The sequence below is a fragment of the Acipenser ruthenus genome, chromosome 26 (assembly GCF_902713425.1).
Source record: "Acipenser ruthenus chromosome 26, fAciRut3.2 maternal haplotype, whole genome shotgun sequence".
Classification (NCBI taxonomy): domain Eukaryota; kingdom Metazoa; phylum Chordata; class Actinopteri; order Acipenseriformes; family Acipenseridae; genus Acipenser; species Acipenser ruthenus.
In genome coordinates, this window is record NC_081214.1 from 6,917,043 (window position 1) to 7,158,133 (window position 241,091).

Sequence of the window (241,091 nt, forward strand, 5' to 3'; positions counted from 1 at the left end):
GCGGGATAAGTGGAGGCACCCGTGCAATATGCAGCCCTTTTATAGTACCGCAATTAACAATCTATTGAGAACAGTCCAAGGTGCATGGGTTGAGGGGGTGTGAAAGTGCAGGTGCTCAGAGTGCTGGAACAGGTTGAGGTGGGGTGGTAGTGCAGGGGCTCAGAGTGCTGGAACAGGTTGAGGTGGGGTGGTAGTGCAGGTGCTCAGAGTGCTGGAACAGGTTGAGGTGGGGTGGTAGTGCAGGGGCTCAGAGTGCTGGAACAGGTTGAGGTGGGGTGGTAGTGCAGGGGCTCAGAGTGCTGGAACAGGTTGAGGTGGGGTGGTAGTGCAGGGGCTCAGAGTTGAAGTGGGGTGGTAGTGCAGGGGTTCAGAGTGCTGGAAGCTCGTATTAAAACCTGGAATGGGTGAAACCGCTATGCAATAGGACTCTTATTTCCATCCCTGGATTTGGAATTTAGTTGTATTCTCACAGCTGAGAGAGAGTGTGCAGTCATGTTCGTTTATGAGTGTTGCTGGTTCAACAACACAATCCCCTCAAGCACAAACAGTCAAAGGTTGAATCTTGCCTGTAGCAAAGGCTGAACCACCACCATGTGCCATTATTAACGGCTCTGTTAATAACAGAGATCCTGATTCAGCACTGGCTCTATCGCTTCAAGGCCCTTCTTATTTAAATAGAAACCTCTCCACCTGCCTGCTACGTGGAGTACCTTCCCATCAATGAGAGCCACTGAAGGGAAACTACAGCACAATACTGTTGTGATCGGGGGGGGGGGGTCGTCTTTGCCGATACCAGATGTTCTGGGAGCCCCGATGACGACAGACTCTCTAACACAGTCTGCAAGTCAAGACAAGGCTTTGTGAGTTTGGGATGAAAAGGGGGAGGGAGCGGTTGACTGAATCAAATAGATGAGTGTCATGAAGTCACTGCTGCCCTTTAGAGTTTAAAAGGTCACGCTGGTGTTACATTTTGTAATGTAGCTAATTACTAAACTGGATCGTGTCATTGTAAACGTCAACATATTTCAAGGCTCTACATTAAACTCATACTTCTTGTCTACAGTGTTTTTAGGTTTTCAGGATTTTAGCAATGCTTTGTTATTGTTTCACAGTTGTTGTTGCATCATTGCACTAAAAGTGTCAACATGACCTCAGCAATGCTGAACAAAGTTTAAGTGATTGGCTTCCTTCCTAACTGCTGGCCATGTAAGGCATGGTTCGCAGTCTGTGGAAATGTAGTAAAAACACTCAGGACAGCTATAGTGTGTCCCATAATCAGACACCACGGCTATGATGGTTAATATTGGTTGTCTTGATTTTCAAGTGGAGATCCAAAGTCATGTGATTGATACAGCAGTGTGTAAATGTGTTAGAACACCCCATAGCTTCTGTAGTTTTGATTTATTGTGCATATGAAATCAAACCACTGGAACTGGAAATCTTGGAAATAGTCAAAGTGGTCTGATTGAATTTTCTTTAAATAGGCCACCCATGGAATGTATTTAAAATACTGTAGTAAGAGAAAAGGAACACACAGCCCCAAATGGTCAAATGCATTACACTTTTTAAAAGGTTTTTAAGATGCCCAAAGTATATACACACAATACTCCATTCGTGTTTATCCATTTTCAGTTCCATTTGACTGATGTACAGTGTTTTTGGTGCCATTTTGCAGGTTAAAGGGGATGCGTTATAATGTATAATCTGAGTTTCCTTTAAGAGGCTCTATGAGAAAAGCAATTGGTCCTTTACAAGTCTTTACCTCACCTCTACATGGAGCTCTGCTTTCACATGACCCAGAGATGTAGATCTGGCTTCAAATGTTACTGAATCATTTTAAAACCAGGTGTGCCTCCAAGCAGCATCACCTGTAATCTGACTCTGAACTCTTCATGACTATTCAAACTGAAATTTCTGCGGGCGAGAACATCAGACAATTACTGTGAAACGAAGTGACATTTTTGACTTTACATGCGTTCAGCAGAAGCCTTGCTCTGATGTTAAAAACACAGGTCTTTTTGATAGCTCTGTAGCACAGGCACGTCAGGCTGAGCCAATGGATTGGTTACGTTGACCTAAGAAGAACAGAGGACTCTTTGTCCCTCTTTTGTCCATTGCTTTTCAGACTGTGCATTTATTGCAGAAGCTTCCATTGTCACTGCAGAGTTGTGCTCTGTTGTGAATGGGTTTACAGTAGCCCTGCAGCTGTGCTTGTTTGGGCAGTGTACACAAGGAGGCTCGTTTAGGCTGTCCATGAGGCTTGTGGATCGGGTCACCCAATGAAGCTGGCACAGCCACTCGAGTGGAGAGACTCTTGTGTTTTACTGCAGTACTAGAATGTTTTTAAAGGATTTAAAAAAGAAAACCTATTTTCTTAAGCAAAACAACTTGCAATTCCCTTATGTTTTTGGCTTTGACTCTACTGTGTCAGGGCTGGTTAAGCTAGGCTACAATGCTGGTTAGGTGTGGCAGATAAACGGTTTGGCTATGTGGGAGTCGGTAGATGCAGTCATCTGATTTGGATGACCAGTCGAGTTTAACACAGTATTCTGGGAAATGACATCATTCTCTTTGGAAAGGTAAAAGAATGGATAGATTGTTATTGTTCTAAATGAAGCTCTGCAGTTCAGTCTGTATTACATGAGAAGGGATGAGTTCTGGGATCTCAGTGTGTGTGTCTCTGTCTACCATTTCTGTGCATAAATATAAAACCTGTTCATGTGACTGATCAGGTCAAATTTAAATTGAAAGTAAACTATAGTGCAACTGTTTCAAACTCTAAACCTTCAGATACAGGGGGCATGCAACTAGTGCACAGAGCCTGTATTGAAATGAACTGGAAGAGAAGCCATGCCTAAATGATCCACAGGTGTTGTACAGGCAGGAGGTCGTGACCTTGGAGACCACAGTGTGCTTCTAGAATAGCATCCTGGACTTTGTCTTGGAGTCTGTCCACTCTGAGGACTGTGCTCCCCTCGTACGCCCAACAGTCGCAGGTAACCCCTAATTCTACCGTGTGTACTGCTGATCTGGAACTCAGAATATGTTTGCATAACTTCATTTTGATCATGCAAAGCGTTTGATTCAGTAAAGCGTTTTTTACATTTTATTAAATACAACATGCATTCTAATTAACTTGTTGTTTTATTAAGCAGTACCTGTAAGCACAGCCGAATTAGAGCCCCACTGTAGTGTTATGCTATGGTAGGCATTTTCCCAGTGTATCTCAGTTTATCCTCATCAAGCTACAAACGTAATAGAATAGCACCCATTAGCGATAAGCCGGTGCGTTTTAAACCAATCTGCAAGTCTCCAGTCTCCCGGCTGGTGACTCTTTAATCTTTCTCTGCAAATAACCCTAATGGGACTCTCAAGGGTATGAGTTTATCCCATTACAGTCTCAGTCGCCGGGGGTTTGACAGCAGGCAAGGGTTTAGTATGACAGGCTACAGGAAAACACTTGAGAGAAGAGCAATGAAACAAGTGTAATGCTGTGAAGCCGGCAAGAACCGCCTTTGATACAAGTTTGTCTGATTGTAGAAACAAGCTGCCAAACCTGTAGCTGTAAAGGGCGTCCCTGCGAACCAGAGGAACGAGCTCTCATAGCATGTTGAAGCCGACACCCTGGGATCCTTCAAGAAGCTGCTTGATGAGATTCTGGGATCAATAAGCTACTAACAACCAAACGAGCAAGATGGGCCGAATGGCCTCTTCTCATTTGTAAACTTTCTTATGTTCTTCAATTTCATGCTGTTTTGTAAATATTTTCACCAAAATGTACTGTTCTGTTCGGTACCGCCTGCAAAAAAATATTTTTTAGGAAAGCATGCAGAGTCCCAAAATGTGTTGCATTTTATACAAAAATATAATTTCTTGGTATCATCTGGGTTATTGTCACTATACTTTCCCCTGCTTCTGCCTGCAGCAGCTGGAGGTTATTGATATTGATACAGGGCAGAAGAGTTATTGTTGAGTAGATTATTGCTAGTTTTATCTCGCTTCACTTGTTTTTCCTGTCTAGCTGTGAAAGCAGGAGAAGATCCAACACATAAATAAAACACATTTAGTGACCCTTGGGCTGTATTAAAAAAACAGAGCATGCCAGGAAATTACTTGAAGCCTTGTGCAATTACTGGCACGACTACATTTTTCTGTTAGTTCTAAACAAAATATATACAGCACGAAATATCCTTCTGGAAGTAGAACTAAAATTAATAATCTGCATGCAAGAGATGGGGTTTTATATAAAAAGAAGTATTGATAAATGTGTGGTTTCTCCTGCATCCAGAGCATCACATTGTGTGCTTTCCAGATACAAATGAATAAAACATGAAGCACAGGTATTTGTGATCGTCACTTTGATCATCTGGTGAAGAACTAATCACAAAGTACATTCAGGATTGTACCTCTATTTAAAGAGTCACTTGTCCAAGTGGAATGAAATTTGGTTAGGATATTGTCTGGCACAAGTTATTGAGAGTATCACAAAGGAGATGCATCATGCATGCCTGCCTTGCAGTACCCATACATGCACACTTACATTGTTCCTTGCATGTATACTAACAGTAGTCAATTGACTGGTGTGGATCAGCAGGCTGGTTTTGTGGGTGCGGAGCGAGGGGGGTTGGATCAGCAGTCTGGTTTTGTGGGTGCGGAGCGGGGGGGTTGGATCAGCAGGCTGGTTTTGTGGGTGCGGAGCGAGGGGGGTTGGATCAGCAGGCTGGTTTTGTGGGTGCGGAGCAGGGGGGTTGGATCAGCAGTCTGGTTTTGTGAGTGCGGAGCGAGGGGGGTTGGATCAGCAGGCTGGTTTTGTGGGTGCGGAGCGAGGGGGGTGTGGATCAGCAGTCTGGTTTTGTGGGTGTGGAGCGAGAGGGGTGTGGATCAGCAGTCTGGTTTTGTGGGTGCGGAGCGAGGGGATGTGGCTCTCGCTCCTCTAACGCTGTTCCGCTCTTGTTTTTCAGCAGGCTCCTCGATGTGGGCCTCCTGCTGTAACTGGCTGTGTCTGGACACGCAGCCTGTGGAGGAGGAAAGGGGGCGCAGCCAGCGGCAGGCCTACACCAACTCGGGGTTCAGACCCTCGCCCCCACGCCCCGCTCCGGAGCACACCTGCAAGGCCTGCGGGAGCCACTTCAGCACCAGCTCCAGGAAGGTAGGCTTTGTCCATGTGAAGAGTTTTATCAGTAAGCAGTAAATTGACCAGTTTATTGAAATTTGCACTCATGCAGGATTGCATAAAAAGTTGCCCTCAGTTTGTGTTGTGTAACTGGCTCCACAGCTTTGTGCTGCAGGTCCCTGAGCAGTATGGGGGGGTTACACTTCTGGTTTGTCTGATTGTGGAAACACGTTGTTAATTGATTGTGGTTGTTAAGGGCGTCCCTGTGAACCTGAAGAATGAGATCTCATATTTCCTTCTGCTTTGTAAATGTACTGTACTGTACCGCCTGCAAAAATTTGTATTTTTAGAAAGCATGCAGAATCCCAAAATTATGCTACATGTTATATAAAAATATAGATTTCTTGGTATCATTTGGGTTACACATCTGGGTTATTGTCACTACACTTTTCCATTCCCTTCTGTGCACTCCTTGTTCGCTATCCAGTTTGTTTACGGTGGGTGGTTTCAGATGCTGGCGTACAATGCTGTTTGTCAGTCTGTGTCACGCTGTGGACTAAACTGGCATGTCCCTGCCTCTACCTGCAGCAGCAGGAGGTTATTGATATCTGGAATACAAGGCAATAAATGTGAAAATGGTTTTAAAAAGATTTTATCTTTAAAAAAAAAAAAAAAAAAGTAGTTATAATGCAGGTAATTTGGATAGCGCTAGAATACAGGAAAGGAATTTCCCTTTTTTTGTATTTTATATCTCTTTTATTAGTTATTTATTAGGTCTTTTACTTTCATGTATTATTTCCCTATATCTTCTATATTACTATATTAGAGAAGCACTCTGTGTAATTCTTTGCCTGGGCATGTGCCAGCCAAGCACTTTTTGTTTCTGAAAGGTTGGCAAAGTACCCTGTATATCTAACCAGGAAACTGAGTGTTGTGAGTCATAGTTAAAGTTTGTGTACAGAGCAAGAACACAAAGAGCAAATGAAGAAAAAACAAGGGCGTCCGACAAAACAGAACTCTTAATACACCAATCTGCCACGGATTGATCATTTAAAAATAAGGGTTTAAATACTTGTATATTGCTGTCCACCACTACAGAACTACTTGTTCTGAATATACACATATTAGAACTCTTCGTTCTGGAACTGTACCTGGACTGATGTATACAGTAGTGTGTTTTTGTCTTTTCCCTGTACTGTAACTGAGTTCTAAGGATTTTATATATGTTTACATATCTTTGTCAAGGGAAAGTGTGTTTGAAAGCAAACAGTGGAGGTATAGGCTTGGCATGCAGGGTTGCCAGATGCTACTCATAAAATCCTCATGAAATGTATTTCTTATGTTTGATAGGTGATTCTGTCTGCGTTTGTATAATGTAGTACCCGTCTCTCCTACATATTTAATTTTATTACATTTTTGGCAAAATATACCATAAACAAGGTTGCTAGTTTTGCATGAGGGATTTTTGAAGTATTTATTTTCTCTATTTGGGATTTCAATTTTATCTTTTCAAATCTTTACAAATATATTTGCATACCTTACATGTGTAATATATTAATATATTATATATATATATATATATATATATATATATATATATATATATATATATATATATGTATTGATGTAAACATGAGATGAATTCAATGTTCTTGATTAAATTGACATCATTTTGGTACAGTGTACTTCAATTAAATGAATACTGGATTACTCAGTACAGTATAATAATCTGGTTATATATATAGTGCTGAAATTGTTTTAAGGTTACGTGAAAGTTCAATAAACTGACTAAACTGGCTCTCAATCATGCGTACCACCCCTTGAGGACTTGAATACCAGTAATGACGACTGAATTTCTCCAGTCACTAAAGTTCATAGAAAGGATTAGTCACTAGTGATACAAAAATGGTGCAAAGTACTGTACACACCTCCCCTCCCATCAGCTAGATCAACCACTTTACAAGCATGGAAGCAGGGCAGCTCATTCTGTCAATGGAGGGGGTGGGAAATCAAGAGAACTATTAGAATGTTGTTTTGTTGTGACATACCAAAGCAAACATTTCAATAGAACAATGGAAAGGAATCACTGTTATCGTGGCACACTGGGTGCATTCAGGCATGCGTCAAACACAAAACATAAATTACATGAGCCACAAAGAGCTGGCACTGCAGATCAAATGCAAAGAAGAAGTTCAACGAGAATGTCCTACACATCGCCCACATTACACATTAATAGTTCAGGGTGGGGCTGGTGTGTATAAAAGCTGACTTCTTCACTCTCATTTCTATGAGAGGATTTTTCATTTAAGACTTGACACAAAGTTAGGTAATGTCAAATCAAGATTTAAAACGATTTAATCAAAGTGAGAAATCACCCGAACTCATTTTGCATAGATTAGAAAAGATGAACAAGCAAATAAACCAGGCAAAACAATTCTGAACCTTCCCCTTCCATGTTTGTAGTCCTGCAAGCTGATTTGTTTTCTCTCTCTGTCTCCCCCTGCTGGCAGCACGTGTGCATGGACTGTAAGAAGAGTTTCTGTGCAAGCTGCTCGGTGCAGCCTGCCCTGAGTCCCCGCATGTGCCTCAGCTGCCAGCGGTGCTGCGGCACAGCGTTCTTGCGCACCGAGCTCATGAAGCTCAAGGTGAAGGAGCTGCGAGACTACCTGCACCTGCACGAGGTCTCCACAGAGCTGTGCCGCGAGAAGGAGGACCTGGTGGAGCTGGTCCTGGGGCAGCACACTCCGCCCGCCAGCCAGGGGCCCAACCCCCCTGCCACCGGGGCCACGCAGGCCACCTCCCAGGGGGGCCCCTCCCCTCACACAGAACCTGCTGCGGAGCCACTTGCTGAGGAAGGCCAGCAGGTAGGCTGCCCCCTTTCCTCTCCTACTGTGTTCATGAAATGTTACCTCGTGCATCGTTATACCCAAGGGAGGGATGCTGTGTGCCATACTAACCGTTTTCTGTACTGCAATTCATTATCCTGTGACCCGAGTATCCTAATGCGGGGCTGTGTAGTGGTGTCGGTAATTATGTCTGCAGTTTTTCAATAAAAAAACGAAACAAATACAAAACTGCAGACTTTAAATTTATTGGACTTTATAGTGTGGTTACCTAAGATATTTGGGTTTGCATGTGTGTCTGTCTCTTTGTCTGTCTTGTGTCTGTAATTCTGTTCACTTCTAAGCAAACCTGATATATGTCAGTTTTGGGTGGTACAGAAAATAAAATCCCTTTCCGCGACCTGGTAATGTGTAAACCAACGTGTTCCAAGACCTGCCAAGATAAATGTGTTCATCGTTATTCAGAAAAATACCCTTTTCCTGGTGTAGCAGAATCTAGCAAGTCTTCCGCTTGTTTGGGGAGGGATAGCCTTTCTATCTGATGTACTTACTTTGTTCACATTAGTTCCATTCTCTCCGCTTGCCTGCTTGCTTGCCCTGTCATGTATGTTTGTGTAGATCGGTTATATGCATTACACACTATATATACATTATCAAATACAAACTTCTTCCATGGTAGACCCTGTAGCCTCATTTTATTTCATAATATTTATTTCATCATAAACGGATTGCCCCAGTATCTCTGTATATTACTCTACTCCTAACCTATCTGTGTCTCTCACAGTCCTCTTCTGTATTGTAGTTTTTTGCATGATAAAAGGTTATGTTACCGTGTATTCATTTCCACCTGTGGGACTGACTTGCACAGTCCTGCTAGCTAGAGACTGCTGAATATTTTATGAGCAGAGCAGGGATCACGTTCTCATCCGGTCTGATACAGTGACTTGATCCGCACTAGCGTGTGAGCTGCACCCAGGGTGCTTGTTAACTCACTGTCAGTGTTGAATGTCGCTCTAGAACCTGGCTGCAGCGATTCCCCCCAGCCAAGAGGGGGAGACACCTGCCTCTGGGAGTGGTGCAGAGGCCCAGGAGCAGGAGGAGGGGGAGACACAGGTACGGCAGGGCAGAGAGTTTGCTCCTCCAGCACTTTTTTTCCCAGTAGCTCGATCACATGACACCCACAAGCTTTCATCTCCACAAGCTTTCATCTGTACTTTTATAATTCAGAATAATTCTTAGGCAGCATCCATGTCAACGGCTGTGTCTTCAAACATCTGTGTACTGAAATATATTTCTTGTCTGCGATGTCTCACTGATTTGTGAGCCTGGTTCCAAATTCACAAAAAGTAATAAGCACACCTTGTTCTGTCATCACTAAATTACAGTGGATTTTAACCAAGTCTCATAACCCTGGAACATCCTGGCCTAAGACTGCTGCATAGGGTTCTCCACGACATCTCTGTCAGTAAATACAGCGAGAACCTAAAGCAAAAATGAGTCTATAACATTCTCTATAACAGTGGTTCCCAAGCTTGGTCCTCTGTGTCTTCTTAAACAGTGAACTGTGAAACTGTAGAAGTAACTTGAAATCTGCAACTTGTTAGGAGCTGAGAACAATTAAAAAGGTCTAACTAAGCTAATTGTTAGTTCAGTTAAGGGTTTAGTTAAGTAATTGAGAGCTCTGTTGGAATGAAATCCAGCAGACACAGGGGGTCCCTGAGCACTGGTCTATAATATCAGAAATGACCCTAAAATTTTAAGCTGTACGGTGTGTTTAATATAGGAACAGGGATCTTACACAGCGTGTGTTTACCCCTTCCCTTTGATGCTTGCTGGACACATTGAAAACATGCTTGCTTTTACAGCAATGCAGTCTCTTTGTTTAGGGAATGTACAATGTTACACAACGCAACCATAAAATATAATGATAAAAAAATTGCAGCATATTGTCTTATAAACGAAGACCCTGAATAGCACTACCTCTGTTAACGCTGGCCCCCATGCAGAGTGCTAATGATGGGTGTGAAACCAGTCAGGAAAGTTTTTCATTTATTCAGCAATATGCTGTCTGGCCACTGTCTAGACCACTTCAGTAAATCCCAGGTGTTCTAGACCTAATGGGGCCAAGGAGCTGCTATGTACAGCTATTGCTAAAAGTTTAGCATCCCCCTATAGAATGAACTCATTTTGCTCCCTAAAGTCAAATGAAACCTGCTGAATAATGTAACAGTTAATATATTGAATTACACACCGCTTTGTAGTTTTCCATATAAACAAAAAACTGACAAATGTGACATTTCAAAATCTAACTTGAAATACTATACGACTATTATGCCTACTGGTAGACTCTTGCGATCTAATTTTGTAGTTTTTTTCATGACATGATGTTAAATAAAACATCTAAATTAAGTTCAAAAAGTTTTTTTTTTATGTCTCAATCCTAGAATTCTAGGTGATGCAAAACTTTTGGCCATAGCTGTACATCCTACATGCAGTTTAGTTTTTCTGTGCCAGACTTTGTAGTGGAGTGAGTCTTTAGTGAGCCTGGCTCTGTGTCTCCAAGCTTTCACACTGGGGTCCCTCTAGCCTTGCCTGAAGATCTTTCCTAACAGTGCTTCCTCTCGCTGCCTCCTGCTGTGAGCAAAATTATTTATAAACACAGATGCTATTATTTGGGTCAATAATCAACATGTGGATTTCTACCAAAGTTTGAACATCACATGACTGATCATTCTGTGTAAGTGATAGAAGTCCTTCTCAACCACAATCCTGTTTTTTTTATTGCTGTTTCAACAGTAGCTGTGGTTTCAGTTGTTCAGACAGCAAAATTGAGGTCAGAAATCTGTGAGAGACAGGCAGTGTAATGACTGTGCTCATACTGCTGGCCCCATGGTTTCTCTGAATTTTAATAATATTACAGAAAAAAACCAGACAGACAGACAGATGTTTGATAAAGGAGGTGATTTCTGCACATGCTGCTGAGTGTTCTGGGACCTGGTTCTGCAGGGTTACTTGGTGTCAATGCATCACAGCACAGTAACTGTCCCTTTGGACCGCATTTGTTTTATTTTAAGTTGTCTTGTGGACGACACACGGACAGCATGTTTAAAGAGAAAACCGCTTCAAATGACACTTCATTGGGTGTGGTGCTTTCTTATGATTTCTGAAATCATTTGGTATTATTATTATTATTATTTATTTCTTAGCAGACGCCCTTATCCAGGGCGACTTACAATTGTTACAAGATATCACATTATACATTATTTCACATTATACAGATATCACATTATTTTACATACAATTACCCATTTATACAGTTGGGTTTTTACTGGAGCAATCTAGGTAAAGTACCTTGCTCAAGGGTACAACAGCAGTGTCCCCCACTGGGGATTGAACCCACAACCCTCCGGTCAAGAGTCCAGAGCCTTAACCACTACTCCACACTGCTGCCCTGCCATTTGGTAGCTTTCTCCCCTACACTTAGCTGTCCAGCTTTTATCAAAAGTTAATACCAATTTTGTAGTTTCCTTACTCCGGGATGTACAAAAAAATAAGGCTCTGTACAAAATATTATTGAATCCTCTTTCCATAAACCAATAAAGGTGATACTCTTCGTAAGTGCCGCCTTCTAGTGCACAAAACATAAATCTGTGTAAAGTTTTAGCTTAGAATTTGATTGAGGGTTTTGCAGTTCTGGATCATAAGTAAATGTCTGTGTTGAGCCAGTTTGAAAGTGACCCGGGTGTTGCGCACTCGCCTCTCATCGCTCCTTTCCCAGTCCTCAGATACGGAGGAGCCCCTCCCCCCGGGCCGCCGCGCCTCGCTGTCCGATCTCAAGGAGCTGGAGGACATCGACGCTCTCACTGTGAGGCAGCTCAAGGAGATTCTGGCACGCAACTTCGTCAACTACAAGGGCTGCTGTGAGAAATGGGAGCTCATGGAAAGAGTGACCAGGCTTTACAATGAGCAGAAGGAGCTGCAGGACTTGGGTAAGTGTAAGACACAGAGCCACCGTCTAACTGTAACAAAAACAAAAGGCAGGCATGCATGCAGTTGTGTGTAAATGTATTAGAACGCCTCAAGATGTGCCATTTATATCCTTTATATACCTGCCTGCATGAAAACCTCTGGGTGTGAGAATTTCAATTTCCGCTCAGTAATCAGTGATAGAGGAACAATAGGCACTTGTGTGTGAAAATGTTAGACCACTTTGTGCTTTAATTTGGCATCTAGGAGGCTATGTGGTCCAGTGGTTAAAGAAAAGGGCTTGTAACCAGGAGGTCCCCGGTTCAAAACCCGGCTCACTCACTGACTCATTGTGTGACCCTGAGCAAGTCACTTAACCTCCTTGTGCTCTGTCTTTCGGGTGAGACGTAGTTGTAAGTGACTCTGCAGCTGATGCATAGTTCACACATCCTAGTCTCTGTAAGTCACCTTGGATAAAGGTGTCTGCTAAATAAATGATAAACAATTATTAATTTGGTATTTTCTTTCTATTTGGTTTGTTTTATTTTCAGTTGCAAGTAATGGAGCTAACCGAGGTAAGATTCAGTTGTATTTCTTTGAACACCACGGATTTATCAGTTTTTATTTGTATTTAAATTAACAAAATAATTTATTGTAATTTTAATATTAGTTTGTTAAAATCAAATAAATATTGCATTAAATAATTCAAATTGTATTACTTGTTTAGGCGTGCATCCTCAGCAGGGATACCCTGTGTCAGTATCTCTTTGTGAAACAGTGCCTAACACTATAGATATAGATATATGTACTTCAGACCTAATTTCCCTTCCCCTTCCCCAGACACAGCTGCCCCCCCTGGCTCGGAGGAGAACCTGTGTAAAATCTGCATGGACAGTCCCATAGACTGCGTCCTCCTGGAGTGTGGACACATGGTCACCTGCACCAAGTGTGGGAAGCGCATGAGCGAGTGCCCCATCTGTAGGCAGTACGTGGTCAGAGCAGTGCATGTCTTCAAGTCCTGATAGTCACAGGACAGCCGTGTCAGGACAGCCTTAATGGAACCAGGCACACCATCTCTCTGTCTCTCTATCTATCTATCTATCTATCTATCTATCTATCTATCTATCTATCTATCTATCTATCTTTGAAAACCAAAGGTTTCTCTTCTTTTACAACTGCTCCCATTGGAAAAGCACTGGGACTTGGAGAGAGTCTCCCTGTGATGCTTCATATCAGCAGGGATTGAAACTGCGATTCAGATCTCTGAATAATCCTTCTTCACGCCCCCAGAGTCTCACGTTTTAATGGAAGAGGAAACTCCCAGGCTGAAGTTGCAATCCACAATATCTTCATGGTTTTTTTAAAAAAAAATTTAATTATTTTTAGCTGAAAAGACACGTGTTCTCCCTGTCTTCCCTCAGTAGGGGAAGCCCAGGATCAGTTTGGTTTCAGGAGGAGAACTTTTGCAATAATGAGGTTTTTTTTTAAATAATTTTAAAGACCAGTTTTTGGTTAGGCTACGCAGGTATAACACAGAGGCTACCCTTTATTTTCTCTGTGTTACATCCTTCAATCAGGCATGGGATCTACCAGCTGGCCTAAGCCTGAAACATGTGCCTCGTCAAAGGCTCTTTAACATCACTAGCAGAGCTTTTACCATGTCCTAATTCAGTATCAGTAAAAGGGAACATGATCACTGAGGCCAGTCATCCCCTTAAACTCCACATTAGAATCCAATGATGGTTAGACATTTCTTTTTCCTTTTTAGTTTATTTGTATTCGTTATTTAAAGCAGTAGTCATGGCTTGTCGTGGTCACAATATATTCTGACTGCTATTCAGAGGGTGGTTTTAAAAAGATTTTGCTGAATGCTGGATCAGATACTAACCTGAGCATTTTATAGTGTTTACATGCTTAAGCACATAGTCTAACAGAATGTATTGCATACAGTGTGCCTTATAGCATGGAGATCGCTGACTGTGTTGATGTGTTACTCGCTGAGTTTGGGCGTTTCTGTGACACAGTACAGTAGAGATTTAAACTACAGAGGTCATACAGGAACAAAGCCCTCTCAGTGAGGAAGAACTACATACCGTTCCTGCGTATCAGCAAATACATCTAGATCATCTTGAATATTTAAAGCCAGACTGGTTTCTTACTCACTCAGGATACAACTCAAGAACTTTGTGTTCAAGTGTTTTATTTTGTTTTTATTTGTTTGTTTTGTATCTTTTTTTAAGAGAATGCTGCAAGTTAATAATCTACTGAACAGTGCTTCAGCTGGGCTTGCTTAGCAGGATTGGAATTTAAGGACATACCTAAACCAATTGGTATGTGCCCTTACTGGTTTCAGGGAACCAATCGGTGCCTATTTCTTAGCCATGCTGTCATTTAGGTCCCTGGCAATTCCAATGCAGTTAAAGGGGAAGCTTTAGATATCTTTTATAATAAAATCCTCCTTCTAGTAAGTGAATCTCTACTAAGGGGAAGCTTTAGATCTCTTTTATAATAAAATCCTCCTTCTAGTAAGTGAATCTCTACTAAGTTTTGCATTTTGCAACACTAAGCTCTAAATGCTCAATCGTGAAAATGAATTTGGTTGTATAGTTACAAATGTTTCGATATTTTTTCCATTCCCTTTCCAACCCAGCATCCTCTGTAGAGACTCCAAGTTTTCCTCATCGCACTCTCTGAATTGCATATGGATCCGTTGGTTTTTCGTAATTCAGCAATTACAATGCTCGCTGTGGTGAAGTTGGCTGTTATTAAACCAGGATGCCGAATGTAGTACAGATTGTGGCTGCAGTTCTCTGTATGCGGTGAGGTGGAGAGGAAACTCGACAGATGATACAAATTAGCTGCAATGGCTCAAATATATCATTTCATTTAGCAATGCTTTGCTAATTCATGGGAGACATTATAATATGGCAATTTAGGCTTGTGTCTGCATGGTTGGTGCAGACTGGGGCAGGAAATCTTGAACACATGGTGTTGAGTTGAGGTGGGCTGGACCCCCATGTGCCTCAATACAAATCTGGACTATCTTGCGTAGATAATTTTAATGCATTTTCATAGCAGAGGCTATTGGCTTCACGTAAGCTGCCTTCAAAGTAAATGCCCTGATGCTCGTATGGAGCGATCCAGCTTTTGTTTTTTAAACTGCTTTTCTTATATGAGGGTGTATGAAAATTCGAATGCTAAAAAATCGTCTGCAAACAATTTCATTTTGAGATGTATTCATTAAGAAAGAATATTGATTTATGAGATGTAAATGCTGACTTTGAGGAGTGTATATAATGTATATAGGGGGACACAGCACACACATGACTGGTGTTTGCTAACGTCATCCAGTTAACCGTGTTATTGAAAGGTTACACTGGAGCTGATAGGGAGTGTGTTCAGCCTGCTGTACCAATAATGCACAGATGTGGAGGTACTCCACTCGGGGAACCTGCAAGTTAATCCACCTTTACTTCTGCATACTTGTCTATCAGTAAAAATTCAGTCAGCAAAACGTCCAATGGATGGGTTGTTTCTGATGTTAAAAATCTCCACCATCTAATTACTGCTGGGGTGATAACACCATGTTCTTTTTCTGTATACTTGTATGTACAGATATTCATATAAAATACATGAAATCCAACACTGCGTAGTATTTCATTTCTTTAGAAACAGCAGCCTATGCTATATATGTTAACGTATACGAGATAAGCCACAGCTGGATTATTAGAGCATTTTACTGTACTGGAGAATCAGGGGTTGGCTTTTCAGTACAAGTACACTTCAGGAATTCATTTTGTAAAATGACAGACTTTTCCTTATACCATTAACCCATACATGTATATACAGTAAACAGTTTATTTCAAGTTTACAGCACTGTATACTGAACACCGATATAAAGGCATGGCTCCAGTCAGAAATCACACCAAGTGGGGGTCCCCGAGTGGCTCCTCCAGTTAAAGCACTGCCGCTGGGAGCGCAGGGTGAGTCACCCAGCTTGGACGCCGCTGGTTCATATCCAGACTGTGCAAAGAAGCTGAACTTTGCTGGGGACTCCGAAGGGGGCGTCACATTGGCTCTGACTCTCCCGGGGTGGGGGATGGGAAACCAGCAGGGATTCCTTCTCCTCATCGTGCAACAGCGAACCCTACTGGCCAGACATAGAGCACATTCAGAGTGGATTAGAGGCAGGGCTGGTCTCTGTTCTCCGGGGTTGGCAGCCCGCCCACCTCTGCTCTGGATTGATCAGTGTAAAAGCGATTCTGGCTTTAGGCTTGTGAGATCGGAGGACACTCACACACCCTCAGAACGTCTGTGCTGTGTGGGGACTCGCTGCGGTGAGGAGAAAAAACATAATTGGATATTCCAAATTGGGGAGAAAAATAAATACAAATAATAATTGGTCACTCAAAAAAAAAAAAAAAAAAATTAGTGTGCATAATAATGAAGTGCTAATTGAATATCTGCTTGTATCTAGAAATGCAGTGGTGTTTCTGCATGTGGCCGTGCTTTCCTTTGTATTCCTGTGTTGCAGGGAAGTGGAGTAAGCCTCCCCAATCCTTTGAAGGGATAATGCCTGTGAATTGAAGAAGCATGTGTACATCAAGTTTGATTAATTAATGAAAAAGGATGAGTGTCAGGCTCTATCTGATCCACAACAGGAACAATGCGTACAGCTATTTGGCTAATGCCTTCCTCTGTGTGTTTACATTGCATTATCTGGAATGTCTATATACATTTTACCAAGGAATTTCTCCCATGCTTGGATGTGGGTTGGCTGTTGTGTAAATGGGGACAGACAGGTTTGTCAATGTGTTCCAGTGGCTCTCAATAGTAAGTCTCTTCACCACTACACAAGTCTATGAAAGAGAAACTCTCTGCAAAACTGTTGAAACTATCCAGGGGCAGTCTTTCTGTAAACGTACTCTGTGCTGAAAGCATTAAAGCAAGTTTTATTTGTACATTTGTTTTAAATGTACTGACCGCACAAAATGAGAAATGATTCTCTCTTGAATGTAATAAAACAAGCTTTAATAGCTCTGAAGGGTAAACGATTAGGATACAAAGTGAACCTTTTTAAAAAAAGCATTTTAGGAGATGATTTGTGAGGACTCATTTTGATGGAGCCCAGGCCTTTTATTTGCCTCATGGGTAACAGTGGAAATTTCCAAATGGAAAATTTAGGAAAATGTGTTTTTTTTTTTTTAAACTTGAAAGCTCAGCTATGATTCCAAAATGTTTTGGTTTTTTTGTAGGATTTTGTAAGACGTGTAGAATAAACCTGATTAATGTTATTGTTTTGTCTAGATATTGCACTGCCATAGCCAGACTGACACATTGATATGCACGTGTGGATTGGTGATGTGATGTGTATATGACGGTATATATATTGTATTCTGCATTGTGCTTTTGTATTTGGGATGTTAATAGACTTTTACTGGGTTATCATGGAGATGGTCGTGTATATAGTTATTGGTTTCTACTGCTGTTGCAAAGGTTAAAGGCGGTGTGAATGGAGCTTGCCGTCTCTTTGTTAAACACTAGAACTAACAAACTAATAGAGCATTGTTCTAGCACTGCTAATTACAGGAAGAAATCGGTTCATTATTATGGGGCAAATGAAGAAAAAAATAAGAACAAACTGTCAACTTTGAAATAACTACTCGTGTAGACTTTTCTTGTACATATATTTTGGTTGTGCTTTTATAATAAAGAAAAAAAAAAGTTTGATTCAGAAAACTATTTGTCGGCGTCATATTTCCAGCGAAAATAATACAAATAAATACTGTTCTTTTTAAAGAGTTTTTAATTCTGTGACATGCCAAACAAAACCAATGCATGTTTAACCCCCTTTCTCCTTCATAAGCTGTCCTATCACCAGGGACAGGGTCTATAGGAGAGCTCCCTGCATACATACAAATGTGTTACATATTCTTATGTATCAATTAAATCGCTAACTTGAATGGCTCCTAATTGTGCCGTATCCTCTGCAATACAACATTTACTGTTGGTCTTTAAAATATAAGTCTAATTGTAAGTTTCTTGAAATGGGTGCAGAAATGACAGGATTTACAGGGTATTTAGAGAATTGAAGCATCAGACATTTCAAGGTTTTAAGGTTTTTTTCATAAAAGCCGATGCAGACCAGAGAGTGCGATGAACACAAGGGTTCTGGGAAATCCAGAGCAGAAGGGAAGAAATGCCTGTTCCAGATATTGATTTCTTTAATAGCTTGTGAGAGTTGTAGGAAAGGAAAATTGTGGTCAAGAACACAACAGACTGCGAGACACTTTGGTGGTGCTTCTGGAACTGAAAGAACACTAGTTTGAGTTGTGTTGTGTGCACCTGCAGCATCAGAACCAAACTGGACACGAGGCTGCAACTGTAGAGCTGCTCAGTCCTCTGTGTTAGTTCGGTCATTTCAATTTTCAACTGTCCAGTATGAAACACACATAACTGAAGCTAATGATAGTAGAAAGAAAGAGATTTTAATGTCAAAGACGACCCCCGGTGGAATAAAAGGGTATTTCAAGAAAAGACAGTAGTGGTAAGCAATTGGATTTCTGGATAAACCAGAAAGAATCCCATAACAAGACACAGGCTGAATGCAGGGACAGCCAGTATTAATCTGTTTCTACAGTAACCCACGGCAAATGAATAAAGTAGATTGCCCATTGATCTTCAGTCCTCCTAAATCAGTACCTGGTTTGTAGCCGTGAGGGTGACATTAACTCTAAAACATAGAACTTCAGATAAACAGTTTTGTTGAGTACATTTGTTTATTTATTTTATAAACAGGAATTGCATTTATTTACAATCCCTGGTGCTCAGTAACACAGACAGTTGCATGTACATTCAAAAAATGAATAATAATTATACTGAATAGATACCCTTTATCCCAGCTTAACCTACCCTATGCAATTCATTCTCTGTACACTTGAAGACAAGTATATCCCTATGCAATTCATTCTAAATACACTTGAAGACGTGTTTGTTTTATGCCCAGTACTTCCGTCACTTCTGTGTTAAGGATGCTGGCTCTGGCTCTGAGGCACGCTTGCCCGCGTGTGGCTGGGTGAGGATGAGCGGCAGTGTGTTGCCTCCTCTCTCGTGCCAGCAGGTGTCCAGGAGCGGGTACACCTTGCCCTGCAGCTCGGTCTGGAAGCTGTAGATGAAGCTCAGCTCCTGGGGGCTGTCTGCATTATAAAAGGTGAGCTCTCCCTTCTCGTAGTCCAGGAAGACTCCGATCTTGGCGGGCCGCGACGCCAAGGGCAGGGCGGTGCGGTGGCTGGCGAAGGCCTCGTACAGCCGGCTGTCCTTCAGGCCGATGAGCCACACGCCGCTCTCAGGGTTCTTGGGCAGCTTGCCTTTGCGGCTGGTAGTCCCTTTAATGAGCCCCAGGCGCCATTTGCTCTTGCTGCCGACGGTCACCTCCCAGTAGTGCTTTCCCGAGGAGAAGCCGCGGCTGGTGAGCGCGCAGTAGCTGTAGCTAAAACGCTCAGGGTTGTTAGGCAGCCGGTTGACCAGGGCTCCGCACTCCACCACCGTGTCATTGAGGCTCAGTTTGAGCATGGGGTGGGCTGTTAGGGGGTCCAGCTTCAGAGCCTCTGGGGCTGCAGACACAACAACGACAACACAGACCCACGTTGACAGTCACATTCAGGGTTTTAGGGTTGTTTGTAAATGCTTACGCCAGTCAGAAAGGTTTGATGTATCCCAAACTCTTTTAGTCATCAAAACAGTATTTAAATAAGCACACACATCCCATCAAGGCAAAAAGCAAATCAATATATACTGTAGGCAACTGCGTGACATAGACACAGACAGGTGACTCTGTATACCCTAACATAGCTGCGTGTCATCAGACAGACAGACAGATGGACGGAGCTCACCTGGCAGGACCCTCCTGTGCAGCTTCTTCCAGACTGTGATCTTAATGTCGTCGTGGTGGAAGCCTGGTTTGAAGGTGATGGCGCTGTAGACCCTGTCTCGCCTCTGCTGCTTCTGCTGAGCCTCTCTGCATCTAGAGACCCAGAGGAGCACACAGTTACAAAACCACAAGCTCTAGGCTTTTAAGTGACATTAGATTAGTGGTTCCAAGCCCCCACTAGTCTACATCACCAAACCATGTCAAAAGGTATTGTATAGAGGATCACTGCTGCCTATGTCATGTAGCCTCATTTGAATCCTAGTTTCCAGTAACCAATTTATGTATATTTTTTTGCATCTTTAATTTCCAAAATCTGCTGCAATTTATAATACTAAACTTCAACTGTTAATGATGTCCTGCAAAGACATGAAACTTCACTTACCCAGGAGCAATGGAGCCATACTTCTGTGAAACAAACAGAAACAGGTTAATATGCTACAGGTGTTTTATAAAGGTGGCACAGTAGACTAATTCTGATGAAGTTGAGTTGGCTCTCGTGTGTGTGTGTGAAGGTGCTGGTTCACCCTGATGAAGTTGAGTTGGCTCTCGTGTGTGTGTGTGAAGGTGCTGGCTCACCCTGATGAAGCTGAGTTGGCTCTCTCGTGTGTGTGTGTGAAGGTGCTGGCTCACCCTGATGAAGTTGAGTTGGCTCTCTCGTGTGTGTGTGTGAAGGTGCTGGCTCACCCTGATGAAGTTGAGTTGGCTCTCTCGTGTGTGTGTGTGAAGGTGCTGGTTCACCCTGATGAAGTTGAGTTGGCTCTCTCGTGTGTGTGTGAAGGTGCTGGCTCACCCTGATGAAGCTGAGTTGGCTCTCTCGTGTGTGTGTGTGAAGGTGCTGGTTCACCCTGATGAAGTTGAGTTGGCTCTCTCGTGTGTGTGTGAAGGTGCTGGCTCACCCTGATGAAGTTGAGTTGGCTCTCTCCTGTGTATGTGAAGGTGCTGGCTCACCCTGATGAAGTTGAGTTGGCTCTCGTGTGTGTGTGTGAAGGTGCTGGCTCACCCTGATGAAGTTGAGTTGGCTCTCTCGTGTGTGTGTGTGAAGGTGCTGGTTCACCCTGATGAAGTTGAGTTGGCTCTCTCGTGTGTGTGTGAAGGTGCTGGCTCACCCTGATGAAGTTGAGTTGGCTCTCTCTCGTGCGTGTGTGTGAAGGTGCTGGCTCACCCTGATGAAGCTGAGTTGGCTCTCTCGTGTGTGTGTGTGAAGGTGCTGGTTCACCCTGATGAAGTTGAGTTGGCTCTCTCGTGTGTGTGTGAAGGTGCTGGCTCACCCTGATGAAGTTGAGTTGGCTCTCTCCTGTGTATGTGAAGGTGCTGGCTCACCCTGATGAAGTTGAGTTGGCTCTCGTGTGTGTGTGTGAAGGTGCTGGCTCACCCTGATGAAGTTGAGTTGGCTCTCGTGTGTGTGTGAAGGTGCTGGCTCACCCTGATGAAGTTGAGTTGGCTCTCTCGTGTGTGTGTGAAGATGCTGGCTCACCCTGATGAAGTTGAGTTGGCTCTCGTGCGTGTGTATGAAGGTGCTGGCTCACCCTGATGAAGTTGAGTTGGCTCTCTCGTGTGTGTGTGAAGGTGCTGGCTCACCCTGATGAAGTTGAGTTGGCTCTCTCGTGTGTGTGTGTGAAGGTGCTGGTTCACCCTGATGAAGTTGAGTTGGCTCTCTCGTGTGTGTGTGAAGGTGCTGGCTCACCCTGATGAAGTTGAGTTGGCTCTCGTGTGTGTGTGTGAAGGTGCTGGCTCACCCTGATGAAGTTGAGTTGGCTCTCGTGTGTGTGTGTGTGAAGGTGCTGGCTCACCCTGATGAAGTTGAGTTGGCTCTCTCGTGTGTGTGTGTGAAGATGCTGGCTCACCCTGATGAAGTTGAGTTGGCTCTCGTGTGTGTGTGTGAAGGTGCTGGCTCACCCTGATGAAGTTGAGTTGGCTCTCGTGTGTGTGTGTGTGAAGGTGCTGGCTCACCCTGATGAAGTTGAGTTGGCTCTCTCGTGTGTGTGTGTGAAGGTGCTGGCTCACCCTGATGAAGTTGAGTTGGCTCTCGTGTGTGTGTGTGAAGGTGCTGGCTCACCCTGATGAAGTTGAGTTGGCTCTCGTGTGTGTGTGTGTGAAGGTGCTGGCTCACCCTGATGAAGTTGAGTTGGCTCTCTCGTGTGTGTGTGTGAAGGTGCTGGCTCACCCTGATGAAGTTGAGTTGGCTCTCTCGTGTGTGCGTATGTGAAGGTGCTGGCTCACCCTGATGAAGTTGAGTTGGCTCTCTCGTGTGTGTGTGAAGGTGCTGGTTCACCCTGATGAAGTTGAGTTGGCTCTCTCGTGTGTGTGTGTGAAGGTGCTGGCTCACCCTGATGAAGTTGAGTTGGCTCTCTCGTGTGTGTGTGAAGGTGCTGGCTCACCCTGATGAAGTTGAGTTGGCTCTCTCGCTCGTGTGTGTGTGAAGGTGCTGGCTCACCCTGATGAAGTTGAGTTGGCTCTCGTGTGTGTGTGTGAAGGTGCTGGTTCACCCTGATGAAGTTGAGTTGGCTCTCTCGTGTGTGTGTGTGAAGGTGCTGGCTCATCCTGATGAAGTTGAGTTGGCTCTCTCGTGTGTGTGTGTGAAGGTGCTGGCTCACCCTGATGAAGTTGAGTTGGCTCTCTCGTGTGTGCGTATGTGAAGGTGCTGGCTCACCCTGATGAAGTTGAGTTGGCTCTCTCGTGTGTGTGTGAAGGTGCTGGTTCACCCTGATGAAGTTGAGTTGGCTCTCTCGTGTGTGTGTGTGAAGGTGCTGGCTCACCCTGATGAAGTTGAGTTGGCTCTCTCGTGTGTGTGTGAAGGTGCTGGTTCACCCTGATGAAGTTGAGTTGGCTCTCTCTCGTGTGTGTGTGTGAAGGTGCTGGCTCACCCTGATGAAGTTGAGTTGGCTCTCTCGTGTGTGTGTGTGAAGGTGCTGGCTCACCCTGATGAAGTTGAGTTGGCTCTCTCGTGTGTGCGTATGTGAAGGTGCTGGCTCACCCTGATGAAGTTGAGTTGGCTCTCTCGTGTGTGTGTGAAGGTGCTGGTTCACCCTGATGAAGTTGAGTTGGCTCTCTCTCGTGTGTGTGTGTGAAGGTGCTGGCTCACCCTGATGAAGTTGAGTTGGCTCTCGTGTGTGTGTGTGAAGGTGCTGGCTCACCCTGATGAAGTTGAGTTGGCTCTCGTGCGTGTGTGAAGGTGCTGGCTCACCCTGATGAAGTTGAGTTGGCTCTCTCGTGTGTGTGTGAAGGTGCTGGCTCACCCTGATGAAGTTGAGTTGGCTCTCTCGTGTGTGTGTGAAGGTGCTGGCTCACCCTGATGAAGTTGAGTTGGCTCTCGTGTGTGTGTGTGAAGGTGCTGGCTCACCCTGATGAAGTTGAGTTGGCTCTCGTGTGTGTGTGTGTGAAGGTGCTGGCTCACCCTGATGAAGTTGAGTTGGCTCTCTCGTGTGTGTGTGTGTGAAGGTGCTGGTTCACCCTGATGAAGTTGAGTTGGCTCTCGTGTGTGTGTGTGTGAAGGTGCTGGCTCACCCTGATGAAGTTGAGTTGGCTCTCGTGTGTGTGTGTGTGTGAAGGTGCTGGCTCACCCTGATGAAGTTGAGTTGGCTCTCTCGTGTGTGTGTGTGAAGGTGCTGGCTCACCCTGATGAAGTTGAGTTGGCTCTCTCGTGTGTGCGTATGTGAAGGTGCTGGCTCATCCTGATGAAGTTGAGTTGGCTCTCTCTCGTGTGTGTGTGAAGGTGCTGGTTCACCCTGATGAAGTTGAGTTGGCTCTCGTGTGTGTGTGTGTGAAGGTGCTGGTTCACCCTGATGAAGTTGAGTTGGCTCTCGTGTGTGTGTGTGTGTGAAGGTGCTGGTTCACCCTGATGAAGTTGAGTTGGCTCTCGTGTGTGTGTGTGTGTGAAGGTGCTGGCTCACCCTGATGAAGTTGAGTTGGCTCTCTCGTGTGTGCGTATGTGAAGGTGCTGGCTCACCCTGATGAAGTTGAGTTGGCTCTCTCTCGTGTGTGTGTGAAGGTGCTGGTTCACCCTGATGAAGTTGAGTTGGCTCTCTCTCGTGTGTGTGTGTGAAGGTGCTGGCTCACCCTGATGAAGCTGAGTTGGCTCTCGTGTGTGTGTGTGAAGGTGCTGGCTCACCCTGATGAAGTTGAGTTGGCTCTCTCGTGTGTGTGTGAAGGTGCTGGCTCACCCTGATGAAGTTGAGTTGGCTCTCGTGTGTGTGTGTGAAGGTGCTGGCTCACCCTGATGAAGTTGAGTTGGCTCTCTCGTGTATGTGTGAAGGTGCTGGTTCACCCTGATGAAGTTGAGTTGGCTCTCTCGTGTGTATGTGAAGGTGCTGGCTCACCCTGATGAAGTTGAGTTGGCTCTCTCCTGTGTATGTGAAGGTGCTGGCTCACCCTGATGAAGTTGAGTTGGCTCTCTCGTGTGTGTATGTGAAGGTGCTGGCTCACCCTGATGAAGTTGAGTTGGCTCTCGTGTGTGTGTGAAGGTGCTGGCTCACCCTGATGAAGTTGAGTTGGCTCTCGTGTGTGTGTGTGTGTGAAGATGCTGGCTCACCCTGATGAAGTTGAGTTGGCTCTCTCGTGTGTGTGTGAAGGTGCTGGCTCACCCTGATGAAGTTGAGTTGGCTCTCGTGTGTGTGTGTGAAGGTGCTGGCTCACCCTGATGAAGTTGAGTTGGCTCTCGTGTGTGTGTGAAGGTGCTGGCTCACCCTGATGAAGTTGAGTTGGCTCTCGTGTGTGTGTGTGTGTGAAGGTGCTGGCTCACCCTGATGAAGTTGAGTTGGCTCTCTCGTGTGTGTGTGTGAAGGTGCTGGCTCACCCTGATGAAGTTGAGTTGGCTCTCTCGTGTGTATGAAGGTGCTGGCTCACCCTGATGAAGTTGAGTTGGCTCTCGTGTGTGTGTGAAGGTGCTGGCTCACCCTGATGAAGTTGAGTTGGCTCTCGTGTGTGTGTGTGTGAAGGTGCTGGCTCACCCTGATGAAGTTGAGTTGGCTCTCGTGTGTGTGTGTGAAGGTGCTGGCTCACCCTGATGAAGCTGAGTTGGCTCCCGTGTGTGTGTGTGTGAAGGTGCTGGCTCACCCTGATGAAGTTGAGTTGGCTCTCTCGTGTGTGTGTGTGAAGGTGCTGGCTCACCCTGATGAAGTTGAGTTGGCTCTCTCGTGTGTATGTGAAGGTGCTGGCTCACCCTGATGAAGTTGAGTTGGCTCTCGTGTGTGTGTGAAGGTGCTGGCTCACCCTGATGAAGTTGAGTTGGCTCTCTCGTGTGTGTGTGAAGGTGCTGGCTCACCCTGATGAAGCTGAGTTGGCTCTCTCGTGTGTGTGTGAAGGTGCTGGTTCACCCTGATGAAGTTGAGTTGGCTCTCGTGTGTGTGTGAAGGTGCTGGCTCACCCTGATGAAGTTGAGTTGGCTCTCTCGTGTGTGTATGTGAAGGTGCTGGCTCACCCTGATGAAGTTGAGTTGGCTCTCGTGTGTGTGTGAAGGTGCTGGCTCACCCTGATGAAGTTGAGTTGGCTCTCGTGTGTGTGTGAAGGTGCTGGTTCACCCTGATGAAGTTGAGTTGGCTCTCGTGTGTGTGTGTGAAGGTGCTGGCTCACCCTGATGAAGTTGAGTTGGCTCTCGTGTGTGTGTGTGAAGGTGCTGGTTCACCCTGATGAAGTTGAGTTGGCTCTCTCGTGTGTGTATGTGAAGGTGCTGGCTCACCCTGATGAAGTTGAGTTGGCTCTCGTGTGTGTGTGTGAAGGTGCTGGCTCACCCTGATGAAGTTGAGTTGGCTCTCTCGTGTGTGTGTGAAGGTGCTGGCTCACCCTGATGAAGTTGAGTTGGCTCTCGTGTGTGTGTGAAGGTGCTGGCTCACCCTGATGAAGTTGAGTTGGCTCTCGTGTGTGTGTGAAGGTGCTGGTTCACCCTGATGAAGTTGAGTTGGCTCTCTCTCGTGTGTGTGTGAAGGTGCTGGCTCACCCTGATGAAGTTGAGTTGGCTCTCGTGTGTGTGTGTGAAGGTGCTGGCTCACCCTGATGAAGTTGAGTTGGCTCTCTTGTGTGTGTATGTGAAGGTGCTGGCTCACCCTGATGAAGTTGAGTTGGCTCTCGTGTGTGTGTGTGAAGGTGCTGGCTCACCCTGATGAAGTTGAGTTGGCTCTCGTGTGTGTGTGTGAAGGTGCTGGCTCACCCTGATGAAGTTGAGTTGGCTCTCTCGTGTGTGTGTGAAGGTGCTGGCTCACCCTGATGAAGTTGAGTTGGCTCTCGTGTGTGTGTGAAGGTGCTGGCTCACCCTGATGAAGTTGAGTTGGCTCTCGTGTGTGTGTGAAGGTGCTGGTTCACCCTGATGAAGTTGAGTTGGCTCTCGTGTGTGTGTGTGAAGGTGCTGGCTCACCCTGATGAAGTTGAGTTGGCTCTCGTGTGTGTGTGTGAAGGTGCTGGCTCACCCTGATGAAGTTGAGTTGGCTCTCTCGTGTGTATGAAGGTGCTGGCTCACCCTGATGAAGTTGAGTTGGCTCTCTCGTGTGTGTATGTGAAGGTGCTGGCTCACCCTGATGAAGTTGAGTTGGCTCTCGTGTGTGTGTGAAGGTGCTGGCTCACCCTGATGAAGTTGAGTTGGCTCTCGTGTGTGTGTGAAGGTGCTGGCTCACCCTGATGAAGTTGAGTTGGCTCTCTCGTGTGTGTGTGTGAAGGTGCTGGTTCACCCTGATGAAGTTGAGTTGGCTCTCGTGTGTGTGTGTGAAGGTGCTGGCTCATCCTGATGAAGTTGAGTTGGCTCTCGTGTGTGTGTGAAGGTGCTGGCTCACCCTGATGAAGTTGAGTTGGCTCTCGTGTGTGTGTGTGAAGGTGCTGGCTCACCCTGATGAAGTTGAGTTGGCTCTCTCGTGTGTGTGTGTGAAGGTGCTGGCTCATCCTGATGAAGTTGAGTTGGCTCTCTCGTGTGTGTGTGTGAAGGTGCTGGCTCACCCTGATGAAGTTGAGTTGGCTCTCTCGTGTGTGCGTATGTGAAGGTGCTGGCTCACCCTGATGAAGTTGAGTTGGCTCTCTCGTGTGTGTGTGAAGGTGCTGGCTCACCCTGATGAAGTTGAGTTGGCTCTCTCGCTCGTGTGTGTGTGAAGGTGCTGGCTCACCCTGATGAAGTTGAGTTGGCTCTCGTGTGTGTGTGTGAAGGTGCTGGTTCACCCTGATGAAGTTGAGTTGGCTCTCTCGTGTGTGTGTGTGAAGGTGCTGGCTCATCCTGATGAAGTTGAGTTGGCTCTCTCGTGTGTGTGTGTGAAGGTGCTGGCTCACCCTGATGAAGTTGAGTTGGCTCTCTCGTGTGTGCGTATGTGAAGGTGCTGGCTCACCCTGATGAAGTTGAGTTGGCTCTCTCGTGTGTGTGTGAAGGTGCTGGTTCACCCTGATGAAGTTGAGTTGGCTCTCTCGTGTGTGTGTGTGAAGGTGCTGGCTCACCCTGATGAAGTTGAGTTGGCTCTCTCGTGTGTGTGTGAAGGTGCTGGTTCACCCTGATGAAGTTGAGTTGGCTCTCTCTCGTGTGTGTGTGTGAAGGTGCTGGCTCACCCTGATGAAGTTGAGTTGGCTCTCTCGTGTGTGTGTGTGAAGGTGCTGGCTCACCCTGATGAAGTTGAGTTGGCTCTCTCGTGTGTGCGTATGTGAAGGTGCTGGCTCACCCTGATGAAGTTGAGTTGGCTCTCTCGTGTGTGTGTGAAGGTGCTGGTTCACCCTGATGAAGTTGAGTTGGCTCTCTCTCGTGTGTGTGTGTGAAGGTGCTGGCTCACCCTGATGAAGTTGAGTTGGCTCTCGTGTGTGTGTGTGAAGGTGCTGGCTCACCCTGATGAAGTTGAGTTGGCTCTCGTGCGTGTGTGAAGGTGCTGGCTCACCCTGATGAAGTTGAGTTGGCTCTCTCGTGTGTGTGTGAAGGTGCTGGCTCACCCTGATGAAGTTGAGTTGGCTCTCTCGTGTGTGTGTGAAGGTGCTGGCTCACCCTGATGAAGTTGAGTTGGCTCTCGTGTGTGTGTGTGAAGGTGCTGGCTCACCCTGATGAAGTTGAGTTGGCTCTCGTGTGTGTGTGTGTGAAGGTGCTGGCTCACCCTGATGAAGTTGAGTTGGCTCTCTCGTGTGTGTGTGTGTGAAGGTGCTGGTTCACCCTGATGAAGTTGAGTTGGCTCTCGTGTGTGTGTGTGTGAAGGTGCTGGCTCACCCTGATGAAGTTGAGTTGGCTCTCGTGTGTGTGTGTGTGTGAAGGTGCTGGCTCACCCTGATGAAGTTGAGTTGGCTCTCTCGTGTGTGTGTGTGAAGGTGCTGGCTCACCCTGATGAAGTTGAGTTGGCTCTCTCGTGTGTGCGTATGTGAAGGTGCTGGCTCATCCTGATGAAGTTGAGTTGGCTCTCTCTCGTGTGTGTGTGAAGGTGCTGGTTCACCCTGATGAAGTTGAGTTGGCTCTCGTGTGTGTGTGTGTGAAGGTGCTGGTTCACCCTGATGAAGTTGAGTTGGCTCTCGTGTGTGTGTGTGTGTGAAGGTGCTGGTTCACCCTGATGAAGTTGAGTTGGCTCTCGTGTGTGTGTGTGTGTGAAGGTGCTGGCTCACCCTGATGAAGTTGAGTTGGCTCTCTCGTGTGTGCGTATGTGAAGGTGCTGGCTCACCCTGATGAAGTTGAGTTGGCTCTCTCTCGTGTGTGTGTGAAGGTGCTGGTTCACCCTGATGAAGTTGAGTTGGCTCTCTCTCGTGTGTGTGTGTGAAGGTGCTGGCTCACCCTGATGAAGCTGAGTTGGCTCTCGTGTGTGTGTGTGAAGGTGCTGGCTCACCCTGATGAAGTTGAGTTGGCTCTCTCGTGTGTGTGTGAAGGTGCTGGCTCACCCTGATGAAGTTGAGTTGGCTCTCGTGTGTGTGTGTGAAGGTGCTGGCTCACCCTGATGAAGTTGAGTTGGCTCTCTCGTGTATGTGTGAAGGTGCTGGTTCACCCTGATGAAGTTGAGTTGGCTCTCTCGTGTGTATGTGAAGGTGCTGGCTCACCCTGATGAAGTTGAGTTGGCTCTCTCCTGTGTATGTGAAGGTGCTGGCTCACCCTGATGAAGTTGAGTTGGCTCTCTCGTGTGTGTATGTGAAGGTGCTGGCTCACCCTGATGAAGTTGAGTTGGCTCTCGTGTGTGTGTGAAGGTGCTGGCTCACCCTGATGAAGTTGAGTTGGCTCTCGTGTGTGTGTGTGTGTGAAGATGCTGGCTCACCCTGATGAAGTTGAGTTGGCTCTCTCGTGTGTGTGTGAAGGTGCTGGCTCACCCTGATGAAGTTGAGTTGGCTCTCGTGTGTGTGTGTGAAGGTGCTGGCTCACCCTGATGAAGTTGAGTTGGCTCTCGTGTGTGTGTGAAGGTGCTGGCTCACCCTGATGAAGTTGAGTTGGCTCTCGTGTGTGTGTGTGTGTGAAGGTGCTGGCTCACCCTGATGAAGTTGAGTTGGCTCTCTCGTGTGTGTGTGTGAAGGTGCTGGCTCACCCTGATGAAGTTGAGTTGGCTCTCTCGTGTGTATGAAGGTGCTGGCTCACCCTGATGAAGTTGAGTTGGCTCTCGTGTGTGTGTGAAGGTGCTGGCTCACCCTGATGAAGTTGAGTTGGCTCTCGTGTGTGTGTGTGTGAAGGTGCTGGCTCACCCTGATGAAGTTGAGTTGGCTCTCGTGTGTGTGTGTGAAGGTGCTGGCTCACCCTGATGAAGCTGAGTTGGCTCCCGTGTGTGTGTGTGTGAAGGTGCTGGCTCACCCTGATGAAGTTGAGTTGGCTCTCTCGTGTGTGTGTGTGAAGGTGCTGGCTCACCCTGATGAAGTTGAGTTGGCTCTCTCGTGTGTATGTGAAGGTGCTGGCTCACCCTGATGAAGTTGAGTTGGCTCTCGTGTGTGTGTGAAGGTGCTGGCTCACCCTGATGAAGTTGAGTTGGCTCTCTCGTGTGTGTGTGAAGGTGCTGGCTCACCCTGATGAAGCTGAGTTGGCTCTCTCGTGTGTGTGTGAAGGTGCTGGTTCACCCTGATGAAGTTGAGTTGGCTCTCGTGTGTGTGTGAAGGTGCTGGCTCACCCTGATGAAGTTGAGTTGGCTCTCTCGTGTGTGTATGTGAAGGTGCTGGCTCACCCTGATGAAGTTGAGTTGGCTCTCGTGTGTGTGTGAAGGTGCTGGCTCACCCTGATGAAGTTGAGTTGGCTCTCGTGTGTGTGTGAAGGTGCTGGTTCACCCTGATGAAGTTGAGTTGGCTCTCGTGTGTGTGTGTGAAGGTGCTGGCTCACCCTGATGAAGTTGAGTTGGCTCTCGTGTGTGTGTGTGAAGGTGCTGGTTCACCCTGATGAAGTTGAGTTGGCTCTCTCGTGTGTGTATGTGAAGGTGCTGGCTCACCCTGATGAAGTTGAGTTGGCTCTCGTGTGTGTGTGTGAAGGTGCTGGCTCACCCTGATGAAGTTGAGTTGGCTCTCTCGTGTGTGTGTGAAGGTGCTGGCTCACCCTGATGAAGTTGAGTTGGCTCTCGTGTGTGTGTGAAGGTGCTGGCTCACCCTGATGAAGTTGAGTTGGCTCTCGTGTGTGTGTGAAGGTGCTGGTTCACCCTGATGAAGTTGAGTTGGCTCTCTCTCGTGTGTGTGTGAAGGTGCTGGCTCACCCTGATGAAGTTGAGTTGGCTCTCGTGTGTGTGTGTGAAGGTGCTGGCTCACCCTGATGAAGTTGAGTTGGCTCTCTTGTGTGTGTATGTGAAGGTGCTGGCTCACCCTGATGAAGTTGAGTTGGCTCTCGTGTGTGTGTGTGAAGGTGCTGGCTCACCCTGATGAAGTTGAGTTGGCTCTCGTGTGTGTGTGTGAAGGTGCTGGCTCACCCTGATGAAGTTGAGTTGGCTCTCTCGTGTGTGTGTGAAGGTGCTGGCTCACCCTGATGAAGTTGAGTTGGCTCTCGTGTGTGTGTGAAGGTGCTGGCTCACCCTGATGAAGTTGAGTTGGCTCTCGTGTGTGTGTGAAGGTGCTGGTTCACCCTGATGAAGTTGAGTTGGCTCTCGTGTGTGTGTGTGAAGGTGCTGGCTCACCCTGATGAAGTTGAGTTGGCTCTCGTGTGTGTGTGTGAAGGTGCTGGCTCACCCTGATGAAGTTGAGTTGGCTCTCTCGTGTGTATGAAGGTGCTGGCTCACCCTGATGAAGTTGAGTTGGCTCTCTCGTGTGTGTATGTGAAGGTGCTGGCTCACCCTGATGAAGTTGAGTTGGCTCTCGTGTGTGTGTGAAGGTGCTGGCTCACCCTGATGAAGTTGAGTTGGCTCTCGTGTGTGTGTGAAGGTGCTGGCTCACCCTGATGAAGTTGAGTTGGCTCTCTCGTGTGTGTGTGTGAAGGTGCTGGTTCACCCTGATGAAGTTGAGTTGGCTCTCGTGTGTGTGTGTGAAGGTGCTGGCTCATCCTGATGAAGTTGAGTTGGCTCTCGTGTGTGTGTGAAGGTGCTGGCTCACCCTGATGAAGTTGAGTTGGCTCTCGTGTGTGTGTGTGAAGGTGCTGGCTCACCCTGATGAAGTTGAGTTGGCTCTCGTGTGTGTGTGTGAAGGTGCTGGCTCACCCTGATGAAGTTGAGTTGGCTCTCGTGTGTGTGTGTGAAGGTGCTGGCTCACCCTGATGAAGTTGAGTTGGCTCTCTCGTGTGTGTGTGTGAAGGTGCTGGCTCACCCTGATGAAGTTGAGTTGGCTCTCTCGTGTGTGTGTGTGAAGGTGCTGGCTCACCCTGATGAAGTTGAGTTGGCTCTCTCGTGTGTGAAGGTGCTGGCTCACCCTGATGAAGTTGAGTTGGCTCTCGTGTGTGTGTGTGAAGGTGCTGGCTCACCCTGATGAAGTTGAGTTGGCTCTCTCGTGTGTGTGTGTGAAGGTGCTGGCTCACCCTGATGAAGTTGAGTTGGCTCTCGTGTGTGTGTGTGAAGGTGCTGGCTCACCCTGATGAAGTTGAGTTGGCTCTCGTGTGTGTATGTGAAGGTGCTGGCTCACCCTGATGAAGTTGAGTTGGCTCTCTCTCGTGTGTGTGTGAAGGTGCTGGCTCACCCTGATGAAGTTGAGTTGGCTCTCGTGTGTGTGTGAAGGTGCTGGCTCACCCTGATGAAGTTGAGTTGGCTCTCTCGTGTGTGTGTGTGAAGGTGCTGGTTCACCCTGATGAAGTTGAGTTGGCTCTCTCGTGTGTGTGTGTGTGAAGGTGCTGGCTCACCCTGATGAAGTTGAGTTGGCTCTCTCGTGTGTGTGTGTGAAGGTGCTGGCTCACCCTGATGAAGTTGAGTTGGCTCTCGTGTGTGTGTGTGTGAAGGTGCTGGCTCACCCTGATGAAGTTGAGTTGGCTCTCTCGTGTGTGTGTGAAGGTGCTGGCTCACCCTGATGAAGTTGAGTTGGCTCTCTCCTGTGTGTGTGAAGGTGCTGGTTCACCCTGATGAAGTTGAGTTGGCTCTCTCGTGTGTGTGTGAAGGTGCTGGCTCACCCTGATGAAGTTGAGTTGGCTCTCTCGTGTGTGTGTGAAGGTGCTGGCTCACCCTGATGAAGTTGAGTTGGCTCTCTCTCGTGTGTGTGTGAAGGTGCTGGCTCACCCTGATGAAGTTGAGTTGGCTCTCTCGTGTGTGTGTGTGAAGGTGCTGGTTCACCCTGATGAAGTTGAGTTGGCTCTCTCGTGTGTGTGTGAAGGTGCTGGTTCACCCTGATGAAGTTGAGTTGGCTCTCTCGTGTGTGTGTGTGAAGGTGCTGGCTCACCCTGATGAAGCTGAGATGGCTCTCGTGTGTGTGTGTGAAGGTGCTGGCTCACCCTGATGAAGTTGAGTTGGCTCTCTCGTGTGTGTGAAGGTGCTGGCTCACCCTGATGAAGTTGAGTTGGCTCTCTCGTGTGTGTGTGAAGGTGCTGGCTCACCCTGATGAAGTTGAGTTGGCTCTCTCTCGTGTGTGTGTGAAGGTGCTGGTTCACCCTGATGAAGTTGAGTTGGCTCTCGTGTGTGTGTGTGAAGGTGCTGGCTCACCCTGATGAAGTTGAGTTGGCTCTCTCTCGTGTGTGTGTGAAGGTGCTGGTTCACCCTGATGAAGTTGAGTTGGCTCTCGTGTGTGTGTGTGTGAAGGTGCTGGCTCACCCTGATGAAGCTGAGTTGGCTCTCATTGTTCAGCTGCTCCAGGGTCCCCTCGATCTCCTGGAACTTGCCCAGGTTCTCTGCCATCTCATCCACCTGTTTCTGGAGGGTGCTGATCAGCGCCGCTGCCCTGCTCTCCACAGTGAGCATGAAGATGGACTCCTCCTCCTCAAGACAGCGCCGCAGCTCCCCAAACTCCTTCCGGATCACCCACTTGAAAACGTCACACTCGTTCTGTTTGGGACAGCACAGCGCAATACTAATTCACCCTTACATAGCGATCTTCATACCAAGGTACCCTTATAAAAGTTTACCACAATATCTGTGCAGGTTTACCGTGCTTCTCGCTTGGTTATACTATTTACCATCGTTTACCCTGGTTTGCCATGTTAATCCCTGAGAAATCTGTATATCCTGAAATAATAAAAAAAACAGCCACAAGAAAAGGTAATAAATCTGCCACTGCTAATAAGAGGTTTTATCTGGAAGAAACAGAACACACCATGCCCTAGATGTATTCATTCTCAAAGTGAACAGCAAGACATTGTTTTTAATTACTTGGTTTTTGCTCGTCTCAGCTGGCACTATCCACAAAGTCAGCGCATTGCTGCTGCGTCAGTCTCCTTACTCACTGTGATTCGGGATTTGTTGTAAGCCATTTTGCAGATCTGCTCCTCCAGCTTTCTTTTCTGCGTCTGAATTTCAGTCAACAAAGCAGAAAGATCCTCCTAAAGAATGAAACAAAGACAGGCTTGTATAGTGTAGCACCGTGAGTGAACGCACTGCTGGGCACTCGGCCACTCAGACCTCAAGCAGTGCGTAATATAGGGGCAAAGACTTGAGTCACTGGTACAGTGCAATGGTATGGCTCAATGGTGTGAACCAACACACACTTGTGATACATTGCAGCATATAGTACTGTAACAGGCAGTATTGAGTGCAATATATATCCTAATCCACAGTGTTGCTGGTATTCCTGAGGTCTACTAATGCTTCTTCATAGTCTAGGCTGGGGTAAACGCTACTGCGATAATGCTATCTCAAAGAAATTTTTCCTCAAAGGCAAAGGGTATGAAATACAGGTAACAGAATGGCACATACAGGTACTAGATCGCTCCTCTGGCACATAAGCAGTGATCATCAAAAAGAAAAACAAGTATAGCAAACCCTATTGTAATGTGTGTGTGACCAAATCCAGCAGTGCAGAATAACCCTGGTTATCTTCTAAAGGGTTATCTTTCTGCCGTGCCTCGTGTTTGCCTGCTTCATTAATGTTTGTGATAGCAGCATTTTTTGTGCAGGGATTATAGCTGTGTTATTGCCTAACTCAATGTCAAAGTCAATGGCCTGAAAAAAAAAGCTTTATTATTTTTAGGAGCCTGTTTGAAATGTGATCACCAGAAGCCAATAGCAATGGCCAAAAATAAAAGTAAAAAGATAAGATTGTTAGAAGTTTGAAAACACGAGGAGAATCATTGGCAGACCCCAACGTCAGCAGCAATGGCAACACAATGGGTTCAGATCACTAATGCTGGACACTGGTACTGATATGCACCAGACCACCCAAGTGACCCGCATTGGAATTGTCTTTAAAACACACAGACCCGCGAGAGTCATTGCGCAACCCGCCAAATAAAACTGACATGTAAGATCACCATGTGGGCGATGTAAAAAAATCTGGAGTTTGTCATATATATGATTGTATGTACATTCCATTCATTGACGGGCTCTTAGTTCAAGTTCCAACTGAAACACTGTCACTTCATACTGTAAATTGTCAAGGCTATTTAATATTATACTCGTGCACGATTACCTTCATCCTGCTGTACACGCTGGTCAGCGGGGTGATTTTATGGTTCCGGTGGGCGCCAATGCTGCTACACAGCCCGCAGATGACCTCCTGGTCCTGCTCGCAGAAGAGACTCAGCGGGTTGTGGTGCTGCAGGCAGCTCTCCAGCTCCGGGTGAGAGTCGTTCAGCTCCCTCATGGCTTCCACAATCCGGGCCAGGGAGACGTTGGGAGGGGAGCTGCCCCCGTCCACCTCGCAGCGGCACACGGGGCACCGGAGCTGGCCGTATGGGTCAAGGGTCATCGAGCTCAAGCACGACTTGCAATAGGAGTGGCCGCATTGCAGCATCAGGGGCTCGGCGAACACCTCCAGGCAGATAGGACACAGGAGCTGGTTCTCCAAACACTCCAAGCTGCAACTCCGAGCCATCTCACTGCCGGGACAGGGCACCGCTGCTCAGATTAAGTACTGCCGTTCTTAAGGCCTGTCCAAAATATAGATTCAGGTTTCAAAATATATGGGCTCAGGCAAATACTACAAAATAAACAAAATAAATAGTTTTTCATGTAATGTTAAGCTATATAGTCAAATTATGGTTCAGTAAAAAAAAAAAAAAAAGGTTGTTGAAAACAACGGGCCATTCCACAACAAAAAAAGAATGCTTTTCAGTATTCCACCAGAAAATGACAGACGTTGGTAGTCGTCGTGTTTGCAGTGTCCCAGTTGTTGCAGGTTGATTTTTGGCAAAGTCAAAAACAGAAGTAACACACGGTCCCTCACCACAGTCTCTCCTGGAGGAGTCTAGAATGGGAGGTTGTTACGTCACCGAGCAGTGTCAGGTACAATGCTTATCAAGCTCGAGACCAGGCGAACCCGTGAGCAAAGGCTTGTGACTTTGTTTTCCCAAATGAAGTCAAATAAATGAGTTTCCTGCACACCTTGCACAAATGTACATGATCATTGCAGTAATCTTTTTTCTCAATTCAAATCTTGCAAACGTGTTGTGTGATTCGTACATCCCTTGCATAATCCTGGCATTTATTTATTTATTTTGTGCATGGTACCCATGAAATCCTTGAAAAGGATATTTCAGGGTTATAGGGGAGTCATCATTAAAAGTCTCTTGCCAATGTGGTGAGGAAATAAAAGGCAAATCGAATGGCTATATTGCAAAAAGCGTGGAATACAAGTCTAGAGAGGTTATGCGTAGATTATACAATGCCCAAGTTAGACCCCATATAGAACACTGTGTGCAGTCCTGGTCTCCTCAGTACAAAAATGCATCATTGCACATATATGAACTACCTGCTCTATTCTGTGGCGACCACCGTGTCTAGAAAAAAAAAAGATTGCATGCGATTGGTCGCAAGCCGAGTTGGGCGGGAGTTGATTGAAACAACAAAACTCTGATTGGTCCACGCAACGCGCGCGTGCCAGTGTATTAGTGAGCAGGTTTACGGTTCGAGTCGTAGTGTGTGGAGATGAAGATGTTTAGCAAAAAGAGCTTGAGAATGTAAAATAGAAAAAAAACGAAGTCCACTATAGAATACACGTTTAATATTGTTAATAAATCTACTTGGCATATAATTAAAAAAAAAAAAGAAATCCAACACGAGTCGTAGTAACTACTTTTTTTGAGTGACCGCGTGTACATCATGTCTAAGAACGGGGTACCGCCGAGGCTCCAGCAGTTCTACCCGGTGGATGAGAGACCAAGCCCGGACAGACAGGTGAGGCCAACGCGGGAACAAGGGGGCGAGGTTAAGACTGTGGTCTCCAGTTGAAATCCATTTCCAAACAAAAATGTGCCCCGCGCTTTATGCATCTTTGAAACCAACACAACGAAGAAAAATATTGAGAAAAATTATACAAGAAGTATTGCGATTTCCTCTAAAAAAAACCATTGCCATCAAAACAAACCCCGAAAAACAAGTAACGACGAGAAGAAAAACCCGTAAACAAACAAAATGCTGCTTAATAATAAACGTGTAACCGTGAGTGCAGGCTGTTAAATTTCTTTACCCTTGCCAACAACGAAGAGCGGTTTACACATTCAGTTAAGCATCAACTTCCATTTTGTGTTGTCTGGATATGGAATCTGGCTTGCTACTTAGTTAATAGATTACAGGCCTTCTGTGGTTTGTGAGTTGATTGAATCAATCTGTGCTTGTTTTATAGTACAATAAAGACATTCAGAGTTGTGTGCAAATATTAGAACCCCTCAAGATTTGGCCTTCTTTGTATACCTACCTGCATGACAACCTCTTGGTGTGAGAATTTAAATTTTCGGGCAGTGATATAGAAAAAACAGGCACTCGTGTGCTTTAAATAGGTATCTTAAACAGTCTCATGCATTTTACCATGTGTGGCTATGTGTTCTTTTCTCTTACTATTTTAAATGACTTGCATGTGTCCACTAACAGGGATTTTTAGTTAGACGAAAGGTGCTACTTTCACTGCTGCCAGAAGCTGCTCAAAACAAATTGTTAATATAATAACTACCCATTTGACAACATATTTCAAGTTTTTTCAGCCCAGATGTAAAATTACTGACAGCAGCCTTTTTGAGGTTTCTTACTGGCATTATAATTTGTACTGGTAATAATTAGAAACTCACAAAAGGCTGCTGGTCACTTTGTAAAAGCCTTCAGTAATTAAGTTGAGCTCCAGATTTTCAGTCTCTCTTTATATTATGCTGAGGGAACACGGAGCCACATTGTGGCTTTGAACTTGGTTTCAGGAGACTAGGTTTCAGGCCATTGCATGGCACACCAGGGGAGACTTGGATGATACAGCAAAGTTGCCTCAGACTAGGTCTCTGGGTCTCCTGGAAATAGTTTTCAAGCCACTGTTCCTGAATTTGTGGCTTTGTGTTCCCTCAGCTCTAGGCTGCCAGCCCTCCCACAGTACTGGTGCTCACATTGCCCTTGCCTTGTCTTAGAGCCCGTACCAGCGTCTGGCCAGGCAGATGCAGGATGTCCTGGGGGACGGTGGGGTGCTGAAGGAGGTGATCAGGGAAGGGGAGGGGCCGCTGGTCCCGGAGAATGCATCAGTAGCAGGTAAAGTAAACCTGAAGCCAGGGAGATCTCACCCAGTGTCATTAAACAAGCCTACAGAGCTCGCCTATGCTGTAAAATGGAGCCGTACTCCATAAAGAATGCTTTCGGTATTCCACAGAAGTGTGAAATGTTGTTTGCCTTACGTACAGTCACCCTTTTTTTTATTGATAGTGGTACATGTTGTACACCAAAGTCATTGTATTTATCTTGCTCTTAATTGTATTATTACTTGTACTGTGATACTTGAAATGTATTTGCTTACGATTGTATGTCGCCCTGGATAAGGGCGTCTGCTAAAAAAATAAATAATAATAATAATAATAATAATAATAATAATGTTAGCTGGGCATTGGAAATAAAGATGATACATTTGCAACAGAGCAGAGAGTTAAGTAAATATTGAGTGTTCCTTTCAAATTACACCCAGAGCACCTCGTAGCAACGTGCAGATAAACTGAGCCTCCCCAGCCTGGCTTTGTCAGGAGTCGGGGTTGTTTTATATTTCTGTATGTGCTGCAGGTCATCATGCGGCCTCCAGGGGGGTCTTTGTACCCCAGTTTGGAGACCACTGTTTAGGCAAATGACAAAGTGGCTAATGAAAGCTATGACCATACCACCCTCTAATAACTTGTCATCAGTTCAGCAGTATAGAGGGCTGCCTTATGACAAGGGAACACTGCATTCACTTTTCTATGTATTTGAATGTTTTTTTGTTTTTACATTTAGAAGGCTGCCTATATCTCTGTCTCCCTCTCAAGGAGATTATAATTATTATGACTGTTTTTCCTTTTATCATTTTTTTCCAGTTCATTATTCAGGTTACCTTGAATATGCAGACAGACCTTTCGATACCAACTGCTACATGAAGTTCCCTCGGCTGATGAAGCTTGGAAAAGGTGGGGATGAAGTCAGGTACAATATGACTGTGTACACTGCAGCAGAAACAGAAATAAATACACAGTGCTATGTGTTTTTTGTTCTTTATTTGTACGTAGATCATTTTAGAAGTACTCATGGTCGATGGTGTTTCTGTGTTTTGCAGATGTGACGTTGTGGGGCCTGGAGGTGGGTTTGCTGACGATGAAGAAGGGCGAGTTCTCCCGATTCCTCTTCCTCCCCAGGTATGCGTACGGGAGGCTGGGCTGCCCGCCACTGACGCCCCCCAGCGCCACAGTGCTCTTCGAGGTGCAGCTCATTGACTTCCTGGACTCTGCCGAGGTCGATGACTTCTTCTCCAGGACTCCAGTAAGGACCTCTGCCCGCTAACCCTGTATGAATCGTATCCCAGACAGTGGGGATGCCGGGGTGGCACCTGGGAATGCTATTGAACATCATTTACTCACAGTGAGCTAGAGCTAGTGGCAGTCGGAGCCGTGTCTGTGAAGCGATAGTTTTGAGGATTGATTTGGACTGGATTTTCTGTTTGCTGAACTATAAACTACAGTAATCGTTTTAATTACAATGCAGAATATTAGTCAACGTTTTAATGTTTGTTTGTTTTTTTCCCCACCGTGATGTGAAAAACATTTTCAATGTAACTTCCCTATTCCTAGCGTTCAAAACCGAATTCTTATTAAACAGCAGTAATCACAAATACAAAATAACGATAATGTTCATGAACTGGACAAAAGTTCTGCGCATTTCATGGTACTTGGTTATGTCTGACAGACTAGAAGTATGTACAGCTATGGCCAAAAGTTTTGCATCAACTAAAATTTTAGAATTGAGACTTAATTTAAGTATATAGAGAACTACAAAGCAGTGGTATGTAATTCAATATGTTAACGTAACATTATTCAGCAGGTTTCATTCGACTTTATGAAGCAAGATTAGTTCATTCTATAGGGTGATGTAAAACTTTTGGACACAGCTGTACATAATGTACGGCACACTTATCTCCACTTTGAGAATCTGTGATCCAGTAGTTAGGGTATCAGGATCTGGCTCTTGCATCCTGTGGAAGATGTGTATGCTGGTTGCCATACCAGTGCAAAGAAACGCACTCAGTTGCATGGTTTGTTTGGGATCCCTGCACCCCATGTTAACGCGTCATGTAGCAGGTAGCAGCATGGGAAAGAGGATGCTGTGGTTGGCACCTTGCACCACCTGTTTGCATGTGCTCTTTGTCACATGACTACAGCCACCCTTCACTTCCCAGGATGAGCAGAGCGAGGTCCCCCTGCCCAGACTGCTGAAAGTGGTGGATACAGAACGAGGCTTCGGCAACAGGCTTTTCAATCAGAGGCATTATGAAGACGCCAAAGACCGATACAAACAGGTACGGTCTAAAAACAAAATGAATGTGGAAATAAATAAAATACAGGGCATACAATTCTGTTAGCCATATAGCTGAAAATCGGGGCTTTCAGCACACATTGCAGGCCATGTGTTGAACTGTTTTGTCTGATTTCTGGTGAAACAATTAAGAGCTGCTTTCCTACATTGAGTTAATATGCTGTAGGCTGTAATGATCTGCTTTCTCATTGTAATGCATTTCATTTATATCCACGGCTGAGATACATGGGTTAACAATGCCTGACAATCTGAATATTTCGCTGCTCACTTTGTCTTTTCGTTCATAGGCGGTGACGCTGTTGAAGAACCGGGAGCCAGTGGACGAGGTGCAGAAGAGGGACATTGAGGCGCTGAAGCTGCCGTTTTTCCTGAACCTGTCCCTGACACTCCTGCGCCTGGAGCAGCCTGCCAAGGCTCTGGCCTACGGGAAGAAGGCCCTGGAGATCGACGCCCGCAACGCCAAGGCGCTGTTCCGCTGCGGGCAGGCGAGTGCAATACAACGGGAGACTGGCTCCAGAGCTGTGAATTCAAAAAGCAAAACCCAGCAACTCATGCACAACCTCATTTTACTATTGGCTTTGATAAAGACTTCTAGTTTTACACATTGTTGTGTGTGTGTGTGTAACTATATAAATTCACAAACCCCATTTTTGTATTTATTCATTCATTTTATTTTGAAAGGTTATTCACTTATATACAGGATCCAATTATTTATTCATTTATTTACTTTAATTTTTGTCTTCCATTGTCCACTTTTCACCCTCAATTTTTATATTAACTGTTCAAGAGCATTTTCAGGAATGCAGTTATGATGTCATTGTTTAAGCTGGTTACTTCAACCTTACCAATGCGGACAGTATTAAGCATAAGTATTGAGATCATGAATGTGGATTGAAACTCGCACTGCTTGCAAGGTCCTGGTAGTATGTATATTTTTGTGATTCTGATGCCTGTACAGAGAAGTGTACTGTGTGTGTAACTGACATACCTTGTGTCCTTTTCTGAAACAAATACACAGTGGCTCACTGGAAAATCTTTTTCTGATATATTTTTTCAGGCTTGTTTTGAGTTGGGAGATTATGAAAAGGCCAGACATTTCCTTATGATGGCTCAAGCAGAAAGACCCTTTGATGCAGATATCAACAACCAGCTGAAAAAATTGGCTAGGTCAGTCCTTTTTGTTTCCATTTATTGACCTAATGCTGGTAATGTTTGTATTGCTTTGCATTGTTTGGAGGACTCTGCAGCTCTGGCCAAAAGGTTTGTATCACCTAGAATTTTAGGATGAAACATCATAATTTATTTATTGAACATCATGTAATCAAAGAAACTACAAAATGAGATCGCAAAAGCCTACCGGAAGCCATAATAGTAGTACAGTATTAGATGTTCTATTTTGAAATGTTAGTTTTTCGTTAAGTGTATGGAAAACTACAAAACGATATGTAATTGAATATGTTAATGTAACATTCAGCAGGCTTCATTCGACGTTATGAAGCAAAATGAGTTAATTATCTAGTGTGACGTAAAACTTTTGGCCATAGCTGTAGGTGTAAAAACATTTCCTTTAGTATGCAGGACACTGAAGTAAAAAAAGGACAGGCTTACAGAGTTAGAGCTGCTGGTGCACTAAACGTCTTGTTGTCAATACACAGAATACACTGCCTTGCACTGTAACCAGAATGCAAACACCCCATTCTCAGCACTAAACATCCATTCTCAGTCATGCAGTACTACTACTTCATAAGAACCTCTGCGCTCTGTTAGCCTGTTATGAGCACTGAAAGACTTCACCTTTGCAGTCATTACAGACACTATACTGAGAAGGAGAAAGAGATGTGCACCAAGATGTTTGCAGACTTTCATGCATCAGAGAAGTAAAGGTAAGCTTTTTTTGTGTTGGTTATTTGGCTGGAAGAGGTATTGGGGAGACACCAGAAAGTGGAAAACATACTATATGAAAATACTGCACATTCCTATGTAGTTTGGTTAAATTAATGGAAACGTTCAGTCATATGGGACTGGTGTTATACCAGTAGTTGCCTTTAGAGGGCATTGTATGAACAATAATTACAGTACGTTGGATATAGAATCCCTGGATGGAGCATGGATAAAAATAACTGTATAGGGAAATTTAACCTTGCTGGCTTAGACTGAGGATTTTTCCATTAGCAGAAGCAGGCGTTGAGCAGTTATCACCCATAGCAGCAGAGTTATGGCTTCTTTCAAGGCACGCATCATGAAACTGGGTAATAGTCATTCAATCTAACGAGACGTGCAGTCGGCAACCACAATCCTAATCGAATATTGAACAGGTAATAGCCGACATTCAGAACTCTATTGTTCAAAGACAAAAAGCAAACAAAAAAAAAGTGTGACTTTTTTTTTACAAAAGCCTTCAAATAGAAGGGAAAACATGCATGTGCATAATATTGTACTTTGTTATTATTATTTATTTCTTAGCAGACACCCTTATCCAGGGCGACTTAGAATTGCTACAAGATATCACATTATACATTATTTCAAATTATACAGATATCACATTATTTTTACATACAATTACCCATTTATACAGTTGGGTTTTTACTGGAGCAATCTAGGTAAAGTACCTTGCTCAAGGGTACAACAGCAGTGTCCTCCACTGGGGATTGAACCCACAACCCTCCGGTCAAGAGTCCAGAGCCCTAACCACTACTCCACTCTGCTGCCCACTTTGTGATCTAATACATGCATTAATGTATTTTTGTTTACGACTAAGTCGCCCTGGATAAGGGCGTCTGCTAAGAAATAAATAATAATAATAATAATTAAGAAACTTTAATTAAAAGCAAGATGATGAATTGTTTCATCTAAGCAAAACTTTACCCATGATGACCTTTACATCACGCTGTTCTTACAATGCAATAAGCTGGACCAGGGGTCTCCAACCCTGGTCCTGGAGAGCTACTGGGTCTTCTGGTTTTCATTTCAACTGAGCTCTCAGTTACTAATTGCACCAATTATTGGCTTAATCAATCAAGATTAACAGGTGTTCCAGATCTTTAGCCAGTGATGATGTAAAGACCCCTAGAAATCCTGCAGGATTGGGGCTCTCTAGGACCAGGGTTGCAGACCCCTGAGCTAGACTAACAACTACATTTATTAAAAGAATTGTACAAATTAATTTATAGGACAGTAATAGCAATTTTTGGTTTTTTTGGAGGGGCGGTTAGTAAGATTCCAGAATATTTGTTACTTTACTGGTTACACCGCGAAACTGACGTTTTTTGTGTGTTGGTTTAAAAAAAAAAAAAAAAAGAAAGGAACCTGCTTGCTTGTATAGCCCTGCCGCACATCCCTTCACACTCGTTTACCATGACGTGACAGTAGTTTAGAGATCAAAGCTGACTCAATGTAATTTAGAAATCATATTAATGACATGCTTTGGCTGCTCTTCAAAGCATTCTGGCACACTCCAGTACAGCTGAGGCGTCTTCATGTTATCAACAAGGGTGATCTGTGTTTTTTTTTTTTTCATTCAAATCCTGGAAGGGAGTTTTCGTGTTTATAAAAGGTGAGAGGAATTAAATTGCCAGCTGCAGACAGCGGCCCTCTGTCTACCCACACGGCAGACAAGTTGATAAAATCAAGTGAGCTGTATTTATCAGTGTACCTGATTAGGACAAGCACCTTGTTTGCAAGGGTACACTGAAACGTTAGGGTACAGCGTAGAATTCATTCAACACTGCTTTTTAAATAATATAATTGCGCAATTTGTAGGACTGATTCTCAGCTCAACCACTAAGCTGCTTCCCTCTGAGTCCTCTAGCTCTTGCCACTAGACCACACTTCTGGTCCTCTAACCACTGAGCTACACAGCCTCCCAGTCCTTCAGTTCTAACTACCAAACCACACTAGCTGTCTCCCAGTCCCACACCACTAATCACAGCCTCCCAGTCCCTCAGATCTAACTGCTTGCCTCCCAGTCCCTCCGATAGCAGACGAGGGCTGGCGTGTGAGTATTGCAACTTAAGTCCTATCTGTGTCCTGGTTTTCAGGTGAAGGGTTTGGTGAATCCAGAGTCTATCACAGAGAACTCCAGAGAGGAGGGAGAACCACAGAAAAGAAAAGGCTTCTGCTGTGATCAGCAGATTGTTTTTTGTACTTTTTGTTTATTTTTGGAAACATGGAAGATTTTGAAGGAGGAATACTGTACCGGGCAGCAGTTGCTTCAAGTGTTTGCCTCGTTTGTAAAGGGAGCGATGCAAGGGCTTGGTTGCTGTTGGCGTTAAGGGAGGTCAGAAATGACTTGAGTTCATTCCCTTTGATTCCACCCCTTCAGGACTGGGGTGACATTTCATTTAAACAAAAAAGAAAAGACACTATGTTTGGCATTGTAACAAGGCTCAAGCTTCCTTCCTGCTTTAACACAAGTTATCATGACCAAAAGGTGGTAGAAGGTTGTGAATGTCACCTGCAGGCTCTGTTCGAGCACTTGAAGGACATCGCCTTGTTAACATGGTGGTGATTTGGTTATGCTGATGACATTGAAGCGAAAATGCCTACAGTCACCATGTTATTACCAAGTAATATCTAGCTTCCTGTAAGTGACAAAAGGTGCATATGTAAATTGTTCCTTGATCAAGTCTGTCTTCTTGATCAAAACATGTTCCCTCTTTGAGAGGAGGTTAACATTCCTCTAATTCACTGCAGGTGTTCCTGTCCCCTTGAGATCATGGTTTAATATTTTTAAACGGCATTTTTCTAGCTAAAACCTGTAAAGCTTAATTTAGCCATCAGAGCACATAGTTGGGAGATTTTCTCAATTTGTCTCTTTTTTTTTTTGTGTGAATTTGAACCATTTAACATTTTGCACAGCATTTACATATGTAGTGTGTTTCAGAAATACTTTAAATCACCTGTAGCTGTTTTTCTTGCTGTGCATATTACTGGGCTGTGAGTTGCTGTCTGCTGAGCTTGCCTGTTCTCTGTATCTTGCTAAGGCACTGGTACCAGAAAAAGCACAAATAAAGATGCTGTTGTTTTTGAAGTTTTTTTTGTTTTGTTTTTTTGGCAAGTTTTTATAGCTTTTAAGACATTTCATAAATCATTCAAAATAAATCAATAAAACCAGTACAAGTTTCATCAAGCTTCACAGTGTATCAAACACTGCCAATGATCTACAACTCTGGCACAGGTAGCAGAGTCAACACCTGAAACCTATCCGTCTGTCATCGCTCACAAAATGTAATTCAGAAGCTAGAGCGGTGGCAATATCTAATCCTCTATACCTTTAGCTTTTGCAGAATAGACCAATAGATCAGCCTAGAAGCGTGCATAATGCTTTGTGTTCAAGGTATGTAGTTTTGGAATTATATTTCATGCTCCTCAATTTCCCTCTCCCTATAGTATACAGAATCGTTGGGGATGTGATACTGGCTCTTTAAATGTGGCAAGGGAGATTGAATAGAAGTTAGGTTTACAAAAGGGCTGCACATAATAAAAATTGTGTTTAAACTCCACAGTGGGGTGGGGTGGGGGTTAAGAAATGTTAGGATGGAAAAGTGGTGAGTGTTCCAGCGCCTCCCCGCCCCCCGCCCCTTCGTTTTACCTCCACCAGACCTGGCACCCATGTAAGGACCCCTTTGATAGCTGCTGCTGCTGCTTCCTCCCCTCAGTTTGCATTGGCAGCACCTTGCCTCTACCAGCGCCCATAAGCTTCTGACAGCCAGAACTGAGCCCTGAAAGATTAATGGTGCTTCAAAGGGCTCCCACTGCGCTCACCTGTTGTATCTGGAACCCAGCGGGCAGATAATTAGTGCACTATACAGTGTGTCCTGACAACACAATCGTACTGGGTGTTTTTTTTTTCTATTAAGCTTGTGGCTTATAGGCAACAGTGCTGTACAGCAGTGACAAGGACAGTGTTGAGACAGTCATTTGTGGATGGGCGTTTGACACTAGCACTGTATTTCCTTCTTGATGTGTTATGGAGGTGTGAAGATAAGGGAGTCCTTGGCATGTTTGTGCAGCACTGGTGTTTGCCACTGGAGATGTCTTCTTTCTTACCTGGTCCAGATCAATGACTGTTGATACAACCCACCCCCCGTGTAAAGTCTCTCAGCTGTAAACTGTGAAGGCACACTCTGAGAGTTTCAGACTATTTGTCTATGTTAACTGCAGCTCCATTCCCAAGCTCATATTTACATTACGTCAAACAAATGCCATCTTCAGATTCCAACCACGTTCCAAGTTGCTTCCATTTAAAAAGCTGCATGCTGTATAAAAAAAGGTTTGTTTGTGAATGTCGCTTAACAAGGGTGACCTTTTTCTTTAAATTGCAGGATTAATAAACAGACCGAATTAGACTTCAGCTCGGCACATTAAATACTGGTTATGGCCTTCGCAAACTTTTCCAAGACATTTTTCGGGAAAGGCAAGCGAGTCTTACCCTCTTAACACTGAAGCATGTCCAATTAGTTTATCATTTCAGTCCGTTCCACACCAGGTGCTGAATAACGCAGGGTCTGTGGACAGACGCGTCCTGTCTCATGGCCGGTTTTGGACTCTGCTCTTTTGGAAAAGGTTCTTTTCAAGTCATTAATAAAAGACAAGGCCGTGTCTGTACCACCCTCCTCAAAACGGGTTGTATAAATTGATTTAGTTCGTTGCTACTTCAGCCTTGAACCAGTTTCCTTGGACAGCTGCCTCCCTGCCTGTCTGTCAATGAAGCAGAAGACAGATGTTTACAGAAGACAGTTACAAGTCCAGCTTGTAGGTTTGGGAACTGTAATGTTGCAAAATATTATTATTAGTTTATTTGGCTGAAGCCTTTATCCAAGGCGACAAGGCCATTTCAGGACACTCGGTAAACCTGACTGGATTATTGTATTAATCTTATGACCAGCAGAGATGTGATTTGCTTCACAGGGCAGCTTCTCAGGGTTGATGTTTGTTAATGTATGTTAAACACCATGAAACATTAGGTAGCCGGCTCTTCTGAGCAAATATTATTACAAAATGAATCCCAAAATGTAGAGATCTAGCAGCAAACGTCACATTAAATTGCATTCAGGGCCATTTTCACAAAGCATTTACCACCATCCTACAGCAATGGGAAGAAAAAAAAAACGAAATACCAACCAGACATGAAAAATCAAGCATTGTTTGTTCTTTTAAAAATTAAAAAAAAAAGATATTTGGATGCCCAAAACCACTGCTATTTGAGACAATGGACCCTAATCATGGTCCTTTACAGTAGGTTTGACTCGGTTGGGAGATAAGGTGATTGTATGTACAGATGCCTGCTTGGGCTCCATTTGAAGTCTCTTCTTTACAGCCAGTAGTCAAAATTAAGGCCCTTTCAGGCTTCTGTAATGCAGTGCCCCTGGATACACCAAGATCATGCTACTTCCCTCTAGTGGTTTTTATAGGGAGTACACTTTTATAGCCGCTACTGTAGGAATCTATATTTACAAATATGGGGCTTCCTCACACTTGTACATTACTCAAAAGAAGATTGAAAATATTGTAAGATAATGTAAGACAGTTGTCTGCAATGTAATTGACTGAACATACGTGTGAGCTTTTGTTTATATTCCTAATCTCCTGCTCCCAGTAAATGTTTAAGTAACATTGCCTGGTGTCACGCGTTATTTAACCAGATCAAAACCGAATGTAGCGTTCTACAGCTTGGCTGCCGTCCCAGCTGCTTTTTTGCCCAGTTCACATTAGCTGAGAAGGGCACACTGTTCTAAAAGGTGGCGCAGCGGGCTAGTCCGCTAGCCGCTCATGTCTTTCACCTAGGGAGGCCAGGGTTCTGATCCAGCTCCGGCCACATCACAAAATGACCCCACAATTAGGCTGCATGGCAGGCGGAGGGAGAGGTTTTTGTTGCACTGTGGAGCACCTCTGATGGCTCCTGCAGGCATTGCCCTGTCTTTACAAAGTGCACCTCACCTTTCACAGGCACTGCATTCAATACTTGATTCAGGGCATTCAACTGCAAAGCAAAATGAGACTAGAATAGGTCAGAGTTCATTTAATGCCGTGTGACAATAATAACTCAATTTAGTAGTTGCCAATTATTTTTTATTATTTTCTCCCAATTTAGAATATCCAATTATTATTTAAGCTCGGCTCACCGCTACCACCCCTGCTCTGACTCGGGAGGGCGAAGACGAACACATGCTGTCCACAAAAGCGTGTGTCGTCAGCCGACCGCTTCTTTTCACACTGCAAACTCACCATGCAGCCACCTCGGAAGGCAACACAGCTTACAGGCAAGCCTGCAGGCGCCTGGCCAGACTACAGGAGTCACTGGTGGACGGTGAGCAGAGGACACCCTGGCCGACCTAAACCCTCCCCACCTGGGCAGTGCTCAGCCAATTGTGCGCGGCTCCCTGGGAACTCGAGTCCACGGTCGGCTGTGGAATAGCCTGGACTCAAACTGGCGATGTCCAGGCTATAGGGCGCCCCCTGCAGCATATTCTATTTAAAAATTTAAAAACCCCAATGAAATAAAAATAATACTGCATTTGCCGCATTTCAGGGAAGTAAAAAAAACAAGCATGTCTATCCTGGCAGATGAATATTCTATTCATAACCACTGGAATGAGGATTTTTTTTTTGTTTTTTTTATTGATTTTTTTTGTTTTGTTTTGTACCTTTTTGCTGTCCTTAAGCAGCCTCAGTGTTTTGTTTTTTTTTTAAGCAGGACAAGCTAAATATAGTGTTCAGAAGGAAAAAAGCAAGACAGTCATTTCAGTGCAGTATAACAGGCACTTTGTCATAGCTGATTAGTTTGCACCTTATCTGGGAGATTTGATTCCTTGTGCATGTGGGGGTGGGGGGGGGGGGGGGGACAGGCATGTTTTTATTTGACTTTTTCCCTCCGAATATAAAGCGTGAAATATGGTCCTTCGGCCACTGTGTAATTACTAACAGATTTCAAACCTCGCTCTTTCCAAATGTTTTTTTTTTTTTTTTTTTCTGGGTGCTCGTTCCAAAAAAAGAACGCTTTTTGAAGTATTAATATTTCAAACTTCTAAAGGTTTCAGGCCCAGAAATATTCAGAGGGGGGTGACTGGAGGGCCACAGAGCCTTTTTATGTACAGAGAGCCTTTGTTGATACACATAACATTGCCCTTTTTATTATTTCAAAGATCCGTTCATTCTGGCACCTTAATATAAAGAGAGAAGGTTCAGTGTGGTGTGCCGAGGGACTGGCGCCTGGAGCTCCGGGCTGTTAGGAATGGAAACGAGTGGGACTGAGAAAAGGTGGAGGTTGGGGGAGGAGAACTGTGAGGAGAAACAGACTGGACATCAGGAGAGAGGACTAAAGAAAGGAGGCAATGATCCCTGCACTGTAACTTAAAAAGAATGCTTTCTACCATCTCCACTTTTGGGATTCCTATCATGCAATGGAGAATTATACAAAACCCAGAGTTATACCAAAGCCACCTGCCCTGCACTGGATCTGAATGAACCGAGACAGGTACCATCAATTAACAAATGTGAAGTGGTTCAGTCATCTCCCAGCAGATTCCATTATAAAAAAAATAAAATAAAAATAAATAGCTATTAAATAATAGAGATACAACATTTCTTTTCACTCAGCACAAGAGAAAAATGCAATTTTCCATAAGGCAGATGTAGGTGATAAAGGCATTCCTTTAATGTGCTCCTCTGAGGGCTAGAGGACACTGAGCTGATTCAGAGTGGCTCCTGATGCCCATTGATGCAGTTAACCTGAGGAATCGCAAGGAGGAAAGGTGGTGGCCAAAGGAAGCCTTTGAAAAGTCTAGTAGGTTATTTGGTGTAGCAGGCTTGATAGATTAGATGTGAGGCAAACGATTCCTGGCTATCACCAATGCCACTGTCTCTACCACTAAATAGACAAATTATATACAAAACAAATACTCCCTTTTCCATGAAATCAGAACCCCCTTTTTAAGGGGACTTCAGAAATACAAGCAAGAAGGTATAATGAACTGCGGACAAGGTATGAAAGTAGAGGAGAGGAGGGATGGCAAGACTGCCCATGTGTTTTCAGTCAGCACAGAGCATGTGTGGAACAGATGGGACTGAGTGTCATTCTGATCCGGTGGAGGAACAGTAGGGCCCATTTTACATTAAAGGTAAAATATAACAGGGCTGCTCTTTGTAAACCAGCCTCTCAGCTCCGCGGGCAGGCTGCACTGTTCAAAGACATGATTGTAACACTGCTCTTATCTCCCAGGCTCAGAAAGTACAACTGTTTACTGCATCTCACTTTATAAACCACCTCCAGAATGTTTACTGGCAGCGGGATTCTGGCGCCTTGGTGGCAGAAAGACGATATCTGTGTGGGAGTGCTGTGCTTCCTGTGATCTGATATCAAACACACAGGTATCGCTGCCATCAACTAGGCAGGTACCAGCCTGCCCGCACACCGGCACAGCTACCTCCTGCTTCACGTGAGGTGCTCTTGCACAATCTCTCACACTTTCTAAGGACTGCTATGACAATTCAGAGATTATGGAGTAAGAAAACCAATCAAAACGCTGAACATCAAAAATGTCTCTTTCATTGACTTAGCTTTACCTCCCAGTTCATCGCTCAATGTTAAAAGTGTTACGGATTTGCTTATTCCTGTTGTCATATCCCCAGCGACAGGGATATAGCAGAGGTGCCTAATCACACTTGCATCTTTACATGCGTCTTGAGAACAGCGTATTCAAATGTGATTCAGCAGAGTGGACAGACACATTTATATGCTGCAGTTACAACACAACTCAGTCAGTTTAGGAGAGTTCATTAAGTATACAGTGCATGGCAGGGGGTTTAATGTGGTCGTTTACTGTGAATCAATTACTCAACTAGTCACACAGTTGGTCCTGCTTGATACAAAATTGTAGTCTACCACATGAAAATCGGTCAACTATTCAGAAAAGGATTTATATTAAAATCAACTTAAAAAGCTCTGAAATGCCAGGACAATGACACACCGCTGTCTCAGTAAATGCATGTGTCGTTTGAAAACAGGTTAGATGTTTGATTAATCTCTAAATCGATTAAAACCTCTGTTTGTCAGGTATGTTGTGGTTTCGTGAACGGCTGTCCATCGTGGAGCTGAGACTCCCAAACTCGTTTCGCTTTTGATAGCAGCCTGATGAAGGCTTCCAGTGCTGAGAAGCCTGAGACATTACCCACTGGGCCACCCCACCTCCCCAAAACCTGCTTCACAATGCTTTCACCTCCAGGCGACCCAGCTATGAACTCCCCAGGGTCATCCCAATTGAGCAAAGACTAAGCCACAGTAACAAGTGCCTCCCTGCAAACCTTGCCTTGACCTTTGAGAATTACTGGCTTCCGTAGCTCAAACTGAGACTGATATTATCTACTATATTGAACTGTGGAGACATGTTCCTGTGAATTAAAATCCTGAAGGTTGGTATTTTAAAATACTTATGTGAGGGGGAGGGCAACTTGTAACACAATATTCCACTCCAGCTCATAAACCAACAGCAGGCAATTTGGACCTTATTTCATGAAATTCTCAGAAATGCAAACTAGCAATTTAATGGAACAAGGAACAACATTGTCTGGCTAATGCCAGTCGTTGCCAAAAATTACCATATGTTTTTCTTTTTTTTTTCTTCTCTTAAACAAGTAGAAGAATCGGTGCTTTATACGAGGAGGGCCTCTGCTTGTGTTTGAACAGCAGAGCTGGAAACACTAGATTGGGTTGGAGAAGGGAGGGAGCCTGGAGCCTGCAGAAGGAGAAATTGGGGGGGGGGGGGGGGGGGTAGAAAAAGGGCCCTTTGAGTGACACTGAATCAGGAACCGGGAGCTGCTTATTGCCTTCCAGCTCCAAGGAAAACATACAGTGAGCTCGGGATGGCGCCTGGGCAGAATCAAAGGGGTCTTTCAGCAGGGGCGAGCGGGAAGAGACCCTGCCCCATGCAGGTTTATTTATACTAATGAAACTCAATATAAAGAGAGGGAGACAGAGAGACCAGGGTACAGTGTCATCGCAGTGATCGATTTACTAAACATCCGTGCTGCAAGCATGCATTAAGATTCCTGGAAGGGAGGGTGCATGTACAGTTGCAGACAAAAGTATTGGCAGCCTACACTTAATATAAGATCATTCAAGAAAACAAGTTAAATACAAACACTTAGGGAACACTAGCCATTAATGAATATGACAAAAACCAAAATACACAATTTCTGATAGATTAACAATCTTTATATAAAAAAAGCACTGAAGCAATTTCAAATATTTGTTCATGATAAAAGTATTGGCATCTTTACATTAAAAGTCTAAAAAATGTAATAGAACTAATTACAATATATATTAATTGATTGAGAATCATTGCACAGTAACAGCTACAGTATGAAGTCAGTAGCTAGAAAAATAGGTAATTGTGAAGAAGACGTGGCTACAGAACAGTATCGAAGAAATATTGAACACCAAAATCCACAATCAGTGCAATAATACAGGAGTACTACAGAACAAACTCTGAAAGGCGAGTCAGGCATACTGAAGAGCTGTATGCACGGAGACCTCTCTGCAAACCACTTTTAAAGAATATTCATAAAACAAACTGTCTAAAAGTTGCCAAGAAATGTGTTTTCAGGAATCAGAAGCATTCTTCAACACAATTATCTGGTCTCATTAGACTAAAACAACATTTCCCTAAAAATGGACCACAATATTTGCTGGGGAAAAAAGGGAAAGCGTTCAATGCAAACCTGGTACCTACAGTAAAACATGGAACTAGATGTTTGTCCTTCATCTGTTATTATGGTATAATAAGCATAGGGTGCCAATATGTTTGTCTGCGACTGCAGTACAGTATCCTGTGAACTGAGGATCATAATCTGGTGTTGTATAGATGTGTCAGTAAGTGTGCCTGCAGGTTTTCAATAAAGAGACAACAAATACAACACTGCCTTTCATTGGGACATAGCCCATTAGAAACCACACTTACTGCCAACTGCACACTTGCAGCAGCCTGTGTGTCAGTCTGTCTGTGCATTCATTCTACCTGGTCACCCTTATTGAAGTTCACTCTGATATACAGGGCATAATATCACAGTATACATACAGCGTAAAGTCATGCTAGCTGTACAGGGCCCTGCTATCATTTTCAGTTGCTCAGTGAAATATGAGCCTGTTTAGTACAATCTGCCATGGCTCTGCCTTCTGTGTGTGCAGCTTCCTTTGTTTACAGTCCAGTTTGTTTACATTCCCCGGGGTAGTTTTTTGCAGAACCCACTCACAACCTAATTGACACTCTGTCATTCTAGTAGCTGCGCAGTGACACTCCGTCCACTGGTGCTGCAGAGCGGTCATGAGTGTCATGAATAGGTTCTGTGGAAACTCAGGAAGCAAAACAAGCAGTGGAAACCGGGGGCGCGCCTTTTCATCACAGGATGTTTTTGTAATGCTGGAAATACCAACAGCTCTCCTATTATTAAAACCTTTTTAAATAAAGATCATTCCAACAGTTTAGATGGAATACCCAAACCCGTGGAAGACACCTTGAACTAGCGATAAAATAACCTGACAGCACCGTTTATTAACACAGTCAAAGATGCTAAAGCACAGTGATGCCTGTTGTTAGCATTGAAAACATACAGCCGTGCTATTCTTTTATATGGGTAAAGCATTTCAGATTAAACAGATGACGGCACAGTCACACACAACGCATGGTATTTATTGCACCTACAGGACCCAGAATAAACATAGTTACAAAATATCCACCCATTACACATACGCTATCCAGAAACAAATGAGCTGTACCAGGAGCACGCATTCTTCACAGACTCATTCATTAACATTTCATACAAACGAGGGGCTTTCAGCATTGCAGAACAACGCAGCTCTATGAATAATGGAAGGGGAACCACTGAACTTTTCAAACGCAAAGATTGCTGTGAATTCGAATGATAAGGGCATGGCTTGTATTGTTCAGCCTGGCATCATTAACACACTCTACCTACTGGCTGGTTCTCTGTGGTTAAGCACGCTGGAATATCCATTTTTGAAATACAATTTTAACAACTGATTTTCGTTAATGGAGGTATTTTTACACGTAACAACAATTGTATTAGTATTTAAATTAAAAAGATATATGTTATACACAGCGGTCACTCTTCCATTCCATCCACTTCGGCTCCTGAAGAATTTCTGCATCCAGTCGAGTGCTCTGGGAGATCACTGGAAGCTCCTGGAGAACCAATCAAATGTGCCCATGGTTCCCGAGTCACCCTATTTTTGACTTTGTAGTTTGTGCAAAGGCAAGCTGTGTGGAAGTGTGTCTGTGTGGGTTAGCGTGTTCTAGGTTAGCGTGTGTATAAGTGTGTCTGTGGGTTAGCGTGTTCTAGGTTAGCGTGTGTATAAGTGTGTCTGTGTGGGTTAGCGTATGTGTAAGTGTGTCTAGGTTAGCATGTTTGTAAGTGTGTCTGTGGGTTAGCGTGTGTGTAAGTGTGTCTAGGTTAGCGTGTGTGTAAGTGTCTGTGTGGGTTAGCGTGTGTGTAAGTGTGTCTAGGTTAGCGTGTTTGTAAGTGTGTCTGTGTGGGTTAGCGTGTGTGTCTGAGTACAGGCGTCCTCAGTGTGTTCATAGCTGCTTTTTTTAATCCAGTGTTAGCACGTCCCTTCCAATCCCTACATATGGTCCTAGTAAAGTGTTCCGACACTGGCCTCTTTCTCCTAAACAAACGGTTTCATGCAAGGAGACACTGAATACATTATCCATGGTCTGCAGGTTAGATTTCTCTCCAGGAATTAGTAATAAAAATAAAACTCAAACGCTCTGAATGAATTCTTCTTCCTAACAACTCAGGTAAGTTAACTGAGGCCAGCCGGAGACAGACTGGCAAGAGGTTAGAGCTCAGAACTGAGAGGCAGCATTGCCGCGTGGTTAGAGCTGAGTCCTGGGACGCAGGGTGGCCTGGTGTTCAGAGCTAAGGCATTTGGATGGAAGCAGTGTAGCCAAGTGGTTAGAGTGAAGGGACTGGGAGAGAGCTGGTGTGTCTCAGTGGTTATATGTAAGAGCCAGGCTATTTACAGGACATTTGCATGCTGGCGATACAAGCTGCACTGGTGTTTGAATTCTGTCTTCTTATAAATTCTCAGCCGGTGATGTCAAAATGATTGAAGTGTGTTGCTTGCTTCAGTCCTGACATCTGACTCTGCTATGCAGTGCAGAGGCAGTAATTGATTAAGACTGAGGGCTGCTTGTGTGTGTGTGTATGTCTAGAAACCACTGACTGTCTTCTTTAAATTCACAACCCTCCTATAAATATAAGTGGCTGGAGCAGAGGGATTGGGAAGGAAGGAGTGGCCACTGGTTAGACCTGAGCTATCAGGCGGGCAACAGTGTGACAAAGTGGTAAGAGCTGATGGACTGGGAGGTGAGCAGTGTGGCCTAGTGGATAGAGCTGATGGGCTGGGAGTGAGGCAGTGTGACCTACTGGTTAGAGCTGAGGGACTTTGAGGTAAGCCGTGTCCAATCCTAGTAGTTGCAGCTGACTGGGAGGATGAGTGACCAAGTGTGTGTGTGTGTGTGTGTCCGTCTTCTTGAAATGTATCACTCAGCCTGTGTCACACACAAGCACGTCAGGGGTTGAAAAACACAGGTTGTGCAACGCATTAGCGAGAGGTATCTGAATGCTTCACACCATGCCCCCTGTACTAATCCAGGCAAGGAGAAGAGATGCCATCTGAGCCTGCCCATCCGTCCGCGCTTTATTAATAGGACTTGTTTGGCGCACTGGACTGTCACCGTGCCAGTAACCCAAGCCACGGAGCAATTTATTTTAATCTGACAGTAAAGATAGCCTCTGTCAGCCGGCCCCTGTAATATACCGGCCTCCAAACACTCCTGCCCTTTACGTTAAGGCTACCCTTTCTGGTTCTACAAATCAAATAACCTTTTTACAGAACATGCATCTGGCCTAGGACATTTTCACCTCATTTATATTGGGCACTGGTTCAAATCTTTTAGTTGTGTAATACCTAGGCATGTTCGGCCCATATTATTTACTGTTTATATTTGAAAGCACAGAGCCTACACTGCATTTCAATATTGCATAGTTTGTCAGAGCACTGGTCGAGCGCTTATGAAACATCCTATTGAAATCTCTGGATATGTATAAAAGCAGATCTACATTTTAGTTTGTGAAATCTAGAAATCCAAACGAAGATGCGTTACAGTTGTTGATATCCATGATTTTATTTCTATTATAACATGTCTATTGATATGGACTGATATGCACAATTAAAGAATAGTATTTGATTTCTATGGAACGTTTTGTGACCTGCAGTATCAGCAGCTGAAGCTGCAGAAACAGAAAGCTTTTGTACTTTTACCTTACTTTGCATTGCGTGCCGCTGCACTGCTTTCTATGGCAAGCTGGCTGTATTTAGGTCCCAAGAGTCATTCATTCCAGGGGCTTAAGATCTATAAATAGTTAAGAAGAATATGCCTTATTTGGGTTCATTTATTTAAATAACACGACTTCTAAATTACATGAAACAGAACGTGCATTGATTTTTCTACAGTTTTCAAGGTAATAGCATACTTTAAAAGGAACTAAAGATAATGAAATAATTAGGTTTGACTGAGACCTTTCACCATTCAAACTGCCTATCCTGTCCACCATGACTGCCAACTTGTAAACCTGAAATGAAAAATGCATAATCTGTACTGCGGTTTATTTTCCCTATGGTGCTTGATTATGAAACACCCTTTATATACTTAAAGCTCTAACCGTGGAGCCAGTACTGAAGCTTCCCCTGCACCCCTGTCCCCAGAGATAAGCACCCCCAGCGATTTACTAAGTCAATGCTCTGAATACATAGCATGCTCTGCTCTGCAGTTTTTCAGTACTAGGAAAGGCCTGTGGCTGTGTTACTTTATGACTGAACACAATTGTAACCAATCAGAAAAGCCCTCCAATATATAGGGAAACATTCCTAGATTTGTTTAATTTAGCAATCCAAATAAAGATCATTATATATAGAATTGTCTTGTATACATTATTTCATTGGTAATATACAATGTCTGTTATCCCTGATATAGAATATAATAAAGACTTGTATTAGATTTATATATGTCTACGATTACGTGAGCAAGCATTGGTTTACTAACCCTAATGCTTAACCGGGTCACAGTCCCGCGTCGTGTGAAACCACGTACCTGCGTCGGATTAACCCGGGTCCCAGTGACCCCCCTTGGGATGTGGGTTGACGCGCTTTGACCCGGGTTGAGCGAGACAATGCTTAACGGCCGTTCGTGAGTCGACACAAAAACAAACAGCCGCGCCTGTGTGAAGGTTTCACTTCCACAAGGAACGTTTCTGTTGATTCTGTTTAGCCATATTTTTGTTGATTTGAGATACAGCATGAGCCACATTGCAGCAGGGATGCAGAAACATTTGCTCTAATCAACATTTGGGCTGACGGTTCAATCCAGAGAAGCTTGGATGGAAGCGTCCGTAACAAACTGCTTCCGGGGCATTGATACACGCGTCGTGGACTTGCATCTGTCACCCAGGTCAACCCTGCTTTATCAAAAGAAATCACGTAGTCGACCCGCATGACACCCGGTCCTGCCCGGATAGGTTCTGACCCGGGTAGATCATGCCAGTGTGAAAGGGGCTTAGTTAGGATACCTGACTGGGACACAGTCAGGGTGTGGTTACTTGAGATGGGGCGCTCGGTACATTTCTTAAACATCTTCACCCTCAACAACGCAACATCAAGAGATGCCAAGTTCCTGGACCTATTTTTACCTTTATTTCCTGCATACTCCTGTATTTAGTCTGGCAGACTGATTTTAAATTGATATAAAATTATGATGATAATAATAATAATGACTGAAGGAAACGTTTAAAGCAGTTGAAAAAATAAAATGTTCCAGCATGTCTCTATAAATGAGATTTGAATCTTTAATACCTTTCCTGGTTAAATATTTTCAAAAGGGATTTTCAGTTCATTAAAAATAGCCATAGAACGTATTTAAAAAAAGGTAAAATGTTGAAATTTCACAAGGGAGCAGCAAAGATGGATTGAGAGAAGGCAAGGATATGGAAGTGCTACGTTACTGCTTGTATAGCATAAGCAATGTGCAGAACAGCTTCTACCTGCTGCAACTTAGCAATGCAATGGTTCAGCATTAAGAGCCAATGGTAGCACAATGGCAGCGACAATGAGCCATTGGTACAAACAGTGGTAACATTTTCATATCAACGGTATCACCATGGTTGTGGACCAATACACAGTTATAAGCCTTTGTTCCATACCAGGACCACTGCAAGATCCTCTGTTTCAAATCCATTGTGTTTCCATTGCTGGAAATGCTGATGGTTCTGCAATGGTTCCTTCAGTGTAATGCGTTGTAATGTAACAGCAAGCAAATAGTGGGTTTTAAAGCCTTTCTGTAACAGGACTGTCGAACCTGTGCAATATGTCTGCAAAAATAAAAAAGTCTGTTTAGGATTATTATAGCTGTGATTGCGGCCACAGACCTATACTAAACTAAAAAGACTTGTAATCTTATCTGTAGGAGTCGTTACAAAGGGGCTGGTTTTCATTGGTCTGTAACAAAAAAAGGAAAAACCACATTTAAACTGTAACACATTGGGAATCCTTGTATGCAACCATAAGAAGGTCTCCAGGTACTGCTGTATGAATTAATACATGTATAGGTAAAGGACTACTGGGTCCTATTTTTAATATTTCAACAGTGGCACTATTTAGATCCGCCACTGTTTAAATGACTTGAACAGACGCAACCCTTCCCATTCGATCCTGCTCTCCCTTAGCTCAGCTCTGGCAGCTTGCAAAGTGAGTTTTATTACAAAAGAAATGTGCAGAATGTGGAGCACCAAGTAAAACAAATATTTTAGGAATATGAAAATAAATGGAAATGGTTTCACTTTGCCTCTCCCCGTCAACGTATCAAATAAAATTGTGAATGAGGCTGCAGTTTGTGAGTACTGTAAAAACAGTGCAATTAATCCCCAGCCTGCCTGCCTGCCTCCTCCCTCTCCCCCCTGCTGCATAAGGCAGCCAGTTATTACAGATCAATCTGCAATGGCAGGCTCCAGCACTGGCTTCCCTCTGCTTATTTAAACTGAACTTTCTGGGCAAACAGTCCTTCATTTTTTTTCCCCACTGGGAGTTATGTGTTGTAAAGCGATACTGTTGCGTGACCAAGAGTGTCTGCAGTAACAGAACATATGACAAACAGTAACTAAATAATCTGCATTGGCTATGCAGACTAGAACAACAATGGAAATGCTAAGGTTCGAAGGGGAAATGGTAGCGCAAGGGTAGCTACAGATTGATTGTATAGTACAGACAGTGGGAGCATTGACATATTTTGACATAACAATGGAATAGGTTTTGGATTTTGTTTTTACAAGAAGTGAAATAGTTTTTTTTTTTAGAATGTTATTTAATTTTTTTTTTTTACTAAGCTAAGTCTATCCAAGAGGACAAAGACAGTTCCAAGAATATGATGCTAAGATGGCAATTAAACGCTGTAATACAGGATTGTCTGGAAGAAAGTCGTATTTAACAGACACACTTTCCCTTGAAAACGACCAGCTCTGCTGCTTGAGGGTTAGCAGCGTATCTGCGACTTGTGGCTGAGAAAAGCCTTGACATGTATCTCAAACAGCAGCTGCTGATGCAGCTCGAGGAGATGGGTCTTAGTCTTTCAATACAGACGCACGTTGTATCCAACACCAGTGTGGATCACGCTGATTCCAAGCACAGCAGCCATTATTCTATTGCGGAGTTTAGAATCTTAAAACTCTAGCCGTGAGTTTACAAAGAGATGTAATGCAATCCATTAAAGGAAACAAAAAACCCCAAAAACATGATTTTTTTTTTTTTAAATCATCAATTTAAATATTTGTATATGTTAATAACGGCATTAAAGTCCTCCACAGCTGGAGCCTGGTTCAGATACAAATGTTTAAATCCAAACCCAAACAAAGGACTGTACACAAGGTAAAGAACATGCAGACAGGAGTGGTTTAGTATGTCTAGTCATCACTTGAAGAAACACCAGTATCTGAGAAAAGTGAACCAGTTAGCTTAGCTGTTAAAGACACTTTTGATCTCTATTAGAACTCACAATTAAAAGGAGTGTTCTCCCAATTTCAGTCATATTCATCACAAACACCAAATCATTGAAGCAAAATGTAGACAAATGACGCTTTTTTCAAAATACACTACATAGTTTTTATTCCATTCAACACCCTCATTCAAGTAAGTTTCAATAGGCCTAAAGTTCTGTGTATATAAGTTAAAAAGACCACAGTTCAGATCAATAAAATGCACTTTACTTTGTTGCAGTGATTATAATTTGTTTATCCAAGACGATTTACAGAGACTAGTGTGTGTGTGTGAACTACGCATCACCTGCAGAGTCACAACAACATCTCACCAGAAAGACGGAGCACAAGGAGGCTCAGTGACTTGCTCAGGGTCACACAGTCAGTCAGGGAATGAGCTGGGATTTGAACCAGGGACCTCCTGGTACAAGCCCTTTACTTTAACCACCAGACCACACAGCCTCCTTAGTTTTAATTTAGTAAACTTGATTCACACTCTGTAATTACACCTCTTTCATACTATACTAAATTTTCATATTACCAGACAGGTCCCTTAAACATCTGGTGTATGCATCTTAAATCAAGGGGCAGGTTTAACACAGCTTATAATAAGAGAAAGTGTAAAATCCCTGCGTTTGGAGCTCAATAGAAGATTCTGTTAATAGTTCATCTGCAGTGTCTGTTGTTTGCACCAACGAACAGCACTTCATTCGCTACAGTTTAACTATGGGGCCAGTTGTTTTTCTTTTTTTTTCATATGGGAAAGGAGCAATGACTTTAGGTGAATTCAACCTTCAGAGTGTCCTTGTCAGCTGCAAGTATCCATTTCACAGTTTCCACTGCGCTGCCATCTCCCAGCTCTGCCTGTTTAAACTGGGCTGCTGGAGCCCATGGTTAGAATTGCTTACCATGGTACATTTGCAAGAAATCCTGCAGCAGATTATCAGAAAACTGCATTCGGTCATAAAGCCTGTATATAATATCCTTTGTGTAGGTGCTCAGAGTCAGCTGTGCAATAGCAAACACATAGGAAAGTGTAATAACATAGAGCATGGCAAGCCTTGTAAAGCATATTAATAAATATGGCAAGCTATGGGAAATGCATAGTATACCAGGATTGCTAGAAGCTCTTTAAAACTCTTTCAAAGAGAGCAGTAAGAATCTAACAGTCTGCGGAAAGACGGAAGACCTCAAGACTTTAATCACTATTTTGGCTTGCGAGGACATGATTGGAGAAATTGTAATGCTTTAAAAATTGCTGCAGCAATTCTGAGTAATATTACACTTCCTGTTCTGGTCCAGTTTAAACATAGCAATGAAAAAAAAAAAACGAATGACAATGTTTCCAGTATGCTTTAGTGTAAGCAAGACATAACTGCCTGGGCTTCTGCTTTTTCAAGTTAATCTTTAGGATTTGGCAGAACACTTTTCCTTTTTGTTAATTAAACCTCTAAACCTTTAATTAGAGCTCAGTGTCTTGAGGGAAGCGTGTTCTCTGATTCTGTGGACAGGTTGAGACACAGACCCTGATCAGGTGCCAGGTATGAGAATGACACCCTCAGGTAACAGACCTAGGTGTTGTTTTAATCACTTGAATTACCCACATTGCACTTACTCAAATATTGTGTTTCATATTGTGTTTAGGGGCTCCCGAGTGGCGCATCCAGTAAAAGCACTCGCTAGAGTGCAGGATACGCTCTATAGCCTGGACATCGCGAGTTCGAGTCCAGGCTATTCCACAGCCGACCGTGGACGGGAGCTTCCAGGGGGCAGCGCTCAATTGGCCGAGCGTCGCCCGGGGGAGGGAGGGTTAGGTCGGCCAGGGTGTCCTCGGTTCACCGCGCACCAGCGACCCCTGTAGTCTGGCCGGGCGCCTGCGGGCTTGCCTGTAAGCTGCCCAGAGCTGCGTTGTCCTCCGATGCTGTAGCTCTGAGGCGGCTGCATGGCGAGTTCGCAGTGTGTAAAGAAGCGGGCAGCTGACGGCACACGCTTCGGAGGACAGCGTGTGTTCATCTTCGTCCCTCCCGAGTCAGCGCAGGGGGGGGTAGCGGTTAGCTGAGCCTAAAAAATAATTGGGCATTTCAAATTGGGGAGAAAATAATAAAAACTAATTGGCAACAGCTAAATTTTATTATAAAAAAAAAAAAATTAAATTAAAATATTGTGTTTAATTAACTCTGTGTTGACGTACTTTGATCTGAATTCCACCAAACACGTGTAACACAGGCTAGGTCCTCAAGGTGTCTTATAGAGCTGTAAGAGCTGGCTGCATCAAGAGTATTGTGTACAAGTACTGCATAATGACAGCAATATAGAAAGACAATTCATTATTAAACTGCAGATACAGCCTTCATTAACCCAGCCAATAAGAAGCTTAAACACATGACCTAAACTGTGAAACTCTACAGAACTTGAGCTAATGAACGTCCATGTCAAGTTTCATCACAATCACATGACCAGATCTCTAGATAGATCTAAAAATATAACCATAATAGAAGGCTAGCTATGGGGCTGATTCTGCTATTCTGCATCTTGGCAAATAAAATCTGAATTGATTTATTCAGGATCAGCGTTCAGGGATACGTGCCACCTGCACCAGTGCATGCCAGTGGCTTTAACAGTGAGTTGCCTTGGCAACAACAGCTGGTTTGAGTTCACTTGGAATCTGAACTTATAAAACTCCACCAGCCATCCCCAGCTATCTCCTTGCCTTAAAAATTACCAGAGGGAATGCCTTATAAAATACTGGGCCAAGGAACACTAATTCAACTGGTGGCAATTTGTTTGCTTTTGTCATGTTCAACACACATCATGTATATATTGGGAAAGTATGCATAGGCATTTCTAAGGATAGGATTTGCAGCAGTGCTTACACAGTGATACTGCTTCTGCAATGGAACACCAGTGCGCATTGTTGCATTCTCTTAATATCATATGCCAAAATATGAAAATATAACCACAGTAAAGTACTGTTCTACTATTGTCTCAAACCATTTGCCTTTGTGCTAGCATCGCCCCGTGGTACAGCACCATTGCCGTGCCACTGCATTTGGGTTTTGTTAACAGTTAGTATTTGGTGTGGTTGGGATTGCTGCTTTTTCTTACTTTGTTGTTGTGTGCTAGGTCAGGACCTGGGGCACGGAATGAGCATGTCACTGTCCAGCAGCGTTCTGCTCTTCAATAGCCTTGTCTCGCGTCTCCGGAACTGGCTTTGTGTGGCAGGGATCAGTAACAAGCAGGATAAGAGGATTAAGAGAGCGGCAGCGAGTGGATTAGCGATTCACAGCCATTCAGAACCCAGGCTTGTCCGGCCCCTTGACAGACCCTCGGCCCCACCCAAAACATGAAGGGCAAGACATGAGTGAATGGGGGACTAGCTGGTATCCCTCGGTAACACAGTATTTAGGCTTGCAGCCCTGTAAACATCCGACAGCTTTAACACTGGTATTTAAAACGTATTCACAATCTTCAGAAACGGCTTGTTCTTTAGCAGCATCTAATGAATGTATTATACCTAGTGGGGGAATAGTGTGTACAGGAGGCTCTGTAAGTAGTCATACATATGCACAACCAATGAGCGTCTGAATGATTGAATAGCGTATTGAGCAAGGCACACATACCTGTAGTGATACACTCATCCCCGCTTCAGAGAACAGCATGAATGAAGTCTGCATGCTGCCTGATGGTCCAGTTTTTTTTATTCTAATTCTGTCTTACTGGACATCTCAAAGAATACACAGCACATAATAAATAAAACAAGAATACACTGGAAGAAAGCATTACTCACAGTCTCATCTGGCAGGGGGATGGGGTGGCTGTTTAGGCGTTTCATTTGTTTTTCAGAAAAAACAAGAACCTAATAGCAGCTGAACTAGAGAATAAGCCTCCATTGTACAGCACCACCACGTAGGCATTCAAATCCAGGCTGTTTTACATCTGAATAGGCTTCGGGACTGAGAGGTGGGCACTATGGACAGGTGCTTTTGACACAGAGACAGTCCATCCTTAACTCAGGTTTCACGGTCAAAAATAAAAATGAGAATCGCCCCGCTGTCTGAAGAGCTGTTGCCCTTGTCACAGCGCAGGAGAGAAAAAGCTCTTTCTGCGTCTGTGTGTGTGTGTTTCAATGTTCTCCGTTTCAGATGGAAAACGATGCATTGTTCGAGGGGGGCAGAAAGGGGAGTAAAGAGAATTGTACGGTGCTCTGAAAGGGAGCTGAATAGAAAAGAAAGTGGAAAAAGAAAAAGGGGATCTTTTGAAAGGAAGGAGGAGAGAAAGGGGGCAGGGGGTGTAACAAAAGGCAGTGCTGTCTCAGTTTTTAGGCAATCATACTCCCGCAGGGGTCCATCCTCTCTCTCTCCCAGTCTCTTCCTTTCATTTGCATAAGGAAAGGAAAAGGGTTTACTTTCCACCCTGCTTTCTGTTTTGTTGTGGGTTTGTTTTTCAGTGGATGGAGTGTGTGTGTGTGTGTGTGTGTGTGTGTGTGTGTGTGTATTCGGGGAGGGGGGGGGGGGGAGGGGGTAAGAGGCCTATTCAGAGTCTCTCCTTTTGAATTCTTTTCTGTGGGCTGAGAGAGCAGCGGCAGCACTTGTAAAGTAAAAAGGCATCTCCAAGACAGACTGGCAGCCAAGCTCTCGTACCCTCAGTCCCTGTTATATAATAGAAAGGAAGAAATGACTTGTTTCTTTTTAATCTCCAATCCTCACTGACTTTACAAGTAGCATTTCTTTAACCACTAGTCCTCACTGCTTCCCAGTCCCTCCACACAGCCTCCTAATGCATCCACATAACAGTGAGCAATATACTGGTAAACTTGTTAATAAATAAATAAATAAATAAATAAATAAATAAATAAATAAATAATTGACCAACTCGTACCGTACTGGTCCCTCCCTCGGTACACTTCGTAGAGCAGTAATGGACTGTTAATGCTGCCATATTAACATTAGCCACTAGGGGGAAACAAATCTGTTTTTGTGGCACCTTGCCTGCTGAAATGTGGTGTTAACAAGACAAGGCTATCTGGACGTCAGATAATCGATTGCTGAGTAAATAAATACAACACGGTAGAAACATGACCTTTTCAAGATACTGTATGCAAATCGACTTCTCTCGAACTCTGGTATTTCCTCCGTTTTTTATTGAACTGATAATACTGTACATTATTACCCCCACCCCCCAAACACACACACTGCCTCTCTTTGATTCTGATACCCTACACTAACAGCCCTTCACAGTAAGCTGATAACTCTTTGATGGTCGTCAGACAGTCGGGGGTTCTCTGAAATTAACAAACGGCAGTGTCACTCAATAGCACAGGATCACAAAATACACACAATCTGTCTTCCACTGCACCTGAGAAACGCAGAGGAACGAATGATACACATTATAATAACAAATTGATATATGACCTGGTTCACACAAACACATCAGATAAAGCCACATACATCTCGTTTAATAGAACGTGCCGATGGAGTATCGAGGAAATTAGGTTCCACACAAATGTGAAAACGGGATGAAAGTGGAGTCGCTTAAACACAATGATATAACGCTGCCCGGCTGGCCTCAAGCATTGAGTTGCCTTTGTTGGGCTGATAAAGAATGGAATTCCAATAAACTTTCTTTGTGTGGTTTGACCCCTCGTGCTGCCCCGGCCGCTCGCACCTTAGGATAGGAATGCTAATGCGCGCTTTACACAGCAAGATCTGCTTCATTGTGTCCTTTATTAACAACTGGAATCCGGCATAAAGTCGCAGTTTTATATATATATATATATATTTGGTATGTTTAACATGCCTTTGGGGAAAATGTGTTTGAAAACAAACAGTGGAGGTAGTTACAGGCTTTTGATGCCATGGAGACTACACTCACTTATTTCAATTTAAATCTGAATTTGTTTGTAGTGTAATTTACTACACTGATAACGATGTAACCAGCTACTGTCGCTTTCTATTTAAACCTTATGTTTAAAATATGAACTGTTTATGAGTTGATATTACAAAAGAACGTGGCCTGTTACCTTATCACGAGTATCAATGTGTTCTGAATTTGCAAAAACCCCTTACCCTGCTCTTTCACTGCGCTCTCCAGCGCATTAAAATGGTGTAATCGTGGATCACAATGCATGCCGTTTGTGTTGTGTTTGTTACGAAGCATATAACTTAACTCCACTGGAACGCATCATGTTAAGCTATAGTTACATAATAAGGCAATACACTGCATTCTAACCAAAGTCGCTGCTTTGTGTATATATTGCTTACGATTGTAAGTCGCCCTGGATAAGGGCGTCTGCTAAGAAATAAATAAATAATAATAATAATAATAATAATAATAATAATAATAATAATAATAATAATAATAATAATATAGCGCAGTATTCAGGACTTTGCAGTCGAATTAGAAATTCCCATCATAAAAATGATGTTAAACTACTTAATTGTAACACATTTTAAACCCTAAAAGTTTAGTACTATGCGTCGTTCTTTAAAAAATAAATTAATAATAATAATTAGAATTTTAAACTGCTGTTACAAAACATTCATTACCAACAAACTCCCAACTTGCAGTAGTAACCGATCTGAAACGATTGTAGCGATCCCTAGCACCACCAATATTGAAAAAGCAACACCAATATTGAAAAATGTTGACGGTCCCTAAGGTGCGTGCCGCCCCCTCGGCGTGTTCGGGCGAGAGGGCGGAGCTACGCGTTTCCAAACAGAGTGCCAGCCCCACGCGAGAGATTAAATGAACTGAGGCGAGAAACTTCAGTCCATCAGAAACCGACTCAAGAACAGTACTGCATTCTTGCGAACGGCAGCAGTTTTTAAACTACCGGTACATATTATGTGTAAATACTAAAAAAATAGACAGCAAGATAAATGCGACAGCAATATCGGATATTTCAGACCAGATCATGTTGCTCTGCGCCATCAAAAAAAGGAAACGGCAATTAAAAACTTGTAATTTGTAAGAGTTAAGAGATAAACCCTTGTTTTTCAGTTTTGTGTTTAAGGGTCTGCATTTTTCTAAAGCATATATTTTTTGAGCAACCGGGACGTCATTGTGAACATCGCAAATTAACTCTGTTTTCAATAATCGCATTTCGGACTTTCAATCCAAGATAAATAAAAGCGATTTTTTTGCGGAGGAGTTAAACGTTACTCAAGAGGACAGTGATCTAAGAAGCTGTGCTGGTGAACTTTGTTTTTAAGTTTGAAAAAAGCGGAACCTTTTTTTCGGTCCAGCACAGACGGATTACAACATTGCCTTATAAATTGAACGGGACATAGTCTCAGAGCTGTTTACTGCGATATAACCGGGACCCCAGTGTGAATGGAATAGTACCCATTTTTTATTTTTATTTTCCTTTTAACATTGAAAAAGCAAACGAACTGACATTAGTAAATTAGATTCCAAATCGAATTCAGAAAAAAATACTAAAACTGATGCTGTGCATTGAATACCATTTCAATACTGTATATTGAATATCATTTTTTAAAGAAAAACATTTAAACCATTATTCAATAATTTAAAAAAAAAGCAATGGAAGGCTTTCATTTGAAGATAGCGATTTCTCTGCTGTGTCAGCTGATGATTGCAGGATCCAGTCTGGAGATAGGGGCCTATGATATAGAGCGGGGTAGGGAGGCTAAATGTGAGCCTATCGAGATCCCCATGTGCCAGGGTATCGGCTACAACATGACCAGGATGCCCAACTACATGCGGCACGAGAACCAGAAGGAGGCGGCCATCAAGCTGCACGAGTTCGCCCCCCTGGTGGAGTACGGCTGCCACGTCCACCTGCGCTTCTTCCTGTGCTCGCTGTACGCCCCCATGTGCACGGACCAGGTATCCACCTCCATTCCTGCCTGCAGACCCATGTGCGAGCAAGCCAGGCAGAAGTGCGCCCCCATCATGGAGCAGTTCAACTTCGGGTGGCCCGACTCCCTGGACTGCTCCAAGCTGCCCACCAAGAACGACCCCAACGCCCTGTGCATGGAAGCCCCTGAGAACGACACCAAGGGGGAGACGCAGAAGGGGCAGGGCATGCTACCGGTGCCGCCCCGGCCCAGACAGCCAGGGGCTGGGGACGGGCGCTTGCCGGGCAGCCTGGGCTCCTGCGAGAACCCGGAGAAGTTCCAGTACGTGGAGAAGAGCCGGTCCTGCGCGCCCAGGTGCTCGTCTGCCGTGGACGTCTTCTGGTCCCGGGAGGACAAGGATTTTGCCTTCATCTGGATGGCTGTCTGGTCCACCCTGTGTTTCGTCTCCACCGCCTTCACAGTCCTGACCTTCCTGTTGGACCCCCACAGGTTCCAGTACCCGGAGAGGCCCATCATCTTCCTGTCCATGTGCTACAATGTCTACTCGGTGGCCTTCATCATCCGCTCTGTGGCCGGTGCTGAGAACATTGCTTGCGACCGCGAGAACGGGGAACTCTACGTCATCCAGGAAGGGCTGGAAAGCACTGGCTGCACCATCGTCTTCCTCATCCTCTACTACTTTGGCATGGCCAGCTCTATCTGGTGGGTCATCCTCACCCTGACCTGGTTCCTGGCAGCGGGAAAGAAGTGGGGCCATGAAGCCATCGAGGCACACAGCAGCTATTTCCACATGGCGGCTTGGGGCATCCCAGCTATGAAGACCATTGTCATCCTCACCATGAGAAAGGTGGCTGGCGACGAACTGACGGGCCTGTGCTATGTGGGCAGCATGGACGTCAACGCCCTCACCGGCTTCGTCCTCATCCCGCTGTCCTGCTACCTGGTCATCGGCACCTCCTTCATCCTGACTGGCTTCGTGGCACTGTTCCATATCCGCAAAATCATGAAGACCGAAGGGACCAACACGGAGAAGCTGGAGAAGCTGATGGTCAAGATTGGTGTCTTTTCAATCCTCTACACTGTGCCTGCCACCTGCGTCATCATCTGCTACTTCTATGAGAGGCTCAACATGGATTACTGGAAGTTCAGAGCCTTGGATCATAAGTGCACCTCTTTTCCTGGAAGGAACAGCGACGACTGCTCCTTGGAAGCGTCTGTACCCACCGTGGCTGTGTTCATGCTCAAGATTTTCATGTCCCTGGTGGTGGGCATCACCAGCGGTGTTTGGGTCTGGAGCTCCAAGACCCTTCAGACCTGGCAGGGCCTGTGCAACAGGAAGCTGTCGGTCAGGACTACCAGAAAGCCATGCAGCAGCGTCAGCTGCAACGGCACCCACTGCCATTACAAAGCACCCACGGTGGTGTTACACATGAGCAAAACTGACCCCTTCCTGGACAGCCCCACGCATGTCTGAAGCTTTGTTGTTGGGTTTTTTTTCAAGTTTTTGTTTGTATCTTTGTGGACAAAGCTGGGAAAATGGCCTTTAAGTGACCTTTTTAAGATTCTAACAAGGGAATACAATAAAGGGAGTCTTGAGCTCAGACTGCATTTGGCATGTGTTGCAGAGCCTGGCACTGCACACTTTTCAGAGTAAGCATGTCAGCAAGCTGTTTGTTCTGAAGCTGGGAGGCTGATATAGGGGAGAAGGACCTTGTAATGATTTAGGACAGATTGTGGCAACAATGTAAAAGACTTAAACCAGCCAAAACTAGAGACTGTCCAAAAAAAAAAAAAAAAGGCAACATGAAACATGATTTGTAAATAATGCCCACTTTCATGCAAATGTAGGACCTCCTGAATGGACAAACAGATATACCATGTAGTAGTTGTATCTCAGTGGTTTGCATGGTACATATACCCCCTCCCCCTATGCAGTATTGCATAGAAAGGTTAAAATGAATTAAATGTACATGTCTATTTATTGTATAAATATTTAATTGGAATCTGCCTTGATGTTTAATATCGCTGTATGTATGTGTATGGTATGTATATGGTATGTATGTATTGTATAGAAAAATAATCTTGTATAGCCTTAACTAGAGGGTAGTGTACAAGAATGTGCCTTTATCAAACCCGTATCTTTTTTAATAAAAATACATGTCTATATTTTCACCTTTTGTGATAGTGTGTACTTTATTACCGCCGGGTATCCCATGCTTAGTTGTCAGTCAGATTATACTTAGAAACCGGACACAGCGGCTCAAATATACATTTGTAGCTAATTTGTAGCTAATTTTTTCTCCCAATTCCACACGATATTCTGAATCAACATTTCATGGTTAGTTGCTCTTCTTGTAAAAGATTGATTTAAAAAAAAATGTTTTACAAAAATAAAAACACCATAAAGAATAATCCAAAATAAAGATCATTAGAGATGGTAATAAAAAAAACAATTCCTGTGTTATACCATACTGGTGTACAGCGAGGAAACATGCTTTTTGGACCATTATATAAATTAAAACATAAGACAGCCTAGGTCCTGATAAACGATGCCTATACAAAATAAATAAGACCAACCATTCTCTATGCGAGTACATCTGTTTATTGAACCGGTTGCTGGTGTTGAGCGACCTGTATTAAGGTTAAAGGTGCAGCATTTGGGAATTGTCGGTGCACGACCAGAATGGAAACGTCATGTAAGCCGCAGGGGGTTTTGTTCATGAAGTGTACAGAACTCCATTCACAAGATTGATGCATTGCCCTGAGCGCGATAAACAGTATAGCCGTGTGCACAAACATCGTTTGCTGGACGGGTCGATTACCTCATTATAAATCTTGTTTTTCTAATCTTGTTTGGACACAACGTGTTAAATGGTCTATTTTAGAGTTCACTTTCATTACAGTACAAATATGTCTTTAGGGTATCGTATCCAACAGTACTATACCTACATAAATACATTTTTAAAAAAGCATTTATTTTATTAGCTGTTGTTAAAATAAATATAAGCTTGGCTGAATTGCCTAGTAATAACAATTAAACTGCCTTAAGAGAACATTCAAGTACATATCTCGCCGAATTAAAGCTGACGTGTTTTCTTAGTATTCGCATTGAATTAACATTGAACACATACAGTATTTATATAATTATATGTGTCATTACATTTGTAAATTATTCAGATTCTGTAACTAAAAAAAAAAGGCACTGACACACTTAGTTGCCTTGGTTACCTGGGCTGAATGAAAGCACAAACTTTCCAAACCTAAATACATTTGGCATATATCCTTTAAAAAAGGGGGGGGGGGGGGGGGGGTGTAAAAGTTAATAAATGGAAACTACCCGAATAATGTTTTTTAAAACGTCTTCAGTATTTAAATAGGTGACAGTTTAGTATCATATTCTCCGTCACGCGCAGCCGCGGTCCTAGGGATATCAGCTTTTCAAACCCGTTTATGTCTGTGTTTTAACCTCTGGCTTACATCACACATTAATGACTATTTAGGCTTGCTTCTTTTGGCCAACTGTCTTAAAATAATTCATAACTAAAAATTAGAAGCTCTGTGCGTGCTGCGACCCGTTTTTTTAATGTTTTATTTTATATGCATTTGCGCTTTAGTTTCTGCAATTGTATCGTACCTGCTGTGCGAATTTGGTGGCTAAAATAAACATAGACTAAACAGAAAATGTTTTCCCCCGCCGCAGTGTAAAAATAGCCAAGCCACAACCTAGAGTCGTGGGAATAACTGCTGTAAATAAAATGTGCTGCTGTAGCTCCCTACCATCTCAAGTTTCTGGCTATTTTGAAGAGTGTAAGTGACAGCATTTTTAGGAAGGGACCGTGTGCCAAAACAAAGTAATACATGTTCTTCGGATTTTAAAGTTTTAGGCAATGCATCAGAACAATAGCCTAGTATTGACAACCAATGTTTGGGTCGGTATCTACATTTGTTCACAGTTGGAAAATAGCATTCTCTAGCAAATTACTGTTTTTATTATTTTATATTGCTGCTAGGTCGACTTGGTGTTTTTGTGGTCTGCTTGTGATGCTTTAGAAAATGTAATATATTATTGTGTTAAAATAAAATTGGTGGGACTTATTTTATTGAACACCTTTTCACAAAATTAAATACAATCATATGAATTGTAAGCCTTAGCAAAAAAAAAAAAAAAAAAGCTCTCAGTGGTGCCTGGGGTGTTATTGTGTACAGATAATTGTGGGCAATAGCCTGGTTCAAAACCCCCTCAGTGCCGGAGCCTCTCAGACGAAGTAGAGGTCTTCTCCAGCCACGTATATTATTCATTTGTACCCTAATCCCCTGGTTGTATCTATTCTGCAGCTCATTCCCCCTCTCTTGTGAAGGCTCATCCCCCCTCTCTCGTGAAGTACTTTGTAGAGAGTTTGTGCCTACAAGGGGCGCTGTTTTAATGTGTCCCCACACAAACAAAGAAATGTGCCTTTGTATCCTTTATAAACCGCTGTAGCCTACGGAAACATGAAAGCGTGTTATTTTTTTTTTAATGAACACAAATCTGTTTTAGTTTTGTGACACATATGCACAAACTTGAAAGAACCAGATGAGACGATATGAGTGTACTATGATTCTGTCAAAAATCCTACAATTACTATAGTATTGGTTTCTATTTAATAGGTTAAATACAAAACCAGAAGACTTAATATAAGGCTTAATGCATGCCCCCTATAGTTCTGTGTAGAATCAGGGCTGGTCTATAGAGCCCATTGTATCGAGGCTGCTGTTGTTTGATACTCTGGCTGTTTATAGAACTGTGATACAATAGAGGTTCCAAAGGGAGGCCTCAAACCAAAACGCGTTTATTGACAAATCAAATTACTTTAAACTGTATTCATTCTGTTTGTTTTAATGCCTATACTCAAAACATTTTTACCCTATTCATAAGGACTGTTTAATGATTGTTTTTCATAAAGTACAATTTTATTAATGAAATCAAGTTCATGAAACCCATTTCAAGTGTTTTGGAGACTATTTATTTGTCTATTCTCCCTTTTTAAAAATGGAGCCCAATATATAAATATATTGTTTGGTTAAACTTAATCCCAATAAAAAATAAACAAGATATTGACAAGATATTGCTCTAAATTGCAGATTTAAACACATTCATATGTTATTATGTTTAATTTCTGAGATTGGCACCATCTAATTTTTTTATTTTCAACCAATAGGAAAGAGGGAGTCTGCCACTTAATGGATCTCATATTTACTTTACAATTCTTCAAGTCATAACTTCACACCTGCCAAAGTAAATGGATACAATGCTGTTGGCATAGTGCTGCTTACACAGCTATTCAGCCTGATGAAAGGTATATATAATAAGAGACAAAAAAAAATCTAACAGTGCGTTTATTTGTCTTCATTTTAGTTTTCAGGGTAATGTGGTTGTTGCACTCTTATAACAACCCAGCATTATAGATTAGCCCTGACAGAAGATATTTTTTTTAATCCAGAACTTCAATACGTTCAATTAGGATTCAATCGTAAAACTCTGAATTTATATTCAAGCTTCAAAACGCAGCCCTTCTCTTATAAAACGTTGCACTGTATTTGTTCCCCTGCTTCTCCCATGGTTATACGATTGTAAGTCGCCCTGGATAAGGGCGTCTGCTAAGAAATAAATAATAATAATAATAATGTAGTTACCATAGTTTACCCTGGTTTGCCGTGTTTATTAATATGCTTCACCAAACCTTGATATTCTTTCCCATGCTTTCACTATGCTTTATTACACTTTGCTATGCTTTTATTATGGGAGACGTTTATAAGGGTTGTGATTAAAATAATTCCAATTCTGTGAACGCAGCCTGTTTTTATTTATTAAAATGTGTGACAAATGAATGACACGTGGTAACTGTTTTGTGCATAGTGCAATTCATAATAAAATGGGTCTACTGTGCTTCCATATAGCAACTTTATTGAGTATTGTGTTTTCACACCAGAACGACATAACCACGTAGTAGCATACGATAACTGCTTAGCAGCGTGACATTCTGCTTTTGAATAGCGCAGCTTGAAAGCAGGAAAGCTAGATTCCAATCACACCAGCAAAACTGGACTTCCTCAGCATTTAATACCAAAACAACATGAATTATAATCATCCAAAAATGACAGTGGACCCTATTACCAAAGCTATAGCTAATTTTCCAAATAATGTTCATGCACAAAATATGAAATGTGTTTAGGCACCTTATAGGAACCTTGTGCTTCTCTGCAGTGCAAGCTTTCTTCACAGCCAGCACACTATGGTTGTAGACATTGCCCTGTTATTGGCAGCACTCTTTGTTTGGATTAAAAGCACCATTACATTTAACTCAAAAAGTCAATGTTTGTTTTGGAGCATTAAGCCAGAACATTTTTTGTACATGAACCAAATGTGTAAACCACAATAAAGTTCAATTAACTCATGCTTGTTTTCACGTTCAGTCCACCCACAGCTAGCCTGATAGGACAAACTAAGCATTTGCTAGCGCAGGAATTTAGTCGTGCTCTGCACAGCTAATGTAATCCACTTTGACTGTTAGCATAAACAAACTGACTGATAGCTTCTTCTATCTCTGATTTTTATCATACTGAAAACGTTAAGCATTTTATTTACTGGCACGTGATAACCATTCACAATCATTTTTTCATGTTACAAAATGTATTTAAGAGCTATAGCTGTTTGTTTGTTAATAGGTTGTAGCAGTGAGTTATATTCTCAAACATTTACTCCAGTCTTTAATGAACTCCTATTTGTTTTTAAAGATGACAGTTCAGTGTTAATGTTACAGAAATGAGAGTGTGCGAAGGAGGCATTGAACTTTGTTTCTTTCTAGTTTTGCATGTCCCTACAGAATGATCACACAAAAAGGTTACACTTTGGAGTAAAGCGGTCTAAAGCAATATTTCCTGTTCTGCATCATTTTAGGTTGTGGACCTCTTTTCTGTCCCATAGAAAGAATGTGAAAAAAGCCGATGGGACAAGTGATTGAACACACCTTCTCTTGACAAACCCTTCTTGATTGAATGGGCGCTCTGATGAAACTGCTGTTTCGCTAGCAGACTTTCTGTGGCTGAGAGCTGACAAGACACAGTATCTGTGTAATTGTCTGTTGGATTGAAGAAAGGGCCTCTGTTTGCCAAGGCTGCTGATTAAAGGAGATCGTTTTTTTAAGGCAAAAAAAAACGAGCGGAAGAGAGAGAGAGAGAGAAAAAAAGCCCCTCATTACTACCCACCCCCGGGTGCTATCCCTTTCCTGGGGTTTTTGATGTGGAAATGAGCACTTTGAAAAGCCTATTGAAAACCTGCAGGCCCAGAAGAGGGGTCTTTGCAATAAAGAGTGTGGGCCTAAACAAGAGTGCTTAATCCAGGCAGGTCTCTCCCCCCGTGTTTCCAACTCTCACACAGAAACACACACACAAGCACAGCAACACACCCAGTCAAGGGACTGGCAGACACCAACACACACACAAGCACAGCAACACAAGCAGTCCACAGAGCAGAGCAGGTTTGTACTTTTAAGTGATCAGCTGAAGCACTATGACTCCCATTCCTGTTGAGATGTTCTCCAGGTCTGCTGTTGCAACTGCCCGCCACGTGCAATCAGGAGGTGGATGTGTGGACAGTGTAGCCGATAGCTAACCAGCTCAAGAGCGTTTCTTAGGTGTAGACTCCGTCTCTAGTGTCTTGATCTTTTTTTTATCTGATTCTGCCCTTTTCAGTGGTGCTGTGCATGATAATTAAAGAGTTATAACAAAGCCACTGCATACGCTGGAAGGTAAAGTTTACAGGAAACAAGAATTGCAAATGACGTCAAATAAGAATGATAAAGGATCAGTTGCAGATACACTTGAAAAAGGAGACGCCTTCCAATCTATCACGGAAAACTTGATCGCAGATTTAATAAAGTAAATAAAAATAAATAAGGAAATCGCAGAACTAATAAAGATGCTGGAGGAGTCAACTGCTGCACATCAGGAAGCGAACTGCAAGCAGGGGATGCCGGAACAGGAGTTTCCCAAACCGGAGGAATCGGAGATGCAGAGAATGGTGTGGCTGGGAAGAGATGGAGCCGATGGAGTGAGAGGGGCAGCCGACGGAGCGAGAGGTACCATCGTCGGCTACAGACAAGTGGGAGGAGGTGAGGAGCCCTGTGCCGGAAGAGGAACCGACCCTCCTTCAGGTTCGCCCAAGGAAGAGGGCAAAGATGGAACTTGAGGGAGGGTGGTTGTGTTTTAAGGGTGGAGGGAAGTGGCCTTGTTACGGCCGATCAGTGCTATGCACTTGAGGGGGAGGATGTGTAGCACAGCACAGAGGGGGTTAATATCCTCCCTGCCAAAAATGTGTGTTTGTTAATTTAATTATTATTTTATTGTTAAACCTGGCTATTACTGTAAATTAGAGCCAGGTGCAGGGTATTAAAGGAGAGCAGCCAGTCTCTTCAGGGTCTCGGCTGTGTGAAGAGTCCCGACTGTGTGTCGAATGAAGAAAAGGTACTGTATGTAATTTTCCAAAGCAAAGCGTGTTTAATTGTAAAGCTGTGTGGTTCTTGTTATTTTAACAGGAAAACAGCCCTGTTTCATAGTGAGGGTATTCCCGAACAATGTTTAGTAAGTGCTCTGAATGGAGTTAGGAGTTTGTTTTCATTTTTGTTTATTTTGCTTTATTAAAAGTGCGTGCAAGCGCTAAAGTCATCAATCTTGTGTCTGGGTCTGTGATTTCAAGGGTGAAAATGAACCTGAGCCGTGAGGCTCCGTTACAGTATATGTATGTGTATATACATATATATATATATATATATATATACAGTACTGTGCAAAAGTTTTAGGCAGGTGTGAAAAAATGCTGTAAAGTAAGAATGCTTTCAAAAATAGACATGTTAATAGTTTATATTTATCAATTAACAAAATGCAAAGTGAGTGAACAGAAGAAAAATCTACATCAAATCAATATTTGGTGTGACCACCCTTTGCCTTCAAAACAGCATGTGGTCACACCAAATATGGATTTGATTTAGATTTTTCTTCTGTTCACTCACTTTGCATTTAGTTAATTGATAAATATAATCTATTAACATGTCTATTTTTGAAAGCATTCTTACTTTACAGCATTTTTTCACACTTTTGCACAGTACTATATATATATATATATATATATATATATATATATATATATATATATATATATATATATATATATAAAGATTGTAACAAAAAAAAACATGCCGCTCTCTTCCCCCATCAGTTGACACCCCCAGACTGTGAGCAGCACCCAGGACCCCGATATTTCTCAGTTCCACACTTACCAGCACTCCCAGAACACAGAGCTTCTTTTTGCCCCCAAATTCCCGATCTCACGGATCAGATTCTGAAGCACCCCCTCTGGTGCTGACTTTAAAGGAATGCTCTCCTGATTACTTTCTCATGGACTTGGAAGATGTTTCTGTGTTTGAAGTTGACATCTTTGAAGAAGTATTTTTTCTTTAAAAATAATCCATTACAACTTGCTTTATGCAGATTTCTGCATCCTCTCCTTCCCAGTAACTCGCCACAGGTAGCTAATACCTGTGCAGGAATACACCTTATTTAAAGGGCCAGCGTCCCCCCACCATGTTCAGCGTAACACTGTAACACAGGGTGTCCCATAAGTTACACAATCACATCACATGGGCCACATTTTCAAAGCCTTAACTCCAGTTTTTAATTAACTCTGACTTTTTGAAGGAGACAAAACATCTGTTCTTTAAATCAAACTGAACCGAACAACTCAGTTATATATTTCAGGTCACTTTAGCAGTCTGTTTATGATAATGATGATGACGATGTAGCTGCAGAACATGGTGAATCTGTGGGAGACTGCGAATTCCGCTGTTTCCGAGGAGTTCCGTTATCCGCAGATTTGGAACTGACTCTTCTGAAGTGACACCCTGTATAACCCTGGATCCTTTCCTTCTAGAATTTTAGAACAATTTAAAACACCTTCCAGTGCCGTCCAGGCTGCTGCGACACCCCATTGACAGCGTTTTGGCAGGTGGTTCTGGTTTCTATTCAAACCCCTGTATGTCACTCAATCATTTGATCAATCTTTATTCCATAAAAAAAAATAATAAAGAATAACAGAGCAAAAAGAGAAATCCCAGTTCATACATTTTAAGTAGATATTTCCCTTTTGTTTTTTTGTTTACCGTTGTGTCTCAATTGACTTTGTTCTTTTACCTTTCCATCCCGAGCTGTGTACAGTATTTAAAAAAAAAAAAGATAAATTGATGAATAATTAACCACTCACAAATGAGTGCTGTTTTCAGACCAGTGTCATGGCAACATGATGGATTTGGAACCATGGCACTGCAATGGATGGGGATTGCTTTATACTATTGTGATGTCATCGGTATGTCAAAATAGTCAAACTGTGGAACCCTCTGCCGTGTTCTTTATTATTTATGTCCTTGCTCCTATCCAGATCTTTATGTTTTTTAAAATTGCCAATAAAAAACGATTCAGGGTAAAAAAAATAAGAAAGAATAGGATGTATTGAAGCGTGTGTAATAGCTCACTTTCAGAGAGAAGTAAAGAAATAGGAACGATATAAATTAGAAGCTATATTTTTTCCCAGCTGGTTGTTATAAATCTTACAGTGCCTTGCGAAAGTATTCGGCCCCCTTGAACTTTGCGACCTTTTGCCACATTTCAGGCTTCAAAAATAAAGATATGAAACTGTAATTTTTTGTGAAGAATCAACAACAAGTGGGACACAATCATGAAGTGGAACGAAATTTATTGGATATTTCAAACTTCTTTAACAAATAAAAAACTGAAAAATTGGGCGTGCAAAATTATTCAGCCCCTTTACTTTCAGTGCAGCAAACTCTCTCCAGAAGTTCAGTGAGGATCTCTGAATGATCCAATGTTGACCTAAATGACTAATGATGATAAATAGAATCCACCTGTGTGTAATCAAGTCTCCGTATAAATGCACCTGCACTGTGATAGTCTCAGAGGTCCGTTTAAAGCACAGAGAGCATCATGAAGAACAAGGAACACACCAGGCAGGTCCGAGATATTGTTGTGGAGAAGTTTAAAGCCGGATTTGGATACAAAAAGATTTCCCAAGCTTTAAACATCCCAAGGAGCACTGTGCAAGCGATAATATTGAAATGGAAGGAGTATCAGACCACTGCAAATCTACCAAGACCTGGCCGTCCCTCTAAACTTTCAGCTCATACAAGGAGAAGACTGATCAGAGATGCAGCCAAGAGGCCCATGATCACTCTGGATGAACTGCAGAGATCTACAGCTGAGGTGGGAGACTCTGTCCATAGGACAACAATCAGTCGTATACTGCACAAATCTGGCCTTTATGGAAGAGTGGCAAGAAGAAAGCCATTTCTTAAAGATATCCATAAAAAGTGTCGTTTACAGTTTGCCACAAGCCACCTGGGAGACACACCAAACATGTGGAAGAAGGTGCTCTGGTCAGATGAAACCAAAATCGAACTTTTTGGCAACAATGCAAAACGTTATGTTTGGCGTAAAAGCAACACAGCTCATCACCCTGAACACACCATCCCCACTGTCAAACATGGTGGTGGCAGCATCATGGTTTGGGCCTGCTTTTCTTCAGCAGGGACAGGGAAGATGGTTAAAATTGATGGGAAGATGGATGGAGCCAAATACAGGACCATTCTGGAAGAAAACCTGATGGAGTCTGCAAAAGACCTGAGACTGGGACGGAGATTTGTCTTCCAACAAGACAATGATCCAAAACATAAAGCAAAATCTACAATGGAATGGTTCACAAATAAACATATCCAGGTGTTAGAATGGCCAAGTCAAAGTCCAGACCTGAATCCAATCGAGAATCTGTGGAAAGAACTGAAAACTGCTGTTCACAAATGCTCTCCATCCAACCTCACTGAGCTCGAGCTGTTTTGCAAGGAGGAATGGGCAAAAATTTCAGTCTCTCGATGTGCAAAACTGATAGAGACATACCCCAAGCAACTTACAGCTGTAATCGCAGCAAAAGGTGGCGCAACAAAGTATTAACTTAAGGGGGCTGAATAATTTTGCACGCCCAATTTTTCAGTTTTTTATTTGTTAAAAAAGTTTGAAATATCCAATAAATTTCGTTCCACTTCATGATTGTGTCCCACTTGTTGTTGATTCTTCACAAAAAATTACAGTTTCATATCTTTATGTTTGAAGCCTGAAATGTGGCAAAAGGTCGCAAAGTTCAAGGGGGCCGAATACTTTCGCAAGGCACTGTACATACCCCTCAAAACCTTTCCACTTTTTTCAAAAGAAGGCCCACCTTGTTTAAAACCCGCTAAAACAAAAAATCAGGTTTAAAAGTTTAATATATGCTCCAAAGGATTCATAAATATTGCTGTGAATAATATGAATATGAATATTTTACACATGACTACTCATAAGTGTATTTAGAAAGAAGACTTTGTGATGAGTCCTTTCCGAGAGGAATAATGGCACTTTTTCATAGAATACTTAATTTTGGCTGTAAGGAACCAGGGATGCTGTCTTGGCACGTCATCCGCCTGTATCCCAGACAAAGAGGCATTGCTCTAGAGGAGCGGGTGGACAGAGGCAGCTTTGTGCTGGAGGGAGCAGGATAGGGGGTCCAGGTGGGGGGGAATCACTGGCCACAAAACTGCACTCTAACAGCCAAAATCACCAGCACTTATAATATACCCTCCTCCTCCTCCCACATGCTTATTGTACAAGCCTTGTTACACAGCCTAGTCCAAACAGTTTGGAAAGTATTACTCCACTATTCGTGTTCAAATCCCCCCCTCCCCCAAATTCCACTGCTGTCACAGTGCTATGAACCCACACTGGTAACCCGTAGCAGTACCATGATACCACATCCGTGCCAGGCAGTGAGCTGCCATTCCTGTTTGTTCTAGAGCCATGCTAGGGCTTCTTCAGGGCAATACATTTTGAAAGCATTGTAGTGTCATGCCAATGGTTACGTCTCACCTTCCTGTTCAGTAAGACTTGAATGTGAACTTGAAGGAAACAGAACAATTAAGGCTGAACTCCTTCACTGTAAGCAGTAAAAAGCAGCCCTTGTGATATCTGGGACACTAGCTGTCTTGGTAAAGAATCCCAGAGGGAATTAGGAAGCAGGTTTGTTGGAGCACAGCTCTTGTAAACGGAGCCCCAGCACACAAAGAGAGCCGGCAGAGCCTGAAGTGGGATCCCCCCCCTCGGGACATGTGGAAAGAATTAGTGCCCCTCACTACAGGACCAATTACTGTGGGAATGGCACCACCATCGGCATTGGAATTGGAATCTGGGAGTGTTTTACCCAGTTGGTGTCTCCTTTTACATGACGCCTCTGGCATCAGAATTTGCAGGGCGCGCAGATTTTATTCTGCAGCAATAGGCTGGCCAGGTGGCTGGAACACGGTGCTTCTTGCAGCAACTGCACTGTGTGTTCACTGCCTATATGGAAGAGTTTGGCGTATCATTAGAAAATGGTGAGTGTTACCCTGAAGAAACCCTAGCAGAGCCATCAGCAGACCACAGAATTGTTGGCAGCAATGACAACTCAATACAGTGGTCCAAATACAGGTGCACATTGTCTGATAGTGATAAGGTTCTGCAGTATATCGTGTATTGGCTCATAAACCATTATGAAAACACTTTTTGAAATATAATGCAAATATAATACTTTTAAAATCATATGGGGCACTTTAGATTTTGCAAACTGTTGTGCTGGGGGTTAATGAACCAGCAGCAAAGCAGTGAATGTGTGGTCTGATTCCCGAATCGCTCGTCCTCAGAAGCTGTGTCAGTGTCTGGGGTTTGCTGCAGGGCAGCGGTGCACAGTGACAGGTTTAGTATTCATGTCTGCTCTTCACAATTCACTCAGCTTCAGACTGACTCCTCAAGCACCACTGCCTCGGAGCCACACCCGCTGGGAGAGACAAAGGACAGGACATAAAAGAGCAGAAATACGAGAAAGAAAATGGAGCCGTCGGGGGGTGGGAGGCAGTGAGTTGAGCTGAGGGACTGGGAGGGAGTGTGACCTAATGGGTATAGCTGTGGGACTGGGAGGCAGTGTGGCTTAGTGGATTGAGCTGATGGACTGGGAGGCGGTGTGGCCTAGTAGATTGATCTGAGGGACTGGGAGGCAGTGTGTCTAGTGGATTGAATTGACTGACTGGGAGGAAGTGTGGCCTAGTGATTAGAGACAGATATTCAAACTACTACTGTGTACACTGGAGTTATCCTGGAAAAACAAACTTTTATTAAAAAAAATTGAAAGAATGACAAAAATAAATAAAGACAGGAAAGGAAGTAAGAAAAAAATAGTTGTATTTATTTATACTATAAAAATTGAATATGATCCATATGTTTGCGTTATCTCTGTTAATCTGTCACATGGCAATGAAAATGTATTCTTTTACAGAAAAGCTTGGTTAAATACTTATCTTGTAAATGGAAACATCTGGCAAGCTCCACTTGTGCAGCGGCTCTTCTTGCCAAATTTATTTTTCGTATAAAATTTTAATTAAATTTGAAATCAATGCGGGGCAGAAATACTTTTCCAGATTTGTTTTCCTAAATCCAGGCGCTGGACTGGCCCAGGTTCGAGTCAGGGACGGCTAACGTGTCACTAATGGTGTGAACATTCTTTACCCACAAGGACATCTGGAAAACCTCAGAATGGGAAAAGTATTTACTTTGTTTATCTCTGCTTTATCCTTCTCTAATCCACAACATACTTGAGAAGCTCACACACCTCAGAAAGCCTCCTTTTTAATTCACTTCAGCAGCTTCTAAGTCCTGACATCATTTTCAATGGCAATGGTTTTGCATTAAAGTGCAATAGTAAGCAGGCAGCCCTGGATATTTTCAATAAACGCTGCTACTGCTTGAACTTTCCTTGTGTCTAGTGTGGATGTGCATAGTAAGTCCTCGATCTCTCCGAACTTAAATAATATTTCCGTTTGGAAACCACATGATTGGTGATATGGCCCTGTGGCAGGAACGGCTGAGTGGTCTGACGTCACGGCAGAAGAAGGGACAACAAAAACAAAAAGGTATTGTGCAGTGGCGCGGGCGCCGTTTTATTTAATGAATCCAAAAAAATAAATAAAATATTCAAACAGAAAACACTCGCTCACAGAGCAAAATAAGTAATTAAACAAAAAGAAATCACTAACACAAAAACACAGGTCAGGCTGGGCAGATCGCCGTCACTGTTCCTGTTTACTGTTAGTTTCGTTTTAATCCTCTCGCTCTCCGTCTCTCTACTCCAAACACCCACACAAAACACCCACCCTGAACTGGAGAGCTGCAGGCTTTTATTAAGGTGAACCATCTCCCAATTAGCAACAAAATTAATCCCGTAATTAATTCGGGAGATGGTTCACCTTCTGCACGAGTTTATTAATTATTACTCCTGGCAGAGGACGAGCACCGATCTCGCCTCTGCCAGGACACGTTTTAAAAATAAACGAAACAATAACAAACATACGGCGCTCGCCGTCATAAATACAATAAATCATAATAAACAAAAACAATACTTTGCACAGGGGCGGAGGATGAACCCTCGTTCTAAAAATAACACAAAACAATGTACAGGGCTGCTCGCCCTGTTACATATCCCCCCCCTTGTGCAACGCACACATGGCCCCAACGGCCACCTCCCCCCTCAGTCTCAAAGTCCCGGACGAGGGGGAAGAGAGTTGCTTCTGGGGGGTGGCCATGGTGGAATCTCCGGCACCCCCCAATTCTTCGTGGCCGGCAGCTCCCTCTTCTGGGGCTCCCTCCACACTCTCTCCTGCCGCGAAATTGCGGCTGGGGGAGCTGGTCTCCTGACCTTCCCCCTCCTCTTCATGGCCAGCAGTTCCCCTCCGGGGGGCTCTGGCCACACAAACTCCTGCCGCGAAAGTGCGGCTGGGGGAGCTGGTCTCCTGACCTCCCCCCCCTTCTTCATGATGGCCGGCAGCTCCCCTCCGTGGGGCTCCGACCACATGACCTTCGGCCGCGAAAGTGCGGCTGGGGGAGCTGGTCTCCTGACCTCTCCCCCTTTCTTGATGGCCGGCAGCTCCCCTCCGTGGGGCTCCGACCATAGCGTAGTGATCCCAGGCGAAGCCGGATCTCTGGCGACCCCAGGCGACGGCAGCGGACCCTCGGGAGGCGACGGCAGCGGACCCTCGGGAGGCGACGGCAGCGGACCCTCGGGAGGCGACGGCAGCGGACCCTCGGGAGGCGACGCAGGACCGGCAGCAACCCTAGGAGACGCAAGGGAGACACAGGCGACCCAAGGCGATGCCGACGGCGGGAGGGGAGCCCCTGGCCATGAAGGCGGCAGCAGGAGCTCCACTTCTCCCAATGGTGGTGGTGGAGGTAGAGGTAGCTCCTGCTCCTCTCCTCTTGACAGTAAAGGTGGCAGGGGCTCCTCCTCTTCTGGTGGCCAAGGCTTCTCCCCTTCAGGCGGCCAAGGCGGCAGGGCTTCCTCCCCTTCAGGCGGCCAAGGCGGCAGGGCTTCCTCCCCTTCAGGCGGCCAAGGCCGCAGGGCTTCCTCCCCTTCAGGCGGCCAAGGCCGCAGGGCTTCCTCCCCTTCAGGCGGCCAAGGCCGCAGGGCTTCCTCCCCTTCAGGCGGCCAAGGCGGCAGGGGCTCCTCCCCTTCAGGCGGCCAAGGCGGCAGGGCTTCCTCCCCTTCAGGCGGCCAAGGCGGCAGGGCTTCCTCCCCTTCAGGCGGCCAAGGCGGCAGGGCTTCCTCCCCTTCAGGCTGCCAAGGCGGCAGGGCTTCCTCCCCTTCAGGCTGCCAAGGCGGCAGGGCTTCCTCCCCTTCAGGCGGCCAAGGCGGCAGGGCTTCCTCCCCTTCAGGCGGCCAAGGCGGCAGGGCTTCCTCCCCTTCAGGCGGCCAAGGCGGCAGGGCTTCCTCCCCTTCAGGCGGCCAAGGCGGCAGGGCTTCCTCCCCTTCAGGCTGCCAAGGCGGCAGGGCTTCCTCCCCTTCAGGCTGCCAAGGCGGCAGGGCTTCCTCCCCTTCAGGCGGCCAAGGCGGCAGGGCTTCCTCCCCTTCAGGCGGCCAAGGCGGCAGGGCTTCCTCCCCTTCAGGCGGCCAAGGCGGCAGGGCTTCCTCCCCTTCAGGCGGCCAAGGCGGCAGGGCTTCCTCCCCTCCAGGCGGCCAAGGCGGCAGGGCTTCCTCCCCTCCAGGCGGCCAAGGCGGCAGGGCTTCCTCCCCTTCAGGCTGCGAAGGCGGCAGGGCTTCCTCCCCTTCAGGCGGCCAAGGCGGCAGGGCTTCCTCCCCTTCAGGCGGCCAAGGCGGCAGGGCTTCCTCCCCTTCAGGCGGCCAAGGCGGCAGGGCTTCCTCCCCTCCAGGCGGCCAAGGCGGCAGGGCTTCCTCCCCTTCAGGCTGCGAAGGCGGCAGGGCTTCCTCCCCTTCAGGCTGCGAAGGCGGCTCCTCCCCTTCTGGCAGCGAAGGCGGCTCCTCCCCTTCTGGCAGCGAAGGCGGCTCCTCCCCTTCTGGCAGCGAAGGCGGCTCCTCCCCTTCTGGCAGCGAAGGCGGCTCCTCCCCTTCTGGCAGCGAAGGCGGCTCCTCCCCTTCTGGCAGCGAAGGCGGCTCCTCCCCTTCTGGCAGCGAAGGCGGCTCCTCCCCCTCTGGCAGCGACAGGGAAACCAGCAGGCATGTTCCCTCTGCTGGTTGTGGTGGAAGCGGAACCAGCAGGCATGCTCCCTCTGCTGGTGGTGGTGGTGGGAGCAACATGTCGTCCTCCCACGGAGACGGAGGTGGCACCAGCAGGTATGCTCCCTCTGCTGGTGGTGGGAGCGACACGTCGTCCTCCCACGACGGTGGAGGTGGAACCAGCAGGAATGCTCCCTCTGCTGGCGGTGGGAGCGACACGTCGTCCTCCCACGACGGTGGAGGTGGAACCAGCAGGAATGCTCCCTCTGCTGGCGGTGGGAGCGACACACAGTCCTCCCATGGAGACGGAGGTGGAACCAGCAGGCATGCTCCCTCTGCTGGCGGAGGTGGGAGCGACTCACAGTCCTCCCACGGCGGTGGAGGTGGAACCAGCAGGAATGCTCCCTCTGCTGGCGGAGGTGGGAGCGACTCACATTCCTCCCAGGGCGGTGGAGATGGCACCAGCAGGTATTCCCCCTCTGCTGGCAGGTACCTGGGCTGTGGACCTTCGGCCTTCCCCTTCTTGGGCCGTGGACGCACCGACTCCCCCCTCTCGGGACGTGGACGCACCGACTCCCCCCTCTCGGGACGTGGACGCACCGACTCCCCCCTCTCGGGACGTGGACGCACCGACTCCCCCCTCTCGGGACGTGGACGCACCGACTCCCCCCTCTCAGGACGTGGACGTTCGGGCTCCTCCCTTTTAGGCGCAGGATGTTCGGGCTCCTCCCTTTTAGGCGCAGGACGTTCGGGCTCCTCCCTTTTAGGCGCAGGACGTTCGGGCTCCTCCCTTTTAGGCGCAGGACGTTCGGGCTCCTCCCTTTTAGGCGCAGGACGTTCGGGCTCCTCCCACTCCAGGTCCGTGTTCCCTCTCTGCCTCCTTCTCCTCACCTTCCGCTCTCTCCCCTCTCGCTCCTGGTAGACCCAGTCGATCTGGGTCATCCACTCCTCTCCCTGGTATTGGGTGGGGCAGATGGCCACAGTGTGCCCAAACTCCCCACAACCAGGGCACCACTCCTTCACCACAACAACCCCTGGTGGCCGCTGTTGCAGCTGCTGCTGTCTCCTCATCCTCCTTCCTCCCATCTTCCTTCCTCCCATCCTCCTCTTCACTCTCCACACAATCAAAAAAACGAAAAAAAAAATGAAAAAAAATGCAGTACCCTACTTCTGCCTGCGTCCTGGAGGCGCTGCGATCCCACGCAGGACACCACGTGTGGCAGGAACGGCTGAGTGGTCTGACGTCACGGCAGAAGAAGGGACAACAAAAACAAAAAGGTATTGTGCAGTGGCGCGGGCGCCGTTTTATTTAATGAATCCAAAAAAATAAATAAAATATTCAAACAGAAAACACTCGCTCACAGAGCAAAATAAGTAATTAAACAAAAAGAAATCACTAACACAAAAACACAGGTCAGGCTGGGCAGATCGCCGTCACTGTTCCTGTTTACTGTTAGTTTCGTTTTAATCCTCTCGCTCTCCGTCTCTCTACTCCAAACACCCACACAAAACACCCACCCTGAACTGGAGAGCTTATTAAGGTGAACCATCTCCCAATTAGCAACAAAATTAATCCCGTAATTAATTCGGGAGATGGTTCACCTTCTGCACGAGTTTATTAATTATTACTCCTGGCAGAGGACGAGCACCGATCTCGCCTCTGCCAGGACACGTTTTAAAAATAAACGAAACAATAACAAACATACGGCGCTCGCCGTCATAAATACAATAAATCATAATAAACAAAAACAATACTTTGCACAGGGGCGGAGGATGAACCCTCGTTCTAAAAATAACACAAAACAATGTACAGGGCTGCTCGCCCTGTTATAGGCCCATTGACTTTACAGGGAAGGCCTGGATAGTGCTTAGCCTGGGCTTTAACAGAGGATAAACAAAAAAATAAAACTAACAAAAACACCTAAGTGACAAAAAAAAGCACGCTAAAATACACATTAATGTCCATTAACCAGATCTGCTTTCTTAAGAAGAAACATTTCAGGAACACTAACACGGTTTGTGACTAGAGCTCCGTGCACAGTGATGTCTACACGGTGAAATCCCATTGAAATGAGCAACAACACTCCAGCCATGTAGCTGTTTAAAACCCCTCAGCTCATTCTATTACAGATCAATAAGGGCTTTGTCAGAGGCACTGCCCGGCGTCGCCAGTCTCGTCTTCCCACCTCCAGGCTTGAAGTTACAGGCTGTAAAGTCTCTGAACCCGGGTATAGCTTTACCTCCCCATCTGTAACAAATTAATTACATGCCGCGGAGCCTTGGATTCAAAGGTGCCTTTATGGAGCCGTCAGCAGCGCCTGACTGTTTCCTATTAAAATCTACAGGCAGAAAGAGCTCTCTGACACAGCTGCGGACACTTTTTTTTTTATGAATCGCTGTGTTGTGCAAAAAGATTTTCTTTTTTTTATGTTACTGCATGTTTTTCCATCTTAATCATTGGTGGGGAAAAAAATGTAAACTGTGTAATGCATCCTTGTTTTAATTTTTTTCTTACATTTTCTTTAAACACAGAAAATTCCATTTGAAATTCAAATTGTTCACATATAAATGAGCACTCTTATTAGCCTACATATACCAATATGAAATACATATATATATTTCATAAAAATAAAAACAAGCTTGCATTACACAGTTTTTTTTCACCAATGATTAAGAAGGAAAAACATGCAGTAAGATAAAACCCAAATACTTTTCACATATAGCTATTATGTCATTTTTGGCCTGTTATAGTCTGCAATAAAATACTATACACACAAAGCATGTGACTGGAGGCTCAAAAGCTGTGGGCCAAGCAAAGAAAAATGTAGTTATTACAAATAGTTAATATATTAATTCTATGTAAGTCAGTACTACGTACATACACCAGTAATACCTATGTACTCACACAGATGGGCAATGCCAGTTTGTTTCACTGTGTAGGCATCACTGCATGGAGCTCTAGCTGGTGTTCCTGAAATGTTTCTTGTTAAGAAAGCAGTCTAGTTTGTTTATTTTGAGAAGCTGGTAGCAGATAACTCTCAATGAACGCTGACATGCTGCACTTAGGGGCACGTCTTCAGCTTGACATTCTTGTTTTGGAGCAAAGTGGAAGTTTCTGTGAACTGTGAATCTAGATAGGACCAGCATGCAGAACACTGAGCCACACAGAACACTGAGCCACACAGAACACTGAGCCACACAGAACACTGAACCACACAGAACACTGAGCCACACAGAGCACTGAGCCACACAGAACACTGAACCACACAGAACACTGAGGCATCCAGAACACTGAACCACACAGAACACTGAGCCACACAGAACACTGAGCCACACAGAACACTGAGCCACACAGAACACTGAGGCATCCAGAACACTGAACCACACAGAACACTGAGCCACACAGAACACTGAACCACACAGAACACTGAGCCACACAGAACACTGAACCACACAGAACACTGAGCCACACAGAACACTGAACCACACAGAACACTGAGGCACCCAGAACACTGAACCACACAGAACACTGAACCATACAGAACACTGAACCACACAGAACACTGAGGCACCCAGAACACTGAGCCACACAGAACACTGAACCACACAGAACACTGAACCACACAGAACACTGAGCCACACAGAACACTGAGCCACACAGAACACTGAGCCACACAGAACACTGAACCACACAGAACACTGAGCCACACAGAACACTGAACCACACAGAACACTGAACCACACAGAACACTGAACCATACAGAACACTGAGCCACACATAACACTGAGCCACACAGAACACTGAACCATACAGAACACTGAACCACACAGAACACTGAGCCACACAGAACACTGAACCACACAGAACACTGAACCATACAGAACACTGAGCCACACATAACACTGAGCCACACAGAACACTGAACCATACAGAACACTGAACCACACAGAACACTGAACCACACAGAACACTGAGCCACACATAACACTGAACCACACAGAACACTGAGCCACACAGAACACTGAGCCACACAGAACACTGAGCCACACAGAACACTGAGCCACACAGAACACTGAACCACACAGAACACTGAGCCACACAGAACACTGAACCACATAGAACACTGAGCCACACAGAACACTGAACCACACAGAACACTGAGCCACACAGAACACTGAACCACACAGAACACTGAACCACACATAACACTTATTATTATTATTATTATTTATTTCTTAGCAGACGCCCTTATCCAGGGCGACTTACAATCAATCGTAAGCAAAAACATTTCAAGCGTTACAATACAAGTAATACAATAAGAGCAAGAAATACAATAACTTTTGTTCAAGTAAAGTACAAGTTTGACAAACCACAATTCAATAATACAGCAGGTAATAGTGATAGTTACATCAGGATATGATTAAATAGTGATAGTTACATCAGGATGTGATTAAATACAAAGTACTACAGGTTAAAAACTTGGCAGATTACAGTATTCTGAAGTACAGGATTAAATGCAGTAAAATAGGGGCTGATAAGAGCAAAATAAAGCACATTTACATGAAGGGTGATAGTGTCCCAGGACCATACAGAACACTGAGCCACACAGAACACTGAGGCCACACAGAACACTGAGCCACACAGAACACTGAGCCACACAGAACACTGAGGCCACGGACCACAAGGCAACTGTATCCACAAACCCAGAAGACAGCAGAGCATAAAATGCAGCAGTGAAGTGCTGGGGCAGGTCTGGTGTCTCTGTCTCTCACAGGTATCAGATGCAGGGCCACGCTGGTCAAAAGGATGTGGTTTTCCATCCACACCCAGCTAAAAGAAAAATGCTGAGTCCAGTTTTCAAATCTCGCTGAAGTATTGGGAAAGAAAGCCTGAGCTCAAAGAGGGCAGTGCTGTTTTTCCAACAGAAAAAAAATTATACACCCACTTATACTGTCAGAAATAATAGATTTTCACCATCTTTCTTTATTATTTGTTTCTTTCTCTATTGCTCTCTTTCTTTCATTATTTCTCTATTTCTCTTTGTTTCTTTCTCTTTCTCTCTATTTCATTATCTCTCTTTCTCTCTCTCTCTCTCATTCTCTCTTTTTCTGTTTCTCTTTCATTCTCTTTTAATTCCCTTTCTCTTTCTTTCTCTCATTCTCTTTCTATTTCATTCTCTCTCATTCTCTCTTTCTCTCTTTCATTCTCTCTTTGGCTCTTTCTTTCTGTCTTTCTTTCTCTTTCTCTTTGTGTCAGGGCAGCAGGAGAGAGCCCTGCACACAATTAAAGGGGCAGGGGAAAGCCTTGCTGATTTGTTTTATTATTATTATTATTATTATTATTATTTATTTATGTATAAATATGACGGCAAAACGCTGTGTGTTTTGTTTATTGTTTGGCACGGACGAGCGAGGTGCCATCCGCCATGATCTAGTATTGTTTCAGTTTTAAAATACCTCGTGGGAATGCATGACTGTCAGCTAGTAATTATTGAATTAGCTGGCAGTCACGCATAATTATTCTACCTGTGCAGACTATGGCTGAGGGGTAATGAGATCATTAATAGCCAGTTAACCCCTCCGCCAGGATATAAAAAACCTGCAGATCTGGCTGCAGAAGGTGGGTGTTCGGCCCCTTTGATCCGCTGCAGATATACAGGGAGAGCCGGCTCGCATCAGATGCGCTTTTGTAAACAGAAGGAGAAAACGCTAATCTGCTGCATGTCGTCCCCCCAATCAGAGGGTTCCCAGCTTCCTGGATTACTGCTTGAACTCGCTGAGCTGCACCGCCTGTGGAAGCATGTCCCTGTCTTCACTCTCTTTAGTCTTTACTTGTACAGTGTGGCATTAAATATATGTAGTTCTGTATAATATAGTTAACTTCAATTGTGTAAAAAAAAAAACAAATGTCCAGGAAAGCTAAGTACTTAATGAACTGGCCTATATTGAAGAAGATGCATAAAATAAATAAATAAATAAATAAATATAATTTGCATTTGCATTTGGCTGGACAGCCTAAACACACATTTAAACAGTTTTTAACTACATTCCACAAAGATTTTACTATGGTTCAATGCAGTACACTTTGATAAGGATACACAATTAATCCCAAAATACCCCAAAATATCTGGATCTTATAATACAGCAACTTCAGGTATGACCTAAAGATACGAGATATTTACTGGGAGCCTCCAGCGGACCTGCCTGGACACAAGAGAAAGACAAGTTCCAGTCCTGTCCAGGAAAAAAAAACTTAATCTTAAACTTAAAGGTACAAAGTGTAAAACATGCTGACCTTATCCGGGCTGGGACACAACTGCCAGTATCCAAAGAGGATTAATTACCAAGCTGTGAAAAAAGAGTGCTGACACCCCCTCCACTGCCCCCCCTAACCCCCAGGGGGCCTCCCCCCCGACTGTCTACACACCAGATAGTCCTGGACTCTTCCTGCCATCTGCAGTAGTGTTACATTAGCAGCATACCACCGGCCAAACTGCATCCCGACCGTCTCTCTCTTCTCTTGCCAAAGTGCACTGTTAGCTGTTTATTGGTAACTAGAGGGGTCTGTAAAGCATGTTTAATAGGATCGTTCCTGTAAGGGCCCCACTGCCTCCCTGTCCCTCACCTTTATCCATGTGGGGATACCAGCTTGTTCCACTCAGACCCCTATCTGATATTCAGCATGTTTAAGTAAATAAATGCATGGTGACCCTACGCGTGAAAACAACTCCTTAGGCATGGGCAGGCCTCCTAGTACTCCTGGCTGGGAATGAATTCTCAGTTGCTGCCTTGTTTATGGTGAACAGCTTCTGTCTTGAAGGCAGTTGGAGGCTCAGGGAAACACAGGCCTCCTCACAATACTCTCTTTGGTAGTCCTGGGGAACACAAGCTAAGGCCCAGTGAAATATTTATCTTAAGTGTGTATTGGCTAGAGCTGAGAAGCAACAGGTTATCCTGTCAGTTAAACCCACTGATAAATATTTCCACATAATGAGGCATTTATCAAGGCTGGCAGAGCCAAAAGGGGTAACAGGCCTTCTTGTAACTTAAATACAGTAGCTGGCTTAGCAGAACAGCTCCCCTGTGAAAAGGTATTTAGTGGGAATGAGGGAGCTTAGACCCAAAATACCAAGATACTGGAGATGAACCAAATGAATACATAACTGGAAACACCTGCCAGAACACTGTCAATAGGGTGTGTTGCCGTCACGGGCAGCCAGGATGGCACTGAATCGATGTGACTTGAGAAATGGTTTAAATGGTTCTGGAGAGACACTTGCTCAAAGATCACCTTCTGGGAAAAAAATGTCTGTTCTGTCCAATGCAATGCTCGCTTGATGCTTCTTCAGTCTTGGATATGCTGTCTTGACCACTGTGGCTGAAACAAACTCCCAATAGGGAGATGCAGCCTTTAAGTATTGCAGGATACACGTCAGGTATTCAATGTGACACATCATGTGCCCCCCCTCCCCCCGGAAAGTCTCCAGCAGTAAAGTAGCAGGCATGCACTGAAACAGCAGGGGGTATGGCTGCATGCCAGGCGAAGGCGGTGTGAAGATCTTCTCCGAGGTAGGCATGCGTTGTCAGTGCAAGGACTGGAAGATCGCATTGCACAAAGAAGTATTCTCCTGGATTGGGGGAGCTTAGTGAAAGTGTAAAGCCGCCCCAGCGTGTAATAAAAATGATTGGCACCAGTGCTGCTTGGTGGTGTCACGTTATCCCATCTGTCAGTCGGAAACCGGGCTGGATTAAGAGGAGAGCAGGAACGGCTTGATTATTTCCCCATCACACCAGCCCAGCTGTCAGGCTAACTGTCTCTGCAAGGCACGGGAGGGGGTAGATAATAGAAATATTACATGCGCAAACATTTGAAGCAAGTTGCATGGCTGTTTTGTGGCTGGAGGTGAAAGACAAGCTAGCAGAGCTTCAGTGTGGGCTGAAGGTGCTGAAGGTGTCGAGGGGCGAGGGAGCTCTGTGTTTGAGCCTGTCTGTCGAGGGGCGAGGGTGCTCTGTGTTTGAGCCTGTCTGTCGAGGGGCGATGGAGCTCTGTGTTTGAGCCTGTCTGTCGAGGGGCGATGGAGCTCTGTGTTTGAGCCTGTCTGTCGAGGGGCGATGGAGCTCTGTGTTTGAGCCTGTCTGTCGAGGGGCGAGGGTGCTCAGTGTTTGAGCCTGTCTGTCGAAGGGCGAGGGAGCTCTGTGTTTGAGCCTGTCTGTCGAGCGGCGAGGGAGCTCAGTGTTTGAGCCTGTCTGTCGAGGGGCGAGGGAGCTCTGTGTTTGAGCCTGTCTGTCGAGGGGCGAGGGAGCTCTGTGTTTGAGCCTGTCTGTCGAGGGGCGATGGTGCTCTGTGTTTGAGCCTGTCTGTCGAGGGGCGAGGGAGCTCTGTGTTTGAGCCTGTCTGTCGAGCGGCGAGGGAGCTCTGTGTTTGAGCCTGTCTGTCGAGGGGCGAGGGAGCTCTGTGTTTGAGCCTGTCTGTCGAGGGGCGAGGGTGCTCTGTGTTTGAGCCTGTCTGTCGAGGGGCGAGGGAGCTCTGTGTTTGAGCCTGTCTGTCGAGGGGCGATGGAGCTCTGTGTTTGAGCCTGTCTGTCGAGGGGCGATGGAGCTCTGTGTTTGAGCCTGTCTGTCGAGGGGCGAGGGAGCTCTGTGTTTGAGCCTGTCTGTCGAGGGGCGAGGGTGCTCTGTGTTTGAGCCTGTCTGTCGAGGGGCGATGGAGCTCTGTGTTTGAGCCTGTCTGTCGAGGGGCTAGGGAGCTCTGTGTTTGAGCCTGTCTGTCGAGGGGCGATGGAGCTCTGTGTTTGAGCCTGTCTGTCGAGGGGCGAGGGAGCTCTGTGTTTGAGCCTGTCTGTCGAGGGGCGAGGGAGCTCTGTGTTTGAGCCTGTCTGTCGAGCGGCGAGGGAGCTCTGTGTTTGAGCCTGTCTGTCGAGGGGCGAGGGTGCTCTGTGTTTGAGCCTGTCTGTCGAGGGGCGAGGGTGCTCTGTGTTTGAGCCTGTCTGTCGAGGGGCGATGGAGCTCTGTGTTTGAGCCTGTCTGTCGAGGGGCGAGGGAGCTCTGTGTTTGAGCCTGTCTGTCGAGGGGCGAGGGAGCTCTGTGTTTGAGCCTGTCTGTCGAGGGGCGAGGGAGCTCTGTGTTTGAGCCTGTCTGTCGAGCGGCGAGGGAGCTCTGTGTTTGAGCCTGTCTGTCGAGCGGCGAGGGAGCTCTGTGTTTGAGCCTGTCTGTCGAGGGGCGAGGGTGCTCAGTGTTTGAGCCTGTCTGTCGAAGGGCGAGGGTGCTCTGTGTTTGAGCCTGTCTGTCGAGGGGCGATGGAGCTCTGTGTTTGAGCCTGTCTGTCGAGGGGCGAGGGTGCTCTGTGTTTGAGCCTGTCTGTTGAGGGGCGATGGAGCTCTGTGTTTGAGCCTGTCTGTCGAGGGGCGAGGGTGCTCAGTGTTTGAGCCTGTCTGTTGAGGGGCGAGGGAGCTCTGTGTTTGAGCCTGTCTGTCGAGAGGCGAGGGTGCTCAGTGTTTGAGCCTGTCTGTCGAGGGGCGAGGGTGCTCTGTGTTTGAGCCTGTCTGTCGAGGGGCGAGGGTGCTCTGTGTTTGAGCCTGTCTGTCGAGGGGCGAGGGAGCTCTGTGTTATTTTTGCAACCCTGCGTCTCATACGTCAGGATAATTAAGACATATATTTAGGAAAAGTCATAAACGCACAGCCCGTATCTGCCAGAGAATAAATTTAATTTAAAAACCTGCGAATGGTCAAATTGACCACCTTGTGTTAAACAGCAATGTGTCTGTGTACATTTACCAAGGATCCCACAGCCAAACCAATAACAACAGAAATGATTCCAAGTTTATATATTGCATTAAGAAGGGTACTGGTGAAGGGATTCAGTGAGACTGTCCGTCCTGGATGACTGCAGGGCATGGAGAGCACCCCATTGCCTGCTGTGTGAATCTCTGGGGCTGGCTTCATGTTCGCAAGGTAAACTGTGGAACAATGTAGATGACCATTGTAATAATCACCACGTCTCCTAGCACCTCGGTGACAGATCCAGGAGTTGCAATAAAAACTCTTTTAATGACTGTCTCCTGCTTTGGTCTGAAGCAATTATCTGACCTGTGACACAGACTGGTCCAGTCACCCTCCTGGTCATTGAGGGACACACAGACTGGTCCAATCACCCTCCTGGTCATTGAGGGACACACAGACTGGTCCAATCACCCTCCTGGTCATTGAGGGACACACAGACTGGTCCAATCACCCTCCTGGTCATTGAGGGACACACAGACTGGTCCTCTCACCCTCCTGGTCATTGAGGGACACACAGACTGGTCCAATCACCCTCCTGGTCATTGAGGGACACACAGACTGGTCCTCTCACCCTCCTGGTCATCGAGGGACACACAGACTGGTCCAATCACCCTCCTGGTCATTGAGGGACACACAGACTGGTCCAATCACCCTCCTGGTCATTGAGGGACACACAGACTGGTCCTCTCACCCTCCTGGTCATCGAGGGACACACAGACTGGTCCAATCACCCTCCTGGTCATTGAGGGACACACAGACTGGTCCAATCACCCTCCTGGTCATTGAGGGACACACAGACTGGTCCAATCACCCTCCTGGCCATCGAGGGACACACAGACTGGTCCAATCACCCTCCTTGTCATTGAGGGACACACAGACTGGTCCAATCACCCTCCTTGTCATTGAAGGACACACAGACTGGACCTCTGACCTCTGATCCTATCGATCAGGGACTCCATTAAGCAAAGCGGTAGTTCTGGCTAGGAAACTCACTTTAACCCTGAATCAAATCAGGCCTGCTTTTTGGCTTAGTCTAACGGGAGGGCAGCTATCCTGCCCCCCCCCCCCCCGCCCCCCCCCGCCCATGGCTTCCCTACGGCCAGCCTCTCCACTTATCTGTGAGGTCATTTATGGACAGGGGTACCTCGAAAGGTGAGGCCAAAGTTCAAAGAATGTAGTGTATATTATAAATATTTATAATGCAGTAGTGTTGTCTAGTCTATGTGTTTCCTGACTGAACCATCATGCTGCTAGAGGGCCAGGCACCTTAAACTGTAGCACACATCCTACTGTATAAACTCTACAGCTGACATACTGTCAATGATTTTAGGAAAGATCTGAAAGGGTTAACATTTAAAAAATGTTTCAAAGTTGTAAGCTATTAACATCCCTGTTTCCAGGTAAACGGTGCCATGTTGAGTTTTCACGAAGTTTGACAGAACAGCCGTGACTTTAACCAGACTACAAATAGAAAGCTTTTGTGATCTGCATGCCTGATAAAGGGGTCGGGGTCACTGACTTTTATAACAGGAAAATGCAGAAACTGTGTCATTTGAAATGTTTGGGGGGAATAAAGGTCATTATACTATCACTCTGTGGCCCCGAATCTTTTTTTCATGATTAATGTGGCCGTCCACAACATTTTTCAACAGCTTCAACCTTAAATATTATAATATGGATCACATTTGACATTAAATATTTAAAAATGTTGGCTAGTCCTTTTTTTAGAACAGGAAGACACTTTTTTATTGCCAAAATAAAGCTCATAAATCAGGCTCTTTGTTAAAAGGACATTATGATTTATATGAATATACATTACAGATATATTTGCGCCTTCATAAAAAATTCCATTCGAAATCAAAGGCAACCACTAACACCTTAAAAGGAGACCTTAAATATCCGTTGTCGCTGTAAATTCTTTTTTTTTTTCTTTCTGGTTGTTGTGATGAACTGCAGGAGATTCCAGAAGCATTTATTTTATTGGCAGTGGCAGAGAGAGGATATATTTCTTTTAATAAAGACAGGCTCAGAGTCATGCTTCTACTTGATAAATCAAAGGAATTATTTAAATGCTACACGAAAGGATCATGGTTATCATTGGGATAATACCATTTATAACACATCTTATTCTTTGGGTGAGGCATAGGGCTTAGATCCTACTGAAACGTATTTGGTTGAAAGCAGATTCAGACATTTTTCTTTGGTTGTCCTTTTTAAAAAGTTGCAGCGTGTTAGTGACATACCCTTTAGGTATAATACCATTGGCACATCATTGAGAAGACTACTGTATAAACTTTACAACCATGAGTCCTTGTAGTGCTTATTTTACACAACCATTTGCTCACTAAATATCTTGTTTGCCTTACCAAATGTTATCACCCCCAGACCACCCAAGTGACCCCCAATTCGCAGTTCACACTTGCAAATTGACATTAAAACCTGCAGACAGTCATTGTACAACCCACAAAATCATACTTATATGTAAGATCACTGTTTGGGTGATTTTAAAAAACTAACGTTTGTCATTATCATCATATGATTGTATGTACACTCCATTCAAGTTGCAGATGATAGCATTTTAAATTAACCAATGTTGTTGTCTTTTTTATTTTATTAATTTGAAATTGTCCAGAAGTACTGTGGTGGCCTGGTTATTATTCAGTGGAGATATTTGTCCTTCATTTTACCCCTCAAGAATGGCTAAGTGCCGATACGCACCCGCGGTACCATATTGAATGGCGTGGGACTCTTGGAAGTCAGCATTGCAGAAACACAATTCTCAATGATGGAAAACACGTATAAAACTTGTTTTTTAAACCCGTCCGAAGCTCTTACGTCTGTAAAGTGACTGTCTTGAGCTTTTCATCATCGATTGGCCAATGCTTCCTCAACAGGCATGGGGCTCCCTCTAGGCCAGTCGTTATCATTGCTATTTGGGAGAAGATGCCCCTCAGCCTGCCACTGGTATTCAACCCTACTAATGACCCCCTCTGTGATGGCTGAGTGACTGACTGGGAGTTTGATTCTCCAGAGTCATGCTGGCTTTGAAGAGCGGTGACAGTCCAAGTGGGCCTCCCTTCATGTCTGCGGGCAGGGGGGGGGGGGGGTATCACTGACAGATCAGTGAGACCCCCTGCTGAGGCCCTTCTTTTGTCACTGCACACATTAATGAAGGGGCAGTTAGTTGCTCCAGCCCCTAAGCTATAAACCCATCAGGAGGCCTTTGCCTTGCTTTCTGGTATAACAAAGCGATGCTAGGGGTGGTCAGTGTGTTTCCGCTTGAAACAGAAAAGTGGCCAAGTGGTGAAGACTGAAGACTTAGGAGCCAGGATATCTTGCTCTCAAATGGTCAGCTTAGCCACTGAATCCCTGTAAATAGTGGCATGAACACCCCTCAGCAATACCAGCAGTGGACAATGGATTGGAAACCAACATTGCAGAGTAGTCCTGATTAGCACATTATCTGGTCCTGTTAGGGTGCCATGTGCATCACCATTATAGACCTATATGTCATTGTTCTGTAAAGGTAGAGAGATGCAGGTAGACTGATAGACCAGCAGTTAAATTCCCCTATTGCTTGATGGAGTGCATCTACAGCTCATCCCCATTGCCTGTGTCGTGTGTGCTAATGTGAATGTCGAGGTGCAATTGCAAAAGAGCAGCTCTTTCCTGTTAATCAGTGTCTCGAACGGCTGTCTTTTTTGTATTGAAATGAGGCTCCCTCTCCCTTGTCTTTTGTCGTAGGCTGTTCCCTGCTGGGCTGGAACTTCAAAGACAAACTGTTCCCTTCACCGAGCGCAGATGCTTGCTATCAACAAGCACATTCTCGTATTTTAAATATATGTTAGGTTTTGCATCTAAACAAAAGGTGGCGTGTTGCAAAAGGGCCCGAGGCACAGACGTTCCTCCACTAGCCGGCAATACATTTGCTTTGCAAAGTGCAAAACTTTTCCATGGAATTGCAATTGTCAGTTAGAAAGCTGTGTAAAGGTACAGCTGCAAGCGATTGCTTGTTTTATTCAGGGGCAGGGATAGGCATGTCTTTGTTTAATCAATGTTCTTAATTGCGTAATTGAACCAATTAAACCATCATCCAGGTCTCAAAGCAGTTATCTACTTTGTGTTGCCTGTTAAACCTGGAGCAGAATAAGCCTCCAGGACCGGAGCAGTCAGAGATGAGAATGTCAGCTCTAAGGGCATTCCCTGTGTAACAAAAACAGCATACAGAAAAATAGTGTTGTGCATCCTAAGCAATAACAGAGCTTGAAGAGGTCATGTATTACCTTCTTTCACTGTGGCAAGCAGTAACAGAAGCATGAAGCAGCTTTTTAAGATGGATGGAGCTTGTGCAGCAGACATGGGGAACATAAACAGACAAGGTCTGCTTTCTTTCTGATGCAGTAGACAGTCCACGAGGTGAAACTATGGAAAAATGTAGTAAATCGACACCCAGGACATAGTGCAGCGTAAAATTAAAAATGATTGCAGGAAAGCTTTAAGCTGAGGGCATATGTTCCACAAAACCTTGAGCATGTATCTCCAGAGCTGCCTGTGCATTAGAGACTGCTTCTCAGACTGCTTGGGTGCTCCTTTCACAGCCCCCGCCATCATCGTGTAGTTCAACATTTAAGTAACTTTTGTACTGTGATGGCACGATGCTATAGAGCAGCTATCTCCTCCATGATGGTGCACGGGTATTAGGGTCCCCTAGAGATATGTGTGTGTGGGACAGAGTGTCCCTTGCAGAAGAGATGTTTTATTCTGTGACACTCCCTTTCCCTGTCCCACAGTATCAGTAAAGCTAGATGGCACTGTGTGTGTGCTGAGTTCTAACTGGAAAGTGAACTCTTCTCTATCCTGTAAGGAAAGCGCACTTAAGAAAATGTATTTGTAATAAAAGCTCAAGTGCACAATGATGAGGGTAATAGTGAAATTGACCCTGAAGCTATTAAAATGATGTTGGGAAAATCAGTCATAAATACCACATGTTAAAAAACAAATGGTACTGCTACCTGCTGCTAGATAACCCCCCAGCTGTTTACCCAAGGAGATAACAGACCTTTGAAATGTTTCGAAATGGAGGTGAAGGCACAGAGTCAATATTTGTCTGGCACTGAAAAAAGAAACGAAATGATAGGCGGACAGGATGGTGGCTCCTCTCATTGGCTGCCAGTGTGGGGATCGAAGGTCACATGGCGCGTGGCAGCCAGGCAGCAGGCCCTGAGGGGGTCATGTCATGTCACATGACCCCTGTTTCCTGACCCTTCACCTTGGAGCATTTCATGGCTTGCACCTCCACCAGAGTTCAGTAGGGAATGGAGTGGAGAAATCCCTTTGAACGTGACATGGCAATGCAGCCCTGGCATGACAGTGTCAATGGTTCTGTTCTAAGAGCCTTTGACAGCACAAGGGCAGCCACAATGGTATGAGACTACCATTGAGAGAAGTGGTGCATGTTTAACCACTGGGATAAATCAATACAAAAACTGGCAACATGTCTCAGCATTACGGTATAATAGCGGGACCTCTGTACTGTCCCCAATCCATTGCATTGCCATTGCTGTTAATGCTGTGGTCTGCTGTTGTTTATTCAGGGTAATACACTCGGATACACATGCTATTCCAATGGGAGGCTCCACTGGTCAAGGTCTCTTATAGTATAGAGTGTATTTTAACATGACCGTTGAGACTTTTGCCATTATTCGAGGCCTCCTCAATAAGAGCCTAGACACCCCTCAACCAGCAGTGTCAGCAAGACATCGGTCTAACAGTCTAGCAGAAGGAGAAAGAGCGTGTGGACGAGACAGAGCAGTGTCACATTCCCAGATAAGTGGGGGAATATTTGGAAGACTTTGAATTCCTCCAAGTGCCATCTCCCACAGGCTCTGCCTTGTTCAGTGTGGACAGTTGTCTCAGAACAGAGATTCACTGGATTTCCTCACCTCTCCTGCAAATGGTGTCCAACAGCTGTTCCTCAATACCTAGATCAGACCGCAGGGGGTGTTATGTAATCTACCGTACTAGATTGGGTTGATATTGCGCCTTCACGATGCTCAGCTCTTTGTAGCTTGTTGGGTTATGTGTTGTTGTTTGTATTAATTTGTTCATAACCGAAAATCAGTGTTTGGGTTTATAAAAATGTAAACAAAAATTAAAATATTTAGGAATCCTCTTTATCCAAGGGGAACTGGCAAGAAAGAAATTCTCTCTCCAAGCATTTTGGACAAATGCATTTTTCTGTGGCGTAAACCCATTTTAAAAAGAGTCGTTTCTAACATCTCTCAGAAGTAGTTTCCTGAAGCCTTTGTAACACTAATTACATATACAGCGCCGGTACGTGTGTGTGTATGTATATATATATATATATATATAACACAACTCTTTTTTGCTTTTATTAGGACTGTAGTTATTGTATTTTGTATCTTGCTCTTAATTGTACAGTTATTCTTGATATGTAGTTTTTGTATATTGTAAGTGGCCCTGGGTAAGGGCGTCTACTAATTAATAAATACATAGATACATAAATAAATAAGTAAATAATAATAATAATAATAATAATCACAGCTCAGCTCAGCGCATTTCTGGCTGTGCTGGCAGTCTGCTGAGTGCAGAGACACAGGCTGCCGGTCCGGCTGCCGGTCGCTCTGACAGACACACAGCAGTCTGCGGGACGTGCTTTTTAAACACAGGATCTGTTTAAAAGCTTCAGACGCCTGGCAGAAAGCCAGCAGGACTTTTAATCCACTTTCTAACAATGTGTACCACACACACAGTTTACATACAAGGCTAGTTACTGTCTCGCTGCCCTTCATGATATAGGGGTTAATTCTCTGGGGTCTACTTTTGCTGAGAGAGCAGGTGTGTGTGTGTGTGTGTGTGTTTAAAAATAGGATTAGGTGGCTCCTACTGTGGGTCATGTATGGAAAGCACAATTGTTAAATACGCCAGGGTAAAATGCAGCTTTGCAGTTATAGCTGAGGGGCTGGGAGGCAGCAGTACCTTCATCTCTGTCTAAACACAGAGCTACTCAAACCTGTCATCTTCCACACTGCAGCCCTGCACTTTAAATAACAAACCACAGAGCTACTGAAACCCACTGCTTCCACACTGCAGCCCTGCACTTGCTATAACTAACCACAGAGCTACACACGCACACACACACGCGCATGCGCACACACACACGCACACACACACTGATTACAGAACTCTTCAGGCTAAATTAGTTTTGGCTACAGGCACTTTGCACCTTCAGACCCTCTCCCTGTCTGATAAGAATGGGAATGTTTCAAATGCCAACACCTTTCAGAAGCTGCAGGCTGAGATATTGCCAGCAGTGTCAGGGTGTGTCAGAAAAAAGGGAGAGACACTTTGAAAGAAAGATCAGCACTGGCAGGATAAAGCAAAACATAACATTGGGACTGATTTGCTTCACTTCCAAATGCAATCAGCCACTGCTTTCTGTGAAGGAATTCTGTCATTATTGATAAAACTGAGAAGTTATTTACAGACGTTCCCTGCAATAGGCAAAATCCAAGTCCATTTCATTTCAGTGGCATTTCACAATGTTGTGCAGTTTGTTAAAAGCATAACATATTTAGACACGTGCTGTTTGACACGGTCCACTCTGTTTGTTATCTGCATACTGGGATGGGCATAAGATACATGCATGGGCATAAGATAAAAAATGCTTTGATGGATTAAATAAAAGCAATAAAATAATTAAGAAAGCAGACTTATACAATGTCTAAGGGGGTAGGGGGTAAGGGGTAGGAGGGGTAGGGGGTAAGGGGTAGGAGGGGTAGGGTGTAAGGGGTAGGAGGGGTAGGGGGTAAGGGGTAGGAGGGGTAGGGTGTAGGGGGTATGGGGTAAGGAGGTAGGGGGATAGGGGGTAGGGAGGTTTGGGGGTAAGGGGGTAGGGGTAGGGGGTAAGGGGGTAGAGGTAGGACAGTGAGCCCCATACAGTACACTATATAAAGGGAGTACTGTGGCAGGGTCGGACATGTTAACATGTTAGCTATCATCACTCTCCACTTACTGCATGCAGTTGAAATAGGAGACAAGCGGCTTCAAATGAAAGTTTCAAAGCTGTTCTTTTTTAATGTCCCGGAACCTTTTTAAGATGTTTGCAATCATTCTGCGTGATCTGCAACTCAGCTCATCTCCTGTTCTAGCTGCCTGCTGTAAACATCTTTAGCCCAGGCTTTATCACCCATAGCATTCTCATTACAGCAGTAAAAGCTGTACAGTGTTTTGTCACTCATTTTCATACACTCTGATCCTGATAAGAAGCTGGCGCATCAGCGGCGACGCTGGAACTCCTAATGTATGGACTAATCAAGGTGGGAAACCTCATACCTTATTGGAATGGTCTTGCATTTCATATAGAACACCTTATCCACCACTTTGCCTTTGATGATGGAGATGCTTCTCGACTTGGTGGGCTTGAACTGCGTACGTGCCTATCTGATGTCATCTGCTAGATTGCCAAGTAACCGATTGGTGCCGGCGACCGTTGTAGTCATTATTATTATTATTATTATTTGTTTATTTAGCAGACGCCTTTTTCCAAGGCGACTTACAGAGACTCTGGTGTGTGAACTATGCATCAGCTGCAGAGTCACTTACAATTACGTCTCACCCGAAAGACAGAGCACAAGGAGGTTAAGTGACTTGCTCAGGGTCACACAATGAGTCAGTGGCTGAGGTGGGATTTGAACTGGGGACCTCCTGGTTATAAGCCCTTTTCTTTAACCACTGAACCACACAGCCTCCGGCGGTCATGTCCTCCATGTATGCTCTAAGTCAGCTGTACTCAACTCTGGCCCTCGAGATCCATTCTAGTCCTGGTCTTTAATCCAAGCAGGTCCTAAATTAGTTAATTGCAGCTTAGCAGGTTCAGTTAACTACATTAGAACCTGCTTGGAGTAAAAACCAGAACTGGATTTGATCTCGAGGGCCAGAGTTGAGTACCACTGCTCTAAACGGTGGCCAGAAGCCACTGTTCTCCTCCCACTACCCGTTTTGTGGCTCTAATAATGACTTCCATTGCCATGGTAAAGATGAGTGGGGAGATGGTGCAACCTCCCATGGTTCTAAGTCAAGTCAACCTTTGTGCCACAGTGCTGAAGAATATCTGACCCTCCGCATTTAACAGGGAAATTGCCTGATGCTGATAGATTCTTTTTCTTTGAGGATAAAGACCCCTCCTGCTCTGTCATGCCCTTGGGGACTACCTGTTTACCCCCACTACCTTCATCAACCTCCACAAGATTCCTAGAAGCCCAGGTGCACTCTTGTAAACTCGATATGGTCCACCATTGGGCCCAGGCTTGCTAAACCTCCACTTGGGAGCAGTCCTCCATGTGGTGATCAGTGTCTCTTTAAGATAACTCTCTATTACATGAGAGTAGCTTCATCACTTAACTAAACCAGATTTAAACAATATTTTGGATTTTTTTTTGTGAAACTTGCACAGCAAAGGTGCATGTAGCTGTTACAATGCTAGTGTTCAGATATGAGATCTAATGGTATCTACCATAGGATCTTGACCAGAACTTGGAACCTGATTGGGGCATAAATTACACAAGTATAAAGACTCAATAAAATCAGTAAAGTTGATTTAGCTCCAGATCTCTTGTGATAAAGCAAGCATGGGTTTTGATTAATCTGGGGCTTTCCAGCTGTCAGCTGCTTGAACCCGTGCCAGGTGGAACGAGGTCAATACCAGGGGCGTGGTAAAGCTGGGATCCCACCTGCTGGCAGGTGCAGGGATGGCGGGCCCCTATCCATGACCTCCTCCCATCACTGCAGCAGGCAAGCGCACAGGCAGGCAGGTGTGCAGGGAGGAGCGGAGCTCAGGTGCAATTTACATTGCTGCATGTCTGCAGCACAGGTGTGCTTCTCCCTTGTATCAAAGAGCCACCGCTCCTAATAATCCATTACACCGTGTAACAATTTTTTATTGAAATTTTTTTGGTTCCTGGGTAGTAAGTGTTATTTCCTAATTGCTTATGCCTCAAAAGTATAGAAAATTGCTATTATTCCCCACAAACTTTGCTTTTGTGACCAGGACAGTGATATTTTGAAATTTACCTATTTTCCAGAACATTCCAGATAGATTCAGTGCTGAGTAAACTTGGAGTAACTTCTAGAACTTTCTAGAACTTTCCAGTAATATAAATAGTAGTATAAATACAGGGGCCTTAAGCTCGCCAGTTCAGTTTAGTTCCAGCTGCCTAAGTGGATACATATCTGCATTTTTCTGAGATGGCATCAAGGTCATAGGAGACTTCAAAATGGTGGCATTCCTGATGGGTCTCCAAGGCGGTTTTACCAAGTTTCCCTGCTATCTTTGCCTTTGGGACAGCAGGGACACCAAGGCGCACTACCACAGACGGGACTGGCCACAGCGGACAGAGTTCTCTGTGGGGAGGAACAACGTCAAGTGGGAGACACTGATGGACCCCCAGAAGGTGCTGATGCCACCACTGCACATCAAATTGGGCCTTATGAAACCATTTGTCAGAGCTCTAGATAAGGAGTCGGCAGCCTTTAAGTACCTTCAAGACTTCTTCCCTAAGCTGTCTGAGGCAAAGGTCAAAGCCGGTGTCTTCGTCGGACCACAGATAAAAGAAGATCCTGGAGTGCAATGAATTCCCCAAGAAGCTCACTAGTAAGGAGAAAGCGGCTTGGAACAGCTTTGTCGCAGTGGTTCGGGGCTTCCTGGGCAATCACAAGGCCGAAAACTATGTGGAGCTGGTTGAGACTCTGGTGAAGAACTACGGCACAATGGGCTGTAGGATGTCCCTCAAAGTCCATATCCTTGATGCTCATCTTGATAAATTCAAGGAGAACATGGGAGCGTACTCGGAGGAGCAAGGCGAGCGCTTCCACCAGGATATACTGGACTTTGAACGCCGCTACCAAGGACAGTATAACGAGAACATGATGCGAGACTACATTTGGGGACTGATTCGTGAAAGTGATTTACAGTATAATCGTAAATCTCGAAAAACTACTCACTTCTAAATATTTTGTAGTCATTTTTGTATTACTTTAGTATAAATACATGTTAATTTGGATTCATATGTTGTTTTTTTCTGACTTTATGTGAACGAAAAAACACAAATTTGCCCGTTTTCTCATTGGAAATAGGTAAATTTCAAAATATCACTGTCCTGGTCACAAAAGCAAAGTTTGTGGGGAATAATAGCCATTTTCTATACTTTTGAGGCATAAGCAATTAGGAAATAACACTTACTACCCAGGAACAAAAATTGTGTTACATAGATAATTATCTATTAGATCCAATTTGAACACAAGTGTGCAAGAAATGGTAATGTTTTAATAAGACAGAATTCAAGGACAGGACTGCTGGTGTTTGGTGACTCACAGGTAAGTGCATTCACTTCTCACTGTCCTGATCACTGTCTCTGCTGTTCCTATGATTGCTCCCCGTCTGCAGTAAGATGGTCGATTCGTAACAATTGTAGTCTATAAAGCAGTCCCATTGCAAGCTGGTTGATTGTAACAGGGACATTTTTTTAAGAAATCAGATTAATTGGTCTAAATTATTACAAGATAAACATTTTCTTTGTTTTCTTAAATATAATTATACTGGAGGCAGCAGACAGGTATCGAGAAATGCTTTGTGGAAGTGGCCTGTGCACTAAGTTTATGCATGTTTCAGGCCCACAGGAATCCTCTCTTCCAAACACAATCTTCACCATGTGCAGCACAGTAGCCCACGCAAAGAAACAGCCAATTTCCAGTCCCATGTATGGCCTCTTGTATCGTTCTGTATTTGGATGCTTGACAACAACATGGAGATGTTTGTAATGCCAACACATTTACTGTGTAATCTCTGCTGTGGTGGCCACAGATACTGCATCAGATTCAGACCTGTCATAGTCCAGTCTGACGCTGGAATTGCATATGGTGCAAGCCAAGATTATGCAAGTTATCTATAATCTTTTGACTGAATCCTTTCTGGGATGTTCACTGTCAATAATATTTTAAAACCAAAGGTTATGTATATTACATAAATAACTTGAAAACGTTTAGCAATAATTTGTCAGCATTTCCCCGTCACGTTTGGGTTGATATTCTATAAACTTTTACCATTAAATACTGTACAGCAAGCCCTGCTTTATTATGACAGATGCAATCGGCTTCTGGTTTTATTACAGGCTTAATTTGTGGTGCAAAATACCATCATTTGAAAGTCTTGTATTTCAGTCTATCAACTTTTCAGTCGTTAGTTTCTCAATTGCAACATTAAATTGAACGAAACAAGGTGTAAATTGATTGTAAAATGGGACCCGATGTCTATCTGAAAGTTGGAATCATACTGTTGACGGTTTTCCAGCACCATTCCTCCTCCCAAACTCCAACCAATAACCTTGAACATCTACAATAGCAATGTTGGTGTAGTGCCCCCATGTGGTTTAAAAATCACATTGAGTAAGTTTGTTCACTTATAAATCCTTGAAGCAAGCATGCAACTTCTTGTGAAATGTTTAACAGTAGAAAAACACCATTAAATGACAAAGCACAGAGAAGGCCAGTCTACTTGTGTAGTAAAGACTCCCAATAATTATATTTTGGTGTAAAACTGAATAGACAATGCATCAGCAAGCCGCAGGACCACAGGACTGGCTAAGGGACCCAACATGCAGCATGATGGCCGATGTGTGATACTGTATTTCAAGTAGGCTGCATTCTCACAAAGACACACGTACATCCTTCAATACAGCAGTAACTTTATAGAGCATCCAAACAGGAATGTATTATAAAAACCAAAGTATGATAAAAACAGACAGCACAAGGAAGCAACAGTAGGTAAGGAGTTTATTTAAAAATAAAATCATAATACTTTATTAAAGGCAGACTCCAAGATGGCAGTGTGGACAGGGCAATACAAATCTCACAGGATCACAAAAGAAAAGCAGAAACCTACAAACTCAAATGCATATTCTTTATTAAAAATGTGTCTTTAATACAAGCCAAGCCCCACCCCCCCTCCCCCCAAAAAGTAAAAATAATCTACCAGACTTGTTCCTTTACTAAAAAAGGGGGGGGGGGGGGTCATTTTCAAATAAAGTGGGGAAAAAAATTATAACTAGGAGTCTGGAGGGGTTATAGGAAAGAAGGGAGAGGACAGCCATCTGTTATACCCTTGAAATAATAACCCTCCCCAGCAGAGGGCACACATTTTCTGTAAGAGCTATAAATTGAAAAACTTGATTTTTTTTTTTGTATTTGTTCTTTCTTGAACACAAAACTATACAGAGCTGCAGAAAAGGAGAAGAGGAATCACAGGTGGATGTGAGTGGGGGGGAGGAGGGAGGGAGAGAATTTCATAAACCTAGGAGTCTTTTCACTGGTACATAAACTTAAGGGAGAAGGGGAGGGAGGCTGACAAGTTCTGTACAATTCTATGGGGTAGTTCTGTACAACACCAGCCAAGATCAAAACAGCACAAAAGAGGTGGTATTACAAAAAAACATGTCTTCTGTACAACATTGTGTCCATCTGTTTCTTTTATTAAAAGGATTTCACAAATAGGATTATTTTTTTTCTTAGTTCAAAACATCTGCATAACAAACTAACCAACAGAAAAGGTGCAAGTTGAGGGGTTTTGTTTATGTATTTAGTTTTAAACGTTGTTACACTGGTCTACCACAGAGCTGGCAGGTGAAGTCACCGCACTACAGCTGGTTAGGTTGCTAAACAGACACACTAGTAAGGGCCCGATTATCTCTCTAACCACGGTAGGATCCTTAAGTCAACACACACCACCAACTTGCCTCCTATAACCCTAATATAAAATCTTCAGTATTGAAGAGAGGACTTCAAAAAAAACATTGCAGACCAACAGCGACATCTGCTGGCAAAAGCCGAGATGGAAGACACATGGCTGCTTTTTTTTTTTTTACTATAGAAAGGGTTTTGTTTTAAAAACAAAAAAGTGCCAACTTTTTTCCTTTTTTTTTCTTCTCCTGCCAACTTCACATGGTCAAGCAATCTTCACCTCAATTTTGCTCACACCGTTGCTTGCACATAGGACATTGCTTGGAAATGGCAACTACATGTAAAAATTGCTTCAAAAAATTGCTATAAAAAGTCAGACTTCCTGACCCCAAAAACCTCCTATCTCCGTTCCCAACTCAAGAGCATAGATACAGATTCACACGTGAAAATACCCCTGCCTCACACGGAGGCGTGGATCTGAACGAGTGTACACCTGAACAGTTTGCAAGCACCACGTCAATTACACCACCAGTTTCAGTGGGCAAGAGGACGGATCCGACGAGCAAGCCCTTAGAGATGCTGATGTTGCTTGTAGAGTCTGTACGAGGGCTGCAGCACTGCACGTCACCTCTCTGAACTCAAACTTACACATTTAACATGACGATATACAAGCAGAACCCTTGTATTGGAAAGGAGGCAGGATACCCTTGATGGCAAAAAGAGGGGTGCCCCCATCCCAACCAGCTGTAAAACTCAAAGTATTAAAAAAGCTCCTATGCCTGCCAACCCCCCCCCAAAAAAAATTCTGTTCCACTCTCAGGGCAGAAAAAATTACAAATACAAAGACATTGTATAGGAGCTCCGAATATCCAACCCTGTGCATTTAATGAATTAACCGACTCTCCTGAACAGTCCAAGAAAACATTAGATACAAATATAAATCAGCAGCTCTACAAAATACAAAAACAAGGAAAATAAAGAATTATCAAAAAAAAAAAAAAATCCAAGTCGGGTGGTCAGGTATAAGTTTCCAACAAAGGATTTAAAAAAAAAAAAAAAAGGATTTATAATATATGTCTTCGCCTTCTGGAATGTTGCTGGTTTTTCTTTTCCCCGTCGCTCTCCTCCTCCTCGTCTCTCCCTCTCTTGCTTGTCCTCTTGCTGTGCCGTGTTTTCCTGCTTTCCTGTTCAGCGTCGCTCTCCTCTTCGTCGTGTTTCTGATTGCGAGCCGAGTTGGTTCGCCTGCTTTTCCGAGTTTTGCGGCCGTCCTCCTGCTCACTCTCCTCCTCCTCCACCTCCTCATACCGCTTGCGTGCCGAGCCCGTCCGCTTGCTGTGCCGAGTCTTCCTGCTGTCCTCCTGCTCGCTGTCATCCTCCTCGTTGTCCTTGCGCCCTTGCTTGCGTGCCGAGCTGTTCTGTTTGCTATTCCGAGTTCTGTGACTGTCCTCCTTTTCGCTCTCCTCTGTTTCTTCGTCCTCCTCCTCCTCCTCCTCCTGCTTGCTTGTGTCGCTCACCCTCTTGCGTTGCCGACGACGCATGTAGCTCTGGCCCGGTAGGTGTTTGTGCAGCAAGTCCACAAAGCACTGCTCCGTCTTGGTCAGGCAGGAAAGGACATGGCTGTCAGGCTGGTTGTATTGCTCAGCGTTGGAGAAGACGAGCTTCATGTCCTCCACGAAGTCTGCCGCGTGGCGGTACTCCCGGTTCGCACACTTGCGCTGCATGCTCTGGAAGTCCAAGGGATTAGAGATCACCTCCAGGTAGTCTTCTGCTTCCTCTGCAGATACTGGCTCTCTGGGGGGGGTGGGGGGGTGGAGATTAGGTAAGAGTAGGGAGTCAATACCAATCAAATATCTTGCCGTATCTAGACAGACCTTTTAAATTAATCACCTTGGAAAATATTTTAAAATAAGTGCTGGTAACACTCCCCTCGTGATCCCTCTCACCTGAAGGGCCAGCTGAATCTGAACTTGACCAGTTTGTTAAGGATCTCCTCACACCTCTGCACCTCCAGGGCTTGTCTGCTCACTCCCTGTCTCGAGCTCTGCCGCACCTGAGGGAAATAAATACAAATAAAATAATAATAGGGGCCCCATCAGCACCAGGCAGCCATTCCAACACCCATCACTGCTCCTTTAGGGATTATGAAAGAAAGTGAAATTACAGGAACAGATTACAGCATTGTTTGACTGTCAGTCATATCTCATTACCAGATACAAACTTGACCAGAATATCCTCAGTTGTACAAAATTTATTTATTTTTATATATATATATATATATATATATATATATATATATATATATATATATATATATATATATATTCCAGGTTACAAGCCCTTTTCTTTAACCACTGGACCACACAGCCTAATATATATAATTGTAAATAGTTGTACAAGCTGATGCATAGTTCACACACCCTAGACTCTGTAAATCGCCTTGGATAAAGGCGTCTGCTAAATAAACAAAGAATAATATACATTGTGGATATGTATATGCATAGATTTTATATACAGTACATATAGTAGTTTCTTATCCCTACAGTTCCGTTTTAGTGTGCTTCAGTACTAGGTCAGAACCAAGCCCACAACACCACAAACCACACACAGATTTAACAAATCCCCTCTGCCCTAGTCTTGCGGACAGAGTCATGTTAAGAGTGTCATATGCGTCTCTGCCAAAGAGCCAGCAGCCACATTGCTGAAATTCTGTCGCTTAATGAGGCTCTGGTAGAGCCATAGACACACGGACTCCACTTTAACAAGTTCAGGGTCATCTGGCAACCAGCAGACAGATTGTAATGAAGATGCCTCAGATATTTTTCTGGCTGATTCACCCAGCACCTGGGGGGAGAGGGAGCCTGCAGTCTTCATTAGCAAACCCTCCAACTGGGGATAGATGTGCAAGAGTGCATTCTCCTGATGAAAGCAAACTCACAGCACCTGTTCAGTCAGGGGACACATTCTCTCAAAGTTTGACTGCAGCAGAAGCAAGCCCCAGAAATGCCTTTCACTAATGCACTCCCGGGCAAAAGGTCCAAGGAAATTCTTGTGTGATGAATAACCCCTCCCAATTCATTTCTATAAGTTTTGAGCCAAGAAACGTCTGGGTTTCTTCCCTTCCGAGATGTCACATCTAGCTGACATTCAACATTTCTTCTAGTCTCCAATGAAACTTTTGTGAAACACAGGACTGTCCTGGGGATCTCAGTGGAAGCTGTGGTGTCTTACCAGTTCCTCGATGTCAGCAGGGATGCCCGGGTTCACCTTTTGCCTGCTGCTCTTGGAGTTTTGTGGGGAATTTTTCTTGGTAACCTGTTTTCCTCCCTGCTTTTGCGACCATGAAGATGCAGACTGTTTACCCTTAGCACCTTTCCGAGGCCTCACTGCAAACAGACGCACACAAAACACACACATCATCACTGAGCTTACTGTCACCTGGATCCTTACAGGCGACACAGACCGTCACTACAGAATGGATTCCGAGCTTTGTACATTATAGAAAGCTTCTGTACAGTCCCCCGTCCCCACCGGACTGAAGGATGAAACACAGTGAATTTGATTTGGAACAGACCAAAATTTCACAGGGAGATACTCGGGGGCAAACCACTATGCTTTAGTTTCAGTGTTGGGCTGCACTGTGGAAGGTAGCTGGTGCTAGCGGCTCAAGTGGATAGATCAATAGCATAGGATTAAGTCAACGGGCCATTGAGCTGCATAATCTGCTCCTTGCCAGAATTCCAACGTTGTGGCTCAACAGAAAAAAATAAATAAATAGACAAAATAAAACAAAGTGCATTTCCTGAATACGTTTCAAACATTTCTCTCTCAACAGAAATATTTACCATCACATTCGCCTCTCTCTCTTGCTCACAGACCACTTCCCAAGCAAGCAATTCAAGCAGTTGCTCTCTGCTGCCTGTTTAAATGACTTCACTTTTTCCTCCCTCACTTACCCCCCCACACCAGAGTGGCTAACCTTACAGGAGTTTGCATCAAAGCCCACCCAGTAGGAAGAGGGTCGATGCTGCTAAAACTCCATAAAGGGTCAGTCTTTGCGAAGGGTGGTATTGGGTTACAGCCCTGCACAGGCGTGAACAGCCCCTGTGAGACACAGAGTGGGGATGGACAAGCCAGGTTTCCACATTAGTCAGTCTGCTTGTCAGCTCTTTACAGGGGTTTAGCCTGCCCGTGTCACGGCGGCCCCTTTGTTACATTAGCACCCCCATTAAACACCCCGACCCGGACCTTCTCGGTAAGCAGAGAAGGAGCTGGAAAGACGATCCTTTTCACCAGCAGCAGCCCGTTTATCATCCTGGTAATATGGATGGCACTTTTAGAGTATGCCCAGGTCACAGGTCTGTCGAACAGTACTTACAACTCAGCCCAGCCACCTTGAAATCTTCATCAGACTCAGAGTCTTCCTCCTCTGAGTCGTCTTCCTCCTCCTCATCCTCTTCCTCCTCCTCACTCGTGTCCTCATTGTAGTTCCTGCACAGACAGACACCCCACCATCAACCCAATCTCATCTCCACTCACAAAAAAGCAGCATGGTCTAATAATTCATGGCCATGGACAATTTGTAAAAAATAATATTGTATGTTTTTTTAAAACTGAGACAAAACCGTGCAAGTCAAACAGCCCTCAAAGATAGTAATTTTATTAGTATAAAAAACTAATACTTGAAGGTAGTATTTTTTATTTTGACTTTTCTTTCCAAGCTAGAACCCTACCATTGCAGAGGGTATACTGGGACTGGCTGCCACTGGAAGTACCTAGAGATTTTTAAAAGGGATGAATAGAATTGGAATAAATGTCCTGGTCACAGAAGCTTGCACGGGACAAGGAAAGGTTCGACTGGCAGGTGCTCCAGTGTGAATCTGATCTGCAGCAGAGTTCACAACAGGATTCCTATTGCAGAGCAGTTTGTGCCATTCCAGAGCTTAATAAAGCCACAGAGCAAAGATAATAATAAATGAACAGGCTATTTCCATGCCTGTGCACTTCAGTCAGGATCTCTGCATACTCAGCGGAGAGGCACCGAGTCCCTACCTGCCCCGAGAGCAGCGGCGAGCGATAGCGGGCTGGCAGGACGGACACAGCCACTCCCCGTCAGGGATGGAGTAGAGAGCCGGCCTCAGACAGAACAGATGGAAGGCCTTGTTACACTCATCACACAGGATCAGCTTGTCATCTTCACCTGGAGGGGACAGGCAGGGAGGAGATGGAGAGGGGGAGACAACGTTAACCCATACCAGGTGCTTTCTGGACAACTTATTTATTCAGTGCAGCTATACAAAGCTGGTCTGTCACTCTTGAGCTCCCTTTGGCAGGTGCAAAATAAGGCAACTACTGTATCTAATCAGACGAGACAATCCAAGAGAATAATCTTGCCTTTTTAAAAACTTAATGTAAACATTAAACACAGACATTGGGCCCCAATTTCCAAAGCTTGTATTTTACACCACTTTTACCCGCTTACTCCCTGATCCAGTCAAAAACAAAACAAAGAAATCTGCCCTTTTCAGTTCCACCTCGAACAAAGAGTGGGCAGGGAGGCTTCTCGTCCAGCCTGGTGAATCTGAGCCCCTTTGCTGAAGTTACCTGACTTAATCATCCCAAAGCAGGGTCTTTGGGTGCTACTGCTAACTGGTGTTCACCTTGACTCACAGCATCCCTGCAAATAATTACTCAGTGCTTTTAGTACACTCTAAATAGCCATGCATAATGACTGATCATGTGCTAAAATTATTACACTGAAGTGAGCCCTGACATACATCATGACCCTTAAAGTGTAGTTATCTAATCTACTTTTCTACATTTCTTTACTGAATTATTATTATTATTATTTGTTTATTTAGCAGACACCTTTATCCAAGGCGACTTACAGAGACTAGGGTGTGTGAACTATGCATCAGCTGCAGAGTCACTTACAACTACTCTCACCTGAAAGACAGAGCACAAGGAGGTGAAGTGACTTGCTCAGGGTCACACAATGAGTCAGTGGCTGAGGTGGGATTTGAACCGGGGATCTCTTGGTTACAAGCCCTTTTCTTTAACCACTGGACCACACAGCCTCCTTTAACCACTGGACCAATTCCTCCTGAAATACCATTTTATCTGCCCTTCCTTATTAGAAATGCTGTTCAGTAGGTACATAGCTGGGATTTTTTTTTGGATTGGTTACAAACATTTAGTTTATTTAAAAAAAAAAAAGAAAAGAAAGAGCGGCTCTTACACTCTATGTAGCCACATATAGCTACATTCAGTAGTTCATGATGTATTATGAATAGTTGAAAGCCATTTTTTCCACCAAGCAACTCAAATGTGCATGTGTATAACCCCCAAGTAAAAACACACTTGAATGAATACAGCCTTAAAATGTTTCATTAAACCAAATCTAAAAATAAACCGACAGCCCTAACTTGCAGAAGCCTGAACTGAGGTAGCGGGTTTGAGCAGAACCACAGCAATGCTGCTCGCTGTCTCTCTGTAACTCCTGTGCTGCACTGAACTGTTGAATTCCACCCCAGGGAGGAGCACCAGGGGTGGGGGAACACTGCGCTTGTGTAACTTACTTCTAAAGGGGGAATATTTTAAACAAACAAATAAAACCCACAAATAAGATGTCAACTCTCACTGCAATCTCCTTGCTATATTACACAGCCGCTGAGCTGCTGAAATCAAAAGTTCGGGTCCTTAATTAAAGTTGACGGTGGGGGCTGCGAAGGAATCCCTGTTATCTGTGCCAGGAAGGCTGCCAGCTTGGCAGAGAGAGAGACCTCGTGCTGTAACCAGAGACGAGAGCCTGAGGTTTCACACACAGCAATGAGAGGTTAAAGGGCACCCTGTAATAGAGCTCTGGCCTGGTACTGCACCTGCCAGCACAGCTCCCCTGCACCCCCTACTGGCTTAAACTAATATTGCACTACACACTCTCCCTGGAAAACCTTCCGGTCCCAATATAGCTGGGACGCTTTAAGAAAATTATTACAGGGTTCAGAGGAAATCCCCATGGCGGTTACCATTGCAGATTTCAGACAACAACTTTAAAAATATGTTTCTAGAAAATAGCAAGGAGGGCTAACATTAGAGATGTCACAGTATTAAACTGACATTGATAACCTTCAAAAAAATTGTCATATAAAATGTACATTAAAATTAAATTTGATTATACGTATAAAAGCCATTAACATGTTTAAGAAGGTCCTGTTTCATATAAAACTATGTCACTTTAAACAGCTGTATGTGTTGTATCTGCTTTTTCTGGGTTTTAGTTGAAGTACTTTCCCTTCTCTCTACAACTACAAAATACATGAACTTTTGAATTTTCAAAAAGCTTCTTTTGCAACATTTTTGTAAAAGGAAAGGGGTTTCAACCCTTTAAAACAGAAATAAGCTTTGTGTTAATTGAAGTGCTCTTAGTTACATGCACCCTCATACATTCTTATCAGCTTTAAACAGTCATCAAATATTATTCAATATATCTTTGCTTCAGTAAAAGTTACTACTATATTACATTTGATCTTGTTTTCTTCCTAATTACACAGTGAATATTTTGTTAAAATACTTAAGCAAAAAGTTCCAAATTGTTAATTCATACTGGCGCAAAAAAAAAGACAAATAAAATGATAAAAAGGGATACGTCAGTTTAGTTTGTAAACACTAAGAAATAGGATTTGCTTCAGTGAACACAAGTGCATTAGGTTCTGGCACGATCGCTTCTCTAACTGAGCAGGAAAGCCAGTGAGATCATGGGATTGTACTGCAGCACTAGCATTCGTTACACATTCTGCTCCCAGTTTTCTATAATATATATGGCTTTGAAATGAAGCGGAGGTTGGTTAGGTCCGTTTTAAAGAATGTGAGGTTTGTTATTTCTCATCACAACTGATACAGTTAGACTAAGAGTACCTGATTTAGTTTTGCTCTACTATGACAGGTGTTATTCTCTGTCGGCGACAAGGTTAAAATCAAGCTTCAACCCAAATCCTGCACACTTGTTTTCCATCTTCAACTACCCTGTTTGTTTGTGAAAAATAAAACGCAGCAGCAGAGCTATGAAAAAACAAACATATTACTGTAGATTTTATTAGGAAGAATTTTCTAATAAAACAAAATAATAAAACAAGTTATGCTGCTAAGCCTGTATATCTAACTTTTCTTCTACACTTTACAGTGCTTTATTTTATTGATTTTTTTAACTTCTTGTTATCTGAGGTCCATAAGACATTTTACATCATGATACTCATGATGTAAAATGAACAAGAAATTGTGGTACAACACTATCCCAGGGTACCACGTGGCGTCTCATTTCTACAGTGTTCACTGCCATCTGACACCTTGTTTTTTAATTTCGCTCTATACGCAATCTGACACCTCGCAGCACATGTTGTTTGACTGGCAATGGCTCCCACTGTTTATTGTGATCAAGCTCCAAAGCAGCAAGCACCAATTAGGAGACAGTAGGGACAGAAACACAAAACTACTTTTGCATACTACGGTAAACTGTGAACTCAACCGCGGTACGAAAAACGATCGGGGTATCGAAACCAGGGAAATGTATACCATGATATACCTGGACATCCCTAAAACATACATGCAGCCTACTACCCAACCCTCTTCCCAAAACCAGCCTCACCTTTCCGCCTGCACACCTTGCAGCGCGCGTTCTCAGCCGACATGTCCCACTTAATGCAGGCGTCCAGCATTCCCAGGAGAGCGTGCATCCGGGAGAAGGTCTGGGCTTCCCGGATCATAGTCTTCCACTTCTCCACTGCAGAGGCCACCTGCGGAGAGAGCAGAGCAGAGCGGTCAGTCCCACCTCAGGCTGGCTCCTACAGGCCAATACAGCTTACTGCTAGAGAGCAGGGAGGGGTGGGGGGGGGTAGTCACTTGTGCCTCTCTCAGTCCATACCAAACCAGAACCTTGTTCCAACCAGGTCCTTAATTACTAAATTAAACACTTTGGTTCAACTAAACAATGAAAAGATCAGTTTCAAATAAGGTCATGGTTGGGACAGGGTCCCAGACTGGAATGGACTGAAACAGTTACAGTGGTGTGAGGTCATAAACACATTACACAGCAATGGGTAGATTACTTTGGTTTTCTACAGCATAACTGCAAAATGATCAACGGACTTCACAACCACCCTGTACTAATATTCCTTCATAGTATCTATGCTGCTTCCAAAGCCAAGCTGTTGCCCTCCATATAGGACACACATACGTCGTAGAATGGCTTCAAGTGTTGAAGCGCTTTTATAATTGTTTTATAATTCATACCCTTGCCTCCTCTGCCATCTTCTTGTCCTCGTCTATCTCCTCTGCCTTGCTGCTGCTCTCCTCCTGCTTCCTCCTCTTCTGCTGCTTGGGTGCCATGAAGCCCTGGAGGAACTTCTTGATGACGCACTCCTGCAGGGGGATCACACACTCCCCGAAATCCTTCAGCTTCTCCAGAGAGCGCACCTGCCGGGGACCGACACACACCACAGGTGAAAAAGAAGCGCTTCATTCTCTTTACTTGCTACCGATACATGTGTTAAATCAATTTAAATTTAAGAGTTTTTTTTTTTTATTATTGTAAAATCAAAACTTGGACATGCCTTCCTAGCACGGTATCGATCTTATTTCATACTTCACCCCAAGCCTGCCCAACCCTTCATCCTCCTACCCCTCCAACCCACACTATCTGTCCATCCATTGACTTTGGCCCTGGCTACACTATGCCTTTAAACCGTATTAGTTGCTTCTAAAATCGGTTTAACAGTGCCAAACACGGTTAGCATCTACACTACACAGCGTTTAATACGGACTCCAGACCACCTCAAGGGGGTAGTCTCGAGTTTGGTTCTAAATTAGATTGCATTTAATTAGTGCTGTTTGTCAGAAGTGTGGACGGTGTAATACCAAACATCTTTTTCTGTATTCTCCAATATACCAAAATGCTCTTTGACAGTTTGCTGCATGGACAAATATTCAGAACAGGCGTCTGAAGGAGCTGAGAACTGTCAATACAGCTTCACTGTGCACAGTGAGGCTTATGCTGTAAAACGGTGGATTATGGAGTGACGTGGTCAGATGCCAAAATCAAGGCACTTACTGATATCTGCAGCGATGAAACCATTCAAGGAAAACTTGAGCTCAAAAAGAACCGCATGCATTTATGATAAAACGTTCATGCGAAGCAGCGCTGTGTCATCTGTGAGTGGTTGTGAACATAAAATACGTGGTGGGATATTATTGTATTAAGTCCCACTGTCCATTGCGCTGCTAAGTACTGTAATCTAACTATTGTATTAGTGCTTGTATGTATTAAGCATGAAACGGTACTTCAGTGTGGGTGCTTTGAGCTTTGAGTACGATTCTCACGATCCGTTATGTAGCGTGGGCATAGCCTTTGTCTCACCCTCTCCTCGAACTCTGTGATGTCGTCCATGTATCCCAGCCCGCCTTTCTGCAGCCGCGATGCCACCTCTATGATGTCACTGCGCAGGAACTTGAGCAGCTCCTGGTGGCCGTCGCAGGCCTTCAGCCCCGGGTTGGGCTTGCGGGCCAGGTAGAGCGAATGCAAGACATCCTGGTACCTGATGTGATACACACAAGCAACGTCAATGAAAAGCAATTCATTTTATTTACCTATTTATTTATTTTAAATTGAGTTTGACCCTCTGTCCCCTCCCACCTTTGCTCACTGGCCTGGACAGAGACACAGAGCCACACCTAGAATGTTATGAAACAGCAAGTGGAGCACTCTGCATCCCTGTTACTGCGACTAGGAGGACATCTGGGCTAGCTAGGCAGGAGAAAGCCTGTCGAAACTGCTTAGGGGATTTCTTTAGCACTAAGTGAATGTCTTGTATTGCTGAGCCAGGCAGGTGCTTACTTGTTCTGCAGGCGATACTTGAGCTCACTCTCCCTGGCCCCCTGCGAGTGCAGGCTCTCCAGCAGCTCCTCCAGCTCCTTTGGGGTGTCACACAGGAACCTGACAGACAGAAAAGGGTGCGTTACAACAGCGGTCTTCAGAGTCTTCAGAGTGTGTGTGTGGGGGGGGGGGGGGGGGGTCGCATAACAAACACATTACACACCTACTGTAAACAATGGCTACAGATAAACATCTGTATGCATTTCAATATTTGTTTGAGTGGTATTGGATATCATTAAAGGTTGTCTGAAGTAGAACGTATTAGAGCCATTGTGTTGGGTGAACCAGAGTAAAATCTGACTATGGATTTGAGTTCTATTTCATGGTCTTGTCAAAACATACAGTACAACCTCAGAGTTATGAACACCTGTGGAATAGAGGTTGTTCGTAACTCTGAAATGTTCTTAACTCTGAAAACTGAGTTTTCAATGGTTTTATTAAATGTGGACACCTGCTGTCTACACCCTCAATCTGACAAATCCAAGGATAGAGTACAGTAATACAATACTCACGGTTATGGCTCAAGTCTTTAAAACTAATATAAAGGGAAAAAAAGGCTACATTTAAGTTACCATTGAAATCGTAACTGTAGCAAAAATACAAATTTAAACATCCAGGAAAACCTGGGATAACGTTGTGCTTGTTTTAAACAAAACGCATTTGTGCAGTTTGCCTCCTTTGGCTTGAAGAAAAAAAAAACACAGCTTTGTTTAAAACTAAAATGTTCCTAGTGAAATTGTATTGAAAATGTTCCTGTACTTGCTTTGAAATGTACCTCACCTTTCTGGATACACAGTAATGTGACCAGCACGCTGCTTATAGGAGCTCCTATGTGGTTGCATTGCACGCATGGTTGAGTGATCGCATACTTCTGGTTGAAAGTGGGGGGTTCGGCAGACTGGTCTGTTCGTAACTCTGGGGTTCTACTGCACATTCCATTAAAAGTATCCTTCCCTGCACTGTATGTTTTGAGGATCCAGCCTCGGTCCGAATTGAGCTTAGGGCACTAGTGATTTCCCACTCCTCCTATCGTGTGTTTAATGTTTCAGTTGGTTTTCTTTAAGTAAACCACTACATTACAGTAAAAAATGGGAGAGAGCTCTTTAAATATCACAGACTGGAATGACATCAGCATGTCTAGAAACAGCAGAGCGGGGAAGTGCCAGTAACAGCACTGTGAAATCGCTGGAGTGTGTCCCTGGCACAGGCGCTGCTGGAGTGGGATGCAGCCTCGCCATGTTCCCACAGAATACAGGAGCCAACCCAGACCAAGGGTCACAGAAAGGATGAAAAATTCAGAGAGAAGCAGACACGCAAATGACCGATTACAAAGTATTGTGGGGATTGTCCCGAACAGCTATATGACCAGAAGAGAAAGAAAATATAACTTATTTTTTAGTCACGGGGTATTTAAAGAAAGTGTTAAATAATGTTCAAACCAAGACTCCTCACAACTGGATGAGCGGTTCCCAGGACAGCCTGAAATACACCAAGGACTGCTTGCCCTACGCAGGGGGCTGGTAATGGATGCATTTTTGCACTGTGAAGATCAAGAGTGTTCAGTTTGTCTGTGTCATAAATCGCTTTAAAACAAGAAAAACACGGTACAATACCACAGGTTCTGTCCTTGTTTGGGAACGGTTGTTTCTATACAGAGTTCAGCTCCATTATGCTGGCCGCTCTCGTTCAGGCAGTTGTCCCCTCCTCCACCTCCATCTGGTTTATCTACCAAAACAAAAACACACACTCAACCAGTGGTAGCACTGGCACAAGAAGCAAGCAAGGTCTAATACATTGTATGTTTCGTTTAATTTGCTTGTCAAAATCTTACTCCTTAAAATCTCATTGGCAAAAATGGCACTTGCCTGAGATACCAGTGCTGTCAGATGAGTTTCTGCTATAGTTCTGCACAGACACCTCAATCCTGACCCTAAAAGACCCCTATCATTCATTCCTGGGACTCGCTCAATAACTGCTATTCATGTAGAATTTGAGGCAGTCCATATTTTACAGCTTCCTGAACTTCTAATCTTTATATATTGGTCAAATGATCAAAACAAATTAAACTTTCTTTTTTGTTTAAATTAACACTGTAGGATAGTGCAACAGATGCAACATCAACATTTTCAATAGGCTCCTCCTTGCACAGCTGGGTGGAATTAGGTGTTGTGATAGACTGATGGAAATTCTCACATTCTGGATCCTGTTCCTCCTTTTTCTTCGGGGGCAGTGTGAAGCTGTAGTCAATGCTGTCATGCACCCAGCCCTTCTCAATGTACAGCCCTGGGACTACATCTGAGAACAGCCAGTACCTACAATGCAAACCAAACCCCTGTAAATATAGTGCTGTCTGCAATGACTCAGGTACATTTTGGTACACGCTTCAAATTATGCACATACATAGCACCTAGAAAAGTGTTAAGATACTCCCCCCCCCCCCCACCCCCCACAAAAAACACACATAAACATTAAGCTGGGTCTAAAGAAGATAGGTGGGACCAGGGTTTCCCCTGGGTTCTAAATTTTTGTAGTCACTAGTGACTAATACTTTCTAAAAACATTAGTCACTCCAGATATTCAGTAGTCACTACTGGCGCACAGCTCAAGTCTTCAAGGGTGTTATGAATCCTGTTTTTTTATGTTATACCTTAAATCACTGTATTGACCAAAACAATTATTTAATTAAACCATTTTAATAATGCTCTACAGTTTAAATACATTGGTAATTTACAGTTGTAAAGTTTTAGAACATTAAAACTCAAGAACCAGATTTTTTTGCCCTGAAAAGCTACATACAGACACAGAATGCATTATGAATTACTTATACCATGTATGTCTTTTTATAATAAAAAGAAAAAAAAAACCTTGTTAGAATATTATATACAACCCATGGAAACAGAGTTTTGCAATAAGGCTGAAACTTTGCTGCTTGTTTTCTTTTTCTTTTATCTGACGCATGTGAGCTTTGTTTGTTCTTTTTGTCTGGTGTTCCGAATCCAAGTCTTCATTTTCTACAACGTGTTGTTCTGTTTGTTCTATTTCACTCTTGCTGAAAAAACAAGTGGATTTTCTTCTGCGACATTTTACAGTATTGGCTAACAGTTTTGTTTGTTTTTGATTCGCGCGCACAAGTTTACCGCAATCATGTATTTATATTGATGATAAAGTTATAGAAAAGAAGACTGGCCATACATTCTGTATTTTTAAATTAATCAATAATACTTAAGTTACAATAAACTTTAATCGAGTCATTGAAACAAATAAATATCGACTTTCAGGCATGAACGCACACAGGAAATAAAATGAGTTAAAGACTAGGCTTTTAGTTTTTTAAATCCCAGACAGATAGACTGCAGTATCAGCCCAACTGTTTATATTACATTTAAACAACAGGGCTTATTTAAAATGTACATATTTACTATGTAAATTAGTCGTGTGTGCACTGAACGCTGTCACAGCGCGTCAGTCTGGTGTTAGCGACTAAACGTTGATTGACATTTTTCATTCTTGGCCACCAAGTAAATATTTTGGACAGTTTTCAAAACAATTGTTGCTTTATTTTTACAACACGCGTTGGTGTTGTTGATAATATGATAAACGCGTATATCTGCTTCAGGTTAAACGATAGGCCCGTGTTACACAGAACACTACAAATAAAATGTCAAATATACACTATGTATTTCTTTGGTTTTGTGGATTTGTTAGGTTTTTAACTTATTTTAATATTGCACATAATGATATGGTTTTGAAAATGCTACTTAACAAAACCATGCTGCACGTGAACTGTATATTACATAATAATTTCCTTCCGATTCCAGTGGTGTTTTCTCAATGCAAGATGTATTGTAGGCATATATAGGGCAGCAGTGTGGAGTAGTGGTTAGGGCTCTGGACTCTTGACCGGAGGGTTGTGGGTTCAATCCCCAGTGGGGGACACTGCTGCTGTACCCTTGAGCAAGGTACTTTACCTAGATTGCTCCCGTAATAACCCAACTGTATAAATGGGTAATTGTATGTAAAAATAATGTGATATCTGTAAAATGTGAAATAATGTGATATGTTGTAACAATTGTAAGTCGCCCTGGATAAGGGCGTCTGCTAAGAAATAAATAATAATAATAATAATAATATATACAGTGCCGTTTTATCATGCTCGATAGGCCTACTGACGAAATGGTCAAGAGACAGTTGGTGCTAAACACATACGGAATAATTTTGGCCATGAATTTTAGCATTTTTGGTCATAGAAAAGATACATTTCACATATTTTATAACTTTACCGTCGGCTTTTTTTTTTTAGTTAATGATGCGTTTTCGGTTCACAAATCTTCTGCACACAGTATTTTTAAGCACAACTATAATAACCTATATTTCAGCAGTCACTGCCGAAGCTGATTACTTATTCTTCCAGAGGTAATGGTCGGGTGTAACAGGGATACAAGGTTATATTTGCGCCGGGCTATGTTATCAACAAGCTTGATGTTGTCGTCCAAGCTTTACTGTGAAACTGACTGTAACCAGGGAGGGTGCAAGCTCATTCTACTGGACTGGAGAATAAAAACACAGGAGTTTAATTATGAAAACGCAAGTGTAAACAAACAAGTAAAAAGATTAGCCTGTCGCCAGACATGTCATGGTAATACAAAATGCATTCATTTACTGCGTATCGGTATTGATTGCGTCTGGTCAGGGAAGGGGGACACACGGGCGCGTTAAGAGAATTTCACATTCGGGACATTTTTTATTTCAGCGGGGCATTGGCGCAATGGCGCGAACACTGCGGATGCAAAGGTTTGAGCAGAACTCTCTGTAGTCGTGAAAGCGCAGCGGCAGAAGCTGTCAGGTTGCAAAGAATAATGTGAGGCTGAAAGTTACAGCAGCACCGAGCACAGCCTCATAAAGCAGTCTGGGTTACCATGGTAACTGACACGCAACATTAAACTGAGGCGCTGATTGGCTGACTGCATTTACATCATCTACCACGGGATGAGAACGTTGCAGAGTCAATGAATCGAGAGGCTGAGGCGCTGATGGTTTAGCGATCCCTTCTTTTGAAGAAAGAGACGTCGTGTGTGATTTTAACAAAAGGGATTTTTTTTTATAGTACAAACAGAAACGATCGGCACTAGTGACGATTCCACAATTTTTTTTGTCGTCACTTTCAAAAAACATTCGCAAATTACGAGAGTGACGAGCGACAGCGAAACCCCTGGGTGGGACTGTCAAACTTTGTAAAAACACCACAAAAAACTTTCACTTAGCTCGAGATAAGCTCTGCTTAATTGACCTGTGCTCACTCAGTCAATATTAAAACTAGTCTCACAAGGGCAGGATTTCTGCCGATTGCTGTGCCCATCTGCTGGGGCTGTAGTCAGTTCCCTAGCCCCACTTCACCTGTTGTGGTTACGGTCAGTCCCCAGCGGGAGGCGGCGCAGCACCAGCTTCGCCTTGGTGATGCCCTCCTGGAAGGCCTTCTCTGCAGCTGCTTTCTGTTTGCGTATCCGCTCCTCCTCTGCCTCCTTCTCCATCCGCTCTGCAGGGAAAAAACAAGCAAAATCGAACGGTCACTCAAGGGGTTTAACCAGTTGCAGGTCACAAAGCCCCAGGACTACAGTACATAAATAAATGTTTCAACACCAGCCTACCTGCAAATCAATTTAGCTACAGCACATGCAGCATTGAAATGTGTGCATTGCCATGGTAGAAACCGGCTTGTGCTGCAAGTATTATTACTACTCCTCACCATCTCGTCTCTTACCCTTGGTCAGTCGGTCGTGTTCCTCCTTCTCTTTCTTAGCCTGGATAGAAAGCAGCCTTCTGCTCTTCACTGTGCTGATCATATCCTCGGGTTCCTGATCTACAGGAGCCGCGTCCACCTTCCCTTTGTTCAGATCCTTTTTCTCTCCACCGGCCGGTTGTTTCTTTTTGTCTGCCTTTCCCGAGGAGGAGACAGTCGTCAGATTTCCATCTCCTTCTACCTTCACCCCTTCTCCTCCTCCTCCTCCTGCCTTGGCTTCCATCAGCTCTTTCTGGCGCTGCTTCTCTGCCCTCTTGCGGTCGTTGACCTCCTTCAGCGTGGCCAGCCTCTCCTTCCAGAGCTCGGCAGAGCGCTGCTGCATGGTCTCAACGTGGTCCTCCACAGAGTAGGTCATGAGGATGCGGTGGCACAGAGCCACCAGGAGACTGACCTTCTCTTGTGGGGACAGCTCGAAGACCTCCGCTGTCTCCAGCTTTTCCAGGAACTCGTTGCTCACCACGTCGTCGAAGCCGCCCAGCCCCAGGTCCCCCGCAGAGGAACCCTGCGCGCTCTCGTCCTGGGCGTCCCAGGGGCGCAGACAGAGGCGGACTAGCTCCGAGACGGAGTGCAGGGTGAGAGGGATCTCCGAGAGGACCATGTCCAGCTCACTATAGCCCTCAGCCAGCTCGTCCTGGAGCAGCGTCTGGAGCAGGATCACCAAGACCCTGTTAAGGTACAGGAAGCCGCCCTTTTCAGCAGCCAGGGCCTCCATCAGCGCCACGGCAGTGATGGGGGACTGATCTTCCGGCATCAGCAAGCCAGCATAGCAGTTCAGGAACTCTGTCACCATGGCCACGTCGCCGAAGAGTGCATTGGGCAGGCCCTCAGGCATGTCCACCAGCTTGAAGTTGGGCAGGCTGCGGCCGGTCAGCTCCTGGTCCTCGTAGCGCCGCTGCTTCTCCAGGCGCTGCAGCATCTCCTTCTCCCGTCTCTCCTTGGCCTTCTCACGCAGCTTCTCCTTGACCTCCTCGCGCTTCTTGCGCATCACGTCCTGTTTCTCCTCCTCACTCATGGCTGCCCAGAGCCTCTTGTGCTCCAGGAGCTCCCAGCGCTTCTGGACGAGGTCTCGCAGCTCCTCCGGGAGCCGGCCCCGGTCCTCAGGAGACAGCACCTTGGCGGCCTTGGTGATGAGGCAGGACAGGGCACTCTTCTTGTCTTCCTTTCCTTTGTTTTCCTTGTAGTAACGCAGCAAGTGGAGCGCCATGGGAGGCAGGGGCTTGCCCAGCTTGGGGGTGCTCCCTCCGCCACTCTTGAGCCTCTTCTGGGGGCTGCGGGAGGGAGTGCCCTTGGCCATGTCCAGTAGGGTCATCTGCTTCATCTTGGGCTTCTTGGCTGGCTTGAGTCCTCTCTTGGGTGTTTTCTGCCCATTAAGGACCTTGGCCCCGCTTTTCCTGCTTTTGCCCTGCTTGGTTTCATTTAGCTTCTTCTCTCTCTTCCTGGAGGGAGTTTTCATGAACACATCGCCCTCCATCTCTCCCTCCCCTCCGTTGCCAGTGGAGTTCTTCACTTTCAGGGGGGTGCCATTCATTGCCTTATTCATCTAAGAATAAGAGGCAATAAGTTTAATTTCACCACTGAGAATTCATACTTGAAAGCATTAGTGAAAAAGTTTGCCTACTTGGCTTAAATTCAATGACAAATTCAAGTCTCCATGTTCCCTAACTTTGAAGACATTCCTAAAAATAGAATTACGTTTCTAAGTATTCACATTTGACACTATTAAGTGTTTAAAGTTATGGATTACTAGTTCAATTTTGGGTTTAACATGTTATGCAGCAAAAGTGAATTCACTTTATAACATGTTTTAACTGCTGAACAGTTATGGACCACTTACACACAAAAACAAACAAATAAAATACATAACGCATATTGGTTTGGCACCAAAAAAAAAATTTCACACACTATTGCATATACAGTGTAAGCATTCAAAAACGTAATTCAGCTGTACCTTCAATTATTGAATGAACAGCGACACCTTGTGGATTCACTATGAAATGGTCTCAATATGAACATGCACTCTTCCCCCCCCAATCAAGAAAGTGAAATTGTTGATCTGGTGTATAATCCCAGTCGATTCACACCAACAGATAACATATTTGTAGTTTCAGGCTAGTTCTATATAAAACTGTTTTATTCTCTTTGCTATTGCACCTGCTTCAAAATAGGGCCCAAGTTATGAGTGTGTGGGAGGAGGCTTTCCTCAATTACCTGCATGTGATTCCATAGTGTGGGGCTAAGGGGGGGGCTGAGAGGGGATTTCTTCTTCCTCTTCTCTTTCTGCCCCTCACCTCCCTCCTCTTGTTTCAGCTTCTTTGAGGGCTTCCCGTCCAGAGAACCCAAGCTCTTGCGCTTAGCAGAGGGGTTATGACTCATATACTGCCAGGAAAATATTACACCAGGATTAGCCAAACAGTGGATTTATTTTTCTATCTGTTGTATTAGTAATGTCTTTTCCTTCTAGATCCTTATATACCACTTGCGGCTGGTTTCACATACCTCAATTAACACATCATTTGACAGCGAAATGTTGCAGGTACTATATTGAAAGATCAGTGCGAATCAGGGTCTGTGAAACCAGCCATTGGACCCAGTGGAGGAAAACAAACCAGAATGGAAACTGCAGTCTTTTTGGAAACCATGGGCCCGGTTTTGAAGCAAGAGCAAAGAACAGCCTTATGTAGGAGTAGCTGAATGCTTTTGAGCGCTCTTACTAGTTTTTTGAGCGCTCGGAAGCCATTGGTGAAATGTGCATGTTATCATCTCTTTTAGAAGAAAGTGCCTTAAAAAGCCGTTTGGGAACCGCTGGTCAGTGCTGTCAGGGGGAGGGGAGGCGAGTACCTTGTGTGGGTCAAGCAGGAAGTCGCTGAACTTGCTGGGCAGGGAATATTTCTTCACCAGCTCGTCCTCCACCACCCAGGGGGCGTTCTCCCCAGCGCCGAGTCGCAGGGCGTTGTGTCTGATGAAGTAGCGCAGGATCTCCTTGTTGGGGGGCCGCTCAGTGCGGAACAGGCTCTCTGCAGGAACGCTGCTGATGATCTGAACCACAGAGAACATGGACAAGGCTGTCAGCAGGGAGCTTGGGTCGGATACTCCAACATGTCACTGGACTCTGGGGCTAACCTGTAAACACGCTTCATCTCCTCAACCAAAACATATTAACTGATGAAATAATTCTGTCCTGTCTGTCTGTCTGTCTGTCTTAAAAACTGTAACAATTATGTAAATTAAAGACTTTATGTAAGTGTGCAAAAATATAATTGACTGGAATGTAATATTTGTTGAAATATGCAATAAGAGTATTAAGATCATTCTATTGAGTCTCTTACAACCAACTTTTAATTCATGACATTAGCATACTTAGATGCAAGCTGCTGGAAAACAAGTCAACTTTAAAACATTGGTACGTATTCAATTGCGACTGCACAAAGTACAGGGTTCTGGCCTCTAGCTCGCTGGGCCAATCTACGTTCCCTCTAAGACTTTTATTTAGTTAGTCACTGTGGCTAAAATAATTTGACATTTTTTAGCCACACTGGAAAAACTTAAGCCACTTAATACTGTAAACAAGTTACATACTGTAGATATTTAAATGCCAGAGCCTACCCTTTACAATACACAAACAGTATATTTAAAGTGTAACTTAAACTCTGATTTCCATTTAATAAATTACAAACTTAGTCACGTATGAAAAAACGTCATTACAGATTTCCTAAATTCTGAATAGGTTTGCAGAGATATTCACATACCGCATAATCCTTTACATTATTTTGAGTGTGACGCGGTTTTCTTTCCACTGTAGGACAGTGTAGTTAGTGCATGTTAATATTAATGCCTCCCTGAACAACCGCAGCTCTAGTTACACAAGCTTGTACTAATGTGATTCATAATATTAGTAGGATTGTACAGCCACTTCTGTGTTTAAAAAACTTTTTTTTTTTTTTTTTTTTTACTGTGTTCTTTCACCTGGGACTACTGACGGCAATATTGCATCGATTCTGACATTAAAACTCAATATCATAGCGAGACAAATCCTTCTTTAAAATAATAAATGGGTTTATTTTTTTTAAATTGTTCCTCTTTCGAATCCACTCTGTTACTATTTCCAAAATATATTTCAACACATTTTAAAGAGATTTTAAAAATGTGGACGTGATAGATTCTGTAGTATTTTTTTTTTGTTTTTTTTTTCATCTGCAGTTCACTTTGGTATTGGCAATGTGACATTATCGTGATTATCAAACGGTTTGATTTTTATCGTATTCTCTGGTATTTTAAAATCCATATGATTAGTAATATCATAGCAATACAATATTGAAAATACCGTAGTAAACGATAATCCCAGCAACCCTACCGCTGACTGTTTATAATTAGAACCTCTGTCCTCCCGCCAAACACGTTTGTGGCACACATTTTAAATGAACAAGTTAAAAGGGCTTTCATTGGGCGAAATGAAATCAAACTGAACAGTCTGTATTGATTCATCTACCAGCACACGTTGAAAGTAATCGTGCTGGCAGTCTTACACAAGTACATTTTTCAAAGCCTTCACCACCGTGGCCAACTTGGTGAAAAACAGTTGAGCCACGAGGGAAAACGTTTCGCTTGTGGCGACGTGGCGAGCGGCTAGCGGGAACGTAGTCAACAGACCCAGCTTTACAAACACCTCCCTTTGGGAATCGCCCCTTCACCTTATCCTCATTGATCAGCCTGACGTCATACTTGTGGGGCAGGAACTTGGGTGGCGCCCATTTCTTCTTCTCTTCCTTCAGGCTGGCGGGGAGCTTCCTGGGAGATCTGCGAGCTCGGTCACCTGAATGGATTACATTGCAAACATCTGCTAAATGCTTGCGAGGCAACACGAGCAGTCAACATGGAACAAACAAATATTTACTCTGTCGCCGAGCAGAGAGCAGAGCTATTTTGAAGTTCAACAGTCCACATTTCAATCTCCCCAATGGCCACAGCAATTCTATCAGCTTTCAACCATCAGTAGATGCCAGATGCCCTTTGTCTGGGTAACACATACAGTAGTTAGAGATGCAACCAATGTCTTAAAACCGAATACCAGACAGGTAATAATGAATGCACTAAGAACACAAACATTGAATTGCTAGCGAAAAATAATGACTTCACGAAAGCCTTCATTTACAACTAAAACCATGCATGTGCTGGTAATATAATATATACATGAGACTCCAAATGGGGCACCAGAGAGATTCAGTGTTCAATGAATGTTTAATTGAGGCTTGCAAAATAAAATCCAATGGCGATCACTGAATTGATCTTAAATCTCTAGCAGGAACTATTTTGGTGGAATATGTAAAAACCTGCTCTCTTCAGTTGAATTTCGTATTGTGCATTTCATCCCAGCAGCTTGGGGAAGTCCACTGGTGGTACTCACTGAGACTGTCCCTCCTGCTCTCCTCCTTCACAATGGGCTCCTGCTTCTCGTTCTCCTGGCTGGAGTTCTCCTTGTCGCTGGAGGGGGAGTCGCAGGCACCTTCCAGCTTCTTGTCCGAGGCTTCATCCTCCTGCTTCTCCAGGGCGTGGATCCGCACCACTTTCACACGCAGGCTCTTGTCCTTCCCAACCTGCACAAAACACAAGGAGAGTGAGGGACCTGCCAGTAGATGGTTATTTCAAAGAAAGAGGCTTTGAAGAAGGGAGTGCGGGGCAGATAGTGCTGATTAACAAATCCACAAAAATGTGAATGTGAAAAGCGAATACCATTTTATTACGCTACAATCAGTTCAACAATTAGTTAATTACAGTATTACACATTTTAAATGTAACACTTAGCAAAGGGCTTGTGATTTAAGTTTAGCATTTCATATTGTTAAAGAAAAGTAATACAATTATACATTAAAATAATGTAAAAAAAGTTATCAGAATTACATTCACTTCCACATAAACACCCTCCCCTCCCCTTCTAATTTGTATTTCGAATTTCCTTGGACAGATTTAGGGTGAAAAAGCAGCGATTAAATAATCACTTTGTAAATCTCCATCAATTACATGGACATCAGATATAAACCCAGCTTTTGCATTTCTTTCGTTTAACCGTTGTTCAAACAAGCTTACAGCCCACTTACATGTTGCCTGAGTACTTCTCAAAAAACGATTGCTGGCAAGGGTATTTAGGTCTCCCTCTGTTTAGGTTCGTTAACACGATCAATAACTGGACTTTCCGTTGCTGGTTCACATTCCTTTGTTTTTTGTTTTATTTTTCTAATGCCACTTTCATGTTCTACATCTAAAACACAGTCCTCACTGCTTTTTTCTTACAACAGACCACTTTGTCTGTAAGTGGGATTTCAAACTCCGAGGAACATTCCCACAATGTGAGGACAAACATTAACTGAAGCGCAACAAGAGAGCAAAAAACAAATGCAATTACACAATTTACAATCAATTGAATCTCATTAAATCGAATAAGTATAAATTAGCAAGAAATGTTTAAGTGTCAAACAACTCTGTGTTGAATTTGTAAAAAAATCATTCAGTTTGAGTGCCGTTAGGCATGATTATCGTTGTTTATCCCTTACATAAAGTCCTCTGTCCACTGCTGTTGTGGAAGAGTGCAGTTTACTGCAGGGCAATAAAACTTGGATGCTTCCAGTATCAAAACTTACTGCAGTAAGCAGCATTTTCACAGGTACAGTACACACATGTGAAAGGATGGCTTCATTGACTTAAATCAAACAAACTGCAAAGAATCAACTACAAAATATATTACTTCACTTTACTAATATGAAGTAGAGTTTCAGATTGTAGAGTGAAGCTTGTTCAATATTTCTAACATGTCTGCTCCTATATCACCTCATTGTTAGACATCTGCGCCCCACACAGAGGATCATTCTAATCCCTCTCCCCTGGTCCCCGGTTTACCTCAAAGTCACACTCCTCATCCACGGCATACTTGGTGAGGATCTCGACCCAGGCTTGGTCAACCAGCTTGTCCAGGGAGATGGTGTTGTGATGGACAATCTCCAGGACGGGCTTCTCAAACCAGAGAGGGTACTCCTCCTTCAGCCTGCCAGCACACAACAGCCACGCTCTCATTAGTGCTACCCAAGGAAATCATTTACAAAGGGTTGCTTGTGCTTTCAACCCAGCTTGCTGCTAAATAAAAAGTAAACTTTTTCATATATGGAAGAAAAGGATGAAGAAGTACATGTTTTTTCCTTACTTGACCAATGGATAAGTTGATTTGCCAAAGAATTCCCCACAGCCACCACCTGCACACGATTATACTTTACTATTTTTATTTTTTTTATTTAGGGGTGAAAAAGCTATTTAATACATTTCACTTTGATTATGAAAGTGGCGTGAACAACTCAAAAGCATTGTTTAAATAATCACGTTCTTCTCCTGCGTAACTGGACTCAAACACAGCAGATTATTTAGGGCCCTATGAAATCCGGTTTATTTTGAATTTTCTGATTTATTTTTTCCTGATTTTCGATTTTTCGGTTTTAAAAATCTGTAATCTGTTAGTTTGTTTTTATAACCACAAGTGTTTGATACATTGACAGCAATGATGAAGCTAGAAATGCATGAAAAAAATGACAAAAAAACACCTTTCTAAACGGTTTTAATCAAAGTGCTTTCAGAAAAACAGGTACAAATTGGCACAATGTAATAGAAACAAACTAAGAACATAGTAAAAATTTAAAAAAATTATAATGTAGGCTTTTTTAGTAGTCTCTTCAACACAAGCTGAACTATAACATTTCAAAATAGATGTAATGTTTTCATTAATAACTAATGACAATGTAAATAAAAGCCTAAATATTTTGATTTGCACTTAATATCTCCGAGAACTTTGGAGAAAAAAGCAGCACCTACACTCTGCAGTACTATCTGCTCAGAATGACTTGCAGGTAGTCGTTTTCCCCACCCAAGCGACAACGGTAACTAGCAGGTGAAGTGGCACGTGAGGCTGCGCTTTACAGTTAAAATCACGCTCATGTACGGTGGCTGAGAGGTGCAAAAAGTTTTCATGCGTCCCATGACGCGTGTTTCTTGAAGCCTCTTGTCATACAAACACTTATTTCAATGTAATTTTTATAATATGTAAATATTGTTTGTTTACACTGATTTTGTGGTAATGGTCTCGGGTGTCTAATTCCGTTAGTTTCTCTGAATTCTGCAATTACTGCACAGACTCAAAACTTCTTGGCACTCACACAGAGGAACGAAATCAGGTAAGGAACTGCCGGTAATAAAATGCTAGCTCAAGACTCTTTATAGGTGGCGATCATAAAAAGAGTCATGGAGGAGGAACCTTGGGGTTAGGAGGAGGGTCAATAAACAACTTGAAGCTGCCCCCTGGTTAAACCAATTACAGGGAAGTGGTCATTCAAATCTGCGGACACACAGACGTTTCCTCATCAGGTGTACCTGTAGCTCTGGATTTGAGAATTTAAACAAGAGCGCAGTTCGAAGCGTGTTACTCACAGCTCAGTGACCTCCTGCTCTTCCTCCCAGGCCTCTTTGTGAGTGAGCTGGTTGCTGCCGGTGCTCTTGCAGGTCCAGATCCGCTCGCTGTACCTCTGCAAGCGAGCCTCGTAATCTCTGTGCACACACACGCTCAGGAAAACAAGCAAGGGGACACTACAACAGCCCTCGCACATCAACTAACCAACTCTATACCTGCGCTGCTACACTACCTTACCAGGTGGTCTTTGTGTCTCTACATGAAGGGAAAGTAATACTACATAGACAGATTCAGGTTTCAGCCACTTAGTACTGACCACCTGCAGTCATTTTCCTTGGCATCCTTTCAGAGGTAATGCCTTAAAAACCAAGGTCAATACTTGTATTTTCCTTTGGTCTCCTCAGCAATATCTATAAAGCTGGCATATGAAAGTGTTCCCATTGCTGTGTGTAAGCAGTACACTCAGCACTCAGTTGCCCTGTATGCAGTATACACCAGGGTGCTGTGCTGTCTATTTTCCTCATAGTTCTTCCCCCCTCCAACTGACCGACCTATATTCACTAAATAGTGTCTCAAAGCAGGTTTGACTGTTACCAACATCTACAGAAAAAGAAGCAAATTCAGCAGTTCAACCACACAAGAATCAGGAGTCATATCTGACTGAAAGCAATACTTAAAAGCATTGAATTGTAAACGGTCTCAACTGCTCACTTGTTGCAGCTCTGTGCTGTCAGGGCAGTGCTGTGTTGAGGCAGGGTGAGTTATGACTGTTGCCAGTATAGATATGACACATCACAGGCTCAAATAGCCACGTTCTCCTGCCTTACACGTCTGGAGGCCTGAATCTAGATCACAAGTTTAAAACTAGGCCCCAGCAGACATCTGCTGCACCTCATGTCACATTTACAACCATACTATTTGGCACAATCGGCAATGCCAGTTTGAGGCTGCCAGGTCTGAATAGCGGGTTAAGGGGAGGAGGTGCGCTCACGGGACATGCCAGAACCATAACAGCCCTCAACTTAAGAACATTCATTTCACCAACAAAAAAAAACCTCAAAGATCAAAGATTTTGTAGGAAAAGTCATCCATTATTTCATACTGTGGGCCTCCTATCATTTGTTTCTTGCATTAAAAACTAACTGGTAAGACCTGGTTTCTGAAGCACGGGGTTGTAAGCTATTAAATAAATTGATCACCCAGAATTCATAACTTGCTATTCATTCAAAAAACTGAGACACTTCCTGCCAGAGAGGTGGGACAGACCATTCTATTAAAAAGAACAAACAAAAACGGCTGCTGTCAGCATTGCCAAGTGGAAGGAACCAATTAACGGTAAGCTTCACAACAGCTGGAATACAAGTTATATATTATATTATATATAGCTTAACTGAAGCAGGTTCGTTTTGTGGAAAATAAAGGAAACTAACTTATGGTAAGTGACCTTTACCATCATCACCTGGAGGAGAGCCGCGCACGCTCAATACGGGCTCCTGCTTTTGTTCCCCCATACAAACACAAGTATGCTGAACTATTAAAGCAACATCGCAAAATACTGACGAAGGACACTCGTCTGTCTCCTGATTTAACAGGGTTACTAATCGATACAAAATAAACCACTACACTTCACAAACATGTGGAGATACATTAACACTTCCAACAATAAAACAGAGAAACGGTAGCTGGTATTAATTTGGCTAAAATAAAATACCCTATCACAAAAAAAAGCATCTTACATTTATATTTTTATATATATATATATATATATATATATATATATATATATATACACACACACACATTATTGCATCTGTCTTAATAGAACACATTTATTACAACTATTCATGCCCGATGCATAATTCAAGATTAATAAGACAATGTCAATTGTATATTCTACTAATGGGTTTAAATCCGTGTAGTGATTTGTATTGCATTTATTTTTTTAAACTGGACAGTAACAGCATGATCTCGCTAACCCTTCACCACGGCGCGGTTTCTTGTGTCACTAAAGCGTCAAAGAGGAATACAAGAGCCTACAGCTGTCAAAACACAGAGATTGAACCTAAACAACAATTCGGTGGACTGCCGTTTCCACTGGCAGTTCTGTTCGGTACTGGAAATTTAACACGGCACCTACAACAATCTGGCGTACAGCGGATTCCCCTCTCGGTGAAAAGCCTGGGAAGTGAAACGAATCTGTCTCAAAGAACACTTATTTAGCCTTTATACAACACTGCCATATATACACACATTTTTATTTCTGTTTTTCGCTCTTATTCTAAACGCAGCACAGGGCGCACACGCATTTTGTTTCCACTGTGGGAGGATACGCTTTGTTCCTGAAGGCCTCCTGGGTGTGCTCCACGGTGTAGATTTCATCTTCGGGGCCTGCCGGCTCGGCTAGCGGCTTTACCAGCGGGTAGGGCTTCCGGCCCAAGAGCGGTGCCATCGGAGAGACGAGCCAGACGGGAAAAAAAAAAAAAAAACACTGTCTTGACTTTACTATTCACTTGTCAAAAATTCCTCAAAGTAAAAAAAAACAAACAGACGTCAGAACACGCAAATATCACAAAGCAACTCCGACTTGAAAACAAAATATGTCTGCATGGCTCTCGGAAATCACGCACAGAATAGCACAGCCTCCAGCCTGCTCGTCTTTCGCTCAGGCGGTCGGTGGTACCATGGTCCTCGTTTGTGTGAAAAAGAAAAAACGACAAATGTGCCGGGAAATTTGAAACGGCTCCCCTGCGCTAGTGCAGTCCGTGAGGGAACACTTTCCACTCGGCTGGGGGATGAAGACTCTTTGCATAAGCCGACAGCGGCGCGCTCGAAAGGGGGTCTGGCGCGCTTTCTATCCTCAGAGTAAATCGCTGTTTCGTATTCCAGTTGTCGGTCTGAAAATACCGAGTGGCGCAAAGGACTGGGGCGAGCGAAAGCAAAAACAACAGCGATGAAATCCTTATTGAAAAATGGCGGGAGAGCCTTCTCCACCGGCAACATTCCGTGCGACCCCAAAACTCTATTACCCCCGGCAGCCAGCAGCGCCGCACGCCTACATCCCGCCCCTCAACCCCCGCGCCATTGGTCCTCCCGAAACGGCGCCCGTAATAGTAGCTGCCTACTGGCACTCCTCTCTGTCTATCAAAAAAAAAACCACACACTGTAGGTACCGCCCACGTCTGCGCAGAGGATGTGGCGTTTGGTAAGGTGGAGGGTTAAAGGTCATAGTCGGGGAGAGAAAAAAATAAATACAAATAAATACACTTTTATTGTAGTTTGTTTAAAAAAAACAGAATGCTGCTTCTTCGTTTTGTTCGGTTTTTATTATTTTCGGGAAGTCTGTGTCCAGGAGGTTTAAAAATACTCCATTCTAGAACAGGGCAGCATCCTGGGATTTTGGTTTTGTAACAAAGCGGCGTGCGCCCGGCTCTGCACAGAGGCGAGCTGGCAGCGGTGCTCAGATTCGGCTCTTAGTAAACATGTTTATCAAGACCTTTGTGTCAGCTTGCAATATGTGTTTTTTTATGTGAACGTGTGATACATTTGTTTGTTTTATCTTGTCTTAATAGGCAGCCAAACATATTTTTCCCAGGTCACTCAATAATACATCACACATAAACCACCCACTATCATGCTGCACACGGTGCTCATTTAAAATGTAGAAATGCAATTTGAAGTTTTAAAAGCAATTGATACCATTGACGAGACAAAAACATAACAATTTGCAAAATTACAGTACAATTTAATATTTACAAAGTTCAAACAGTAAAAATAATTATTTTACAGAGTAAATGAATACTGCATTTGTACATATTTTGATGTTTCTTTATAGGAAATAATTGTAATCGAGAACACAAACATGAGACAACATAGTAAAATAATAATAATAATAATAAAAAACATATTTAACAATGGACCCCTATGTTTACACAGTTACATTTTGTCTTCAAAAATTTAATTCTTAAAAAAAAAAAAAACACTTCCAGCAGACAGCTAAGAATTTTATATATATATATATATATACACATATACACACTGCGCACCTGATTGGTCCGTTACAGTGGAAGTTGAACAGGTAAGAATTTATTTTCTGTGTAGATAAAATAATACAATATTGCATTTGCATCCAGTAATTTCTGAATAACTGGGTAAAGAGAAGGTAGGTGTCCACTGTAAGGATAGCAGAGGGAGACAATCCGATACATCCAGCGCACGCACTGCAGGAGCGCCCCTGGCAGCTGCTATGCGGACGCTGTGGAGTTGAGAAGGTCTTGGGGAAGGCTCTCGCGGGCTTCCTGCATGCGCCGACGAGCTTTCTGGAACGCGTCTGGAGAGAGACAAAACAGAAAACAATACTTTATTAACACCTATTTATACACTAGTGTGCAAATGTATTACAACACCTCATTTATATCCTTTACACACCTGCCTGCATGAAAACCTCTGGGTGTGAGAATTTCAATTCACGGTCAGTAATCAGTGATACATAAACAATAGGCACTCGTGTGTGAAAATGTTAGACCACTTTGTGCTTTAATTAGGCATCTTTCTAAAAAGTCTCCTGCATTTTACCATTTGGGGCGATGTGTTCCTTTTCTCTTACTATTTAAAATTAATTGCATGGGTGGCCTATTAAAGTCATCAATTAATTAATTGAGACAATCACTAATTTGGCTATTTTAACAATTTTTCAAGATTTTCAGTTCCAGCGGTTTGATTTCATATGCACAACAAATCAAAACTACAGAAGCAATGGGGTGTTGTAATGAATGTGCACAGTGCTGTATAGGAAACTACATACAATATACAATATGACTTCAGCTAGCTCTCCTTACCCAGCACATTGTAAATGGAGCTCTGCTGGCTGAACCCTCCGAGTCGATCCAGCACACTCCGCCTCCTCTTCCTCAGCGTGTTCGCATCAATGAACGCCCTGCGGAAACAAAATGAGCCACTTGGTAAGGACATTCTTTACATAAAGAGCTCCCTAGTTGTTTCACTATCTGAAACAGGGAATTAGCAAAAGGGCCTAATTAAACAAATAACCATCGAGCACTATATTAGAATTGCATACCTTAAATACGCTATTATTATGGTATAAAAATACTAGAATGTACTTTTGTAAACTATAATATTTCGGCCACTATTTTTAATATGGGCAGCATGGAAAAAAGAACAAGAAGCAATATGTAATTACAATAAATATCATGTTTGTAACTCACCTCTTTCAAGTGCACATTCCTGCCACACCTACCTGGAGTGCTGGATACAGTGCAGTTTGAAGGTAACGCTGCCGGTGGACTCACTGCGGAACCCAAATCGACTGAGCCGCTCCCCCTGCGGGAAACCCAACCCCAAAACACCCTGGATCAGCAGTGTGGAGGAAGCAGAGGGAGGGGCCAGGGGTGCACAGCATAGATGTTCTGTTTATTAAGCCACCACGCTGAAAGTCAGATGCTAGAAATGTTCTCCCCATCCTGGCTTACATGAAACCGGATCCCTCCTGTCACCACACAGCTCACTTTGTGCTATACAGTGGGGTCCTATAAACGGTAACACATGGACTGGAGTGTTACGGCTGGTTACAGACCCTGATTCATTCATTTAAAATTACAAATATAGCTGTGGAAGTAGCCGTTAGTTGGCTGGAAAATCTGATCACATTTTTATCAAAGTGAAAACAAAGTCATTAGATAAAACATGTCCTGACATCACTTGTTTCGTTCTGCAAACTCAATCACATGCATTCGGAGAACGGCATGCTATATTTATTTTTCACAGCTAGAGGGAGCGTTTTCTTAAGATTAGTGCAAAACAGGAGCAGGGAGAGCAGTCTAGCAATACAAACAGATACTTCCCTCATTGTTTCTTCAGCATGGTTTGTACCCAGTGTTTGCCACACAACGTTATGTATCACTTAAGCAGTAAGGGGTGTCAAGTTTAAATGTAGACATGCTTCAATTTACTATAATACAACTAATCGTTTAACTGTTCACTTGAATGTTTAAAAGCAACTCATGAGTTCTCAGCCTTTAAACTAATTTAGTACATCAGTTACTGGTATAGTTTATTTATAGTTCATTTGACACAGTACATAAGTGTCTAAGTGTACACAGCACAGTTTGTTTCACTGCAGTCAGTGGACACAGGGAAGCCCGATACTCAACTGTCCCACCTTGAAGGTCCCAGGCACTCTGGTGTAACTGATGTCCTCCAGCTCAGGGGATCCTCCAATGAAAAACCTGCGCAGCTCGGCCACCGTCCCACTCTGAACCGGGCGCCAGGTGGCACAGGTCAGAGTGTGGCATCCTGGAAGAGGGGCGAGAGCCGAAGAGCACATGACACGACAGTCAAAGCTCACAGATGGATGCTGATTGGATGTTGGTGCCTGTCTTGAAGCGTTTTATTGGTACAGGTATTTAACCCTTGCTATTCCTGCGGGTGTATTTCATTTTACAACTTCGTTGGTAGGAAAAATCATCTTTTTAAAAGAAGGCTGTTTAGAAAAAACAATAAGAAATCAAGGTTTATTCGTATGTTCTGCTGCTCATTAGCGTGTGTAACGAGTCTAACCTGGTGTTGCAGGGATGACCAGGTACCCGTAGCCCTCCGTTCTGTAGCGCTGCCAGGAATCCAGAGACAGCACCTTGAAATACAGCACGGGCCACTGGGGGTCTGAGCCTAGAGACACAAACAAGCAGGGGATTCAATACGCATGCCAGAAAGAGCCATTAAAAACAGCAGTCACCTCAATACCACTAGTCTGAAAGTACGACAGTCGTTATGAAATGCACGGGATAGCCTTTAAGATTACAGGCCACTTTATATCATGCGTAATAAGCTCAAATTATCATTAATGAAGTGAAACCGATCAACGCCTCACCTTCAGACTCATCCTCTTTCCTGAAGTAAGCCTCACAGCTGAACGGATAGGAGAAGTATGCAACGTTCTCCTGAAATCAAAGCAAAAACGTCAAACAAAGCGTTCCAATGCTCCGTCTAGGGTACATGCTTTTAAAGCACTTCGATCATCCTGGCTAAGTGTGATCCTGGGGGAAGTGTGATCAGGATTTCAAACCGTCCTTGAAATCTGCAACTCAGAGCTCAATTGTTCTGCGCAAGCCCTGTCCTATACATATATATATAGAGTTTACTTTTAGTGATACACTTTTCATTATTTTTATATTTCGAGAAAGTATATACAGTTCACTTTATAAGGAGTTTATCAATAGCCTGACAAAATGAGCATTACAATACAGAAGAGCAGATAAAACAAATATTACTGTTTTGCTGTGGAACTTGAAATATAAAGGAATCCCATGGATTACAATACTGTTTTATTAATAAAATCAAACTTCAGCACAGTCTTCTTCACTGTACAACACATTGTAATGATTCAAAATACAACTGCAAAGACACAAAACTGTCTTCTATATGCTAGCTTGCCTTTATACAGGAGCTCATCTGAATACTGAACAGCAACTTACGTACGCATGTAAAATATATCTCCCTGAGTGATATTCAGTGGGGAGAAATCCACAGACCAAAGTGATATTATGAGGCGCTTGTTCCTGTTCCCTTCCATTCTGCCCAGGACATTTCAATCTGGCTATTATTATAAGCGGAGGGTGACAGTAACAGGAGAGATATTATACAAGGTCCTAGAGCACTGGAGTTGCACCGACCTGATCTATTCTAATAATGTCAACCTTTGTCAGCTCTACATACTGTGCAGATTCCATATACTGCACTGCCACCCCCAGCGTGTCCTTACCCTGCCCAGGGAGCGTGTGCTGCAGGTCTGGGTCACTCCGGAGAGCTGCTGGAAGGGCTGGCTCGACCAGTCTGGGATCAGAGAGGAAGGGTTAGTACCCTACAGCAGCAGAGCTTCACCCACAAGCTAATTCTGCGCTCAGCACACCAAGTTTCATTACAATTGGGGGAAAAAAAAAAAAGCTGGGTGGGTACTTACTATTGGGAAGCTCAAAGAAGTAATGGATATACAGGTTGTCATATTCATAACCCTGGGCTGAAACTGAAAAGGAATGAAACAGGGTTTGGCTTCACCTCAGTTTAAATGTGGGTCCTGATATAAACACAAGGAGTGTTACTCACCAATCTCTCCATTGACGAGCAGGCGGAGAATTCCCGGGGGAGGCTGCGGGGGCAACACACAGCTTAGGAAACATTATAATCTCTACAAACACTGCAAGGCATTATCCATGCTCAAGGCTAACAGGCCAGGGTGAATGGTTCTGGAAGTAGAAGTGATCTCAGCTGGCTCAACATCACACAGCAGTTAAAGCTCAAGCACGGTTCCAAAATGGGGACCCTGGGGGGGCCACAAGACTCGATCTGGGGGGCCACAGCACACAATCTTCCTGAAATACTAGCTCACAAATTACCCTGAAACCTGGCAAAGATCCTTAAATATTTATTTTATTAACAGTGTAGTGCTGGTCTTGCCAGTAGTCTGATATTGGTGACTGAACCAAAGTAAATACGAAAGACAATTTTAAAGCTAGAACTCACCATTTCAAAGTCCTGCCCAACCAGGCTGTTGAGATACTCTTTGTGGCGAATGTAAAGCTGGGGAGTGAAGAGTTAACTGGTAAGGGATCTACAGAAAACAAAACCCAGCTCACTAAAGTTAGAATGGGTGTTACTTTTAGTGCTGAAGAAGCTCATAACACAATTACAGCCATTTGCTCTTATTTACAAAGACTAAATGCAATACACTTACAAATTTGGACAAAATATTAGGGGACAAATGCACGTGGTCTGGTTGTGTACAGAACAGGAAGTGGTTAGGTATCATAACCATTTAATCTAAAGCACTGTCTTTGCAAACACTGTGTAACTGCAATGGTGTAAACTGCGTACATTTGCAAATATCTTCAGCACAAAGAAAAGGATGATAATAATGGCCTTTCCCTTATTCATTTGTGATGTAAAAAACCTTCTTTTTTTTTTTTTAATAACTGAACTAGGTCTCCCTAGCTGCTCTATACTGTGGTAGACAGGGTGCTTCTCTCACGTCTTTGTGCACACGCTGCTCACGGTCCTGCTCCTCCCTGGACATGCTCAGAGACACGTTCTCCACCATGTAGCTCCACAGATCCTGCTTCTCTCCCTCTGTCTCCAACCTGCGAGGCAGAGCCGTCACACACAGGGCAAGAGCACGGCACTGAGCACAGATACTAGAGCAAGGCACTGAGCACAGATACTAGAGCAAGGCACTGAGCACAGATACTAGAGCAAGGCACTGAGCACAGATACTAGAGCAAGGCACTGAGCACACATACTAGAGCAAGGCACTGAGCACAGATACTAGAGCAAGGCACTGAGCACAGATACTAGAGCAAGGCACTGAGCACACATACTAGAGCACGGCACTGAGCACAGATACTAGAGCAAGGCACTGAGCACAGATACTAGAGCAAGGCACTGAGCACACATACTAGAGCAAGGCACTGAGCACACATACTAAAGCAAGGCACTGAGCACACATACTAAAGCAAGGCACTGAGCACAGATACTAGAGCAAGGCACTGAGCACAGATACTAGAGCAAGGCACTGAGCACAGATACTAGAGCAAGGCACTGAGCACAGATACTAGAACAGCATTAATTCCATACAAAGCCCATGAAACACTAGGTAACTGTCTTGTTGACACAAAGCAGCTCAAATCAAGACTGTGTGACGATGAGCGTGGGACCGGCCCTTGCCTGTAAGGTCCCTTGCAGCTGTTGAAGTCCGGTTTGACCGTGATGACCCCGTTGCTGTCCACTCTCAGCGTGCACAGCACATACTCGTTCTCTCGCTGGCCAAGCCTGAAACACAACGACACACTCAGCTCAACCTGAAACTTACGCAAAAAAAATTACCGCTGCTGCCTCTTACCTTGCAGTGTCCTGGGACAAAAAACACGGGAAGCTCTACTTGAAATGTACTTCGGTGGCAAAAATGACAATGTACGTAATTGTTCATATAACAGAATCAATGAATGACTGTCAAAAAGATATAGTGCAGAGGAAACCAGAGCATAAATGGTGTCTGAAATAAATAACACACATTCTTCTGTACAGAACACTGTTTCTCTCCTTTCTTTAATAGGTTTTTTTACAAGGTATATACAGTGTAGTTTTCCCATGCTTTTCCCATGGTTACACTGTACATAAACCAAAGTATACCCTGGTTTGCCATGTTTATTAATATGCTTTACCATACCTCTCTATTTTTACCTATGCTTTATTACACTTTGCTATGCTTTTACTATGGGAAACGTTTAGAAGAGCAGATTAAAAGAGTTTTTTTATACTGATTATTTAAAAACCCATGCTTGTCCCAGCAGTATTTTTTTTTAGTATTCCCGGCGCGTTCCTAGAGGGGTCTGGTCTGGGGGTGCTTACTTCCCGTAGGGCCCCAGGTCCCCCATGATGTGCATGGTCTGCACTGGAGTGTTGATTACATGGTTGTTCTTCACAAACTCCTCCGAGGGGTCCCAGGTGATCAGCCGAGACTTCGGGATGCTCCCTTCCCTAAATAAAAAAAAAAAAAACACAATATACTGCACGGCACACAACACAATAGTTTAACAGTCTGTCTCTAATCGCTAAAATATATACCTTGCATTTTATTACTTGGTTGTTTGATTCTAATTTTGTTAAAATTTTAAAACAGGAGTAAATTACAGACTAAACACTTTAAATATATGTGCGATTGGGTCTAATTTGAAATATAAATTGCTTTTTAAAACGGTTGTGTACATAAAGGGGCTTGTAGTGGCCACCAAATGCAGTTTTAGTTTCAAACTTTCAGAACTTCAAAATGCTAAGTCACAACTCTAACTCAAAATGCTCAGTCACAAAACGCCAGCGACAAAATCAAGCACACAAAAAGACGAGTTTGAAATGAGTTTATAATAGAAATAAACAGACCCCTGGAGGAATGAACTGCAAGTAGCATTTAAAACATATATTTCAAGCCCCGTATGACTCACGCAATTCTGCGTTCCTGGCGTCTCCGGCGCACGTTGCTCATCCTCTCCGCTAGGAACGTGGGAGTGTGCATCTCGGGGGTGGTGACAGAGTGACAGTGCTGCAGGAGACACACACACACACACTAACTCACTATGGGAGATACAACAGCAGCCATAGTCTATGTTGAATGATCCAGGCTAGGACTCCGATCATAACTATGACTCGTTCCTTCAACACTAGAAGTTCCCAACGTGTGATCGAGAGTAAATTCCAGGTGGTGCCTGAAAAATTCCCCCAAATCTCGCTGCTTCATCTTCCCATCCCCACACCTCAAATCTGCTATTCCAAACACAGGATCTCATTTCAACAACATCCTAGCTGTTTTTTTTTCCATTGATGGGAGACCATGAAATGTTTCTCAAGCTGGAATAAAATACACTTTTGCTCAAAAGACAAGCTTCTTGTAATTTTACCCTTATAAAAGTTTACCAAATTATTTTTCCCATGCTTTCCCCCTGGTTATACTATGCATTTAGCAGAGTTTACTGTGTTTATTATTATGCTTTTGCTATTCTTTACACTACCCATGTTTTGTTTTTTTGTTTTTTTAAATTTTAGTCGTTGCCAATTAGTTTTTATTATTTTCTCCCCAATTTGAAATTCCCAATTATTTTTAGGCTCAGCTCACCGCTACCACCCCTGCGCTGACTCGGGAGGGGCGAAGATGAACACACGCTGTCCTCCGAAGCGTGTGCCGTCAGCCGCCCGCTTCTTTACACTCTGCAGACTCACCGTGCAGCCGCCTCAGAGCTACAGCGTCGGAGGACAACGCAGCTCTGGGCAGCTTACAGGCAAGCCTGCAGGCGCCCGGCCAGACTACAGGGGTCGCTGGTGCGCGGTGAGCCAAGGACACCCTGGCCGACCTAACCCTACCTCCCCCCGGACGACGCTCGGCCAATGGAGCACCGCCCCCTGGGAGCTCCTGTCCACGGTCAGCTGTGGAATAGTCTGGACTCGAACCGGCGACGTCCAGGCTATAGAGCGCATCCTGCACTCTAGCAAGTGCTTTTACTGGATGCGCCACTCGGGAGCCCACACTACCCATGTTTTAATGTAGTTGTGTTACACTTTGCTATGCTTTTACTATGGGAATCTTTTGCAAGGGTAAATCCTGTGTCTTTCAAGATGATTGTAATTGTCTTAAAAATATCTAAAGTATTAATACTTGTAAAGTTTCATATTTCTATATGTTTTTGGTCCAATTCTAATTACTAAAGGGGCCCCTCGCTCAGTCTGGGAGCCACAGCTGTATAGACGGCTGGATGAAACACATGTCAAACATGTTAGATGAAGCCCTCACCTCCTCCAGGTTGGTGTACCGGTCGTAGTCGGTGTAGGTGAAGATGCGGCGGTTCTTCCGGGTCCCTGATTTCTCCAGCTGCAGGATCTCATTGTGATACTGCCGGTCCAGCGGGCTCTGACAGGCTGCCTCTGTGCGGAACAGATCCAGCTCAAACTGGAGAGAGGAGAGGAGAGGAGAGGAGGGGGAGGAGAGGGGAGAGGAGAGGAGAGGAGAGGCTATCACACTGCTTTAGACCAGCTGCACACTTTACACACGGGCCACACTTATATCAACCCTTATAAAGCATGATTTGAGATGGCGCGCACAGGCACAATTTAGTTCCATTTGTGAGTGTAGTCACTGTGATAGGGATGTAATGTAACTAGTCGAGACACTTATTACCACAACATTCACCATGCTTTACCGCAATTGCCTGTAATTTACCATGCATGTTTTTGCTTTACTATGTTTTGCTGGCTTTTACCATGGCATAAGACAGTAAGATGTTATTATGGCATTGCCAGTACACCAAGGCACTGAGCACACCCAAACACTGTAACCAACCTGGCTGAAGAGCTTCTCCTGCCAGCCCACAGTGACATCCTCTTCATCGTCCGGGCGACCGCCAGCTACAACAGAGTGGAAACAGAGCTCCGTCACTGCGTCAAAGGCTGGGGGTACAGTAGGACTCCCGCTGCAGAGCGGTTTGAGCCATTCCAGGTTTTACTGTAAGCAGCCTACCTGAGCTGGCCCGGGTGTTGAAAGTGGACAGCTCGATCAGTCCCTTCTCTCTCTGCTCTGTAGCCTGTTCCTGGATCTTCTGGGAGAACACTGTGGTGGAGGTGATGCGCTGAATGCGAACACTGAGCACACAAACAAACAGGAAGAACTCATCATAATCTGTTATTCCCACAACCCCCTGGTAACCTAGTCATGCTGTGTGCAATGCTATTCTGCCTACGTTGCTATAGAAAGGGTCTAATCAGCCCTCTGCTTTTTACACTACAGTATTCCATATATATTTAAAGGATAGCAGACAACAGAAAGACTTGTATAGCTTTATTTGGTATTACTACACAGTCTAGAGTAGATTGTATGGTTATGCAGGATATCTTTAGAGAATGATGGGCTGCGTTTCTGGAGGTTTAATCATAACAATATTTTCAGTGGGTAAAATATAGCAGTAAAGGTTTGGTTGATAATGCTGTAAGGATTGCTGAATGAATTTCTGATGCACGTATGACATGCCCACAGCTTGTGTCCCAACAGATTTCCTTCGAGAAACTTAAACAACCCGCACTGTCAACGAGGTCTGCTTAACGAGAGAGTAGATTGAGTGTACAGAAGGCTAAAAATGGATAATATTGTATTACATTACTGTGAACGGCACTGGGGATGCTGCAGTTTGAACTTAATTCAAACTTTAACACAGAATCAGAATTATTAAACAAGTCATCCATACGTTTCTTTATTTTTGTATAATATATTACTCTGCTGTCAACTTGCTGAGCACACTGCTACAGTTTTGTGAATACAAATTAGCAAAACCGCGACGATGTAACAATTTTACTGTTTCTGACTGCGACCAAAAATGAAGGCTGCAAACTGGTGCAATACCAGTTTTCCCGGGACGTCTGGTAACCTTATGTATTATTACTTACCGTATTTTCAGATTCTTAACAGAATCCCGGGACCGATAAACCGACTCCCCGGCGTCGCTGCTCCAGCTCTCCGCCATCTTCAGCAGCTATCTCCGGGCGAGCGGGGAGGTGGAGTAAAAAAACGGACACACACACAAACAAACTCGTGTATATTTTAATTTCCCCCAGTGTCGAGCCGCAGTGTGAGCTTTGGCTGAATCCTGTACTTTTTTAATAAATAAATAGGCTTTGCAGTTTTAATAACATGTTCATATTCAATAAATAGCAAAAGAGTCGCTTTGTTATTTTTGCGACAGCGTCCCAAAGCAGAATGTTTAGCGTCCTACGGCATCCATAGCAACGCTGTCGCGATACCTTCTTTACTCCTTTTGCAAATACTGTGCATTGCTGCTAAGATAGATCGACACACACAAAAACACATCACAAGTATATATACATTTGTTTTTATTGTAATTGTTAAAATACAGTGCTAAAATGCATCTTTCTGTAGCCTTGTTTGAACAGTTTTCATAAAATCAGAAACATGCTGTTGTTGAAACACAGTGGTGCCATGGGTTGAAGAATTAGCGGACAGCCTAAAAAAATATGCCAAACAAACTATGTAATGCCAAACATTGTGTCCCAGCTTGCATTAGACACTGGTCTTCCAAACCCATATTGTTTACATACAACTTAATGGAGAGCAGAAATACTTTGCTGTTTTTCTCAAAAAAACATCCAAACCTGGCTTAGGCAAATACAGCTTCTTCATAAAATACATACATATAGGCTTTGCCATAAATTACCTCCCCACACACCAAGAAATAAGATTTGGCTCTGTTGTCGTGCTGTCAGTCAGAAGCCAGGTCTGGCTTGTTTTACAGTCAGTAGTACTGCAATGCCACTTGGGACAGTCGTAGAAGGTAAAAAAAATACCTTGCGGTGAACTTGTCGATTGTATTTCTGCTGGTAGTTATGATTGTACGATGCTGGTGGCTTGTGGATATCTATTCACAGTAGATTATTGGTGAGATAAACATATATTTAAAGATTAAACATGTAGATGTCTATTGACATAAACACTGGCTGGCCTGCTTACTAAACAATACATTGAGAACAAACCTGACAGTTGACTTACTTTAAATAGAAAAATGCCCTTCAGAGTCACACACACAGGTTTTCTCAGACAACTTTTACAATTTAACAACAGTGGTATTCAGAGCCACCCTCTTTTAGATGAATTGTACCGACCCCATAATCTACTGTAACTCCATAATCTTCTGTAACCTCATAATCTAATGTAACCCCATAATCTACTGTAACCCCATAATCTAATGTAACCCCATAATCTACTGTAACCCCATAATCCACTGTAACCCCATAATCCACTGTAACCTCATAATCCACTGTAACCTCATAATCCACTGTACCAGCAAGCAGACCGTGCTGCAGCAGTCAGCGGCAAGGGCATCTTCAAAGCCAATTCGTTTCAAACTAAAAAGGCAATTCCATTTACTGCAAACAGTCTTGTTGTTATATTGATAATATAATACAGGAAGCACCTGTAAACTTTTCAAGGGTCTGTAAATCAGCAGCTGTCTTCAATCAAAAAGATCTATAAAATCAGTTTGCAAAAGATTAGCAAAATACTGAGTTTCAATAAAATACGATTTTTATATATTCCTTTCAGCATGTATAAAAATCACCCTGCACACAGTTTACAACAAACAGGGAGGGTGTTTAGTAGATTTAAAATTAAATAAAAACAATACATTACATTTTAACTAATACTAGTTATTCCATACAACATGATTTGTGTTACCAAAAAACAAAAAATCATCTTGATATCACATTTAGAGTTCAGAGTGAGGGAAGCTGCACTTGCTGTTGAGTGTTCGAGAACCTTGGGCTTTCACCCACTGTGTCTGCTAACTTCACAAAACGAAATAAACGCGGGCAATCCGCGAGGTAGCGATCCACGCGTACGCATCAGCACTCCCAGCTTGATCAGCTGATCTGAAAACTAAGAGAAGCCTATCTGAGGGCGTCCCCTTTAGTTAACTGTCCGAGGTGGTTTTGTACAGCTGCTGAAACAATTTCAAAACTTGCACCTTGGAGTACACAGCTTGATAAATCAGGTATTTTCTGTTCATGATCTACTCACACTTCACAGTAGGCAAAACATGATGTATGCATGAACCAGTAAAATAGCTCCTCTAAGCTAATAATGGCTGCCCATGTTTTTTATTAAATAATTTCTCAAACATTTGTATGTGTGTATACAGTATATATGTTTATATCAGGCAACAGAGCATTGTTAAAACTCCACAGTAACAACTACCACCATCTGAAGACTAGACTTCGACCCTGGATTCATAGACCATTAGTAAAATGAGTGTGGTGGGCTGTAGCTCAATCTCTCTCACAAAACCAACACTATGCAATTTGCAACACCTTCTGTAGTCAGTTTTAAAAAAAGAGAAACCAAGGATTGGGTGGGATTGGGTACTGAATTGAATTTGGATGGTGGTCCCTCCAGTCCAGGGCAGGCGCGAGACACAGTCGCACTCGTGCACTGTGGGTGGATAGCCTTTAAATGTGTTCATCATGAAAAAGAAATCTTAACCCACAGTAACAATGAAGTTCTAATGCAGCTAGACTGTTACGGAGTGGAGTTAAACAAGGTTAAACCAAGTCTTATATGTACAGGCTAGTTCATGGATACTGAAAAGACCAGCAACCTAAAGGCAGTGAAACCTGGCAGGCAGCTACAGCAGACCATGGGAAGAGGAAGCTTGTCTTTAGATGCTCAGATGACCACCACAGACAAAGACCAGAAGCACTAAATGAGCTAAATGGTAGCATTTACCACAGCCTGTGAATCTGCTGCATTCCTCAGTGGGTAAAGTCACACTGAGTATCTACAGACATCCTAGGTGTGAAAACACTGTACACCTCCCCATAGTCTACCAACTGCTTCCCTGGCATGCACCTGCATGAACTGGGCAGGTGACTTCCGTTACACTGCGGCTGCTTTGCCACGGGGGTGACTCTCCTGTTGACCAGGCAGATGACAGGTGGCAGTGTTGGAAAGGGGTCTGTCATCCTAGGAGATATGTCTAAACAGAGCTTTTTTAAAAAATACAGTTTTACCAGACCTTTAAAAGATATAGAAATAAATTGCCACCGGACCAGCGGCTGAATGCACAGACCATGGGCTAGCTCTGAGACACAGGCTGGAGGACTGAGTTTTGTTCTGTACAAATTCTCTTCAGAGGAGGTGCCCCGGAGTCATAGTCTTCCTCTGCCACCTGAGGAAAAGAGGAACACAGCCATTACAAGATAACCTTGAGAGATTGTTACTGTACATGCACACCCAACGTAATACAACATGCAATATCAGCTCTCTCAGCAGTAATTGTAAAATAAACAAGTGTTTTGTATGGAATAAATACAATCAGGACTGGTAAGAGGGGAGGGACTGGGAGAGTGGCAGTGTGGCCGTACAGTCTCCCTTACTTGAGCACTCAGTGGTAAGAGATCCTCTTTAATCAGTGTGGGAGGCTCGTCCGCAACTTCACAGGTCGGCAATACCGGCTCTAAAATAAAGAGTGGAAAAAAAGAATGAAAACAGCGCAGTGCATTTCTCTTTGGAGGTTACCCCACCCGAGCGCTGTGCTTGGCTTTGCGTTCCAGACCCCAGTGCCCCCTCTCCTACCCTCCATGCTCTCCTGGCCCAGCGTGGGCGGCTGCGAGTCGTCTGTCCGGAAGTCCAAGGTGTGAGCTGGGCTCACCGGCTCGCTGGGCTGGGGGCTCGAGTTGCTGCTGCTGTCCACTTTGTGCTGGTAGGTATCCGACAGCGAGCTCTGGTTACTGTTCTCATCTGAAATACAGAAAAGGCAGGAGCTTGGAAAGGGCTAGTTTAGCTACCCTGTGAGCTTATACAAGCATTCTGTGGTTGACATACCTGCACCCAGCGCTCGGTGACACATTGCAGATTACTGTAATGATATAAACAGCGGCAGATCTTAAGCTGCTTATTAACTACATGTATCCAGTAGGAGTTCCCCCCAGGGACTGATTTATTGACCTACTTCTTAATATTAATGCCTGCAATTAAAATGCTGCGAAAGTAGGGCTGCAAAAAGACCTAGGCTTAAATATAAATCATTTTGTACATATTAATTTGTACCTGAAATCTGATTGAAACAGTATTCTTAAGTTTCATTTAAAAAATATGTATATGAATCAGCCATTGTCAGTGCATGTGCTATCGCTGCCCCGTAGCTGAAGACAAATTCACTTTTAGATACTGAAACAACTGACCCTAACCGTTCCTGTGACTGGTCTGCAATGGAAACTGCACAGAAGGAACTGGGCTCCTTGGCGTTCTGAGAAGCCTGTGATTGCTGGAGACTCACAGCAGAACAGACGGTGATAACAAAGGGATTGTGTGCCACTAACCCTGAAAGTCCAGCAGGACAGAGCCGTTACTTTCCGGTGCTGAATCAGTAGGGAACCTCTTGACTTCTCTCCCGGCGTTTCCATTGGCTTTGCTTTTGTCCTTCTTCAAAAGAAAAAAAAGACAGATTTATTAGTCAAGACTCTATTTTAAAGTTGCTGGTGTGAGCATGGTGTGCACTCTACATACCCGACTCTCAAATATCAAAACAACTGGCCCAACTGATAGTTAACAATACGCCTTTCATAGGAGACAGTAATCTGCTTCTTGTCTGCAGTTCTGTTTTTGATGCACTGCACTTCAAACTTGGCAAGGTAACCTGGCTTCAACAAAGGGCAGCCACCCCACACTGCCACACTGAAAGCAAACTGTAAAGTGTAACACGAGCTTAGGAAACCACAGCTGTTTTTCCATGACTGCTGTCAGGCTGCCTTTGTGGCCAGCGTTGTAGAGCCTGTCTGAAGCCTGAGCCCTGGCTATCAGTTACACCTTACTCTTTCTTATTAGGATTGGATAGGTTTTATTTTCTATCGCTCCCACATATTACTAACCAAAACTAATAATATCTGCGAGTGCCCGCTGTGGTATTGAAGCTAATAAAAAACTGGAAATGAAAAGACGTGCGTTCCTATTACAGTGTTTAGTAACCCCGTTTTAAAATCCCCTTCTCCCTTAATTAGCTTTGGTACCTTTCCATTACCATCTTGAGCTGCTATGGAGCTCTCCTCCGTGTTGTTCTGCAGATCCCCTTGACTTCTCGTTCCCCTGTCTCAGCAGGATGATCAGCTCTGATCAGCACAGAGAGTATTGGGAATGCTGGACAAACATGGCTACTCTATAGCATTGTACATGCAAAGACTTAAAGCTACAGGCTAATGGTACACCTTCAACAGGGACATAAAGCTGCATTTTCTTCCCATTCTCCGATATCTGATTCCCCACACCTTGGCCTCTTTGCATTTAATCAATCACGCTGAAACGATATGCAGCATAAACACTTCAGAATCACACACACACAGTTGAAATGATAAAAGCCAGCTGCCCTACCTCCCTGGTATCCACAACTGGTACCCACTTAAATATCCTGAGTGATGTGTCGCCCACGGTCACCCATTTCTTCTCCCTGCAGAAGAGGGGGTCAAAGAGAATTACTGTGTGAAAAGGGAAATAACTCAGGGGTGGAAAATAAAGACAATGGGTCTCAGCAATAAAAGATTGAAGCTCTGACACAAAGTGACAAAAACAAAAACGGAGAAGGCTGACCATTAAACCTGACAGTTGTAAAAAATCATTTTTTTCCAAAATCTAGAAAATGAAAGAGTTCAAGAATGCAAGTGTTACTGTGGTGTGAAGGCTGGCAGGAATGCTGTGTACCCACCACGACACTCTTCATTTCTGGCAGATTTATTATGACAAAATGTCCACTTGGCAGGTGAAGCATGCTGTGAAAGAGAGTCTGTGTCATTGAAGCAATACACTGACGGGCTTCAGACAACAAGCACACATTCTCATTGACTGGTTTATAAGAAGCAAGAGACACTGTGAACCGCCATAGTTATCTGCAGGCACGAAACATAACTGTAGGCTTTGAGACAGCACAACATGCTACTGTTCCCTGTGAAACATCAGGAACGTGTGCAGTCTTGGATACTGAAACACCTGCCAACTAAGCGCTTACTCTCACCGCCATATCAAAGTCATTCCGGTTTAAAACTGACTAGCAACAGTTTCGTGTGAGGGACTGTACGGTTTCATAAAACCGTGTGTAAGAAATCCCGGTTCTCCCCCCACCGTTTTTATCCTCGACTTGTTTCATAGGTTACAACTTTTCAAACACACCTCCCGATGTTTAATTCTCACGCGGCTATAAACCATCCCGTCAATTGCAAGCAATCCCACCCCTTCCCGGCCACTTGTCATCACCAAGGCGACCAGTCCGCACCTATGCCTCTCATTGGTGACGGGGACTGTCAATCAACCTCTGGAATCAACCACCTTCCCTCCCTCTCCGTGAACTTTCTCTTTCGAGATTGTTTGAAAGATTTGTATTTTCACAAACTAAAAACGAAAGTCAGCCTGTCTTCACTTACCATCTGCGGACCTTTTCCATGGCCGCCATCACCTTTTTAATATCATCTTTGGCGCGGCTGCGGGTCTCGGCTCGAACCGAGCGCCCCGACATTTTCAACACGGTTTATTTTTTTTTTCTCCGGTCTCTGTCCCAGCCAGAGTCTCGTCGCCGTTCGGCGGTTTGCTCTCGCGATAATTGTTAAGCCACTGTTTACGCGTGAGCGCTGCATAGCCTGTCATAAGTACATAGTCCAAGTACAGTTCCCCTCTATTGCATATTAAACATGTGCGCATTAAAGACAGATATCACATGTTTAAACACAGAAATTAATTTACCTGCATGTAATAGTGACACTATGCAGCTGATCATAAACCTGTGCTCATGCTTTAAACAAAGGCGGTATTATAAAATGAGGAAAGTGCACAGATACTGTAACAGAAAGCAGCAAGATAACTGAACTAACGTACTATTTTTTCTGTATAGGCCCTTGGTGTGTTTTCTTCCATTTCAAAATCGAAAGCAATGCTGCGTTTCCAGCTTAACACAGGTAGCCAGATATGTTCCTGTTCACAATCACAAGTCGGGGAAAAGTTGCTCATGATGGATAGACTCGGGCACATGCGCTGATGAATGCTGGTACCACGTGTTTGAACTAACACCATACAGCAGTAGATGAGAGGTGCTCCCACATGGCTCTGTTAAGCCGTTCCAGCACAGAACCTTGCTCCAGCCATGTCCTTACTGTTATCATATAAGCAGCTCGGAGCCTGGTCACAGCATGGTAACGAAGGACCTGGTTTTAACAAGTCCTGGTGACCGGACTGAGAGAGGCACAACTCACTACGACGGCATGGCTCTTCTGCCGTTTCTAAACACTGTGCTTTCTCTTGCATGCAATCCAGTGATAAAATACAGAGATTCTGAAATTCATACAATTTGCTCTCACCGTGGACAGCAGGAGTTAAACAAAGTTCATGTTTTGCCTTGTGCTGATGGGATACACAAGTGATTCAGCTACTGCTGCTGCTTGAAGGCTCTGCGTGGGTTTGAAAGCACTTATTTAATCGTTATTCTCAGGATGACATACTAGTGCCAGTGTAGCCTGTAGATCAGAGCACAGGACCGGGAGGAAGGTTAAAGAAATGAAGTTGCAGATTCCAGCCCTGCTTGCACACTTGAAGCTTTGGGATCGCGAGACAGAAACACACACATCAAAGCATTCCTGAACCTCTCCATAACAAACGATATCAATGGACTCTGCAAACCATGCCTGTTCAAATACTTAACAAGAAAAGAAAATTCGACCATAATTGGATGTGATCACATTCGTTCCACTCAGTCTTCTGGTGAAATACATTCACAGGTATACAGTAAATATAATGGTCTCCACTTCAACCAGGGCAAAATGAAAAAAAAAAAAAAAAAACATGCACAGGCTTGCTTGCTTGCTTTCTTTTTTGGAAAACACATCAACATTTTATTAGAAACATGATTTGTTTTAAAATCAGCAAGAAACAAAAACAGCGGAGAAAAACAAGAACAGTTTAATTTGGTTTTGAAGCTGGGAAATGCCTCTCTCTCTCTCTCTTTCATTCCCTGACCGCGCCCACACTGTCCAGGGCACTCTGTGCCTCTCTGATCTGCAGCTGCAGTCTCTGGCGCATGCCCTCGTTGGAGGCTTTCCTCAGCATGGCCTCCATCTCGCGGATGGCGGCGCGGTAGCCGGGGGTGTTGTGGAAGGCGCGGATGACCCGGTCCCCGCTGGTTACTACGAATCGGTTGTTGATGTCGAAGTGCAGGGCGCTGATCTCCTCGCTGTGCACCCCCTGGAACTCCTCTTCCAGCTCCCCGCTCGCCGCGCTGTACAGAGCCAGGCTGGAGCCGCAGGAGATGGCCACCACGCGGGCGTCCGGGGACAGCGCGATGCGGCACGGCTCCGACACCTGGCACCGGCCCGTCAGCAGCAGGTAGGGGTCCTGCTGCTGCTTGTACTCCACGTCCGTGTCCCACAACTTCCACGTCCCGTCTTTGGAAACCGTCGCCATCCTGAAGGAAAAGGAAAGCATTCGTACTCTGCGATTAAATTCCTAGAAGTCTGAACATTGACATCGTTAGCTTAAGGTCAAGCAACCGCAGCTACATAAGTCTCTTACTGTTTCTGAAAGAAAACCCCTTATGATTGAAAGAGGTTTAGAGGTCAGAAATATCTGTTTATGAATGCAGGTGTCTCTGTAACCCTGCGGGTCTCACCTCCTCGAGTCGTTGGAGAATGAGAAACAGCAGACGCCGGCCGAGTGCCCCTTCAGATCAAAGGCCCGCGCCACCTCTTTGAAGTCGCCCCCCTTCCCGAAACACACCTCCCAGACCTTCACATCCGGGGTGAACCCACAGGACGCCACAAACCTGCCACAGGGAAGAGAGAGGGGGGAATGAGGGTATGGAGGAACCACTAAACTTGGGATATTTAAACTGTCTGTGAGTAGAAGTGGCAGCTCTGGTACACATTAGCTTTGAAATCATGTTACAGTACACAGCTTTAGGATAAGGGTGGAGCAGATGATGGACTTCCATGCTGCATGCATGGATCAGTGTGCTGAGGTTTCATGAACGCAACAGAAAGAGTTTGGAGAAGCAGCCTTATGAAGGACAATGTTTGAGCACAGCAAGAGGGAGGAGTGGACAGCAGCAATAGATAGTCCCATGGACAGCAGTGGATTAGAGATTGGCAGACTAGCACTGCATCAGGAATGGGGTCTGATCAGACAGAGAAGCGGATAGCAGCAGGAAGGAAGGGGGGGGGGGGGCGGAGGACGGAGCAGCTGACCTGCCACAGGGAGACACGGTGGCGTACGCGTTGGTCATCTGGTTGGTGTTGATGGAGGCCAGGACCTCCCCTTTCAGGTCCCAGATCAGGATGGTGGTGTCGCTGGAGGCCGTCATTATGAACTTCCCTGGAACATGGAGCACACAAGGGAGGGGGGGTTAGGAAGGCTCGGGAGCACTCGTCAAGGAGAGGACACTGCAGGCTCAATATCGAAGCTCAGCAATACAATACTGCCTTTCTGATCAACGGCCTTCCAAAGAGCAATATCAGCACCAAGGGGATACTTTCATGTCTTTGTTAAAGGAATGAAGCATCACAGGGATGGGGAATCCTCTTGCCCAGCGCTGCTAAATGATTAGGGACCAGCCGTCATATCCACAGTAAAGGTAAACTGTTTTTCTCCATGGCTGCCTGTAGCAAAAAGTCATTAAAGACAGCTCAGGAAAGAGCATGCCGACTCCCCAGACACCTGGCACTTGGTCCACTTTAGTAACAAGTACATTTCCTCCTCAACTCTGACAACAAACCTCGCGATCCCCAGCAAAAAAATCGAGTTCAATGCTTTGTTTGCAAAGTTTTCCAGCTAGCATTAGACGGTGCATCGCATGAGATCACGTCTGGTTTCAGCAGAGGAGACTCAACTCTCCTCAATCCCTGACAGCTGCAGCGCACACGTTACCAGTCGGCCGACAGGAGAGTATGGAGGCCCTGTACCTGTCTCTGCGATGCCGATGCTGATCACAGCAGCCTTGTGTCTCTGGGGGAAGTCCTCGGGTGCAGCGCTGAAGGTGACGGAGCCGTCGTCCTTCTTGTTCATCTTAAACACGCGGATAGTCTCGCCATTAGCCAGCCAGGTGATGAAGGCCCTGCAGCACAAAACAAGGGGTGGAGGGGGGCGGTCAATACCCCACAGCCAGGGAGGGCAGCTGTGCTGTGCTGACCACACTGCAAACACTGATCACATCCAACTACATATGTTTTAACCACATATTAAGATATCAGGACTACCAAAGTAAGTAAGTGATTATGTGATAGCTGCTATTAGGCTTAGTAGTGCGACTAATTGGTAACCTCATTTTAAAGTCCATTTGTAGACTACCTAGATTGAAACACTAGATTTAGCAGCTCACACAGCTTACCGCCCCACGGCAAAACATTTTCTAACCTTTCACTAGCCCAGCTTTCGTGCTAGCCCTGCATTATGTCCTGAAGAGGGTTCAGTTCTCCAGAATCTCAGGCTGCAGGGTGTGAATGTGCACGTAACGTACCGCGAGTCGGGACTGAAGCTGACGAGGGTTGCGTGATCCAGCTCCACGTTGGCCCGCAGGCAGCGATGCTCCCGCTCCAGGAAGTCCTTGGTGCTCCAGATGCGGACGGTGCGGTCATCAGCGCAGGATGCCAGGTACTTGCCGTTGCTGCTGAAGTCCAGGCAGGTGATGTTCCCACTATGAGCCTGCAGAGGAGGCAGGGTGAGAGGGGCGAGTTTCTCTTAGTATTGCACAAGATTTAATGATTATTCACCAGGAATCGGATCAGCGCTACACAACACTAACTGGATTGGCAATCCTAGCCTGGCCTTGACTGTACCGACCTTCAGAGAGGCCGCCAGCAGCGGGTGCGAGAAGGTGTGCTGCTGTGGTTTCTCCTTTCGGGGGCGCTGCTGCGGCTTCTGTTTCTTTGATGGGAGGAGTCTCTCCGATTGCCCGTTTATTTTCTCTTCTGAAAACAAATACATTTGAAAATGTCACAAATTAATAAGCCCTTGATGGTGACCCAGGAAATGTGTCTGGTTATTATTTTGGCATAAAATGCCCCACAAGACAATGTTACGCAATAAATAATGCTCTTAAAAAAATTTGAATAGGCAATTAAGCCCTTCTCCACACCAGCAGATATTTCCGTTCTTCTAAACAGCTAAATATTTAAGTTACTGTATTAATATAGTTGCTATAGCTTCTTAAAATAAAGCATACGCAGACTCGCTCAACAGGTAGTATCACTTACGGTTCTGTCGATCAGATCTGAAATGGAAACCGCTGCTGTATGATCCCAACCTGAACTCTGGAATTAAATATTACAATTGCGGCGTCTTGCGCTGTGGTCTTTTCTGCGGGCAGAGGGCGCTGTTTTGAGGCTAGCGACATCGACACGACTACCCTCCGCACCGAGGGAAAACCTCAGCTGCGTGAAACTGTACCACAGCTATGAGCTTAGCGCCGCCTAGCGGACACCTCCCCTCACTGAGCCGCTCAGAATGGAAATACACTAAACACTGCCACCGCGTTAACAGTAACCTCCTTACCGACTGTCTCCGTATTCTGGTCGGATTCCTCTTTCTGTTCTTCTCGGTGTTTCCCCAGAGCGACAACGACGAGGAGGACCAGGGCTCCTATTAGCAAGGAGACGGCGACCAACACGGCTAACTCCATCTTTAGTAACCCAGGTTCGCTTCTTCTGCCACGTTAGCGTAACACTGTAAGGGTACGAGGACGTCGAGCACGTCGAACACGTTCATCCCAAAAAAAAAAAAAAAAAAAAGCGAGCTTACGTGTTGGCATAGCAACGGTATCAGCCAGTTACAATGACAGTATTGTGCCAATGGCTGACTGGCTGACATAATTGACATTAAATAAAAATAAAATAAAATGACATTAACAAAAAATATAAGAGATTGTTAAGGGCCTGAATGACATTAGGATAATAAACAGGGTAGCCATAGCCAAAAATGTGTTGTTGTCGCTGATATACCGTTTTTACTTACTAAAATATCCATATTGACATTTTCCATACAGTACAATAAGTATGAACACTTAAAAACACATTCCACGCTCGTATCATAGTGACAGTGTAAACTAGCACATACGACTACAATAGTTGTTTCGTTTTAACAGCTAAGCAAATATCCTCAAGAAAACAAGAGAGACTGCTTGCTTATTTATTTATTTATTTATTTATTCCCACTATCTATATTCAGTGCTAGCATCTGTATAATTTTAATACCAAGAACATCCAAAAAGCGTTCAACTTCCTGCACAGTTATCGTAAACTGCCGTCAGAGGTCGCACAGTAATGTTTCACCGCAGCCCGTCAGTGTGTTTGGGTAGGACGACCACGTGGGTTCTGTAACTGCGCTGTTTGGAAGCGGTGATCGGCTGGACATGTGCATGACTTTTGCTCCATGTTAATTGTGTTTAAAACCTCCAATGTAAATTATATCGTCAAGTAAGCAGCCATGGTTTTGTACGTGAAAGCAGCGGAGATCCTCGATAAGATCGAGAACAAGGAGGGCGCTATTAAGACTCTCGTGTATAACAGTAAATTTCAGGTAAGTTCTATACAGACAGTGTTTTCTGTATGCGTTTCTATCGGCAAACACGTTAACTTACATGCTATACTAATTACAGCAACACGGTTATCTAGTGTTCCTGTCCGCTTGTTGTATTATCAAAGTTTATCTGTCGGACCAGAAGAGTTGCAAAAGCATTCTGGTACGTTTGACCTGTCGCGAGTACATCTGAGTCGTTTCTTTTCTTTAGAGAAACGGGACTACATTTACAGTACCAGAATGCACTGAGGTGTGAGTTTAAAAAGTTGATCTGGATAAACCAGTTATGCATTAATACCGGCGAGTGTGTTACCGACACGCACTGCCCGGCGCGGTCTGTGTGCTGTCAGTGCGCAGGACAGTGGACCTGTGACAGTGCCTTGTCTCCCCACAGAATATCAAGCAGCTGTACGCCTTGGTGTGCGAGACGCTGAAATACGCCAAGATCCTGGAGGAGATTATCACCAGCACAGGCCTTCTGAAGCAGAACAAACTCAGGATGAACGTGGCCAAGGTAGAGCTCGTCCACGTCATTATTATTATTATCATTTGAACCACGTGCCATAACCCTGTCCAAGTGGAAACAGAATGCCACAGAGCTGAATGAATTATAACTGCACCCTGATTTCTTCATGGAAGTTTGTGGTTAGACTCAGCAACACTTTGCCAGAATGGTTTACAGAGTCATCACTTAGATTGTGAATAAATAAATCCATTTGGAAGTGAAGCAAGCGGCTACTGTTAGCCCACAATTAAAGCCTGTAAGATCTTCTCTCAAGCTTGATCATACATGCTTACATACGTACTGCAACTAATTAAAGAGCTTGGAAGCGTGGCAGTCACTCCAACACAGTGATAACTGAGTATCTCAGTTACAAAGTAGTTGGAATTCCATTTTATGGAATGTTTCTGTACAGAGCTGACATCACACGCAATGCTTGAGGTGGCATCATTGAAGCAAAGTGTTGCGCTAACAATTATTTCAACTGCAGTCAGCTCTCGGTTATCTGTGAGCAGATTACCTGTGCTTGCAACAAAGGAAGTCCAGGTGTGCTGTACAGTTCATATCATTCTACGCATGCGGCGAGATTGATTTCATTCTTCAAGCGGTTTGCCGACGAGGAAATCAATGAAAAAAAATCAAGGGTGACGACTGCTGTAAGAAACTGTAAAGTGAGCACAGTGCACTGGATGTGTTTTTTGAATTTTTTTTTTTTATAGGGTTTGCATTATCCGTGTTTTTGTTTGATGAGGGGCACCCCTCCCTTGGGGAGTTGACTGTATTCAGTTAATTTATGATGTTGGTTTGATTAACCCTATGAGTCTCTCACACACCTCGCTCCTGTATTGCCTGTCCCAGGTGCTGGTGTACGACCTCCTGATTGGCAGGGGGGTGAAGTGTGGGGGGAGCTGGAAGGCTCTGATCATGAAGCACCGTGCGAGGCTGCAGGCAGCCCTGGCCAGGCTCAAGATCAAGAGGAAGGTCAGCCGCAACGAGGACCTGCTCCCCAAAGCCAGCCAGGCTCAAGGTACGCTGGAGTCCACTGGAGATGGTTAGCTACTGCCGAGTCAGTCAGCATGGTTAGGAAGTGAATCAGATTCAGGGTACCACTGAATTTAGGAGACGGATTGCTTATTAAAATCCTTAAGGAGGAGGATCTATTCAGGGATATTTTGTGAGCAAGTAGTCTGAGAGAAGTTATCCAGCAACAAACTCCCCATCCCCTGTTGTACTGCTTTCCTAGAGAAAGGAGAACATTTCAGGGGGCCATTCCACTTGCGAGATGTCTTGCTGATTAAATTACTTAGAGGATTATCTATTCAGAGATTCCAGGGTATTTAGTAAGTAAGTGAGGAAACACAATCCCAAGGCCCTGGTCTTGCTGTAAATCATTTGCTGCTTCCAGACTTCTGAACCCAGCTGTACCTCAGTGAGATTCACAGTCTTTTGTAGAACATGTGGAGGACTGTGCTCCTGCATTAGCAGAGCCTGGCTTGCCAGACAGATTGCAGCGTCAGTGCAGAGAGCGGGGCTGCTGTGTGAGTGAGAGATTCCAGTCTCGTCCTCTTCCTCTGGCAGGGAAGCAGCCGCCTCGCTACGCTCGGGTCAACACTCTCAAGACCAGCCAGGAGGACGTGATCGACTACCTGAAGAGAGAGGGCTACATCTACCTGGGGCGAGCGAGCAGGTAGACGCAGCGCGGGGGGGGGGGGCAGGGCATGCTGGGTTACCCTTTGAAAAGCCGCTTTCCTACCCGTAAGGGTTTGTTAGAATCCCAGTACATATTGTGTATAGATGTCATCCTGTGCATAGAACACAGCTTAACTAAAATGTAACAGTAGTTCATGACATCTTTTATAATAATAATAATGAGACATCAGACCTATTAACATATACCTCAAGGCAATCTTATGCAGAGAGGGAGCTGTTTGTTCAATGAAAGCGCTGCTGTTTGATTGCAGTCTGGCGGAGTTGCAGCAGCTGTCGGGAAAGCGATTTTATTGTGACCTGCATCTCCCAGGGCTCCTGGTCTTCCCGGCCAAGACTGACCTCCACGCGCACTTCCTGTACCAGGCGGGACACATCATCCTGCAGGACAAGGTGAGGGGCGGGCCAGAGAGGAATGGATCTGTGATGTGGGGCACACTTTGTTAATGCTTGTCTGCCCAATCGGAGGTTTCAGTGTAATGATCTAAATGGTGGCGGAGATATATATAAACTCTGTATGTAATGTTTAGATCATTCAAATAAACCCACTGACTTCTCATAGAAACGTTTGTCTAATTGTATGACCAGGTTTCTCTTTTAGTACTATAGGAATGTTTGTGTTTGTAGTTCTCAGTAATTTGTCCTGTGTCGCTGCAGGCCAGCTGCCTCCCAGCCTTCCTCCTGAACCCCCCTGCTGGGGCCCATGTGATTGATGCCTGCGCCGCCCCAGGGAACAAGACCAGCCACCTGGCTGCTGTGCTGGGGAACCGGGGGTAGGGGAGGGCAGGGGGTTCACTTCGACTTGGGTGGCTGTGCTGCTTCTCGACTCCAGTTCAAGGTTTTCTTTTATTTTTAACCCTAATAAAACCACAGCAGAAAATTGAACAGTTCCCTTTTTTCTCTTGCCAGGAAGCTGTTTGCCTTTGACCTCGACCCCAAGCGCCTGTCCACCATGAGCACGCTGCTCCTCAGAGCTGGGGTCACCTGTCATGAGCTGGCCAATCAGGACTTCCTGACGCTGAACCCAGAGGACCCCAGATACAGCCAGGTGGAGTATATCCTGCTGGACCCCTCGTGCAGCGGCTCAGGTAAACACACGCACACGCACACGCTGCAGTCCGAACTGTACTGCATTCACAAACACAAAATCCAGGGATGAAATGTAAAAGGGAACCTGAGCATTCTCAAACACTGCTAAAACAGATCCAGTAAGGAATACAGAATGCAGTCAAATACATTTAATATCTCAGAGTGGATTCAGTTGTTAAGGTTAGGGTAGTAACCTGAATTGCAGCGGACTATTTGCAAAAAGCAGAAAAAAAACTCAAACATTTGGAGCTATTTAGCCTTTAATCAAGGTCAGAAGATCACAGGGTCTATTTGACTGATCAACAGTGGAGTATCTTAATATCTCAACAGTATAAATTAGGGACCGTTCTGATTGGTTCAGTTTTTTTTTTTTTCCAGCTGTTTTTGTCCTGTTGGTTTTCGGTAAAATCAAAATGAAAGTTTAAAACCGGACTGCGTTTGTGCAGCCAGTAGAACGGGACCTACCGTTATTACACACACGTCTTAACTGTGACAAATCAGCTCAATACAGTGTTATTGTAACATAAGACTCTTCCTTTAAGCCGCTGTATTAGATCCACAGTTTAGATGAGTGCCTGTGTGATTCCCTCTCCCTCGCAGGTATGGTGGGCCGCATGAACGAGCTCACAGACTCCCCTGGCTCTGTGCCTGCGCAGCGGCTGCAATCTCTGGCTGCGTTCCAGCTGCGCTGCCTGAACCACGCCCTGTGCTTCCCGCGGCTGCAGCGCCTCATCTACTCCACCTGCTCGGTGCACGAGGAGGAGAACGAGGGCGTGGTGCGGGCCTGCCTGCGGGAGCACCGCCGCAGCTTCAGGTAACCACCAGCAGGGGGCATGGGGCTTCAAAAACCATTTCATCATTGGTGTCCTTGAAACTGAAGATAGTTTTGTTCATCACTTCTACTCATAATGGGAACAAACAGACCTTGAACACTGAATCAAAAGATCAGGTAGATTTAGAAACAATCTAATCAGAAAGGATCACACCTATCACAGTCCTCAATCTGGTAGTTATGAAATGCACGTTTCTAACCCTGGAAGATATTCAGAAGATAAAGACATTTAGTGAAATCTTAGACGGGACGTCTTTCTCAGTCACATTGAGTCTTCAGAGTGCCAGGTTTCTTTTAGGTACTTCTGAAACGATCGTAGCAGAATCTGCCAGAGGATGTCGAGGAGCAGCAGTGTGTAATTTCTGCCCCCACAGTGGGGCAAATACCATCTGGATTTTGCTCTAATTTGCATTGCCTCCTCAGGCTGGTCCCTGTTCTGCCGAGCTGGCCGGAGCGAGGTCAGGCGCCCCTGACTCAGTGTCTGCGCGCGAGCCCCGGGGAGACCCTCACCAACGGCTTCTTCGTGGCTATGCTGGAGAGGAGGAACCCTGGGGAGCAGGAGGATGAGCTGTGAGTACCACTTACACATCAAACAACCACGACACAATCTAGACAAAGCAAATGCATTTCAAAACTGCGTTACCAGGGTTTCCAATTATTCTCCCCGTCCTGAATTTGTGTCTTTGCCTCTTTTCACTGCCTCCTTTATTTTTTAGTTCAGCTCCTAAGCAGTTTTCATAAGTCACCTAGTAAAACCACTGCCACGAGTCACGCGTTCGGGTTGTAGAAACATTGTCAGAGGATAGTTTGCCTTCTGATGTTTCAGCGTTCACCCACCTGGGCAGGCTGCTCCCTCATCGCCTCGGTTCACACCTTGGTAACCTCCATGTCTTAGATAGCAGCGATAAGCCACTCAGTTGGCCATTTCAGATGGAGCAGAGCAATAGTAGAATTAAACACTGAAGGCCATTTCTTCTATACTGGTATTAAAAAGCTCTCTTGGTTGGACACACTGTTACCTAGAATGGAGGCACTTTTCTTGGTTTAATTGACCAGTAAGAGCTACGGATTGCTGATGTTTTTTTTCCCCCTCTAGAACTTCCGACGAAGATGTGACATCACTTCCTGCCAACAGTGATGTGGAAGCGGAATCACATGACCCCAGCCCCTTGGAGGCGGAGCCTGCCCCCACAGCTTCCAAGAAGAAGAGAAAAAAGAGGAAGAAGAAACCCAAGCAGCAGCAGGAGAATTGAAGAGAGAGAGAGGGACATGTCACTCCCCATTACTGCATAGTTTAGTGACAGCCCCTCGGTATCCCTGGAACATGTATAGCAGAGACCCGTACACACAGTGCAGTGCCTTGAACAGCGCTGTTGAATTGTGATGCCTACTCCTTAGCACAGTTAAGGTCTTGATGACCTACTCTGTGTAAGTTTGGGCTTCTTGATTATTTAACATGCTGGTGATTTCGGTCACGGTTATCTATTTCAGTGTACCGACATCACAGCTATTGCAGGCGAGGTCTTTGGAACCACTTGCCCAAATGTGATGAAATGTTGCTTTGAACTCTTATGAATGACAGGACTATAATGCTGTTCTACTATTTTGATAAACACAATTTGGCAGGAGAAATATACCATTATGTTAATAATATTCATATTTGTAAGTATGCTGCTTCAATAAAAAAAAAAAAAGTTTGCTATGAAACATGCAGTAGTCCACTGACTTCAGCAGTTGGCTTTGAATCACAGGAGATGAACCACACAGTAGTGTTAATTTGTGTAGATGACCTATTTTCTCATGGTTCTAAACCACTAAGGAAGGGGGATCTCCGATTAGCTGAGCTGATGAAGGCACGGCTGTGTGGTGTTCAGGGTGGGGTAGGTAGGAGAGCGCAGCTTTGAACATTGAGGAACTTCCTCTGCCATGCTGGTTTGGAGTCCTGCTTTCCAGTGGCTGCTCTCTGGCCAATTATTGACAGGAGGAGACAAAAGTAAGCAGGTGATTTACCTACCCTTTAAAAAGTCGTACAGCGTTTTAGACGTGCACTTCCTATAGTGTGTGTGGAATGTGCTGCTACATCACATCAATCAGGACGAGAGAGAGAGAGAGAATGAGAATGAATAGACTTTCTGAGCTGGGTGGAAACCCGGCCATAGTCGTTCTAAAAGGCAGGGTCTGGTTTAATATTTTCTCTTTTGTTACACCAGATGGGAATACTGTATACAAAACAAAAAAATAAATAAATCAAGCAAACCAGTACACACTTTACTCCATTACCCATTCACATGTTCTACTTATAAACAGAGAAATCCCTACTTAAATAAACCAGACATCAGCAATGTAATAATCACAGTTTTGTTTCCTTTAATTTAAAACCATTTCAATGTAATGACTACATAATGAGCAGATAAAGAGAATATCTTACACAAGCCAGGTCTGCACGCATTCACTCACTCCCCATTTCCACAGAGTCCAACAGCAACGATAGTACTGATCTTTATTTTGAGGAAAGAACATGAATAAGGACACACACACACACACACACAGATAGAGGTTCGGTCAGTAACAGAAACAGCACGACCTTACAGCATTCACCCTGAGGGAATCCAGCCTTTAACCAATGAAGTACCGCAGTGTCAAGCAGAGAGCTTTCCAAACCACCACCACTGTGACAGCTGGGTCAGACCCGGGCAGCAACTGAGGAAGGGCTTGCAAAACAAATAGTAATTGTTTGTTATGTAGGGCCATATCCATTATTTATTTATTTTATTTATTTTATTTATTTATTTATAAAACAAATCTCCAATCTTCCCACCAAACCACCAGTTTAAGGAAGTCATTTTCTTGCTCTCAAGGTGAAAACATATCTGGATTAGAAGATGGTTCCCTTACACATTCTGATTAAACAAACCACAGCCACACATCACAACATTGTCACCTTTCAGATTATACACTTTCTATTTACAAAACTACACACATCTGGGAAAAAGAAAAAAAAAAAAAAAGACAAGAAATCGCAACAAAAAGAACCCAACATTTCAAGATGCCAACTGGGGGACTGAATCCATTTTTTTGGGGAAACCATATTCCGAATCTCAGCCCTCATCTCAGACACCAGTAGTTAAATGCTGCAGACCATTTGTGCTCATTCACATTGAAATATATAAAAATCTACAGACTCCACAACTACCAAAAGGAAAATGCCAAACTAAAAATCATCATCATTCTAGCTCCTGTAAACATCTCCCCTCAATGAACCAAGCTTGAAGGAACTCCACAAGGCAATCTGTTTTAATATAAAAATAGAGCTTTCTTTTTTTTTTTGTACGTTTTTGTTGCCTGAATTGAAAGTTTTGTCAATCATCCCCCACACACATTCATAACAGCAGGCGGCTAGCCCACCCCGAGGCAGGGTCGCTTCTATTTGACAGCTACCCAAAGTAACACATTTATATAACAAAAAAAAAAAAAAAAAGACAAAACTAGAATGTATTTAATACTGTCAACTACTGCGTAAAGCACAGACCCAAGGCAATACACGGTCTAATGCAAAAACCATTTAAAAAAGGCTGTTCCTGTATCGTTCACTGATGCCATGGGAGGACAATATGGAAAAGTAACAAAATCCATGAATAAATATATGAACACCGATACCAACAGACCGATTTCTACTTTATTAGGAATAAAACACACAAGATAGTTTAAATGTTCCACATACGGTGGGACAGGTGACTAATACCATCAACATTCATTTGTCAAATTCAAAGTGAAAGACGAGCCTCCCTCTATTCTATAGATCACACCTTGCTGTAAATAAAGAAAATTCCTGTCCTCGTTGCCATTTCGTTCAAACGCGTTTTGTCTGCTTAAATATATTATTTATTTTTGCAGAGAATAAAAAGTTGCCACTCAGCACCAGAGCTACAGAATCTCATCCGATAATCGTACTCTCAGATTCACTCCCAGATTCCCCTCCCCTGCCCTGCCCTTAGTAAAATCAGATCCGGCACTACCAATATGCCGTCATTCGTCACAACTTTCCTCCAAACTCAATTCACTGAGGGACTCAAAAACAATATAAAAAACACAAACATTTTAAAAGTAGTAGTAAGAATCAAGTGTTTTGATACAAAAACACTGAATTTAAGAAAAAAAAAAAAGGGAGACAAAAAAGGGGCTATCCCAGTTTTAAAGGCACAGGATTAACTCCGTACTGAGAATGTTCCCAGCAAATTCATTTTACTTAACATGGCCAACTTCAGCTTCCCAGGTAACGCTTTTTATTGGTCTGCAAAATACTGTCTACATCTCCTTTAAAAACACACAGCGGTACATAAAAGCATCTCTCACTGAAGTACCAAAAACGAAGACTCCCAATCCCATTCTTATATTAATCCAGGTGGGGGCCAAATTAGCGATTCTAGACGAGGATGTACTGCGATTCCTCTGTGATCCGCTTAAACCACAAGAGTGCCGCCCCAACCCAGCCCTCAAACCACTGGAACAGATTAGTGGGGTTTTCCTGTATCGGGGTGCAATTCAGAAGCAAAAACAGCTTTATCCATCAATTAGCAGGTGTGCTGGAATTAAATAGGAAACTTTAAAGATAATCCCTGTGCATTTAAACCATGGGAACACCCGTACAGGGGGCATAGGAAATAATATACAGGTATACAGGAGGTAGTCAACCACAGTAAAGCAGTGCATTACAGGACTCACAGAAAGTAATGAGGACAAGGTTTTGTTTTTTAAATGCTGTATAAAGGCTAACAATTGCATAGCTGCTGGCCACAACAGAATAGGCTACTTTTGCTACACAACTGCTTACCTCACAAAATAAAAAGGACACGCAGCGATGACTCCAGCAGAATAGCCCATAACGATGTGCCCACCACTCTGCCGTGCCGTCCCATCCCAGACTGAGCTGGAGACACAAATTGAGAGCGTGGAGGCTTTGGCACCCAGATCAGATCACAACATTAGCTCAAACCCCAACCAGATTACCTCCTCAGCCATAAACGCTTGCTCACGACATCCCAGTGCCTAAACCAGAGTAAGACTGAGGACTCTGGCTTCGACATCTTTATACACATTTGAAAACAAATCAAAGCATTACGAACAGCAAGAGCAGAGAGAAGTGCCTGTGCAAGTGAGAAGAGTAACAAACGAACCAGTGCTGCACCCAAAAAAAAAAAAAAAGAGGAAGAGCCACAGGGAGCAGGTATGTACAGAGTCCAGTATTGGGATGGTTTATTCAAGTAAAATTGGGATTCGCTGTTGCTGTTTGTTTTTCTGTTTGTTGCCTTCAGATCACAAGAACCCAAAACACTGCAAGGAACAGTTTAAAAAAAAAAAAAACCAAGATAAAAGACGGGCTGACGTCCCATCGGAGTCCCAGCTCTCTGCAGGGTGTGATCTGAACGGAGAGCCAGGGTGGGGTGGGGTGGGGTAGTGGGGCTCTCGTCTGCGGAGGGAACCCCGTCACCCAGGCAGGGTTCAGCTCGTCTCTACTTCTTGCGAGTGTGCTGGCGCCGAGCCATCAGCCTCTGCCTGCCAGAAGGTTTGGAACCTGCACCGATGGAGAAGGAAGGGGTGGGGGACCCTGTGGGACAAACAAGCAGCAGGTTGTTTATGCATTGCACATTGGATCAGTGGTGCAGCGATACACTGAGGTCGCAATGCGCAGGATATGTATTGGTTGTGGGTTACTTTACATGAAAATAATTGACAGTCCATTTTGATAGGCCATTCATACGAGAAGGTTATTTCAAACAAGAACAATCTGGTGGATTAAATACCAGACCACACAAGTCTTATTTTGTAGTATTAACTGGTATGTATTTATCTATATACAGACCATTCTGTTCCAGCGCAGGTTCACTTACCGAAGGGGGAGGGTGTGATGCCGGTGTAGTTTGGGGCTGGGGTTGCAGGGCTCCCAAAAGGGATGGGGCCTCCGGGGGTACTCTGCCCAAAAGCAGGGCTTGCACTTCCTAAGGGAAGAAAAAATGATACATTAAAAAAAAACTGTCAGTCCCACCTTGATTTGATTATGTACTGGGCCACCACATTACCATTGTAAAATCCCAAACGTCACTTTAAATAAGAGACCACCACCCTCCAATGGCAGGGTCACTTTCAAACAGCACTACTTAAATCAATAGATTCATGCACTGCATAGGCTCAGATAGTCTCATGTGCCGACAAACATGGATTGGCTTTAATGAATTGAGTTAACTACTCATTTTATTTCTGCATTTTGATAAGATCCAATCCAATTATCAGCACATACTTCACCTAAACAAAAAGCACAACATGCTTCCCCTGCCACTGTAAAATCACTAAACTCCTCCAGCCTGTTCACTAGACCGTTTTGTAATTCCTCCAGTAGAGCCCTTAGTGTATTTTTTCTGAGCATGCATGCTTTGACTGACGCTAGATAAGCCTGCTTCTCGTAGCCCCAAATATGCAGCAAAGGCAGAACTCCCAGAGGAACAGTCACTTACCCACTAGAACGAGAACCCCTTTCAGCCATCTTCCACCAACAGTACGGTCATACAGACAGTGCTGTTCATCCAACCTTTTTACACAGGAGTAACCAGAACGGCTCCTGTCTGTTTAAAAGTGTCACAGAGTGTGTCTGCACATCTAACGTGCACTGGAAAGCAAAGCAGACTTAAACCAAATGCAAACCTACCTGGCTAAAGTGTTGCACTGCAATGGCGAAACACAGGCGTAAAACCCTGCCCATGAAGTCTTCAGACGGAGAAAGAGTAAACAGCCTTCAAGCAGTGCTGTGTTTTTATTATTAGGCAGCGTGTACACAAAGCAGGAATTTAAGTTGCTGCATATTTTACTAGTTGGATTTCGCTGTCCAACCACAACCACCCCCCAGATTACAAGCAGAGCTCTGGCAGCAAGGCAGACAGTATTACTGGACACTTACCAGCACCAAAATTTAAATTCGGAGTTCCAAAGTTGAACCCTGGGGAAAACGCAACAGTTGTTAACAGGGTGGCCACAGGAATAGAAGTAAATTTTCACCGTTATAAAGCCAAAAGTGCTACTGGTGCCATAATTAAACAGAGGGCAACGCAATGATTTAATGACACGTTTTTACCTCATTACCATTGCCTCTCTCAATTTCCCCATTTCGGTTTTAGACTAACTCTAATGAAGCCACTTTTCCCCTGCCACAACACTCTAGGTTTGCTTTCTGGGTTACAGGTAGAATACCCCAGCTGAACCTTACAGTCCTGTATTACCCTGCAATGCAGAAAGCTACAGTACAGGGGGCACGATAACACTCACCTCCGAAGGCAGGCTTGCTCTCCATGGAGGAGGTGGCAGCGGGAGCAGGAGCCGCAAACGTGTTGCCGAAGTTGAAGCCGGTAGTGCTGGGCTTGGGTGCTGTGCTCTGCCTGGCCGAGGGGGCAGGGAAGGCGCTGGCTGCTGAGCTTGACTGGGCTGCTGCTCCAAAGGAGAAGCCGGCAGTGGCGACGGGGAGGGTGCTTCCGAACGCAGAGGGGGCAGCCGCGTTAGCGGACGTGGTTTGGGTACAGGAGCCGAAAGCCGGGGTCGCACTAGAGGAGGTGTTGGTACCGAATGAGAATCCAGTGGAGGTGTTGCCAAATGCTGGCATGCTGGGGGTCCCAAAGGTAGAGGCTGCCGTGGTTGTCTGGCCTCCAAAGCTGAAGGTAGTGGCCGTGGCGCTACCCCCAAAGGGGAAGGGTGCAACTGCTGCCGGCTGAGCGGCTGGAACAGTAGAAGTGCTGCCAAACAGGGTGGGGTTCGTGGTGGCCCCCATTCCTCCAAAGGGGGCGGCTGTTCCTGCAGAGGAAGTGGCCGCACTGAAGGTCACAGGCGCTGCATTGCCAAAGGAGAAGGTGGCTTTATTTGCCGGTGCAGCTGTGGTGGCAGGGGCTGGTGCGGCGGTGCCAAAGCCACCGAAAGCCCCACTGGCTGCAGTCTGGTTATTAAGGGTTTGTCCGAAGGCAAATGTCACCTGGGGTGCCGGCGCCGTGACTGCCGGTGCGGCTGTGCTGCTAGCTGCTGCCGGCTGCTTGCCGAATTGAAAACCCGCGGTGGAGTTAAGCATGGTGGTTGCAGCGCCAAACTGGAAGGACTGGGTGGCTCCGGCTGAGGTTGTTGTATTACTGCTGCCGGTGGTGACGGTACTTGCTGGGTTTGCCCCAAAACTGAAGTTGGGCTTGGCTGGCAATTCAGCAGTGGGAGGCGGTGCGGTCGTGGTGGAGAGTCCGCCGAAAACAGAGCTGCTTCCTGCCGCGGACGCCTTCGCCGACGGTTGCCCAAAAGCACTGCCAGTGCTGGCGGTTCCAAAGACTGATTTGAAGATTGGGGCTGCTGAGCTACTGGCAGGTGCTGATACTGGGGCAGGCTGACTAGCTGCTGGATCCCCAAAGACAGGCTTAAAGGCAGAGAAAGCCTGAGTGCTACTGGATGCTGCTGCTGTGGTGGTGGTACAGGTGGAGGAGGAAGAGGGCGCTGTGGAATGCCCCATGCTTGAGAGTCCAAAGGTCATGCCCCCTGCTGCTGCACTGCTGCTCTCTGGCAGGACCTGGCTGAACACAGAGGACAGGATGGAGCTGGCAGGTTGGCTGGACGGGGGGGCCGGCTGGGGAGCCAGCGCAGAGGGGAAACACGTGCTAGGCTGGGGCTTGACAGTTGCAATGCTTGTTAGAGTTGATCCCGGAGCAGCAGAGGTACTGAGCAGAGACAACAGAAGAGTCTTGGCAGAATCTGTGGTTGTAGCAGGAGGAGCTGTGAACACAATGGAGAGTCAAATCAGAGTAGGGAAACCAAGACCAAGGAACAAGAACAAAACACATGAAGCATGTTATAACCACACCCCACCTGCCAAACCTCAATTTACTATATTTTTCCATAGTTCAGATTTGCAGGCTCTCTACTTCAACAGAGAGCAGTGCTTTTTGCAATTTGGGCAAAAACTAAAATAACGATTTACTGATTCAAGGAGTACATGCAAAAAAACTGTGCATGAAGACCTTGATAATTCTGTCCCTCTGTAGTGTAAAGACAGCGAGTAACAATAGCACTGAGAGGTTATAAAACAAGGTGTTCTTTCTAACTAAAACAGAAATGGATTATACAGATTATAGTTTACACCTGTGTAGCTGGTAATTTAAACCAGGTGAATTGTAGAAGGTAATCATAAACAGTAAAACTAGTTTTGCTCATGCTGTATAGTTCTGAATTGATACTGACCAGCAGCAGCAGCAGCCGTCGTTGTGGTGGCTGGGGTGTTCTGCATTTTCCTCAGTGAATCCAGCAGTGGATTGGGACTGGGCTGGCTCCCAGCTGGCAGGGCGCTTGGCAGCGTGGTGACTGTGCCTGCAGAGGTGGTGGCAGCTGTGGCAGAGGCAGATGCAATGACAGAGTTCAGCAGCGTGCCTGTGTGGGCGGTTGCTGCACTGCTAGAGCTGGCTGACGGACTGGTAATGCCCGTGACAGTGGAACTGAGCGCGGTGGCAGTGCTGGAGCTCAGGAGCAGGCTGGCAATGGCAGAGGGGGTTGGGCCCAAACTGGAGGTTGTAGTCTGTGTAAACGAAGCCACAGACTGGGAAGAGGGTGTCGATTTGGAAGGCTCTTAAAAGAAAAAACACAAGAATCTACAGTCAGAGTGGTTACCGATCACAAAATCAAGCCAATAACACATATCAATTTCCAAAAACACAGCAAGTCTGAACATAAAAACACCCAGATTGATGATAAAATATCATAGCCAGCTACTGAACAATGTACATATATATATTTTTTTTAACTGGGCGTTTGCCAATGTTAAAATGGCACACCCAAAGCATATTGTGTTACGAGAAAGCTTTGAATGTCAACACAATGAGTAAGATGGTGATGAGACACACACCCCTCTGATTTCTTCAGAAAAGAAAAGGTTTTTAAAAGCCAGTTTGAAGTTCCTGAACTCACCAATTTCCTCCAGAACCTTTTTGATCCTGTTGAGGGCAGCCTTCTTCTCGGAGTCCAGGTCACTGGCGGTGATGGTGTATCCAAGCTCGGGTGGTGGGGGCTGCAGGGCAGCACAGGAGGAGACGGGTTTAGTTCATTCCAGTTGGATAAACATATAAAAGCAGTAGGGCTACACCTGAATGTGCAAAATTCACAAAAGCAGCATAGGGATCAAATCACAATAATGTAATTGTGTAATTAAACTCAAAATAAAAAAACATATTAAAAAAAAAAGTGGGGAGCAGGCTCTTTCTCACCAGGGTGATCTGGTCAGCCCTCCGGCTGGACACCAGGGGGATCTTGCGCTTGCGTTTCCCATGGGCCCCTGCAGAGGGAGGGGTGGAGCAGGAGGAGGAGGCGGCTGTCTGGTTCAGCAGCGGAGACAGCTTCTCTGTTCAGGCAAACAAACCACAGGTCAATGCAGGGCCAAGGACGGGCTAGACATGGAATGAGCTTGGAGTTATTCCTGCTTCGGAAGGAGATTAATTTCCCTGGTGGCGCTGACACAGCAGAGGTACACTACACTTCAGAGTACACACAGCTACAGAAATGATTTTCAATTATGGTAAAACTTGGATAAGCCATGTTTTATTGTGTAGAGGGGGGATGCCATGTTTTATTGTGTAGAGCGAGGATACCATGTAACCTGTCCATCTGTAAGCATGTCACACAAGGCGAATTCTAATTTTCATTACCAGAGTAGCTGTTATTTACTTTATACTAACACTGGACTTGGCTTTCAACAAGATCAAGTGAGAGTAGTGGTGTGGACCAACCAGGAAGTCGTGTCACTGCAGTATATAATACATGAGCATTCGGTGGCTTTCCTACTGGACCAGTGTTGATGGTTGAAGTGTAATGCTGGCTCCAGGGATCAGCCTATTTGCAGCCTCCCTAGTGCATCACCACACACAGCAATTACATTTAAAGAGGCTGTCGTCAATAGACACGGTTATTAAATGCATTATATTAGTCTCTTGCAATGGACGGGATGGAATTCACACGGATCATTATGTATGTCACACACAGACAGAAGTGCTCAATTTGGAAATTCTAAAAAGAAACTAAGAGACATTTCAGTGTCTTCAATGCCTTTCGATATCTTAAATGTATTGTGACAGGATGTTTACTGTAGTGGCTCAAGTGATCTTTATACATGTATTGTTAAAAAAAAAATAACAATTCCATACAACTGACAAAGAGTGTAACCAGTCTCACTTGCGAGTTGCTCGGGTGTCCGGTCCGACTTCACTGGAGTAGAGGTGCTAGAATGATAGCTGTTCTCTTCCCTGCGCGACAAACACAAAAAAAGGCATACTGTGAACACAGCAACTAGAAAACCAGATACAATGTATAAATTATGATACAAAGGCCACAAGAATTAGTTTCCAGAAATATAAAAAAATGGTTCCCACTAAAACAATTTGAGAAATGTCAAGATTACAATGGAAGCAGGAGTTATACCTGGGTTTTTTGGGTGATCTTTCAGGAGTCTGAGATCGAGATGAGCCTGGGCTGGATAAGGGGGACATGTTAAGGGCTGAAATCTTCCTCAGCTGAAAACACAGGAATCAGTATTAGAGAAGCAACACAGGACCGGGTGGCAGCAGTCCTTAAACCACAATACACTGGACCAAAATGATGTTTTAACCAAACTTATCCTGCTAGCAAGCATCTTGCATGGTAGGTAAGGTAAAAAACTGAAGTTACATGTGTCAAAGTATCACAACGCTCTGAGCATGAAACTCCTAGCAAAAAAACAGACTTGAAATACATCACTTCTCTGTCCATACAGATGTCTACATTTTATCAATGATAAACAAACATATAAGCAATATTATCCTAACTATAGATCTGTATAGGGCACAGAACCTCTCAGCTGATGCAAAGAGCAGATACTGCACCTCCCCCTACTCCCATTCGTATACCATAATTTACCCAAGTATACAATTATGTTTCAAACAAACAGTTCCTGGTGTGGGTGTGTGTATATATGTGGCCACACCCCTGCCATTTACCTGCGAGATTCCCCGGGTGGAGCTGTAGGAGCTGTGGATGGAGTTGCGCACTGAGCCGGGTACTCCACTGGGGGCAGTGCAGTTGAGGGAGCTGATGGAGGATGTCCTGGATCTTTTCATTAAAGGGTCCTCCACGGCGAGGGAGTTCGCACTCCGCTTCAGGGTCCCGGGTCTGGGGGGGGGTGAGGAGAGGAGAGGAAAGGAGAGGAGAGGTGTTCAAGTATTCTTTGACTACTGAAGCATTCCATTGTCCGGTGCCAAGAAAACCAGAACTGAACAGAGATCACAAGTGAATTTGACCGCATTTTGGAGATTTTTTTGGAGAATCCAGGTGTAATAACTGGAACAGTTAAGTGGCGTTCAAACTTACTTGGGAACCAGCAAGGATGGAGCCCCGTTGGCCAGCAGAGGTTCGAAGGCAGAGTGCGCGCTTCCACTACTGTCATGGCGCCTGAAACACAAGACACATAAACACGACCATTCCAGTGTACAAGATACCAGCTTAAAACCAATTTAGAAATGATTCCCAACGAACCAATCTGATGCCTACAATTTAACAATTGCATTTGACCAACTTTTAATCCACTCACTTCTACACTTTTTTAAATGTTTAGGAAGCATGTTTAGTTTCTAAGTAAGCCAACTTTTGGTGAAATATTAACTATTGTACAGATTAACAATGTCATGCAAAAATAAAATTCAACTGCAGTCATATTCCAGCTTTCAATGACAGGACGCATCTGTCCTCCCATTCAAAACAGAGACCCCCTTATTTGTTCTTTACCTTCTTTTCTTGTCTTGTCCAGCAGAATAGCACCTCTCCTCCTCTTCATCTGCCACTCTCTTCCGGCTCTCTCTCAGCGCGCTCAGGACCGTCTCCTTTGAACACGGGTCTGCAGAACCAGCAGCCGCCACTGGAGACAGGGAAGCCACTGGGGAGGGCAGGTGTTCAAAGCTGGAAGAGGAACAGTTACCATCAATACACATATAAGTAGGGACCTACCTAAATCGTGATTTCGCGGAAATCGTGAAATTGAGGGGTCACCGCGAAATTCACCTCTTAGGGGCCATTGCATACAAACAAGTACGGAGAGGAAAAAAAAGAAAACTTGTTTAAATGAACTACTGCACAACGCAAGCGACGCAAACTACGTATCTTCCTTCTGTAGATAGGCTTTTATTATTCCCTCGCCGTCCCGTGTGTATTGCACTTAAGCAAAAAACAAACAAACAAAAAATGTCCACAAGTAACATTTACAAAATAAATTCTCCAAAGCAGTTAACGTTCTTATTTACTATTCAAATGACAAAGTTTTCAGCCTATCAAACCGTCTTTACTGCTTTTATGTGACCTGTACTGTGCAGGAGAGGGCGGGACAAAGTCAGTGCTGCATTGTTTTGATTTAGGTTGCTAAAGTCTAGTTTTCAGCATTGGAGGTAAAATAGTAGAAATGGACGACAAAAAAAGCAAAGTATATTTCGGCTGATGATCGTTTTAAGATATTTCACAAAGAAACTACATGCAGACTGAGGTAATTGTTTTCCATATCTTAATGTGTATTCAGAGGCTGCTGAACAGAATGTAAAATAAACAGCAACTTTCAGAAAACAAACTGGAAAGTCAGCGCAGACAAGAAGTATTCCTGTCTGCAAGTTAAATCAGTACTAAAACGATCCAGCACAGCCACCTCGCTTCAACCTGCTGCTTACAGTTGGAATTTTAGACCCGAATAGCCACGTCTTCTTTGTTTTGACTCGGTACTAATAAAATAAATTATTGGATGGGACAAATAACATGACAACGAACGTGCTACATACATTGCCTTTATTAAAGTATGCCAGATGCCCTTGTGTAACCGAGTTTTTGGGCTGTTTCTAATCGATTTCCACATCTGTATGACTTGGCAAAGCTTTGCCTTAACTTCCAACCAATTCAGTGGATGCAGACGTGCAGTCTCAATGTATGGTCAAGTCAACTGCAGGGGGATGCTGCATGCTTGCCTTTAACAAATGCTAGAACTCTGTTTTAGTAAGGAAGCAAGTACCACTATTTTTAGTCTTTATAGTGTTCTGAAATACTGTCTACTTAGGTGTATTTAATGTTTAAACATGTCCGCGAAATCCTAATTTTATTCCGCAACATACCCGTGAAATACGTAAATTTACCGCGATTTAAGTAGACCCCTACATATAAGCAATATAGGAAGAGACCTTTAAACAGAACACAGCCCCACATTCGGACTGAAACAGGATTTGTTTACACTAGGTGACGTTCAATCAGTTCCTATGACACTCTGATTTCATTTTATTGCTTGAAGTTTGCTTGGGAAAATTACTTGAAAAGATCACCTAAAACACTTACAAAACAAAACGTTTAATATGGAAACATGTGTTTCAGCTCACTCACAAAACACAGCCTAAATAAAAACCTGGACCGCGAGACAAAAACCCTTACAGTGGCGAGCGAACACTGCCTGAGTCCGGCCGGGCGATCTTGACCGTCACGGGGCTGTGCACCATGGAGGAGTTGCGGGACGACAGGACGTTTTTCTTGCAATAGCCGTCCCACTGGACAGAGGGCAGCACGCCCACGGAGGAGTACCCCGTCTGCTGGATGGGGTAGCACCGCTGTGGGGTCACATTGAACCTGTGGGATGCATTCATAGACTCCCTACGAGAGAGAGAGAGAGAGAGAGAGAGAGAGAGAAGGAGGTGGGTAAATCATATACCAGACAGTTATTTGTAACTTTAAACACAGAGATAATATACAATACTAGTAAAAGACACCCTTTGTAAAATATTATACAAATGTGTAACAGGATATCTTTTTCTTGTTAAACAGTTTATAGTATCCCTCTTGGGGATAGCGTGGAGCTGGGCTATGCACTGGAATTGACTGCAGAATGTACAAGTAGTGGACAAAAAAATGGAAACAAAGTAAAGTCACTTAATAGGGTGTTGGGCCACTATGGTATCCCGCTCTGTGGAGTTCTCGGTGGACCGTTTTTGATGAAACTGGCTGCTCGCGCCCCAGGTTGAAATTTACAGTCAATTGATCTGCAGTTGCTCGTCTGTTTTGCCTTGCACTTCGAATTAATGCACGGATATCACGATCCTGGAGTATGCGCTTCCGCCCACTGTTGCCCTTTGCTGATGATGTCTTTCCCTCGGAGTTCCATGCCGACATCACTTTAGACACCGTTGCTCGTGAAACATCAGCAAGTTGAGCTGTCTTGGTCACTGAAGCTCCTGCCAAACGCACCCCAACAATCACCCCTCTTTCAAAGTCACTGAGGTCTCCTCTTGCAGCCATGCTAGCCATAATTATAGGCAACCAGGCCTGTCCAGCATTTTTATACATGACCCTAAACATGCTGGGATGTTATTTGCTTAATTAACGCATGAGCCACACCTGTGTGGAAGCCCTTGCTTTCAATATACTTGGTGTCCCTCATTTACCCAGGTGTTTCCATTTCTTTGTCCACTACCTGTAGATGCTCGTCTATGTGTTCAAACTTAAAATAACTTCTTTAGCAAACGTTATTGAGCGTTTTCTGATTAAACTTACAATTTGGACATTTTTAGCACAAGTTAGTTTATCATATCCGGGGGGCTATCTGTATGTAAATGTACATGCTAACCTAGCATTAGTCAAGGAACGGGGTGGCACAATTGTACGCGAGTGACAGCGTATGCACAAAGTTAATTTGCAATAGCTTTTTCATGAGGGTTTATTTTATTGGTACTGGGTGATTAAATAATGACAACACGCAACCATTACAAGCAACGAAAACAAAAAAAGTAGAGGGGTAGACATTAACCAACAACTGAAACGCACATGCATATTCCTATAATACAGAGGTTCAGATTACTGTGCTGTTCACTGCAACCTAAACGCAAAAGCCAGCTGTCTTTCGACCAGAGAACTTACTCAAAGTTACGCGGTGGTGTGTTCCCACAAAGGGGTTGGTTTGATTGCATAGCTACTCCCACCAATTCAAATCTTGGAGGGAACTTATCGTTTCGTTACTAACAAATAAATAAAGCGTCAACAAAACATCAATGTGCCACTCAATAAAATCAATACAGTACCCGGAATGCAAAAAAAACCACAAAAGGCAGATGTCTACACTCCCTTTGAAGCAACCTTTTCGTACACCACAATGCAATAGTGAGTCACACGCGTTCCCTCCACACACGGAGTGCGGTACTTACCCGAATGACAGCCTCTTGTTCGGGGACTGCACGATGTGGTTCGGCCGAGCCAGCCTCTCCCGAAGCTCGCGTGTCCCTCCGATGGGCCTCCCATGAGCTCCGGCAGCCGAGGGGCTTTCAGGCTTTGCAAGGTAACTCCCCATCAGTAAATCCCGGGGGCTGAACAACAATGACCCGCTGCTTTCGTCTCGTTCTGCCTCCTTCCTCCTCTCCCAACGCCTGTCCCCACTGTACACCACCGACTGCCAGGAATCTCCAAAGAAACGACCACGAGTGCCCCTATTGCTAGCCTTTCCTGGAGAAGAAACACCGTTTGCAGGTTTCCCGGGGAACCAGCGCCTGATAGCCGGGGGGATTATTAGGTGAGGCCGAGGATGATGGCCTAGTCTGCTTTGTTGGGACAGACCGTTAGTTTGACAGAATAAAGCTGCACATGCAACCCCGATAATAAACAAGATGTAAAGAAACGTCGATATAAAGTAGAGGGCTAGTCCGAGGATCGCCACAGAGACGAGCGCGATCAGCCGCTTCTCTTTGGGATACATTGCGGCACCGCGCCGCCGGAGGACTTTAATATCCCACAATTCCGCCCGAGCCCACAAGGTGCTGGACGAGGGGGCGAGGCACAATGCGTGCACGTCAGGTGGAGTGACAGGAACGAGCACGTCGGGTATGTGCGCGCACATATTTCCTTAAAGGCGTGAGATAAGGTGGACGTGTTAGTTATTATTATTATTATTATTATTATTATTATTATTATTATTATTATTATTATTATTATATTTCTTAGCAGACGCCCTTATCCAGGGCGACTTACAATTATTACAAGACAACACATTATTTTTACATACAATTACCCATTTATATAGTTTTTTGGTTTTTTTTACTGGAGCAATATAGGTAACCTGCTTGCTCAAGGGTACACCAGCAGTGTCCCCCACCTGGGATTGAACCCACGGCCCTCCAGTCAAGAGTCCAGAGCCCGAACCTTTACTCCACACAGCATAACGTCACATGCTCCTTTTTATATGTTGTATAATAAATTATAGTCTATTTATTTTTTGTGGGGGCCCCACAAAATCTGAGGCCCTGGGCTGTAGCCCCTAAAGTCCCTATGTTAATCCAGCACAGCATGTCAGGTGGGAAGAATTATGAAGCAAAAACAGTATATGAAATGTTTACATTTACAGAACCGCTTGCAGTGCAGAAAAACAAGTTCATTAACCAAAAAAAAAACAAAAAAAACATTATGCCACCATGTCCTTGAATTGTTTGGACATTTTCTGACTTTTAAACTAGACAGTATTTGATAACAAACTTTAAATATGTACTCAAAAGCGAGCAGTGACATTTCTAATCATGAACTGCAAAATATCTGTGTGTGTGCATGAGTGTTTTAAATTATAAAATACTGAGCAACCTACACAATAAAGACACTAGACACTGGGCAAAGTCAAACTGTGGCACTGTCTCTAGCCTTTTTACCTCTTCAGTTCAAGTAAGGAGCTATCAAGTTGCTATTTTTTTTTTTTTTTTTTTAATTTAGTCGTTGCCAATTAGTTTTTATGATTTTCTCCCCAATTTGAAAAGCACGATTATTTTATTATGCTCAGCTCACCGCTACCACCCCTGCGCTGACTCGGGAGGGGCGAAGATGAACACACGCTGTCCTCCGAAGCGTGTGCCGTCAGCCGCCCGCTTCTTTACACACTGCGAACTCGCCGTGCAGCCGCCTCAGAGCTACAGCGTCGGAGGACAACGCAGCTCTGGGCAGCTTACAGGCAAGCCCGCAGGCGCCCGGCCAGACTACAGGGGTCGCTGGTGCGCGGTGAGCCGAGGACACCCTGGCCGACTTAGCCCTCCTTCCCCCCGGGCGACGCTGGCCAATTGAGCGCCGCCCCCTGGAAGCTCCCGTCCACGGTCGGCTGTGGAATATCCTGGACTCAGACTCGCGACGTCCAGGCTATAGAGCGCATCCTGCACTCTAGCGAGTGCTTTTACTGGATGCGCCACTCGGGAACCCCCAAGTTGCTATTTTTTGCAGATATGGGAAACAGCCAGTGTGATCCCTCTCCAGGAATTGATTGACTGTATTATACAGCAGAGTCCAATGGTATTACTCCAGATGCATCTTTAGACAAGATGTTTTTGGATTACCTGGGTCTAAATTCCTCGGTTGTGCTTCAGCAACACTACGAGACTGTACAAAGCTCTTTTGATCTACAAGAAACACAGCTGAAAGCTTACATAACAGGTGTCTTAACTGTATTAGGCCAGGCTGCTAAAATAACTAATGGCAGTGTGGGGTTTGTGGCTTTGGTCATATCCTTAATCATTGACATTGTGTCTCATGAGGTAAAACAGCAGCACGTGGTAGATGTGAAAGACCAGATCTGCAGCATCTTCGCAGAGGAGAAAGTATCTGAGATTGGAAACCTGGTGGCTGAGTATCTCAAATGAGTCCAGCTGCACCTGGATAATCCAGATCTTCTGGCAGACAACACCCTTCACTATGAGGGACTGCTGAGTTTACAGCTGACCAGGGTGGAAAAATCCATCTTAAAGGATGGGCACATGAACGAAAAGGCTTTAAAGTACTGGTTCAATGGAGCTGCAGTGCACAGCCACATGCTAATCCAGCTTGTCAGAATGGGGAAAGTTAGAAAACTGCAGCAGTCACTGCCAGCCAACTTTACAATGATCAGTTGCCAGACTTGCTGAACAGCTGCAGAGACTACCTACTGAAGACACTCGATGTTGGAAGTCCATCAGAAGTATGTGGTTCACATTATTTGTTTTGTACAACAATATTAGGATATATAAAATTTGAGAACTCAGTTGCCAGTCACAAGATATATTTTGGTAGTTGCGAGACGGAGGCTGTCAAAAAAAGTATCGTCGACCAAATCATGGAATCCCAACAGATTCGTAATGCCAGAGAATTCTTTAAGAAGACCAGCGAAAATATGGACAAATTGATCAACCAAAAGGGAGATTTTCAAATAAGTGAGTCGCCATTAAAAAAAAAGAGATGATCAAATCCCACGTTTATTAATGGCAACAATGCAAACACCATATAACTGAATCAGCATCCTAATAAAGTAAGAATAAAACACATTTTAATCATGTCATTAGAATTGTGTTAAGCATTAATAGCAAAAAAAAATTGTTGAATAATTGGCAAAAAAAAATTGAGATTTATATTTGTATATGACATAGCTTAAAAGAAAACAAGTCTGATCAACATTTTGTTTTGAAAAAAAAAATCAACAGTAATATAATATTATAGGAGAAATGAGTTTTTGTATGTTGATAATACTTACATAATGTCTGAAATACAGTAATGTTGTTTTTGATTACAAAGTACAGTTTAGTAAGAAAATGATATGTACAAATATTACGTACAATTAAGTCGGGGAAGTTAAATTATATTAGCTATAAAATCTAGTTTTTCTTTCAAGGATTGTGATGATCACCTGTGCATCAGTAACGATCTGAAATCCTTTCACCTACAACATATTAAACTACCACCTCTGTGTCAACATATCCTGATGAACAAGCTTTAAAAATACTTCCATTCTGCAATTTCTGTGAAGTGCTGAATTCCTCGTAATGTTGCTTAATTCCTTAAGTAATCTGTGGTAGTAGATCCTTCTCTCAATGCTGGTGCACCTGTGTACAAGTAACAGCAAGGTTTATATAGTGCATCATGTGTGTTTTATATATTTTAATTTAAAGTATGGGTTCATAATATGTATCAATATGAAGCAATATAATAATACAATTTGTAGGGATATAAAATGATAAACACCTGTGCTGTCAGCAGAATTACGCCTTCATAAACGACCAGGTCGGCACTGATTTTAGGCAAAGAGTCCTCAGGAAGGACAGGTATCCCTTCCTCAATGATTACCTCCATCTAATTCCTTGGAGGTGGGAAAAAAAAATAGTGAAACGTATTCATCCCAGCATCCATCTATCTATCTATCTATCTATCTATCTATCTATCTATCTATCTATCTATCTATCTATCTATCTATCAGATTGGCTTATATCAAAGTCCCTAGGTGGCTGGGCTGTGTGTTGAGCCCCTGACCTTCACACCTTGTCACCGTGTCAGCCCTGGATGGACAGCTGCTGTCAAACCAATAGGTGTGTAATTGGCCTGTGATTGGGGTGCTGTCACAGTGTTTACCCCAGCCAGGTCTCCAGGGGAGCCAGGCAGCCCCCTGACCCAGCCCCCTCCGCAGCTACCACACCTGGACACGGGACACTGCAGACAGCAGGGAAACTCCCTCCCTTCACTGCAACTCACTTTTAAAGAAATGAAATGAAGCATTTCAGCTTGTGCCTTTATAAGCGTTGTCAATAAAACGCTCACATTTAGCATCAGTATCCACACAGCTATGCAAGTTCAACTAATCACAAAATCTACTACCCACATAGAAACTTTACGAAGCACAGTTTGCACTGTTGAAATGAAATCGATACAGCAGTGGCATCACTGCCGTGCACCTTAGCAGCTCCTGGTAGCCACTTGTGCCCATTATTGTTTTAATATTTGTTTTATTTGTATATTCATGTACTAAAATCCAGCGCTTTTGAATTACATTTTAAACAATACAGTATATACTAAACAGTATCTATACCTACCTTAACTCCAGTCTCTCATTTTTAATTCTATTTTCCACATTCAGGGTACAAAAAAGACGCATTCCAAAATGAGACACATTACCAGAAACATTAGCTGTCATATTTCATGACTAAGAGCAAGGATGCATTTCCAAATGCAATAACAGTGCATTAGCAGTACTTAGACAAATCCATTTGGATTTTCAGTTAGATATCACAGGAGGATTATTCACAATATAACTCTGTCTGCAGAACACATTTTCATAATATTGCATGTATGCAAATCCATTTGCCAGCCACCCTTAGAGAGCAAATAGCTTCAAACCACATTTTAAAAGCCGTTCTCGCTGTTTATCTTTTCTCTGACAATACATTTCCATTAATTTTCATCTAAAGAAAAGATCACTGTGTCCACCCAAACGGAATCACCCAAACTAATCAGAGGTTGCTACATTTTAAAACTCTCTAGAAAATCTGCATTCCATGTAATGTTGCTATTGACAACTCAACAATGCTGTATCAGGCAGCAGAACTCGTGAGCAGAACGTGTGTCATGATCTGAACCAACACACACTATCTGGTGTTCCATTAAAGAACTGCTGTATAGTTCCGAAGCCATTCTGTTGGCGTTCCTGGTTCTGCAAGGCTTCCTTCAGTGCAATCCGCTGGTATTGTCCAGCTGTCATGGAAGGGACAGGCTTGCTGCCCTGGAAGGTGTGCAGTACTGAGTGAGCCTTGTTGTGGAGACAGGCAGCTGCAGCCTGCAGCCCCAGCTGGGTAGGAGGATGTAAATAGCGCTTTGTCATGGTGCTGTGAAATTCTAAGGGGATCTCTCACTTCCTCTCGCCACTTCCCCTTCCCTTGTCAGAACCCGACAAAACTGAGAGCTGCCTTGTCCTGGGAGAAAGAGAAAGAAACGCGTCTGAGAAATCTTGCCCTGACCAAATGATCTTCAAGGGTGATGCAGTAGTGGCACTGCAATGGCAGTGTCTCTGTACTGAGGGGGTTGGCAGGATGCTGGGATGGTATGAGGCTGATAATAGTAAAGCTGGCTGGTTTTGTGTTGCTATACCAATGGGATGAACTCACACACACTGGAGACCGATTGCAGAACCATATGGAACTCTCATCCCACATCCACTGTGTTGCCATTGCTGGTAATGCTGCGGTCTGCTGATGGCTGTGCTGGGGTTCAGGGTAACGCACTGGTGTTGTAGTGGTATGCCAATGGTATTTTTCAAACTCTGTGCCGCTGTAGCCTCATATCCCAGATTGCAGGGGTACAAGCATCCATCAAAGGGAACCCATTAATGTAGCAGAGAGCCTGTTGTAAAAATATATTCATTCAAATATGTTATAAGCGCTAGAGAGTGCAAACAGATGAAGTAATGGATTTTTATTTGTACCGCATAATAAACATCGACAACCCAAACACACTCCGGGGAACGCCCACAAATTCCGAGGAAAACGTAGAAGTGTGTATTTCCGCCAATGATATAGCGTATAGTGGAGGGGGAGGCGGTCTATTAGTAGATGAGCGTAAGTGTTAACCAACTAGATGCTTATAAAACCTAGTGATTAGTTTAAGGGCGGGGTGAAGCTATTAGGGCGGAGCCTCTTCCAAACATTCCACAAAATAAAATGCAGGAGAATTCATTGACTGATTACAATATTAGCCAATGGATGACGCTAATCAGGAGGATGGTAGGCAAATGCGTTATGTGATGTTTCCAATCGCGTTTCTCTGTTGCATTTGTGGGCGGTTCTGCTGGCAGCATTGGAATCCTCCGCTATGTTGAAGGAGTTTAGACAGCGCTGCTTCAAGCAAGGATAACCGAAAGTCCTGAAGAGGTTGTGGGCTTGAATTGTGCTATTAGACGCTTGTTTCAAATAAAGTGGCTTTTTTCATACTTCACAGAGGAGGGTGAATATTTTTTTAATGCTGCATTACTAACTTCTCTGCTACTACCAGCCCGGTGTGGATAATTTGAAAATGGATCGAGTGAAGAACTCAATGCAGCAGGTCCAGAACCCAATCCCCAAAGTGCTAAACCGCCGGGCGGGAGCCAACAGCTTAGAGGCGGAGAAGGAGAACTTTGAGCGCAGCCAGGTAAGGACCGGTCACCGGCGGGATAGCGGTCTGCCCGGACTGGGAGAACGGGAAAGGAGGAGTACAGTGCGTGGGGGAAGGGGAGGGCACGCAAGAGCGAAGGGTCCTGGGCGGGTAACAGTATTATAATTGCCGTGCACATTGAAAACATTCCACGTTTTCCAGCATGTATTGCGTAATTGCAAAACAAACATTGCACAATGTTTCTTTGTGAAGCACAGATAACTTGTGTGTTTGAAGTACAGAGCTGAGCATTTGCATAAATAACGAGTGTCAGGGTTTAACGAGGAGAATTGTCCAATAAATCATTTTATTAGCACACTAAAGAAATCACTCTGCCCACCGCCTGCTTAGTTTAGATATAGTTGTCTAACATTTGTTTTTGTTTGTTAATTACGTTTATAGTAAATACTACTTTTAGTCTTTATTAAAGGTAGTTTAGCAGCTGGAGAAACTAAACATTTGTGTTTTATTTTGTAGTAATCTTTTGTACCCCAGGTAGCGGAGGCTGACGCTCTGGGACTCTCTTATTGATGTCTATTTCAGGGGGATGATCCTAATTTAGGCACTGGACTTGATGCGCTGGTCACGCTGTGTTGCCCCTTCATCATAAACAACAGCCCCGCTTCAGGGACTTGCGATATGAAAATACATGTAGTTTGAGTAAAAGGAAAACGGCGGATGTAATTACAGAACGTGTGATTAATACAGCACCGTCTTTTGACATTTCTAAATTAAATCCGTCCTGCAGTTACGACAGTGGAGTTAAGCGGCATTGCTATAGTCCTGCATGGCTCCTCCTTTTGAAGTCTGTTTTAACAAAGTCACAGCCATGCTTTTCATTTGAAATGAAACCATCTCCAAACATGAAGCAACTTTTAAGGATGGCGGTTTCAGCGAGTCATTTGAAAACCGACTCAATTTGTAATAAATTACGACCTGGCTGTCTGTCGGCTTATGAACATGAACACAGAACCCTGCTTGGATTTATTTTTTTTTGTTCTCGCTATTCTTGTTTTAATTTATTTAAAGTATTTTTTTTTTCTTTAACGCTATTCTTAGTTCACTTCTCCTCCTAAGCGCCCCCCTCCCGCAGCAGTGAATAGAAACCCACAGAGCTGCTTCAGGTTGCTCTGCTGGTACTGCTGGAGTCCCAAGCCTCTGCACAGCGTAGATACTAAACTGCATGTCGCTCACTTACCCCTGTCAGTACAGCAGGAGCCAAAGCGCCCCCATTTCAGTTGCCTGCATTCCTGGGTGAATGTTGACTATCGTTATTCTTTTCTTTGGCCGCCTTCAACATGAACTAGACATTGTTGGCTTACCAGTTTGTTTACGTTGTCGTAGGGCTTCCTGTTAAATGTAGTTTCAGTTTGTTTTGTGCAGTACACCTTTTAAGTGGTGTTCTGCTAATTGGATAGGAACTCTGTGCAGAGCGATGGATCAATAACATTAACAGCAAGACTGAATGGGATTAATGGCAGATGGGATAAGTTCTGTGAGTGGTGAGAGTCTGCATTGAAGAAAAGACTGGCATTAAAAAAAATATGCAATTGGAGCAAGAGAATAATTCTGAGAAGCTAGGTCATTGAAAATGCTATTTCCATGAGAACATGCAGTCCTTCCTATTTAAGGGTAAATACAGCACCCCTATTTCAAGTAGGGCTTTCTCTAATGTCCCAGTCTGACGTTTAATGGAAAGTAAACAGTGTTCTGGTGCTTTGTACTTGTCCCTTGTCCTTTCAAAGGCACCAGTCATTATAAACTTCAAAGGGTTTCATTTGTGTATGCTGTCAGATATTGCATGTTGCACTTACATGAGATTCTAAAACTAAATTACTGGACACATTGGATGAGTGATACAGTTACAATGCATACCCTGTTTTGTGTGTGCAAGTCTCTAATTTTCGATGTCAAAGTATTTGGTTGTTTTGCATTTCACAGGAAATGTAAACTGGTCGTTTTCAAGCTGTGTCAGTTACAGAGGGTGTACTGTGCTTGAAATAAAAGCAGGAAGCTTGCTTGCCTTGCTAATCTCCTGTCCCTGTGCAGGCACTGTACGAATAACTGGTCAGACAACAAGATCAGATTATTTTCAGAATCCATCGATATGAGAAGCCAGAATTGCGGTGAATGTACTTGGCGTTGATTAGATGGCATCTTTACAGAGAGTGCCACTGAACAGTTTGTGGAACTTCAGACAGTATTACAGTGAATCACACGTTTTATTATATTAGACAATAACTTCAAAAGTGTCTTTGTTGTTTTACCTTGGCTCCCCTCCCCTCCCTCCAGCCACAACACAGCCTGTTTGATAATGAGCTTGTCTTCATGGTTGAAAAGTTATCAAAATATGAAACTTTTCTATCTCTTGACTTCCCTATCCAAGCCCACATGACACACAGAGACACTAGGACTGTTGGAAGACAGTTAACCAGATCCCAGGCCTGCCCTGTTCAGGTATAAATAGAAATGAGCATTAACCCTGCAATGTGGAGAGGACTGCTGCTTTATTACAATGGGCTGCTTTGTACAAAATCGCATCAGTGAGGAGCAGCAACCTGCTGGGAGAGCAGCTCTTTCACAGCCCCCTGTCCTGTCACAGGGTGTAGGGCCACATTGGACCGCTGGGACAGCACTGAACTGGTGTGGCGTGTCGGGGAGGGCGGGGGGTGGGGGGGGTGTAGACATTCAGGAGCGGAGTTGGGTCTTCTGAATGCCCCAACGAACGAGGTTTCACCTTTAAGAGAGAGGCTTCACCTTTAAGAGAGAGACTTCACCTTTAAGAGAGAGGCTTCACCTTTAAGAGAGAGGCTTCATTTTTAAGAGAGGCTTCACCTTTAAGAGAGAGGCTTCATCTTTAAGAGAGAGGCTTCACCTTTAAGAGAGAGGCTTCACCTTTAAGAGAGGCTTCACCTTTAAGAGAGAGGCTTCACCTTTAAGAGAGGCTTCACCTTTAAGGGAGAGGCTTCACCTTTAAGAGAGAGGCTTCACCTTTAAGAGAGAGGCTTCATCTTTAAGAGAGGCTTCACCTTTAAGAGAGAGGCTTCATCTTTAAGAGAGAGGCTTCACCTTTAAGAGAGAGGCTTCATCTTTAAGAGAGGCTTCACCTTTAAGAGAGAGGCTTCATCTTTAAGAGAGAGGCTTCACCTTTAAGAGAGAGGCTTCATCTTTAAGAGAGGCTTCACCTTTAAGAGAGAGGCTTCATCTTTAAGGGAGAGGCTTCATCTTTAAGAGAGAGGCTTCACCTTTAAGAGAGGCTTCACCTTTAAGGGAGAGGCTTCATCTTTAAGAGAGAGGCTTCACCTTTAAGAGAGAGGCTTCATCTTTAAGAGAGGCTTCACCTTTAAGGGAGAGGCTTCATCTTTAAGAGAGAGGCTTCACCTTTAAGAGAGAGGCTTCATCTTTAAGAGAGGCTTCACCTTTAAGAGAGAGGCTTCATCTTTAAGGGAGAGGCTTCATCTTTAAGAGAGAGGCTTCACCTTTAAGAGAGAGGCTTCATCTTTAAGAGAGGCTTCATCTTTAAGAGAGAGGCTTCACCTTTAAGGGAGAGGCTTCATCTTTAAGAGAGAGGCTTCATCTTTAAGAGAGAGGCTTCACCTTTGACCGTTGGCTCTATTCTCGCTATGACTCCAAATAAAGCATGTGTCGTCCATACGGGATGATTCATTTTACAGCGTTTAAGTTTTTTTTTGTTTTTTTTTTAATGAAATATCTACTGATAAGAAGCTATTTTCATAACTGAGTTAATGAATTCTGCTTTGATCTGATATTTTCCACTCTATCCTGCTTTGCTCAGTTAAAGTTGACCTTGGCTGTATCCCATGCTGCCCATTTTTGCAACACTATAGACTGACACTGTGTGATTCTCCAGTGAGAAGCTGGTTTTCTCCTGGACAGCATGGGATACAGCGAAGGGTAAAGTAGCACTGAGGTGTTCTGTAATGCTTATTTATCTTCTGATTAGACCCAGGTAATTCGATGGCCTGGGAGATTTGCCCCCTTTGCTCCCAGGCTCTTGTCTGCCTAGCTGGCTGGGTGTGGTGTGTTGATCTAACTGTGGGTACTGCTGGTGTGCCAGGCTATTGAAAGCTAATGTAACACCCTGCTCTCATCATCGCCCATTTAGTTCTGTGATTCAGACGTTTTTTTTTTAATTCTTTCCTGACCTTCAGAAGCAGAGCTTCCAGTAAGGAAGGGAGGGAGCTCGCCTAGGCTCTGTGTAGTGTGTTACTCATCGCCCAGGCTCATTCCAGACTGCCAGGGCAGACGGTAAACAATCACAGGCAGATCCACAGCTGAGAGATTTGCCCCCTTTGCTCCCAGGCTCTTGTCTGCCTAGCACAGAGACATTTTGTGGCTTGAAACTTTGTTTCAGGAGACTAGGTTTCAGGCCACTGCATGGCACACCAGGGGAGACTTGGGGTTTGATACAGCAAAGCTGCCTCAAAGCTCTCCTGGAACCAGGTTTTAAGCCACTGTTCCTTTGTGTTTCCATAGCTTTCTAGAAACATTTGAAAACCTCTTTAAAAACTACAAAAGAAAAGAAAGGTTGGTTTGCTGTAAGCTGGTTTCTGAAGTTGGGTAGGCAGGAGATCCTGTTTGTAGGCCTGTGTGTTCATCTGCTCAACAGAGCACAAGTTAAACAGTGATAATAAAGACGCAGTTTCAGGTAGAAGGATTGAAAACTGCACTTGGATAAACTGCAGGGCAAGTGCCATTCCTTTGTGACGAGGTCACCGTTCACAAGCTTGCATGGTACCTCCCATCCCAGGCCTGTTCGTTTAGACTGTCAGAGTCACAGCGTGAGCTCAGCACAGTACCAGCTATCTCCCTCTCCCCCTGTCCGGCCTTCATGAGCTCATGTAAACAAACCACAAGGACAGCGGTTACCTCACTCTCCATCGGGGGAGGAAGGAATTCACTGAACTGTTAAAAATAATAGGCTTGTGAATTAAATACGAGTTTATATATTAAACAGCGTGTACAGTCCACTGCCTGCAGCACACATACAGATGGTGCTTTTCATTATGTGCTTGCTAAGTGCTTGCATGATGTGCCTGTTTTGACTGAACAGAGTTCAAAATCAAAGGACACACTGCTGTGTGTAAGCCAAGGCATGGCATTATAATTTTATAAGCTTTAAAAAAACATCTTGTCCAGTTTCCTTTTGTACTCTGCTTTAGAGGCTGGCTTGGGGACTGTTGGGTAGGATTCTTCGACCAGTCTTTTGCTTATTACACTGGCAAACTCAATGGAACAGGTCCAGGGTATTCTGTTTTGTTCCTGAATTACATTATACTCTCCCTACTCCAGACCCCGGTAGTCTGAATTGATTGATAAAGCCCAGATCTCCAGTATGTTTCACATACATGTCTTTGGTAATGTTGAAACGGTCAGGCTCTAAACTGCTATGTTAATAGAGGCAATGGAATTGACTGAGAGACTGAGGTTTCCTGCCCCTGCCTCAAGCGATCTCTTACTGACGCTGTTTTTTTTTTTCGTGTCATGCTCAGCCAATAAGTTTGTGGTAAGCCCTGAGGTAGCATGGACCAAACCATGTCATTATCTATGAGGTCCTGTCTTCTTACACTCTTCAGTGTCTCAGGGCTGCCTCTTGCAAGTGCTTGCTGTGATTTGAACATTTTATATATATATATATATATATATATATATATATAAAATATATAATATATATCTATCTCATTTTATATATATATAGATATATATATATATATATATATATAGATATATATATATATAGATATATATATATATATATATATATATATATATATAGATATATATATATATATATATATATATATATATATATATATATATATATATATATATATATATATATATATATATGTATCAATTTTTTATATTTCTTTTTTAACTTGTACAGTGTTCCCTTATTATTTCTCATTTAGATATTGCTCAAATTCATTGTCATGTTCTGTACTTGACTGCACAAGGGCCCTAATACTGCTTTCATTATTTCATGATTTTTGATCGTGAAATAGACAGGAGCCTTATGCTATTAAAACGCTTTCTCTAACAGTGGGATTGCTTGTGTGATTGTGGCTGAAATGGATCGCAGACGACCCACCGTTCAGGAAACCGAATTGAAAGGGGCTCCGATCAGAGGAACATGAAGTGGGACACGGCCCTCCTCCTCCTCCCCCTCCTCTCCCTCCCTCCCTAAATCCGAGAGCGGCCGGAAAGGATGTCTGGGGCTGTGCTTCCCATGCAGCCCACACAGAAAAAAGGGTCAAATTAACGAGGACTGCAACTTCAAAGGGATAAATACAGCTTTGCAGGAAATAATTGCTGTCCTGCACGCTGCAGAGCTGAAGTGTTCCTGCTTAATTATTTAAACTTGTAATTATTTCCTGCTGCTCATTTCCAGCAACGAATCCCAGCCGTTTGGCGAGGCCGCGCTTCCCAGCAAACTGCAAGAACCGTTCTGGCCACAAACACGTCTCGCTCTATACTGAGTCTGGAAGCCTGGAGCTCTTGGAACCTCATTTATCTTAGAAATGTTCGGAAGCCTTGCAATGTTTTCAGAACTCGCGTTCCCTGACCTTATAAAAAGAACTTGGCAGGGTAATTGCAGTGTGGGAGTGTAATGGTATGCTCTTCATGAGCATGGGGAAGCCACACTTCCTGTCCTGCTGTAGAGGGAGCGGCAGGGAGGAGGAAGGCCTGCGTTTAACCATGTCTCTGGCATTACTGTGTGATTTTTATACAGGTAGCCTGACTTACTAACACACTGCTCAGATTTAGAAAGCTTATCAGCTACTGTACTTTGTTTTATTGTAGCTTCCTGAGACAGTTTATTGTGGTGTGTAAGTTCCTTAACTGATATCTTTGATGTATCTCAGTCCTCGGAGCATTATAAAATCCTGTGCTATGTGAGCTGTGATGTCTTGCTTTCTGGTCTGTGTCACACTCGTACATGCCTCGCAGCCCAGTCCTTCTTCTCTAACCACTAGGGCCTCGCTGCCTCCCTCCCAGTCCCTCAGCTCTAACCACTAGGGCTAGACTGCCTCCCTCCCAGTCTCTCTGCTCTAACAACTAGGGCATCGCTGCCTCCTTCCCAGTCCCTCAGCCCTTGGGTTACGGCAGTGTGTGTTTTTTTAGGAGGGATTACTGTGGGTCATAGTGAAGTCGTGTGATGACGCTTTGCTTCAGGCGACCCACCATGAGCGCTGCGTTCCTGTCCCTCTCCCTTCTAAACCAGCTGGTCGCACACTTTTTTTTTTTTTTTTTCTGCTTGCAGCTTGTGAAATCAAGCGGTTGCGTGCGTCTGTAGCCCAGCCTGATGGGAGCAGTGCAGGTCCAGACAGGCTCCCTGTAATCCTCTCCACCCACACCGCTCGCATCCTCCACGGGTTTGTTTGTGGTTGCATTAAAACACTGAGGCCTGACTGACACGAGGCAGTGAGGGGCGAGGGCAAGTGCAGAAGCAAGCTTCTGAATGAACAGTGAAAAGAAGAGTCCAGCAGTGTGTTACAGGATATCTTGTACTGGCGACCCCTGTACCTCCACCACATTGCCTTATGAATGGACAAACACACTTCCGTACTGTACTGGTTTGATTGATTCCAGCAGTGCTACAGGCTACGCAATGTTAACAGTAAGTGGCTTTTTTACAAGGCGGGCTGTGGAAAAGGTAGTGGGCGTTGCTGGTTAACATCAGGGAAATGGGATTTAAATCCCTGGCTACAACGCCTTTTTTAATATCTTTTTTTATTTTTTATCCTGCAGCCATAATTTGAGCTCTTATCAGACACATTTACACCAACTTGTGCATTGGGATGCACTGCTGCGGTGTGGCCACCAGAGGTCACACTTGCTCTGTAGTGTGCGCCACCCGGACCTTTAGTCTGTTTTGGAAATTCAGAGTATTCAAGGCTAAAGGTGAACTATCCCCATGCACTACCGGACCCTATTTAATAAAGACACTAGTCGTGGTCTACCTGGTCTGAGTTAACATTAGGTAGTTGAAGATTATTGCTGTTGGGTCTGTGAAACCAGCATTTTCTTTTTTTTTTTGATGACTTTAATAAATACAAGTTTAATATTCTGGAAAACCAACATTGGTCTAAAACAGTTGTCTGAATTGGAAACCAGCGAGAAGTATTCCCATGTGTGCAGTGTGGCTGCAGTATAGCCGTGACACATCCCATAATGCTGTTCAGAGCACATCCCATAATGCTGTTCAGAGCACATCCCATAATGCTGTTCAGAGCACATCCTATAATGCTGTTCAGAGCTGCTTTGAGTCTGTGTAAGGATGGTGCTCTAACAGGATGGTAAGCCCAGAATTAGGGCTCTATTTTTTCATGGTTATCCCAGATTTCACGATTTCCGTTCCTTGCGAGACTGGTCATTTCTGAAAGAATAGTGTAAACATAATTGTTTTTATCACGTAAAAATACAGAAAATGATTAATTTTGAATACGTAGTTGTAGGCTGTGAAATAAGCTGTTTTTTTACCGTGGAAAACAATACAGCCCTACTGCTAATTAATGACACGCTTCAGCCAGCGCAAGCTGAAGCTGCTGCTGTGTCACAGTGAGAACGTCTCAGTGGCACTCTCCCAGCTAGCCATAGATTCTGGTCAGCATTGAATTGAAGTGAATGCTTGGAAATGTCCATTTGTAAGCCTTGAACCTGTTTACTACAGTGACACACAAACGTTTGTTTAAGATTAGTCACGTGTTTGTGAGGGTGTAAGACATGAGCCCTCTGCACCCCCTGGGAATGGCACAGTGCTGCATGGGAACGGCACAGAGGAGCAGTGTTGTGTGCTTCCCTCGAGACCGCCCTGGACTGGAGGGAGCCCCCTTTCTCTTCGGGGATGAGGGAGCAGTTCAGTCTCCATGTCTCAAGCCTGCCCTGGACTGGAGGGAGCCCCCTTTCTCTTAGGGGATGAGGGAGCAGTTCAGTCTCCATGTCTCAAGCCTGCCCTGGACTGGAGGGAGCCTCCTGTCTCTTCTCCTCAAACCTGCCCTGGACAGTTCAGTCTCCATGCCCTTCCAACCCACACACTGTTAAAATGCAATTAAGAAGGAAAATACAAGCTGGTCTTCAGTCTGTGTATTTAACATTATTTATCCAGATTTAAACTCCAAACCCAGCCCCTTAGCCCCTGGTGTTTGAAGCTCTCTGAATGATTTTCTTCTCTCCTGGACTTGTAAGTGAGATGACAGAAGGTTAAGTGTAATGTGCAGCTCCACCCCAGAGCCCTGGTTATCAAAGCCAGGCTGCCTGCACCTGTGGCTCCCCCCAGCCAGCCTGGGGAATGAAGCCAGACTCTCCAGCTCTGTCAATAGTGAGTGCTGTGGGATACTGGCTTGTTAATTACAGTCTGGTGAGAGATGCAGACTGCTCTTTCCTCTGAGTGTGCATACAGAGACACTGAGTGGCGAGGATATAGTAGGGAACACTATAGAGAGTGTGGAAGGGGTTACGAAGCCAAGCTTATGATGGCACAAATATTTGAGACAGCTATTTCTGTCGAGCTGTGGTTCCTTCTTGCCAGGAAGAGGTTAAATAATCCATCACAGGAAACTTCAGGTCTTTACGGCAAGACTTTTTAATCACTCAAGATAGCTCTGATGGCTTTAGGTCTAACTTTGTAATTTATGTCAAGGTAAAAAAAAAATACTAATGAAAGGGTTTGTACAGCATGAAGACTCCACTGTGATGAGGGAAGGAGTGAAAACAGTCCTGTAGTTCTGGAACGGTAGTGAAAAGGACAGCAGTGAAAGGGTGCAGACTGCAGGGAAACCCGCTCCCTTTGTGTGTGTCGCTCAGCTTCATTTCCTCAGACCCAGCGTGTGTCTGTTCGGGGGGGGGTGTAAGTGTGAGCTCTCGGGCTTCAGTGCTCGTTCAAGCACACCACCAACCATCTGAATTCCTCCCCTGTTGTCCCAGAGTCTCCAAACTAAAATCGCCTTTTGTTATTCAAATTGCCAAGGTTTTAAAGCTGATGTGGGGGGTTGTTTTCTGCTGAAAGGCATTGATTAGAGGCTGGATCTTGCCTTGCGATTCCTCCCCCCTTCAAAAAATACAACCGGACGGCCCGAGAGAGAGAGAGCGAGCGAGAGAGAGAGCGAGAGCGAGAGAGAGAGAGAGAGAGAGAGAGAGAGAGAGAGAGCGAGCCAGCCATCAGACTTGGATTAAATTGTCTGCAGCTTCTAATTCACAGACAGCTTGTAAACACACACACTTGCACAACTGGAAAGCAGTGTTCTCCATCCCTTCTGCTCTCTTTCCTGGGCTGGGTAACGACTTCCAGACGCTGCTTTCTTCTTTATTTTTCCTCTCTTTTTTTTTTTTTTGTTTGCATCTTTGGATGCTGCCAACGTATCTCCCTCAGCCGTCACTAACAGGATTTATTATTTTCTATTCACAAAGAGAGAGGGCGAGCAGGAAGAGAGCGAGAGAGCGAGAGAGAGAGAGAGGAGGAGGCAGCAAGCTAACGGGGATCCGATGGCTCTTTAGGACTCATGTTGAGCTAAGGAGCCCCAGGGCGGTCTGTTTGTAGCAGGCTAACAAGGATATATGCTCATTTCAGCTGTTTAATTGGGCAGAGGACTTTTGTACCTGAAACCATGGACCTTGGAAAAATGGTAAGTGATTGTGTGTGCGTCTCTAGAGCAACAGTTCATGGTAAACTGTTGTTTTGAGCATCAGTTTTGTCCTGCACTCCTGGTGCTTCACTAGAAGGAGAAGCGAACGCTTGGTATCGTAGTCTTGTGCATCTCTGGTAATTGCTCTGTACTGAGTGTTTATTTCCATTCATTTTGAAATGTATTTGAATCCAGTGCTGGCTTGTTGTTTCTCTGTGGCTAGTTGTGGGACATGCCTTGCTGCTTTTTCACCTCTCCGTCACCAGCGTAGTAACACTGTAGGAGCCTCATTTTTATTATTAGAAGTGTTTTATTGAATGGACAGCCTTTTCTTCTCAGGCCTGTCTGCAGTACAGGGTGTCAGGTTTGCTCTGCTGAGTCCTTTGCCCATGTGTCTCGCTGCTGGGGCTGCTAGGGGCTTGCAGCCGCCTCCCATCTCCATTACTGCGATCTCCGCTCTGCTCTTTAACACCTGCTAGCCAGACTGAACTCTGGACGCTCGAGGCAGGAACTCAAACACTCTGAACCCTGAGCTGATATGTAGTTGATTTCAAACTGTTGGAAGGTTCCCTATCCATTTATTTATTGATTGATTGATTTATTTATTTGATAATCTGTGGAATGATATTTTATCCAAAACCGTGTCTCGCGACTCAATCAGAAACAAACGCAAACAGTTGTGTTGATACAAAACAACGTGGGAGGGAGTTTGGTTAGAGGGTAGAGCACAGTGCATTGCAGCAAAAGGACCTGTCTCTTACAGGAATCGTGGACCGCTGTGGACAAACCAAGCTCTTTACTTAAGCAACGTGTGATGTGTGACATTCTAAAGACTTTTAGGGGGAAAACAGTTGGTGTCACCTGAGATTTGAGCTTCATCGGTTGCTTGTGTAATATGTTCTGATACCTGGGGGTACCACAGAGTTTTTTTTGTTTTGTTTATTTAAAAATATACTTTTTAAAAATACCCACTCTGTTTCACATGACACGGTTTGAACTTTAAGAGGATGTGGGCAGATAATCTAAATTAAGCACAAAGAGAATGTGAAACTGAACTCGACACAGAGAATAGTGTCTGTGGTGTACAGTGCACGGTGAACCAGGCCTGGGACGGGAGAGGTGCTCCGGGGTCTGTGGTGTACAGCGCACGGTGAACCAGGTCTGGGACAGGAGAGGTGCTCCGGGGTCTGTGGTGTACAGCGCACGGTGAACCAGGTCTGGGACGGTAGAGGTGCTCCGGGGTCTGTGGTGTACAGGACACAGTGAACCAGGCCTGGGACGGGAGAGGTGCTCCGGGGTCTGTGGTAGTAACTCTGACTCCACTACAAGGAAACCTGCTCATAAAACAAGTCCAGGATCTCAATGAAAAGCCTGTAGTCTTTTATGGAGGCAAACGGTAGGCCTACCACTGTATAAATTATATATATATATATATATATATATATATATATATATATACAGTGCCTTGCGAAAGTATTCGGCCCCCTTGAACTTTGCGACCTTTTGCCACATTTCAGGCTTCAAACATAAAGATATGAAACTGTAATTTTTTGTGAAGAATCAACAAGAAGTGGGACACAATCATGAAGTGGAACGAAATTTATTGGATATTTCAAACTTTTTTAACAAATAAAAAACTGAAAAATTGGGCGTGCAAAATTATTCAGCCCCTTTACTTTCAGTGCAGCAAACTCTCTCCAGAAGTTCAGTGAGGATCTCTGAATGATCCAATGTTGACCTAAATGACTAATGATGATAAATAGAATCCACCTGTGTGTAATCAAGTCTCCGTATAAATGCACCTGCACTGTGATAGTCTCAGAGGTCCGTTTAAAGCGCAGAGAGCATCATGAAGAACAAGGAACACACCAGGCAGGTCCGAGATACTGTTGTGGAGAAGTTTAAAGCCGGATTTGGATACAAAAAGATTTCCCAAGCTTTAAACATCCCAAGGAGCACTGTGCAAGCGATAATATTGAAATGGAAGGAGTATCAGACCACTGCAAATCTACCAAGACCTGGCCGTCCCTCTAAACTTTCAGCTCATACAAGGAGAAGACTGATCAGAGATGCAGCCAAGAGGCCCATGATCACTCTGGATGAACTGCAGAGATCTACAGCTGAGGTGGGAGACTCTGTCCATAGGAGAACAATCAGTCGTATACTGCACAAATCTGGCCTTTATGGAAGAGTGGCAAGAAGAAAGCCATTTCTTAAAGATATCCATAAAAAGTGTCGTTTACAGTTTGCCACAAGCCACCTGGGAGACACACCAAACATGTGGAAGAAGGTGCTCTGGTCAGATGAAACCAAAATCGAACTTTTTGGCAACAATGCAAAACGTTATGTTTGGCGTAAAAGCAACACAGCTCATCACCCTGAACACACCATCCCCACTGTCAAACATGGTGGTGGCAGCATCATGGTTTGGGCCTGCTTTTCTTCAGCAGGGACAGGGAAGATGGTTAAAATTGATGGGAAGATGGATGGAGCCAAATACAGGACCATTCTGGAAGAAAACCTGATGGAGTCTGCAAAAAACCTGAGACTGGGACGGAGATTTGTCTTCCAACAAGACAATGATCCAAAACATAAAGCAAAATCTACAAAGGAATGGTTCACAAATAAACATATCCAGGTGTTAGAATGGCCAAGTCAAAGTCCAGACCTGAATCCAATCGAGAATCTGTGGAAAGAACTGAAAACTGCTGTTCACAAATGCTCTCCATCCAACCTCACTGAGCTCGAGCTGTTTTGCAAGTAGGAATGGGCAAAAATTTCAGTCTCTCGATGTGCAAAACTGATAGAGACATACCCCAAGCGACTTACAGCTGTAATCGCAGCAAAAGGTGGCGCTACAAAGTATTAACTTAAGGGGGCTGAATAATTTTGCACGCCCAATTTTTCAGTTTTTTATTTGTTAAAAAAGTTTGAAATATCCAATAAATTTTGTTCCACTTCATGATTGTGTCCCACTTGTTGTTGATTCTTCACAAAAAATTACAGTTTCATATCTTTATGTTTGAAGCCTGAAATGTGGCAAAAGGTCGCAAAGTTCAAGGGGGCCGAATACTTTCGCAAGGCACTGTATATATATATATATATATATATATATATATATATATATATATATGTAACCTACCTCTTATAATAGGCTTGATTTCAGGTATTGCAGTGTTATCTGTTTGTATCTTTTGAGTTTGTTTGTTTGTTTGTTTATTGAGTTTATATTGTATTATTGCTGAGGATCATGTTTGAGATCGTCCTTCTAAAGGCAGAAGAGATAAGCCTCTGTTCTGTAGATAACTTGCCTTGAACAGTTTTAATTGGGGGGGGGGGGGGGGGAGATAAATAAGTCAGTTTGACTCGGTAACTTTTATTTGTCTCAAATACAGCTGTGGAAAAATAAAGCCTGTGTGAACTTCCTTCTGGTCTACAGCAGTGTGCACATTGATTAGAGCACCTCATTGCTTCTGTGTTTAGTTATTGTGCATATGAAATCAAACCACTGGAACTGAAAATATTGGAAATAGGCAAATTATTGATTGTCTAATTTAATTGATGACTATAATAGGCCACACCTGCAATTCATTCAAAATAGTAAGAGAAAAGGAACACATTGCCACAAATGGTAAAATGCATGAGACGTTTTAGAAGTTGTTTAAGATGCCTAATTAAAACACAGAGTGGTGTAACATTTTCACACACGAGTGCATGTTGTTTCTATAGCACTGATTACTGACCGTGAATTGAAATTCTCACCCCCAGAGGTTTTCATGCAGGCAGGTATATAAAGCACATAAATGACAAACCGTGAGGTGTTCTAATACATTGGCACACGACTGTATATCGGTTAGCAATTCGATTGACGAGAGCGGAAAGATCTCCACTCCCACAACGCAGGATGACTCGAATGCAAGAATAAAAATGAACGTAAAAGAAAATGATGATCTTCAACACATTTAACAGTACATATTATCTCTAAACCACTGTGCATAACTGTTTCATTTTTGTTTAGGAGCGCAAAGTTTACAGCCTGTTGTAACATTATTATTATTATTATTATTATTATTATTATTTTTTTTTTTTTTTTTTTTAGCAGACGCCCTTATCCAGGGCGACTTACATTGGTTACAAGATATCACATTAACTATATCTTAAATAAACTGAAAAAGATAAATGTGTTAATCAGATTATTCTGCCTTTCATTGTAACTGTGGTGGCATTCAGTAGAGGGAACATTGTATAGGGGTATGTGAGCGGAAACCTTCAGACAGAAGGGCTACAGTTTATTAAAGAAGGTTGAAAACCACTGGAGTGGACTGTATGTGTTAATGTAAAGAATTCTTTACATTACCTGTGCTGTGTGTGTGTGGCTCTGCAGTCCTGCACACCTGTGCTGTGTGTGTGGCTCTGCAGTCCTGCACACCTGTACTGTGTGTGTGGCTCTGCAGTCCTGCACACCTGTACTGTGTGTGCGGCTCTGCAGTCCTGCACACCTGTGCTGTGTGTGCGGCTCTGCAGTCCTGCACACCTGTGCTGTGTGTGCGGCTCTGCAGTCCTGCACACCTGTGCTGTGTGTGCGGCTCTGCAGTCCTGCACACCTGTGCTGTGTGTGCGGCTCTGCAGTCCTGCACACCTGTGCTGTGTGTGGCTCTGCAGACAGGTGCATGCATGCCAGGCCAGTGGGTTTCTAGAGATATGGCTGTGCCGAGTCCCACAGGTACTCATGTATTGCAATGCAGTTGTTCCTTTTATTTTTTCCTTTTCAAATATATATTTCAACCCTGGTGGTAAATGGTATGTGAATATGGCTGTCTGTCTTGTATTATGTAATCAACAAAGCTGCCTGCGTGTGTTTTGTCTTCCTCCACCCTCAGCAGCCCGGGTTACACAATCTCCGTTCAGGTCAGGCCCTGGCTGTTTACTTACCAGTGATCTAAATCTAATCAGAGCTTCCGGGTTAAACGGGGGTGGGGATGGGTCATTCACCCCAAAGATTCTCTGTGTCTCTGAGGCTCTACCATCTGCACAGGAAACCCAGGGAGATTTCAAAAGCCTGCTCTCCAGGCTCTCTGTGTGTGTGTGTGTGTTTTGTTTTTTATGGACAAAATAGGCTACAACAAAACATACACTTATGTAAGGTTATTTGAAACACATTTTTTGTTTGTTTGTTTAATACGGTCGTGTACAAATGTATTGGAACACCTCAAGAGTTGTCCATTATATCCTTGTATATACCTACCAGGTACACTGGGGTATATACACCAAGGTTACAGTAATTCAGTGCTACGCCCCAACTAATGAAGCAGATCTAGAGGAGAAAGATGACTTTTATGTCAGGCTTCAAGCAGAGGCGGGCGTGACTCCAGCGCACAACATACTTGTAGTTATGGGAGATCTCAATGCTAAGGTAGGAGCAGACAACAAAGGGAATGAGAGATCAATGGGGAAAAAATGGATGTGGAGTTATGAATGCTGGTTGATCTCTGTGGCATAAATAACCTGGTGATTGGTGGAACCCTTTTCCCCCACAGAAATATTCACAAAATATCCTGGCACTCTCCTAATGGAAGAGACAAGAACCAAATTGATCACTTCATGATAAACGTTAAGTGGAGACGAGCCTTGCAAGATGCAAGAGTGAAATGAGGAGCAGACATTGGTAACGACCGTCACCCAGTGACAGCATAAATTAAACTGAAACTCAAACGCATCGGACCGCCAACTAGAACACAAGGACGTCTAGGCGTTCCCATGTTGAAGGACCCAGAGGTGGGGAAAAAAGCTACAGAACAGGTTTCAGGCCCAAATAAACACAGAGGAAAATGAAGATGAAGAAAGACAGATCTCCAATATTAATGAAGAATGGGGAAAGGTTGCTACAGCATACACCAAAACAGGCAGGTTCATTTTAGGCTACATGAAGAAACACCATAAAGCATGGCTGAGCCCTGAGACCTGAAAAATCATTGACGAGAGAAAAAAGCTGAAAAGAAAAGTCTCAGCATTTGAAAGACAGATACCAAGGACAGTACCGTGAAATAAACCGACAAGTGAAACGATCAACAAGAGCTGATCAAAGGAAGTTTATTGACGAGCTGGCAGAGGATGCAGCCCAAAGCAACAGGGAGCAGTGTTCCGCATTCCTCGTCAGATCTGCGGGAAACGCCAAAACATAAATATGTGCTTGACAAACAGGGCAAGCTCCTCACCAATGAAAAGGAACAAGAGACAAGATGGGTTGAGCACTTTCAAGAAACGCTCAATAGACCAGAACCAATGTTTCCAGCTCCTGTTCAAGACTGGGCATCACACTGATCCCCCGGTAAAGGAGGAGGTAATCAGAGCCATGAAATCCCGGAAGAGCTCCTGGACAGGGTCAGATTAACGCTGAACTACTCAAGATCGACCCTGAAGTAGCAGCCAGCAGCCTCATCCCCCTGTTTAAAGCAATCTGGAAGAACACAGCGGTCCCAAGTGAGTGGTGTAAAGGGACAATAATTAAACTCCCTAAGAAAGGGTCATTGCGGGATTGTAATAACTGCTGAGGAATTACTCTTCTCTCAGTTCCTATTAAGATCTTTTGTAAGATCATAATGCAACAGACATCATCTGCAATCAACAGTTTAGAAGCAAATGCAGATGTAGTGATCATATCTTCACCCTTCGTAATATCATAGAACAGTGTACTGAGTGGCACCGGCAGCTGTATGTAGCTCAAGGAGGCTGTGTGGTCCAGTGGTTAAAGAAAAGGGCTTGTAACCAGGAGGTCCCCAGTTCAAATCAATGTGCACACTGCTGTAGTTTAGTATCTAGTAATATAGTTTTACTAGGAGCAGGGCTATACCTTGAATATTGCTAGAGCAATCCAGTGTGAGCGTGAAGCTGATTGCCATTAACCCTGTGCGGTTTGTTTTTTTCTCGGTCTGCAGACTGGAAGGTGTTTCCCAACAGATTCTTGAGTGGCCCTGTTTCTTTATCGTTGTGAGCTTTGATACAGTGGTACAGTTTCAATTCAGAAGCGCATTTAAAATGTCAATAACGTTGCGTTGGTAGAAAGATTTTAAAATCACCTTTTATAAATTGATCATTTTGACATATAATGTTAAACCACCAGTGTTTTAAATATTAAAATAGGACCAAGACAGGCATTTGACTGGCTTTCAATGACAAAAACACACGAAGGCTCTTCGCACACACTGTTAGGGTTGGTCTTCACAAAGATCCCCTTTTAATGATTTAAGCAATGCCGTTATTGAGACCTGCCACCGTTTTAGATCAATTGGATTGAATCATAGGTCTGTAACATCTGCCTTCAGATACTGGCCCGATATCAGGATGGTGCTTGCAGTGTGTCCCCCGCCAAGGATTTACATGGGATGATCCCAGCATGTGGGAAAATATCATAACAAATGCTTCTGCCGATTTACATCAAAATCAGACAAGCGCTTATCAAGACATAGCTTTGGATAGCTCAGCTAATCAAGTGTCTGTGCCATGACTTACATACTGCCCTGCCGAATATACAGTAGAATAACTTCCTGTAACAAATGACACTTGGGTCTAGTTAATACATCTTAATAACGCCACTGTTACTGTTTAGGCCCTGTTTTAATTCATTAAATGACGGCATTTAGGTCTGCCACTGATGAGATCTATTGACTAGACCCCGCTGTGCCTTCGTTTGACCTAACAAGTAGATGTCAACAGTACTCCTGCAAAACGGTCCCCATGCCCTAGATTCAGATACCCTGAAGAGCATCCTGCTTTCTCTGAAAATAAATAAGTGACTAATATCTGAATGGACAGATTTATCCACCTGGAGGCTCTGTTATCATTGCAATAATAAGCCCTGTTGCACTATTCCTATTTTTAGTTTCGCTGTGTGTGGGCATGCTTCCTATCTAGGTCAGATCCCCTCCCATTAACTTTCACTCCATCCTCTCGTTGAGCTGTGTGGAAATCCAGGTGGAGAGTTCATGCTGGAGCAGCTTTCTGACACATCGGTGTGCCGTGCAGTCAGCTCAGATCATTGCAGAGCATCCATCCTGGTGCCAGGGCTAGGTGTGTGTGTGTGTGTGTGTGTGTGTGTGTGTGTGTGTCCGTGTCCTGTGATTAAGAGTGAGAGTACACTTGTTGACAGCACACTCATTATGAAAGACAGTGCTCTTTTCCTGCATTGCTGCAGGAGCACTGTGGTTAGTTTTTGTGTGTTAACATTTTATTTTGATGTTTAAAGCGACACTGGGTCTAATAATCTAAACAGTGGCAGATCTGGATACTGGTGATCTTGAACTGTGTATTGATCCAGTTGTGGTTTCCCCTAGCCTGGGTGACGTACTGATCAGCTTTTTTAACACTGCTACACAAAATACAAAATACAGTGCAACAGACCGGTACTGTTGGGATCATTAAAGTAGACCGACTCCACTGTGTCAAACGCTGCTGGAGTGCCTAGTCCCATCAGTGAGCAAGAGAAGTAAAGGGACACAGAATGCCCACATGTGGATTGTCTTGTGCACTTTTAACCTAGACCCCAGCCAGCACAGTGCTTGTTTCTAGGTGTTGCTTCGGACGCCGCGACTCACAGAATCCTGTGCTGGACTAGACTGCCTAGCCTGGCACTGTGTTGGCACAGTGCATCACAACCCGGGAGTGTGCAAAAAAAATAGATGATCGACTTAATTGGGCAGCTCTGCGGAAGCCACACCCATTGGTTCCAGTTCCTCGGACTGACTCGTGAGTTTACATTGAATCTCAAAGCTCTTCTTTACTCCTCCAGCATCACAGCCGGCCCCCTGTCCCTCTGCGCTTCTAATCTCTATTGTCTTGTTTCAATTCTCCCACTCCCTCCCCATACCCAGGCACCCTGCCCTGGCGTGTCGGGCGAGCTCCGAGCTCTCCTGCTCAGTTTACTACGAACCAAGCGGGTAACCATTCACTGAAACTAAACTCTGGGATATCGGCCACTCAGTCTGTCCAGTACGTTAGCAATGTGCTGTTACTGGGAATCAATGTGAATTTGTCCATAAATTGTGGTTGGTTGTGAGTTTTGCAAAATCAATAAGCGACTGGCAAGTAAGATTAGTGGGTCTGTGAAACCAGCCAGAAGTGCAATTAGTTCACGGAAGTTAGCGGAAACACATACAGTTATTCATAAACATGGAAGCCGTGACTGCTGGATACAACAGGCACCCTTCAGACGGATTCATTGATACAATACAACTTACTTTTATACAGCGCTCTTCTTGCAAAGCATCCCGGGGCGCTTCACAATAAAACCAACAAATAAAAAGGAAGCCAACGGCCAAGCAATCCAGCTGAGAAGTAACAAGCAACTGGAACAGATTAAAAAGCTTCAACCATACCAGCATCCTAAAGGCAGGGAGCATAACTACCAAATACCCTCGCCCTTCCGGATTTCAATCCTGATCGTATAAATAAAAACGGCAGGTACTTACTGAATAAGTGGCCACATAGACTCGCAAGGGCGTCCCTTGAGCGCCCCCTGCAGCGAAACCCTGTGAACACAGAGTCGACTGTGTCCAGTGCCCATGGCATGCTGCGCACTCTTTGTGTCACTCCGCTCGCTAATGCTTTTACCCTGGCATGGTTCTTTTTACAGTAGTTGCCCTTTGCTCCATCGCTCTCATCAAAGCTGCGCTCTTGCTTCCCACGGCGTAGTTTTACCAGTGTGAATATTTCATGAGTAGAAGCTGGGGTCGTACATTTTTAACCAGTTTGAATCTCATGCTTGTGGTAGCATTCATCCGCCTGTAAAAAAGCATGGTGTCAAACAAGCAAGCATGGAAGGAAGGAAGGAAGGAAGGTGACCCTCCTGCAAGGTCAAGGCTATTGGAGTGATGGGATAGTTTCTGTACGATACGTACTGTAGGTGTGCCTCGGAACACAATAGAGCAATCACACAAGTCTATAGACCATTGCCCATGCACAGTGTCATTTTTTTCAACAGCTGCAGAAAGTGCTAGTTAATCATGGTGAGTGATTCTAACCCAGAGATGACTGTACCCCATTGTGCCATCACATCCGATACCATCATGCTTCTAAAATAAGAGATTTTCAGAAATAAGCCGCTCGTGTGGGAGTTTGTGTTTTGTACTTTTGAGTTCCTGTATTTATCTACATAATTATTTTTCTTCTTTTGCTGCATTTATTTTCAGTGTGTCTGACATGTGGAGCGCTGTATGAATTTGAAGTGGCGTCAGTGTCACAGTGCAGGGTGCTCCTGCGTCAGTAGCCAGGTTGCATTGAACAGGTGGCTGTGAATGTGTGAGCGAGCCCCAGCTACAGCTCGCTCTGTCTTACCCAGCCCCAGATGTTAGATGGATGATAATGTAACAGGAACATGAATTATTGATTCCGATTATCTCAAGTTAATTGCATAGCCATTCTATTGCCTGCGGGAGCTGACCTGTTAAGGTTTGAACCACACGTCAGGCCCTTTGTTAAACCTGACCTTGAAAACGGAGCGAATGCATTTAATTGATGTTGGTACAGGAGAAGGCAGTGAAGCTTTCTGGAGTTTTGTAAGGTGTGTCACACTGGATAAGTCTTCAATATCAGACTACTGACAAGCCTAAAAGTTTGATCAAACTACAGTGTATTACGATAGACAGATCGGCCACAAAAAATCTGATATTGATGAGCAGTGCAACAAACGCATCATGGAATGGTCCGTTATGCAGTTCAAAAGGAATGCTAAAAACATTTGAAGACCAAGCCATTAATGAATAAAGCAGAACCACTTTATTTATTTTTAACGCAAGCACTTTATTGAAATTGCATTGAATTGCATTTCAGTTTCTCTTTTTTTTTTCTACAGGCTGTCAGCATCAACAAGGCCATTAATGCTCAAGAGGTTGCTGTGAAGGAGAAGCATGCCAGGAATATCCTTTGCACAGTGTGTGAGTGTGAGGGGACTGTGAGGCAGGGGCAGGGCAGAAGAAGCTGTGAGGTTTGGATGTGCTGAGGGGCCCCGAGACTTTTAATCATCCATAACTTCAAACACATAAGGCCAGAGTGAAAAGTAGATCATTGTGCCATAACCCAAGCCCCCTTTTTTAACCTTGCCCAGAATACTGGTTAGTAATCTAGAGTGTATCCCCCCCCCCCCCTCTTCACCCCCCCCACCTGTTTCTCCAAAGAGTGTGTGTGTGTGTGTGTGTGTGTGTTTAATTTAATACAAAAACCGCATACTGACAGTTTTACTCACCCAGTCTCAAAGTTTGTTTGAAGGATGGCCCAGTCATTCTCTCCAGCTTTACAGTGCGTCTATGCTGCAGGGTTTTCCTTAACAGCCGGCCCTCACCCTGCATCCTGGGGACGCATCACGAGAAGGGCGCGCTCACGTTCTGGGCCGCAGTCCACCGGCTCCCCCTCTCCAGCAACGCCGTTCTCTGCTGGAAGTTCTGCCACGTCTTCCACAAGCTGCTGCGTGACGGCCACCACAGTGTGAGTCCGACTCCACGGACCGCAGAACCAGGGGGGCAATTCAATGTGGTTATAGGCGGGTCTATACACCAACGTCCACTAGATAGGACTTTTGACATATTGTTACAGACGGAAATGATGGCTTCCGAATGCTCAGTCACAATTCTAGGGTAACAGACAAACGTTTTGGCTTGTGCAATGGCCGATACATTGGAAGAAGGCGATAGCAATTTGTCTAATTGTAGTTTTAACACAGGCAGGCAGGCAATCAAGGGATTCCCGTGCAGTGTCCGCTGTTTGAATTTCAATGAGAACAGTACAGCAGAGCTAAGTAAGCTCCTGAGCGTTCCTTTAAATGTGCGGTTGCCATGGAGATGTGTCTGTACTGCAGATCTGAGCTTCTCTGCCTGCGCTGTTGTGACTCCAGCATCCTTCTCTCTGCTCTTCAGGTCCTGAAAGACTCCATGAGGAACAAGGCAGACATGACTGATATGAGCAGGATGTGGGTAAGGAGAGGGGAGAGGGGAGAGGGACTGGCTGGGCTGAGCCCCACATGCTTTAAAGTCTTCGTAGCTTGTTCAGTTTTTTTTTTTTTTTTTTTTTATATCAGTATTGTGTGTAGGTGCTTAGTGTAATTACTGTAGTTTGTGTACTAGGCTTCGGAATGTGTTCAGTTTTCCAGAGCAACAGAGAATGAAAATAAAGTACCTGGAGAGCTAACCTGCATATTTCTCTGTGCTCAGGGGCATCTGAGCGAGGGATACGGCAAGCTGTGCAGCATCTACCTCAAACTGCTCATCACCAAAATGGAGTTCCACAGCAAGGTCAGGCCCTCCAGCCACATCGTTCAAACAGCGTGATCTCAAAACATCCTGTTCTCTTTAATAAGCACAAACACACGCACGCATACACACACACACCATATTTCTGTGGTTACCCAAGGATGAAGTGTGACAGTTTGTAACATTTGGTGTTTTGTGTTCTACACCTATGTATAGCACAGCATGGTAACGAGACTATAAATGTCCCCTCCGCCCCTCTCTGACACAGACAGACACAGACACACACACAGACACACACAGACAGACAGACACACACACACAGACACACACACACACAGACACAGACAGACACTTTGGTCCGTCGTGTATATAAAGCATCTGGAAGATAAGTGTGCAGGGTGGTGTACTGCAGCATTGTTTTGGTGTGAATTAAAACAATTGAGCCCCATCTGCTCACCTGTTTGCATCAAAAAAATGATCTCCCTAGTTTCTTCCACTGTCTGGATCTGTGTGTCTGTGTTGACCACATGACTGATTCTCTCTCTCTCTCTCTCAGAACCCACGCTTTCCTGGGAACCTCATGATGACAGACAAGCAGCTGGACGAGGCCGGCGAGAATGACGTCAACAACTTGTACGTTTTGTGTTTTTTTCCTTCCCCTTCATTTCAAAACCGGGCTTCTGTTTATATTGCTAAGATCTGCAATGTACAGCTCTGGCCAAAAGTTTTGCATCACGCTATAGAATTAACAACCTTTGCTTCATAAAGTCGAATGAAACCTGTTGAATAATGTCACGTTAACATATTGAATTGCATATCGCTTTGTAGTTTTCCATAAACGTAATGACAAACAGACAAATGTGACATTTTGAAATCTAACATGAAATACTATACTACTATTGTAGCTTCTGGTAGACTTTTGCAATATAATTTAGTAGTTTCTTTGATTACATGATGTTAAATAAAATATCTAAATGATGTTCATATAGTTATTTAAATGATGTCTCAATCCTAAAATTCTATGTGATGCAAAACTTCTGACCAGAGCTGACTTGAAACCTAGGCAATACATCTTGTCTATTTTGAATTAATTTAGTTTTATAATACTTGTTTTCAGCTTCCAGATGACGGTGGAAATGTTTGACTATCTGGAGTGTGAGCTGAACCTGTTCCTGGCAGGTAAGACTGGGGACTGGGACCCGGGGGTAAGGCCTGGTCTGTTCACCTCTGCTGGCAGGAGTGCCGGAGCGACTGGACAGACCCTCGCAGCTGCCACCCTGCTGTTGCTCCCTCATGCCTTGGATCCAACCCAGCCTCCCTGATTGCACCAGCTAATGAAACCCAAACAGATGACATCAGGAGCTAAACAAGGGAGCTTTTTGCTGCAGCCGGAAAGCTGGGTTCAGGAAACCACACCTCTGTTTAGAAAGAAAACATTCTCCTGGGAGCTAGTTACCCAGCACGCTCGCTCGCTCGCTCTCACAAACAGACAGGCAGGCATTCAGGGATACACGCCCTCTGTAATACAGAAATGTACAGTGCAACCTGATTGAACCTGACACTGAACACTAGCAGCTGCTTCGGGCAGGGGGCGGCTCTGACAAGGAGCCTTTCCAGTAAACAGACTTACTGGAATTGAATCATAAATACATCCTCAACAAATGTATTTTTTTCTAAAACTGTATCATGTATTTATATTACAAGGTGAGGAAAGGACCTTGCGCAAAAGTGACTTTAGCCAGCCGTATACAGGAACACAACTGCCTTCAAATGATATACTTGACATTTAAGTTCAGCTGTCCAGATGTATTTATTCATATTTAATATACGGTCGATTGCCGTGGTCATGCTTTTGAATGAGGGAAACCTCAAGAGACAGATGTGTTTTGCATTTACTGCAGATGCATATTAAACAAGCCTTTTGCAAAAAGAATTCCAGCCGCATTTCAAACCCTTTAGGCTGTTCTGATTTTGTTTTTTTACTTCTGGGACCTTGTGTTTCAAATAAACAGCGTTGCAGGAGAGCACCATGATAGAGACTGTGTGCGTGTGTAGGCGTGGGTAGGTATTGGTATGTGACAATAATGGGATTCGCATCAGTCTTGTAACTGCGTGCGTGCCTGCTTGTCTTGCAGTGTTCAGCTCTCTGGACATGTCCCGCTCCGTGTCTGTGACGACAGCTGGTCAGTGTCGACTGGCCCCCCTCATTCAGGTCATCCTGGACTGCAGCCATCTGTACGACTACATCGTGAAACTGCTCTTCAAACTGCATTCCTGTGAGTGACACACACATGCATCCATGCACGCACTGTCGCACGCACACACATGCAATCCTGCATGAGCACGCACACACGCTGATGCACACACATGGTGCACACCTCAAAGGACATGGGCGGACGCACAGCACACCCCTAGATCCCATTATGAAATCCATGACCCTCTGCTGTAAGGAAGCCCAGTTCCTGTAAATGCTGTATCGTGTGCAAACATTATTAACCCTGAATGTGTTGGGGATATTTAAGTGTTAAAAAATCATTCATAACTTCAAAACGCTCAAGTAAAAACTAGAGGTGTTTCAGCTACTGACTTCATCAGTGTACTGAAGGCACTCTGCAAAACCGTTTGTCTGCTTGACTTAGTTTCTACTTGGTCGAAACACACCTGATGAAGACAGGCGCTAAAAGGCGTGTCTGTTTATTTGAATGAAGTCCCAGCTCAGCGCATGCTGGGCTACGTTTCTACTCCAGTGGCAGTGACTTTACCAGCTGCTCTTCCTCTGCTTCCTCCTAGGTCTCCCTGCAGATACCTTGCAAGGCCACCGAGACAGATTCCAGGAGCAGTTCAGGAAGTACGTGGAGAGCCTTGTGCTTCTCTTTCTGTAATCAATGCTGGCACTGGATCGGCACAACTGGAGACTGAATCTTCTCCAATGTGGTTCAGTCTCCATTTCTCACAGGGGATGAGAGAACAGTTCAGTCTCCTCAAACCTCTAGCCTGTCCAGGACTGGAGGGAGCCCCCTCTCTCTGGGAGGGGGTGGGGAAGCAGTTCAGTGTCACTATGCCCATTCAGTACTGTTTTAGACTGCTTCTGAAATTGACCAGTGCCAATAGTTGAGACCATTTAAGTAAATCAATAAATCCCCCAGGTTTTGCTATAGACAATACCTCTTTGCTTTTTGTACCACCTGAGACATGCTGTAGACAATATTGTTTTTCTGCCCTAGATTAAAGGATCTGTTCTACCGATCAAGTAACCTGCAGTATTTCAAGAGGCTCATTCAGATCCCACAGCTGCCAGAGGTAAGTTGTAATCCCAGTCAATTTTAGTCATCCAGGCAGAAGCCAATCTAAATCCCGCCACTGCCTTAGAAATGCTTACAATGTCATTTGAGGCACTTAAAAGGGCAGCATGAAAATGGCATTATGTACTTTACTGTAATCTATCACTTCCCGGCTTCATTGATTGCATGATCTGTCAGGATCAATATGCATTAACGTATTTGCCCTCATGCATTTGTTAGTTGGGTTTTGTTTGCAAACATTGCATCTTGTTTTTTGGTATATTGAGGACTGCTTTTCCTGTCAAATCGGAGAGTCATGCAGAGCGATGTTTCGTCTAATGTGTGCACGAGTGTTGGGGATCTGCTGAGGAATCTCCTGCTCTAACAGCCACGCCTCTCTGTCCCTCTCAGAACCCCCCGAATTTCCTGCGTGCCTCGGCCCTGTCGGAGCACATCAGCCCGGTGGTGGTGATCCCGCTGGAGAGCTCCTCCCCCGACAACGAGCCCAGCGTGGAGACCGAGGAGCTGGTGGACATGGACACTGCGCTGCAGCCGGTGAGCACCAGGGCTCCAAACAGGGTCATAGAGAAAGCCATATGCTATAAATATCTCCATCCATCTGAAGTTTTCATGAAGAAATATATTCGAAGGTGGTATTGGGAACTAAGTTGTGTTCACCATATGATTCCAGCTTGTTTGAAATTATCATTTATGCTTTGGCACCCCAAAACTCAAACACTGACTCATAAACCAGGGATGGAAATCTAAATCCTATTGCATAGCAGTTTCACCCATTCCAGGTTTTACTACCAGCTTGATTAGCCAGAGCATAGCGCTAACAAGCTCAGGTGGGTCTTATTAAAACCAGGAATGGATTAAACCGCTATGCAGTGGGTATCTGATTTCCATCCATGTAAACTAAAACTACAAGAAACAAAGGGGTTGATTTGAACAGCCTGTGCCCTTCCTGGGATAAGTCACAGCTCAGTTTTAGTAGAGCATATTTCAGGAATAACCACGGCTCGGTGGTTGATGCAATCTAGGGTGATTCTGTGGTGCTGTGGCATGCTCTCAAAATATTCAGTATAGTTTTATCCTGGCATGTGTTGTTGTTGTTGTTGTTGTTGTTGTTGTTGTTGTTGTTGTTGTTGTTGTTGTTGTTTTTTTCTTAACCCAGCCTGAACTGGTAAATCTGTCCCATCAGTGATCTAAGATCTCCTACATGCACTCCTCCAGCCTCCCTCTCCGCTCCGACACGACATCACTCTTATCATTATCATTCATTATCACTCTTATTCATTATCATTCTTATCTCTTATTCTCCCAGACTCATGTCGAAAGCAAATTTGACAACCTCTTCGGAACCTCTTCAGCCAGCGATCCGTTTAATTTCAACAGTCAGAATGGGATGTACAAGGATGATAAGTAAGTGTGCTTCACATTCACAGACATGACAGCACTGTGTACATGTTACAGGCAACTCGACAGTTACTGATGCTGCTGCTGCTGCTGCTGCTACCCTTTCACAGTTTAGTTTATTTTATTTTTTATATAATAAAATTGCAGCAATTCGTCTGGCGTTTTAGCAAAGTGTTGATCCTAAAGCTGAGGGAACACAAAATAACATTGTGGCTTGGAACTTGGTTTCAGGAGACTAGGTTTAAGGCCACTGCATGGCACATCAGGGGACTTGGGGTTTGATACAGCAAAGTTGCCTCAAACTAGGTCTCCTGGAACCAGGTTTCAAGCCACTGTTCCTGGATATAAAAAGTGGCTTTGTGCTCGCTCAGCTTATTGCATTGATCTGTCTGTCACTCTATACTGCTTTGGATTTTAACAAATCCTCTTCCAACTTTTAGAATAAATCCCAAGCCTCCTATAGTCCTTTCATGTTGCATTAGGGTATAATCCTGTAAACTGTTCATGACACATTATACTCATATGTTGTATGTGTGTGTGTGCAGTGGCTCAATGCTCTGTCTCTGCTATTTGTATATAACCTACATACTCCACTCCCTCACACATCAGGGCTTCACTTTTCTGGGAACACACAATCTGGCGATCATTGAGAACTGCGAATGAGAGAAATGCATTGGGAGAGTTTCCAAAACAACACATTTTCAGAATTGAAAACTGAAAAGCTTGTGTAAGCAGGCCTGAACACCATGGCTTTCCCTCTGCCAGTGGCAGTTGGGAGTGCTTTGGAAGAGGGCGTGAATCCAGGGACAGCGCCTGCAGAGTGCTTGGCAGTCAGCCTGGTGAGCTGGGTCTCCCTAGTGAGTGGAGTCTCCCTGGCAGCCTGGGGAGCCGAGTCTCCCTGGAGAGCCGAGTCTCCCTGGAGAGCTGAGTCTCCCTGGCAGCCTGGCCGTGCCAGTAAAGGAGGTACGTTCAGGGGCTCCCACCAGGCTTCATGTACAGAACAGGGGGATTTATAGATTAGGGTTAGAAACTCAGGGTCGGTAGGAGGGAGGGGAAACCCTAACACGTGCAGAGTGAAGAAAATCACATCACAATTACTGTGCAAAACCTCTACACAGTCTGCTTGAGAGCAGCCTAGGACTAAATAAGAGGCATGCATGAGGTGTTCAAGTCAGGATTGAGGTTCTCTCTCTTCTCTCGCCTCTCTTCTCGGTCTGTCTTGCAGAGCTCTGAGGGGAAGCTCCCATGGTGCCTGCTTGCTGACACTGTGCCTGACTGTAGCCCAAGGACTGAATTGACAAGTGCCATCAATTTCTTTTTTTTTTTTAAAGAAACAAAACTTGGTTATGAAATTAGACCATCCCGTTTTTCAGACTTGTCTGAAATGTTAGTCTAAACAAAATGTAAATAAATTAATTGAACGTGTGGGGTTCTTTCTCGATCTCCTGCAAATCTGTTGGCCACCTTGAGCTACAGTATCGGTACCCGAGTGCTGCCACAGGGATCCCTGTGGAAACCAATGGGAGGTGTTGCCAACTCCCTGTGGTGCTGAACCGGAAAGTGCAGTTCAATGTAAATGAATTGTTGCCTCTACCCTCAGAGACCGTCTCATCGAGCAGCTATCCAGAGACATCAGGGCTCTGAAGGAGGAGCTGGAGACCTTCAAGGCTGAGGTAAGGCTGTATTGAATTAGCTGGCTCTCAGATCCCCAGTACAGAGTTCTCACTAGACTGTATTGAATTAGCTGGCTCTCCGATCCCCAGTACAGAGTTCTCACTAGACTGTATTGAATTAGCTGGCTCTCCGATCCTCAGTACAGAGTTCTCACTAGACTGTATTGAATTAGCTGGCTCTCCGATCTTCAGTACAGAGTTCTCACTAGACTGTATTGAATTAGCTGGCTCTCCGATCCTCAGTACAGAGTTCTCACTAGACTGTATTGAATTAGCTGGCTCTCCGATCCTCAGTACAGAGTTCTCACTAGACTGTATTGAATTAGCTGGCTCTCCGATCCTCAGTACAGAGTTCTCACTAGACTGTATTGAATTAGCTGGCTCTCCGATCCTCAGTACAGAGTTCTCACTAGACTGTATTGAATTAGCTGGCTCTCCGATCCTCAGTACAGAGTTCTCACTAGACTGTATTGAATTAGCTGGCTCTCCGATCCTCAGTACAGAGTTCTCACTAGACTGTATTGAATTAGCTGGCTCTCCGATCCCCAGTACAGAGTTCTCACTAGACTGTATTGAATTAGCTGGCTCTCAGATCCCCAGTACAGAGTTCTCACGAGACTGTATTGAAGTTCTTCTGCTTCTGAACTGACGTGTCATCAGTGACTTTCCCGGTCAAAAGCACAGCACTGCTAATTGCATTTTGATTTTCTTAAGGGAAGCTTCTTTCACTTTTTATAATTTGTATTCTCTGTTCCCCATGCTGTTTTCTGCCCTGTGTTTGAATGTATGGGAGGGCCTTCAAGCACAGGAAAGACACACTGCTATTTGTGGATGTCATTTTCTGTGTTCCAGTTTCACATGTGCTTGTCTTGTGACCCCTGCCCTTCATTTTCTCCTGCTGATGCTTCCCATGGTGGCTGGCCATTCTTGTGATTCTTGCTATTAAAGGGGAATCCTTATAACTGCAATGCTCGAATGTTCTATTTCTAGCTGTTCCTTTTTCTAGTGAGCCACTTTAATTTTGCCTAATGATTTAAAGAGGCTAACACAGAAAATAATTGAGATCTTTTTATTTAACATCATTTAGTCCAAGAAAATACAAAATGATTTCGCTTAAGTCTACCGGAAGCCATAACAGTAGTACAGTATTTCATGTTAGATTTTGAAAATTTTTTCAATTTTATATGTGCAAAAACTACAAAGAGGTATGTAATTCAATATGTTAACGTAACATTGTTCACCAGGTGTCCATTCAACTTTATGAAGCAAAATTTGTTAATTCTGTAGGGTGATGCCAAACTTTTGGCCATAGCTGTAGATGCCATCTAGTAAGTAACAGTAGAAGCCGTGTAAGAAGCAAGCTGCCCTGTTTGAGTGGTGATGATGCCGCACCCCTGCAGAGTCACCGGCTGTGCCAGGCCCTGCGGGGGAGGATCAGTGAGCTGGAGGCGGAGCTGGCAGAGCAGACGCACCTGAAGCAGCAGGCGCTGGACGAGGGGGAGTTCCTGCGAGCCGAGCTGGAGGACCTGCGCAGGAGGAGGGAGGACACGGAGAAAGCACAGCGCAGCCTCACCGAGGTCGAGAGTAAGGGACTCACTCACTCACTCACTCACTCACGTTTAGACATTGACTCCCACTCCCACAAGCCACTACGGAAAGAAACATTTAAAGGTTCACTTTTCATACATTTAGATTTAGGATTCCGAACTCCAACAACTAACAAATGTTAGTGGAAAACTCCTGCTAACCTTGTGGAGAACGTGTTCCTACAAGGCAGATCATTCCAGAGGCAACAGCATTATAACCATTCCCATACACACACACTGGAGCTGTTCTAATAATAGTACATTGTCCTACTGATTCAGCCATTCCTCTTCTCACAAGCATTTACTTGTTATCAATTGGTAATAATGACTCCGTTCCTCACAATCTAATTCCCTGATTCTCATTGCCCCACATTAACTCAATTGAATTTATTTATTCAGTGCTTTGTCACACAGGCTGCCCTCCAGCGAGTGCAGTCATTTCCTAGTTCTTATCTAAAGATCTGAGGGGTATGGTGTGGTTGTGTGTGTGTGTGTGTGTGTGTGTGTGTGTGTGTGTGTGTGTGTGCACGCGCAGTTGTTCTCCTCTCCAGACTCTTGCTTTTTAGATACATTTATATGTTTATTTCAAGCATTTTGCATCCTTTTTTTTGTGCAGTAAAACTGTAAAGGTTGATAGTAGCAAACAGCAACTTGATGTCACGTGTTTCTTGCTTGTATATCATTATCTATTTTATTAAACTCACAAGAATTGGTGCAGACTGGGTTTTGGTGTAAAGACCCTCCGAAATCCCCATCGTGTCTTCATATTTCTCATTGAATTTTTTTTTTTTTTTGCGTGCTCGGTTACGCCCAGTGGGTTAATACTACACTGTGCGGCACCTGATGACATTAGAAAAAACCTAGATTGTAGTGAATGGAGTTTGAAATTACTCCAATAAAAAAAAAAAAAAAGTATAAATTCAACAACAGAAAGGACATGAAATGCATGCGGTCTGCACCAGATCACTCATCCCGGGTACCTCCCTGATCCTCCCTGGTACACACGGCTCATCCTGGGCACCTCCCTCGTCCTCCCTGGGCCAGTGGTTCTTAACAGCGCTCTGTCTGTGTGTTTCAGAGAAAGCCCAGGCCAACGAGCAGAGATACACCAAACTGAAAGAGAAGTACACAGAGCTGGTGCAGAGCCACGCTGAGCTGCTGAGGAAGGTAACCCTGTCGAGTATCTGGTGACTTGATGCCTCTTTTAGATAAGCATGGAATACGAGTCTAGAGAGGCTATGCTAAGATTATACAATGCCCTAGTTAGACCCCACCTAGAACACTGTGTGCACAGAGAGAAGAACAAGAGGGCATAAGTGGAAGCTGAGCAAAAGAAAGTTTAGAAGAAGGTAGGAAGCACTTTTTTACACAGAGTTATAAATGCATGTAATAGCTTACCAGATGAAGGAGTAGGATCTAAAACACTGGGAACATTTAAAAAAAGACATGATTCTGTGCTTTTAAATGAGTTCCCCCCAGTAGGGAAGAATGGTGTGCTAACAAGGGATGAGACTTGATGGGCCGAATGGGCCTTTTCTTGTTCCCAAACTTTTATGTTCTTAATGCCACACATTAAAAGACTTGTGAGACAGTCCTGTATGAGACAAGCTCATCCAAAACGTGTTAACATTCACAGCCAAGATATTTAACACTACTGAAAAGACGAGAAGTCTTTGTCAAATTCTTTTGTGTTTTTAGCATAAGTGAACGAGGAATAGAACACAAGCAGATACAGCTTCTGGGAAGAAGGGAGTAATGCTGTTCCAGCAGGATTAATGTAGCCTTAAAGAGAGTCCGTGTTTTATTTGTTATGTGATCATTTAAACCTGCCTGGGATGTTTTCACATCGGCTTTTCCAATGAACCCGATTTGAATAGTAAATAGATGCGCTGCTGTTAAGAGCGCCCCCTGGTGTTTCAGAATGCAGAGGTGACCAGGCAGGTGACGGTGGCGCGAGCGGCGCAGGACGAGGTGGAGAGTGTCCGGAGGGAGATGCAGGAGAAGCTGAAGGAGGCTCAGGAGGAGAGCCAGCACAGAGTGAGTGCAGCACACAGGCACACAGGACAATGAAACACTATTACAATGCAACGTTGTGCATTCTAGAACACATTCCAGAAGAGAGGTTCTCACATGTGGCCACCAGGGGGGGTCTACAATTAGAATTGCGCTTCAGAAAGTCCTGACTTAAAATGGGTCCATGTGTGCAATTAGAACTGGAGCGTAACGTACACAAATGTGCGTAATCCAGTGTCGCCTGCAAAGACATTAACATTGCACAATGTTGCTGGCTCAGAGAAAGCACAAAACAGATGTTTTCAGATGTGACCAGGCAGGCTGGTATCACAGACCCTGATTAGCACCAATCTTGAATTACATAATGTTACCTTTATATTGGTGCTAATCTTAGTTTTGAGTTATTTTGTAGCTATGATGCTATTGCACTCATGAGCCCTGGGGTATTGGCTTGTTTGTAACTGTATAGAGCAGGAGTTTAGAGCATGCCTATGTCCCTGTGTCTCCTGGGACGCTCTTGTAAAGAGGTCCCTGCAGTTCTGTGGTTCCTCTCCCTCCTCAGGAGAAAGAGCAGAGTGAGAAGCTGCAGATCCTGCAGAGAGAGCTGGCTGAGAGTCGAGAGCAGCTGGGCACACTGCGAGCCTCCATCACCTCCTCACAGCAGGTAAGGATCACACCTTCCTCCTCACAGCACTCACCCGCCTGCTTCAGAAATCTGCACAATGTGCAGAAAGGGTGTCGCATTTAAAACATTTGAACTATGTTGCAGCTTCAGGAATAGAGATAAGACTCCCATTGCAACGCAGTTTGATCCATTCCTGGTTTTACTATAAGACACACCTGACCTACTGTGGCTATTCAGACTTGTATTAAATTCTGGAATTGTGGAAACGGCTTTGAAATAGGAGTTTTATTGCCATCCCTGAGCTTATTAAAACATTCGTGAAAATGCTACATATTGTTACTCTGATAAACCATTGATGTTTGATGGTAGTGGGGGTCTATGCTGCCTATTGCTGTGCACCATAATGTTCCTGGTTGAAGCCAGGAGGGCACCACAGGCTGTCGGGTGATATCTCCTGGTTTCTGACTATCCCTCGCCCCCTCCCTCTCTCAGATGAGCACGGATCTGAGCTCCAAGATCGAGGCTCTGGAGCAGGACAAGGGCGGGCTGGCTGAGGCGGTGACGCAGAAGGAGGCGGAGCTCTCTGTGTTGGGGGCGGAGCTAGAGCAGCTGCAGAGCACCCTGTCGAGCGAGCGGGAGAGCGCAGTGAAAACAGCAGAGGCGCTGCAGAACCAGCTCAACGAGAAGGCAAGGCTGGGTTCCTCACTGTCTCCCACTCTGCATTCTGCAAGGTGTAAAAACTGGGGTTATGGGAATAGCTGTTATTTCCTTCCACCAGTAGAAGGGAATGCACAGAGGAGAAAAATGCAACAGAAAACATTGTATGATAGCAAGCTGTATAAAAATGAGGTGTTTGGAGAGCCAGTTACCATTAGTTTCACTGCTGAGTTCAATAGAAGAGTCGCTTAGCAGTACGTTTTTGAGATGCAAAGTATGCTTGTAACCAAAGCGGTGATGAGAAGGAGTTGCTGCTGCTGTTAACTGGCTTTGTTTCCAGGAGAGCCGTGAGCAGGCCCTGGAGAGGCAGCTGGCAGCAGAGAGGCTGGCCCTGCTCAGGAGCAGCGTGGAGGAGGGGGAGAGGATCATCCAGGACGCGCTGGCCCGGCTCGAGCACCCCGCTCACATCGGCTGCACCAGCTCCGCAGGTCAGCCACTCGCCCGCTGACCCTCCCTCGCGCTTCAGCAGCTCTCTGCTGTGCTTTTTAAATTAATCGCAGCTTGACTGCCTCTAGAAGCACAAGCTCAATATTGGTATTGAAGAGTTGAAACGGAAGATTTCGCAGAAGCAGACGCCCTACAAGGATAAAATGCATTGACTGAACCGCTCTATCTGTTTGCTGCCATTTCTGTGGGGATAGTATTGCAACACGGAAATGGAGCACAAGCAGAGAAACTGAAACATGTCTTTAACTAGCAAGACATTGAAACATATTTCAGCAGAGCACACAGCTTTATGATAATTATTGCTAGAGATTTATCTAATGTTTTGATTTACAAGATTGCAGTAATAAATAGATCTGTACAAATGTATTTTATGGTAATAGTTGTTTTACAGTCTTGGCTCAGGTGATGACAAACTTCTAGTAGTCCCCACACATGCACAGACACGAGGGCTAAAGTCTAAAGCCTCTTGACCTGTTACTGAACAGACCCTTCACCTGCTCCTGTTCTCTGCTGTCCAGATTACCTGGTATCCAGAAGCCAGGCTGCGCTGGAGTCCCTCAACAGGCTACAGGCGGGCCGGCAGCAGTACCTGAGCGACCCGACAGGTGAGACCCTCGCACTGCCTGGGCAGGGGACCTCTTCTCCATCTTCAATCCATGAACAAAGCGAATCGTTGTAATCCTCCTCTTTCTCGGATGCTCTAGATGTGAGTGAGCTGCTGCGGGCAGTCGCCCAATTGGCCCACCTGGTGGGGGACACGATCGTGCAGGGCAGCGCCACCTCCCACATGGCCCCCCTGGAGCAGGCAGACAGTAAGTATGAGGAAACCATCAAACGCAAATCTGTGTCTTGACGATGAGGTGAAATTCATTGTTTTTTTTAATATTGTAACTTTAATATTGCTGAAGAATCCCAGTATACACTAATGTTCTGAGGTTCAATATTGTACATCACACCATGAGAGAGAAACGGCATCAGGGTTACCCCTTTTTTATTTTATTTTTTGAATGTATACCTTGCCTGTTGGACTCGCATGTACAGACTTCCCACAGTGTGCTGTGTCAGTGAAACACCAGGGGGTGCTGTTTTAATGAGCGCTCTGTGTCCTGTGTCAGTGAAACACCAGGGGGCGCTGTGTTAGTGAGCGCTCTGTGTCAGTGAAACACCAGGGGACGCTGTGTTAGTGAGCGCTCTGTGTCAGTGAAACACCAGGGGGCGCTGTGTTAGTGAGCGCTCTGTGTCAGTGAAACACCAGGGGACGCTGTGTTAGTGAGCGCTCTGTGTCCTGTGTCAGTGAAACACCAGGGGGCGCTGTGTTAATGAGCGCTCTGTGTCCTGTGTCAGTGAAACACCAGGGGGCGCTGTGTTAGTGAGCGCTCTGTGTCAGTGAAACACCAGGGGACGCTGTGTTAGTGAGCGCTCTGTGTCCTGTGTCAGTGAAACACTAGGGGGTGCAGTATTACTGAGCGCTCTGTGTCCTGTGTTAGTGAAACACCAGGGGGCGCTGTGTTAGTGAGCGCTCTGTGTCCTGTGTCAGTGAAACACTAGGGGGTGCAGTATTACTGAGCGCTCTGTGTCCTGTGTCAGTGAAACACCAGGGGGCGCTGTGTTAGTGAGCGCTCTGTGTCCTGTGTCAGTGAAACACCAGGGGGTGCTGTTTTAATGAGCGCTCTGTGTCCTGTGTCAGTGAAACACCAGGAGGCGCTGTGTTAGTGAGCGCTCTGTGTCCTGTGTCAGTGAAACACCAGGGGGCGCTGTGTTAGTGAGCGCTCTGTGTCCTGTGTCAGTGAAACACCAGGGGGCGCTGTGTTAGTGAGCGCTCTGTGTCCTGTGTCAGTGAAACACCAGGGGGCGCTGTGTTAGTGAGCGCTCTGTGTCCTGTGTCAGTGAAACACCAGGGGGTGCTGTTTTAATGAACGCTCTGTGTCCTGTGTCAGTGAAACACCAGGGGGTGCTGTTTTAATGAGCGCTCTGTGTCCTGTGTCAGTGAAACACCAGGGGGTGCTGTTTTAATGAGCGCTCTGTGTCCTGTGTCAGTGAAACACCAGGGGGCGCTGTGTTAGTGAGCGCTCTGTGTCCTGTGTCAGTGAAACACCAGGGGGTGCTGTTTTAATGAGCGCTCTGTGTCCTGTGTCAGTGAAACACCAGGGGGTGCTGTTTTAATGAGCGCTCTGTGTCCTGTGTCAGTGAAACACCAGGGGGTGCTGTTTTAATGAGCGCTCTGTGTCCTGTGTCAGTGAAACACCAGGGGGTGCTGTTTTAATGAGCGCTCTGTGTCCTGTGTCAGTGAAACACCAGGGGGCGCTGTGTTAGTGAGCGCTCTGTGTCCTGTGTCAGTGAAACACCAGGGGGTGCTGTTTTAATGAGCGCTCTGTGTCCTGTGTCAGTGAAACACCAGGGGGTGCTGTTTTAATGAGCGCTCTGTGTCCTGTGTCAGTGAAACACCAGGGGGTGCTGTTTTAATGAGCGCTCTGTGTCCTGTGTCAGTGAAACACCAGGGGGTGCTGTTTTAATGAGCGCTCTGTGTCCTGTGTCAGTGAAACACCAGGGGGCGCTGTGTTAGTGAGCGCTCTGTGTCCTGTGTCAGTGAAACACCAGGGGGTGCTGTTTTAATGAGCGCTCTGTGTCCTGTGTCAGTGAAACACCAGGGGGTGCTGTTTTAATGAGCGCTCTGTGTCCTGTGTCAGTGAAACACCAGGAGGCGCTGTGTTAGTGAGCGCTCTGTGTCCTGTGTCAGTGAAACACCAGGGGGCGCTGTGTTAGTGAGCGCTCTGTGTCCTGTGTCAGTGAAACACCAGGAGGCGCTGTGTTAGTGAGCGCTCTGTGTCCTGTGTCAGTGAAACACCAGGGGGCGCTGTGTTAGTGAGCGCTCTGTGTCCTGTGTCAGTGAAACACCAGGGGGCGCTGTGTTAGTGAGCGCTCTGTGTCCTGTGCTTGCTCGCAGTGCTCTCCGAGGCTGTGAAGTCCTGTGGGGGGGACGCCCTGGCGTTCCTGCGGCTGCTGAAGGAGGAGGAGACCCTGGGCAGCGCTGACAGCACCGTGCTGAGGGAGGGCCTGGCCAGGATCACCAGCATTGGGGAGGTGAGAGCAGGAGAACTTTCCATCATTGTCAAGTGTGCAGCCCAGCGGGGCTCTGACAAGCCATTGGCTCTACAGTATTTTGTACTAAACATAGTTTTGTCTTGCCTTGTTTTATTTGAAAACTGCTGTTTCATTTAAACTTTCCCAGGACACGCATGTTAAGAATCTGGCTCCTCTTAATGCTTTTCCAGGTTAAATATTGTAAATAAAATGACAGCATCTGGTTTGCTGGTGCCCTGCACAGCAGCTGTTAATTGCAAACACCTGGGAACTCGTTTGTTTTATCTTTTCAAAAGAGAGAGGATTAAATGTATTCTTTACCTCTATTCTATTCTTTTGTTGTGTTTCTTTATTTAAAAGCAGAGGTTGTCTGTAAGGCTGGAAGCAGTGTTCTGTTGATCGTAACCCTGTGCGCTCTCCTTCTCTCTCTCTCTCTCTCTCTCTCTCTCTCTCTTTCCCTCTCCCTCCCTCTCTCTCTCTCCCTCAGGAGCTGAGACCGAAGGGTCTGGACATTAACCAGGGGGAGCTGGGAGACCTGGTGGAGCACGAGCTGGCAGCCACCTCGGCAGCAGTGGAGTCTGCAGCAGCCAGAATTGAGGTAAACACCCAGACAGAGCGCAGCCGGGGAGAGAGAGTGTAAGCCGGGAACAACAGCGGAGAACAGTCCGGGCAGTGAACCAGGGACTGCTGTACATACCAACCCACGACCAGCGTTTTTACACAGCTGGGATACGAAACAAAGAACGCCATACACGCTCAGGTTCAACACCAGCGCAGCGCGACGCAGTATCTGTCTTGTCTATACTGTAGAGACGGGTAATTGAGTAATAACAGAACGACTTAGCTTCATAGAAATCAGTGGGACAGCAGTGCTGGCTGTAGTACAATGACGGCTCCTCTGTTGCTCTGTCGTTCTGTATAAAACCAGGGCATCGGTGGAGTGGAGTCTCTGGTGCTTTCAGCCCATGCTCTCGGTGTGTTTGGGAGTGTCAGGAGTTGATTCAGTGAGTTTCAGTGCGTGGGTCTCTCTCTGGGCAGTGTCAGGAGTTGATTCAGTGAGTTTCAGTGCATGGGTCTCTCTCTGGGCAGTGTCAGGAGTTGATTCTGTGAGTTTCAGTGCGTGGGTCTCTCTCTGGGCAGTGTCAGGAGTTGATTCTGTGAGTTTCAGTGCGTGGGTCTCTCTCTGGGCAGTGTCAGGAGTTGATTCAGTGAGTTTCAGTGCGTGGGTCTCTCTCTGGGCAGTGTCAGTTGTTTCAGTGCGTGGGTCTCTCTGTGGACTCTACTGGGTACAGAGATTAGAGCCTCTGTTCTGGTTTCCTGTCCTGTTCTGCTGACACAAGCGCTGCTGCTCTCTCTGTCAACAGGAAATGCTGAGCCAGGCCCGAGCTGCGGACACCGGGATCAAAATGGAGGTCAATGAGAGGTCAGTCCGCGCCACTCTCAAGTTTTGTATTTTTTCTCCCCACTTCATCAGCTAATTAAAGGGAGGGATTGAGTCATTTATAGACTGGGGTCACTAGGTCCTTGTGAACATTAGTCTGCATCACAAAACCACCGAACAACTTGATGCACCTCATTCTCCGCTGGAGAGGGGACTGAGGCAGGCTGGAGGTGTTCAGCTCAGGAGTGGGTGCATTCAATCACATCAGAGCTCTCCTGGATAACTACATGAAGGTGAAAATGCTACTGAATGCAGTTAAAGGAATTCAAAGCAAGACTATAATGTTGTATTTGTGCTGGTAAAGTTTTCGAAGGGAAGTGTCTGCAGCCTGTTTGCCGCGGCAGCTCCAGCTCATCCTGTTTTTTCTGGGCAGGATCCTGGCCTCCTGCACTGACCTGATGCAGGCGATCAAGGTGCTGATCCTGTCCTCCAAGGACCTCCAGCGTGACATCGTGGAGAGCGGGAGGGTGAGTGCGGCGCCGCGCTCACGTCATTCCACGCTGAATCTGTGTTCACGGAAACTTGATTACGTGTTTAGTTCAAAATATTGGGTGGTAGCTTGCAGACAAACCTGTCTCCAAACTGCAAGCGATCATTTTAAGAAAAATAAATGAAGCAATCGCTGTTTTTCAAACTGAGAATAAAAAAAGGCTTCTGACGGGCTGTGATTCTAACAAGGGAACAGTCAGTACTGCTTGGAGGGGTCTGGTAACTTGTCGTTTGAAACTTAGATCTATATTGACTTTTTATGTCACATTGCATGTAACTGATATCTGAAGATGAAAGCTGCTTAATAGAGTCACTGGTTAATTGAATCAACTGCATGCTGTAATGCAAAACCTTTTATGCTTTATTGAATCAACAGATGTATGTGATCAAAGTGACTGTGTACAAACATGGTCATGTTTAAGAGCTTTTCACTGTTCTTGCATTGATGGTTTCAATTAGTAGTTTGAGGTTGAAGGTTAATACTGTGCTGTGATTTTCTGTCTAATCTGTAGGGGGCAGCATCGACTAAGGAGTTCTATGCGAAGAATTCCCGCTGGACAGAGGGCCTGATCTCAGCCTCCAAGGCTGTGGGCTATGGAGCCACGGTGATGGTGTAAGATGGCGACAAAATTATATCCTTTTAAACCATACCTTTAGTCACAAGTCAGTGTTTCCTAATGTATATAAAAAAAAAAAAATCGTTTCCTTGATTTTGATAAAACTTATATATTTTAAATATTGTCAATACTTAGTAACAGTAAATACACCACTCCAAACAATTCAGAGATCTGTGTATTAATCCGGTTCTGGAAATATCCCTCTAGTGTCATTTTAATGCAGAAGTTGTGCTGATATGCTGGCAGCCCTTCACTGTCTCCCATCACTGCACTCTCCCCCATGTGATCCGCTGTGCTGCCCTCCCTCCTGTGCTGCAGTTTGAAGCCCTCTCGTTCCTGCCCTCTTTCAGAGATGCAGCAGACCTGGTCGTCCAGGGCAAGGGCAAGTTCGAGGAGCTGATGGTGTGTTCTCACGAGATCGCAGCCAGCACCGCGCAGCTAGTGGCCGCTTCCAAGGTAAGTCTTTTAAACAGGACCCTGCTCCTGCTGCCTGCCGCTGGGCACAACCGAGAGGGAGTGCCTTCTAATGCCTCTTCACAGATCAACATTAAGAAATGACTATCCGTGTAAATGCTGCGTGTACCCGAGGCTGGGCGAGCCAGTAAAACAAGTATTCAGGATGACGGTTCTTTTTGCATTGCTGTGTAGCTATGTACTGGATCTCCCTTCTAAAAAGACACGCTGGCTGATCTAGCCAGGGTTCCAGGAGAGCACCTCCTTGACTCCTCTAAAGCACCTGAGCACAGAAAACATCAGAACGTTAAACTAAAACCAATATTTTCTAAAAAGAAGCATATATCGTTTGAAGCGTCTGAAATAGCAACTGATTCCAGCTCTAAAGCTATGCAAGCTGCTCCTGAACAGTGCGACGGGAGGAGACCTCTAGAGCCAAGCATGTATGAGGTGAAGGAATTGCAGGAAGTAAATAAACGCGCTCCTTTCTCCTGTGTCTGGCAGGTGAAGGCCGACAAGGGCAGTGCCAACCTGGTCAGACTACAGCAGGCCTCCCGCGGGGTGAACCAGGCCACCGCCAGCGTCGTGGCTTCAACCAAGAATGGCAAGGCCCAGATCGAGGACACGGGTGAGTGCGCTGGGAGTCAGGCCACACCGGGCCATGGGGCCTGTCCATGTTCGGCACAATGGAACTATTTAGCACAACAGTGCTAAACCACAAAGGTTTCAGCTAGAAGTCTTTCAATGTCAGGTTTTGAAAAATACTTCTGGCCTGCACATTTTTAAAACCAGTTTTTCCAAACCAAAATTCCATCCCAGCATTTTGTTTTTGTATGTAAACCTCCTGGGGCCTATTCTGAAGCGAGTGCAGAGGCAGGTTGTAATGGTCTATCGATAATACAATATAAAATAAAAAACATCGTCTTTTGAGTGCTCCTTTCTTCAACTAAGCTGTTCCTTCCTAGCGTTATACTGCTGCATTTGTTTTATTCATCTTAGAAAAATTGCCTCTGCACTTCAAAATAGGGCCCTAATTCTATTGTAAACCAGATTTATACAAATGGCTGGAGTTAACCGCTCTCCTCAAATCAAAACCACAGCAGCCCATGCCTGCAGTTCCACACTGTCATGCGATGGAACTGAGGCTGTTTTTCCCTATGCTTTTCCAGAGACCATGGACTTCTCCAGCATGACCCTCACTCAGATTAAGAGGCAGGAGATGGACTCCCAGGTAAGGACATGCTGATCATGCTGTAAATTGCTTGTCTTTTGTTTAGAGTCTCAAAATTAACAAAATGACCCGAGCACACCCACAAGATATTGAAACTTGAGACCAGTTTAGTAGGATATGTTGTAGTGTTGTAGGAACATTTGATTCCATTTTCCTATTTCAGTTGATTAGTTCCAATTGAAAATACTATTCAAGTTCGGAGAGATTGAAAATTCACAGTTCACAACAATTCACAACACTCCCAACCAGACAAGGAAATTTCAGTTAATAGCAGCAGTTTAGTGAATACAGAACTATTAAAGCACAGCAATCTCAAAGATCGGAAATACATCTTAGTGGTTACTGTGCATCAAAGTTAATTAATAGCATTAAACTTGCATCATAACTTTTCTAAATATACTTGTCTACAAAGAGCAAGTTCACTTAAAAGCTGGTCATGTGCATAGATGAGGTCATCTGTCAAGGTTCATTTTAAAATTACTGTGTAGCGCTTACTAATTCTTCGCTTTGAATGTAACTATATTTCACGTAGTAAGGTTTCATGTGGAAAATGTAATATAGGTTGCACTCAGCAGTCCTAGGCAACACAGACTCATTCGTCATCTGCTTGTAGAATTAATTTATCTGACTTTCAGTCCACGATGGTTCTTCAGTGCCCAACATGATCAACGCAGTCCTTATGCGCTGTCCACTTAAATTCTTCAGCCACGGAATGTGGTCCAGCACAGTGGTTTGGGTCCTTTGTAATCCAACAGATTGCTGTGTTTGTCTAACAGTCCTCTTTGATACACGGCAGGTCTGTCTCTCACCCTGTCACAGGCTCTCTGCGGTTCTGCTCTCTCAGGCTGTCCCCACGTTTTCCTCATACAGCATCTGCAGCTGAGGTTTACTTTCCTTCAGTCAAGGAGCAGCTCCTTTGGGCTTTCAGAGTTTGAGAGCGTTGTGCTTCTTTTTGTTTAAGGAGTAGCGGGTTCTGAAAAGCTTAGCGATCCACGTCCCCACATGTTGCTACAACTGTTTAAATAACGTACCTGTCATTTTTCTTTTCATTGTTAGCATCCTGACAACTTTTTACACTTCTAACTTTAAAGTCTGTTTCAAAGCTCATTTCAAAATGTCCGCTCTAGTGCACTGATAGTGTAAGGATTACTGCCGACATTGTCACACAGCAGTAACTATCAATGATGGATTTATTTATTTACTTCATGCAGTGATTTAGAGGACAGATCTCAAACTCCAGTGTGGCTGTTTTGAAAAGATCTTTGAAACAGACTTTTTAAAGTTTTATAAGTATAAAAAGTTGTCAAAACAAAGAAAAGAAGTGACACGTACGTTATTTAAAACGTGGGGAAGTGTAAAGCTGTATTATTCGGAACCCCACTACTTCCTCTTTTAATAGTCTTACGAGTAGGGGTCTGTGGTGCACTTTCAATATAAGGTAGTAATTCTAGTTCGAAGAGTCTTGGCTTTTGTTACTGTAACAGCCTTTTCTAAATATAGATTGGTTCTGTTGAAATCCTTTGCTGTTTTGCAGTAAGAGCAAGTCCTGTTTCATGATAATTTCCGTTACTGCTGACAGATGTTTCCTGACATGCTGTCCTTTCCTGGGCATCTCGTATCTTGGAGCAGCTTTTAACTGGTGTTACACTTGCACAATTATTATCAATAGTGTGTCCATGCTTATTTCTACTTTAGTCAGGTTTCCAGTAATGAATACTGGGAATCCCTCTACAGTGTGTGTGACTGTATAACTGCGTCGCGGTGTGTGTCTGGCAGGTGCGCGTGCTGGAGCTGGAGAACAACCTGCAGAAGGAGCGTCAGAAGCTGGGCGAGCTGAGGAAGAAGCACTACGAGCTGGCCGGAGTGGCAGAGGGCTGGGAGGAGGAGGAGGGTGAGTACAGATCCCTATCTCACCAGTCAGTATATAGCACTGTTTGGATCCGGTGAAACTCCAGACTCCTCCGAGATGCTCCTTCACTGTCACGTTACAGAAGCTGACGGGACACCTCGTCAGTGTTTCATATTCAAATTTGTACTGTGCATATAGCATGTGTCTTCCTAACTGTGTCACGGTGCTGCTGTGTGAGATGCCCTGACTCTCTGACTTGGTTATTGGTGGGGTGGAGTTGTGTTGTCATCACTCTCTGAACTGTGGTTTGTTTTTCAATGCAGGGACAGGCGCTGGCTGCTGAGATCCTAGCAGGAGACCTGTTTGCGTGGGTTGATTCCAGCAACCTCCAGTTTTATAGTTTTGTGTTTTTTTTTTTTTTTTTAATTCAAAGCCAAATAAACGGTGCTGTTCTCAACCAGACCTGCTTGTCCTCCCTCGCACACTCCAGCTTCAAAAACTTTTGGAACAATAAGATATATATGAGTTTGAAAAAAAAAAAACCTCAAGGAACACTATTTGAGACTTGTGTGTAGATGATGGGTCTGTCTCTGGCGCCACCCCCAGGACGGTTGGAGAACTACAGTACAGATGAGCCTTCAGTTTTCATTACGGATGAGTTGTATTTCATCAGATCACAAACCTGTATGATGACAACTTACCAACCAAGTTTCAGTTACAACCTGTCTACAAAGCAACCCGCGAAGACTGATTCCGACGGGTCTTCACGGTTCATAAAAGAATGGAGCAGATAAACTGCAAATACCCCAAGCCTTCCTTCAACACAGACATCTCCTCTGTCACCCAGTGTGAGCTGGGGTGGAGGCTACCTTACGAGGGGGATAGAGGGTGAATGAGGATGGATAAGGAGCCACAGCAGCGTGCTGTGGTTCAGACACTTCTTCTAGTTTGATGATTTGTGTTCCATGTGGTGTTCTAAAGCTGCTCACATTTCTTCTAGGGTTAAATCAATCAATAAACAAAATAAAACCGTGATGCCATCTCAACCTGAATTATGGATTATGCAACAATACTTTTTAAAACTAGAACTCTTTCAGAACCTAGCAACTTTACAGAAAGACTACCCTTGCATAACTCAGTTAAATGGTTATACTGAAAATGAAAAGGTCACATGGTAGAGATCCATTCCTGTATAATGGGTTACTGGTCTGCAGTGTAGAGTTCTCATTCCTGTATAATGGGGTTACTGGTCTGCAGTGTAGAGTTTTCATACCTGTATAATGGGGTTACTGGTCTGCAGTGTAGAGTTCTCATTCCTGTATAATGGGTTACTGGTCTGCAGTGTAGAGTTCTCATTCCTGTATAATGGGTCACTGGTCTGCAGTGTAGAGTTCTCATTCCTGTATAATGGGGTTACTGGTCTGCAGTGTAGAGTTCTCATTCCTGTATAATGGGTTACTGGTCTGCAGTGTAGAGTTCTCATTCCTGTATAATGGGTCACTGGTCTGCAGTGTAGAGTTCTCATTCCTGTATAATGGGTTACTGGTCTGCAGTGTTCAGAGGTGCTTCAACACTAATATGTTTTTACTGCATGCCTCTCACATCCAAGAGATACAACAAGATAATTAAATATACATATTTACAAATATACATATTTTTATCACTTAAAATAAATAGAGCAAACGTTTGCCTGATTGATGCACTACCTGTTACACTGCATTTAGGAACCTGGCAGCCAGTGTGATTGAACACAGTGCATAAACCTGCACGATTTCTTTAAAATGTCTGCAACAAAAAATAAACCACTTGCATCAAAAATCGATAATATTTCTGTTAAAGATTCCTCTATCCAGCACAAGAGGACATTTCTGTGATTTTATACTTTTTATTTATGTTTTTATTTTGTTTGATAAATCACTGAAAGTGAAAATAGAATGTCTTTAAAAGGTGGACATAAAAAACGAAATATTCTACCATTTAACATTTTAGTGTTTGAAACACCTGTTTTTAGACCATGAAATGCCATGAAATAACTCGTTTTTTACAGTAAGATAAATACAGCCCTGAAATCTAAAGTGTAGTGCGAACACAAGTACCCTAACCACAGGAACCAAACTGAAACCAGGACCCATACTCACAAAGCATTTTCCACAAAACAAAACTGTGCTTTTAAATGGCTTTCATTAAGAAATGGTGCAAAACTAGCACGATGGTAAATGCTTTGTTTCTTATGTGTTTTTAATATTTGAATTGGAGTGAGCTAATACTGATCTGAAGGCTTTTAGAATCCAGCCCGATTTTTATTTTGTACATGGATTTAAAAATGTGCTTTTGCGTGGTTTGCCTGGCAGGCATCTGCTCCATCGTCCTTCCAGGGATCCGCCCTGTAAAACGGTGTTCCTCTCCCTGCACATTTCAACGAAGCACAGCCACACAAGCTCTGCTCCGTATTATTTATTATATTATACTTTCCCTGTTTTATTCAATTGCACGCTGCAGTGTTTTGTGATAGAATTAATAGCAGAGACATTTATTTTTTTGCGTGCTTTGGTTTGGCGGTTCTTCCCTGCGAGGTGGGGTTATTAATAAGCTGGATGAAGTGCTGAACTTGGGCCTGTGTCACAGTATGAATTGGCTTTTTCAGGACCAAGCTTGACTCGAGTCTGAAATGAGCGCAGACTGGCACAGCAACGCTGGCAATGAAAACCAAGCTGTTGCACACGTGAACAAGAGACTCTGATGTCACTTTCAGAACACTCAGTAGCTATCTTTGTGTATCTAGTTATCAGTGAAGCTTCCATTCTGACTGTTGAACAGCAAGATTCACCCTATAGTGCCTGTGGTACACAATTGTGTACATATATATATATATATATATATATATATATATATATATATATATATGGCTAACTGTAGGGGGCAGCACCAAGCCTTGGCTAGTGCGTGGCAGTTTGATTGATTGTTTTGCCTCCTCTGAACCACGTTGTGAGGGAGACAGGTTGGTCAGATTTTCAACTTTTTATAAAAAACACCTAAATGAACAGCAGGTGAGTGTGCCAGAGTGGGGTGTGTAAGTACCATGTTGTAAAAGCTAACTACAGTTTTCACAATCTGTAAGAAAACTGTGTTCTGAACCCTACCTTTGTAAGAAACAAAAAGCACATCAATGATGTAATTCCTGCAAATTGTAATAATAAAAGTGTCAGCGAGCAGCTGCTGTGAAAATGATGCTCTGACAGTGTGCTGATGTAAATATATATATATTGGGGTCTTCCTCTATTTGGAAGGGGGAGGGTTAACTATTATTGTATTATATTTCTCACGACACACAGAGCAGGACATGGAACGGTTTCACCCGTCTCCCCCTTCACACATCCTTCACCTCGGCTTAGCGTTGCTGGGTGAGTTCAGAGCACTGGTTAGAGGTACACTTTATGTTATCTTGGATTCTTCTCATTCCTGGCCAGTGTAATAGGCTTAGAAAGTTCAAAGTGTAAAAGATGTCGATGTAGGAGGGGTGGAAGGGGGGGGGAGTCTATTTTATACATGAACGATGGCCTATCTACATCATGGATAGGTCAGAAACGATGCACCTTGTACGTAAAGCCAGACCAGATTTGCACGTCCCGGTATTGCTGTTGCAGCAGCCAGGTACTGAAGAGCACTGGCAAACCCCCGCCTAGCCTCGGACCCCTCTGCAAACACCTGTGATGTCATCACTGCACCAGCTTGAAAGGAGAGGAGAGGCACTACCCTGAGCTGAGCAGCAGGTGCCACCCTGACACTGCTTCTGCAAATACAGAACTCCTGCCAACCGCCACTAGGACATGGACTTGAAGCGCTGTTTGTGAGGCGTTGTGGCTTGACTGGTACAGAGCTGCAGCTTCTCACATATCCTTTCAGAAGGGAATGAGGAAGCGCATTGCATAACTCTGAATCACTCCTCCGCATCAGCCTCAATTCACCTCCTCACTGCAGTTTAAAGGTGCAGTCACTGTGCGCTGCGGGTTCTCTCCCTTTCCCTAATGCTTTCCATTTCTGTTTAGAGCAGGTCAGTGTCCTATTCAGAGGAAACATGAAATCTGCATTCACCTACCTGCCTCCAAGACTCCGTCGAGAAATGAATGGTTTAAAACATTCTAGAGAACCATCTTCTTGATATAAATACTTCATATAAACATGCTGTTACTGTGGACCTCTGAGACTATCAAAAGAGAAGTGGCTGTAATGGTCCTGGTTGCTGTTGATGTTGCTGGTAAGGTTAATAAAATGAGCCAGTGTTAGCAAGGTTCTTAATGAAACAGTTATAGGATATTCTCACCACTGTTCAGTACACTGTTTCCAGAGCGGCTGTGTAAACAGTGCCTCGCTAGGCACTCGCTGCAGTTGTGTCAGTAGACACGGCCGTCAGCAGGAATTACAATAGACTCCTGCGGCTGTGGCGTCGCAGGTGTCTGCTAGCTCAAATGTCTCGCTAGGAAATGTACTGCTGTTTGTATTTGCAAAGTAATCAACAGCTTCCCTTTCCATTGGAGTTGATGTTGTTTATATTTCATGTCTAGGAAGTCATACACTTGTTTATTGCTGTGTCAAGCTAGATGTTTCAAAGGCTTAGGAACATATTTAGTAAGAAATATTAAAATGCAGATTATGAAATAATGCAATATGACTATTTACATAAGGCTATTTAATCTGTGCTGCAAAACAGTGGAGTTTTTATTAGGTTCACACACCTAAAGAAACGGTGATAAACCCCTATTTTGGGATGCATAATTTTACAGGCCGTGGTATTGATTGTGTAAAATAAATAATAATCCTAACGGTAAAAGCTCCAAGATGTAAATTGATTAAGTCTTGTGTCAATGTTTTATAAAAGGTCTGGTAATTCAGCTAGTGTCCATAGGAAATCTAATAAACGCTATGTATTGGGTATGCTTTCATTTGATCCAACAGCATTGCTGCCATGATGGAAATGGCAGCACTGACCTGTTCTCTGGATGGTGGCTTTAACACCCCCAAAGACATCTGATTGCTGTGACTCTTATATGAATCGGTTTGTTCTAAACCTTCTTAGTCCTGCACATGGAAGGTCAGTGGTAACACAATGGAATCTACTGACAATGGAAGCACAGTGACCACAGTGTCAGGGGTTATGCCCCTTCCTCGACAAAATGGTGGACAACGATTACACTTGCATTTGAATCAGTAAAAGAAAACAACATTGGTTTATTTAAAATGATAGAACTTGCAACTTGAATTAAGAACCCATCAGTGAATGGAATGGACACACAAGCATGTGTTGATCTTACAGTTTTATTTCGTGGGTTGTACAGTGACTGTCCTGGGTCTGTAGGTTTTAATGTGGGTCTGACCCGAGAAATGGGTGGTCTGACCTGTAATGGAATTCCAATCAGCATTTTTCTAATGTCTCAGTACGCCTGTGTTGCGCATGTTGTGGTTTTTCTGGATTTGGTTGGCTCTTTTTTACAAGAACCATTGAGTTAAGAGCGGCTGTCCTAAATTTAGCTCCTAGCTGTGTCTGCAGGCTGGCAGCGCGTAGGAAGAGCTGTGTGGGTGTCTGGTTTCACTGCAGAGCCTTCGTCACACAGGGCTGCCTTAAGAATCCAGAGTTTGAGCTTCCAGACTGCTGGGAGTTCTGCACTGTTTCACTGTAATCCTGCCCCAAACAGCTGTACACATTTCAGCGCACTAGTCATTTCTGTGCTCCACGCTGACCCTCTCACTGCCCTGGCTGTGCTCAATGCTGACCCTCTCGCTGAAGCGGGAGGTCCTTAAAATCCACCTTGTTATCCCCTGGAAGGGATAAAATCCTTGACAAAGGGATAAAATGGAGGTGATCGTATGTACCTATGGCACACTTAACATTGTACCACTTTGCTGTGGGGCAGTTTTACTCCAATAGTATAGCTGCAGTCAGGCCATCCATTCTGTAAGCTTACCTCTTTCAGTTTACAGTCTCCTGTTTTTCCCATGGTTCTAGTACACCAGGTCTGTTTTAATTTGCCAGCCATACCTGTCTGTACTTAATGATGCCTTGCTCGACCATGCTGTCACCCTGCTTGATGAAACGCCCTGTGAAGGGGCTATAGTGGAGACGGCTGTACGTTCACATGTCACACTTCACACATCAGGAGAAAAGCTGATCCAAGTGTCATGAAACGTTGAATGAACCTATGCTATTCTGTATCTATGCTGTTGCTGTCCGTCATCCTGCTAGCTCTGATTGTTCAAGCTGTGGTGAGGGATTTATGTTACTGGCTTGCTTGTTCCACTCTGCTGTGCTTTGACTACGGTTACCTTGTCTAAGGGATGTGACTTGCAGCACCTGAATTGATGAGGTACCAGGATACAGCAGTGCAGAGACAAAGGCAAAATATCCAAAATGAAGAGAACAAGTTGAACAAGGCATCACTCTGAACAATAACGTGACACTGCTATTAGCTGCAGCTAAGTTGTTCAGTGCTGGTGTTATATACCAGTAAACCAGTTGCCTTTGAGGCAACCTTGTATTATTAGCATTGGCAAGTATTTGAATCCCTCATAATCCCACCCTTATTTGGACGTCTGCTGTCTGTGTCTGTGCACTGCTCCTGCTTGAAATGATGTATTTGGTGTGTCAGCCGCCCACTCCCCATCGACTTGCATTCTGCGTCACAGGGCATTGTAAGCGCTCATTGAGGTGCAGTGCTGTGGAGTGCTCCTTTCCATAATGGTCAATTATTTTACCTCCGATTTTCTCCCCAATTTAGAACGTCTGATTATTGTTCCCCTCACCGCAGCAATTCCTCACAGCTCAGAAGAACTGAAGGTTCAGCCAGCATCCTCCGATCCCACAACCAAGCCAGCTTCCTCTTTAACCCAGGAACTCGAGAGCGGATGTTAGCGAGCTACCGGTCTCTGGAGACAAAGGCCAGCCCTGCCGGTGTGTCTCACTGGGTGTCTGGCCAGTAGGGTGCACTGTAACGCGATGTGGAGAAACAGTCCCTGCTGGTTTTCCCTCCCTAACCCACGGGAGCACCGAGCCAATATAACACTCCCTCCAGAATCCCCAGCGAAGACCGGCGATGTCACACAGCCAGGACCTGCGCTCCCGACTGCATGACTCGCCCTGCACACCACATGGTGAACCGCCTTTCCATAATCGTGTGTTGATGTGGGAAGCGTGTAATGTGATGGATAGCTCTGTTGCGTAGTGTGTGATGTCAGTGTTTGATGCGTTTCCTGGACCGTTTGCATTGTGTATTGTTACACCAGTTTCTTTCTTCCCAAACTTGTGTGTTCAATGAAGTTCTTTGGTTTAGCAGTGCTGTTGCACGTTGTTAGCGATCCACCTTGAATACATCCCCCTTGGGTCTACAAATTTGTGGATATGAAATGTTGTGTGAAGTATATAACATGACTCTTGTGTCTGAAACAGCGGTGTAGGCGAATGAGTTTCTGTAACCTACAGATCTGTAGCATTAGTAAAAATGCTGGGCTGTAGATCTTATTGGAGGTTCGTGTGAACTGAGAGCTGTAGTTAATGGTACGAGTAATGAATAATGAGACTATTGACTGTAACAGTGGGACCAGGGACGATGGCTTTCTGGACTGTGCTGTCCTCGGATGAACTTGTTCTTTTTCTTCCCACCAGAAGGTCTCGAGTGGACGTGAGCGAGCTCCTGGGCTGAAGCATTCTGCGCACTGTGCGCCTGGCCTGCAGGGGGCGCTGTGGTGCTGTGAGAGAAACAACGCCAGGACCAATGGAATGCTCTTTGCAGAATCCCCTGTGAAGAGGGTAGCAAACTTGTTGAGGTTGCTGGGAAAGTGCCCTGAAGAGTGGTATCTAGTGAAGGTAGTGTATTGTTAGGAGGTGACCCCCACCCCTTTGTGTCTTGTATGTGTTGCTGCCTGTGACACACTGCTCAGCCCTGTTGAAATCCTCTGGAAATTCTACCCTTGCTGTAACCCTACAAACACCCATGGAACACAAAATAGGCTGGCCAAAGAGGCAACAACCCAGCCTTAGTAATGAGCGACGTTCAGTAACCTGTGCAATCTACAGCGTACACCATGTTCAGTGTGTGTGGAGAAGAAAACCCCACAGAAACCCAGACAGACTTGCACGCCTGCGGCTTTGTTCTGAACATGTTTATCCAGCAGTTCCAGTAAACAAGCAGCCCCATTCAGGCTGACAAAAACAATGCCAGGCAGGATGCGAAGTGGAAAAAACTGCGTCCTTGTCTTTGTGCAGCGCACAATAGAGCAGGATTATGATGTATTGACAGCAGCCAGCGCGAATGAGCTCTAATTACCGGTAAGTGCTGTGTGCGGTGCAGATGTTTGTAGCTTAATGTATCACAAGGCTTGGAAATGCATTGTGTTGTTAGACACCTTATTCTCTCTGGTCCTCTTTTCATTAACAATACTAGTGAGTTGTTGGTGTGTCTGGACCTTGGGACTGAAAGAGTTTGAAAGTTTGAAACTCAGTAGTGTTGTTCAGCAAATAACAGCAATCGCCAGGGCAGATGCAGAAGTATCTGCTGGTTTGCTGGGAGACTAACTTGTAGGTTAGGGGCGGGTCATATAACATGTGTCTGTTTCATTTGTGAAGTGTCTTTGAGTAAGTTTTAAATACTGGTCCTCAAGGTGCTTGTTTGACATGGGAACTATAGTTTTTTTGGCGTATAAAACGACAGCACTTGCAGACGGCCTCAGAGTTTGGACAGTGTGCTGCTCCAGAAATGGATGTTGAGCCTATGCTCACCTACAGACTGCAATCCAAAATCAAACAGGGGATCATATTTGAAGAGATAAATACCAGAAGTGGTGAGCGGCAGCCTGGAGTGTTGGGGAGATCCGAGGAAAAGGGTGGAAACCACTGCTTTAAAGTGCCAGGTTTTCATTGTGTTCATCATGAATAAAGAAAAAAAGCAACGTGACTGCAGACTTGTGTCTTGCATGCCAAAGCAGGATGAACGCTGTTCAATTTAACAAAGTCCTCTGCTTTCAGGGAATACAATAAAGCTTAAAGAAAAACAATAAAGAAGATGGCATATGTGTGCTTTACCTGTATGAAAGAAAAACAGCCACAGTGGTAGCGATTTCCCTGTCTGTTTCTTCACTAGACCACCCTCCTGCCTACGCACTTCATTTGTAGCCAATTTGGCTACATCGCGTACGAGATACAAAAGCTTAGCAGACAGCCGCGCTCAGA

At 44.5% G+C, this 241,091-nt stretch overlaps 11 protein-coding genes across 20 annotated transcripts in view; 5 read left to right on the plus strand and 6 right to left on the minus strand.

Moving 5' to 3' along the window:
- The window catches only part of LOC117430832 (E3 ubiquitin-protein ligase rififylin), a 21,191-nt gene extending 3,530 nt beyond the window's left edge, over positions 1-17,661 (plus strand). For 2 of the 5 annotated variants that reach the window (XM_059001541.1, XM_059001539.1), the window contains exons 2-7: positions 4,962-5,149; positions 7,624-7,977; positions 8,974-9,069; positions 11,735-11,945; positions 12,474-12,497; positions 12,763-17,661. In XM_059001541.1, coding sequence (XP_058857524.1) covers positions 4,973-5,149; positions 7,624-7,977; positions 8,974-9,069; positions 11,735-11,945; positions 12,474-12,497; positions 12,763-12,944 — 1,044 coding nt within the window. In that variant the 5' untranslated portion in view covers positions 4,962-4,972 and the 3' untranslated portion in view covers positions 12,945-17,661. The remainder of the gene's footprint in view (positions 1-4,961; positions 5,150-7,623; positions 7,978-8,973; positions 9,070-11,734; positions 11,946-12,473; positions 12,498-12,762) is intronic. The other 3 variants (XM_059001540.1, XM_059001542.1, XM_059001543.1) reach the window with 2 other exon arrangements.
- Positions 17,662-18,602: 941 nt separating this feature from the next.
- On the minus strand, positions 18,603-36,084 carry LOC117430496 (E3 ubiquitin-protein ligase TRIM50-like). Its single transcript, XM_059001544.1, has 6 exons — positions 34,703-36,084; positions 33,522-33,617; positions 32,893-33,123; positions 20,235-20,257; positions 19,815-19,945; positions 18,603-19,535 (listed from the first exon to the last, which is right to left on the minus strand). The coding sequence occupies exons 1-6, from the start codon at positions 35,105-35,107 to the stop codon at positions 18,937-18,939; spliced, it is 1,485 nt and encodes a 494-aa protein (XP_058857527.1). The 5' UTR covers positions 35,108-36,084; the 3' UTR covers positions 18,603-18,936.
- Positions 36,085-36,112: 28 nt separating this feature from the next.
- On the plus strand, positions 36,113-45,061 carry LOC131701753 (inactive peptidyl-prolyl cis-trans isomerase FKBP6-like). Its single transcript, XM_059001545.1, has 9 exons — positions 36,113-36,408; positions 37,620-37,737; positions 38,544-38,633; positions 38,780-38,982; positions 39,896-40,015; positions 40,320-40,517; positions 41,090-41,199; positions 41,835-41,915; positions 44,070-45,061. The coding sequence occupies exons 1-8, from the start codon at positions 36,334-36,336 to the stop codon at positions 41,911-41,913; spliced, it is 993 nt and encodes a 330-aa protein (XP_058857528.1). The 5' UTR covers positions 36,113-36,333; the 3' UTR covers positions 41,914-41,915; positions 44,070-45,061.
- A 21,806-nt stretch (positions 45,062-66,867) lies between these two features.
- LOC117430303 (frizzled-9) lies at positions 66,868-70,124 on the plus strand. The gene has a single exon (XM_034050202.3). It carries the CDS (start codon positions 67,675-67,677, stop codon positions 69,424-69,426), a length of 1,752 nt encoding a protein of 583 aa, XP_033906093.2. The 5' UTR covers positions 66,868-67,674; the 3' UTR covers positions 69,427-70,124.
- A 38,105-nt stretch (positions 70,125-108,229) lies between these two features.
- On the minus strand, positions 108,230-137,348 carry LOC117430716 (tyrosine-protein kinase BAZ1B-like). Of its 2 annotated transcripts, XM_059000755.1 has the most exons (20): positions 136,638-137,348; positions 134,328-134,444; positions 132,756-132,900; positions 131,269-131,458; positions 130,556-130,677; positions 128,706-128,903; positions 128,076-128,243; positions 125,829-127,407; positions 125,465-125,603; positions 122,264-122,382; positions 121,684-121,795; positions 120,032-120,130; positions 119,555-119,732; positions 118,432-118,614; positions 117,788-117,935; positions 114,199-114,346; positions 113,525-113,637; positions 112,378-112,532; positions 111,093-111,199; positions 108,230-110,940 (listed from the first exon to the last, which is right to left on the minus strand). In XM_059000755.1, exons 1-20 carry the CDS (start codon positions 136,754-136,756, stop codon positions 110,214-110,216), a joined length of 4,866 nt encoding a protein of 1,621 aa, XP_058856738.1. In that variant the 5' UTR covers positions 136,757-137,348; the 3' UTR covers positions 108,230-110,213. The 2 variants fall into 2 exon arrangements, with proteins under 2 accessions (XP_058856738.1, XP_058856739.1); XM_059000756.1 differs by lacking the exon at positions 128,076-128,243 and having other exon boundaries at positions 136,638-137,347.
- Positions 137,349-138,049: 701 nt separating this feature from the next.
- On the minus strand, positions 138,050-148,634 carry LOC117430333 (tectonic-like complex member MKS1). Of its 2 annotated transcripts, XM_059000758.1 has the most exons (18): positions 148,294-148,634; positions 147,374-147,495; positions 147,197-147,261; positions 146,651-146,806; positions 145,311-145,408; positions 144,721-144,849; positions 144,037-144,141; positions 143,345-143,453; positions 142,840-142,896; positions 142,423-142,465; positions 142,280-142,342; positions 142,082-142,152; positions 141,191-141,260; positions 140,881-140,988; positions 140,483-140,616; positions 139,562-139,644; positions 139,143-139,240; positions 138,051-138,634 (listed from the first exon to the last, which is right to left on the minus strand). In XM_059000758.1, exons 1-18 carry the CDS (start codon positions 148,368-148,370, stop codon positions 138,549-138,551), a joined length of 1,674 nt encoding a protein of 557 aa, XP_058856741.1. In that variant the 5' UTR covers positions 148,371-148,634; the 3' UTR covers positions 138,051-138,548. The 2 variants fall into 2 exon arrangements, with proteins under 2 accessions (XP_058856742.1, XP_058856741.1); XM_059000759.1 differs by lacking the exon at positions 144,037-144,141 and having other exon boundaries at positions 138,050-138,634.
- Positions 148,635-148,720: 86 nt separating this feature from the next.
- On the minus strand, positions 148,721-155,031 carry LOC117964341 (B-cell CLL/lymphoma 7 protein family member B-like). Of its 2 annotated transcripts, XR_009308933.1 has the most exons (7): positions 154,825-155,031; positions 153,782-153,857; positions 152,737-152,839; positions 151,991-152,155; positions 151,792-151,871; positions 149,686-151,583; positions 148,721-149,559 (listed from the first exon to the last, which is right to left on the minus strand). XR_009308933.1 is itself a non-coding variant. In XM_034907625.2 (6 exons), exons 1-6 carry the CDS (start codon positions 154,914-154,916, stop codon positions 151,491-151,493), a joined length of 609 nt encoding a protein of 202 aa, XP_034763516.1. In that variant the 5' UTR covers positions 154,917-155,031; the 3' UTR covers positions 148,721-151,490. The 2 variants fall into 2 exon arrangements, 1 of the variants encoding a protein (XP_034763516.1); XM_034907625.2 differs by having other exon boundaries at positions 148,721-151,583.
- Positions 155,032-155,707: 676 nt separating this feature from the next.
- On the minus strand, positions 155,708-160,122 carry LOC117430811 (transducin beta-like protein 2). The gene is made up of 7 exons (XM_059000760.1): positions 159,932-160,122; positions 159,221-159,348; positions 158,898-159,082; positions 158,344-158,495; positions 157,630-157,756; positions 157,056-157,208; positions 155,708-156,851 (listed from the first exon to the last, which is right to left on the minus strand). Exons 1-7 carry the CDS (start codon positions 160,056-160,058, stop codon positions 156,395-156,397), a joined length of 1,329 nt encoding a protein of 442 aa, XP_058856743.1. The 5' UTR covers positions 160,059-160,122; the 3' UTR covers positions 155,708-156,394.
- Positions 160,123-160,675: 553 nt separating this feature from the next.
- Positions 160,676-166,791, plus strand: LOC117430376 (28S rRNA (cytosine-C(5))-methyltransferase-like). Its single transcript, XM_034050364.3, has 10 exons — positions 160,676-160,954; positions 161,349-161,468; positions 162,315-162,483; positions 163,035-163,143; positions 163,418-163,556; positions 163,821-163,936; positions 164,073-164,251; positions 164,853-165,066; positions 165,508-165,654; positions 166,181-166,791. Exons 1-10 carry the CDS (start codon positions 160,862-160,864, stop codon positions 166,335-166,337), a joined length of 1,443 nt encoding a protein of 480 aa, XP_033906255.3. The 5' UTR covers positions 160,676-160,861; the 3' UTR covers positions 166,338-166,791.
- A 643-nt stretch (positions 166,792-167,434) lies between these two features.
- LOC117430250 (nuclear envelope pore membrane protein POM 121-like) lies at positions 167,435-181,954 on the minus strand. 2 transcript variants are annotated; one of them, XM_034050106.3, is made up of 14 exons: positions 181,326-181,954; positions 179,566-179,781; positions 177,895-178,065; positions 177,481-177,561; positions 177,111-177,282; positions 176,557-176,648; positions 176,311-176,381; positions 175,350-175,483; positions 175,054-175,153; positions 174,334-174,714; positions 172,399-173,868; positions 172,034-172,072; positions 170,973-171,080; positions 167,435-170,689 (listed from the first exon to the last, which is right to left on the minus strand). In XM_034050106.3, the coding sequence occupies exons 1-14, from the start codon at positions 181,868-181,870 to the stop codon at positions 170,595-170,597; spliced, it is 3,675 nt and encodes a 1,224-aa protein (XP_033905997.3). In that variant the 5' UTR covers positions 181,871-181,954; the 3' UTR covers positions 167,435-170,594. The 2 variants fall into 2 exon arrangements, with proteins under 2 accessions (XP_033905997.3, XP_058856740.1); XM_059000757.1 differs by lacking the exon at positions 172,034-172,072 and having other exon boundaries at positions 181,326-181,915.
- Positions 181,955-187,673: 5,719 nt separating this feature from the next.
- On the plus strand, positions 187,674-235,102 carry LOC117430640 (huntingtin-interacting protein 1-like). 2 transcript variants are annotated; one of them, XM_059000588.1, is made up of 31 exons: positions 187,674-188,067; positions 209,563-209,626; positions 210,049-210,191; positions 210,620-210,676; positions 210,914-210,994; positions 211,509-211,585; positions 212,070-212,131; positions 213,088-213,228; positions 213,743-213,800; positions 214,177-214,252; positions 214,645-214,788; positions 215,561-215,658; positions 217,253-217,325; positions 218,726-218,909; positions 219,990-220,078; positions 220,832-220,948; positions 221,487-221,588; positions 222,042-222,236; positions 222,547-222,694; positions 223,232-223,318; positions 223,418-223,525; positions 225,658-225,794; positions 226,282-226,392; positions 227,159-227,217; positions 227,609-227,702; positions 228,237-228,337; positions 228,692-228,797; positions 229,299-229,422; positions 229,964-230,025; positions 231,802-231,916; positions 232,198-235,102. In XM_059000588.1, exons 1-31 carry the CDS (start codon positions 187,951-187,953, stop codon positions 232,215-232,217), a joined length of 3,150 nt encoding a protein of 1,049 aa, XP_058856571.1. In that variant the 5' UTR covers positions 187,674-187,950; the 3' UTR covers positions 232,218-235,102. The 2 variants fall into 2 exon arrangements, with proteins under 2 accessions (XP_058856571.1, XP_058856572.1); XM_059000589.1 differs by lacking the exon at positions 187,674-188,067 and adding an exon at positions 198,268-198,716.
- The last annotated feature ends 5,989 nt before the right edge of the window (positions 235,103-241,091 follow it).

What these genes read in the sequence shown, in the direction of transcription:
- LOC117964341 (XM_034907625.2), bottom strand. Translation starts at nt 154,916, where the DNA reads ATGTCGGGGCGCTCGGTTCGAGCCGAGACCCGCAGCCGCGCCAAAGAT. An exon ending in TGTCCTGCTGGACTTTCAGG is followed by an intron (nt 152,156 to 152,736) that starts GTTAGTGGCACA and finishes TCTGTATTTCAG; the next exon opens with ATGAGAACAGTAACCAGAGC. An exon ending in TCTTACCACTGAGTGCTCAA is followed by an intron (nt 151,584 to 151,791) that starts GTAAGGGAGACT and finishes TCTTTTCCTCAG; the next exon opens with GTGGCAGAGGAAGACTATGA.
- LOC117430496 (XM_059001544.1), bottom strand. Translation starts at nt 35,107, where the DNA reads ATGGCTCGGAGTTGCAGCTTGGAGTGTTTGGAGAACCAGCTCCTGTGT. An exon ending in TATGGCTCCATTGCTCCTGG is followed by an intron (nt 19,946 to 20,234) that starts GTAAGTGAAGTT and finishes CTGGGTCTCTAG; the next exon opens with ATGCAGAGAGGCTCAGCAGA. An exon ending in GCACAGGAGGGTCCTGCCAG is followed by an intron (nt 19,536 to 19,814) that starts GTGAGCTCCGTC and finishes TTGTGTCTGCAG; the next exon opens with CCCCAGAGGCTCTGAAGCTG.
- LOC117430303 (XM_034050202.3), top strand. Translation starts at nt 67,675, where the DNA reads ATGGAAGGCTTTCATTTGAAGATAGCGATTTCTCTGCTGTGTCAGCTG.
- LOC117430640 (XM_059000588.1), top strand. Translation starts at nt 187,951, where the DNA reads ATGGATCGAGTGAAGAACTCAATGCAGCAGGTCCAGAACCCAATCCCC. An exon ending in AAATGGAGTTCCACAGCAAG is followed by an intron (nt 210,995 to 211,508) that starts GTCAGGCCCTCC and finishes TCTCTCTCTCAG; the next exon opens with AACCCACGCTTTCCTGGGAA. An exon ending in CGGCTGCACCAGCTCCGCAG is followed by an intron (nt 222,695 to 223,231) that starts GTCAGCCACTCG and finishes TCTGCTGTCCAG; the next exon opens with ATTACCTGGTATCCAGAAGC.
- LOC117430250 (XM_034050106.3), bottom strand. Translation starts at nt 181,870, where the DNA reads ATGTATCCCAAAGAGAAGCGGCTGATCGCGCTCGTCTCTGTGGCGATC. An exon ending in AGATCACCCAAAAAACCCAG is followed by an intron (nt 176,382 to 176,556) that starts GTATAACTCCTG and finishes TTTGTCGCGCAG; the next exon opens with GGAAGAGAACAGCTATCATT. An exon ending in GACGGCTGCTGCTGCTGCTG is followed by an intron (nt 173,869 to 174,333) that starts GTCAGTATCAAT and finishes TTGTGTTCACAG; the next exon opens with CTCCTCCTGCTACAACCACA.
- LOC117430376 (XM_034050364.3), top strand. Translation starts at nt 160,862, where the DNA reads ATGGTTTTGTACGTGAAAGCAGCGGAGATCCTCGATAAGATCGAGAAC. An exon ending in TGTATAACAGTAAATTTCAG is followed by an intron (nt 160,955 to 161,348) that starts GTAAGTTCTATA and finishes GTCTCCCCACAG; the next exon opens with AATATCAAGCAGCTGTACGC. An exon ending in ACATCATCCTGCAGGACAAG is followed by an intron (nt 163,557 to 163,820) that starts GTGAGGGGCGGG and finishes GTGTCGCTGCAG; the next exon opens with GCCAGCTGCCTCCCAGCCTT.
- LOC117430333 (XM_059000758.1), bottom strand. Translation starts at nt 148,370, where the DNA reads ATGGCGGAGAGCTGGAGCAGCGACGCCGGGGAGTCGGTTTATCGGTCC. An exon ending in CTTCTTTGAGCTTCCCAATA is followed by an intron (nt 142,153 to 142,279) that starts GTAAGTACCCAC and finishes CTCTGATCCCAG; the next exon opens with ACTGGTCGAGCCAGCCCTTC. An exon ending in CACTGTATCCAGCACTCCAG is followed by an intron (nt 139,241 to 139,561) that starts GTAGGTGTGGCA and finishes TTGTTTCCGCAG; the next exon opens with GGCGTTCATTGATGCGAACA.
- LOC117430716 (XM_059000755.1), bottom strand. Translation starts at nt 136,756, where the DNA reads ATGGCACCGCTCTTGGGCCGGAAGCCCTACCCGCTGGTAAAGCCGCTA. An exon ending in GAGGCCTTCAGGAACAAAGC is followed by an intron (nt 134,445 to 136,637) that starts GTATCCTCCCAC and finishes GTGTGTGCACAG; the next exon opens with AGATTACGAGGCTCGCTTGC. An exon ending in TCACAGAGTTCGAGGAGAGG is followed by an intron (nt 118,615 to 119,554) that starts GTGAGACAAAGG and finishes GGTCCCCGGCAG; the next exon opens with GTGCGCTCTCTGGAGAAGCT.
- LOC131701753 (XM_059001545.1), top strand. Translation starts at nt 36,334, where the DNA reads ATGTCTAAGAACGGGGTACCGCCGAGGCTCCAGCAGTTCTACCCGGTG. An exon ending in CCAAAGACCGATACAAACAG is followed by an intron (nt 40,016 to 40,319) that starts GTACGGTCTAAA and finishes TTTCGTTCATAG; the next exon opens with GCGGTGACGCTGTTGAAGAA. An exon ending in CAGCTGAAAAAATTGGCTAG is followed by an intron (nt 41,200 to 41,834) that starts GTCAGTCCTTTT and finishes TCACCTTTGCAG; the next exon opens with TCATTACAGACACTATACTG.
- LOC117430811 (XM_059000760.1), bottom strand. Translation starts at nt 160,058, where the DNA reads ATGGAGTTAGCCGTGTTGGTCGCCGTCTCCTTGCTAATAGGAGCCCTG. An exon ending in TGCTGGCGGCCTCTCTGAAG is followed by an intron (nt 159,083 to 159,220) that starts GTCGGTACAGTC and finishes CCTCCTCTGCAG; the next exon opens with GCTCATAGTGGGAACATCAC. An exon ending in AGCTTCAGTCCCGACTCGCG is followed by an intron (nt 158,496 to 158,897) that starts GTACGTTACGTG and finishes TTTGTGCTGCAG; the next exon opens with GGCCTTCATCACCTGGCTGG.